The 288,358-nt window shown below is 44.6% G+C and overlaps 1 protein-coding gene across 3 annotated transcripts; it reads right to left on the bottom strand.

The window, feature by feature from the left end:
• Positions 1-51,635: 51,635 nt before the first annotated feature.
• On the bottom strand, positions 51,636-261,555 carry STEAP1 (STEAP family member 1). 3 transcript variants are annotated; one of them, XM_086941787.1, is made up of 5 exons: positions 261,260-261,555; positions 260,353-260,493; positions 198,936-199,448; positions 55,763-55,927; positions 51,636-51,958 (listed from the first exon to the last, which is right to left on the bottom strand). In XM_086941787.1, exons 2-5 carry the CDS (start codon positions 260,386-260,388, stop codon positions 51,701-51,703), a joined length of 972 nt encoding a protein of 323 aa, XP_086797913.1. In that variant the 5' UTR covers positions 260,389-260,493; positions 261,260-261,555; the 3' UTR covers positions 51,636-51,700. The 3 variants fall into 3 exon arrangements, with proteins under 3 accessions (XP_086797913.1, XP_086797914.1, XP_086797915.1); XM_086941788.1 differs by having other exon boundaries at positions 261,255-261,370; XM_086941789.1 differs by lacking the exons at positions 260,353-260,493; positions 261,260-261,555 and adding an exon at positions 224,813-225,044.
• Between the last annotated feature and the right edge of the window lie 26,803 nt (positions 261,556-288,358).

Genomic DNA, 288,358 nt, shown 5'->3' with positions numbered 1-288,358 from the left:
TCCTTGGAAGGGGCTTGGGTCAGAGATATAAGAAGTTGCGTGTCGTCGGCGTAGGAGACAAGCTCCACGCCGAACGACTGCACTACCTCTGCCAGTGGGGCCATATATAGATTAAACAGGGTAGGGCTCAGGGCAGAGCCCTGAGGCACCCCCTGCTCAAGCCTCACCCTATCGGAGAGAAAGCTCCCCCTTTGGACTTGAAAGCTTCTGTTAAGCAAAAAAGCCTTCAACCATCCCAGTGCCTTATTGGTGACTCCAGCTTTATTTAGACACTGTAGCAGGATGGAATGTGCTACAGTGTCAAAAGCGGCACTGAGATCAAGCATGATGAGGGCCATTGTCTTTCCCTCATCTGCTCCCTCACGTAGGGTTTCTGTGGCCCTCAGGAGGGCTGTCTCCGTTGAGAACCCTGATCTAAAACCCGACTGGGATTTATGGAAAGCATTATGGGTCTCAAGATGTTCCATCAGTTGGGTGTTAGCAATTTTCTCTGCCAACTTGGCTACATACGGTAGTAGGGATATGGGACGTAAATTATCCATTACGTCCAAACTGATGTTGGGCTTTTTCTTAATAGGTAGCACTATTGCCTGTTTCCATTCCTCCGGGAGACAAGAGGTTGAAAAGGAAGTTAGTAACAGGTGCCTCAGGTGAGGTTCCAATACTGAAAAAGCTTCAGCTAATATTTTTGGAGGAGCCGGGTCTCGGGGCGATCCTGATTTGATCTTGTTACACATCTTGGACAACATCTCATAGGAAGGAACTTCAAAAGATTTGAGACAGACCGGCGTGTTTACAATTTTCTCATTTTCAGCGAAATCTGCGGCCGGGGCTCCCTGTTTAGAGAAGCTGGTATAGATTTTACTTATTTTACCAGCAAAGTACTGAGCAATGTTGTTACATGATTCCACTGAGTCATTTTGGATGGAGGAGGACATCTCCACTATGGATATCTCCTTATATATTTGAAACAATTCCCTAGAGGAGTTGCCTGCTTCCGTGATACGAATATGATAATGCTCAGCTTTTGCCAGGCGGACGGCTTTGTTATATTCTTTCTGTGCTGTTTTATACTGTATTTTTATATCTGCACAGAAGTTATAACGCCAGGCTCTCTCAAGTTTCTTGCAGGCCGTTTTCATTGTCTGTAGATCTAGTCCGAACCAAGTAGCACTTTTCTGAGACCTCCTAGCATTGGACATGGTGCGACTAGGGGCTGTGACGTCCAGAGCCTTTGTGACAATATTGTTTAGGTTTTCATTGGCAGCCTCACAGTCAGCTCCTTTCGGAGGACCTTCATCTTGGACAATTTGAATGAAGGAGTCTAAGGAAAATTTTTTCCATTTCCTGCGTTTGTAACGCAGAGATTGCTGCCGAAAAAGCTCAGTTTTTTCAAGTTGAACTGAGATGGGAATGATATAATGATCCGACCAGGGTATGGGTATGGGATCTGTAGTATGCACTCCCAGCCAGTTACCAAAGACGGGGTCTAATAGATGCCCTAGTTGGTGTGAGGGTTCTTTATTTTTGAGGTCAACTTGAACCGATTGCAGTTCCATACGTATGTCAGCTGCATCTTTATCTAAAGGATCATCAAAATGAGCATTAAGGTCACCCAGAACTAACAGTTTAGATTTCCTTAAAGCAAGATGGGTGACCGCCTCCATGAGGGTGGAAGTGAAATCATATATCTCTTGTTTTGGAAAATTGGTACGTTATTTTCTGCAAGCCGGCATAATGCCAGCGCAGTAAACTTGCACCCGAGAAAAAGAGACGCACGCCATGAGGAGTGACCTAGACTTGCGTTGCCGTTGCGTTACTGTACCCGTCCAGTACATGCAGGTGGTGAAGCTCTTACTTTTCTATTACGGGTGGCACTGAGAATACTCTGTTACAACTCAAGGGCTACTGCTTAATTAATTTAACTTTCACCCTACAGTGGAAATGAGTACTAGAAATGGAAAATTGAAGAAGATAAATAATCTGATTATCTATCACTTCACATGGGATGTTTTTGCTTATATATGGGATGACTTTAGGTGCTTTGCTTTTTATTGAGTGACCAGTGATACATCCACACATGAATGACTGAGTACTACTAAACTTATTAAGAGAGGTAGGGAGTGGCCACCATAATAACCGGATCTATGCAGTGCTTGCAATACAAACTACTGCTACTATTTATGGTAGTATTTGGACAAAATTAAAAGTTCTTTTCCTTGCCTTTCCTACACTGGAACGGACGTGCGGGTGCAGTGTTACATGCTCTTCAAAGTTACACTTAGTTCATCCACTGACCGTCTACTCTCTCTAGATCATGGGTACTCACAAACTTTCTCTCAGGGGCTACATTTACAGTGTAGTTTGGGGCCGAGGGCCGCACTGGTGGGGGCGGAGTCAGAGGGGGCGGGGCTAAAGCAAAACGATAACTTGTGACCATGAGGTTGCACACAGGTCCCTGCAGCAGATGCCCTCATCCACTGAGCCACCAGACCCAGCATTTACATACATCTCTCTCCCTCCTGCTCTCCCTCCTGCCCTCCCTCCATCTCTCTCTCCCTCCTGCCCTCCCTCTCCCTCCCCCTCTGTCATCTCACTGTGTGTGTGTCTATCTGTATCAGCCTTCAGCCCGGGTTGAGACCGCTTCCTCAACGCGCACACACAGACAACAACACCAAAGTACTTAACAGGTCTTTAAAAGACTATTAACATATTATTGAGGCTTTGTTTGTTTTAGCGCCCCTGCTTCTCCACCCTGACAATCACTGCTTGCCCGGCCCCACAGAGCAGAGGCTTTGTTCTATTTCACCTCTTTGTGGCCTTGCATCTCCACTCTGCTCTGTGGGGGCCGGGGGAGCAGTGATTGTCAGAGTGGAGATGCAGGGGCGCTAACAGGTGAAATACAAAAAAGCCTCTGCTCTGTGGGGGCCGGGGGAGCAGTGATTGTCTGCAAGGTCTGCGCACCGCCAAGGAAGGCTTGCCGGGCCACCACCGGCCCGCGGGCCGTACTAGGAGTACCCCTGCTCTAGATACACATATGCTATCTAAGAGTCAGATAGTAGCATGATCCAGGTATATGGACACATACAGTTTCTGTGTCACCCACCCAGGCTGTTGTCCTTCCACCCATCATTGCTTCATCATTCACCCAGCCATGCATCTCATATTCTTGCCTTCCCAGCTAGTCTTCAATCTCAATAAGTAAGGAATATATAAGAGCTTACCTCTGGCCGCCACCACCACCGTCTCAACTCTCACAGCCGCCGCCGCCGCCTCCTCCCCTGAAGAATCGCCCTCCGCCTCCGTGTCGAGCACCACCACCTCCACACTGGCCCCGCCACCAGATGTTCCACCTACAAAGTACATTTAAGAATGTTAGAATAAAGCACTCACTAGTCACTAGTATTTGGTCTAGGAATGAAGACATGTGAAAACAATGTAATTTGTGACTGTCTACGTTAAAGTTAAAAAAAATGTCCCTTTTTCCAGGGAAGGTTGTCTTGCTGCACTTTTTGGCACAACTGATGAAGGCTGTTTTTTTAACACGCACCATTTTTCTCCACACAGACAGAAGATGGACTTCTAACAACAAGATCAAGTTGAAACCAGGTGAGAGCTCGGCTCGACCACAAGAAATGTCTTCAATTAATCGTCAGCACTAACCACTTTTCCATTATCAGTTAAACGTTTAGTTTTATTATGACTTCATTTTAATAAATGTGTTTACTTTTAATAAAGCTTTTAAACTTAAATACAATCTGTGTTTTTTGGTCCAGACTAGAGTGACTGAGCGAAAGGTTTTGCAATTTTTGCAAGCATGAGTCCAGATAGAACACTTCAAAAGACATTATGGACAATCCCAGAGGACTGCACTAAGTTGATAGAGCTATTGCTGACTAGAATCATGGGAGTTTCGCCAACCGTGCAATCTTAGTTAGCTACACAGACAGACTAATAAGAATAATCTAGTAATACCACAGGGAGTCATAGTAGAGGCAGGATAAGAATTTAGATACAGTCTACAAGAAGAGCAAAGACAATTTTGAAAAAAGTCAAATGAGGAACGCTAGGAAAAATAGGTACTAGTCTAAAATGAAAACTTACTGGGGCCAGCAGAGGAGCCCTCGCCTGCCCGATCCTGGCCCTGTTGAACAGCATCCGCCGCCTGCTGCTCCTGTGTCCTCCTCTCGCCCCTGGGGGGAGCTGACGTACAACATGAAAGAAAGAACAGAAAACATGGATGATTGTTGCTTGTCAATGTCAACCAAATCAAACATTTCAAAAGAACAATAACAAAATATTTCCGCGAAATTATATTGATTATGGTTACTTTTCATTTATTTGCGGACCTGTGACTTCGAAAGTCACGTAACTCACTAAACAAAGTACTGAAACGTTCACCTAGGACTGGCAGGCAGCAGTCCGCAGGCAAGACGCAAAGTGACAGACAAACTCCATTGTGATTTCAGTCAGATCAGTGACAACACTAACAGTTGCCTGCTACATTACCAGTCATTTAAATAGTCAAACTATCAATCCACCGCCACTATTTTTCTTATTGTCAGGGTTACAAAGGAAGGGGCAGATTTAAGCCCTTGCGGCTCTTTTGCGCCGTTCTTGCGTGACTTTTGTGACGCAGCAGCTAAACAAAAAAGGGCGCCATGGTGCGGCGTATAATATTATAACAACGTGACGCATTTGGGAGATGCATCCCGTTATAAAGCCCTGCGCCATCAGGGGGCGTTCCGGCGCAAGGGAGGGCATTCCTGCGCTGGAACACATCCTAATAGTGGCTGAGGGAAATCTACAAAATATCAATCAGTCACCTTTAGGACAATGATGCGTCACACAAACCCTGCACCTGCTTGAAGCAGACGTACGGCTTGACCCAGCATTGGGGAGATAGGGTACCCCAGAGCATTGATGGAGCTGCGCCATCGTTGCGACGCAACTCCAGCAGTAAAGCTTCGGTGACGTTTTGGGCCCATGGTGCGCCGCATTGCAAATACGGCGCACCATGTTTGGTGGTGGTAGGGGGCCGCACAATTAATGGCGCATCCCTGCTACTTTGCAGGGATGCGACGGTAATTGCAATTCTGCCCCTTAGGGGCATACTTACTTATGCGTTCTGGCGCATCTCCAGAGATGCGCCAGATCAAATACGTCACGCAAAACTACCCTTGCGACACGGCAGATGTGCCTCATTTACAATGCGGCGCGCCCTGGCGCAAGGGTAGGCACTTGCGTGACGCATCTCGTCACGTAAGAGCGGCGCATCGCTGGAGTCACGTCGCCAACGCAATGCAACTCCAGTAATGCTCAGGGCCACCCAATACTTAACATGCTGTGTCAGTCCTTTCGCCTGCTTCGAGCAGACATAAGGAATTGAATTGACGTAGCAGCGTCGTAGAAGTGCCTGCGTTAAATCTTGTACATTTCACGCAGGCAATTTTGTGAGGCGCACAGCCGCTGGACCGCCCACCCTGCGTACTAGGAACGCACCCATTGTGGTGCAGGCCCATGGCTTTATAACGTGACGCATCTCCCTAGATGCGTCATGCTGTAAATGACTCGCAGGGATGCGGCACGTTTACGCCGCTGTTGCGTCACGCAAGGCAACGTAAACGTGGCGCAAGGGGCTTGTAAATGTAATCTGCCCCCTAGTGTCTAGCATTACGCAGTTCTGTAAAGTACACTCATACATAATAGTTACTCAGGCCAATGAGACCACGAAATAGAAAACAAATAAGCATAGTAGCAACGCCACTGAGAAGGAGAGCAGTGCACCTGAAATGCACAGAAGATTTTGAAATATAATTTAACTACAATGTAATCGTCATCAGCGGCATTATTGGCTTGCTCCATGTAAAAAACAAATATTTGCAATACAACAACACAGAGCAGGAGAAAACATCATAGTAGTGAGTGATTAAATGGCTACTACTACTCACCAAGCCCGGGGATCTCCAAGCCGAGCTGGTTCAGCAGGTCGCGCTCGCGGTCCAGGAGGTCCGTCCAGCGATGGGTGACCTGGCTGTAGGTGCGCTGGACCCCGTAGAGGTGGGATATGGCCCAGCACACCTTCTCCCACCGCTTCCGGCGCTCCCGCATGTTGTAGCCGCCGGCCGCGATCCTGCCGCCTCCCGCGATGGTCCTGGGCAGGCGGCGCTGGACGAAGTAGACCAGCGCGCCCACTTCCTCCGGGCTGAATATCTCCCGTCGCATCACCTGCTCCCCCCTCAATCTCCCGCATGCTGTCCTGCCACTGGGTCCAGCACTACTCCCCGCCGCCGCTGCGGCCCTCAAGTGCCTGGGCAGCTTCACGGCGCCTGGCTTGACCATGGTCTGGGCAGGTAAGGTAGGAAGAAGTAGAAAATTAAGAAAGAATAGGATAGGGAAGAAGAAAAGAAAAGAGTTTAAAAAAGTAGTTTAAAAGTAAAGAAAAATAGCAGAAAAGACAAAAATATACAGCTAGGAAAAGAGAGGGATAGATAAGAAGCAAAATCGTAAAAAAAAAAACTGAAAACAAGCAAAGGATGGCAAAGATACCAAGAGGATTAAACACCATGCCCAGACACAGGAAATGAATGAAAAACAAGATGGCCGGCGCCCGTTCACGAGCGCGAAAGAAAGTTCGCGCGAGATTTTCCTCGCGATCTCGTGCGAACCTGTAGATTTCCCGCGCGATCTCATGCGAACCTCTACTCGCAATGCGCTTACTGCGCGAGATTATACATAGCGGGCGGAAACGGAAATACGTCACGGAAACAAAATGGCCGCACCCGTACTCGACCTTGGGGTAAATTCGCGTGTTGCGCTGCAAGCGGCTCGCGAATACTGCAAAAAAACTCGCGAAACAACAAGCCGCAAAAAAATAAAATGCTCATTCGCACGAATTGGCGGCTTCCGCGGTCGGTTTCGCACGACGCCGCGCCCCGCGAATAGCGCGAAAAAAACCGAAAAACGATTTCAGCAAAAGCAAAAGCAATGAGCAGGTGCAAAAGGTCAACCTCATGATTTGTAACGATTCTTTGTAGTGCTTCCTGAGGGGGCCCTCCAGAATTCGGTTGCCTGCTTGCAACTATTTTGTGTGACCCTGCTCTGACCTTAACTGTATGCCACAAAGGTCCTGATTTACAGCTAAAGGAGCAGACAAGCAGGTGCCAGGCTGGAACTTTAAATTCTTTCAGTGACACATTAATTAGCCCCTAATTCATTATTGTCAGTTGGGGCAGGGCAGGTGTTGTTAATAAACTAACCCCAAATTAATTCATGTCAGTTCAAGCAGGGCAGGTGGGCTTGCTTTTCCCCCCCATCTTCTACAGTGATGATGAACCAGAGGGTGGCATTGATGTAACAGAGGGTGGCATGGGTCAAAGAGTGGGTGCCAGTGGTAAAACAGAGGGTGCTGGGAGGCTGTGATGATGAACCAGACGTAGAAACAACATAGTCGCGACCGTTGCGAGCCGACAAGTAAGTTCGCAATTGCGAACTAGTACCAAATCCTCGCGAACTGGCAGAAACAATTGCGAACACACACAAAAAAAAATCCGCAAATTCGCGGGAATTCGCGGATTTTGCGGATTGCGAGTTCGCAAATCCGCAAAATTCGTGAACGCGAGATCCGCAAAATTTGCCCATGCTTACCCTGAACCTACTAGTTAACATTCTTAAGCAAATCCAGGGAGAAGCCAGGACAGAGAGCCGCAGAGCTAGGCATGACACAAAAAAATATACAAGCCTCCATAAGGAAGATGAACAAGAAGTATGAGGAAGTGGAGGGGAGAGTGGAGCTGGTAGAGGAAAGGACGGGAAGATTGGAGGACGAAGCAACTGGCATAAATTTAAGAGGGAACAGACAAAGATAGTGAAGACCTGCAATGGAAAGTGGAGGACTTTGAAAACCGTCAGAGACGGAACAATGTAAGGCTTTTGGGTCTGGAGGAAGGAGTGGAAGGGCAAGACGCAAGGGGATACGTGATTAGGCTACTAAAAGGAGCCTTCCCTGAGGCTAGGTGGCGATGGGAAGATGAGGTACAAAGAGCTCACAGGTTTCCACTGACAATTAAAAAAAGGCAAGGAGAGGTCCAAGATAATATGCCTAGGGCAATGTTGGTATTTTTTGGCAACTTCTTGGCAAGGCAGGAGGTGATGGAAAAAGCTAGACCAGATTCTAAAAGAACTGCTGAGGGGGTTACATTTTTCGCGAGACCTGACTTTTGCCACGTCACTGTCGAGAGGCGATGGCGACTAAGACAGTTAATAACCCCTTTTCAGCAACAAGGATCTGAAGCATATTTGATGTTCCCGGCGAAACTTAAGGTCATCACTGGTGGCCGCACAAGGATGTTTTTTTCTGAGATAAAAGCAGGGGAGTACCTCGAAGAGTTAACGGAGCAACGCAAGGGGAAATGAGGAAGATCAATATGGAACCTGACTATGGCATATGTACTAAGGTCTATCGACTTTGTATCCGGATTAACTGGGAGGGAGAGGGATGGTGACGCTACAATGCAAGCAGCCAACACATAGGTCAGGATTGACCTATTTGCCTGTAGAAGGGGGTGAGGGGTAGATGTGGGAGGGAAAGGGTGGGAGGGAAAGGGTGGGAGGCAGGGGGGTGGGAAAGGACTTGACAAATTCGGAAAAACAACACAAAAAGGCAGACTGGAATGAGTTAAAACTTGCAACAGAACGGAATAAGTGGGTAAAGTGTGTAGGAAAAGTCTATAATGTAATATGGCGTTAAGGGTTGCGACAGTGAATATATGTGGTTTAAATGATGGAGGGAAAAGACAGAAGGCGGCATCAATGTTCAGACTGCTAAAACTAGATGTGATCTGCTTACAGGAGACGCACATTTGGGAAAAGAAAAGTTCAGACTGGAACAGATGGGATATGAGTTATTGGCTAACACAAGTCAAGACACAAGAACAAAGGGGGTGGCTATACTAGCAATGAAAGGGGTTATTAAACTCAGAAGAAAAAAAACAAGACGCTGAAGGGAGATGGGTCATAGTTGAAGTGAGAACTATTGCTGGAAACTTAACAATTGTATCTGTATACGGTCCAAATGATGATAATCTGGAAATTTTCGAATGGCTGGATCAGGAACTCGCACTTTGGATAGAGCCAGTAATTGTTTGCGGCGATTTCAATATTAATGGTTTGCATGGGCTGGGGAAATTAGGAGGGGGGAGATATGTAGGTAGGAACAAGAAAATATGTAATGCCGTAAATAATTTGATGCAGAACAATTCTCTATCAGATTTATGGTGTAAACACAATCCACTTGGGACAGGGGGTACCTTTTATTCAGCACCTCATAAAACGATTGCAAGGTTAGATTATATCTTAGTGTCTAATGATAAAATAAACGGGGCCCAGATAGAGCGGTTGCCTAGAATGATTTCGGATCATAATATATTGGTAATAACCATGCCAAGGATAGATAGAGGGAGTCCCAAACCCTTCATCTGGACATTTGAAAGAAGACTGTTGAAAGAGGAAGGTTATATTAATAGGATGAATGAATGGATCACACAGTTCTGGGAAATCAATAAAGGATCGGCTCCAGCTCAGATCGTCTGGGATACATTCAAGGCCGGGATAAGGGGGGAAACCCTGAGTTATACTTTAAAGAGGAGTAAGACGGAGAGAATAAGGATGGACAGGTGGATAAAAGAGATGAACAGATTAGAAGAGCAATTAAATTGGGCAGTGTGGAGACAAAACACAACTGAAATAGAGGGCCTCTTACTGGAAATAGAAGTCAAGAAAGCGGAGACGGGAGAAGCACTGATGGAAAAGGCGGCTGGGAATTATCTTGCCAAGAAGGAAAAGTGCTATGAGTATAGCGAAAGAGTAGGACATTTATTGGCTATTAGAATCAGACAAATCTGGCTGCAGGGGAAATTAAGGAAATCAGAAATAGTGCTGGGGTAGTTGTAAATAAACTAGAAGAGGTTCAGGAGGTATTTAGGGAATTTTATGAGAAATTGTATGATCAGAATGCAGAGGATATAGGAGAAGGGTGCAGGGAATATTTGACAGGGATTCCTCATGAGAAATTGGATAATGAAGAAAGAGACAAATTAGGTTTACCGTTAACATTGCAGGAGCTTAAAATGGCAGTGTATAATTTACCAGGGGGCAAGGCCACAGGGCCAGATCAAATACCAGCTGAATTTTACAAAACATTCTGAGAAAGGCTCGAGGAAAATATGCTGGAGACTTTTAGACACGCACAGATACAAAATTTAGCACCACAGTCCTGGGACCATGCAAATATCATTGTGATACTGCAAAAAGACAAACCCCCATTAGACCCAGGGTCATACAGACCTATTACTCTCCTGAACGCGGATGCTAAAATGTATGCCAAAGCACTAGCACAAAGATTGAGCCGAGTTATTGAGAAATTAGTAAGCAAGACACAACATGGTTTTATTCCCGGGAAAGGGACCACTCAGCATACCAGACAGTTAATTACTATACTAGATGCTGCTGAGGTAGCAGGAGACCCTGTCGCAGCCATATTTCTTGATGCTGAAAAAGCATTTGACAGGGTCTCCTGGCAATTTCTGTGAAATGTAATGGACTGGTTTGACATAGGCAAAGGATTTATTAGCGCTATACAGGTACTGTATTTGCAGCCAAAGGTGAGGGTGAAAATAAATAAGTCATATACTAAAATGGTAAGGATTACACGAGGAACCAGACAGGGCTGCCCGGCATCACCCCTACTTTTTGCCTTATATTTAGATCCGCTACTTAGGAGACTAATAGGCAATATCAACATCTCGCCAGTAGTGATACAGGAGGAAGAGCACAAAGTATTTGCCTACGCAAACGACGTGGCACTGATAACTACTGAACCAGGAAGGGCTTTGAGGGAAATAGAGCAGGAGGCAGCGGTCTTTGGGGGTTTATCTGGATATTCAATTAATAAAGGGAAAACCCAGATCATTATGAATGAATATACATTTTTTGCTGATCCCAGAGTGGTAAAGGAGGCAGTGTATCTAGGAGTAAGAGTGTCAGCAGATTTGGCGGAGATAGTAAAAATAAATATGGAACCGCTACTAGCTAAGGTAAAAAGCAATACAGAAAGAATTCATAACCTACACTTGACGCTAATGGGTCGCATAAATGTAATTACAATGGTTACATTACCGAAATTCCTTTACCTGTTCAGGGCTATACCTCTTTTTTTTAACAATTTGGGTTCACTAAGTTAGAAACAATTCTTAATAGACTAGTGTGGGCACAAGGGAAAACTAGAAGGGCTTACAGACATATGACACTTACACGTGAGAAAGGAGGGTGGAGTGCACCGGATTTTAAATTGTATTACTGGGCCGCAGCTTTGCAATATTTCCAAGGACTAATTGGTGGAGGACGGGAACATACAAATGTGTATAGAACTGTACTGGGGGAGGGCGCGGTGGACAGGTTCCTGAACACAATAGATTATAGACTTTTTAAGAACACTAGGTTTAAAACTCTAAAAGCCGCTTATATGATTTGGAAAGGGGTAGGAAAAAAACTGGGAATTGGCAGATTTAGTAGATACACTAGATTGATAGATAATGAAACCCTTCCGGGGGATATTTTCAGGGATGGAACGATGAGGTTATGGAACGATAGGGGCATTAGGAAAATAGGAGACCATCTGGATATAGAAGGGGGGATAATACAATTTGAAGAATTACAAAGAGGATTCGAAATACCCACTAATACTTTTTTTAAGTATCTACAGGTGAGGAGTTACCTGAGGGATAAAAAGGGTGGACGGCTAGGTTTTAAACACTGTAGGCTATTGGACTATATAGAACAGGGTAAACAATGTAAGATACGGCAGATACATGCAGAACTGTTTGCATACAAAATAGATGACAGAGAGAAATTCTCAAAAAAATGGATAGAAAAAGTGGGGACCTCCCTGGAAGGATTCCAGAAGTCTTTAGACTTAGGAAGTTCAGCCTTATGCTTGGCAGCGCTGCAGTCACAGCATTACAAAACATTATATTGCCTTTACCACACGCCGGCAAAAATAGCGCAGTGGGGTGGGACAGAAGGTATAACCTGCCCCTAGATGCAACTCAACGGAAGCTGATATAGTACATATGTTCGCACAATGCCCACAATTGTATACCCTGAAAAGGGCCATAGAAGACTTTTTGGAGAACTCACTCGATATTAAGATTATATTAAATAATGAATTGCTATTGTTGGGGGTGAAGATCGAGTATGAAAATGGCCCCACAGAGTTTTTGTTTATGGTGGCAGCTGTATATCGAATTTGTATTGCACGGGCATGGCTAGATAAGACACCCCCAACATTTCAAACTTGGATAGCTAGATTGTTAGCCTCATATAATCTGGAGAAAGCTATATATATGAAAGGAAGGGCAGAAGGGCAAAAAAACTGGGAGAGGAGATATGGCAACCCATTACGAGGTGGAAACATAAGCAAAACAGGTAGGGGTTGGGTAAACAGCTGTATGTATGAAAAGCTAATCCTTGTGTTTTCCTTCATAACTTTTTCTTTTCCTTTACTCTTCTTTATCTTTTTTTTTTAATTACAAATCTCACAGAGTACTGTTGCAAGAATGTATCTGTACTGTATTTACTTTATAATATAATGGGATATATAATACATGCATTTTGTGTTGTAAAGCTGATGACTGTAATAATTTGGGGGGGGGGGGGTAACATTGCTGTAAAAAGATTATAATAAAAATATTTAAAAAAAAAAAAGAGAAATATATTTGCTCATCACCACACCCATAAAGATATTCACTCACCCAAACAACTGTTAGAACATGTAGTTTAAGCTTCATATATCTAGTGAATCAAATATTCACACATCTTTGGGCAGTCACACACCCCCCACCGAACCACACACACATTCACTCTCCCATACAAATACTCAGTTAACTAATCAATAACTAACATAGACTTTCATATAGCTAGTAACCAACTGGAGAACCAGTTTACACAACAACTGACAAAGTGATACAGATATTCAAACAGTTTAGTCACTATCCACTATATTTAGTGAGACACTATAAATTGGTCAAGTAAACAGTAAATTACACTGCTACTAAATCCTCCATCCAAATATTTATTTTTATATATCCACTCATTCTTCAATGCAAATTGATATATATATAATGCATATTTAAATAACGAAGCAAACGACATTCACTGGATGATGTCATCAGTGATGTCATTTGAGATGTCATCAGTGATGTCACTGACCATGTCATGAATGATGTAATATGTGACATCATCAGCAGTGGATTGCGGGTGCGCGAAATATAGATAGTACAACTAACTATATAGGAGCAATTTCAATGGTTTTGTATGAGTGAAATGTCCAGCTAACTCTAACACCCCTATAACGTATAGTTTTTTTAGTGAATTTTAAAGTTTTTTTAAATGCTAATTCCTAACTATATACAGGGGCGGTGGGTGACATTTGAAAGTGGTGGGGCGCAAAGTGATTAGCATGCTGCACCGTAGCGAGCAAGCGCAGCGAGCGAGCCCAAACCCCAAAAGGGGGGTTTGGGGGGATAACCCCCCCAAGAAAATTTTGAAAAAAAAGAAGAAAAATCATGCATTTTCAAGCAAATTTGAGAAAGCAGGAAGGTTAATAAAGCAATTGTGAAAGTGCAGTTATTACATTGATAGATGGCATACCATAGGTAGCTGCTTATTCAGTATAACCACAGAGCTTCATACATTCCGTCCTATTATGCTCAGAAGCTGAATTCAGACTATAAGACTTTCATGGAAATCTCAGCTCTAAGAGTAGAAAAAGTTGCACAGCAGTTGGGAAACAGCCTTCACAAAGCATTGGGAACCACGCTTGTACTCAAGCTGGACAGCCCAAAGCAACTAAAACCAGAAAATAAAAAGCAGGCAACTGTGAGTTACAAACTACAAAGACAATGGTAGGTGAAATGTATTCCCAGAGAAGCTTTCAGAATTTCCCCACGATGTCACGAGCAAACCAAATAGCTGCACCGTCTGGTAGGCTTCAACCTAAAAATGAGGCTCTGTGGAATAAAATGTTTGCCTAGGATCACACAGTTTGGATAAGCAGGGAAGCCAGTATTTCACGTTATCTGATTTTATGTTTTGAGATTTGGCCACCAGATGTATGTCTCTCTCTGTCTCTCTCTGTCTCTCTCTGTCTCTCTCGCCCTGTCCCTCACCCTCTCCCTCGCTCTCTTTCTCCAAATTGCAGTTTTATATAGTGCGAACTCGACCTAAAGGTATCAGAGCGCTTTACATGAGCTGGGAGAGAACACACATCCTATACTTTGTAACGTGTCCCTTTATATTTGTGGCAGGATGTCGAAGTGTTCTACAATCTCTGTCATGCTTGGTGGTAATGATTCACCCGTTCAGCGCTCACCTTTGGCCAGTTAGCATCCTTTGTGAAAACAAATTTGATGCCACTCCGCTTTATGCAGAAAAACTCAACTCCCCTGTTTTCGATGGTTCAGATGTCTCTCGCAATAACAAGTAGTATTTTCATTGTAGCCCCGCAGAAACTGCGGCTATAGCGATGGCAACGTGTATGACACTGACTACTGTTTAATGGCCCGGAAAAGTTTTTTTCCTTCCAGCCTCGCAATAACAAGTTATTCTAAAGAATACCGTCTGTAATAAGTCTGCAGCCTCGCAGAAATCATAAGATGTGAAAACTGCAGGGCCATACAAAAGGGGAGAGGGTGTGGTCTGACGGCTAGCGTGGCCGACTTTGGTGCTGGAAAACAAGGTTCGAGCCTCGTATCTAGCTAAAGCTTTTTTATGACACTCACAAGTGGCTCTATTTCTTAATTCAACCCTCGATATTTCTTAATCCAACCCTGGTGGCTGGCTGGGTGGTTCATGGATGGATGCGTGATAGGTGGGTGGATGGATGCATGCATGATGAGTGGACGCATGATGGATGGATGGATGGGTGGATGGATGCATGAATGATGGATGGGTGGATGTATGAGTGGGTGGCTGGGTGGTGGATGGATGGATGGATGATGCTTGATGTGACAACATGTGTGAAAGGACACTCTTTAATGGTCCCAAAAAGTTTTATTTCATTCCAGCCTCGCCAATGTTTCTGGCATGACAGGTTAAGTGTCACTAAGTCTTCTTACGTGGCAATGGTCCACAGGTAGTGAACAAAATACAAAATGTGCCTTGTGCTGTTGTTGTGGACACGTTCCCCCTGGCAGCCCACGGGGAAACGCACGGTGCCCACGGCGGCCAGTCCAGCATTGTCTGTGTATTTAAACACCTTAACTTATAATTCAAGATTTTTAGGCAACATTGGGCTTGAATTAGCTAAAAATATATAATAACATGCAAAGTTGCCCCTAACTCTGAAGCACACTGCTAATTCCGCTGTTTGGCTGATGCTCAAAAAAGTGTGATTACCTCCCACCACCTTCCCAATTATAGATTATAGCACGCTGCATACACTTGATTGACTAAGGTTTTGTTGAGTGTGGAGGCTTGAGGTTTCATATGCTGTGAACTGCACAAAGTACACTCTGCACTTCCAGGTGTGTACAAATGTACGAAAGCCACTAAACAATAACAAACAAAACCAAGGTATTATTAGTAATGTGAATTAATTTGCTATAGAAATGCCTCTCTTTCTGTTACCAGGCACATTATGGTAGGACAATGGCCACGCCTGCATTGGACATGTTTAATTCAACAGAGACTCATTATTAGAAATAATGAGAAACAGTTAACATTTAAACCTTTCCCTCAACATCAGCCATTTCCTCGCAAACCAAGACATACCACCTTACATTTCTTAAGAAATACATTTGTGACGAAGTTCTTGGCAAACATGTCACGAATCTCTGGCGAGTTAATCCACTGCTACTCATATTGCTTAAAACACCAATTGCGAACAAACATTTCTCAACCCGAGACTCCTTTCCCTCTCCAACTGGTGCTAATTTTCATTTAATTTCTTGCAATATTGGTTCGGAGATAATTACTTTTAATGTCAGAAAGATTTAGTTTAATAATATATCATCTCTATTAGGCTGCGGGGCGGGTAATTAAAAGTGTGCCGGATAGCAGCAGGGAAGCAGATGGCCTTTGTTTACACTGATGCAGTCGGTAAATAAAAGTGAAAAGTCAATGGCAAAAAGACGGGGAAAATCTGTTGGAACTGAGACCTGTTAATGCACCAAACATTAGCAGAACACTGGCATGTTTAGAAAATAAAATGAACAGGCGTCCCCGGCCCCGGTGCCCATCTAGTACAACCATCTGTGCATCCATAAAAAATACTTGAGTTAGTGATATGCATGACGAACCAACACAGAGGAAAGCTATGTGCATGACAAAACAAGTGTACGCATGGCACTTAGAGTAGGGATCGCCATCACCTTGATGAAAGCCTTTGGCCCTTTATGGGCAAGCCTATGAGATGAAACATATCCGCACTCTTAAGGATGACAGAGACATAATGCTCCAGCACATCCGCTTCCTGTTTTTTTTATCCTACCACGTGTAACGTCGAATAAATAAATTCCATTTGGATTACGCAGACATCATTTTACACAATAATCCGGATCCCTTGATTATGCAGCTACTCTCATTGAGGTCGGGCCTCCCTGATAGTATTATCTTATCAGGGTAGGATGAGGTTGCCTATGATGCAGCATGCCACAAATGTGTGGGTGAGGCTTCCTCGTCCAATAATATGAGTATTGTTTCTCTCAAGCCCATTTCTTTGCAACATACCCATCGGGCTTTTTTCATTATTTTTGTGGTTTTGTTATTGGTTGTAAGGAGGATATGCGATAATAGTGAACCTTTATCCGTTTGTAGTGCATTTATTTCGGAATATTTGCTAGCCATGCAGTAGTCAAGTTACCAAACGCAGATTCAGTTACAGTTCCCACACGGATCACCATCCCCAAGTGTTTTTCATCCCACTCATGAGCATTACCATGGCTTCTTCCTTGCCAAATTACGTGTCCCCCCTTCAAGTGTTGCACCCCAAAAGAGTAGAGGATATTCCTGTTATTGAATTTAAGGACGACATTCCCCCTCTCTCAAATGCTCCAAACACCATATAGTGCTGCAAAAGAAATTTGATTCACTCAAGGCACTGCTGAACCTATATATATATATAGCATGTCCCCTCACATTTTTTCGAGACTGGAGTAATTCACTATATATGCCCCCAAAATATCAGCATGTTTACATAAACAGTTAACATTTTTATAACTATGTAAAAAATTAAGTTTGGTTAAGTTGTTTACAGTTGTTCAAAAATTTATCAACTCCGGTTTTTCTTTAGACACCTCAAGTCTTCCTCAAATTATACATTTCCTAAACTTATGTAGGTAGCTACCATTTGCTTAAAACATCACTCAAAAGATATTTTTTTATGGCTTGAATTTGTACTAGAAATTCCGCATCACGTTAAGTACTTCGTTTTAATTTATGACAACACATCATCGAATGTGTCTGTTAATAGACAGAAGTTGCACCTTAAGCCAAATTCCTGTAAAGAGCTTGACTATGTTTCAGCACACCGTTTATTCTAATAGCTGGAATATGCTAAAAAAATATTCCCATACGTTTCAGTAAATCGTATGCATTCACCTCGATATATCCTCCGCAGGTTTCTGTTAAAAGCTTGACTTTACTCAAAATATCAGCGTATATTTGTTAATAAATAGTATTTGCCCCTTACACACAACAGTAAAGTTAAATATGTAATTTATTTTTGTCATATCAAAATTAAGTGAGAATATTTGAAAATTGAAATAACTCTCAGGACGTGCTAAAATTCTTTGCCCCAAACTCACTAAGCAGTGTGCAGACAGAATTCATATACCTGCATGGTTACATTTCGCTTCAGATACCAGTCTCTTAATGTGCTAGCCGAACAGTCAGGCCGCAGCACTGTGCGCAGTTTACAGTGGACATTGATGCGAGCGCCTGACGGTGTATTTTGTACCACAAACGTGACAAACATAAATGAGAGGTTTTCACAGGGACACATTTGAAATAAATAACGGTCAAGTACTGTAGTCACTCTCGAGTCGAGAGAAAGGGCACACACAGGCTAACTCCCGCACACGGTCCACACGAGGCGACTGGTGGCGTCACAAACAAACACTTACGGGTAACTGAATGCCCGCTGTTATGTGAGACTAATATTATGTTATGTATATATTATGTTATGTTATATTGATATTTCTTGAGGGGATTGGTAGATTATCTTCCAGGAGTACAGGTTAAAGGCCTGTGCTACTCCGTCCTTAATCTGTTTCCACTAGCTGCCTGTCCCCATGGTTTGGTGAGAGGGGATTACTCATCTTGCATTATGCGTGTTGAGGGTCCACTTGAATTCACTCCATTCAAGCAGAGACTGGTACTTCCTTGAAGAGCACACAAACACAAGTGACACACCACAAGTGAGCTTCACACCCACTATATGAAAACCATAAGGGAAGCCAACAAGCCTAAATTAGTAAATAGGTGTAGAATGGTGCAGTCCTTCACACAGTGTGATGACTTTCATTGCTAGAAACAACATGAGTACAATAAGTTACGTTACCCCTGTTAGTCTCCTTCATCCCAAGCAGGTGATAACAAATGAATGGGTTTATCAGTCTCCAATGTAAACAAACCAAGCACAAACAACTAACACTGTAAACATATCCTATCAACAATCTAGCGCACGTCTGTGCACAACTAACATGCAGTGTATGTTGACATATTTCCAGACACCCAAGAAGTCTGTGAAACAGGCACAATAGCTAGGAATTCTTTCGAGCACCCTAAAGTTGTTTGCAAATAATTGCAGTCATATGTCTTTTATTGGCAGTTTCACCACCAATGCACATATCATGTAAGGGTGTGGCCTAACGGCAAGAGTGGTCGACCATGAAACTGGAGAACGGTGTTCGAGTCTAGGCAGGGACGCTCAACATGCTGTTATTCTAGGCAAATGACAATTTACCTGTGCCTACAAAATAAATGTATCTGTCTGTAACACAGCTGGCGCTCATGTAAAGCGTTCTGATGCCTTCGGGTCGAGTTCCCGCCATATAAAATCCCCCCAAAAATACATGCCAGCTGCAGCTGAATATTTTATTTATTTAATTGGACGTTTTTTAGTGTACTAGAAGGCCTGGTGAAGCTACTTAAAAGTGCACGACGATGAAAAATAAAGCTGTTGATTGAGAGGAAATGTGATTTTGGAGCAGAACGAGTCCAATTAGACACCCTTTGTGCTCCAAGCTGATATTATGCAGCCATGGACTCCGACGGTTCTTAAAAATCAACTCTGAATAATTCAATGTTCAGGAGTTTTCTGCAATGGCATTTGAAATAAATAACGGTCAAGTACTGTACTTACTCTCGAGTCGAGAGAAAGGGCACACACAGGCTGACTCCCGCACACGGTCCACACAAGGCGACTGGTGGTGAGTAGTAGAGAGAGGATCTCTGACCAGTCAGCAGCGCCGCAAAATGGCCAATCACTGCATGACTACATGAAGTCACACACAGTGATTGGCCATTATGCAGTCTGTGTGCACCACCCACGCGCGGCATCCAATAATGGATTGCCCTGCCCTGCTGCGCGGTGACCAGCCAATCCTGGTGCTGCAAGCAGCGCCAGGATTGGCTAGGGGTGCTCACTGACTGCTCGCCCTGTGTCGCCTTTGAAAAGCCGGCCAGCTAAACAAACACCCCCCTGGTCGCTCTCTATGGGGGAACACTAATGCGCATGCTCGAGGTAGTTTCTGCCCCCCTGTCACTTGCGCGCTAGAAGATACCTTGGCTGGCTGGCTGCTGCTGCTGGGTGAGTGTGTCACGTGGACTGTCACTCAAGCGGCGCAGCAGTCCAGACCAGCCCCCCGGCACTCCCGAATAACTCGGGTGCTTCCCAGATTCCCGGCGGCGCTTGCGCTCGGCGATTAACTTTTTCACAGTGTGTGTGTTTATTTTATTGCAGCTGCAGCAGCGTCCATGGGGCTTGTGGGGCTACGCCCCTACGCCCCAATGGACGCACCGCTGCTGACTATTTGAGGCCTGAAACCTATGGTCTTTTCAGTGAATATATATATATATATATTTATATATATATATATATGTATATATATGTATGTATATATATATATATATATATATATATATATATATATATATATATATATATATATATATATATATATATATATATATATATATATATATATATATATATATATATATATATATATATATTATTTATTTAACTCCTACCGGCGGTCACCAGTAGGTAGTTATAGTTAGGACCAACTTTCCATAGGAAGAGAATTTTTGTTTTGCTGATAACTTTGGCGTCGTTTGATGAATCCTCATGAAATTTCCAAAACTAATTCTTTGTTCATATCAGCTCCTAGGTTGAAAGTTTGGGGGTGATTCATCAAGGGGGGCCGAGATAAAAGGGGGGGTCCCAAAACGTGTTTTCTCCATGTTAATTTCCATAGGAAACTTTAGACAAGGCTACAGGTTGAATGGATGAACAGAATTACTCCAAATTTGTCTGGGAGAAAGTTATTGGTCTAGAAAGCACACTTTTGTTTATTTGGTATAAATCAGTTCAGTAGTTTTTGATAAATATTGAAATTTACAGATATCGATTTTTGGGATTTCTGCCATCTGAATGGCTGAGGCGTTATGAGCACAAGCTTGCTGCTTACTGGCTGCGGTACAAAAGGGGGTGGTAATGGATGGAGCTTACAAAAGGGGATGGTAATGGACCGCTTATTTTCTGCGAGCGGTTGCAACTAGGAAGAGTTGGCCGCCATTTTGTGATTCCGTGATTTTGTGAAGCGAGTAAGGGGAAAAAGGGCAATGATGTCTCGGAGATGGGGTGCGATGATGGCGTCGGCTTTGTTAAAGACGTGGTGTGGGCAGGGGCCGGTTGGTGATCCGGAGTGGACGGAGTTCATCGTGCAGGTGGTGTCTTCGGTGCTGATCTGGGTCCAGTTGCAGAGGGTGGTGGTGGCGGGAGTTGGTTCGGTGGTAGGGTGCGTGGTCTGCGCGTCGAAGCTGTTGTGTATGTCAGCGATCTTGCGGTGGAAGAACGTGGCGAGTTGCAGAGGTCTTGCGAGGGAGTGATGTCGTTGTTTCCGGCGCTGGGGTTGGATAACTCTTTGCCGATGCTGAAGAGTTCCTTGCTGTCGTGGGCGTTGTTGTTCAGTCGTTCTTTGAGTGCCATCTTCTTGGTGGCGCGGATCAGCTGATGGTGTTTGCGGGTGGCGTGCTTGAGGGCGGTCCTGTTGTCAGTGGTCTGGTCGAGCCGCCAGGCTTTCTCGAGGGTGCGGCAGTTCTTCTTGGATTCCTTGAGTTCGTCGGTGAACCAGGGGGTTTTCTTGCTGCCGGGTCTGCTGGGAGGGTTCTTTAGTGGTGCGAGGTCATCGGCGCAGGCGGTCAGCCACTTGGTGAGGTTGTTGGCTGCTTCGTTGGGGTCCGTTGTGCTGGTGGGAGTGTTCTGGCTGAGGGAGGCGGTGAGCTGCTCGGCGGTGATCTTGCTCCAGCTTTAATAGATGGGTAGTCTATCGACACTTCAAGATGGAGGGCATCCATCTTCTTCGCGATCTTCTCCTGGAAGGGGATTGGATGGTCTGATTAGACCTAAAAGACGCGTACCTTTCCGCTCCCATTTTTGCGCCACATAGGCGTTTCCTACAGTTCCTCTGGCAAGGATTCTAATACGAATACAAGGTTCTTCCCTTCAGTCTTTCATTGGCACCATGCTGCTTCGCAAAACTACTTTGACCGGTAGTAGAATCCTTTAGAGTTCAGGGAGTACGTCTAATCATCTATCTGGATGACATAATAATCATGGCATGGTTAATTGTGAACTCACAGAAATCAATCCTTACTCCGACACAATCAATAGAGTATTCATGATTCCAGATCGATTCCCAGCAATGCCAGTTACTCCATCCAGCACAGAAAAAAAAAATCGATCAAGAGAGAATTGAGATTCTGAACAGGCAGACTGTAACATTGAGATCAGTGGCCGGACTGGTGGGTCTGCTGGCCTCTTCGATACAAGCAATTTTTCCAGACCCCTTTCACTATCTGGCGCTTCAGAGACTCAAACTTCAGCATCTCCGGAAAGGCCTTGGTTATGCTGAACAGATTATCCTCTGGAGGAAGTGAGGTGGCGATGCTGTGGCAGTTGGATTACATGGAGGCCATTTTTGGTTCCACTCCAAAAGTAGTGATCGAGTTGGATGCCAGCCATTGGGTTTGGGGAGCCCGTTGCAAACAGATCTCCATGGGTGGTTGTTGGTCCCAGGACAAACTGTGTTTACATATCAACTGCCTGGAGCTCCTGGCAGGCTCTTTTGCGATTTGCAGTCTTTCACCACGGAAGGCAAACTGTTGTATCTTACTCTACATTGACAATGTCTCAGCAGTTCCGAATTTGAACAAGTTGGGGGGACGAGGTCCCGGGTTTTAGCGGAGATCCCCAAGACTTTTTGGCACTTCTGCCTACAACACAGAATTTCTGTATTAACTGAATACCTTCTGGGTTGCAGCAACACAGTGGCGGATTGGCAATCCCGATATGGACTGGACTTCAGCGACTGGAGACTTTTTATGATGATTCCCAGGGTGCTAGCGCAAACTTGCCGACAAAGGGTGGAATTAATATTGATTACCCTACTCTGGAGAGTGCAAGCATGTTCCCCAGTACTTCTGGAAATGTTGTGTGTATCCCCGATTCTCCTTCCACATCATTGGAACCTATTGCTGGACCCGCACGGATCTTCACATCCAATGAGATTGTCAGAGCAACTCTCACTGGAAGCTTGGCAGGTTTCCCGGACAGATGGAGTGCCGCAAGGCTTTGGAGAGACGCTCACAAGTTTATTAGTGATGCCTGGTCAGCTAATACCCACATGCCAAACTCCTCAGCCTGGAAACAATGGTGTAGCTGGTGCAGTGGACAGGGCGCTAATCCTGTTAATGCACACTTTTCTCTAGTTATCAACTTTCTTTCATCCATCGCCTCTTCAGGAATGGCATACAGAACTGGCTATAATTTTTGATCGGACATTTCAGCAGGCCATGATCCAGTGAATGGTAAACTGGTGGGAGAACACCCTTTGGTGTGCAAGCTTCTTAGACGTGTCCGGATGACCAGACTCCCAGGCCTAAAGTACTCTGTTCTATGGGATGTGTTTGTTGTTTCAAGGTTTTTGGAATCATGGCCTTCTAATAAGTAGTTATCGAGGAAAAAATTATCGGCTAAACTGATCATGTTACTGTGTCTTATCTTATGTAAAACAGTGTCAGATGTCTGCGCTTTGGATCTGGCGTGACGCAGAGTCTCCCCAGAAGGGGTTACTTTTTCCATTTCAAAACAAACTAAATGTAATACCTCTTCAGTATCCTATCCGGCTTTTCCGGATAACCCTAAGCTTTGTGTAGTACAATGCTTGAAAGCATATGAGGTGAGTACTGGTGTATTTTGTTTAGATATGAAGGTTGTCAAATATTGATTGCGTTACAAAAACCTTTCCACCCAGTGACCCCGGCCAACCTGACGAGATGGGTGCGTTGGCTCATGGGCGAATCAGGCATTAATGTTTCCAAATTTGAAGCTCATTCAGCTCGAGGGACTATGGCTTCAAAATCTTTTGCCCTGGGGGTTAGCCTTGTGGATATCATGAAGGCAGCTAATTGGTCAACAGAGACTACTTTTAAAACGATTTCTTACAAACCGATTGTTGATGTGGCTTCTGTTGTGGTGGCTAAGCTTTAAACAAGCATAATCGGAGCCTCTGGTCCTGACATAGAATTAAAAATTTGCAAACATTCATGACAAGAATTTTCAATTCTATCAAGGACACAGAAGCAAGGATTATCCCACCCAGGTTAAATTGGTTTATATTGTATTAATGTAATGAACACATTTTTCTTAAGCAGTTCACTTCCCTTTTTTACTGTCATGATTGGTAACTTATGTGTTGGGATCAGGGTTACGGTCTTCCCCATTTCAATTCCAGGTGCAGATGGCAAGTAATACGTTTTTGAAACAGGTTTTCTACGTACACACGCTGCAGTTTGTGGAGAAGAACGCCTTCCTAATGCCGGCCAATCATCAGACTTCGTTTTGTCCAGGATCGGCATCAAGAGTTAAGCCCCGTTGGGCTCCAAGTTGAATCTTCATGATAAAGATCGTTGGTGAATGCTGGATTGACGTTTTTTCAAGTTACTTGGTTGGAAATTATTTAACTGTTGGGTTTTACCCAAAGAAAGAGGACACTTTTACCTTGATCAAGGCTTATATAGGGTTGTTCTTTATGGCTGGTCATGTGACATATTGGTATTCATGTTTAATGTAGTGTTATTGAAACTTTTCTTTCATTGGCTGCTGTGAATAAAGTGGTAAAGAAATGAGAAGCATAATCCTCACCTCCGTGTCCTTAATAGAATTAAAAATTCTTGTCACAAATGTTTGCAAATTTTTAATTCACTTTCGGGTTCTAGTGCATGATTAACCTGGGATGGGGAGTCTGTTTTCAGTTTCTATCATTCTAAACATGGCACGTAACCTTGCCATACATTACATCACCTACAATCCCCGTTTTCATTCACTGCAAGGCTGTGGACATGCATCATGTCTCGGGATTCGTTCCTTCTTCTGTCCATACGTCTCCAAATCTTACCGCATCCCTTAAACTGTGAAGAACAATTGGGAGAACATGGCACTGTGTAAGCATACTTTAAACCTTTCAGAAGGATGGAAAAGCCAAGCGCACAGAGTTGGATCTGTTTACGCAGATGTCACTGGCATCGTATTACCACAGTTTATTTTCCAACAAACTGAGATGTCTTTGTTACCATTAATGCTTAACTTGATGGCACACGTTTTATGTACATTTTAACATTATTAAGTACTTTAGAATTTAGATCATACATAAATATTCAGAATACAGTGAAAGGTGGTTAATTAATACCATGAGCACTTGCCACTTAATGCAGACCATGCGCACACCCACATCCCCCACGTCTCGCTTGGCTGACTCCTCTTCCCATCTACCTTGTTTCCTTTCTGCCCCCTCTTAAGTACCCCCCACTCTTCCTCTCTCTCACTGTCTTTCATATTCGCTGTCACTCTCCACTTGTTACCTACAACAAAAACATATTCACACATTAGCACACAGAGAAAAGCTGCAGTAGTTTTGCAGACGGCTTAGTCGTCGATCATTTGTTTTTCTCATGGAAATTAACACCGGCCTGCAGTTGCCTACCCTAACAGATGTTGTTTCTTAATGGGTTAGAGGGAGGATTCTTCGTTTGGTGTCGATCCACATAACGTCATCTCCTTTGACAGAGCTAGAGGTTGTGTTTGAATGAATGCTTTCAGTAACCGACACAGTAGTGATCTAGAAGATGTGAAAGAAATAACTAATTTTGAATAGGGTCATGTACTGGAAGTCACTTTGAAATTTGGAGATGCATATATATATGTTTCCAAAAACTTCACCCTCTGGAGCAAATAGATTGTATTGTAGGTGACCTTAACTTGTCGTTTTTCATAGATATGTGTAGGGTGTGGCGTTTCAGTGACTTCACGGTGTCCGTTGTATAAGACACGTAGTATCTTCCTTCCCTGTCTGCATAGTTAAGTATGTCTGGCAAGTAGCCATACTACATTGAGAAACTGAGCTGTTAACGAACTTCTGATGGGTGTCCATTTCTGTATGTAGTGCTGTTAAGTAAATAGGGATATCTCTTTCTGAGTGTCTACCTGCAGCCTGCTTTCTGAGGATATGGCACAATCATCATTAAAATCTTATGACAAGTTAACAAAGCTACATGTGCAAATCACCTACAGAGACAAATACATGCCTGTCCACCACCACAGTCGGTCACATCTGAGTGCCTCTGACTGTGCCCAGGTTAAGCAGTCCTCCTGTTTGGTCATGCAGTAAAGGAGTTAAGGTTCTAACCTACTTCCTTCATAATACAGGAAAGGGTGAATTTTCTACATTGCTGTGGGAAGAAGACATGCATTTGTGATATTTTATAATCAAGAATGGAGGAATTTAACAGCTGTGGTCTGCTGTGCCACGAGCACACACCTTTAACAACTATTGATACAGGCCTGCACGTGATGCTTGCCTGGAGTCTGGACTGTGGCAGTGCAAACGCGCACAGCTGCAGCATGAGTGACAAGCGCTGCTTTTAATTGAAGAGAAGCTATTATCCGAGTTCAAGGGTATGACTAAGTGGTGGATTCTGAGGCTCATGGGACACCATGTCTGTATGAGCAGTGAAAGAAATTAACAAGGGGGGGAGGTAGAGTACAGAGGTAGGATTCTTACTCCACAAACTTAGATGCATAAACAAGAGGAATCCTACTGATAGTGACTTGGAGGGGTGTTGCCCAACAGGGTGTGGGAACACTCAGTGTTTTTTAAAATACCCCTCATACACCAAAAGGCCCCTTGGTGTCATGCTTCATCATAGGGGTCTTCGCACCCCTCTAACGGGATGCGGCGTGCTGCGACCTACGACTACGCGGGAGCACTGATAGTAATGACTATGTGTGGTGCGTGTGGTGTAAGTGAAAGGGATATTTTAAGTGAGTGGTGGGATTTAGTGAAGAGTTAAACAGTACCTGGCTCGTGGGTGTATTGGAAAATTTTTTATTCACAACCCCGGGCTGGTACTGCTAAAAGAGGTGAAGTGCGAGGTTGTCTGTCGTGTTTATGGACAGTGCCTCAGGTGTGCGTCGACATGTTTCGGAGCATGTGCTCCTTCTTCAGGACGGGGGCACTGTAGGAAGGTGGATATCTGACTATGGTTACCCCCAAACTTTTTGCCTGGTGTTTAGCTGGTTTTTGACTTAGTTGGCCTGGGATCCTGCTATTCAGGGCCCCAGGCTGATTGCTCTCTCCTTAAAATGGACTCCATGTACCTTGGGTGCATAACACAATTGGAATTGGTTCACCTTATAGGCCCCTGTAACAGTGTACCATAGGTACCCAGGGCATAGGTGCATCTAAGGCCTACCAGGGGCTGCAGCATGTATTGTGCCACCCCTGGCCTGGCCTCCATATTTGACACAACTGGCTGATCTCTCAGCTGGGGTAAGTTGGTGTAATCACCTCTTGCTTAGGTACAGTATGCCTGTGCCTAACCCTAAACTGGACACCTATGTTCCTATCAGCCACTCCTATGGAAGGCCTCATCAATCCTGGAGGCAGAGTGCTTGGAAATATGTGAGATGGTGCTCTAGCATGAGCTGAGCCTGTCTGCAGCTGTCGGGAACCACTCCCTAAGCTGTTCCGGGATATTGCCATACCATATACTCTTAAGTGCATTATAATCCTCGCGGTTAAATGCTATCTTTGGTTTGGCTTTATCAAAACATGCCGAGTAAGGTGTCATACGAATTGGAATACTATCCCCTCGCCAGTTCTGGCGACGGGGATAGCATTCCACCCTTCTAGAGGGACACGACATGTGTGTAGCCTTAACCCCGGTTAAAGTTAAACAGAGCCTCAGCATCACAAAATGGATGCTGCCACCACAGACACATGTCTGACCTCCTGCTGCTGGGAGTCCTTCCAGCGAGGAGGGCCTGGACAAAGGGTTTCCTGCCTGGGGAGGTGCGAGCACCACCCCAGACAGGGTTTTGTGTATTGGGTAGGACAGGGCTGAATAGATTGAGACATGCCTGGGGCACACAAGGTGTCCCTGTGCATAAGCCAGCCCAAACCGGTTCTGGGGCTTTCCAGCCCCAGTCCTGGCGAGGAGCTGGACAAAGGAGAGGGGGTGTAACCACCCCCCTTCCTGGTCCCACCCATAGGGGAGGGACCTAGCAGGAGATCCACCCCTCTGATTGGAATAAGAGTGGGAGCAGTGCCATTGCACAGCAGATCATCCTGAATCAACTTTACACGAAGAAGAAGACTGGACTTCGACATTCTGCTGCACAGAAGACTGAAGAGAATCTCCCTTGTGGCCTAGGAGTGGCCACCCTGTGAACACAGGTACCAACCAGCAACTCGACGTCTGCTTTGCCGCCACCTCCCGCCGGAGACCGAGCCCAGAGCCCGACAAGAACCAGACTCTCAGGCCTCTCAGAGCCCGATCCACAGTCCCTGCAAAGAAGGGACCCGTGGAGGCACCGAGTGACGTGGGACCGGACCTCTTGGAAGACACTCGAAAAGCTGACTGCGCAGCTTCTGAGGTATCCTCGACGTTGTGCTTTGGGGACTGAGAACCCCCACCACCGAGCAGCCCTTGCACCGAAGATCAGCCCTCCAGCATCTCCACGATCTGCGTGGGGCCCTTTTGCATTGTGCCACTCGACGCGCCATCCCGGCCACTAGCCACGTGGTCAGCGGCCATCTTGGCGACGAACCCGAAGATTTACACAGCAGGTCTGGTTGCTCCAGACCTACCCAAGCTCCTGTGAAAAGGAGCACCCGCTCTGACCTTGCTGGTCCGAGTGTTAAGCATCTTTCCACTTCTGCGTGGCTTGCATTTTCCAAGGCCTGTTTGCTCCGATCAGGTCGCCGACACCGCCAACAGCGAGAAGCCTACGTGGGACAGCTCGTGACCGACTCCTGGATGTCCTCGACCCCGGGTATCCACGTGGCTGCAGAAAGAAGCTACCCGACAACGCCTGTTTGCACCCGACATCGCCTGGTTCCAATCTGGTTCCACGGTAGTCACTGGCTAGTGACTTTGAACACTGTCCCCTCTGCTTTCAGGTCTTCACATCTTCAGATCCACCCTTGGATCCACCGGAACTCTTCTCATCGAGCCGCCTGCAGCATCTTCAGCTCCAAGCACCATCGACCGGCGTGACGAAACCCGACACTACTTCGACCCTGTGCACCCGCTTCCTGTGGGTGAGGTAACTCAGCTCCGCCAGTGCTCCTGCATTGGTACACATCTCAAGGGCATGTGTCTTAAGTTTTAACTCCGTAGGTCACTCGGAAGGTTCCTAACTTTCTAACTTTGTACTTTTTACGCACCATAGACTTTACATTGGAAAGTGCGTGCACTTTGAACACTGCACCCGAGTCCCGTGGGCCTCTCCCGACTTAGTCACTGCTAGTCTCGAATAGCTCCAGCGATTCCCAAGGCCCTAGGCCTCTTCACTTTCCTCTTGGTATCTCTTATACCCCTTTCTTAGTATATGGTTTAGGTGGCCCCTAGGGCTCATCCATATTGTGCAACTTTTGTGTATTTTAAACTGTCTTGTGATTTAACGCTTGTGCTTCTGTGCTCATAAAGAGTCCAGGGGATTTTATAGTTAATAAATCAATATATATTTTCAATATATATCTGTGTGGTCTCCCTTTCATTTGGTATTCAAGGGGGTTGTGTATGGTATAACAGCTGGCTTCACATGCCTTTCAGAGTTTAGCCTAAGACTGCTTTGTCCACGTTACCACTAGGATAACTGGTCTACAAGGTTGAATTACAACCATCATCATAAGGGTTGCTTGGCATGGTACAAAGTGATCACTAAGAATTAGTGAGCATTATATACCAGGCCAACTTCTCACATTGGTGAGCAGCGGATTGGGATCTGAGCTTGCTGTTGTTTTACCATTACAATCTTTGAGATTATCATTTGAAAGATCATACAGGTACCTGCTAGGTACATATAAAACAAGACTAGTATACTTAAGTTCTACTGAACTTAGTTGTTGTAGAGCAAAGGGAGTAGCACACCCTAGCTACAACTACTAGATAGGTTTAGTAGGTAAACACCAGTGTAGGTAGATTGCAACACATCCACCCACACTAGAGCAATGTCTGGAGCAGAGGGGTCCAGTGGACTTACTCCTGTTGAGAGTGACCCTCCAAGGGCACCATCCAAATTTGCTATTTTTTCCTTTAAGGAATTAAGACACCTTTGTGTCTTAAGGGGTCTGAAGACAGGGCCTTCCCCTACTACAGACCACCTAAGAGAGCTCTTAGACCAGTCTGAGACTCTAAAGCCCTCTAAGGCAAACCCCACAGGGGATGCTGAAGGAGGCCATCCTTGAGAGGATGACACTGTAGACACCCCTGCCCCTATCATCCTGGTAGATGAGGAAACCTCCACCACTGGAGCTCCTCAGGTAGATGTAGAGGAAGAGGAGGAAGAGGAGGAGGTGGAAAGCAGTGAGTCAGATGATGACAGAGATAGTCAGGTGCTGGTCAGTAGACTGAACCAGGCTAACTTAAGCCAACTTGGGAATGAATCTGGTAACAACCCATTCAGACCCCCAGGTGGACTTAACCAGGGGCATAGGAGGAGGAGGAATCACTCAGGTGAACCCAATACCTCCCATGTCTCTAGAGGCTCTCATGGTCACTCCAGAAGGAGGATGACTAGCCCTCAGAGAAGGGAACATGAGGCCAAGTTGAGAGAATCTCAAATTAGAGAGGCTGAATTGAGAGTTCAGAGGCAAGAGTTAGAAATTGCCCTGGCCCAAGAGAAACTTGCTAGAGCAAGACAGCCTAGAGAGAGTGGATTAGGATCCACTGGTGGCAGCAATATCCAGAAGGATAAAGACAGGTCCTTTGATACAAGAAACCTGAGTAAGATTGTGCCCCCCTACAAAGCTGGGGATGATATCCATAAATGGATTACTGCAATGGAGAGAGCCTGCAGAGTACAGCAGATCCCTCAGGAGCAGTGGGCAGCAATCCTGTGGCTCTCCTTTGAAGGTAGAGGCCGAGACAGACTCCTCACAGTTAGTGATGGGGATTCTAGAAACCACCTGGTCCTGAAGAGTGCTCTGATTGATGGGTTAGGCTTAACCACTGAACAGTACAGGTTAATGTTCAGAGATACCCAGAAGACACAGACTCAGGACTGGTCTGAATTTGTTGAGTGTGCCACTAAGGCTCTGGAGGGCTGGTTGCTGGGAAGTAAGGTTACTGACTATACAGGATTGTATAATTTAATTATGAGAGAGCAAATCTTAAGTAATTGTCAAAATCAGCTTCTACATCAGCACCTGGTTGACTCTGATCTGACCTCCCCACAAGAATTGGGTAGGAGGGCAGACAAATGGGTCAGAACCAGGATCAGGCCTAAGAACCAGGGTGGTGACCAAAAGAAAGAGACTACCAAGCCTCAAGAGAAGGGTGGGGATATAAGTAAGGAAAAGACTTCCCCAGGGCCCCAAAACTCCAAGAATGGGGGTGGGTCCCAAGACACTTCTACAACCCAGAAAAAGCCTTATTGTCATTTTTGTAAACAGGTGGGGCATTACAAAACAGATAGCTGTTGTCCCAAGAATGGCAATAAAGAGAATATACCTCCAGGTAAGGCTCCAACACCTCCTGTCACTGTTAGCAGTGGTCCCCCAGGTGGCGGGAGCACCCCCAAGAATTTGGGTGGGTTTACTTTTGGAGGACAGGTGGACTCTGGCCTATCCAGGTCCCCTAACTCAGATACTCTTGTCTATGAGACTGGCATGGGGTTTGCCAATTTCACTGCTTGCCCAAACACTTTGAGCAAGTAGAGACAGGAGCCCCTCATCAATGGCTTGAAAGTCGAGGCCTTCAGAGACACAGGGGCTAGCATCACCATGGTGGCTGAATGTCTAGTCCCCTCAAGGCAACTTTTACCTGATGCCAGATATCAGGTGACAAATATTGATGGCATAGAAACCAATCATCCCATGGCAGTAGTCAATCTTAGCTGGGGAGGTGTCACTGGCCCAAAGAGAGTGGCAGTGTCAGCAAACTTGCCTGTAGATTGCCTACTGGGTAATGATTTGGAAATCTCAGCCTGGGCTGAGGTTGAACAGCAAACCCATTCTAGAATGGTAAATCTCCATGGAAAGGTTAGTGGGGCTGTAATGGCTACAGCCCCAATTCAAGATGTCCTTCCTGAAAAGGTTGGGAGGGCTGAGCAAACCTCAGCCCCATCTTTAGATAACTTCCCTCCTGGAAAGAGTAGCAGGGCTGTACTAGTAACAGCCCATACCCAAACTGAGTCTCCTCCTGAAAAGGTTGGTGGGGCTGTGATGGCCACAGCCCAAACTCAAACTGATACATGGGTAGTGAAGCCTGAAATGATGGATCACTCCACCCAAACAGAGAGCATTGAGGAGGAAGAGAAATCTCCCTCCCACCAGACTTTAGGAAACGATCAGCCTCCTCAGGGAACTGATCTTACCCCTGATGAAGGAACTGTCCCAGAGGTTGTTAGGCCTGGCCTGACAGAGCCTCTGATGGCAGTGGACCCTTCTCAGGTGGAACACAGTCTGGAGCAGGTAACCTGCCCCTCTCTACCTTGCCTTACTCAGCCCAGGGCTGCAGAGGTGTAGTGTAGTTCCTAGTTTCCCACTAGGCCCTGCGCATTGGAATAACATAAACAGTAGTATCGACGTGGAACTGCTTATATTCCAGGTCTCCACTGACTATGCTAAACTTAATTGGGTTGTGTTACCAACTAGCTCAGAGGTCACTGGAAACTTTCTTCTCTGCATAGGAAGTGATCAGCTTCCCTGGCACAGACAAGAAGGGATTCAGTTTTCCAACAACCGTGCAACATGACAACTTTGCTCCTCAGATCAAGAGTCGATCTCTAGGGTCGTGTGAAACAATAGACATAGATCTCACTCAGTCAGTCTAGTGCAGTTTACTTTCACAGTATGTAGAGAATAGAGAGACGGGCGTGTATCAATAAAGGTTGACATTTATTGAACAGTCTTTCTTCTCATACAAGAGAAATGTATTGCCACAATTGCAATAACTGTTATTATAAAAAGTACGTACAGTAAGATAAGAATAGCGAAATAGAACTGTAAAAGCATTGATATGGTTTCTTAGCCATACAATGGTTTAAAAGTAATAAAACATATATACAGTCATATATACATTAGGCTAACATACTCAACTGGTGCTTCTAACTAAGCCTACCCCAGTGTGCCTGACCTAGGCCTAACACGTGAGAAGGGGAGTAAGTAAGTAGCTTAAGTTAAGTTGGTTTTGCCAAGGTTTGTTTCAAGAATTCTCGTCTAAGGGTTTAGTCAACACCATACCTCTGAATAGAATGATGGAGGATTGGTATCTCCTTCAGGGGTCTCTCTCGATATCCCAGTCACCTGCGAGGGTAAACTGGAAGCGCCGGGACTGGATTTCTCTGCACGAGAAAGGCGGCGGCTTCTCTCAGCGCGTCGAGGAAGGAGGGGTGACAGCGTCCGCGGGCAGCTGGGCTGGATGTCTTCGCAGAGGACGGCTGCACGGCTCCTCAAGCGTACTGAACCACAGTTCGCGCTGTAGCGGCGATAATGGTAATCAGTAGCTTCACCACCACAGGATAGCAGGCTGCAGCGACAGAGTGCTAGTTGTTACCAACACGGGGTCATGCAGGCAGCTGGCATCAGCAACAGGTTCGCTCACAGCTAACAGCTCACAGCTTCGCATTGCTTAAGGCAACGTTGGTAATATTTATACCTGACAGGTGCCGGGTTTGACGCAAGTTTGCTGGACATAAGACGTCAATTAAAGATGTCACTAGGAAGTGACAGTTATCAGTTGCTCATTAGAGTTCCATTACTAATCAAAACATAGCAAGCGGGGATTTCCAGGTTTGCTAAGTTTTTATCTTGTTGAAGAACTCGGAGTGTTATCTAGGAATATCAGATAGTGACTGCTGCTCTGTCATTGCACTAATTGGTCGCAAAGGAAGTAGCAGAGAGTCATGCTGGAATGTGGCTCTGTTCGTGTGAGGCCAGAGATGACTTTACAGAAAATCGCACTTGAACGGTTATGCCAATATAGGGAATAAAGGGCTTTATAGCCGAATAGGGGCATAAGGTCACAGTATCGATCAGGAACCTAGATAAGCACGCAACACCCACTCCACGTATACATGTCCATCAAAATTACTAAAACTAAGCAATTAGATGTATGTGTAACATTGCCCACCCCAAAATACATAAATGCATTCGAAATAGGCGTACTTGCAATACATGGAATTTAGGTACTGTACGTTTTTTAAAGCATAGTAATCATTCAAAAAGTAATGCATATGAAATCAATGAACGATTATGCAAAAGGAATTACACATGAAGTATCTCTGACAGAAGAAATGCGAGATAAATCATCACATAAAAATGCATTGTAATAACATGTGTGCTAGAGGCTGGTGTTATGTTGTTATGTCTCTAGATGTGTTTTAGAAATAGAAGTGTGAAGCTTCTGTTCTCTAAGAATAGTTTTTACGTTAAGCAAAGAATTGTTCGTGCCAAAAAAGAAAAGGTCAATATTTGAAAAATTGTCCAATTCAAAGAAAAATCAGTTTACCAAAGCTCCTGGCAGTTTTTTGTTGATCAAAACTGAAGGCCGAATTCAGAGTTCATGGGAACGCTGTGTGTCGGAAAGCTTCTCAAAAAGTTATTGTTTCTCTGTGGGTGAGAACATCGTATCAGACAGGCTCGCAAAGAATTGGTCTACAAAATCAGGTGATAGTTCAACCAAATTAGATAGCGCTGTAACTTGGCAGGTGTGAGAATGATTGCTGTCATCGAAGGCAGGATCAGCAATGCTCACAGAACGTTGTACCTGGATGTATCGACGTCCATTGGTACTGCTGATGGAAGTGAAAGACAGATGTCCAACACGCATTCCTCGCCGCAAAGCATACACCGTAGCACAGGTAAAATGCAATTTTGCCATATCGGTCTGAATGAAAGGAACCAGGTCATGTTTAGATCTCTCAGCCTGGCCAATCCGAGGACGTTAGTTATCCTGTCCCTGTAGCGCATTGCTAGGATTGTTTCTTCCATTCCCATGGGAGCTATGTCTGAGCCGAGGTTTGCCATAACGTAGCAGGAGGGTCAAAAATAGAATCCCTGCGATGAGTCCAAAAAATTGTGGAATACCACCAAAAATGGAGTGCACAAAATTAGGAAAGATTCCCAAAATTGCCTGGAAGGGTGTTAGCAGTCCCGTAAAGACTGTCTTAAATATGCCTGGGATGCTTGTTGCACTAGACATGTTAAGGAGTTGGCTCAACATTTCTACGAAATGCACGGGGCAATTTGTTGATAAAAGGTCATGGACCTCAGTAGCCGTCCTTGCGACTAGAAGATCATACGTCTCTTTAGATGACGTTATAGGCACTGTTGTCTGTAAAAGCACAGATTTCATTTTGCTTAATGTATCAATTCGTATAGAATAGAGATTCAGACGAGGCCAGAGGGGAGTCACTATGTCTGGAGGCCCGCTCGGGAACAATGCTTGCATACAACATTTGACCATGGCCGTTACTTGTATTAGATAACTTAGTCCGGGCGCGAGGCCACAGCACCTGTGATCCGTTCTAAGAATGTAACTCCCGTTTGCGAGTTGCATAAAGAAGGGCTCTATCTGAGTTGCAGGTGTGACTAGCTGGTGGCACGAGAGGTTGTTTGAATTCCCATCACATGCTCCGTGTAAATTAATACCCTGACACAAAAGTATACCGCTTAGTGAGTGTTTACAGTTGTCACCACTAAGAAATACATTTTTGTCGCTGTCACTATAGCAAGAATGAGTGTATGGTAATTTCCATTCAGATTTTACATATCCCTTACCCAATTGTTCATATTGGCCAGCAGGAATGTACTCAAGGCATTTATGAAATCGGAAAGTTGTTATCGGAATTGTGATAATTCCGTGTATTATCCATTCAATGACAGGACTCTCTGACATTGTCAATGGTAATCTCTCGAGTTTTTCGATGCTCAGGATTGTATAGTCTGCTCCTCTCTGTGCCAAACTGATCTGTTTATCAGTAAGGTTAAAACTGGAAAATAATGACGTTGTGTTGATTAAACGCCAAGGCACATAGCCTGAACGAAGATTTTGCAGCGTCCAGCCTAATTCTATAATAGAGCGTAATTGAGATTGGCCGTGTTGTAACATTAGCAAATCTCTGTCTATCACATCAAAGGCAGAGGATACAATATTGTCCAAAGAATATATTCTGGAAGACAGAGTCATTAACCCATTGTCTACCACAGAAAGTGATTTCTCCAAATTAATACGATCAATTTCTCGTATTTTTTCAGCAGTTTCAATTTGCTTTACTTTCCAAGCCTCGTTGTAAGCAGCATAGATGCTGGTCGCCATGAAACGCTTTTGACGCTGTTTGCGTGGTCCAAGAATGAAATCGCGCAAATCAGCACCATCTTTTAATAAAGACAAGTGTTGCTTAATTTCAGCCAGTGTGGATGTAGTTAGCCATTCTAGGCAGAGTTTCCCTACACTGTATGTTGTTATAATCCCTGGATGTTGTCTCTGGGAATATCTTGAGTCTAATCTGGTCATTTTTAAACCCTGTGTTTTATTCAGGAATCTATCTTGACAGCTATTTGTGTCTGTAGGCCAGATTAACCACTTTTTCCAATCAGGATGTGTTCTGTTGAAATGTAAAATGTGTGACGCGTCTAACTCATTATCTGCAGTTGTATTCTCAGCTATTGGCTTTGGTATAGACGGTGTTTTAAGGTCTTTGTTCTTAGCTAGGCCAAGACAAGATGTTTGGTGTACAGTGTCATTTAAAAATAACATTTGTTCTGGTATCATGCAGGTTCTAAATAGTGCTTCTATGCCTTGCACCTGCCAATCTTTTGTACCCCAAATTGTTTTCGTTTCAATATTATTTTTCCAATAATCAAAACCAAATGTCATCATTTTGTCATAAAATGCTTCTGAATATATCAATTTAGAATTTGTCAGCATTGTTTTCATTCCTGTTTTATCTAACAGTTTATAATAAAACGTTTCTGCATCACTGGTGTTAAACCCTGAAAAATATTTGAATTTCTCAAAAAATGCTTTAGAACTGCTTTTAGGTGGTGTAGAACAATGTTCCCATTGATTATACATAAAAACATTTCTAGGCTGTGCAGATTTATGCAAGTAATGATCCCCATAGTGGGTGTAACAGAATAACTGCTCATAACTTGATGACCCTTGTAAATAATCATGATCTGTGAATCTAGCTGACATTACTAAATCAGACATCATGTCATTAATACTGTTAAAGTCCCAATCATCAGAGAATGTACTAGGTGTAACAAAGTCACTCAAGGAAACCTTTAGTTGATGAGGATACTTCAGGATTTCGACCGGACCATAGATCTCATAGTCTGTTTTCTCCCATACTACCCCACCAGGTATTGGAATTGCTGTGACATTTACTGTTGACAGTTCTCTTTTCTTCACGTGGGATGATCTGTGTGGTTTCAGGACTAGGTTGATGTTCTGACTTGCTGTGTCCATTGTAATATATTTTCCTTCAATGAATTTTCCCAAACATAGTACCATGATGAGCCAAAGCAGGAGGAAAAATACACCTAGACCGAACCAGAACTCTAGCCAAGGGGAAATGAGGTAGATTTCCTTCAGTTGTTGAAAGAGTTCCGTTGCTTTTTCTTTAAAAGATTTTTTTGTTTCTGGCATCACTTCGGGCTCATTTTCATCTTCAGAGAAGTTGTCGAAGTTGATGAAATAACCAGAGGCAGTTCTGTCAATTGATGGGATTGTTCTTTCAATCTGTCTTTCGGTAGCACTTTCTGATGCCACATTATTGTAGACTGGTGTTGTTTCTTGACGAACTGTTTCAATCTGTGTTTCAAGAGGCACGAGTTCCATGGCATTATTGCATAGTCCTTCATTGTGCACTGCAGGCTGATCGAATGTGATGAGTCTTTCAGTTTGAACCTCTTGGATTGTTGCAAGTTTGGGTATTCTGTTGTTTCTTGGGAGTCCACTGGGCCTACTGTTGATTATAGGCCACATGCTTGTGGTTTTACCAGATCGATGGACACGATTCTGTTCTCCTTTTTACCAGCAAGGGGCGGTAGCACAACTGATCTTGTTCCGGTGACTGCCAAGACAGGTACTGCTTTTCTGTAAGAAGGCCCAAATTCCTTCTTAACCGCGATCTTTTCTCTGACTAGATCCCCAATCTTTGGAATCCAGACAGGCCTTGCTGGGGCTGTTGCGGGTGGTGCCTCGTCAGTGGTACTTGGCTGTTGCTTTAACTTTATGTTGCTTAATGATTTTCTTGTTTCATTCAGTTCCTGTAAAACAGCCAAACGGTCTTTTACTTCAAACTGCTTTGTTTCTTCTTGTACCACTGACATCTGACTATCGAGGTCCTGAACGTTCATTCTAATTCCGAACAATAGTTCGTATGGGCTGAAACCTTTTAGAGAATTTCTTGGCATGTTGTTAAGACTAGTCTGGACACTTATTAAATGTTTGACCCACCCAGCACCTGAACCTAATACCTTCGCTGTTATAGATTGCTTTATGTCACGGTTTTTTCTTTCTACCACACTATTCCCTTCGGGATGCGACGGACAAGAATACCGCAACCCAATTCCCATGCTGGCCATGGCCTCCTTATAGGCTCGAGAGCTGAAAGCAGGACCCTGGTCAGAATGGAACGTGGTAATTGCGTATGTGCCGATAAAGACTCGCAAATCTTTTATAACCGTTCTAGCGTCAGCCGAGCGCTGGGGCCACATCCATATGAACCTCGTACAGGAATCCACTGCTACCATGATATATCTATAGTTGCCGTCCCTTTGTAGGGGACCACAGTGGTCCAGGTAAACGCATGCAAATGGTTTATCCGAGATGAGAAGGGGTGTCTGCGCTGGTCGTTTCACTGTTGATACTTTTATCCTTTGGCATATGTCGCATTCTAATACATACTTTTTAGTTTGTATTCTCAGGCGAGGCCATCAATATCTCTGTTTTAATAGTGATACTGTTGCGGAAACGCCAGCGTGTGCAGAAGCAAGCCCTTCATGTGCCGCTTTGATTAGTCCTAGTCTGTGTTCCCTGTTTGGAATTACTCTATCCCCCACTCCAGGGATTCGAGCAAAAGGAACATTATTTGTATCCGTTAAGTACAAGTACTTTTTAGGAAAGCCTTTCGGGAGTGTTTTCTTATCATTTTTTACTGACGTACTGACAGCTTGTAGAATTTCGCTGTCTATTTTTGTTTGTGACCGAGTTATCGCAGCTACGGAAGCCGTTTGCACAGCTGCCTTCGCGGCTTCATCAGCCAATGAATTCCCTGCAAAGTGAACGCCATCACGTTGATGACTCAGTGTATGTATCACGTGAGTCTTTTGTAGTTCTTTTTGTAAAAGAACTACCTGTTCCCAAAGCATTTTATGCTTTATTGTGCCACCTTTTGCATCTTTGAAACCATTTTCCACCCAATTCTGCAAGTATTCATTATAAGATTGTACGCAATAAAAAGAATCGCACACTATTAGTGTGGGGAATTCGCGATCGGTATTTTCTAGCGCCATCTTAAATGCTACTAATTCAGCTCGTTGAGCCGAGCAATCTCCTAGAGATTGTGTTTTAGTGACCAATGGTCTAAATTTTCCTTTGTGCCAGCGACCTTTAACAATCGCGCACGCAGCACTGTAAGCTTGCTTACCCCCAACTGCGGGTTGTGCTGATCCGTCAGTATATATAATACTTCCGTATTCTTCGAGAGGCAGGATTTCAATTGGCAGAGGACATTCGTATTCATATTGTAAAAATTCCTGTGTTTTTAAGTTAGGATCAAATTCGTAAACTACGTCTGTTGCAGCAAGAGAATTAACCCATTGAATCCATCTCGGATGCATTAGGAATGCTTGCTTTAGTTACCGCTTCTAAAGCCGGTATAGGAGTTACGATTATTATTCGTTTACCTTGTGCTAGGGGCCTTTCTTTCGCTACAGCAGTCTGAACCGCAGTTAGAATTTTCTCCGTTGAACTGAATTTTATTTCAGCCTTTGTGTACAAATGTGATTTGTATGCTATTGGTACCTTTTCTCCCTCATTAGAGGTTAGGTACGTGAATCCGCATCTTCCTGGGATGACTCGGATTACAAGATCACGTGTGTTGTCACGTGTATCTAATTTTGTTTTTGCTAACATGTCTGTTTGCAGTGCTCTCAAAATTTCTGTGTGTTTTTGAGTCCAATTGATTTGTTTTAAATCAGGTTTTATTAGTTCGTAGAGAGGTTTAACCCTCTCTGCGTAATTTAGAATGTAAGTTCTTCCGAAATTCAGAAAACCTAGAATGGATTGTAAATTCTTCAGCGTTTTTGGAGCTTGGAGTACAGCGCACTTCTCTAAGAAGTTGTCCGCTAGGCTTTTCCCTTCACTTGATAATTCGTACCCTAAAAATAGTACTGTCAGATGGGCAATTCGAGACTTTTTAAAGTTGAATTTGTAACCCTCTGCTGCGAACCCAAGTATAATGGTGTTCACTCTTTTCAAATGAGTATCCAAGTCGTCGTCTGTGAGATAAATATCATCTACGTAAGATAATGCTTCATCATCATAGATTTGTAGTAACTCTGTTACCCTAGCTGAGAATATTCCTGGGCTGTTCTTGAACCCCTGTGGGAGTCGACAGAATTTTTTCTGTGACCCAAATGCGGAGAAAGCGGTCAAATATCTGCTTTCCGGTGCAATGTTTTGACAAAAGAAACCATTAGAAATGTCTAATGTCGTTTTATATTTTTTCCTAACTATATTATTCATTAGGGCTGCACTATGCGAGTTTTGTACTGCAAAAGTTTTGCAACATGTATTAAGGTGTCTGTAGTCCAAAACTAGACGATATGAATTGTCTGGCTTGGAGACAGGAAACAAAGGATTGTTCATTTGAGAGGTGCATGTTTCAATCACCCCCTGGTACTCAAGTTGATCTAAGATCTCCCTGACCTGTTTTTTAGCTTCTTGCTTTATGGGATACTGCCGTTGGGCAGTCGGTTCACTTTTTAATTGGATTTTGTGAGGCGGTGAATCCTCATCCCATCCTACGTGATTTTTATACAATGCAGGTGCCTGGGCTACTGCCCATTTCCTTGCATATGTGTATTTTTTGTGAATCGGTATGTGATTCGAGAAGGCAGGCATAATTACTTCTTCGCCACGAGGGCACTCCCTGACAAACTCCGGGGGCCAATCTTTTTCAGCTAACAGAATATCATAGCCTTTTGAGAGCTTATCCCAAAATAGACCCTTAATTTTCCTAGTCTTATCACCCTCCATACGCAATGTTATTTCGTATATTTTATGGGGCTCGCTAAGTCTGGCCTCGGCAGTTTCAACCTGAATGTATTCATTCGTGTCCACTGTCTCCAGATGACTCATCAAGATCTTGCGCGCTATACTGATCTCTGCTGCACTGTCCAACATTGTCAATGCCCACTCCCCGTTTTTCAACTGTGTCCTCAGTATTCTCGGCATGGTTGATTACTCTAATACTGGCTACCTTCTTTTTCTGAAATTGAGATTTCTTATTTTGAGCAGGTTCCTTGTCTTTGGACTTGGTGTGCTCTCCTGGGTCTGACCGTCCTCTTCTTTCCGAATTCTGTGGAAGAGATCGAGAGGGACGTGTATCAATACTTTGATATCTATCAGGTTTTTTTATATTATCCCTATTTCTAAGGTTATATCTTTTCTCAGAGGGCTCCCGTTGGGGAGACTGGCGTTCTCGAGTCGGAGTTCTTTCCCTCCGTCGAGGAGACCTTCCTCTGGACTGGAAAACTTTTTCCTTGGAAATGGATTGTTTATTTCCATCCCAGCTCTTTTTAGGAGTGTTTAAATTATTTTTAATAAATAATTTTTCAGGATTTTCGAGCAGTTGGGGCTTTACCGGTTTCCCACCCAAGCTGTCTCTACCTAATTCTTCATAGCATTTTTCTATGATTTTTGCTAGCTCAACAGGATCTTTTATATCTGTTTCCTTCAACTTCTGGCGGATCGCCACAGATGCTGCTTCTCCTTTTATGTTGGCTAATAATATAGCCGTGACCTGCTTGAAGTCTTTCAGTAATTTCATACCTAGATTTAAAGCGGGCTCTGGACCGAATTCATTTTGAATCTGTTTTAGCACGTCTGGTATTACCGCCATAGACGGAACACCGTGTGTTTTTGTGTAAATGGAAGCAAAGACTGTACCCCAAGTGTCGCAGTCCTCCACGTGTGGTGCGATTCCCATTGGAAGGCAGATGGTCAAGATTCTGTGTTTCTCAATAGGGGTAGTATCAGGAAATACTGCCTCTATTTGAGTGATTTTCTGGGCTAACCAGAAAGGAATTTGTTCCCGTTTTACGGGTGTTTTACCAAGACATGACTGTATGTTCTGTGGTGTAATTTTATTTGTGTTCCCCTGATGAGGGGTCAGCTGGTGTGAATTAACAGCTGGCTGGACTGTTGCAGTCCGTATTACATATTGGACTAATTGCCTATGTATTTTTATTAATGTGTTTAGCTGTACTAACAGCTCTTCTCTAGACATTTTTACAATGTCCGGATGTGGTGTGTAGCTGGCTAGAACCGGCCACGTGGCTCCTGGTCTACCTAGTGGACCGAGCCTGGTTATGTGATCATTGTGTTTTAGGGCGCCATTAAACCAGAGCAGGTGCTCTTGAAATTTAAGTGGAATTTCAACCTCCTCGAAAGGGGCGTACTCATCCGGAGGTTCCTCTATTTTGTAATAGTGAAACTCTTGTGTTATAGCGTTTACCGCTGGAAAGTTTATCCATGAATAGAATACCTCTGTCTGCAGATACTCGTGAGCCTCTATCACGAAAATTACTGTACCACCTTGAGGTGGCAGTCCGTTTTCTATAAGTTTTAAAGTTATAGATCTTCTTAAGTGGACCGGGATGATAATAGCATCCGGGTCAGCCTGTAGGAGACTCGTGTCTTCCTCTATTAGTATGGAAGCCAGTCTAACTGCTTCTTCATTTTCTGACATTCTAAAAAATGCAGTTTTTGCAGAGTAGGTCTCCAAGGAGACAAAGATTAGATGCACAATATTTTGGAACACTGTATCCTTCAACGTTGAATAAACCAGAGCTTTACATAGGAATCTCTTCCTACTAAGGTCGGGCGGATTTTAACCTTTCACCCACTCCAGACGTCTATTGGAGTATTTACGGGAGAAAGGGGTGTGAAATATGCACGACTGAGTTACTCTACAAGTCTTGCGTTAGTTTATCGCCTTACCAAACGTTAGGGCGCCATGTAGTGTAGTTCCTAGTTTCCCACTAGGCCCTGCGCATTGGAATAACATAAACAGTAGTATCGACGTGGAACTGCTTATATTCCAGGTCTCCACTGACTATGCTAAACTTAATTGGGTTGTGTTACCAACTAGCTCAGAGGTCACTGGAAACTTTCTTCTCTGCATAGGAAGTGATCAGCTTCCCTGGCACAGACAACAAGGGATTCAGTTTTCCAACAACCGTGCAACATGACAACTTTGCTCCTCAGATCAAGAGTCGATCTCTAGGGTCGTGTGAAACAATAGACATAGATCTCACTCAGTCAGTCTAGTGCAGTTTACTTTCACAGTATGTAGAGAATAGAGAGACGGGCGTGTATCAATAAAGGTTGACATTTATTGAACAGTCTTTCTTCTCATACAAGAGAAATGTATTGCCACAATTGCAATAACTGTTATTATAAAAAGTACGTACAGTAAGATAAGAATAGCGAAATAGAACTGTAAAAGCATTGATATGGTTTCTTAGCCATACAATGGTTTAAAAGTAATAAAACATATATACAGTCATATATACATTAGGCTAACATACTCAACTGGTGCTTCTAACTAAGCCTACCCCAGTGTGCCTGACCTAGGCCTAACACGTGAGAAAGGGAGTAAGTAAGTAGCTTAAGTTAAGTTGGTTTTGCCAAGGTTTGTTTCAAGAATTCTCGTCTAAGGGTTTAGTCAACACCATACCTCTGAATAGAATGATGGAGGATTGGTATCTCCTTCAGGGGTCTCTCTCGATATCCCAGTCACCTGCGAGGGTAAACTGGAAGCGCCGGGACTGGATTTCTCTGCACGAGAAAGGCAGCGGCTTCTCTCAGCGCGTCGAGGAAGGAGGGGTGACAGCGTCCGCGGGCAGCTGGGCTGGATGTCTTCGCAGAGGACGGCTGCACGGCTCCTCAAGCGTACTGAACCACAGTTCGCGCTGTAGCGGCGATAATGGTAATCAGTAGCTTCACCACCACAGGATAGCAGGCTGCAGCGACAGAGTGCTAGTTGTTACCAACACGGGGTCATGCAGGCAGCTGGCATCAGCAACAGGTTCGCTCACAGCTAACAGCTCACAGCTTCGCATTGCTTAAGGCAACGTTGGTAATATTTATACCTGACAGGTGCCGGGTTTGACGCAAGTTTGCTGGACATAAGACGTCAATTAAAGATGTCACTAGGAAGTGACAGTTATCAGTTGCTCATTAGAGTTCCATTACTAATCAAAACATAGCAAGCGGGGATTTCCAGGTTTGCTAAGTTTTTATCTTGTTGAAGAACTCGGAGTGTTATCTAGGAATATCAGATAGTGACTGCTGCTCTGTCATTGCACTAATTGGTCGCAAAGGAAGTAGCAGAGAGTCATGCTGGAATGTGGCTCTGTTCGTGTGAGGCCAGAGATGACTTTACAGAAAATCGCACTTGAACGGTTATGCCAATATAGGGAATAAAGGGCTTTATAGCCGAATAGGGGCATAAGGTCACAGTATCGATCAGGAACCTAGATAAGCACGCAACAGAGGACAAGAAGGACAGTGAGACCCAAAGGGCCCCCTGTCAAATAAAGCACCCCCATCAGCAGATTAGGGGCACCGAAACTAGTAGCCCTAGTGAGGTGCAAGCTTTAAAAACTCCTGAGGGATCCCCCTTAAAAGTAGTTAGGGACCTCCCCCAGATGGATATTGTTGGGCACAGCCAAACCTGGGACCCTAAGGGCCCAAACCTGAACTGTCCCTCCAGTAAGCCAAACAGAGGGACTCAGCCTCCAGCTTTAGGTAGCCAGAGGTTGACCCTGAGAGCACAGTGCAACTCAGTCAAAGAAAGAAAGGCGCACATGGTGGAGAGTGATTGGAGGAAGCTGAGCCCTACAGAGGAGACTCACTTCAGTACTCCATCTCAACACCAGCCTTTGACTTTGCAAAGACACACCACAGGTAGAGATTCCCTATGGTGGAGACCCTCAGATACCCTTAGGGTGAGGGATTGCTTAGTGGACCATGAGACAGGGGGTTACCAAGCCATATCTGGTACTTCCTTATATGGCCACTTAGGCAATATAGGCTTACCTGGTCAAGGATAGCCTTATCTCCTTTCGTTTGGGGGGGGGGGGGGTTATGTAGGAAGGTGGATATCTGACTATGGTTACCCCCAAACTTTTTGCCTGGTGTTTAGCTGGTTTTTGACTTAGTTGGCCTGGGATCCTGCTATTCAGGGCCCCAGGCTGATTGCTCTCTCCTTAAAATGGACTCCATGTACCTTAGGTGCATAACACAATTGGAATTGGTTCACCTTATAGGCCCCTGTAACAGTGTACCATAGGTACCCAGGGCATAGGTGCATCCAAGGCCTACCAGGGGCTGCAGCATGTATTGTGCCACCCCTGGCCTGGCCTCCATATTTGACACAACTGGCTGATCTCTCAGCTGGGGTAAGTTGGTGTAATCACCTCTTGCTTAGGTACAGTATGCCTGTGCCTAACCCTAAACTGGACACCTATGTTCCTATCAGCCACTCCTATGGAAGGCCTCATCAATCCTGGAGGCAGAGTGCTTGGAAATATGTGAGATGGTGCTCTAGCATGAGCTGAGCCTGTCTGCAGCTGTCGGGAACCACTCCCTAAGCTGTTCCGGGATATTGCCATACCATATACTCTTAAGTGCATTATAATCCTCGCGGTTAAATGCTATCTTTGGTTTGGCTTTATCAAAACATGCCGAGTAAGGTGTCATACGAATTGGAATACTATCCCCTCGCCAGTTCTGGCGACGGGGATAGCATTCCACCCTTCTAGAGGGACACGACATGTGTGTAGCCTTAACCCCGGTTAAAGTTAAACAGAGCCTCAGCATCACAAAATGGATGCTGCCACCACAGACACATGTCTGACCTCCTGCTGCTGGGAGTCCTTCCAGCGAGGAGGGCCTGGACAAAGGGTTTCCTGCCTGGGGAGGTGCGAGCACCACCCCAGACAGGGTTTTGTGTATTGGGTAGGACAGGGCTGAATAGATTGAGACATGCCTGGGGCCACAAGGTGTCCCTGTGCATAAGCCAGCCCAAACCGGTTCTGGGGCTTTCCAGCCCCAGTCCTGGCGAGGAGCTGGACAAAGGAGAGGGGGTGTAACCACCCCCCTTCCTGGTCCCACCCATAGGGGAGGGACCTAGCAGGAGATCCACCCCTCAGATTGGAATAAGAGTGGGAGCAGTGCCATTGCACAGCAGATCATCCTGAATCAACTTTACACGAAGAAGAAGACTGGACTTCGACATTCTGCTGCACAGAAGACTGAAGAGAATCTCCCTTGTGGCCTAGGAGTGGCCACCCTGTGAACACAGGTACCAACCAGCAACTCGACGTCTGCTTTGCCGCCGCCTCCCGCCGGAGATCGAGCCCAGAGCCCGACAAGAACCAGACTCTCAGACCTCTCAGAGCCCGATCCACAGTCCCTGCAAAGAAGGGACCCGTGGAGGCACCGAGTGACGTGGGACCGGACCTCTTGGAAGACACTCGAAAAGCTGACTGCGCAGCTTCTGAGGCATCCTCGACGTTGTGCTTTGGGGACTGAGAACCCCCACCACCGAGCAGCCCTTGCACCGAAGATCAGCCCTCCAGCATCTCCACGATCTGCGTGGGGCCCTTTTGCATTGTGCCACTCGACGCGCCATCCCGGCCACTAGCCACGTGGTCAGCGGCCATCTTGGCGACGAACCCGAAGATTTACACAGCAGGTCTGGTTGCTCCAGACCTACCCAAGCTCCTGTGAAAAGGAGCACCCGCTCTGACCTTGCTGGTCCGAGTGGTAAGCATCTTTCCACTTCTGCGTGGCTTGCATTTGCCAAGGCCTGTTTGCTCCGATCAGGTCGCCGACACCGCCAACAGTGAGAAGCCTACGTGGGACAGCTCGTGACCGACTCCTGGACGTCCTCGACCCCGGGTATCCACGTGGCTGCAGAAAGAAGCTACCCGACAACGCCTGTTTGCACCCGACATCGCCTGGTTCCAATCTGGTTCCACGGTAGTCACTGGCTAGTGACTTTGAACACTGTCCCCTCTGCTTTCAGGTCTTCACATCTTCAGATCCACCCTTGGATCCACCGGAACTCTTCTCATCGAGCCGCCTGCAGCATCTTCAGCTCCAAGCACCATCGACCGGCGTGACGAAACCCGACAATACTTCGACCCTGTGCACCCGCTTCCTGTGGGTGAGGTAACTCAGCTCCGCCAGTGCTCCTGCATTGGTACACATCTCAAGGGCCTGTGTCTTAAGTTTTAACTCCGTAGGTCACTCGGAAGGTTCCTAACTTTCTAACTTTGTACTTTTTACGCACCATAGACTTTACATTGGAAAGTGCGTGCACTTTGAACACTGCACCCGAGTCCCGTGGGCCTCTCCCGACTTAGTCACTGCTAGTCTCGAATAGCTCCAGCGATTCCCAAGGCCCTAGGCCTCTTCACTTTCCTCTTGGTATCTCTTATACCACTTTCTTAGTATATGGTTTAGGTGGCCCCTAGGGCTCATCCATATTGTGCAACTTTTGTGTATTTTAAACTGTCTTGTGATTTAACGCTTGTGCTTCTGTGCTCATAAAGAGTCCAGGGGATTTTATAGTTAATAAATCAATATATATTTTCAATATATATCTGTGTGGTCTCCCTTTCATTTGGTATTCAAGGGGGTTGTGTATGGTATAACAGCTGGCTTCACATGCCTTTCAGAGTTTAGCCTAAGACTGCTTTGTCCACGTTACCACTAGGATAACTGGTCTACAAGGTTGAATTACAACCATCATCATAAGGGTTGCTTGGCATGGTACAAAGTGATCACTAAGAATTAGTGAGCATTATATACCAGGCCAACTTCTCACAGGCACAACTTCCCCACCTTACTCACGTTTCTCTAAATAATTTGATTTGTTAATAACAAAAAGTGAAACTTATTTTTAAGTGTATTTCAAAATATATAGGCTATAGTGTGCCGATAGCGTTTTTTTGGCTCAGGATACATGCATTTGCATGACTCATTGGAATTAGCTTGCTTGCTCCATGAGCACTCTAGAACGTCTGGGGGTTGATTGCTATTTTGTGCAATAAACTCGGGACGAGTTGTCCTCCGTACTGCCCCACACGCTGCGTGTGGGGCAGCGTGTGGGGCAGTACGGAGGACAACTCGTGACCTAAAAACGACTGCACAAGTCGGGATCCAGACTTTCCTAAAAATACCTCGATGTTCCTCGGTATTTTACCTCTGTTAGTGATGACACAGGGTATATCTAAAACAAGCACTGGCATAGCCAATAGGTCTTGCTTTTGGGCCCTTATAAGTATTTAGTTATGCAGCACAATATCCTTGGTGCAACAACATCAACTGTTGCATGGCTAAACACTTATAAGGTCCGAAAGGTGAGACCAATTGAATATGCCAATGCTTGTTTTTTATATAATGCAAACTTGACCCAAAGGTATCAGGTATCAGAGCGCTTTACATGATGACCACTGCGTTCCACGAGCAAGGACACATTCATTATTGTTGGGCACAGGGACATTAAGTGATTTGCCCAGAATCACAGGATGTTGAGTGTCATTGATGAGACTCGAATGCATAATGTGCATATTTGGCCACCCAGTCTCAACGTGTTCTTTCCTTTAGGAATTGCATTTTACAAGTGTTCATTAGAGCATTACATTAACCATTTAACTTTCCTAATTCCAATAGTAACCTAACCAAATATCATCTGGTGCACCGAGGTAGAAAACAACTCAATCATCCGCTCTGGCTACAGACCACTTTGACTGAAGGACTGCATGTCTTGAATTCTGCAAGAAAGAACAGCGAGAGAGGGCTTTTGCCCAGTCCCCCGCCTCCCCCGAGTCACTGGTTTTCATGTCCATCAAATCCACAGTATTTCATGGATGATTACATTGATCCATTTGTATTGCCGTTCATTTTGGTGATGGGGCTCAATTACTCATTTTGTTAGGCTAGAGCTAGAGTGTGTTCTTTGATGCATTTAGTTTGCCGAAGCGTTAACATTTTAATTGCTGGTTTGTGGCTTTCTTGTTTAGGATTGACTGCTGTTTGAATGCTTTAGACTATTTAAAAAACTCATCTCCAAATAGCAAGGCTTGGTTTTACGTTACTGCCATGGTAACTTGTAGCTGGATTGACAAATGTACTTATGTACAAAGTTATGCGCGCACACTGGTTTTCCAAAAAGATACTGGCCCTTTGTCAAAGGTATATACTGTGCAATATTTTGTTGAGTATTACTAATATATTCACACCTTACAATTCAAATGTATTCTCTGATTCCTTTTCATAACACTAGTCTTTGAGCGTACAACTCTGTAATTGGGGTCTGTTCAGATAGGAGCTTACATTAGGGCCCAAGATGTTACTTTGTTTTGATATTTTCTTTGCACCTCATACACACGGTCACACAACTGTTACTAAGTACTCATTCTAACAAAAAACTTATTGGTGTTGCCAATGGTTATTTTGCAGTGCATGCATTCAAACTCAGTGAATTTGTGTTGTGTTTATATTTAGTACTCAACGAAAAAATGCACTATCTGAATCATGTTGCCTGCAGCACAAGAGGCAGGTTACACAGGCCATCGCACTTTCCCTGTCACACAGACAGTGCTTCAGAGACTACACAGCATTTTCTGCACCCTTGTCCGATTGCTGGCTGTAACCTAAATTTAGCCCGGAGTCCTTACTAGAGGCAAAAGACAGCACCAAACTAGTTTGAGTATCCAGCCTGTGCTAGACTCAAGAAATGTCCTGTTGCCAGCTGTGGCCATTCTCTTATACACTCTGCTGAGGGAGGATAGATTTTGCAAATATACCATTAGCAAGAAAGCATGCACCTTCTCCCATGGAATTCACATTGCTGTGATCAGTCAATGCTTGCTTATCTCCTCTTTTGAAAAAGCCTAGAAGTAAAAGCCACAATAAAGATCTCGACTTCGCTTTGCTAAAGATATGAATTTCTATTCTCACATCACAACTTAATTTATTTATGTATTTATATTTTTGGATTTCTGCAAGCCCCAAACATTACAGACAGTGAGAGCACGCTCGCGGGAGGCATTCTATTGAACGGGAAGGATAACCGAGGGGTAATATGGGGTTTGGAAAGGAAAAACTAAAGACAGTGAGGTGGGAAAAATAAATATAAGAGAGATGGAGATGAGAAAATCGCAAGTGAAAATATACAGCGGAGACAGAAGAGAAAAAGCCATATAGAGGCAGAGAGAGCAACTGGGAGATGTGGAGGCAGAGAGAGAGAGAGAGATGGAAAGAGGGAAAAAACAAAAGTTGAGGCAAATACTTGGAGAAATAAAGTATTCCTGCAGCTGTACTAATAAGGAAGGGAGTTTCACTGACTGAAACTATTTATATTTTCATGAAGCTGGTACTTATGGCAGGAAGCTAATGAGAGTTCCCTGGTCATGTTCTAATTTTAAGTGCTACCCAAGGCCGACATGAAGTAAGGCATCTTCTGGGATCACCAAAAAGGATACAGATTCAAACATGCACCCAATTTTTGTTTGCAGAGCTGAAACTTCACGGGTTAACTTCTGATTCCCAACCTATAAAAAGTGCCCCTTTTGGTAGATGTGCCAAACATTTTCTTTTTTTCTTTGCAGTTCTCAAGTCGGACTGTTATTTGATTCTGTACTTGGAATATTTTCAATTCTAACCATTGATTTATTCTGGAGGTCGACGTTATATTGAAACCTGTTAAAATCTGTTGCTTCTTATAAATATTGATTTACTTGAGGAACTAACCATCTTTTGCCTCCTTTAATGATTCTAAATTGTAATAAAACTTCATGGTTTGACTTTAAATCATTGTCTTGTGAAAGTCTTATTTAGAATTGAAGTTCTTGCGTCACCTTCCATAGTGACTCACGTGAACATGATCCAACAAACTAGGCACTGGTAAATAATTAATTAGCTTTGTGTAAAGTGCCCACAGCATCATTCTTGCTAAACTGTTAGAGCTATGCAATTACCTGTATTATCATCTCATGGGTGCTAGAAATTCACATAGAACCTGGCAAAGAATGTATTACACTTCAACACTTGAATCAACATTGCAAATGGTCTTCTTGAAAGAAGACACTTTTTGGGAATTGACAAGCACCCCATTATTAGCCAATATCAGTGCATAAATAGGACCACTGGGATTGCATGTAATTCTTAGTTGCCTTTTTAATGACCTTGTTATGAACTACAAATAATTAGACATGTACCTGAGGACATAAATATGTTCAAAGATCCTATACTAAAACGTATCTATAAAACTTGAATAGCATCTCATCTTTTAACATTTTGTCCAGATTCCAAATATTCTGCTGTGATTTTCTCCTGTAGGAGGACTGCAGGTCTACTCCTCAATTGGAAAGCCAGGAGTATCACAAGAGTATGTCATACCTAAAAAAAACAATCTTTCAGAATTGGGTCCAGTTTTTATAATACAACATACAAAGGTGATACAAACGAGTTAATGAACTAATAATACATTTATTGGCTTCTACAACGTGGGAACATCTCCAAGTGTGGCAGACGTACATCACAATTTAAAAGTACTTTGGTGGTTGGTTGTCTCTTTTCTCATTTCCCATCCAGTTCGAATCTTCAGCAGTCTCTTGTTGAGGCAGGGAAAAAGAAGGATCCCTTTACAAAGAAGTACGAGAAGAGGTAGAAGAACCGCTAGCATGAATGTTGGAGGTGTGTACCAGATAAATTGATTCCTATCCACCCATTTATTCCAGGCAAACACGAGCGCATGGGCAGTACCCAACAGAAGTGCAAAATATCCCATCTTGCTCTGAAAGAGAAAATATGGATATATGAGATTTCTTTCAAAAGCATCCTTATCCTCATAGTGCTGCATCAAACGGAAGTTATACTTAAACAAAATCACGGCCCTGTGAAAATGATTTGAGTTTAAGGTTTCCAAACGGTGAAATGAAAGTGGGGGCAGTTGTAGATGCAATAATGCATAAACCATCTACATGGATCACTCAAGTTTGAATAGGGCAGATGATCACCACAGCCAAATATAATGCAAATAGCTTCTTCTCTGGTGGGGTTTAAGGAAGTGAAATAGAAAGATCACACTATTTGTGGCCCAATTTTGTAGCAACAATTACTGATTTCATCAATTGCACTACTGCTGGTGAAATTTTGTAACCTTATATACTTTGTAAATTAGCACAACACTTCTGAATACGTAAATGGGCCTCATTGCAGTTTGGAGCAAATTACAACAATGTACAAATGGTAATTTGAATTGAAACAAAAAAACATAATCTCAAAAAATGGATTGGACTAAAAGTGCACCCCACTGAAAAATATGCATATGTTTTTAAAAGCACAGAACTTAACAATGACATCTCATTGGGCAGTTCACAAAATCTGGGTGCCTGACTATGAGCACAATCATCAGAGATCATTATTTTCATTTTCATTACTATTATATAATCATAGATGCATGACTGGGGAGTTGTAGGGATTTACTCAAATACATCTAGGAAGATTTATTGTCAAGCAGACATCACGGTTTGGATGATATTTCATTGGCTCCCATTGAAATTGAACACTGTGCACTCTACTAAACTGCCATAGCAAATGTTTAAGAGTTATTGTTAACCATCATCTTCGATCATTGCCATGGGCTACCACTATCTACTTCAAAGGCTATCTAAATGAGTATGCTGGGGAAATCTCAGTCCATGCACCGTAGAGAAGCTTTTTTTCCAACTCTTAAAGATCTGTCTAAACTATGTCAGCAAGTTTAATGCCTAGTAGCAATGAGGACTATACTCCTTTTGCCAGTCACACATTAATATGACAGATCCTCCACTTTTATACCTTTTCTTGCAGTATTTTTGCCCTTGGACTAATTAATGAAACTGACACATGTACACGCACAAACACGTACAAAGTGATATTTTCAAAGGCTTATGTTATTATATTTAACATAGAAAAACACGGAAATACTCGCACTATCACCGAGGACAGTTTGATGCACGTTATCCAATTTTTTTTTAATATTAGGGGTTTTAATATATTTAGAGTTCTCTGTTTACAAAAACTGTACTTGTCTTTATTTCGGTTGGCCATTTATGCCATTTGTCTGAATTAAATTTGTTAAGAAGAGACTCCACACGATATGAGGTGAGAAGGAGTTTATTACCACCGGATCCTTCAGTGCCAACCACTAGAGTGAGCTCACCAACATTCCAAGGCGAGCTTCACTCCAACATTCTAAGGTAGGTGAAACCAACAGGGGGAATGGGGGAAGCAGGGAGAGGGGAGGGGCGTACCAAGTTACAACACACCTCCCTATGTAACAGCAGCACCATTGAGTAAATGCATAAAGAAAAGTACTACTGACATGGTGGTCCAGGATTCTGAACAACCATTGCAAGGGGACATTATTTTCCAAGTGTTGAACATTGGAGAACAGAATGTGAATTCTTATCCTGAATGTGAAATATTCCTGGACAGTGTTGCATATGAGGTTTTTGCGGATTCATGTTCACCTTATACACTGATAAATGAGACTTCTTTTAAAGAAAATTCAGGCCACAAAAAGTATAATCTTTTGCCTCCTGATATTAAACCAGGTGGATACAATTATGATCCCATTCCCCTGGTTGGTATGTTGTTGATGCAGATTAACTTTAAAGATAGATCAACATTGGGGAAAGAGTATATCACGAAAAATTGATCTAATTTGTTATGGTGGAAGTACCAAAAAGACCTGGGCATCAAATTAGACCCAAATGCCCCTGAACCTCCGTTACTTATTGATAGGCCTACTGTTGGAAAGGAAGTTTGTGAAAAATTTCCAGAGGTGTTTACAGATAAGTTGGGGCAGCTTTAAGGGTTCCTCCACAAAATCAAACTTAAGTCAAATTCAAAGCCTGTAGTACACAAAGCTAGGTCTATCCCTTTCCTTTTAAGAGAACCCCTAAAAAATGAATTGAACAGTCTGGAAGAAAACAGGATAATAGAGCGAATTGAAAACTCTGAGTGGTTGGCCCCCATTGTGGTAGCGGCAAAAGGGGGGGGGGAGGACATCCGCCTCTGTGTTGACCTCAGGGATTTGAATGCTAACATCTGGGTGGATAGACACCCTCTCCCCAACATTAACAAAATGTTGATGGCCATTCAAGGTGCTAAGTATTTCACAGTTTTAGATCTGTCCTCGGCTTACCACCAGGTTGTTCTCCATCCAGAATCTAAGCACCTCACGTCTTTTATAGCCCCTTTTGGTGCGTATCAGTTCTCTAGACCCCTTAGAATCAGGAAGGTCCATAATAACTCTGTTTTGTTAGAAGATGGTAATTTATGGAGCATGGATAGATTGGCTCGTTGCACTAATGTTCATGTTTCTAAAGCTCCTAGCAACGATGACTCTGGAGAAGTGTTGGGTGATCCTAGTATGGAAAGAGTTGCACGTCAACGTAGTTGTCCGGCATGGCAAGCTGACTACAGTATGTAAAGTCCTTATATATATATCAGATGCTTTGCACCTCTGTTTTCTCTTATGTGCACCCCTGTGCTATCTGATTTCAGTATGTATATTTATCTTTGATCATATTTAATGCATTAATTGGTTGTCTCCATTGCATGGTAAATCTATCTGTGTTTAGGTTATGCTGTTTTTTTATTGCCCTCTCTCCTCATATTTATGCCCATCTGTATGCATATACTCAATGGTGCTGCTGTTACATAGGGAGGTGTGTTGTAACTTGGTACGCCCCTCCCCTCTCCCTGCTCCCCCCTGTTGGTTTCACCTACCTTAGAATGTCAGAGTGAAGCTCGCCTTGGAATGTTGGTGAGCTCACTGTAGTGGTTGGCACTGAAGGATCCGGTTCGTAATAAACTCCTTCTCACCTCATATCGTGTGGAGTCTCTTCTTAACAAATTTGGATTTGCCTGAGATAGCTGCTAGAGGTGCAAAGCATCTGATATATATAAGGACTTTACATACTGTAGTCAGCTTGCCATGCCGGACACCTACGTTGAAGTGCAACTCTTTCCATACTAGGATCACCTGACACTTCTCCAGAGTCATCGTTGCTAGGAGGTTTGGAAACATGAACATTAGTGCAACGAGCCAATCTATCCATGCTCCATAAATTACCATCTTCTAACAAAACAGAGTTATTATGGACCTTCCTGATTCTAAGGGGTCTAGAGAACTGATACGCACCAAAAGGGGTTATAAAAGTTGTGAGGTGCTTAGATTCTGGATGGAGGGGAGCAGGGAGAGGGGAGGGGCGTACCAAGTTACAACAAAATTATTTAAGCGAACATTTTAATTTCTATGCTTACTATTTGTGACAAAGGCATTTAAATACGCTCACTTAAAACCAAAAATATGTATTTTTTGAATAACACATCAGATTACCACTTCTAAGCATTGTAAATGATAGACATTAGTAAAGCCCACTTTATGGCATTTCAATCCATTAACTTTAGAAGGATGGCGAGCAGACTCACCATGATTTACACCATCAAGGCACACAACCAGTTTCCCTCACTGGGCCATCCTGAAATCTCGTCTGTGTTTACCGTTGTTAAAACTACCAGCGAAGAATAAATAGCACACCATTACCTGGATACACTGAAACTCTCTCCAAGACAACGAGTTGCTGACTGAGGGGATGGAAGCCACAGCTTGAATTGTCAAAATGGCAAGTGCTAAAATTCCCAGGCAGACATAAATTTCCATTCTCCAGACGTCGTGCTCAATCCAAGCATTCTCTTTCTGTTGCTTGACCTGTAAAAGACAGAGTATTCATTATGTCTTTCTCAACAAGTTGTTTGTCTCATTACAGGATCCAAAAAATGAGGCATATGTCCGTTATATGGGATCTGTGCATTTTATATTTCTTTGTGTAACAATTTGTAATTGACCTTTTAAGTCGCTGGTTATGTACTGGTTTTCCTCGTCAGTCCTTTACGAAATGAGTTTTTCCCAGTGTGCAGACAGTTTGCTTATCCAAGGGATAACACCAAACCAAAAAAAACTATAGTTTACAGTTTAGCCCTCCCAATTAAGCTCATTACCTTGTCTTCTGTCTTCCTCGTCCAAGTCCTTATGATATGAGGATGCATCTAATCCCGTATCTGAGGTGGCCGCTCCCAATAAATAACCCACAATCAACTACTGCTACACCCAAGTACAAAATGTAATTCCTCAAATAATATACAGTCTTCAAGAGTTCGCAGAAGCTACCAGTTGAGATTCAAAGTTTGAAGTAACTGCATCATCAACCAAAGGTCTATGGTGTGTCATAAATTTGTGTGCACAGAACCAAGTTGCAGCAGAACAAATATCTTTATTGTAGCACTTTTTAGGACTGTCCAAGAAGAAGCTGGAAGTGGCAACTCCTTCGCTAGATCCACATTAAATTGGGTTTGATAGAGTCTTTCCTGGTTCATAATATGCCATGAAGGTTGTGAAGTGCTACCATTGATTTAGCCCTGAAAAAGCTGGCAACAGACTTTGGTTAGCTGTACCAAATTAGCTAAATGAACAAGTTACTTTGGTAACACTCTGTCTGGTGGACACTCTATCTATCGCAGATATCTCACCGTAGGATATCTGCCATGTGCCAGTCTGGATCTGCAACAATTTTCATAGCAGTGCCGGTAGGTGGAATTGTATAGCTCCGCACTGAATGTGACAGTTCCGACCTGCAAACAGGCATCACCCCTGTGCACTGATGTCAGCATCTTATCACACTTTTCATGCCCTCAGACTCAGAGTCTAAAATAATTGTTGGTAACAGTGTGCTGAATATTAACTTGGGACCTTTTCTGATGTAAAAAAGCAGCCACACCATATAACTGAAAGGTAGGAAGGCAGGTTAGATTGAGTATACACTAAAAAGTGCATTACTGAAGGTGCGTAATTGTTCGTCTGATGGATGCCTCTAATCACAGATTCTACACCAGAGAATAGATACCAAAGTACTATCTTCCCAAAGTGGAGAGTCTGTGGAGTGGGCTCAGACCAAAAACTCTTATAGGACTGAGTGGGCAGGATGTCCATCCTGCTGACCTGGCTGTCAGAGCAGCGGTCCTTTGTGAACGTAGATGGACTCTGTGTGTAAAAACAGTGGTATAAGTCTTTGACCTAGTGGAATTGTCTCTCAGACCTTTCAGAGGCTTTTTCTTGGCTGGTGCATAGCAGATTTTAATGCAGAGGACTAGCCAACTGAACAAGGATGTCCTTTGGAATCATAAAGCTCTGTTAGGGGCCAACTGATGGAGCCTCTCCTTCTCTTTGGAGGGGTAAGGATCAGCAAAGAATGTTGGCGAACAATGGATTGTCCAACATGGAAGGAAGTCACAAGTTTGGTAAAGAGGATGCGTATGCACCAATTTGTCTGGGAAAAAGGTGGAGTAGGGTGGTTGCACTGAGAGTGCCTGTAGTTCACTCACATGGTGAGCTGACGTAATTGCAATGAAGAAGACAGTGTTCAAGGTCAGGAGAAGCAGTAAGCAGCAATGTATCCACTCACAGGCCATACTCATGAGCAATGCAAGGCAAAGGTAAGGGAGAAAATGTGTGTCAACCTTTAATAAACCTTATAACAATAGGTTAATTGAACATGGAGAGTTGGTCCGGCAAACATAGAAAGGCCTAAAGGACCGACATGTAACCTTTTAAAATGCTCACTGCTAAACCTTGCTGTGCTAAAGACAAAACAAAGAAAAAATGTCTGACGCTTTTGCCTGTAAGGGATCAGTGTTGCAAACATTCCATCAGATTACAAATTTGTCCCACTGCCTGCCATATGATTATGAAGAAGGGCGCCTAGTGGCAAGGATGACATCAACCACTTCAGGCAGCAAATCAAATGCAGTCAAGTGCCACTGCTCAGTCTCCAAGCATGTAGGATGTGCAGATACGGGTGATGGGCCCTGCCCTATTGTTGAGACAGGAGGTCCTCACAAAGTGGCAGTCTGATCGAAGGACAGATACTCATGCACAGGAGTTCTGAGTGCCCCACTCTCCTGCCCCAATCCAGGGCCAATAAAATTATGTTACGCCAGTAGTTCTAGATCTTTTCCTGACCTAGTAGCAGGAGAGGAAGAGTTAGAAAGGCATGTGGGAGTCCCTTGTTCTAGTCCAGCCGGAATGCTTCTCCAAAATACGAAATTGTTGACACTGCACTGACACTACATAGTCTTGGATGTAGTGAAAATGTCTAGCTGGGGTTCTCCCCACTGTCAAAAAATGCTCTGCACCACCTCAAGATAAAAATGCCACTTGTATCACTGAGGTGACATCCGCTCAGTTCGTCTGCTCTGCCAGTCAGGGACCCTACCCTACTGATTTGCGATCAGTAATATGCTCTGCTGTTCTGGCCACCACAAGAGATGGAAAGCCTCCTAGCACATGACCCATGACCCCACTAGTATTACTGTCCCTGAAAACCTGTCCAAAGCTCTCCTTGACGGCTAGCAGGAAGGTTTTCAGAACCAGATAAATGGGCTATAGATTCAGCAGATTGAGGTGGAGCCTCTGATCTCCACCTCTCCCAATGACTTCCCCAGCCCAGCAATGATGCATCCACCACTACCATCAGCTTTGTGTGGGGAATGGAGAGGGGCCACCACTGCAAATATCTAGCCGTCTCCTCTGAAACCTGGATGGTGTTGGAAAGACTGCCTTGATACTGGGCCTCCTGGAACTTCAAGTTCCATTGCAGAGCACACATTGGCCACTTAGCGTAGAGGATGAGGGTGCATGAGACCAACAGACTAAGACTCCTCATAAACACTTTCACCGTCATCCAGGACCGAGTCTGAAACATCACGATTAAAGCCCAAATTTCCTTGCTGCTATGGACGAAAAATCCCAAACTTCACCGTGTCCAGGACTACTTCAATGAATGGAAGCCTCTGTGAAGGAATCAGGTGAGACTACGGGTCATTTATATTGAAACCTCAACAGAGCTAAAAGTTCTGCCGTTGTGTGGTGGTGGTCTACAACTGACTGCCGGAGGCCCCCTTTCGTTTTTTGAGATGTGAAAATAGTGAGAATAAGAGCCCTGCCCTCTTTCCAAGCCTTTTACCCTCTGCGTGGCTCCCTTGGAGAGTGAAAGGTGCCCCTCCTGTAGCAGTATGGGCAGATTCTTCTGGAATTTGTTCTGGTGTGGGGGGGGCAGTAGGCAGTAAGGAAAGAAAAAGCTTGGCATAGCTCTTTTAAACATTCTGTAAGACCCATTTGGTTAATGTGATTAATCACTATCTCAGAAGGAAATGTTGAATTTTGTCCCCTACTGGTTGGGTGAGCATCACAAATGGCAAACTAAGGCAGTTTTCTGACCATTATAGCAGAGAAGGTGGAGTTGGAAGATGAATGCCCATTCTGAACGGTACGCTACGTGTCAGATCTGTGACCACAACCTGTAAAGGACTGGGTTGTATGCTGCATCACTGGCTCAAGAGCTGTAACACCCCTCCGGAATAGCCTCTGAACTTCTGGAACTGATGCAGAAACTTGCAAGGGTCAACATTTCCAAGGAACACGCTGTAGTTTGGCTGTCTATGAAATATTCCAAAGTGGAGTCCTCCATCTCTCCGAAGAGGCGGGACCTATCGATTGGCATGCCCATTAGTGAGGCCTGTACATCACCAGAGCATCCAGTAAACCACACCCATGAGTGTCTATGAAGGATATCACTGGTAGTGGCCAACATGCCCAGGCAATCCCTGATATCCAGATCTGCATGGATAACATACTTAGCAGCGTCTTGCCCATCATGTATTGTGTGGGCCAAAGAGGCCCTAAGATCTTCCGGGACCACTAGCAATATTTTACTGGCCATGTCTAAAATTTCAGGTGTGTAGCAGATCACTGCGCTAGTCTGGTGGAAGAAAACATGTACTAGCCAAAAGCATCAATCCTCTTCAATTCTATATCTGGAAGAGTGGCTGGAAAAGAGTTTAGATTCACTTTCGAAACCTGTGCAATATGGCTTTCTGGCGAGGGGAGCTTGTTGAGGAAATCTGGGTCACCAAGAGTCTATGATACCTGTCCATCTGCCTATTTACAGGGGGAAAGAATATAGTTTCTAACATGTAGACATGAGAGAATTTGTGAGGATTGACAAACAATGTAACGAGGGGGTGCACTGCAATATGTTGCCACTTGATTTAACTGGAACGTTCTTTAGATTCAATTAGTTAGGGTGCCTCTACAGGAGGCGTGTCCATCCACACACGTCAAGCTATAATTGTAAGATGTGCTAACACAGAATGTGAGAGCATCCCTGAATAGGGCACACCATGGGTTCTCACTAAGAAGACTCCTCAAAAGGTTTCTTTAAGATTTATGCTTTTTATTGTTCCAAAACGTATTTATTTTCTTCTTGATATTCAATTCATATCAATCTTTATGTACATTCAACACAGTTCGTCATTGGAAATCGTTAATTCATAATACGTATTCCTGAATACTCCAATGCATTTTGGGCAGCCTTGCCCTTTGTCAAGGAGCGCTGAAAACATAAGGATATAGCAATCAAAAACATATATTACATAATAGTAATGTAATCATAATAAAGTCCAGTAACTCTAAAATCAAACCCAGTGTTCTGTGCTAAATACATGCAATAAGGTGCTGGTGACCCGCGTGTGGGGAACGATCGTGATGGCTATGAACCGAAGTTAAAAAGCGATTAATCAAACGAATGGAAAAAAAAGAGGAAAAGATGCACTCTCACGTCGTACGTCATCAAGTGTGGTTGTAGAAAAGACATGCAGAATAGTGAGTCTTGGAAGAGTCCCCAGGTGGAGACGCTAAAGATGTCACGTGCGGTAAAAAACCGGACTTACTTCGATTCAGGGTGTATTAATGCGTAGTTTCGGGCGTCCGAGCATTATGTCAAGTGCTTTGAATGGGCCATGCCAGTTAGTTAACCGGTAAAAAAAGTGAAGCGATAAAGTAGCACCGCCTACAGAGGTCACGTGAGGGAAACAAAAGTGCAAACATAAATATCAGACTACAAATGGTGAAACAGACACAGCAGCCATAATTAAACGTGTTCAAAGTGTCTAAAAAGTGAACATGAGTGAAAAATAGAAATGAGTAAATGTGCACATTGCATACATTCAATATTAGCCACAATTTAAAGAGATACAGCATCAGTAGACCACTCTAAGAGTGGTTAAATAAAGCAACTGAATTCCATCCTATCATGAAGCCCGAAGGACTTCATTGACTGCAACTTGTAAATCCATGCGATCACGTTTGAACACGTTTAATTATGGCCGCTGTGTCTGTTTCACCATTTGTAGTCCGCTATTTATGTTTGCACTTTTGTTTCCCTCATGTGACCTCTGTAGGCGGTGCTACTTTATCTCTTCACTTTTTTTACCGGTTAACTAACTGGCGTGGCCCATTCGAAGCACTTGACATAATGCTCGGACGCACGAAACTACGCATTAATACACCCTGAATCGAAGTAAGTCTGTTTTTTTACCGCTCATGACATCTTTAGCGTCTCCACCTGGGGAGTCTACCAAGACTCACTATTCTGCATGTCTTTTCTACAACCACACTTGATGACTTACGACGTGAGAGTGCAACCTTTTTCTCTTTTCTTTTTTTTCCGTTCGTTTGATTGATCGCTTTTTAACTTCGGTTCACAGCCATCACGATCGTTCCCCACACACGGGTCACCAGCACCTTATTGCATGTATTTAGCACTGAACACTGGGTTTGATTTTAGAGTTACTGGACTTAATTATGATTACATTACTATTATGTAATATATGTTTTTGATTGCTATATCCTTATGTTTTCAGCGCTCCTTGACAAAGGGCAAGGCTGCCCGAAATGCATTGGAGTATTCAGGAATACGTATTATGAGATAACGATTTCCAATGATGAACTGTGTTGAATGCACATAAAGATTGATATGAATTGAATATCAAGAAGAAAATAAATACATTTTGGAACAATAAAACTCATAAATCTTAAAGAAACCTTTTGAGGAGTCTTCTTAGTGAGAACCCATGGTGTGCCCTATTCAGGGATGCTCTCACATTCTGTGTTTGCACATCTTACAATTAGAATTGGTGAGGATGCCATTATATGGAACTAGGGTGTCAGATGTTGCTAGCCCAGGCTGAAGAATTTCAGTCAATACAGTTGTTTTGGCCCCAATGGAAAGCAGCTGTAATCCTAGCACTCAGGTTACCTTCTAACTCACCACTGCAAATGAGGCACTATATTCCATTGATGGCCCACATGGTGAGTCAAGCTCTATCTCAGGAGAGGTATCAAACCAACTGGCCTTCTGTAAATCAAGGTATACGGCATCAGCAGAATAATCTAGCAAGCCATCCCTTTCATCATCGTCTTCAGCAACCTTCTCATGTATACCCTGCTCTACCTCAGAATCAGAGTCAGAACCAAAAAGATAATGCAGCCTCTTCTTGTAGTTGCAATGTGGAAGAGAGATGTAGCCTAACAGCTAGGGTGGCCGATCTCAAATCAATCTTGGCAATGACGCTCAACATCCTGTGATTCTGGGCAAATCACTTAATCCCCCATGCCTAACAAAAAAGTGAATGTGTCCTTGTGTAATGCAACTGATGTTCATGTAAAGCGATATGATACCATTGGGTCAAGTTTATGCTATATAAAACTATGGAGAAAAAAAAGCACAGGGGTTAGAGTCAGTTTGCCACTTTTCACAAACTTATAAAGATGTGGCTGTTCTGATTTACTTGAGGTGGAAGAAACTTTATTTGTTGCTTAAAGCACCGGGAAACCCCAGGTGGGTAGCTGTTCGTGTTTTAACATAACATAGCATAATGACTTCTAACGTCTTTATAATTTCGTAGAGTGACATGAGTCAAGCTCAGTCGCACATTGGTTTATGGTACAAAATTGGCGTTGGCAAAGGAACATCCTTCAACACCTGTGGAGTCTGCACCTGCATCAGGTTGAAGAACAAGTGTGTAGGCCTTGAGAAATTTACTTGCCCACTTGCTATGGTGAGTCATATTTTATTGAGGTGAGATATTTTTAGGGCTTACTGGCTCTGTCTTTTGAGATCGCTCCAGCTAGCAAAGAAAACTGTTCTGTTCATTCAGAAAAGGAATGAGCAATAAATAGGTCTTTAAACCTTGTTTTTATCTTGTGGCATATGATGTGCATTCAAAGACAGGTGTCAAATATCAGCATTTGCCTTTACAAATTGCTGCCTATTTAATCCTGGAGATTATTGTTTGACTATTGTGCTGGGCACACAACATTTGAATGGCTCATAAATGAATTATACAAATATTTCAAAATATATTTCAGTAGTTAAGAAAGCATTGTTTTTCTGAAGTGAGATGGAAGAGATTTCAATAGGATCAAAATAAATCAGAAATGTTTACTTGGCAATGTGCAAATGATAAATATTTGCTGAAATCGGAATTCTAACATTGCTGTTGTATGCCATATAGTTTTATCAGTAAACCTGCATGTCAGTGGGAAAGTTTGTGGACATTTCAATGGAAAATGTCTGCAAATTAGTAATAATATTATTAAAACCAAGAGTTTTAAAATATGAACTGAAAAACATTACTGCTCCTTTCCTGATGACAACTAATAGGCACATCAGGAGTCATGTGTACCTTGTATGTGGGCTAGACTTCTATCGTACATGGAGCAAACGCTTAATCTATTAATTCAAACAGTAGAGTTTTTTTTACAGCAGACATGCTCAACTTACATATTTAAAGGTGCTCTCATATGTGTCAAATAAGAAAAAGGTGACTGTAAAATAAAATATTTTCCCAGGATCACACAATATGAGTCACATTTATGGGTCAAATGCATTTCAGTTAGGTCAAGTAGATTATTGAAGTCACTAGATCTGAAGTCTATTAAAGTTTTTCTGATTTATTGAGGCCTGGTGTGGATTGTGGGCTGAAGTAGAAGTCTGCACCAGAGTTGGGCTGGGCCCGGTAATAGATCCGAAGAGGACAGACAGTGCAGGGGAGGAACCAGCCGGCAGAAACCTGACTGAAGGCTCCTGCAGTGTTGTTCTGTGAGGCCTGAAGGCATGTCAGAGAGAGCCAGAAGCACACTGAAGATTTGCAGTATGGCCACAATATGTTGTGCAGTCAATAATGATCCGGGAAATACTAAATGGGGTTCTCTGTCTCAGATTTCTTCTGGATACACAAGGGTGCAGTTATTACAAATCTCAACACTAGAATCCAAAGATACTCCTTGTGTGGGTCCATGATCTGTATCTGCTACCTTCAGAATTCAGTCACACCATATAAACCCTTTTGTAAGTTGTCGGTAAACTGGCAAAATCGGAAGGCATGGCAGAAAGAAACTGATCTGCTATGCACTGGCCTAGAAACAGCCTCCCAAAAGCCCATGCCACCAGAGTCAAGGCTGCTACCATTACGCTGGCTTATGGAGTGCCTGCCCTTGACATCAGCTAGGCTCAGATGTGAGTGTTGGTGCATATGTTAAACAAGCATTTGAAATGCAATAGGTCTTGCATTTGGAAGAGTTTAAGCTTAAAAGACAACTATGAGGTGCACAACAAAGGAAGGGCGTGAGTGCTCCATTATAAAGTTAAAGCAAAATATTAAAATGTTTGACCTGTACTTGTAAGCGCGGCACCCGGGGTGGGAGGGGGCTGCAGGAGAGAGGCGCCATTGTCGAGTGCCCAGTGTTGTTAATTTAAATAGCGAGCAGTGTTAATTTAAATATAAAAAACAATGTTTGGGTGCAGAGTGCACAACAGAAAGGTGCAAGTGCGCCATAATAAAGTTAAAGAACGTAGTGAAAGCAAAATAAAACAAGCACTGACGAGGGACTTCGAAAGTCAAAAGAAATGGTAGCAAAAGTAAAAAAGAGTTCTCCCTCACAACACCTGAAGAGGGAATGTGTAAGGAAACTGTGATTGGCCGGTGCGCCTGAACCTTGAATGGACGTGATGTATGGCCAAAGTGAACGAGCGAGGAGGCACTAAAGAAAAGCAACATTGGAGTGATCCAGCGGTAAGTAGGAGGCAGGAAAAATGTGTTGGTACTGATGACAGCAGGTCTTGCAGACAGCGCATGCGCACTGATGCTCAACCTAAAATGCACTACTTCCTCGACAGCCAAGTCGATGGAACTGACATTACACCCATTCTGTACTGCATAACATTTTGGTCTGACCCCACTCCACAGGTCATCTACCTTAGAGAGGTACTCCTTTGGTATGTATTCTAAGATATGGAATCTGAAATTAGAAGTAGCCATCAGAAGAACAAATTACATACCTTCAGTAACGTTATTCTAACTGCAAATTCTTCATGGCCCTCTCACCTCCCCATTCTATAAGTGGCCCCAACGTCTTAAAAGGTCCCTAGTTAGTATTTTGCACACTGTTGCATCTGAGGGCGCAGAAAAGGTAAAAATAGGAAACTGACATCAGCACGCAGAGGTGAAGATGATATGCAGCTCTGCTCCACCACTTCTACAACAGTCTGGATTCAATGTGGAGCTGCCCAATGGCAACTAGGGTTACATAGCAGCACTGCAAATGAAAATCTCTGGATCCAGTCTGGTGCCTGTGGGATATTCTGTGGTGAGCAATCCATGGTTAAAAGGATCCACCAGAAAGAGAGGCCACTTTCATAAAGGATGTTGCGTACTCTAGGTAAACATAAAATGACCTATGCAAATATACAGAATACAGACATTATTTTGCTTCTGTAGTAAGAGATAGAAAAAAAGACCATTCAAACTAGATCTTGTTTACAATTAAAAGTGGAAAGAATCTTGGGTATAAAAATTGCATCTGGTCTATAGACAATTTTTTCTTAAAAATAACATTTTAAAAAAATGTAGGGAAGCTTGAATGGCTCCCTGCTCCCCAATCCATCCACATAAACAAGTCTCCCTTTCATCAAAAGAAAAAACAGGATTTTCTTATTCTCAACCCGATTTTAATTTTAAAACACTTACCTCAAGCTGCTGACGGTCTCCTGCCTCGCTGCTCCTCTGCTTCTCCTGGTCCCAGTAGTCCCTGGGACACCAACAGAGACTCCCCATCCAGTCCCCGTGCTGCTCTCATGCTGCATTAAAGCCGCACAGGGATTGGCCTGTGCAGGCTGGTTTAACACTCACTCAGGCACAAGGAAGTCTGTCACAGCTGGGCTGGAGAAACCTAACTGTGCACGTCTGTTTGGCCAGACTGAGACAGCAGGCCAAACGGACATGCGCACTTATAACTGCGCTCCACTCCTCCTCCCTCCCAATGGGCTGGCCTTATTTATTTTATTTATTTTGAAAGTTTTAGAGAGCGCGAACAAGATCCAGACGGTTATCAGAGCACTATACATCCATTAAAAGTTACTAATACATGAAATATAACATGTCCACACATATGTACAAAACATATTCAAAGAAACGGCATAGTAAGATGTAACATCCAAAAAATGTTGTGTGGTTGAGGGTGCGTGTGCATCTCGGCACATGGTTTCAAAAGACCATACTCATGTGAATTTGGCCATGAGGATGGATTTTACTTCCTTTTTATAAGAGGTAGTGGACGGGTTAAGTCTGGTTTCTGGGGGCAAGGCGTTCCATATTCTGGGCACCATCCCAGAGTAGCATCTGTTATAAGTTTTTTTCTAATGGAATTTTTCTGGTTTCAGTAGTAATTTTTCTGCATTTCCTTAGGATCAGGATCCACCAGAGATCGTCAATTTCTGTGCCAGGTAGCCAGGTGTCTTGGGTAGCATGGCTCTGTGCGTCATGCATGCAATTTTCAGTTGAATTCTAGCCTCCAGGGGTAGCCAGTTCAGGGATTGTAGGTCCGGGGAGATGTGGAAGATGCGTTTAGACCCAGTTATGAGTCTTGCTGCGGCGTTGATAGACGCCCTTAGTGATGCTTTGGGTAGGTCACAGAGAGAGACACATCCGTATTCCACTCTAAGAAAATCCAGAGCCTGCACTGCTTGCTTAAAGCCATTGTGTGGTAGGAAGGATTTCAGTTTCCTTAGTGTGTTTATTTGGAAGTTTGCTCCCTTTGTGGCACTGCTGTTATGTTTTTGCATGTTGAGGTTACTGTCTAAAGTTATTCCTAGTGACTTAGCTGATTCCACGAAGGTGGGTTGAACGTTGAACGCCGTAATATGTTTGATCCAATCTTGCATTTTGGGGATTTGGGCCGGAGGAGCTATTAGTAGGAATTCAGTCTTGCCCCTTTCTGCACATGCTTAGCTCAGCCACAAGCTGAAAAATAAAACTATAATAAAATTGCATTTGAATTTTCAGCTGCTGGCTCTTAGCCAGCAGCGCTCCTCTGCTGATAATCACACTAGGTCCGTATGATACAGATAACCTCTCATTTTGTAAGGTCTTGGAAGAGACAGACCAAGGAGGAGGTATTGTGTTTTTAACTACAACTGTGTTTTTATGGAATGTTGTTGGTTGTCATCCCCAAGCCTTTAACCTCCCTACACAAATTCTCGATTCCGATTAAGCACCCAGAAATTAGTTTGGAAATCCTAGCTTGTATTTCCTGGTGCAAGGACTAAGAACCCATTAACTTATTTGTAGATCCATCAAACGCCAACTTTTAACTTGCATATGGGCACTGTGTGTTTCATTCAAAATTTCACCGTTGAGAGGTCTGTTTTGATCTCGCTACGATGGCCTCAGAATCGGATTCGGAATTGCATAAACCGATCCTGAGCCCTTGTTCCCGACGGAATCCTCCACCAGTCCGAACAACCAAGTACGATGCGAATATCTCGTCAGTGTCGACCGAATCGTTTCCGAACCCAATCCTGTCAGATCGACTCATTCGCAGCTAAATCGTGCCGCACAATGGAGCTGGCTTCCGAACGAGCTGGTACGATGCGACTATCTCGTCGCGCCGAACAAATCGTTTCCAAACCCAATCCTGCCAGTTCGACTCGCTTGCAGCTAAATCGTGCCACACAATGGAGCCGGCTTCCGAACGAGCGAGTACGATGCACGATTCGGACAGCTGTATCGACTCTGTTTTGCCGAGACAAAGCAGCTGTGGTAATTGGACATTGGGGGCTGTAGCAGGCCCCCCTTCACCCGGGGCCCACAGAATCAGTACTGTGCATGTACTGTGTTTCGGGCACCATGAGGTGCCTGCCACAGGGTGCAGGCTTTTCCCCACCTACCCCTTTTTTCTATGGGAGCCTGTGTACGCGTTCTGTATACAGGCTCCCATAGACTTCAATGGCAGTCCTAGTCTGGGTTCTCAGCTTCAACTTCTGTGTTTTGATTTGAAAATGTTTACATCTTGGTCTATTAACTCAAAATTCTGTTTGTAATCTCTGTTTTCAAGGCCTAGCCGCTGAGTATAACCTCTCAAACAGGTACAGTCCATAATTTTCCTTTAAAACAGCATTCTTTAAATGTAAACCATATACCTGCATGCACTGAACATGGACTGCATGTTCGAGAAACCACAATTCCTATTTCCAAGACTACTGCACCCAAGCCAGAGCACCCCACAAGTGGTATCATGCCATATTCAGCAGATGGGTCTTGCTCAGACAGACACCGACTTTAAGTGACACAAGTAATAGTTTTATTTACGCACTTTCAACAGTTATGTAATACAAGTTGAGTAATACAAGATGATGCTGTTTGAAGAAGCTTAACCAATTTTATCTGACCCCGATATTATAGGAGATATTTAGAATAATCTTGGTCTTAGTGGCCTTATAGAAGAAAGAGATTCTGAATGTTATGGCAGAAGGCAGTACGGTGTTCCATAAAGTAGGAACTTGTACTGAGACAGAGTTGCACCTAGGAGGTCTGAGATGAGGCAGCCTAATACCTACATGGAACAGCATTTTCTAATTTGCTTCTTCAGGAAAGACACATCAATGAACTCTAGTCAGAGCCTTAAATGCTCCAATTGGAAGTCAGTGCAGTTCCTCAAAAAAGAGGGGAGCATGACAGGATTAAGAAGAGTTTACGGTGAGTCAGGGAGCGCATTTGAAATCGATTGTGACATTTTTGTAATGTTTTGATATGCCCAACAAAAGCGAGTTTCCAGCACAGACTTGCAGGATCCATCTACCAAATTTAGACTGTATGAGCCCCGGGAGCAGTCTACATGAAAGACACAAACATTCACTCTACAACTAGAAGCCACACACATCAAAGAACCAAACCAAGGCGTCTGGCATAAGCAGGTGCATTCCATATTCTAAACACCCAACTAGTAAAGTCAACCTGCATCCTTATATCACTAAGGTTAACATTTAATGTTTACGTATTGTATATGCGGGCAAAAGCTACAAATAAACAGAGTTTAAACAACTTCTGTAAAACATGCTACTGTATATACCATCAATGAAGTGCATCTATTTACAGGACTAATTCCTGGCTCAGGAATATGTTACCTTTTTCCCTAAGAAGAGTTTGAAAGCTAATGTTCTCACATTGTAGACTTGTTTTGTAAGCAAATGTCAGCATCTATTTTGTTTCAGTTTACAGTGATAATGAACACAAATTATGTTGGGTGCACCCTTTATCCTTTTAAAAAGGACAGCAGTCTCGGGTTATGTAGACCATATTTACCGTATTTCTGTGTACATGACTAATTTACACCATACTTTGCCTGCAGGCTCCCGCTGTTCACCATAACTTTCAGCTTCAGTCCCAATTTAGTGGTGGAGTGGTGTTCACACAGTGCATGCCTTTGGCATGTGCTGTGTTTGCAGGTAGGACCTGGCTTGGCATTTTGGGCTGGATGTTCCCATGAGCAGCAGGGTCAAGACTGATATGCATCTGGATGGGTTTAAACTGGGGTGGCTTGGTGAGCAAAAGAACGATGCATTAAACCCAGATATTTTTGACTGGGGGTGAATGTTTCCATTGTTCAGCATTCTGTCCATCATTTGTTCCTTTTGCTTTTGGCGCCCTAAGTGGGAGGGTAATGCCCAGACGTGGGTCCCATGCTCCCTGCGCAACTGCATTTAAGCTAGCCTGGCTGATGAGGGCTGATGCCCCAAAACCAGTCTGTGGATGCTTGTTTCCGGTCCAGGGAGGAGCTGGCTTGGCATTTCAGGCTGGACTGTTCCCATGAGGAGCAGAGTCACAGCTGAATCCAAACTGGGATAGCGTGGTGAGCAAAAGAACAATGGATTTAACCCAGATCTTTGTGACTGGGGGTGAAAGTTTGCATTGTTCAGCATTGCATCCCTCATTTTTTCCTTTTGCTTTGTTGCCATGAGTGGGAAGGTTATAACCAGACGAGGGTCCCGTGCTCACTGCACCACTAGATTCAAGCATGTCTGGCCGATAAGGGGTGATGCCCCGAAACTGATTCCAGGATGCTTGTTTCTGGTCGAAGGGATTGCCTTGCTTGGCAGTTTGGGCTGGACTGTTCCCATGAGGAGCAGATTCAAGACTGATTTTCATATGGCTGGGTCCAAACTGGTGAGCAAAATAATGATGGATTGAACCCAGATCTTTGTGACTGGCTGTGAATGTTTGCATTGTTCAGCATTCTGTCCATCATTTGTTCCTTTTGCATGTGTGTAACTCTGACATACACAAAACACAGTACAGAGCATTTGAATACAAGCCCTGTTTAACTCATGTGTGTGATGTGCTAACTGTATCACACTGATATATAAAACACAGCCAACAACCGCCATATGTACTCCATGATTTGTACATTTGTGCGGGGCTCAGAGTGCACAGCCTGCAGCACTGAAGTCTGTGTACTACTCTTTAGTAACAAGCAGAACCATGCATGTAAATGAGTTTTATGTTTTGCATTGTAACCATAACATTCTTTCAACTGAAGGTTTTTTACATACATTTTAATGCTTTCTTTCCATAACAAACAATATTTATGTTTTGTTCTAATAAGATGTAAGCACAGCACATGTTTGCTTTGGTAAAGGGTAAAAGGATATTGTTGCAAATCATCCAAAACCCACTGAAACAGATGTCAGATGTTTGTTAATACAAACAACAGAATTCCCCTCAAAAGTTTTAGTTGAAGTTATGTAGTGGTACTGATGCAAACCCTAAAACCATTTACATTCTACAATTAAGGTGAACAAAGCAACCACAACTCCCACCCTTGCAGTGCACTGTTCATGACATCACATGTGGCATCAAAAAGCCAGGCCCTGCATCCAGAATGTGACTGATAGGGCGTAAGGCTGTGCACTGTTGGATTGATAGGCATCCTCCAATCACGTCTTATCAGTTGCTGGGTTGAATGTGGTGGGTGTGTAGGGTCAGACTGGGACAGAAAATAGGACCGGGCACTGAAGTAAAATTTCCCCCAATTACTGAATAAAATAGCCAAATAAATATGCCCACATTTGCAAATCAGGCAACTTGTAAAGTCAGGTTGTATTGGTGTTTTGCAAGGTGGCAGAGACTGCATGCATTTATGCTTTCTGCAGGCAATGTTTGTTGTTCTACCAGGGACAGTAAAACAATGACCACCAGACCATAAAACAGACCCACAACAGCCAAAACAAGCATTTGCAATGCAAATTGGTCTCGCATTTGTGAGAGTTAGAGGTACTAGCGTTGTAAATGAGAATGTCTTTTACCCATGTGTTTTGGATTGGAGCGGAGGCATGTGGTGTGGAGTGGATTTATGTGCCTTGGAATTGTCAGTTGTGGAATGGTGTGTGGTAGAATTGTGTGGAGTGGATTTGTGTAGAGTAATTATCTGGCATGGTGTGTAATGGAAATATGATGTGGATAGTAATTATGTGGTATTGAGTGTACTGCAATTATGTGGAGTGGGATTGTGTGTCAGAGTGTAATTATTTGTAATGGCATTTTGTATGGTGGAGTGCTATTTTGTGGAGTTTAATTATGCGGTGCAGTGTTGAATTATGTGGCATGATGTGGAATTCTTTGGTGTGAATTGGATGTATGTGGTGTGTTGTCGGTGATTGTGTTGTTGAGTTGAAAAAAGTAGTGTGGAATGGAAATGTGCAGAATTGAATTGTGTAACGTGGAAGTGTGTCGCCCTGAGTGAAATAATGCTGATTGGAATTATGTGGCATGGTGTGGAATGTCCTACCAATTATCAATTATTATTATAAGTCTACTGAATTGTAGTTCTATCGACCTTAAAGAGTTGACTTGGACACAGTGTGATTCTAGTCAGGGACATTAACAGTAAAGATGTCACAAGAAGGCTTACCAATCTGCTGGGCACCCAGTGACCAATCTGAGAGCGCCACGCATTCCTTAGGTGTTACCTCAGAGTTAACCAACTCAGGGAATATTTTCAACAAAGTACTTATAAGTCTGAACCTAGCTGGCAAATCAAATTAATTAACACTGGTCTATGGGTACTCAAGATAACGTTGAGAATTTACATATGAACCATCACTGGGGTATTAATAATTTTCTCTTGCCTACTCGATCATGGCACCTGCTGCACAGAAGCCAAATTAATTTTTATCTAACAAAAGAATTAGGAACAGTAAATCAGCGTAATCTAATAAAATTCACTCTAACATTTAAACATGATACAAATCCCCAAGTAGTACAGAACTACCAAACATTTACTTTTTTGCCTTAACTAGCAAGGGGTGCCGCTCGCAGTCGTCCTTCAGGATACCATTCATAACTGGTGGTTTTTAAAGACTTTCCATTCCTGCCTTGTTTCTTCGTGACTGCTGCTGATTTGAAAGCCGGACCCTACATTGCCTATCTAAGCTGCTGCTGGACTCGGGGGTGCGGGACTGCGAGGCCCAAAGCTCTAGCGCTTTTTCCATCACGCGCACCTGGTGCTTCTTCCCGCCCCTCCTCCCCGCTGACTTGTGGACTTCAACTACGACTCGCGGCCCCCGCTCCGCGGGCGCCGCTCGCAGTCGTGCTTCAGGATACCATTCATCACTGGTGGTTTTTAAAGACTTTCCATTCCTGCCTTGTTTCTTCGGGACTGCTGCTGATTTGAGAGCCGGACCCTACATTGCCTATCTGAGCTGCTGCTGGACTCGGGGGTGTGGGACTGCGAGGCCCAGAGCTCTTAGCGCTTTTTCCATCACGCGCACCTGGTGCCTCTTCCCGCCCCTCCTCCTCCACTTAAGGAACACCATTTAGGCCTCCACGGGACACGCGCGGGACGGAGCGCGGGGCGAAGCCTGGGCAAAGGGCGGGACGTTTGAGGCCGTCCGAGGTCGATCGAGGCCGGGCTGGGCCCTGTCCCTTTATCTTGTTGTTCAACCTTGAACCCCTGGAATATAAACAATGCCACCGAAGCCGGGGAACAGTGGAAAAACGTTTAAGGGGGGAAAGGTAAGAGGTACATTGGAGGCTTTCTTATCAAAGGCGGTTTCAAATCTGGACCATGAAATATCTGTTGTAGAATCGCGCTTGTCTTTTGAACTTCAACAAAACAAGCGCTCGTCATTAGGCACTTTAATACAGATACCTTCACCCCTATTCACAGCCTTCAGAGCATAGGGAGCTCTTTAGCATCAGATGTCAGTATTCCCCTGCTGTTTCAGGATAATTCCTTAACACCAACCCATGTTTCATTGAGGAGCCCTAATCATCTGTCAACTTCTTCGGATCTTTCCTTGGACTTCTCCCCAACGGAGCCCTCTTTGTTGCAGCTCCCAGATGCGACCCCCATAACTAAAAAGAGTACACCCCGCAAAAACCACTTAGACAGTTAACGTTAACTTTAACGAAAAGGAAGTGAGGGGGAAATGATCATCGAGGCAGACAAACTAAGGTACCCAGATTAGGCTCAAGTCCCCAAATGGACACTTGCAATAAAACATCACAGGTCCTTTTGATACCAACAAATACAAATTTAAAGCCCCAGGATACCCAAAACTCGTTAAAGAACCAACCTTCCGAATCTAAGGTAATTATGCACGACATAGAACATCTAGTCAGATCATTAATCCTCCCCGTCTTAGAAAGGGTACAAAGACTGGGTGATCAGATAAATGACTTAGCAGTAGACACCACCCTAAACTCCGAATTATTAAAGGGCCTGATAGCCATTAATATGAATACCAAAATCGGTGGACTCCAATTAACAAAGAAGGCTCCCTCAAAAGTTACTTCATCTACCTCTGATACTACAAAAGGGAGGGAATCCCAGACCTACTAAAGATACTCGACCTGTTCGGATCACTCCCAGAGGAAAAGAGGGGAAATCAGACAAATCCCATACACACCCTACCCTCACAGGCTCCAAAGAAACAGCTTCTCTCCCACTCAATACTCATACACTTTCTACTACACAGTCACACATTAAGGTCGCTGATGTAGGCATTCGCCAACCTCTTGATCAATCTACGAAAATCAAAGGCTGCCATATCGACTTGCCACCAGAGGCGGTTCCATACGCCCTAGTACGAACAGCTGTCCCAGAGCTTATAGAGGGAAAAAAGGAAGGTTATTAACAGTTAAAGAATAAAGCCATTTATTGGCTTAGACAGAACAGGCCACTGCCTCCCCATTTAGATGGAGACATACTGTTCGTTAGAAGACTTGGGTGAGTAGGTACAAGACCAAAAGATATCGCAGGGGATGTAATTATTATTAATTTTAGAGACAGAAGGGTGGTCCCGCACATTGTTGACTGGTATCAGAATCAGGGACGCAGCACCATAGTGCCCCGAACCTTGACTTACTTTCACCCAGAGGCACTAATTGTCCCACATGGATCCCACGGTGTGCCCACACTACATAAACTTAATCTTGATCCCTCCTACCAATCAAAGCGGTCCCCATGGCCCACAAATCACTTGCATTTCGAGAATATAGAAGGGCCAATTAAAAGCCGGAATCTGCCCATTCAGCAAGGTTTTAACGTACCACATTGGCCACTTCCACTAACTAACCGATATGATGTCTTTTCGGATCTAAATGATCTGGATTGACAACAGGGATATACTGTGATATATTCTCCGGAAACATTAAGCTGTCCAATGTTAACAAATGTCAATCAGAGAAGGGGACACACAAGTGATCTAGTGGAGAGGGACCCTATGATTCCAATTGTCTCGATTGGGTCTTCGTTTAAACAGAACGATCAATTAGTTAATCTGCCTGTCATAGACGATCCCCATCTGATCCAGCATAACGCTTCCGAATCTAATCGATTAAATATTTCTAAACAAATAGATTTTACTCATAGTTTCCTTTCCTGGAATGTGGCCGGCCTGGTAGATAAAGTGTATCAAAAACATTGGCTAGAAGTTGTCATTGCGCATAGCGTAATTTGCCTACAGGAAACATGGTCCCTGGAGGCACTTCATATTAGCGGTTACCAAACCTTCCATACTTCAGCTGTTCAAAGTACACACGGCCGTGACAAAGGAGGTCTGTGTACTTTTGTATCTATTACCGGGGGTTTTGAAGTGAAAAGGTTCACGGCAACTGAATACTATCAGATATTGTGGTTAAGATGGGGCTCTTCGCAACAAGCAATTATATTACATTTTTATAATAATATACCTTCTGACAGGTGCGAGGCGCTCTTGAGTAATCTCCTTTCGTCCCTGATCTCTTTACAAGACCAGATGGTAGGTGATAATATCATGTTTTGGGTAGGAGATTTTAATTGTACGATCTGTCCTCATGACCCACCAGGTCTGTGCGGCCTATCGGATTATGGGGAAGACAGTCCTTCCCATTTTAATCATACGCCACCATACTTAATAATGTACTTTTTTTTTTTTTACTTAAATTTTATAAATGAGATTTGTATACCGAGCATCCCATTTCAACCCACATTTAATGGGAGGGGGAGCAATACGATAATTGATTATACCTTAATTTCTGCATCCCATGCCGGGTTAGTGGCTACCTGGGAAATGGGGCAGGCCCCCCACTCCGATCATTACCCCATAGTGTTTAGTGTTAATGACAAAAAAACAACACGCAGGGCTGAAGACAACACCCAATATACCCCTGAGATAAGATTAGCTTCAACTAATGGCTACACAATTAAATGGGACAAAGTAGACCCTTCTGGTTTTTTGGAAAAATTAGCTGCTTCCAATATTAAAGACATACGGCCAGATTCATCAATGTCCCGATTTGCGAGTCCTTAATAGCGATTATTAAGGAATCGCTATTAAGGACTTGCAAATCGGGATTCATGTAGAAATCGCAAAATAAATTGTGATTCCTACAGCCTCCTTATTTGCAATTAGCAAATTGCTAATCGCAAATAAGGAATGACTCCCCATTCATTCCTATGGGCCTGGCCCATGGGAATGAATGGGGAGTCATTCCTTACTTGCGATTAGCAATTTGCTAATCGCAAATAAGGATGCGATTTCAAGGGTGCCAGGGGTGTCCAAAGGACACCCTGTAGCACCCCTGAAATGTAATCTACATTGGTGTTGCGCACACACATGTCCAAAGGACATGTGTGTGGGTAACATGCAACTTAGAAAAATGCATTTAAATGCATTTTTCTGAGTTTTCGCTATTTACCACAAGGTTTGACCTCGCGATAAATAGCGGCCCAAAATTGCGATTTCGCAATTTTAAAATGGTTCATGAATTGCATTTAAGGAATCTCAAATAGAGATTCCTTAATTGCAATTCCTCGCAAATGTGCAAATTCTTTAATAGCGAATTTTGCATTTGGGATGATGAATCCCAAATGCAAAAATTGCACTCGCAAAGGGCCAGATTCTCAGAATCTGGCCCTTTGCGAGTGCAATTGAGCTTGATGAATCTGGCCGATAATGATTTGCCTAACCCTAGATGAGGCATCAGATAGGGTAATGAACTCTTTTTCAAAAATTTTAGCCACAGTCAAATCTTTATTGACAAGAGAACACCGTAAGGGGGTTTCAAAACCCTTTAGGTGGTTTGACAGTGAGTGCACTAAAGGACTAACTTTCCTTAAAAAGGCACTACAGACAACTCCAAAAAACCCGGATTTAATTAGTGCAGCTAGAAAACGTATAAAAATACGATAAAAATGAGAAAAACCACATTAAAGAATAAGGCATGGGCAGCCCTGAAAGAAGCTCGACTAAAAGGGACAATAGGGCCTTTTGGAAGGTGGTCAATCACCCCTTCCTACAGACACAAGAGGCTAATCTTAGTCAGATGGCAATTACAGGTGATAAATGGGTAGCTCATTTTAAACATTTGTATGGTAGAATGTCATCTATTGATGACGCAACCATTTTAACAGACAAGGATAGCAATTCTCTGGTAGGCAAATGGCCCACTTCTTTTCCTTTACCGATAACCTTCAGTTATGAGGAAGTTATTAAAGGTATAAAGGATAGTTCATCAGGCATGGCACCGGGCCCTGATGGTGTTCCCATAGATACCTATAAGGCTGAGATAGATCTATGGGCTCCAATGATAACCAACGTTTTAAATAAAGCGAACCAACAAGGTTTCATAACCTCATGGTCTGATGCCATAGTGATACCTATCTATAGAAAGGGCAAGAGAGAGAAGACCCGACCTGCTATCGCCCAATCTCCTTGTTGAATGCTTTGGCAAAGGTGGCAGGCCGAATTATTTTAAACAGAATACAAACTTGGGGGGAGGAAAAACACATTTTTACTAACTTACAGTACGGTTTCAGCCCAGGAAAGGGGACAACGGAACAATGCTTACATTTGTCCCTTTTTATAGCAAAACACACTCAGGCCAAGAACGGTAACCTTTTTATTTCATTTATAGATTTAAGTTCGGCTTTTGACTGTGTAAACCATGAATTCCTATGGCTAAGACTTAGCGACATGGGAATTGACAGTCACGTTCTATCATATATCAAAGAACTCTATAGAGAGGCAGGAGCAAGGGTTAGGTACGTCCCTAGGGGGGAATGCTCAGACAAATTCCCTATAAAAAGGGGTGTTAGACAGGGGTGCATTTTGGCATCCCTGCTATTCTCCTTATACATAAACTCAATTGGACAGCACCTTAGGGACTTTCAGCACGATTACCCCACTATTAAAGGAATTCCTACCCCATTATTGCTATACGCCGACGATGCGGCATTAATGTCACGGACCAGACTCGGGCTTGAGAGAACTGTAGATAAATTTAATATGAAGCTCCGCGGCCTGAGAATAAACATCCCTTAAACTTTTATAATGGTCTGTGGGAAGGGGAGAAAAAGGGCACCCTGCCCCATTTTCCTAGATGAAAAGAGAATTAAAATTACAGACACTTTCTCCTATTTAGGGGTACATTTTCACAGAGGAAGCTCTTTGCAGCCAGCGGTTAACGCTGGGAAATTATCATTTCTGCGTTCCACTGGCGCATTGAGAAACTTTTCCACCAAATTGGGGGGGAAGCCAGTTAAAGACTTAATTTACATTTACAAAGCTAAGTGCGTCTCTACTGCCATCTATGGCACCGGCATTTGGGACATTGAACACGCACAGGGGTTACAAAGTTGTGAAAACCAGTTCCTTGCCTACCTATTGGGGGTACCTAAAACTACATCTTCATTTATGTCCCACATAGAAACAGGCCTTTCCCATATAACAGACTCCATAAGGATTTCTCCGATCCTTCTTTGGCACAAGGTCTGGGTCACCCCGGACACTGCATTAAACCGGCAACTAATAACTGATTGCCTTTCCCTAGATGGGCTGTCAAAAATTAAATGGCTAAGCTATGTGAGAAATATATTTAAGGAGTTAGGTCACCCGGAATTCTTTGCAAAACCAACAACAATGGAGAAGGTATCAAGAAGCTCGATCAAAAAAATGGCTTTGGCCCACCTTGTAACATCCAGGTGGAATGCAGAAAAAGAAAAACACACCATCATTAGATACCAGCAAATTACTTCCCATGAAGGGCTACAAAATTATCTAACACTAGTAAATAGCCCCTATGCCCGCTCGCTCCTTACTCGCTTTAGGTTAGGTTTTTTCTTTCGACTGGTCACATTCCCACAATGCAACAACTGGTCCCCGTCAAATCCTGCATGTCCCTGCAATGATACTTCGCAACAATCTAATATTCATTGTGTTCTATTTTGTAAATTTTATCAGGCACCACGCAGGGTGTACTTATTACCTATCTTAAGGAATTGGGGGATTCAAACTTGTAAGTCAGCTTTTCTCAAATTGTTACAGATGGAAGAAGACTATGTCATTCATGCACTGAACCGCTTTCTAATACTTGTGGTAAAGTTCCGTAACTCAATGTTTTGATCACCAAGGCTCTATTGTTATCTCTTTGGCCAGTATTTGTTTTTTTTTCTTTTATGATATGTCCTTTAAATGTGTAATTTTTTGTAATAATTGTTTTTAACTTGTGTGCTTTTATGGTTTGATTCATTAAATCGAATAAAGCAATTTTGAAATGAAATTGCCTTAACTATTTTATGGAATTATTATTTATAATTTTTTTATATATAAGTATTTATGGATTGTGATGATTTTAAGTAAATTAGAAACAATGAAAATAGCAACATACTACCCAAAGGAACCCTATTAGAAACCTCAGAATTACGAAAGATTGAGGCGAATAAAAAAATATTGTTCTAAACCTGCCTTGCAGTTTGCATGCGTGTTCATAGATAACTTTTATATTAGAGGAATTACAACGCATGAACTGCAAGTAACATAGGGACCTCTGTGGCAAGAATATGCCTCATTATCATGCATCTTTTTCCCCGCAGGGAATTACAACGCGGTTGTTTCAACGACTGCGTTGTAATTCCGCATACCATTACCCCGCAAGTTGTAACAACGACTTGCGGAGAGAGGGGTTTGGGAGGGGGTGCTGGATTACACCTTCTCCCCCTTCCGCAAGCTGTTGTTTCGACTTGCGGAGTAATGGTATGCAGAATTACAACGCCGTCGTTGTAAGGACTGCGTTGTAATTCCCTACCCTGTTGAAAATGTAGTAACCCACCTACCGATCTACAGAAAATACAATTATGTGATCTGCGTATTGCTCGATGTGCTTTGCAGCAGGCACATTGCACTTTAATGATACTTTGAGTCAAACCTGTGACTAGACAAAACACTGATCTCAGTAAGTGCATTTGCCACCATTATCTTCCCATTATTTTAAATGCTGGACACACAAAGATATCGGCAGCAGGGGCCTTAATAATAAAATAATTTAAAATGTGACTAATTTAGTAAGCCAGAAAGGATTTGCTCTCACGTTTCTCATTGTTGCCAAATGCTTTGTGGCATAGTTACGTTTAAAAAAAACTAGAAACCTTTAAGCATAAATTGACTGTCTGACTGCGCTTTTTATGACTTGGACACCAGTGACGCCATCCCCTTTCCACTGCCATACTGTGACCCCTAATTTATGGGTTACCGTAGTACATCTTTTCCAAACCCAGCACTGATTGTAGCACTGGTATGAAGAAAATCATGTGCTGTTCAAAATGCCATTATTGTGCTTGACCATACAGAATTGACAGAGACCCTCGAACTTTTGGTGAGCACCAAGTGTCGCTGAATAGGGGGCCGTGCCTGATCCAGCGCCCCCCTGGCCATCTGCCAATCACTTTGTGTACTTCTCTGGCTCGCGCATTAACCTTGGGATGATCTTCACACTCTGGTGGGACTTCCCGTCCCAGAGTACAACGCGCGGTTGTTATCTACTTCAGCTGGGATGGAGGCGTAACCCCAGGCCTTTTAAGCGCTGACTGCATCCATCGACGTGGAACGCCTGCGCCCTTTATTGCCAGGAAGATTCAGAGCAGGGCCACCCCCTTGGCAGAATGTATCGACATCCATCCTGTTCTTCACCCCCGCACTCTGCCCCATTCCCATTTGTATACCACCTTTGCCCATACTGTATTCCTTATCCGGACAAGAAAAAGCCAACGTACACATTCGTCACATAGTGGTCATTTGTTGGCCGCAGTTTATTAGGAATACAAATAAACAGGTATATACTTTGCATATTTTGCATGTCATGTCCTGACAAAACTTCCTTGTTATTGTCTCTTGGCTCTTCTGGGTTGTTCTCTTTGGTAGGTTGGTTTTTGCGCTCACTTTGCGCGGGGAGGGGGTAGCTTCTGTCCCAGAGTTAGGCCCCCTCGCTACCTTGTCGGACTCTTGTTGTGCCCTGCCTTCAGGCGGGGTCTGGGCTGGGAGCGCCGTCTCCGTTTGCTACCCCCCATCATTGGTAGGCCAACTTCCTTCCCAGCCGTGATGCATCCCAGAGTGAGTGGTCCTACACACCTGTCCTTAGGCCAACTCACCCAGCCGTGAGGCATCTGAAGGTGAGTGGACCTATTCTGGCACACCGCCCTCCAGTGTGCCTCCGTACCAACCGATATCAGCGTAGTTCTTCGCCACGCTTTGCCTGTTCCTCAGCCCTGCGACATTGCTGTTCCTTAGGTGTGGGTGGGTGGGACAAGAATTTGCGCTTCGCCGCCGGTGCGGCTCCCCCGCTCCGATAAGATAGGAGCTTGCCTGAGGGAGCAGCGCTTATATGCCTACCCCATTCGCCTTCCAGGCCAGGTAGGCCCCCATGCCCATTGTTGAGTTCGTAGCCTGCCTCGGCCTCCATTGGCCGGGGGTGCCGGCACCTCTTCGGCGGCCGCCGCGGGGGAAGGGGCCGGGCATTTCCTTAGTTCCTGGTCGCTTTGCGCACCAAAAAGCGGCCCCCACCAGCTTGTTTGTGTCCAGGGGCGCAGCGCTGGTTATGGCGCCGGCTCTCGAGCCCCCTTCGAGAGCAGCCTCTGCATTAACCCCCGCACTCGGCCCCATTCCCACATGTATACCACCTTTGCCCATACTGTATTCCTTATCCGGACAAGAAAAAGCCAACGTACACATTCGTTACATAGTGGTCATTTGTTTGCCGCAGTTTATTGGGAATACAAATAAACAGGTATATACTTTGCATATTATGCATGTCATGTCCTGACAAAACTTCCTTGTTATTGTCTCTTGGCCCTTCTGCGTCGTTCTCTTTGGTAGGTTGGTTTTTGCGCTCACTTTGCGCGGGGAGGTGGTAGCTTCTATCCCGGAGTTAGGCCCCTCGCTACCTTGTCTGACTCTTGTTGTGCCCTGCCTTCAGGCGGGGTCTGGGCTGCGAACGCCGTCTCCGTTTGCTACCCACCCCCCATCATTGGTAGGCCAACTTCCTTCCCAGCGGTGAGGCATCCCAGAGTCGTGGGCCTACACACCTGTCCTTAGGCCAACTCACCCAGCCGTGAGGCATCTGAAGGTGAGTGGACCTATTCTGGCACACCGCCCTCCGGTGTGCCTCCGTACCAACCGATATCAGTGTAGTTCTTTGCCACGCCATCTGGGAGGCTTCTGTCTCCCCGCGGCTCCCCCCAACTACGTCCTGATCTTCCTTGTTTGTACCCTGCCAAGACCATCGCCCCCTCACAGGTTGGCCCAACTTGGGCATCCACCCTCTCTCTTCCTTACAAGGCTGTCTTCTTCCGTTTTCTCCCTCGGTGCCCCTCTGTGAGGCTTCCCGGGGGGCCTGCCGGAGCATGGCCTCCACTTTTTCCCAAGCTGGTAGGCCGCCCTTGTCTTCTCTCCTGCCCGTCTGAGTCCGTATAATGAGCGTACTCACCTCTACTGTTGAGACCACCCCAGCTCGCACTCTTACCCTTGTCCCCGGGGGCCAGGGCACTGCCAGCCAGCTGTCTGGGCCGGTTCTATTGAGGTGTCGCGATCATTCCCATACGGTCAATGCTGTATTGGTAAATATTTGCTCAACTTTGTAGCCGCCTGCTCCATTGCACTCTTGTCCAAAGGTTTATTTATTTATTTATTATTATAATAATTTTTTCGCTTTTGAATTGCCTTTGCTTATTCTAGTGTCCAATCTATGCCCTCAATCGCGCCTTGCCTTGTGCCCTGTTGAACTTGCCTTCCCTTTGTGGTCTGCGTTGTTCATGATCCTTGCAGCAGGGGGGTGGGCGGGGGAGTCGGCAGCCTGGCTCTTAACCAAAATTAAACTAGCCTCGGCGCTGAACGGCTATCTAATGCCCCGACAGCAGGTCTGCAGTGCCCTGAGGCCACCAAGCATAACATCGATCAAAACTGTTAACTGCCCATGCTTTTCATCTGATGAGGCTCCCCCAGATACCTGCTGCAGGATAACAGGCTGGCGCCCTACCTTGGGTCAGCTGGTTTTTGCCATGCTTGCTCCACTGTGTCTCCCATCAACCTCCTACCCCAGGCTTATGAGTCTGGCTATTTCCGGTCGGGCCGCGTGTTTCAACCACTTTGGCCCTCTTGGTGGACAGTAGAAATCCGGACTCTTACCAGAAATGTGGAGCTCCCTTCCAATTGCACGCCAATGTGGTCATTCTGTGTATTCCCGTGCTCCCTGGCGACCATTTCTGGCTTTGCCCTGCTAAGGATTGTGGTATATACATCTGTTTTCAAAATATTCACGGACACCATGAGTAGGTGTTTCGGTCCCCGTTCCACAAGCTAAGGACCACTTTTCTTGAGTGTGAGTGCTGTTTGGCCTCCTCAAACTCTGAGGGTACAGAAAAACTTGATACAGTATGCCCAAGTACTTTATGCCTTATAATACCAGAACAGCGAGCCAGACACAAATTGCATTGCTGGGAGTTTGGCTAGAGCAAGGAGCAGTGTAACTATATTGTAAATGGCCAGGTAGGCCCCCATGCCCATTGGAGAGTTCGTAGCCTGCCTCGGCCTCCATTGGCCGGGGGTGCCGGCGCCTCTTCGGCCGCCGCCGCGGGGGAAGGGGCCGGGCAGTTCCTTAGTTCCTGGTCGCTTTGCGCGCCAAAAAGCGGCCCTCACCAGCTTGTTTGTGTCCAGGGGAGCAGCGCTGGTTATGGCGCCGGCTCTCGAGCCCCCTACGGGAGCAGTCTCTGCATAAAGCGAGTGGGTAAGACTTCCAAATATGTATTCCTCTGCAATTGACCCTGCGACAAAGAGGCAGAGACAATAATAACAGTTCTGACCTCTCGCCGTGTGACTGTGACAGCAAAATGATGACATTGCTCTACCAACTGCACATCCGGTAGCTGGACAGGTGTACAAAGCTATTACATCTTGGGAGTTGGTGAGGTCACGAACGAACAAGGGGTTACTTCGATACTGACTTCTGCTTTAATTGTAGTGTTGGGTGAATTTTCCCCACTTACAGGGCAAACTATGTGTGTACAAGTAGATTAGGGATGCTGAGGGCCAGTGTGTAGACCGTAGGAGGACTTGATTGACAGTTAGTGAAAAAATGGGAAAAAGGGTAGGTATATGTAGAAATAAAACTACAAGTGTTTCCTCACTCCCCCTAACATCTATAGACAAAATGCTTCCCAGGGCTATTGGGGTGGTGGACACTGAAATTGATCTTACGGAATGTGGGCCGACCGACACGTCCCCGCAGGGGACACACATAAGAGGGGGGCCCCGTAGTGCCACAGGATGACACACGGGGCAGCCCAGTGTTCCGCGACCCTAAAGGGTCCTAGACACTTCTGGCCGTGGTGGTGGGTGGGGAGAGGTATATAGTCCTCCCCCGCCCACCTGGCGGCCTCTTTGTCCCCTCACCCTGACGCCGTTTCGTTTGCCTTCTGGTAGCTCCATTCAGAGGCATGGTCTGGCGTCGGATTGCTATTTCCTCCGGTGGTTTGTCTGGCGGTGAGTCGCCCCTCTTCGGGGAGGGTGTTTTTAGGTCTCGCCTGTCGATGCGCATGCGCATCGAGCTTGCGAGACTATGGGGGCTTAACCAGTCTTTAACTAACTTGCAAGGAATCGTGGCGATTCCTTGCAGTGCCCGTGAGATTCAAGCTCAATGCGCATGCGCATTGAGCTTAAAAGCGCGTGCACACCTCACAGCCTCCCCCAGCTCCGCCCCCTCCTCCCCTGCCCGCCGTGTCGCATTTCTCCTCCCCCCTCCCCTTCTCTCTCTTCCCTCCGTCTTGTTTATTTCTTTTTTTAACCGCTCCGCCCCCTCCCCTGCCCGCCGTGTCGCATTTCTCCTCAACCCTCCCCTTCTCTCTCTTCCCTCCGTCTTATTTTTTTTTCCCGCTCCGCCCCCTCCCCTCACTCATAACAATGCCCTGGTGGATTTGTTGGCCTCGGCTACTTGCTTGCATTTTGAAAAATACGCCTGTCCCGCTGGGTGGAAAAGTGCAATAGCGATCACTAGCTCCAACCTCCCTCCATCTTGCGTAGTCAAGAACCAGGTACAGCGTTGCACCTAATGTTTCAACCGCAAGCCCGCCTGCTCGTAGGCGGCTCTTATGGTTCTTGGTGGCGGTGGCTATGGGGTCGGTACGGATTCAAACATTCAGATCACCACATACTTCTCTGACGAACTCTCATCTCACAGACCTATCCTGAACAATTTGCTGCAAGCCAAAGCTTCTATGCTTGGTTGGCTGTGCACATGATTGCTGCATCGTGTCATTAATGCCTCTTTTTGCAGTATTTCCCATACATTTTTCAATGTTTGAGGATACTGGATAGCTTTTCAGCTTGGGAGGTTGGGTCTGATATTTCAATTAGCATATTTCACGTTTTTATTAGTTAGCTGTAAAGTGTGTACAAACAGCATATACTTCTTAAAAGTTAAATTGCAAATGCGAGCCTGCAGCAAAAACTTCTGGCGCTCACGCTTTGCAAACACTCTCACATGCACTGTAGAATGGACATGCGGCGCTCCAGGCTGGTTATTTAAAGTGACACTTCATTCGTTTTGCATTTGGTAGATTCAACAATTCCCAAGCCAGCGGTCGCTCTGCCTTACACAAATAACGCCAGGCTGAATAGTGCTTAAATCTAAAGCTTACGTTGCATATACACATACATATGCAAACACAAATAACATACGTAAACAGAGCAAATGCCATGTTGCCAGAGATTATGTATCTTGGATGCACACAGACATAACAGGAGTTGCCCTATAAACCACCTAGAAGGCTGGGCTATACAGATACAGAACCACAACTGGGCTAAAGGGGTGTAATTTGAAAAAATAAATCCTGTTGTGAGACCCAAAAGTTGTCAAACAAAAACTAATAACTCACAAAAAAACACTTCGTCTTTAATAAAAGTACAAATGAATCAATTAAAGATCACTAAATGATACTGCTCAGTACTTACACAGTCCGGTGTCGCATTTGTCCTCCCCCCTCCCCTTCTCTCTCTTCCCTCCGTCTTGTTTATTTATTTTTTTACCCGCTCCGCCCCCTCCCCTGCCCGCCGTGTCGCATTTCTCCTCAACCCTCCCCTTCTCTCTCTTCCCTCCGTCTTGTTTTTTTTCCCGCTCCGCCCCCTCCCCTCACTCATAACAATGCCCTGGTGGATTTGTTGGCCTCGGCTACTTGCTTGCATTTTGAAAAATACGCCTGTCCCGCTGGGTGGAAAAGTGCAATAGCGATCACTAGCTCCAACCTCCCTCCATCTTGCGTAGTCAAGAACCAGGTACAGCGTTGCACCTAATGTTTCAACCGCGAGCCCGCCTGCTCGTAGGCGGCTCTTATGGTTCTTGGTGGCGGTGGCTATGGGGTCGGTACGGATTCAAACATTCAGATCACCACATACTTCTCTGACGAACTCTCATCTCACAGACCTATCCTGAACAATTTGCTGCAAGCCAAAGCTTCTATGCTTGGTTGGCTGTGCACATGATTGCTGCATCGTGTCATTAATGCCTCTTTTTGCAGTATTTCCCATACATTTTTCAATGTTTGAGGATACTGGATAGCTTTTCAGCTTGGGAGGTTGGGTCTGATATTTCAATTAGCATATTTCACGTTTTTATTAGTTAGCTGTAAAGTGTGTACAAACAGCATATACTTCTTAAAAGTCAAATTGCAAATGCGAGCCTGCAGCAAAAACTTCTGGCGCTCACGCTTTGCAAACACTCTCACATGCACTGTAGAATGGACATGCGGCGCTCCAGGCTGGTTATTTAAAGTGACACTTCATTCGTTTTGCATTTGGTAGATTCAACAATTCCCAAGCCAGCGGTCGCTCTGCCTTACACAAATAACGCCAGGCTGAATAGTGCTTAAATCTAAAGCTTACGTTGCATATACACATACATATGCAAACACAAATAACATACGTAAACAGAGCAAATGCCATGTTGCCAGAGATTATGTATCTTGGATGCACACAGACATAACAGGAGTTGCCCTATAAACCACCTAGAAGGCTGGGCTATACAGATACAGAACCACAACTGGGCTAAAGGGGTGTAATTTGAAAAAATAAATCCTGTTGTGAGACCCAAAAGTTGTCAAACAAAAACTAATAACTCACAAAAAAACACTTCGTCTTTAATAAAAGTACAAATGAATCAATTAAAGATCACTAAATGATACTGCTCAGTACTTACACAGTCCGGTGTCGCATTTGTCCTCCCCCCTCCCCTTCTCTCTCTTCCCTCCGTCTTGTTTATTTATTTTTTTACCCGCTCCGCCCCCTCCCCTGCCCGCCGTGTCGCATTTCTCCTCAACCCTCCCCTTCTCTCTCTTCCCTCCGTCTTGTTTTTTTTCCCGCTCCGCCCCCTCCCCTCACTCATAACAATGCCCTGGTGGATTTGTTGGCCTCGGCTACTTGCTTGCATTTTGAAAAATACGCCTGTCCCGCTGGGTGGAAAAGTGCAATAGCGATCACTAGCTCCAACCTCCCTCCATCTTGCGTAGTCAAGAACCAGGTACAGCGTTGCACCTAATGTTTCAACCGCGAGCCCGCCTGCTCGTAGGCGGCTCTTATGGTTCTTGGTGGCGGTGGCTATGGGGTCGGTACGGATTCAAACATTCAGATCACCACATAGTTCTCTGACGAACTCTCATCTCACAGACCTATCCTGAAAAATTTGCTGCAAGCCAAAGCTTCTATGCTTGGTTGGCTGTGCACATGATTGCTGCATCGTGGCATTAATGCCTCTTTTTGCAGTATTTCCCATACATTTTTCAATGTTTGAGGATACTGGATAGCTTTTCAGCTTGGGAGGTTGGGTCTGATATTTCAATTAGCATATTTCACGTTTTTATTAGTTAGCTGTAAAGTGTGTACAAACAGCATATACTTCTTAAAAGTCAAATTGCAAATGCGAGCCTGCAGCAAAAACTTCTGGCGCTCACGCTTTGCAAACACTCTCACATGCACTGTAGAATGGACATGCGGCGCTCCAGGCTGGTTATTTAAAGTGACACTTCATTCGTTTTGCATTTGGTAGATTTAACAATTCCCAAGCCAGCGGTCGCTCTGCCTTACACAAATAACGCCAGGCTGAATAGTGCTTAAATCTAAAGCTTACGTTGCATATACACATACATATGCAAACACAAATAACATACGTAAACAGAGCAAATGCCATGTTGCCACAGATTCTGTATCTTGGATGCACACAGACATAACAGGAGTTGCCCTATAAACCACCTAGAAGGCTGGGCTATACAGATACAGAACCACAACTGGGCTAAAGGGGTGTAATTTGAAAAAATAAATCCTGTTGTGAGACCCAAAAGTTGTCAAAGAAAAACTAATAACTCACAAAAAAAACACTTCGTCTTTAATAAAAGTGCAAATGAATCAATTAAAGATCTCTAAATGATACTGCTCAGTACTTACACAGTCAAGTAAAAGTGCAGTGAAACGTGTGTACAAAAATGGGAGCTAAAAACTGTTTCATATTGATCCATCCTGAGACTTTACTACATTTTTCATAGATGATAATTCAAACAATAGTCAATAGTCCCAAGTGTCAAAAATCCTAATTCCTCTTAACTCCAGTAAGGGAGAGCCATACAAAATCACTCTTATGGCCCGCTGTGTTGCATTTGTCCTTCCCCCTCCCCTTCTCTCTTCACTCCGTCTTGTTTATTTATTTTTTTACCCGCTCCGCCCCCTCCCCTGCCCGCCGTGTCGCATTTCTCCTCAACCCTCCCCTTCTCTCTCTTCCCTCCGTCTTGTTTTTTTTTTTTTCCCGCTCCGCCCCCTCCCCTGCCCGCCGTGTCACATCCACCGCATCCACCACCACATCCACCACACCCACCACCACTAAATCCACCACCCCATCCACCAACACCATCACCCCATCCACCACCGCTGCATCCACCACCGCATCCACCACCACCACATCCACCGCATCCACCACCACATCCACCATCACCACCACATCCACCACCACATACACCATCACCTCCACATCCATCATGACATCCACCGCATCCACCACCACCACATCCACCGCATCCACCACCTCATCCACCATCACCACCACATCCACCACCACATCCACCATCACATCCACCATCACATCCACAAAGCTATTAATTTTGCTATTTTCAAAACCAACACATAAATAAAAAAAGTGTCATTTACTATACCAATCGCTCAAACTTTCCTAATGCGAGACCTATTGCATTTCCAATGCTTGTTCTGATTGTCCGCTTTCGTGAGTGGGGTGGCCCTTATGTTCTTGTCGATCCGGAGGGGCCGCGAACGGGGAGGAGTTGGCGTGCTTTTGCGGTCTCTGGCAAAGCACCTTTGATAGTGCATTCGGTATAGCATGAGGACCTCTGTTTCAAGATGGTGTGTTCGAGCACCATGTTGTGCGCAGCAGTCTGCTTTGCGTATTCTCTTGTCCCGGTCGGCCGCGTGTACTGATACCCCCCCCTCCTTTATGATCCTGAGGAAGCCGTGCTGCCCGGGCGCTTTTACTGCACCGGGATCGTCCTGGTTTCGTTGGATTGGGTGGTGAGTTTTGTGCCCTGCAACATCGGGGCAATTTGTCTGGCCTCCTGTCTGGTGCACGTTGGCAATGGGGTAATGTAGGTGACTCGCATCCCCGTCGGGCCTTTCGGCCGATGTGGTCACAGGCGGGTCTCACAGGCAGACGTTGGCAGGATGGTATGTGTGCTGGATGCAGGCTGCATGCGGCAGGCAAGCGGCTCCCACGCTCACGGATGTAGACAGTATCTGGGGCGGCGGGCGCTTGGCGCTCGAGCTAGCATGTGACTAGGGGAATCCGGAAGTCCGACTTTGCCCCACATGTCCCAGGCCTTGTTTTAACTTCTTTCAGGGTCGGATGTAGGGCCCGCTCAATGCAGAAGAGGGCCAGGCACAATAGGGTTTAGGTGCGGTTACTATTGGGGTTTGCGTGTTACTCAGCAACAGTTTGACGGGCCCGCAGCGTTGCAGGGTGGGGTCGACTGGTTCGCCCGGGTGGGGTCTGTTTTGGGGCCTGGTGAGTGTGTGGTAATTTTCGCCCCCCAGGTCTTCACCCGGCGGTTGGTGGCGCCATCTCGTGTAGGAGCTGGTTTGCATGGGCATGATGGGTGTTCATTCCGGGCCTGGGATGTCCCTAACCCGTTTTAACTGATGCTGTGTGCTGTGCTGGGGATACAGCGTGTACCAAGGGCCCGCGGCATGGCAGGGTAAGGCCTACTGGCGTGGCGCATGGTGGCGGTTGCGGGCAGTGTGTGGTATCGGGTGGCGGGGGTGCCCCCACCCCTCCATAGTTATGGGGTTGCTGTTTCAATGTGGCTCTTTGAATTGAAGTCGAATACGTACATTTTTAGACAAACTGAAAGTTTTAGCCGATGTTTCATCTATGGGGGGCATTCTTTTGAGCTTTTCTATCTTGAACTTTTTGCCCCAGGTAGTCCCTTACAGAGGCCATTCCGCAGGGCGAGTGCGCGGGCAGGCTTTTGGTTATATTGCGTGTGGTTGGCGTTTCGCCCCTGGTGAGGCCTCGTGCTGGGGGGGATGTGGCGTACAGAGCATTTTAGGTCCACATCTGTTGAAAAGGATAGTGTTCAGTTAATTTTGGGGACAAGGTTCTTGCGCTCTTTAGTATATAGCCTGTAATATCAAAGCTTTTGACTTCCAATGAGAGGTTGGAAGGTTCGTAGCGCTGCAGCTGCAAAATCTGCCGAGTGGCCCTGCATGGGTGTGTGCAGACATTAGAGCTCCTTTAGGAAATTCTGCTCAGCGTAGCTGTGGATGTTGTGCGTTTTGGTCCCTTTGTGGTCGGGCTATTTATACCTTACGCGGTTTGTGTACAGAGCTTTGTGTAGCCGCATCTCTCTCTGCAGCTTGTCTCCAGGGGGAGCAGGCCTCTTGGATTGCGGATGCCGCGCGCCAAGACTTTCGGGTCGTGCCCATGCTTTCATTCTCTATTTTGTAAGCCAATTAAGGGCTTACTCCTTCAACGAGCGATAGACTTAGATCGAGAGGTTCCTGGTTTTATCCTGGGTTCGGCAGGTGCCGTTTATGGTCTAATTATTCACCCCCACCACGCTTAGAAACGTGGTAAATCAACTTTTTTCACTTTTCTTCGTGGCACAATGCGTGGTTTTCATACCAGCTGGTGTTGGTGAATGGGAGCCGAGTGGCTCGATATATTTGTCTTTGCTTGGCCTCTTTGCGGACGGACACATTATGCTGATTCAGGAGGGCTTCTGCGGTGCCCGGTGAACTTTCTCGAGCAGTCGGGCGGTGCGTGGCAGTCCATAAAGCCAGGCCGCATATTGGACCGGGCACGTGTAAGGGAGTTCGGATGTGGCCTAAGAGCTAGTTTTTATGAGGATTCTCGCCTTAGTCGTCTGGCCAAGGTTTGAGACATGAAGGGCAGGAGGTTCCCACAGGACCGGCAATACACTTAATTATGTCCTACGTGGAAAGGGCTTGCCTAGGCTCCTGTATTTACGTATATTTGCCGCTGTGCAGCTCAGCTTTGTAGGATGTTTCGAGGCGCAGTCTTGTCAAGCTCACCTCCCCCTGCATCGCCATTTTAGTACCTAGGTCTCGGGAATATGATGTTGCTATCTCGCCAGGTTATCCCCACCATCTTAACAGCAGAATGCTGGCTCGTGCGTGACCTTGTTCCATGTGATCTTAGCCGCGCACGTTAGGTGAAGGAATTATGGCCCCACTTGAGGCCAGTGTATCAGTTACGGTGTCTTTTTGTGCACAAGGTGTTGGAAGGACAAGGTCGGTCTTCCGAACAACGAGGGATTGTTTACTTTGCGGGGGTGATGCTGACCGAGTGGGCCGATATTGGCACTATGCGGGCCGACCGACACGTCCCTGCAGGGGACACACATAAGAGGGCGGCCCCCGTAGTGCCACAAGGTGGCACACAGGGCAGCCCAGTGTTCCACGACCCTAAAGGGTCCTAGACGTCACTTCCGGCCGTGGTGATGGGCGGGGAGATCTATATAGTCCTCCCCCGCCCACCTGGCGGCCTCTTTGTCCCCTCACCCTGACGCCGTTTCCCTCCCTACCGCTTACCCGGCGCTTTAATGTGGGGAGGATATATGTTCTAATCCTTTTTATTTGTGTTGCAGGCGGAGTTACAGGGCGATCCAGAGGCGGAAAGGTAGTCAGGGGTACCCTCTTCAGGAGCACAAAGGGTGCAGAGGCCTAATATCCCTAGGAAGTCTGTGCTTTGGACCCTGGGGTGCGACGGCGCCCCATCTGTCCTACGGACGGTTGGAAACCTGTACAACCGGGGGTCGCTCGAACGCTCCGCCCCTCTTAGGGAGTGGCTATCCACTCTCCACAACCGCTTAGCACCGATTGGCTAAGGCCACGATGCAAGTTGGCCCATCAGGTGGTAGGCCACGAGGGGCGGCATGCCTTTGGATCGTCTGTAAGATAACCCACCATGTTGGCATATGTTTATGCGGTGTGTTACCGGTACAACGCATCTTTTACAACGTAATGCTGTTACAACGCAGCTATTACATCGCAAATACCATTACAATGCATGCCACTACAACGCATGGCATTACATAGCAGATGCTATTACAACGCATACCATTACATCGTAAGTATTGGTAAGTATTTTTTTTTTTTTTAATTTCATTTAATAATTTATAATTGATTTAATTATTATTAATTATTAAAAAATATTTATTTCGTTTTTAAATATTATAAATTAAATTTATTATTCTAATTATTTTTTAAAATAAGTATGAGTATAGGAGTATATGTTTTGGGGTACTGATGTATATGTTTTGGGGTGTTTGGGTATTTTTAGGTTTTAGGGCAGTGTTTGGGTTTTGGGGTACAGGGGTGTTTTTAGGTTTTAGGGCAGGGTTTGGGTTTTGGGGTACAGGGGTGTTTTTAGGTTTTAGGGCAGGGTTTGGGTTTTGGGGTACAGGGGTGTTTTTAGGTTTTAGGGCAGTGTTTGGGTTTTGGGGTACAGGGGTGTTTTTAGGTTTTAGGGCAGTGTTTGGGTTTTGGGGTACAGGAGTGTTTTTAGGTTTTAGGGCAGTGTTTGGGTTTTGGGGTACAGGGGTGTTTTTAGGTTTTAGGGCAGTGTTTGGGTTTTGGGGTACAGGGGTGTTTTTAGGTTTTAGGGCAGTGTTTGGGTTTTGGGGTACAGGGGTGTTTTTAGGTTTTAGGGCAGGGTTTGGGTTTTGGGGTATAGGGGTGTTTTTAGGTTTTAGGGCAGTGTTTGGGTTTTGGGGTACAGGGGTGTTTTTAGGTTTTAGGGCAGTGTTTGGGTTTTGGGGTACAGGGGTGTTTTTAGGTTTTAGGGCAGTGTTTGGGTTTTGGGGTACAGGGGTGTTTTTAGGTTTTAGGGCAGGGTTTGGGTTTTGGGGTACAGGGGTGTTTTTAGGTTTTAGGGCAGGGTTTGGGTTTTGGGGTACAGGGGTGTTTTTAGGTTTTAGGGCAGTGTTTGGGTTTTGGGGTACAGGGGTGTTTTTAGGTTTTAGGGCAGGGTTTGGGTTTTGGGGTACAGGGGTATTACGACGTTATATAAATTAAATTAATTAAATTAATTTTATTTAATTTAATTACATTAAAAACTATATTTACAATTATTAATTTAATTTTATTAATAAACGATTTTAATTAAATTATATTATTTAATAACTATATTCACAATTATTAATTTAATTTTATTTATAAACGATTTTAATTAAATTATATTATTTAATAACTATATTTACAATTATTAATTTAATTTTATTAATAAACGATTATAATTAAATTATATTATTTAAAAATGTTTCATTAATTAAATTCTTTTAATATACTTAAATATAATTATATTATGTATTATTTATAACTTAATTAAATTATAATTATATTTATTGTAATTAATTACATTATATTATTTTCTATTTATAAATTTTTTATATTTCATTAATTATATTTTTTTAAATATATTTAATTATTATCAATTTTGATATTAATTAAATTACTATAATTAAATTAATTACTGTTTTAAAAATGTTATATTATTTTTATTCTTTTAAATTAATTTAATTAACTTTATTACATTTTTTAAAAAATAGATATACTTACCTATACTTACGATGTAATGCCATGCGTTGTAAAAGTATCTGCTATGTAATGCCATGCGTTGTAATGGCATGCATTGTAATGGTATTTGCGATGTAAAAATCGCGTTGTAACGGAACGCTTTGTAATACATCGCGTTGTACTGACACCAATCCGTTTATGCTAATAAACCTGCAGCAACTTTTATCCCAACAAAAAGTTGTCTTGTCTGCTTATTTACGATGCATACATGTTGCTGCGGGAGGGCTGGTGAGTGGGCCGATATTGGCACTAAGGTGGTTGCCACTCACCTCTGATATATTCATCCAAGTGTTAGACCCGACCACGCCGACAAGCACGACTCAATCACAGCTGATACCCACGGGATGTTCCACCAAAGAAAGCACCACGCAAGGGTAGAACATGCACAAACATCCCTAAGAATGGTAAACGCACACTAACAACTGAGGTCGGACCTAAAACAAGAAATTCAGTGAGGGCACCACAGCCGACCAAGAGGGGGGCGATCAGAGAAGAACAAAATCAGGGTCGGTCTCAATCTGACAGTGTAGATAAGACCCACCCACCGTGGGCACTGAATTTGGTAGCAGAACTGCATAATAAACTAAAAGCCACTATTAAAGAAGAACTGGCCCCCCTAATTAGTCAGTTAGATAAATTACAGAAAGTACTTGCAGCAGGGGATGCAGGGTTATCAGTACGACAAAATCATTCCACCAACAAGACAAGAGGAGGGATTTATAAAGGTTGCCAGGTGGATATTTCAAGCATAACACATTCACTTGAGGAGGGGGTGGGCACTAATGAGGGTCCCTCTACTAGTTACGAGACAGGGGAAGTGAGCACCAACAAGGAGATGAGAAATAGGAGTGTTAGCCACGAGCCCAGTGCTAAAACCATACTCCCTGGTGACAGGAGTCTTGACAAAGCTAACCCCTTAGTGCTAGATGCCACTAGTAAAAAGAGCAGGCAACCAGCGCAAGACTATAATGCAGAGAGGAATGTGATTGCTAATTCCCAATTGCCCAATATAAACATTTCCCCGGCTTGTTCCCCATATGTAGTTATACTGACAGGAGCCCCTCCACTCGCACCCAAAGCAAAGGAAACCCAACTTGAACTCAGAAACAAATGTCTATTTTGGCATGTAAGATATAAACACTTTGAGTATGCCAGAGCAGGGGAGATCATAATGGTCCAAAGAGTAGGGTGCCTGGGAAATTGTTTAAAACCAGAACCAGGGAAGTGTGTTGTTAATTTTAAAAATCCTAACACTGCTAGAAACTTATTGAACTCCACCACCAATTGCCATAATGCACCAACAGTAATAACCCTCCGTCTCTTAGACTTCTACTACCCTCAAAATCAAACAACCACAAGAGGGCGTACAATACCTTCAATCCAAACCATGGGTCCAGGGTCCTTAATGGAGGGAAGCTGGGGTGGGCATAATAGGCGTCCCAATTTAACATCTCAGTGAATAATAGATTTGAAAGTCTGGAAGAGGTAGATTGACTGGGGGATGGGCCTCCTAAAGGAGATATCTCTGAAATGCTGTGGCAGGACCAAGGGGCCGAAGAAGGGTGTAGCTGGAGCCGACCAACCGGGTGTAGTAGCTCGGATAACGCCCAGCTGACTAGCCCACTAAGAGCTAGGATACAACTGAGTAGGGTCCCTGATGTCTCACCCCCAATTCCATTGATGGGCTTAAACAGAGAAGGTGAACATAGTGGGGCACCGGACAGACATCCTAGGTCCCAACCAGGTGATCTTCCTCCCCCCGCGCCACTGCTTCTGAGGTACTGAGTGAGATAAGAGCACAGGGCGGTGGATTGCGGATCATATCCTGGAATTTGCCAGGACTCAACAAACTGCCTACCCGGGATATTTGTATATTTCAAGAGACCTCGGCGATGGAAGAATTTCAGAGGGTGGGTTTTGCGTCATTTAACATCCTGGCCACTACGGGGGAAGGGGGAGACCTTCCGGTGGACTAACTATTTGGGTAGGTACACACCTTGGCTGTAGAGCCGAGCAGATGGAATCACTGACAGAATTTCGATTTCACAAAAATCGACCTACTATAACATCGAGTCTCAAATATCGACATCACTAATATCGACACCCTATACTTAACATGAAAACGACAATAATATCGAGCAAACTATATCGATGCACAAAAATATCGTCTACAGAAATATCATCAACATTATTTTCGAATACCATAATATCGACACTCAATACTACATATAGCACACTACAATAATATCGAATACTAAAATTTCGATAGCACTATTTTCGTCAATATCAAAATATCGATAGCTAAATAATACTCAATTTTTTATATATAACACCAATAAATCTATTCTCTTAGTAATACACACATTTCATATAGCTGAGATACCCGCCACCCCCTCTCAACACAATCCCCAAGGATGGGAAACCGGAAACAGTTCTGAACTTTTGGAAGACGGGAGGGAGTGACCCTCCCGGCCGTATTTATTAAAATATGAAGCAAAATTAAAACATTAAAATAACAGTTTCATATTATGTACAATTTCATTTCCACATTGCGATGTTTGGCTAACCTTAACATATTCTCTAATACAAAGGTTCTCCTAGCCGAACTAACATCCTACAAAACATTTTAACTTGAAATTGTACATCCTAACGTTTACGGGCCAACGGCAAGGTCGTAACCGGTGTCAAGATCCCTAAACCAGAAATATCCCCCTCACTTGTGAGGGGCGACCGCACAGAGGTGTACCTCAAGTGCATCTACCAATTTCCCTTGACTTGACGGGGGCCCCAATAAACTCGACGCCTTTTAAAGGTCGTCCGAGGACTCGTGTGAGGTATCTAGAAGGTAGCGTAGACCCCCTCCCAAACCCCACACAACTTACCACATCTGCCGTCGCAGATGTCTTGGCCCCGGGAAATTCCCCAGGAGGGGGCTGTAGCCCCTCCTACCCAGGAAGGGGCCTTGACCGCCTTTCCTTTCCTTTCGGCGGCCCATCCTTAGAAGGGACCGCCTCCCCGTTGAGGGGCCAATGGCCACCTCCCCCGAGCGCTCCCATCCGTAATGGGTGACGCCCACCCATAGGGATCTTCCAATTACTGCTCACCGATCATGACCTTACCGCCACAGGCCGGATAGTTGACCGGCTATCCGGACCCCCCACAACACTCCTGCCTAAAGGTCATGTCATAAAGTTTTTAGCCAAGCTATCAGGTCTCCTATGAGTAATTCGTTCCCCATCCGGGACAAATGAACACCATCTCCCATATACATACTGTCCCCTTTAATACAACCATGCGAAATAGAATGCAGTGTACTTGAACGGAACAATCTACTCACTTTATTATTAATTTTCCTTACCGAATGATTCAGAGCAGAAACCGAAATAGCCCCCCGCCACACTTTTCGTGGGATCATATGGGACCATGCAATTGTGCACCCTGGAACTCTTCTCGCTAACCAACTTACCGTGGAAAGCATCGCCTCCAGAAGAAGTCGTCTACCAGTGGTCACCAAATCATTGCCCCCAAGATGTATTATGACTACAGACGGCGGTGACCTCGTCCGCCCTAACAAACCCTCAAAAATTGATCGAAACTGGTCAATACAGAGCCCGCCCTTTCCGTAGAAGGACACACTGTACCCGTATTCCCCAGCCACGTGAATCATGTCACCTGCTTTGAATACGTCCGCGGCACGCCTCACGTATGAGTGGCCCACGACCCACACCTCCTTTTTCACAGCCGGTGATGTCTGACCGCTGGCCCCCCGGTGTCGGGTCGACTGCACAGTCCGCCCCGCCTCGTAGGCTTGCGCAACTGAAAACCAAACAAAACAAGAAGCGTGAGCACATCATTACAGCTTCACAACATGTGCAATCGCACATACCTCTTATAACAGTTCGAGGACCAACGCCCCACACGTTTTACTTGTTCGACATTCAGACCCCTGGCTGTAGCCTCTGTAGCAGCCCCTATCCGAAAGGAATGGGTCCCAAACTCGCCGGGGTTCAAGCCCGCGGCCGAAATCGACATCGCAAGCACCCGCTGAAACTGAAACCTCGTCAGTGGGGTGGCGTCAGCGTGTCTCAACAAGGTCCCCCCCCATGATGCCACCCTTTGCGCTAAATATTCCTCTACGCACACCACAGGGCACATGGGAGACCCGGGGATCCTTTGTATGATTATGCAGTCCCCAATTGCACCCTGATCGGTCTTGGACCTGACAAACGAGACAGTCATTGTCTCCCCCCTGACCTGAACGTGCTCTCGGCACAGTCCCCCCATGGTGTCCTGCTTGTTCTTTGCCACTAGTTCGCTTACCCGCATAGCCCCATGGAATGCTAGCACAAAAGCGGCTCGGAATAACCTTGTCTCATACTGGGATGAACACGTTGCAGGAAGTACAGATAACAAAAGAGCCAACCTATCTAAACCTATCGGGCGCCTATCATCTACTCTGCGACCCTCAAGGCGTTGCCACCCACGTAGCGCTTTTTGCACAACAAAAGACGCAGTCGGGTCCTGGATCCCATGAGCCCTTGCCATAAAGGAAATGGCGGCCCGATGCCTCTGGGCCGTAGCCACTGATTTGCCTGCCTGATGTAAAGACAGCAGAAATTTTACTACTAGCTCTTCCTGGCCCCAAAACTCTCCCCTAGCAGTCCCCAAAAAGGCCCAATAGGATCGGAACGCCCCTTCATATGCCTTCCTCGTCCTGGGTGCTAAACTCTCTCCCACGAGGTTCTGTAGTTCGGGGCACCGAGAGACCAGAGAGCTTCGGGAAAGGGTGCCGCCACCGGGTCCGCTGTGGGCAGAAAACCCCAGAAGGCCTGCATACGAAAACGAGAAAGCGCATCAGCCGCTTGATTCATTACCCCCGGCACATGTCTTGCCCTAAATATCACGTTCAATTGCATACACAATAACACAATTTCTTTGAGCAATCTCAGAATCCATTTGCATCGTGCTGCCTGGCTATTGATACACTCAACCACGGTCATGTTATCAGACCAAAACACCACAGAGTGATCTCTGAATCCCTCAGGCCAAGTTTTCAGGGCCACCAGAATGGGAAAAAGTTCAAGAAAGGCAATGTTACTTGTTAGCCCACACTCATGCCACCATAACGGCCATTTTTGAGCCGACCATTGTGTGCCGAATATGGCACCAAAACCAATGCTCCCAGCCGAATCTGTCCACAGCCCCAGCTCTTCGGAGGACACCGCCGGTTTATTCCAGACAATTCGACCATTGAACTCCGCCAGAAATGCCAACCAAATGCGCATGTCCTGGCGAACCTCTGCCGATAGTCTCGTGCGATGATGACCCTCCTTCAGGCCGACCATTGCTTGAGCGATCGAGCGGGAAAAGGGGCGGGCCATCGGCATTACTCTCAGGGCAAAATTCAGCTGGCCCACCAATTGTTGTAATTGATGCAGTCTGACCTTAGACTCACTAATACACGTTTCCAGGGATGCCCTGAATCTTAACACCTTTTCTCTTGGTAATCGAAAACAACCTTCCTCTGAATCGAGCTCGATCCCCAGGAACTCGAGGCAAGTCGAGGGACCCACAGTCTTCCCTGGTGCCAATGGCACACCAAAATGCTTCATTAAGACACAAAATTCATTCAAAGCCTGTCCACATTCCGGATCCCCGGCCGCCCCCAGAAACAAAAAGTCATCGAGATAATGCATGACATGTTGAAAACCCGTCCTCTTTGTGAAGACCCATTGCAGAAAACAACTGAACTTTTCAAAATAGGCACAAGATATAGAGCAACCCATTGGCATACATCTATCCATGTAATAGTGACCCTGAAACATGAAACCAAGGAGACGCTGATCGTCTGGGTGTACCGGGAGCAACCGGAACGCTGACTCAATATCTGATTTTGCCATCAGCGCCCCGGGCCCTTGGCGATTCAACATGGCAACGGCCTCATCGAATGATGCGTACCGCACCGAACACACTTCCGGGTCTATCGCATCATTCACGGAAAGACCACGTGGGGCTGATAAATTATGTATCAGTCGGAACTCACCCGGGTCCTTCTTAGGGACCACTCCCAAAGGGGAACAAACAAAGTTAGCACATGGTGGCTCATCAAATGGACCGGCGACTCGACCTCGAGTAACCTCTTTCCCAATCTTCTCCTGTACCACGGTCGTATGTTGCAAGACCGACAGTTGGTTTTTACATTTCGCTACACCCTGAAAATCCCCCACTGGGATGCGGAAACCATATGAAAACCCGTTCCGCAACACCCCAGCGGAAGCATGATCCGGGTATTCGCTGAGCCAAGGAATCATTGCCATGGTATCAATCGGAGTAGGTAAAGGCGCCCCTCGGACTATTTCAGACCTGTTTGGCGCCTCCCCTACCCCCGTTATCACCCGTTTTGGCTCTGCACATGGACTCAGGATGGGATGGCTGCCCACACCCTCCACATTCGTGTCTAAATTTGCATGACCCCTGGGGCCTCGTACATTTACCCCTGTTAAAGTTCCAACAAATCCCCCTTTTACCTGCGTTGCCGTTCGGCTTCGAGTAGTAGTCGTTACCTGTGCCTGATCGAAAGGGTGTCCCAGCATATTGGCGGGAGGACTCACCCCCGCTACTCCCTACCAATGGTAACTTCAACATACCCTTACTCTCCATTTTTGACAATGAAACAGAGTCGTAACAATCCTAAGTTTTTGTCGTGTTCTTTCGCTTTTCTAAAAATATTATCGTAACAGAACCACTGATTGCCCCCATATGATCCATAATATTCCATGATCCGTGACTGATAAATAGGCAACTCGGACAGCAACTCGGGCCTACGTTCGCCCATGATGGAGGTAAAGATTCCCCATGCCCTGCCCCAAGTGCCAATGTTTTCGTCAACCTTAAAGGCGGCCATTTTTGCGCGCCAAACACTCGGATGCATGAGCTCCTTTTGGCTCTTCACATGCTCCATCTCATAATGGTCGGTAAGCAACGAGAAAATGTTTACATACTCATCCGCCCACATTTTTTCCTTAATAGCCAGAGGGACATGCTGACCCAGCTTTTCCCTTCGTGAAGGTGCAGACTCCTCCCTCGCAATCGGCAATGGCCGCTTACCTGAACCAGAAGCTGCATCTGCCGCTGGACCTGCTCTTGTTGCTTTTTCCACCGCCGGAGACAGCGGGATAACTGGCGATGGTGCCTTCACCGCCTCCCTAGTTTCACGCAGTTGCTTCATCAACACCCGTGCGTCGTCAGCCGTGGCGCCCTCGCTATCTTTCCCCAACCACGCTGCCAATTGTGCTGCTAACTCAGGCGGCATATCCTCCCCGGACACGGGAGTGACCACCACGGGAATCGGATTCCCCTCCTTTGGCACCGGAGTTGGCTCTTCGAGTGGGGTATCGGGAACCGGGATGTCCCCCCCAGCTGCCCCCCTCCTGGGCCTCTTGCCTTTTCCTCCAGGAGCTGCTCCCGCCAAAGGTCGTTTCGGTCCCCCTTCCCCGTCTTTAGCCGCCATCTGCTTCTTCAGATCGGTTACTTCTTTCATGAGCATACGGAGCATCTGATCGGTAGTAACTCGCTTTCCGACTTTCTTAGGCATTCTCAGACAGAGTATCTGTAAGACAAAAAAGAAAGATTACCACGCTCAAAATTGGCTCTTCGTTCCGTCTCGGGCTCACGTGCAGCGAGGGGGTGCAGCTTCAGAGCACAGGAACAAGAGGATGCTTCCTTGGCTTGTTGCTCCTTTTATCCGTCTTCAGGGCGGGCGTAAACCCGCCCCTGCCTGCCCCAAGGGCGTGGCCGGCCGCGTCAGTGTCTAGGCCAGCCCACTCCAGGGCGGGAAAAAGCGCGCCCCGGCTACGCCGCTTCGGGCATACCAGCCGAGACTCGCCTCCCGCCCAAGATGGCTTCCCGGGGGGATCGTGGTACTCCGCCATACGTTCGGGGGGACCGAATGGTCGCCCCTTTCCAAAAGACTTCACTAATGTATTTTCAATTTATTAAGTAACATTTACTGTAAAAAATTGTGTATTCGCAAACTGACGATATTTGTATATAAACTCTTTGTAAACATACTTTTTTAATACTTAGTACTCATTTTACATATTCTATATTTATTACAAGAGTTTTTTATTACATAAATATATAATTTCAGTTCCTCAACATAAACTATATAAGAAGATATATCTTAAATGTTTAAGTAAAAAAAAATTCAAACTAACCAATAGTAACTCGTCTTTACATATCTGACCAATCAGATAGCAAACTTAATTACACATAGACTATATAAACCAGTCACAAACAGCCATACAAGTTGCAGGAAATATTCTTCGTGACCACATACTGCCAATTTTGGGAGCACCATCTATATTCTTCTCTGCAAGAAAATCCGTCCTGAAACTACAAGTAAGTAATCATATAGCTCTGTTAATAAATTCTAATGTTTTTTTGCTATTACTTATAGACCAAGATTTGTAACCTAATTTGTTGTTTCTTTATGTACTTTGCCTTTAAACAGACTCTACAAACAAATCAAGTTATACTTCAACTTCAAGATACTGGACACTTTAAATTTAAAAAAGGTATCTACATATGTTTAGTATTTACTTAACGTTATTTGACAATTATTGTCCTAATTTGAAACTCTCTACTTTGTTTCTTAGCCTGTAACTCTTAATACATATTGTGAAGCCAGAATTTTTTGGAGAAAAAACGTTACAATGCTGTGTAAAAAAAAAATTCTTCCTGTTCTTAAATATGTTTCTTTTGCTTTTACTCATAATACATGTGTCATCCCAGGTTCTTTTCAGCAAATAAGTAACAATGCTTTATAACAAATGTGTATTGTTTATAGAACATATAAACGCATTGGTAATTTTCATAAACTTTCTCTCTAAACAGAACTCAAAGGTACAGAAAAGAGATAATTCACATCAAAGAACAAACATTCTGCTACTACTATAATTCTCTTGGTAAGTTCATAAATAAAACATAACAAGTCTTTATAAACTCTATAGAATGTACTAGAACTAAAAATGACTCTTTTTATGCTTCTGTTAGTATAATCTTGGAAATGTCTCTTTTAAAATCCGAATAAACAAAACTATTTTTAGAGACGTTATAAACTACAAAAAATGTTACCAAAATACAAATTGTAACTTTTCCTATAACATACTTAATTATTTTTCAACAGACCGTGGCAATATAACCACAACATCGAACTGAACAAGCATCTACTTTCGATAAATAGAACATTACTGCTGGTAAGTAAATTACTAGAAGAGTACTAGCTTTATTTAAAATCTTTTATACATTTCTGATTTTATTAATATTTGTATATTAACTTTTCTAGATACCAGAACTCAAGAATGACTGATGATGCAACATTTATTACATCTCAGAAAAGCAAATTTTTGTTATGCTATATGGGCTACATTTATACTCAGGAGAAACAAAAAGACCTTAAAGTGAATTGGAAGTGTACAAAATATTACTCCAATAAATGCTATGGCCGTGCTACAACAAGGGAAACTAGTGTTATTAATACCACTGAACATAATCACCCACCAAACATCTCAGAAATAGAAGTGAGATCCACTCTTGAGAATATCAAAGAATTAAGTACCAGATCAGAACTACCTACCAACGTAATTCTGAAAGAATTACTACCTAAAGTTCCCAAAGTAGCAAGAGGTCAGCTACCATCTATTGCTTCCATTAAAAGAACAATAGCAAGAACAAAAAAAGCAAGTAGACCCAATATACCAACTCCTAGAACTTTTGAAGAAGTCATAATTCCGCCAGAGCTTGTAATCACTCATAATGACGAGCCATTTATTTTTTATGATAATCATAGCAAGGACAAAGAATAATCATGTTTGCAACTAATAACAAAATTAAAAAATTAACTGAAAGTGCTACTTGGATGATGGATGGAACTTTTTCTATATGCCCAAAACCTTTCTACCAGTTATACACAATTCATGGGCAATATCATAATACCTGTATCCCCTTCATATATTGTTTATTACCAAACAAACAAGCCACAACTTACTCAGAAATCTTACAAAAAATAAAAGAACAAACTTCTGACTACTTCCCAATGAAAATCATCATAGACTTCGAACAAGCTATGATTAATTCTATTTTGAAAACTTACCCACACACATCCATTCAAGGATGTTATTTTCATTTCAATCAATGTCTCTGGAGACATTTACAAAAATCTGCCCTTAGTGTTGAGTATGCAACAAATATAACTTTTGCATGCCAAATAAAACATCTCATTGCTCTGGCATATGTACCAGTAACTGATGTGGCCGAACATTACAATCTGTTAATTGAAAGTCCTTTCTACACCCAAAATGAGCAAAGACTCGCCCCACTTTTAGATTACTTTGAGGACAACTGGGTAGGAAGACTACATAGGTCAGGCCACAGACGCCAGCCAAAATTTGCAATTCCCTGGTGGAATGTATATCTACCAACGCTCAACCAAGAGGCAAAAACGAACAATGCTGTTGAAGGTTGGCACAATGCCTTCCTCTCTTCTACTGGACGTACAACACCCACATTACACAAGCTAGTCACAGCTATACAAAAAGAACAAAGCTTTCAGGAACTACGTATGCAGCAATCTGTCATACAACTGAAACCAAAACTCTCTAGACAAACTGCTCAAATGTATCTATATCTTCAACAGCAAGTCCAACTATATCCTACAACAAGAGGACTGGAATATCTAAAAATGATAGCCAAAACATTGAACTAATTGCAATAAGTAAATCAATTGATAAAGATCAAACAATATCCTTAATCTAATAAAACACATATTTTAATATAATAAAAAAATATTTATTTAGTCTAATTTATTTTTTAACACTATTATAAAAAGACTAAATAAATATATTATTATATCACAATATTTGTTTTTAAATACTGTTTCCATCCAAACAAAATAACATAAATTAATAACTTACCTTTAAATAGAACATCATAAAGATTAATCCTTTACCGACAATACAATGTGTAAATGTCAAAGACTTAATCCAACAAATCATTAATTATGTTTCAAATAACTCTGCTAAAACTATCCATGATCCAAATAAAACGACTATTTAAATGCCATTTAAAATGACGACTGTTATCTTAAACTGTGAAAAAAAAATCAGAGAACTCAAAATATAAAGGAAGAATGTAAATCATCTCCGTTCTAACAACTGAAACACACTTCCTTTCCCTAAAAAAATAAATATTCGGAAACGGAAATAGCTGTTTCAAAATACGAGAAAAAAAAAAGCTAAACAATCCCACCGACATAACACTAACGAGTATCCCATAATATATAAACATAACATTCCTATTTTTTTTAATTTTAATGAAATTATACCACATACTCATTAACTCCAACTATTTTAAATGGCTCAAAAACTCGTGAACGAAAATACGTATTGAGTCCACTCCATTATATGTAAATAGTCATACTTTAATTATCAACCCCAAAATAACAAATTACTACCTTTATTTTTAAGTTACAATACTTTAAAAAGATAAAAATAGAATCGTACCTACTCAAAAGTGAACCTGCTTCCAACCGCGACTTTCCCTTTCCCAAAATAACGCAAAAAGACAAAGAGTGGTTACAAAATAAAAGAACCAAATTATATGTAACTGTGAAAAGTACTACTATAAATGTCCATTATTGTTATATATATGGTTCGAAATTATGTGTAATGTACAAAAAATTGTATAGTATATTGTGAATAGAAAAACTTTTTGCCTGTATATTAATTATATTTTACATACTTTTAATAGTTATTACATTAAGTATGAAAATATAGAAATATTTAATGTAATATTTATTAAAATTATTATATAACTAAATGTGTAATATTGTATTTGTTTATCAGATTCAATTGTTTACAATATGACTAATATGTGAAAATTGTTATTATTAAAACGTATTTATTAATAATAATAATTATACATAACAATATTGTATTGTTAAAAGAATCATTGATGATGATGTACATGTTCTAATTAAGATCTTTATATAATATTATACATTTAAAAGTGTTCATATGTTAATATCATCTGTATATCACTATATGTATTAAAATTTAGTGACTTATGTTTTTCATTACACATGTTTAATGTTTTGTTAAGAAACAATAATTTTATTATGTATGTATAATATCATACATTGCATTATGTGAACTAACCATTTTTTCTCTACAAATTAAAAGTACTTGTCAAGAAAACTACTCTAAAATGTGATTATTAAAAGAACATTGTCCTCCTTTTTTTTATATTTATACCAAACATAGCTTGATAAAATGTATATGTGATCGTATTTTTCAAGTGTTGAATAAAAAAATTTACTGTAAAGAAAACTGGTGTCATTATTTTGTATTACCTATGACAAAATCATTTTTATGTCTTTTTGCAAATGTATTATAACTGTAATGTTCGATCTATTTCTATATACCACATGTAATTAGAGTACATACTATACACTGAACTTATAACAATTATTATTCATACACCCATATACATATAATATCAATATTTGAAAGACACATAATTATTTTTTTAATATTCCGACTCCAATCACCATTTACTTTAGATAATTGCTTCTCAAAAAACGTTAATAATTTACTATTACAACTGCAATCACCATTTAATTGGGGTAAGTGCAGGACACAGAACATATTGAATTTACTATTCCAACTCCAATTAACAATTAATTTAAGTAACTGCAGGACATTAATTCATAATAAATTACTATAGTAAATAAAATGTAAAAAATAATTAATGTAATATAATTAAATGTAATTTCATTTAATAAATTTAATTTAAATTGAATCTTAATTTATGTTTTCCCTGTACCCCTAGAACTAAAAACTGAACCAGAATCCCAAAATACCCCTTTACCCACAAACTAAAAACTGACCCTGAAACCTAAAAATACCCCTTTACCCACAAACTAAAAACTGACCCTGAAACCTAAAAATACCCCTTTACCCACAAACTAAAAACTGACCCTGAAACCTTACAAAACCCCTTTACCCACAAACCAAAAACTGACCCTGAAACCTTACAAAACCCCTTCACCCACAAACTAAAAACTGACCCTGAAACCTAAAAATACCCCTTTACCCACAAACCAAAAACTGACCCTGAAACCTTACAAAACCCCTTCACCCACAAACTAAAAACTGACCCTGAAACCTAAAAATACCCCTTTACCCACAAACTAAAAACTGACCCTGAAACCTTACAAAACACCTTCACCCACAAACTAAAAACTAACCCTGAAACCTAAAAATACCCATTTACCCACAAACTAAAAACTACCCCTGAAACCTAAAAATACCCCTTTACCCACAAACTAAAAACTGACCCTGAAACCTTAAAAAACACCTTCACCCACAAACTAAAAACTGACCCTGAACACTTAAAATACCCCTTCGCACACAAACAAAAAACTGACCCTGAACGCAAAAAATTTACCTTTGAAAAAACTACCCACCCTTATCCACTATAAACTCGACATCCCACTCCTAAAATTATGATACATTTCTTTAGTAAATATCTACTAAAATATATATTTATAATACTTTGTACTACATACACAAAATACCTAAATTTAAAACAAAAACATAATTGTGTTCAAAATTTCGGATTTAAATAATATGTATATAAAATTTCGAAATGAAAAAATAATTAAATACAATGCGAAATATTTTATTCTATCATTAAAGTATACTTTATTTATACACTATCCACCCTTATCCCCTTGAAACTATACATCCCACTCCTAAAATAATTAGACAAATATTTATAGAAAATATATAAAATTATTATATTTACATTTCTTTTTCGTACATACACAAAAGCAAACTTACAAAATGTGTACTATATTCGATAACAATCGATATCATTTCGCATAATTGTAAATTATTTTTGCTATTTTAGAAATTTCGAAATTTATAAGAAAATGCGAAATATTTATTTATATAATTACCCTATATTTTTTAAAACACTACCCACACTTATCCCCTATAAACTCTACATCCCGCTCCTAAAATTATTTCACAAATATTATTAAAAAATAAATTAATAATTTTATATTTATAATACTTTTTAGTACATACACAAAAATTATTAAATTTTTTTAATATACTCCCTAAATTTCGATCAAATTTCGACTACTACAAATATTTTTGTAAATTATCGAAATTTTAAAATTTAAATGAAAATTCGAAATTTTAAATTGTAAAATTACACTATACTTTTTTAAAACACTACCCACCCTTATCCCCTATAAACTCTACATCCCGCTCCTAACATTAATATACAATTATTTAGTAAAAATTAAAATATAAATATATATTTACACAATTTTTTAATATATATCCAAAAGCAAACTACAATTAATTTAACAATACTCCATAAATTTATATAAAAATTCGCATTTTACAAAAATTGGATTTAAATTTCGAAAATGTATAATTTTACTTCAAATGCGAAATTTATTATTCCATAATTACACTATACTTTTTTAATACACTACCCACCCTTATCCCCTATAAACTCTACATCCCGTTCCTACACTTATAACTAAAATTATTTAAATTATATGTATAAATTACCTTATATATAAACAACATTTAACTATATCATTACTTAACATACTTTAAAACATCACTTTTACATATCAATATTTTTGCCAATCGATATTTTCAGCTTCGATATTACTGATTTCGAAATTCATGTCTTCGATATTATTGACACACACATAAATCGATATTTTCTACGACGATATTTTGGTTGTCGATATTTCTCAACATCGATATTTAGGACTCGATAATATGGTACTTCGACATTAACAACTCGATATTTTGACTGTCTACCGAGCAGATGACATCTCCCACTAATGATATCCAATGTGTCTTGCTGTCATTTCCCACAAAGACAAAAATATCCCTAATCAATGTGTACTCCGGACCCGTGAACAACAGACAAGAATCTGTCGTTATAGACCACCTGGGGCGCTTTATACTAACCTTGGATCCAGCGATCTTGCTGATCGTAGGAGGTGACTTCAATTGTCAATTCGAGCCACTCACTGATCCAAATCATTCTGCGCCCACGGAAGACGATCTCTACTGGTAAATACCTGACCTGCAGATTACTCCGATCAAAGTATGGTTACCATTGGCAATGCAAATCCACTCACTCACTTACTTTAGCTCTCTCCCTGAGAGCATGCAATGGGAGGACTAAATCTGACCACCCGGGCCACCTCACATTTAATAGAGAAGGGCAGGACTCCTTAATTGACTACATCCTGGTGGAAAATAGATCCTGGGAAAAGGTCTCTGATTTCTATGTCCAGCAGAGGCAGGACAGCGACCACAATGCCCGGATAGTGATCCTGAAAATAGAAAACCTTGGTATCTCCAAATCTCCACCCCTTACTACAATCGAGCCCAACGCATTAACAATATCTAATAACAGAAGGAAAGTCAGATGGAGCAACATCCAACACTCTCCCTTAAAGCTGGCTAAAGTCTATCAGCTAGCATTACCTATGGTAACCAAAATATGGGAGGTAAGACAGGCGGAGGTCCATTCATGGGATCGAGATAAGGCATGCAAAATACACGAGGAGCTAACTGCAAAATTGATTGACGTATTCTATCCGGTGTCGCAAATGAGGGAAAACAAATGACCCACATGCTCCTGGTTTAATGTTAATTGTCATACAGCCAAACAGGGCCTACTGGATGCGGTGAAGGTAAAGGACAGGCCACAATACAAACATGCCAGGGCAAGGTATAAAGGGACCATCCAGAAGAAAAGAAAAACTGGGAACTATATAGGTGGGAAGGCCTCAGGACAGCCCTGAACGATAAAGTTCTGAAATCGTTCTGGGCAATAGGGAGCTCTGGAGACAGGGAAGGGCGACCGGCCATAGAGCTTAACATAGCGCCCGAAGCTTGGGAGACACATTTTGGGTCACTGTATGATGGCGAGGATGGCAGATGTGTTACCACTGGCACTTGAGTTCACCCTTGGAGGTCCAACAGGAGGGGGGTGGGAGATTACCATGACTGAAGTGGGAAATGCTATCAACAATCTGCATTGCAACAAAGCGACAGGTTTAGATAAACTTCCGGGGGACCTCTTCAGGGAGGAACCCAACATTTGGGTTCCATACTTGTGTTCCCTATTTAATGCCATCATGAATGGTATGGATCCCCCCTGAAACCTGGCGCGGGGAAGAGATAATTCCCGTTTTTAAAAAAGGCTGCCCTCTTCTACCCTCAAACTACAGACCCATCAGCTTAATTGACATCACCCAAAAACTGATGGGACGGGTCCTTCTGGACCGCTTACAGGGTTAGATGGAGGAGATCTTAAGTCCCTACCAGGCCGGCTTCAGAACAAATATGTCAACCGTAGACCAGGTATTCAGACTACAGCTACTTTTTTGGAAAATTGTGACTATAGAGGGTGGCAGCCTCTATCTCATATTCGTTGATCCGAAGTCGGCCTTCGACCTTGCACCCAGGGAGAAACTCTGGAAAGGGATGCCACCTTACCTCATTAATGTGCTAGTGAGGCTCCACTCAGGAAACTACACACAAGTAAGAAAACATGGGAACTTTCCTCATGTTTCCCCATTAAAAAGGGGGTATGCCAAGGATGTGTTCTAGCCCCTACTCTATTCTGTCTTTATATCAATAGGCTCATAGACCAGCTTAATAACATCAAGGATAATAATGCCCCTAAGCTAGTCTCGGGAAGGTTCCTGCATTGATGTTCGAGGATGATACCCTGTTACTGTCCAAATCGCCAACGGGTACACAACACACTCTTGATGGTTTTGTAATATGAGAGGATTGGAGTTCAATTTAACTAAGACCAAATATATGGTCTTCAATCGCCCCAACACCACTCGTCCAAATCCCTCCCAAAACGGTACACTCTTGGAAAGGGTGAAGATATTCAAGTATCTGGGTATTACACTATCAGAGCACTTTGAGTGGGAGTCCCAGATAGCCAAAGCAAGACTCGGGTTAAGCCAGACTGTGGGTGGGATCATGAAACCGCACAGAACCTCTGTATTTAAGCCAGCTGCTCCTGTTGTGGAAATGTACAAAGCCCAAGCAAGGGGGGCATCTCTATATGGGGCGGAACTGGGGGACATTGCTCTAACTCTAATCTTATGAAGGTGGAGAACAACTTCATGAGGCAGTTACTAGGCCTTCCTCGTAGCACCCCCCTGGTTCCCCACCGTATGGACTTGAGCATGAGGCCAATCAACAAAGAGATTGCCCTTAGGCCTATTACATTCTGGCGCAGGGTATGGGTGACCCCGGAGTTGTCCATCTATGAAGCCGAGCTTAAGGAGATCTTGTCTATCTCAACCACCAAGAAAGTACTGTGGCTCTGTCACATAAGGGATCTCTCTAAGGCTAGGTAGGATGGAACTCTGGAAAACCCCTGAGACATTATGTCCAGTGATATCTACGTTGGATCTACTGCAACACTATAGGCAATCCAACATACTGTCCCTACAGGAAAGTACTACTGGCAGTCGGATGACATCAGAGTTTCTACAAATAAAAGATGATGTATATAGAAAATAATATTTCCTGGATGTGATCTATCCCCCAATGGCTAGGAAACTGTGCCCCCAGTTTTCAGGTTCACAAACAATTTACTGTCCTCTGATGTCATACTTGCCTAGATGTAAAACTGTTTTCCCATGGAAGTTGTTCAACAAACCGAGGTCAACCCACTAAATTTCATTCAATGGGCGGAATGGTAGTTAAACCTCTTCCCGCACATTTTCCTTTCTCAGACATTGTACTCTATTTTATATTTAAGGGATGCAGGTCGCAACTGGTGCTGGTGTCCTTGCAATCGGATAGCTCGATTTACCATGAATTGCAGGAGGGTGAGGATCTGTTTTTTTGCATTATATGTCAATCTATACCTACTATGGGATCCACAAGATTTGTATAGATCATTTTAGCAGTATGGCCCGCATTGAGGCTGAACGCTACTGTCAATATGTGATACGTGTGTCTGGGGGGGTATGTGCTCTTACGATTGATTTCAAAGACACATTCACCATGAGTTTTTATACATACATCTTTCATTTTATTTTTACACAGGTTTTAATAATTTGAGCACTTTGTTAGAAGTGGCGGTAAGACGGTAGTCCGCACCTATAGACGGTGTGCGGAGAAGATTAAGTAAAATTGACCTGTTTGTCAAATTGTTGTTCCTAACGAAATGCACCAGATTGCTCCACAAATACCTAAGGAATGAAACATGTTAACCAATCGCTTGAACCAGAGCTCACTAGCAGGTCTATAGGTGACAGATACACACTCTCACTTGCAGAGATAGGGACCATTATAGCTCAAGTTTTCTGCCTTCTTTTTAAGCTCAACATCAACCAGGAATATACATTTGAACTTTTTTTTTTGCGCAAGTGGTTGACAGTTGATTTTATCCTCACACTTTTCACCAATCTTGTCACATTGTAGGGCACACCACAACAAGAGTTTATCTATGAAAGATCAGGCTAACAAAGTTGCAGCCACCTGTTTTACCATCTTACGGTGGCTGAGATAAATCTTCTGCATATTACCTCCCAACACCCAGAGATCAGTGATGACTGCCTTGGTGACTTCCAGGTTAGACAACGGTAACGTGCTCTATCTGGGGTCCCCCAAGGCGGTCATACGCCATCTCCAATTGGTTCAAAACGCTGCTGCACGGCTTCTCTGCGGCTGCCGAAAACGGGATCATATTACTGAGCGCCTAAGGGAGCTTCACTGGCTCCGCCTCGATAACCATGTAAAATTCAAGGTACTGTGCTTTATGCACAAGATCAAGATTGGAGTTGCCCCCTCTTATCTTCAGGCCCTTGTCACACCTTATTCCCCTGCCCGTTCACTTCGCTCTTCGTCCCGACACTTATTCTGCATACCTAAGTTCAGACTCTCGAGAATGGGCGTCAGCTCCTTCGCGACCTTGGGACCCAGACTCTGGAACTCGCTTCCCTTGGTTCTACTGATGGAGTACTGCCACATCCGTTTTCATAGAGCCGTGAAGACCTAGCTTTTTGCCCAATAACTTTTCTGGGTTGTATTTTGCTGCAATTGTCTTTCAGCGCCGGGAAACCCTTACGGGTAGCTGTCGCGCTATACAAACTTAATAATAAATAAATAAATTCCATGTCCTACTGTGCTCAGTCGGCTAATTTATTAAAAGATCTCCGACAAAGAGCCCTCTTACGGGGCCTACCAGGCAGTGCAGTGCCGACCTGGCGAGGAGCGTAGCCCAATTATGAACATGTCTCATTCGGGTGAGTGAGGGCAACTCTTCTCAAATGCACATGCTTCTCTGGGTGCCTGCATTCAGCTAGGATAATTTATCTGGGGCTGAATATCCTCAGAACAGTATACTGTGATTTGACTTAAGTTAGTTTGGGGAGAGTGTATACTGGACCAGTAATCTCCCCGTCTTCTCTTGTGATATATGCTTTGATATCAAAGCCAGCCAGGTTGGGGTCCAGTTGGATGGCTCGATAGATATTCTCTGTCTCATGCTTGGACATAATTTCTATAGCTACCCTTCTAATTTCTCTATCCTGCCTAAAGTTTGTTCATCAAGAAGTTCTACCCCGTATAGCAAATTTGTCAGGATTTTTGAATTGCTGGTTTTGCAGGGTTCTAGATTGCCTTTTTCAAAAAAGGAGTTAAAAAAACCTGCCAAGGCAGCCATACCGAGGTCACTTTGGTTAACCGGGGGAGACAGATGGTATTGTGCCGTATTGTTTGTAAACTACATGAATAAATAACAATACTCTTGTAAAGCCTCCAAGATCACATTATCAAATTTCAAATTGAACTTAATATTAGCAGAACAGCACCAAAAAGTCATCACCCTAGTATCTGTCAGCTTTACCTTTAGGCTGTGATGGTTTACATACTTATGTTGAAAAGGATGTGTTTGTAATCCTATGGGTGTCAAGCCCAGTAAAACTATGCCCTCCCTATACATTAACATATGGAGAGACCGTTACTTTAACATTGTAGGAAAGAATCATACTTTCCCTAATGTGCTGGCAAGACTGTCATAGAAAGAGAAAATTGAAGAGAAGCCAAAACATAGCCATGCTAGCTAGCGACCATTATCAATTTCCGAATCTGTTATTCATTTGTGATCCAGTGAGATCGCTTTCCCAATTATCCACTGTGTAGGATTATGATGTGTACAAACAATTCTCACAGGGTATTGCAATCCACACAATCAAACACAGACGAGAAATCAGCCTATAATAAATACAGTTTTTGCCCTTTCCCAAGTACATATTTCTAATTTAATACTCTTACCACCATTTGGGTATTGTTAATGGAACATCCATGTCTAAACCCTCCTTGCTCAAAAGATAAGTACATTCGCCTACTTGACCTAGGCTAGCAGATGTTTTCCATATCTTCTTGAACCATTCTTGTGAGAACTAAAAGGGGAGAGAATTTGGCAGTTTTATAAAAATGTCTTGCGTACAACTGGTAACACTTAGACCCAATTATTGGGGGCAATCTGAAACACCATTACAGGGATACTGTCAAGTCCCAGCTCACACAAGGATTTAGAGGGAAATTATACATTTTTTAATGCCATCTGGAGTGCTAAGAATGGTGTGTGCAATACCATGTTCTCCATCCGTGGTTCAATTGCTCTCTCCTATATTTTTCTGTATATCCAGGGTATCCAGGTTCTTTGCTGCAGGTATCAGTTAAAGAGCCAGGTCTTAAGTCCCTTCCCGAAGTGGTTCAAGGTTTTGGCAGCAAGGTGACAGAATGAGCCTCCTCTGGTGCGGCTGGTGTCTGAACGATGGTGAGGTGTGTGGGAGCAGAGGTTTCTGGTTGGTTGGTGGAAGGTTAGGTGGTAATTGATGTAGTGTGGTCCTGGGTTGTAGAGAGCTTTGTAGGTGTGGGTCAAGAGCTTGAACTGGCATCTCTTCTGAATGGGGACCCAGTGGAGGTCTTTGAGGTGCTAAGTGATGTGTCTTCTTGGGCAGGTCGATGATCAGTCTGGCTGCTGCATTCTGGATTGTCTGGAGTCTTTGTATGAGTTCAGCGGTGGTGCTAGCATAGAGTGCTTTGCAGTGATGGTGATGAGGGCCTGCGTCATAGTTTTCCTGGTGCTGATGGGAAGCCATCTAAAGATTTTGCAGAGCATTCGATTTGTGTGGAGGCAGGCTAAGGTGATGACGTAGACCTGATGTTTAACGGAGAGTTCGCTGTCCGGTAGGATGCTGAGGTTGCAGGCATGGTCTTTCGGTGTGGAGGTCCTTGTCAAATCTGTCAAATAAGGTTCTTTACTCACATTTCTGCAGGAACGCCATGAAATGAAGAAAGGTCCGCAACTTCCCTGAAGTGCATATCATACCCAACAGAGTCAAAGTATTGACAGCCACTTGGGTAAGAAGGGAAAAGAAACAGGGAGAAGGTCCCATGTCGCACCCCAATCAGAAACAGGATTAATTGTTCATAAGAAAAAGTCAGAATGAAATAAATAAAAAGAGGTAAGTAAGTGTAGTCTGATTGATATTATTATATAATAACTTAATATCTGTACCTATATCCACCTGAGAAAGCAGCACAGTAAGTAGTGTATTCAAATGAGAAGTGTAGAAAGTGTAGAAATGCGGCAGTGAATGTATGGTAACCAACCCAATTATAATGTAAATTTTGTGCACAAATGTCCTATTCAATGTCAGGCAATACACTAGAAAGCTCTGTAGGATATTACTCCTTGGCGATAATTAAATAAATGTTTCCTTATATTTTTCAGGAATCAAAATCAAAAGAAAAAGCCGATCTCCACGACTTGAAACTAATATCAGATGAGTATTTACACACCGCCTTCACATTCTTGAAGAATACAGCGAACAAGCGCTGTTACAAAATAAACATTAATGCAGCTTTGTTTTTTGTCTCTTTTAAAGTAGGAACCCACCGTAGCGACCAGGAGAACAAAGACGGACGCCAGACGGAGGGAGAACGTGCCTGAAATCCAGAATGCATTAGAGGGAAACGCCATCTGGATGAGGAAGACCGACATGGAGAACAATGACCCGGAAATTCAAGTAAGACCCCAGAAGCAAACTACTTGGTTTTGGAGCTGGAACGCGAAGCGTCAAAGCCCGAGACCAGAGCATTTTTATTTTCCTCCTGGCCGACTCCCGCGCATGCGTCAGATTGGGAGTCGGCCATTTTAGTAGTTTCCTCGTAGCGACTCTGATACAGTGCTTGACCGGCATCCCTGACAGTCAGTTAGAGCTCCACTGAACACCAGCAGTTGTTCCTAAGAGTGTTGTGTCTGCCGAAGATCAGGACTTTCGTTTTGTCTGTGTTGAGTTTCAGGCAGTTGTCTTTCATTCATGTTGCGACGTTCTTCATGCAGTTGTGGAAGTTGGTCTTTGTCAGGGTAGGGGTCGCTGAGAGTGGGAGGACGAGCTGATTGTCATCAGCATAGGAGATGATGTTGACACGGTATGACATGACACTGTCTGCAAGTGGAAGATGCTAAAGAGGGTAGGGCTAAGGGATGAGCCTTGGGGTACTCCGCAGATGGTGTGCTTGGGTTACAAGGTGAAGGGAGGGAGGCATACTCTCCCTGGTGTGTCCTGTGAGTAAGGGTGATATCCATCGGAGAGGGTCATCTGTGATTCCAATCAGACAAATTTGATCGCTGAGTGTGTGGTCTAATAGTCTTGAGCACCACTAGCATGCCCCTTCCATTGCCAGGGCTGGCAACTGCAGTTCTAAAGTGCCTATTTATTTAGTTCCACCAACTGCAACACCCTGATGTAGGAAGCCACACCTTTGTCATAAAAACCCTTTAAAATGTTGGTAATGCTGCTCTGGGGGAAACCCCTTCCCATAAAAATTTACAGAGAACAGTTTAAAATGTGAGAAAAAAGTGAGCTGTCACTCAGTAAGGTGTGTTTTGCAATATTTACCATTTTAAATAATGGAACAGGTTTTAATAGGAATGTAGTTTCTTCCAACAGTGACACATCCTCCCTGAACAGCATAATGACCTGCAGCAAGGTCTTATTCAGGATCATCTCCACATCCATGGATGCATAGATTCACAGCTATTGGAAGCTTCACCTAGATACCAGAAAGTAAAAGGTGGAGGTGTTCTGCCTTCTAGTGATGTCCGAGCAAATTTTTGCTAAGTAGTCTTGCAGACAGGTATAATCTATAATTTCTGAAAATGTAAATGGGTCTGTCAACGGAATTTAAACTGTTCACCTAACAGGATATTCTATCTTCCCATCCAACATCCCACCAAGAACATCACACTAAAGTCTCTCCTTATTTATGTGCCTGTAAGTCCATGGCCTTTCCAAAAAGCAGCGAGAAAGGGGGCTCCTCTGTCTAGTACCCATCTCTAAGATTGCACCCCAATAACTTTTAAGTAGCCACAGGCTCTAGTATAGTAATGTTATATTGGAATGAAACTACAGGCCAATGCCAATCCTTTTAAGTGTATCAAGCAAGAATAGTAATTCAACCAAGCTAAATGCCTCCTCAGTATCAAATGATAACACCTCCACTGGCTGATACAGTATAGGAGACTACTCCAGGAAATATTGTAATTGCCACTGGTTTAGTCTTGTGAGCAGTCTAGGCAGAAATCCTCATTGATACGAATGAACCAGAGTTCCTTCTGTAGTACTCACCTTATTATCCAAAACTTTAGCTAGACTTTTGTTTCAGTATAATTATATGAACTGATAAGAGGTGCACTCCTTAGGGAGCTTCCTTGACTTTATTGACTTCCTCGATAATCTTTTATGCAGTTTATCATAATTGAAAATAATTAGGTATATTGGGGCCGATTCACAAAATCAATCTGAGACAAAATCCTAACTTTCCAACTTTCGGTATTCACAACTTGCATTTAGGAGTAGTAAAGTTAGAATTCCTAACTCAAGTACTCCTAAATGCCCTCTGTGAATGCCGAAAGTCATAAAGTTAAGGTTTTGTCTGAGATTATTTTTGTGAATCGGGCCCATTTAGTTTAGTAAAGTTTATTGATATGTTTTATATTTGCATGGGGCACAATCTCCCTTTAGTATGGAATTTGATTCAATGTAATTACATTCATCTCCATTCGGTGTAAAAGGCAGTGATCGGTTTAAATTTGACGTTAGAGTCAATGTAAGTATAGAGTATATCTTTGGGGGAGGTCCACCATTTTGGAAAATGTATTATTTTCATACCTCGTGAAAGTGGTGACATTTTAATTAGTCACTAAATAGTAGTAGAATGAGTAGCGGACAATGTAGTAGTAACATACAATCCTGTGGCAACTTCAAGCTGAATTGAGTAATAATTTGTAGGTTGGGTTTTATCTGTGGATATCTGGATAGAGATTTCAGTGCAATAGACCTCCTCCTACCCCATGCAGTCACAGCAAATTTGCCTCTCTAGGCCGATGTTCCACAACCTTTGTTGACCAATAAAGTTTGTATAAAGTTTGGTGTAGACTGAGCAAGAGGAGCCTAAATTACAACAATCAAAAAGTTAATTTATGGAGGAAGGGAAAAATGGACTGAATCTTAAGAAATTAGTCGGTATGAGAGATAAAGAGAGAGATTGAGAGAGATAGAGAAATAGTGAGATAGCAAATATGGAGAGAAAGAGGGAGAGAAAGAGGGTGAGGTGGACAGATAAAGAGAGAAAGACATAGAACAAACTGCATGAAAGAGTGGTAAGAAGAAGACTGATGGAAATACAGGCCCTCATAACAGGAGGTCAGTTATTCCCAGTTTGGCCTGTCACCTTCTTACTAGTCAAGTCTGGGATTCTACCATCTGCACAGTTACCACAGACCTCTCATGTTTCCCCATAGATTCCCCATAGATGACAAGGGGCACACTCTCGACCAGGTTTTCTCGACATCTCCCCTTGAGGCGCTAGAGATTATTTCGGTACTATGGTCAGACCATCTGCTTGCCAAATTTTCTATCAAAGGCACAGTTAAACCGACTGTTGCCACCCCACAGCAGCAGGGTCGAACCCATAGGGCTTACCATCGAGTGACCCCTGAGATGCTGGCTCAGGCTGCCCTGGATCATCCCTGCCCCCTCTCGGGCGACCTGTTGAAGGATCTGGAGTCCTTGCAGACGTGGCTCTCAGACAGGCTTAACGATCTTGCCCCTCGCCTTACTCCAAAACGGGTTTCCGCCCCCTGGTTCACCGCTGCACTGTCGGCTAAGCGGCAGCAGTGCAAGGTGGCCGAAAGAGCTTGGCGGGTAAAATACGACCCGGACGCTAAGCTGACTTATAAGAGGGCGGTTAAAGACTATCACCGGGATATTCGCCTGGGCAAGAAGGCCTACCTAGCAGGGAGGATAGAAGCTGCCTCCAACTCCTGTAAGGAGATTTTCTCTATAGTTAGAGAATTTATATCTCCACGGTCCAACATCTCTGAGGAGAGGCCCTCTGATTCCTGGGCCTCTGATCTGGCTAGTTTTTTTACGAGCAAGATCCAACTCATACAGGATTCTTTCCCATCGGCTGTACCCGCGGGGCTGATTAATTCTGAGGCCAATCGATCGCCCCCGGCCTCGCCAGGTGTGACGCTGGGCGAGTTCCCATCTATATCTGCGCCCGCGTCTTTAGCACTTATGGGCAACTTGAAATCGGGCTCGCCCTTGGACCCGTGCCCTGCTAAAATTCTGGCGAAATTGGCCGAGGTGATTAATCCGCTAGCTAACCCACTACTGAATCTCTCATTGAGCCAGGGAGTGGTCCCGCAGGCTTGGAAGCAGGCAATGGTCATCCCGCTGCTCAAGAAGCCTGGTCTGGATCCAAAGGCCCCAGTTAACTACCGGCCTATCTCCCTGCTGCCTGCTCTCACGAAAATTGTAGAAAAGCACGTGCAGACGGTGCTGTCCAATTTTCTAGAGACGAATGAGATTCTGCATGCCACCCAGTCGGGCTTTCGCCCAAATCTCAGCACGGAGACTGCGCTCCTCGAGGTCTCAGAAACCATCAAAGGGGTTCTGGACGCTGGGGGTAAAGCCATGCTGGTGATGCTGGATTTGTCGGCGGCCTTCGACACCGTCCCCCATGACGGCCTGCTCACAAGACTCAGCGAGATTGGACTACAGGGGACGGTGCTCAGCTGGTTTTCGTCCTTTCTAGCCGGCCGCCGGCAAACGGTCTGGGCCTCGCCAGATTCCGCCGTGATGCCGCCCCTGGGAGTGGGGGTCCCTCAGGGCTCTATTTTGAGTCCGACCCTCTTTAATATCTTCATGACCCCTTTGGCGGCGTTGGCGGAGTCGTTTGGGGCCCGGATCGTATCCTATGCAGACGACACCCAGCTCCTCTTCTCGTGCAAGAGAGGAGGAGACTTTGATGGGGAGAGTATCCGGGACTGCCTTGGGGCTGTGTTCCAATGGTTCCAACTGAACAGCCTCAAGTGCAATTCCGATAAGTCCGAGGTACTCTTCTTTGGGTGTGACACGGAACCAGACTGGCAGGCATGGTGGCCTACTGGTATGTTCCCCCCCACTTGTTCATCCCAAATGGCTAAGAACTTGGGAGTCAAGATGGACAAGGGGTTGACTATGAAGTCCCAGATCCTGGGGTTGTCGAGCACCTGCTTTGGCCTCCTTAGGATGCTGCGGAGGTTTCTTCCCCTCTTGTCGGAGGAGCACAGAAAGCTGACTGTGCAGGCCCTGATAGGCTCTAGGTTAGATTATTCAAACGTTCTGTACCTGGGTCTGCCAGAGTACCTGCTACAGCGGCTCCAAGTTGTGCAGAATGCGGCGGCGAGAGCGATCTATGGCCTGAATAGACGTGCTAGTGCAGCGGGCTTACTGCAGACCCTGAATTGGCTCCCAATCCGCAAGCGGATTGCCTTTAAGGCTTTGACCTTGACATACAAGGCCCTTCATGCGACGGGAGCTAAGTATCTTCAAAAGAGACTTGCCTTCTATCGGCCGGCTCGTTCTCTGAGGTCAGAATCCCTGTTTTTAGCGACTGTCCCACGAGTGAAGAGAGCGCGCCGGGGAGGTCGCTCCTTTGGACTACTGGCGCCACAGCTTTGGAATTCTCTGCCTCTTATACTTCGGGGAGCCACCAGCTTATTAGCTTTTAGAAAAGGCCTCAAAACCTGGCTGTTCACCCAGTAGGCCTTTTTGCTTGTTCTGTTCTTTTTATCTGTGATATTTTCTCTTTTAATGTGTTATGTTAGTAGACCGCAGCCCTCCTTTTTAAAAAGCGCCGGGACACTCTTTTTGAGTAGCCGTGCGCTCTTCAAAAGCCATTATAACATAACATAACATAACATAACATAACATAACATAACATAACATAACATAACATAACATAACATAACATTTTGGCTGTTTAAAAGAGATGTAATGTATAGGGACTGCTTGGGTAGAATGAGGAATTAATAAAAAAAAAACAGGCATAGAATTACCAGTTCTCCCAATAAATTCACATTACTTCGGTGATTAAATGTTCAATTCCATTAATTCCGGTCCTTGGAGTTAACTTAATCTCCTATGTTGGTAATTACGGGGGTGTGGAATTACCACCCCACATCCAGGGGTATTGTAATTAGGATCGGAGTGTGGTGAGAGAGAGCGACGGAAAGCAAGTATGAGAAAGGAAACTATGTGTATGGTGTAAGAGAGACTAAAAAGGAAGAGAAATAAACATTGTGGTAGAAAACACAGAGGGTTATGGTTGTCACTGGTCCTTGTTCATTGTGCAGGGTTTTAAAAAAAGACTTGAGATGATGATTTTTCAATATTGTGAAACCAATACTTCCAACATAACTTGATTAAAGTAGTTTCTTCATTGATGTTTCTGCACCAAGAATAATAATCCCTACGTAAACCCTACGTAAACCTCATGATCTATCTTGCAAGCAAAGCTATACATATTAAAGAACGGTAATGGAGGGCCAGAAATCGTAGATGTAGAAGTTAGAATTATTTACTTTTCCATCTGCATTTGATGAAAATGCTGCTGGGCCAGTATTTCATCATCCTTCCGGTTCCTTATTTCCAGAAATGAAAAGGAACATGGTAAGCTAATGATAGTCATTTCTGAGTCCTCTAATGCAGCTTACACAACATTACTGGACTTTGATAACTAAAACTAAACAAGAGAAAACGACAACATAGTACAACAAATGATAACTGGATCTCATGGCTACACTTTGCTTCATCACGACTCACTCTGGTGAAGAAATGGAATAAAATCCCATCTCTTCACCAATGCCTAATAGCTCCTCTTACTTCTGGCCTCTTGTCACTGTCCCCTGATGCTACCCTCCCGGCTGCTTATTGATGTTAGGCAAAATAATAAATATCTAAATAAATGTTTTACATTTTCAGAAATCAGAAATTCACAATCAGAAATAACATTGCATCCCAATATCCCATAGATGGAAGAGTTCTTTCACATGAAATCCAATATCCCATGGTCAGTATTTTCCTCTGTTTTTCAATAAAATGTAAAACTTAAATCAGTGGCATTGTCATTTACTATACTAATAGCTTAAACTCTTGCAAATGCAAGACCTATTGCATTGCAATAAAGGGTCTTTTCGACCGCATGTTAGATTGTAAATATCAGAGGAAAAGACCGCCCTGCGACGTCTCCAAAGTAGTGATAAATACTGCAGTGAAGAAGATGTGTAAGTGTTGTAAATTTCACAGACACAAAAGTGTAAAGTGAGAGTTACATATCATCTAATCTGTAAACACCATCAAAGAGCTCCAACACCTTTCGCTCTGTGATTACTATGTCGCGGCTCTGGAGGAAGAGCGGGAGGGGGGGGCTATTTCTGTCCCTCTCTGTGATTTGAGTGTGCAGTGTGGCATTGCGTAATGTCATTGCTATCTTTAGCATAATAAAAACACTCCAGCTGTAGTAGGGCCCTGGCTTCACCTCCTGGTGCAGGGCAGGCTGTGCTTTATGGCAGGCATGGAGGGAGGGAGGGAAGGTCTCGGCTGCAGCTCTGGCCTCGTACAGTGCTCCTGCTATTACTAGTGAGAAAGAGGTGCTGAGTTGGTGGTATTGATATTACTATTGGTGGTGGTGGTATTGATGGTGGTGGTATTGGTGATGGTGGTATTGGTGATGGTGGTATTGGTGGTGGTGGTATTGATGTTGGTGGTATTGGTGGTGGTGTTGGTGGTGGTATTGGTGCTGGTGGTATTGGTGGTGGTATTGGTATTGGCGGTGGTATTGGTGGTGGTGGTATTGGACTGGTGGTGGTGGTATTGGTGGTGGTGGTGGTATTGTTGGTGGTGGGGGTGGTATTGCTGGTGGTATTAGATGTGGTGTTGGTGGAGGTGGTGGTGGTATTGGTGGTGGTAGTAGTGGTATTGGTGGTAGTGGTGGTGGTATTGGTGGTGGTGATATTGGTGGTAGTGGTGGTGGTGATATTGCTGGTGGTAATATTGGTGGTATTAGTGGTGGTATTAGTGGTGGTATTGGCGGTGGTATTGGTGGTGGTGGTATTGGTGGTGGTGATATTGGTGGTGGTGGTATTGGTGGTGGTATTGGCGGTGGTGTTGGTGGTGGTGGTATTGATGGTTTTGGTATTGTTGGTGGTGGTGGTATTGGTATTGGTGGTGGTAGTATTGGTGGTGATGGAGGTAGTAGTGTGTCATGGTTGGGGCATTTTGCCGCACTACGTAAACCTCTTCACACATACGGAGGACTGAAAACCCTCACTTCCGGGTGAAGGTCAGATTGTGATCTAGTTCCGCAAACATGGAACCGAACCGCCTCCACTCACCCAGCAGTTCCGGGGGAATCCGCTTAACTACTGCGGTTCCGGCTGGTTCGGCGCTTCGAATCCTGCCCAGAATCCATCCTGAAGCTGCCTGCATCGGACCAGACGGTCAAACAGGTATTCTGAGGTCGCTCAGGAGCGCCACCTCGTTTTCGCCCTCAAACACTCTTTGCAGGATGCCTGCAAAGTCACCGCGCTGGAGCTCTTTACTTTGTTTTTTCCTGCATGGCGCTGAAGCGCTTGCCTTGTTTAACCCCACACCGCGCTTGTCGTTGGGGTTTAAATACACCGCGCTGGAGCGCTTTTCATTTGGGTTTTCAGTCACCCCGCTGGTGTGCTTTACTTTGTTTGTCTCGCAACGCGCTGAAGCTCTTTCCTTGTTTAACCCCACACCGCGCTGGAGCGCTTGTCATTGGGGTTAGAAGACACAGCGTGGGAACGCTTTACATTGGTTTGTCCACATCGCGCTAGGGCGCTTTTTCTTGTTAATCTCACACCGAGCTGGAGCGCTTGTCATTGGGGTTAATGTACACCACGCTGGAGCGCTTTACTTTAGTTTGTTCCGCATCGCGCTAGGGCGCTTACCTTGTTTCTCCCCACTCCGCTGGAGCGCTTTACTTTGGTTTGTCCCACATCGTGTTGAAGCGCTTTTACATTGATCTGCCTGAGCAGCGCAGGAGCGTTTACACTTGTGTTGCTGAGTACGCTGGAGCACCACTTCCTTTTCCCTGCTAAAGATGTCTTCCAGAGACATGGTGCTTCTGCTGCTAGGTAGCTACTGTTCTTTATGTGTGTAGAGGTGCATGTAGGATTGGGTGGGGTAACACTCCGAACTGGGTCTTCCTTTGTCTCCCTGCCAGCTGGTGTTCACGGTCCTTCCTGAGTCAAGAGAACGTCCTCTCCTGAAACTAAGGGGCTCCTTCCCATCATCTTTAGCTTCCTTCCCTGGTCCCATCTCATCCCAGCTTGGTGCATCTTCTCCACTGGGTAAGGTGGGTACAGGGGCGATTGCACTTGTCTCTGCGGGATTACTTTGCAAGCTAAGGTAAGCCATGTGGGGTACCTGACATGGTGGAGTATTGATGGTGAGATTGGTGGTGGTGTTGTTGGTGGTGGTAGTGGTATTGGTGGTGGTGGTGGGATTTGCGGTGGTGGTATTGCTGGTGGTATTGCTGGTATTTGTGGTAGTATTGATGGTGGTGTTGGTATTGGTGGAGGTGGTGGTATTGGTGGAGGTGGTGGTATTGATGGCAGTGGTATTGGTGGTGGTGGTATTGGTGGTGGTGGTACTGGGGGTGGTGTTGTTAACAGGCCTTTGAAAACAACCAGTCATGTGGCTTTAGTGCAGATGGCATGTAACACAGATGTGCTGTTGTCTGTTTCAGCCCATTAGCACAGGATTATGTGCTTCCTGGAATTCACATGACTTAATTCTCTAATCATTTCTAAATCCATTTTACTTAGGGGGTTGAAACAGACAAGAGATAATGCCGGGTTAAAGTGATTGAAAGCAGGTGCCAATGTTACAGGGCGGCTGTGCTGCTTAAAACAAAAACAAGCTGTTTCAGCTGAAGCTGCGCATGCCCGGCCTGCAGTAAGAGAAACTCAATAAAGTAAATAGAGCTTACGGACTACATAACAGGTCCTGTGTAACATCTGAAGTGAAAGGGCCAGTCGCCATGGGAGGGTACAAATGAAGACAAGTCTGTACTAATGAGGGACTAACACGTCTATTAACGAATACGAAGGCAGCATTTACCAAAGACAATGACACAAGCCAATGAAAAATATGGGAGGAGAGTGGGCGCGGCGTTTCTCTCATACTCTACTGCAGCAGTCTCGTAGAGTGAGCAGTGCATGCGCGCTGCCACTAGGCTCAACCTAAAAAACAGTTTTGTGGCCACAAACACTGCATTTTACATAATCACGGTGTCTTGCAAGCTCAAAACATTGTTTTGCTATTTCCAAAACACTGTTTGTACGTCATAAAGACTGTTCTCACCTGCAAAACGGATTGTGCGACACATTCTGAATTACAGTTGGGAGGGGGCGAATAAAGAGTGTTCCCTCCGAATTGAAATTCGCAATTGGGTCGATAAGATACTGACTCTTAAGTTGAAGAAATATTTCAAAGAGGAAGCTGTCTGTGCCGGACAGTTTTCTAGGGGGGCAATTAATGCTCATGCCAATGCTTTCCCAACAGGATTCGTGTTTTAAAAAGAGCACCTATTCCTTTAAAAAGGTATGTGTCCTATTTGGGAATGTGAACACAGTTATATATGCCAGCTGTCACCTTGAGGCCACCAACCCTTATGTTCGTAATCAATTGTATGGCCACCTGTCTAATTTCATTTTGTAGCTCGTTTTGCGACTCTCCCTGAGTGGACATTCTGCAACATGACCTATTAGTATAAACGTTGCATCACAAATTGCATACTCATTCGCAAACCAATAGGTGTGAAAACTACACATCCTGGTTTACAACCGAGCCTGAGTACATGGGGCCTTCATTTCTAATGATCATCTCTTGAGTGATTAAATATTGTGAATGACTACAAGCTTGACTTGGATCTGGGTGGTGAGTTGGTGGTGTATTTGGTTATTGTCCAGGAGCCACTGAACTATTGATTACTCTGATAAATGTACCAGTTAAAATGTATACTGCTCTCACAGGCTTCCCAAGCTTAATGTAATTGGTTTCCACATTTTGGGAGTCACTGATAAATATTATTTAAATTCCTCTTGATCTAGAACTGGCCTGTGTTGAAAGATAATGACAGTATTTACTATATCAGTGAAGTAGTTAAATGCAATTTATCATACCTGCTTTTCATTTCTTTCTTTAAGCCTACATCACTTTAGGTGTTTTCACATGTTTTTAAAAGAATCCTTGATCAGACTTTGAATACTCCTGACAGTTCTTTATCTACCAAGCGCAAGTCTCACAAACAAGATTCTTTTTTAGAAATCCTTCCACATTCCCCCTGGTCTACTCTCAACCCGAATTTCTATAAGAAATAGAAGCCAAACTGGTTGACCATGTCATTGTAACTCAAGTCTTCCACGCTTTTGCTAATTTAGTGACCTGTCTTTGATGAATTTTCAAATTAGTATTCTTTTTGTGGGCACATGGAATTCAAAGACTGAACAAGTGAAAAGCACTTTTTTCCCTCTTGTACCTTCCAAACTTAAAGATGCCATAATCTTTAAAGATAAAGGGCCTTATTTAGATTTTGGTGGAAAGCAAACTCCATCCTAAACATGGTAGGTGTCTGTATTAAAAGTGTATTATAGTCATATGCACTTGTAATATGCTGGATGGGACATCCACCAAGTTTCTGGCGGGTGTCGTGTCATTCCTGCCTGACCCTGATGTCGAGACAGGGCAGGCGGAAAGGGAAGAGGCGGAGCAGGAAGGAGAAAAGGGAAGTTCAGTTAGGAGACAGGCACCATTTAATAAAGACGTGCCGTAACCCAGCTTGTGTCCCGAGTCTTCCTTTGGGGGTCGAAAACAGTACAATGGCGACGAGGGTGGGATGGAAAACACCCACAATCCAGGCCCCCTGCTGCTAACCAGCAGCAGAAGATCGGAGCACCTGCGACAACGTGACGAGTGAAGGCGCGAATAAAACGTGGAAAGTGCAGAGGACCACACGCGTTATCCATACTCTTCGCCCACCCAAGATCACTGTCAAATAGTTGCCGCCTGAGAGAGAGCGAGCTACCACCTCAGCTAAGCCCCAAAAAAAAGCGTCTGAACGCCCGACGGCGTGAGGTGAGCGCGAGGACGCGCAAAAAGGAGCCTGGAGGCTGTTCAAGTACTGGAAACTGAAACCGAGCGAAGGGTGAGTCCCAAATGCGGCGCCCGCGCAGAAAATAATAAAGAGTTCTGGGGATGACCGACTGTTGAAGAGAGGCAGCCCACGAGCCGGTGTGGTAGGAAAGTTCGTCCCAAGCGGCGGCCATTTTGAAACCAGGCACCGGCCATAGACCTCCATTGACTTTCCACGGCGGCCATCTTAAAGTCAGGCAATTTCAAAGGAAATCATCACAGCCACACAAAATTTAAGCGACAACCACCCAGGCAACTGGTAACCGAACCAGAATGACGACAGAAACTGACACCTCACGCCCAGCAGACATGGGGGCAGCGTTACAAACCCAACGATCACCTCAAGTACTAATGGGAGTGTCATATCTACGCCCGCCTGAGCCACTGGAACTAACGTCCAGAAATAGCATGGGACCCAAGTGGAAAAGCTGGGCAGAGGACTTTGAAGATTTTATGACAGGATCCCAAGTACAAGACCACAAGCAAAAATTGATAGCGCTGCAAAACTTGGTTGGAAAGGATATCGCACAAATCATATAAGAACTGCCAGCTGCCAATGCCACCTCCTATAATGACGTAAAAAGGGCTCTAGACCGAAAATTCCTACTCAAGCATAATCTGGATTATGAGCGATACACGTTCAATCTAGCATCACAAGAAAAAAGATGAACTCATGTGTGACTTTATTGCACGCATCAGACGCCTAGCCCGACAGTGTGAATTTGACGCACTCACCACAGAAGACGCGCTATGTCTGCACATAATAGAAGGGTGCCAATCTGAATCGTTACGTCGACGGCTCTTAAAGAAACACTACACTCTGGAAGAAATAGAGGAACTGACGTGCATAAACGATCAAGCAGAGGACCATGCAAAGAAAATGGAGGCTAACAAACCTGGAAAAAAGGAACAAGCGTTCAGAATGCAAGCGCATACAGACCCGAAGCGCCGACCAGACCATCACAAGTTATGAAGAGTCACGCAGACTTCCAAGGGAACGTCATCCCGTCACGAATCATGACATCATCGGACCAGTAAACCTGCATCAAAGTGCTACAGGTGCGGACAAGAATACCCGCACTCGGGGCAATGCCCTGCCTTCGGCCAGCAATGTCACCGATGTGGGAGAGAAAACCATTTTGAAGCAGTCTGCCAAACGTGACAGTCAGAGCAAAAGACGACCGTGCCACGGTAGAGCACTCATCATCATGCCAGAGCGGTGAAAGGAAGAGACGGTCGCTCCTCCAGCTCGTGAAGGTCTAGTGTGCGCTCAGTTGGCTCTTACAGATCTCAAAGATCGAGATCCAGTGAATCATCGTCACCCACGCCTGTGTCACAGGACAGCGATGAATATATATGCATGGTATCAGATCCCGACCGACAAAAGAGATACCCCAAATTGGACATTCGAATAGGGAACCGCTCTGCGAAATTTGAGCTAGACTCAGGAGCGTCTCTGAACTATATCTGCACTCTAGAATACCAAAGCATGAAACCCAGACCGAAGCTAGAGCCAGCGGCCGTCCGGGTCTATACATGGATGTCTAGAAAACCGCTGCCATGTCTTGGACGGTTCAGCACGACACTGGCCTACAAAGATCGACAAATTCAAGCCTATGTCCACGTAGTAGAAGGTCCAGACGCAGCGGGCTTTCTCCTCAGCCTGCCAACCGCTGAACGTCTGAAGCTCGTTGAGCTCCTCTACATGACAGAAGACGCCCCTGACATTGTCAGCAAGTTCCTGAATCTCTTCAAAGGCCTAGGAAAGCTCAACCAATTCAAGGTCAGACTACATATTGACGGACAAGTAACACCCATAGCGCAACATCACAGAAAGGTACCTTTTCACTTACAACAGGCAGTGGCTGACAAATTACAAGATCTGCTAAGAACAGACATCATGGAATGCTCCACAGGACCCACCCTGTGGGTATCCCCGGTGGTGGTAGTACCTAAGAACAGACAACACAACAAAGTGCGTTTGTGTGTAGACATGCGCGCACCTAACACGGCTATCGAAAGGGAGCGACACCCGGGCCCCACATCAGTGATATGATCGCTTGCCTCAACGGAGCGACAGTTTTCTCGAAGTTGGATCTCAACAAGGGATACCATCAGTTAGAACTACACAAGCAATCACGCTATATCACAACGTTTACGACTCACCAAGGCCTATTCCTCTACAAACGTCTCAACTTCGGGATATCCTCCGCTACCGAGATCTTCCAAGAGGCCATTTGACGAGTGATTCATGGCATCCCGAATGCTTTCAACTTCAGTGACGATATTCTAGTGTTCGGAAATAATCAAACAGAACATGACACAGCTCTGGACAGAGTATGCCACGCACTGTTGAATGCCAACCTCACACTGAACCCTGATAAGTGTGAATTTTCCAGATCGACCCTAAAATTCTATAGACACATCTTCTCCAAAGATGACATGAAACCGGACCCGGAGAAAGTGTCTGCCCTGGCGAACACCCCACAACCACAAGACGTTAGTGACCTTCGGTCCTTCCTAGGGATGGCAAGTTATTGCGCTCGCTACATCAAAGACTATGCAACCATTAGCTACCCGCTCAGGGAACTTACTCACCAGGGTCAACAGTTCTCATGGACACCCGCCTGTGACCAGGTTCTCAACAAAATCAAAAAGGCTGTGAGCTCTGCCATCAATCTGGCCTACTTTGACACCAAACGGAAAACTGAAATAACAGTAGATGCCAGCCCTGTGGGACTAGGTGCCATCCTGGCACAATACGATGAGGACTCTGACCAACGTCATGTAGTTGCATATGCCAGTCGCAGCCTCATGGACATGGAGAAGGCTTACTCGCAGCCTGAGAAGGAGAGTCTCGCTGTGGTATGGGCCTGGGAACACTTTCACCTCTTTGTGTACTTTGTTACCCTTATCACAGACCATCAAGCTCTAGTCACAATATTCGGAAATCCCAGAGCAAAAATGCCTCCGCACATTGAGAGATGGGGACTGCGTCTCCAAGACTATATCTATACCATTATTCACAAGCCTGGGAAGTCATAGAATCCGGCAGACTACATGTATGTATGTATAGATGTATTTGCATACTTATATAGCGCTGTACTGTCACCCAGAGGGTATCCTGGCGCTTTGACTCAGCAAGCCGAACCACCGATGCAGGGATCAAGCTACTCTTGGAAACAAATGGGGTTTCAGCCTTTTTTTGAATGCTGGGAATTCACACTGACTCCTTAGCAAGAGCGGGAGAGCCTGGCGGCCACAAAGCTCAATGACCGCCCTCCCATCCTTATCCTATGAACTCTGGGGACCGTCACCAGACAAGCAGAGGAGGAGGGTAGGCTCCGAGATGTGGAGTACCAAGAGAATAGGTTCTGCAGCAAGACTGGGCCCTGTCCATGTACCGCTCTAAAAACCAGGCATGATGCTTTAAAAAGGATCCGCTGATGAACAGGCAACCAGTGTAAATCCTGTAGTGCCATGGTGGAAGAGGCAGCGCGCGGTCGAGAAAGTGCCAGCTTAGCTGCCATATTTTGGACCCGCTGCAGCTTGCCCACCAGCGTTCTAGGCGCCTCCAGGAGCAGTGCGTTGCAGTAATCCAATCTGCTTAGGATCCAGCCCCGCACTACCTCTGGCCTAGCCTGCACTGGGAGCAGTGGTAGGACTATCCGCAACATCCGAAGCAGCATCATGCAAGTGGCTACGGTTTTATTAACCAAAAGGTCCAGTTGTAAGTTGGGGCCAAACATGACCCCCAGATTTCGAGCAGATTCTGCTGCGGTCACTGCCCCGGAAAAAGAGGGGGGCCAGAAATCATCCGGTACAGCGCGCGGGACACGGTCATTGGAGCAGTACAGCACCTCCGTTTTTGATCCATTAAACTGGAGGGAGTTGGAGCGCAGCCAGTTCGATGTGGCAGTCATACAGCGGTGAAATGTCTCTAAAGAGACGGCGTCTTTGCCCTCCAAAGAGAAAACCAATTGGGTATCGTCGGCATAATTAAACACCGAAAGATTTTATCAATTGGATCAGAGGGCGGAGGTACAGATTGAATAGTATGGGGCTGATGGCCGAGCCCTGCTTTACCCCCTGTCCAACATTCCGCACATCCGACTTAAAAGGCGGCAAAGCCACCACCTGCTGTCTGTTGTTAAGGTATGAGACTAACCAGTCCCTGGCTAGCCCTGTAACCCCGATCTCCTCCAGTCTCTCAATGAGGGTGGAGTGGCTGACCGTGTCGAACGCGGCCGACATGTCGAGCAGCACTAAAAAGGCTGCCCGGCCTGTGTCGACCCGCAAACGAAGATTGTCTATCACGGCCACCAGCGCAGACTCCATCCCATGCGCTGGCCGGAACCCGAACTGAGCCACATCCAGCCAGGTGTTATCCTCTAGGAAACTGGATATAGAACGGGTAACCAACTTCTCCAAGATCTTCACCGGAAAAGTGAGCAAGGAGATAGGCCTGTAATTTGACAGACAGGTGGGGTCAAGTGTAGGTTTTTTCAGGTGGGGGGAGAACACCGCCAACTTCCAGCTCTCCGGAACTGTCGCAGTGACAAGCGACTGATGGCAGATGGAATACAGAGGGTGGAAGAGTTCTTCCTGGAATAATTTCCAGAATTTATGCGGAAAAGGATCCAGCGGAGAGCCTGATGATACAGTCTGTGCCAGTTTACAAAACTCCTCAAAAGGGGGAAGAGAGAAACGACTCAGCTGAGGTCGATTGGAAAGTTCACCCGGAGCTTCCAGACTAAGGGGAGAACGCACACCAAGGAGAAGTGCTCTCTGGCTGAGAAGTACATTCACTTTGTCATTGACAACGCATGCCCTCCTGCAGTACCACTAGAGGCCATCCGTGAGGCATCTACTCAAGACCCCACGTTTCAAGATGTCATGGTTTGAATACGCACCAACTCATGGAGACATCTGCAAGACAACCCTCAGAACATAACAAGTGACATATAAGAACTTGTGGCTTTCAAACATGTTCAAGACGAGCTATCACTTAGTGCAGATGGTTTACTGCTAAGAGGGGGGAGGATAGTAATACCTCAACGACTACGGCAGGGAATTATCAAATTGGCCCACGAAGGACACCGAGGTATAGTCACCACCAAGAAAGCTTTCCGGGAACGTGTCTGGTTTCCCCTGCTTGACCAGATGGTGGAAAACACACTCAAGGACTGTACCTCATGCCAGCTAGTAAGTCGTGACAAACCACCTGCTCCTCTACAGATGTCAAGACTGCCAGAGGAGTATGGCAACAGGTGGCCATTGACTTCTTCGGCCCGCTGAAGTCGGGCAAGTACATCATCGTCATCATGGATGAATATTCCCGATTTCCCATTGCCCAATAAATATCCTCAACAAAAGCGACAGCAGTGATACCCGTCATTGATGAGACCTTTGCAGCCTGGGGAATTCCCGTTGGAGTAAAGACAGACAACGGACCACCGTTTAATAGTCATGAGTTTACCGCATTTGCAAAACATCTCAATTTCAAGCACAGAAAAATCACCCCACTGTGGCCCCTAGCCAACGGCATGGTTGAACAATTTATGGGGACTCTCAAAAAGGCAGTGCAACAGGCTGAACTCGCTCATCGTGAGATACAACAAGCTTTAAATGAAGTACTGCGAGCATATCGCACCACGTCCCACAGTACCACAAATCAAAGCCCGGCCACCTTGATGCTTGGACGAGTTCCTCGCACACGACTACCCACCTCAAGCAGTGTCATACAATCTCGAACCGTGACCACTGACCATGACACGCTGGTGAAATTGGACCACGACAAGAAGTCGAAAATGAAGACCTACGCTGACCAACGTAGACATGCGAAGCATGCAGATATCCAGGAAGGAGACTGGGTAATGGTCAGGCGTGACCGAAGAACAAAGGCAGACAGCCGATATCTCGCTCATCCGCTGCGAGTTTCCAGTCGAAAGGGGACCATGATCACAGCAAAGGCGGATCACAAGCGAATAACCCGGAACATATCATACTTCAAAAGATGCAAACCTACTGCTTATGAGGAAGCACAAATCTATGACTCCAGCACTGATTCACCAAACCAAAGCGAAAATGGTGACCCAGATCACCCCTGTCCGGCAATGCATGAAGAAGTAGAAGATCCCTGGACACAGGAACCAGAACGATCTAGCCGTCCTCGACGACACACCAGACGACCTGCTCGTCTTATTTAAGAACTTTAAGAGACAGTAAGACTCACTGTACAAAGGGGGGAGGTGTCGTGTCGTTCCTGCCTGACCCTGATGTTGAGACAGGGCAGGCGGAAAGGGAAGAGGCGGAGCAGGAAGGAGAAAGGGGAAGTTCAGTTAGGAGACAGGCACCAGTTAACAAAGACGTGCCATAACCCAGCTCGTGTCCCGAGTCTTCCTTTGGGGGTCGAAAACAGTACAGCGGGTTACCCTGTTCACCAAGAAAACATTATTATTTGCTTTAGTCTCAAAGTAGAACCATATGACTCTTCATTATATTAAGCACGACCAAACACTTCGGAATGCTTTTTTCCAGTCTTAACCTGTAGCAAAACACCTTTAAGTTTAGTTTATGAGGAAGAAATTAAAAAAACCTCTGGCTTTTATTACCCACGTCAAATGTGCAATAAATATTTCAATCTGGGTTGATGAGAAGTAGACTAAGTCACAATTTCCTTGGACCTGATCTATGGAAAGCAAATGTATTTCACCAGAGGCCGTGGTTAAGTCTTACCAAATATACAATACTTTACAGGTAGAGGTAAATAGTGCTTGGCTTTTTTCCTATTTTTGGCGAATCAGGTGACTAGGATAAGAGAATCAGGGCTTAATTTAGACTTAGGCTGCAACCGAAAATTTCCAATTATAAATGAGGTGCTAAGTCTAGCAAAGAGTCCACTAGTTTGATTCCCCCACCCTAGTAATAGCATGGTGTAGGAAATAACATCAGCGAAAGTTCCTTCAGATTTATACCTTTCTCTAAGAGCTCTAAATCTAACCTTAAGAGAAAGACCTTTAAACTGTAGTTCCTGAATACCATCTATAAATAATTCATGGCTGAAGCGATTGCAAACTGTAAAGCGGAATCACAGTCATAAGCATCAGGAGGAGAGGGAAATTCTATTTTTCATTTGATTAGCTAGATAGCATAATTTGTCTTGCAAGCAGTAGATATTATTTCACTTTTCCTGCCCTTCCACTAGGATATGTGGGAGGAACTTCATTCAGGGAGCTGTAAACAACATTGAATCCAAATAGAGTATAGCCCAATCACGTAAAAAGATTGCCATCCTTCAACAGGGATAATGGACTGCCCTGTAACACATGATTCAATGTCAAATCCATAGGTCCCCTTCTTCAATCTGTGAATGAGCAGTAGCAAATCCTTCTATTTCTCACACAAATGTATTGAGAGTCACCAGCCGATATTTTCCTGGAGGACAGCGTACTTGCACGCAAGTCCCTACAACGAAGGATTCCTGCGCGCCCGATTGTTCTGCCCGCAAGTCAACCTACAAATAGCCAAACCGGTTAATTAAAGCCCTGGCTGGTCTGAAACCAACCACTCACTTCAGCTGGTCGCCCATTGAAGTCGCCATCCAGAATCATTCCCCATTTACAGGGGCACCCTTGGGTGCCCTAGGGCCAACCCGCGCTGAAGGTCTCATTCATTTTGGGATTGACTACTGCCCTTCTGCTGCCCCAGATACCGGGTGCTCACGCCCCGTCCTGATGAGGACCTGGCAGAGGTCGAAAGGCAATCAACAATAGACCTGTATTGCCTCGTTCACCAAATTTCTATAATATTTAAAAACGGTTATAGGCTTTTTATGCCTGATGCACATTTTTCTTTTCATATCATTTATCACTACAGTTTTCTTCACCTATGTGTGAGCACTGGATCTTTTTAAAAAATAAGAATGCATAATAATGATAAAAAAAAAGTTTTATCTTATCTGGCCATGGGTAGTTCATGATGTGTCTTAAATCAATGAAGATAATATGTTCTCTCATTTTGATTGATTTCTTAGTGAACCTTTGTTTCTTATATACAGTATTACCTCACGCTCTCAAAAATGTTGGGTTTACCCATGTTAAGAATACTGCTAATAGTGGGAATGAGCTTTAACAGCCTCCTTTCTTGACTTTAAGGTGGGTATTGCATCATGAATGCTTGCTATGTGCTTCTCTACAACTTAGGGGTTGGAGGCCAAAATATATATATAATACAATAACAATAACAAGCGGGAGACTGCATTGGTCTCAGCTGCGGTTAAAAACGCAGCGTGGGACACTAAAACATATCGGCATGTTTTCAGACACTGAGCGCCAGAAGGCGGCTAAGGGCATGTTTAAACGGCGGGACAAGCCGTTAGAGACAACGATTACGGCAGTGGCAGAGCCGCAAAATAACAAACTTAAAGAGACTATGATAAAGCTGGAGAGACTTCACGATCGTGAAGTACGGAAATGGTGGGAGGCAACTAGCCTGACAAATTACGTGGAGGAAGAAAGGGTGCCCAGAGGTTTATGGGTCCACACAGTGCCATCCTACGAACATCCTGACCCACAGCTATTGACAGACTGGTTTGAGCACACAGCAGCCTATTGTGAAGGGACCCTCAAAATCTTGGTCAAGTACGCCTGGAGCGACAGAGAGAAAGCGCTGGTTGAGATTAAAGTGATCGACGAAGAGCTGGAAAAGGAGGCGGATCCGGGACAAATAGCCCTAATATCACAAATGAAAGATCAAATGAAAGCCCAGCTTGTGAAATATGAGGCAAAGATAAGGTTTCGCAAGCAGGAGGAATACGAACGAGATGCGAATGACTATTTGACAGTGCGCATCCTAACCTAACGCAAAGAAATTTGATGCTCCTCGGAAGGCTCTACAAAGGGGTACCAGTGCCAGTGCTGGAACAACATCAACAGCTGAAGTGGTCACCTCGGAGTCTGATGTGACCGAAAATGAGTCCAGTGACGATCAACCTGACCCAGTAGGTCAAGGAAAAAATCGAGTTGTCCAAGCCGGCAAAACCAAGAGAACCACTTTTCAAGAGGAATTCGAAATAATCAGGAAATCCTGGCTCTGCAATGGAAAGAACAAACCTCCGGATGCGGGAGCAGGGGGCTCGGGAGAACCAGGAGGACAAGGAGGTCAGAGGGTGGCAAAAGGAAGCAGGGGAGGAGCAAGAGCCTCCCGTTGGACCAACCGCAACATGAACAAGAAGTAATGACAGCCATGTGCAACGGTTCCAGAGATCTAGTTAACCTTACAGTCGTGAATCTCACAGATAAAGAACTAACTGATCCAGAAACCAAAGTACTTAGCCTGGGACTGACATTCTGCCCTAATAACGAGCTAGAATATACACAAACACGAATTGATTTGTTCCGCTTTACAAGGAAGTTGAAACTCCACAAATATTTTAAACTGCGCCCGCACATGAAAGATCAAAGTAAGAAAGGAATAAGGATGACTGTAACAGATGCTCTCAGTAGCAGGGATTTATCTACAGTGGAGACCCTTGAGGACCTACAAATGGAACAGTCCTCTGATACAGGTCAACTGGACACTGCACAACGAGCAGAACTACAAGGAGTAGAACAGGAGAGGGAGGAAAGTAGATTCAAACCCACCTCCGTCTTTGTTCCTCAGTCTCCGTGGGACGCTGTGGATGTATTCACCGAGGCAATGAACAACGACCTCATGCAATATAGAAAAGCGGATCACCAAACTCACAAAAACAATATCACAGACCAACAAAAACTGGCACTAAACAACATAATGAATGACAAGACCATCGTGGTGAAACCCTTTGATAAAGGGGGGAAGGTGGTCCTAATGAGTAGAGACTATTATAAAAGCGAAGCACTGAGGCAATTTTCTGATGATAAATTCTACACGAAATGTACCGCTGAAGTATACCAACAGAGCATCATGGAATATGACACACTTATCCAGAAATGGTACAACCTTCAGATGCTGGGCAAAGATGAACATTTGTTTTTGCGGAACAACTGCCCTACGATCCCTACTTTTTATCACCTTCCAAAGTTGCATAAAAATAGAGACCGTCCACCAGGCTGTCCTATTATTTCCTCCATCGGCAGTTTAACCGAGAATAAGTCTCGGTTTGTGGACAATATTTTGTTCCCCTTGGTGTTGAAATTGGAATCCTATATCAAGGACACCAAGGATTTCTTGATGAAGATCCAAGATTTGAACTGGGACTCATGCAATTTGCTGTTGGTGTTGGATATTACCAGCTTATACACCTGTATTGAACACAAACACGGCCTGGAAGCGGTCAAACATTTCCTAGACCAGCTCCAAATGCGATTTGCTAGGCACAACATAATGATCCTTGAATTTGTTGAGTTTTGTCTAACCCACAATATTTTTTTATTTGAAGACCAGTTGTATCTACAGAGGTCAGGCACGGTGATGGGCACCTGCATTGCTCCCAGCTACGCGAACTTGTTCGTGGTCTGGTGGGAGGAGCAGGTGCCCAGGAGCTGCACGGTTGGGCATGACAAGGGGGAGACCGTGTGTTGGCATGGTTACATCGACGATTTATTTATCATCTGGAACGGTGAGATGAACACAGCAGAAGAATACATCAGGGTACTGAACAACAACAACCTTAACCTGCAGTTCTTGGGTTCAATTAGTCCGGTGGCAGCGGAGTACTTGCACCTGAGAGTGTTCATAGAGGGAGAAAAACTACACACGGCACTGTATAGAAAGGAGACTGCCGGCAATTCTACACTCTTTGCCAGCAGTAGCCATCCCCCCCCCCCCCAGCTAATTAGGAGCATTCCTTATGGGGAGCTATTGAGGCTCCGAAGAAATTGCTCCAGGGACTCTGACTTCGAGGCGGCTGCCTCGGAGTGCCTATCACGTTTCGCAATTAGGGGATATGGTAGGGAATTACTGCAAAGGACATTGAGCAAGGTGAGAAAGATTCCAAGAGGGACTTTATTCACTGCCAAACCCACAAGGGGGGGCCGTGAAAAGGATGATACCATCAGTAAAGGGAAATTTAGGCTAATCACTCCCTACTCATCAGGGGCCAATGACCTCAGAGGGATGCTTAATTAGAACTGGCATATCCTGCAAACGGATAATGTGCTGAAGGAAGACCTACCGACTTACCCACTACTAACCTTCAGCAAAGCAAGGTCACTAGGAGACATGCTTGTCACCAGCCATCTGGAGAGACCTATATCTAAGATCAATACCCTTAAAGAACAGAAAGGGTTCTATCCCTGTGGTCGTTGCAAGGCTTGTGCGGGCAGTAAAAGAGTTCTATCATATATGATACCTGAGACAGGGAAGAAAATATTCACTATGAAGTTCATCACCTGCAGTACTCAATATGCAGTCTATTGTTTGCCCTGCCCCTGTGACCTTCGCTACATCGGTAGTACAATCAAGGAACTGAAATTGAGGATATTAGAACATCTCAGGGCCATAGACAAGGCGGACTCCGCCTATCCGGTAGCCCGCCATTTTGCTGAAGTCCACGGTCGGGATCGAAACAAATTACAGTATTTTGGTTTGGACATAGTTCCACCAAATGCCAGGGGTGGTGACCGCTTAAGACGACTCCGCAGATTGGATTCGAGGTATATTATAGATCTCTCTACCAAGCATCCACGAGGCCTGAATAGTGGGGAGGAAATGGCGTTCCATCTGGGAAAGTAAGGTTGCAACTTGAGAACAAATAGAAATGCCAACACATGGGTTGCAATATATGGAAAACTAGATGCACCGATATAAAACGTACTTTCAATGAATTTAAACCTATTTCCGAAATAAATGCTGTAAACTGTGATCTGTGATTTGTGATAGGTGATTTGACACCTTTATGATTAGAACACTTATCAGCTTTACATATCTATGCATACGAATCTGCCACTGAAGTTATGATGTTTCTATATTTCTTCTATAATATTCGATTGATGAATTTTATATTTTGAATCTTAATCAATTGATTTATTATAGGTATGGTTTTGAACTGCCATATATATCAAGTCTTTGAATGATGTAATTTAATGAACTTTCTATTTACTCGGTGTGATACATGCGTATCTTGTTATAGAGAAGTAATCATGATGGGATGGATTAACAGAGGACATTAGCCGATCCACTGCTTTACGAATTGTTTAATATTTTAACTTTTTAATACAATCAACACCCGTCTGTCCATGTATAACAGCCAATTGGTGGGCAAAATGTGTGTTTTGTATGGACTAAATGATCTTGTGTATACATTCCAAGATGGCGCCCACTGTGACACTATGAGGGTTGAGTCCTTTGTTGATACCTATGATTCATGAAAAACTTTATCAACATGTCGATTGTGATAGTGTTATACATACTGATGAAGGCAGCACGCCGAAACGCGTCTGTGCAAGTCCCCCGCAAATAAATTGTTTGTGGTTGCCATGAACTCCTTGAGTGCTGTTTGTTTCTTTTGAACTTAAAGAAAAGACTGAGCGTCATATATATATATATATATATATATATATATATATATATATATATATATATATATATATATATTTCTCATGAAAAGGAAAAACCAGCACTCCGCTCATTGGAAATGAAGATTTATTCAGACACTGTTACAGCCTACGCGTTTCGAACCAAATGGTTCCTTCTCACGGCAGTGTTCCACAGTTGTCCTACTTTACTTGCAACTATATATCTTATAGTGCTTGTCAAAGTGCATTATGGGACATGCAGTTCGAAGCTTATTTCGCTTGTTCATATACAACATTTATATCATGTTATCGTTACTATGCATGCACACAGTTTGTTCGATTGTAGGCTTAGTGCCATACATCAAATAAATGTTCTGTTAGCACTCAGACCGCGTGTCTAGGCAGTGTCTATGACTGTGCACTTGATTGGAAAATCGTCCTCCATGCTTTTGCCATGTGTAGGCTTATCCGGCTGTGCAGGCAGTTTACAATTCCTCGGGCTGAGTGCCCTTTTCGTGAGAAATTAATTCACGGGACCCGGTCCTGGCCCCGAACCAAGCACCGACTTGCCAAGTTGTTCCCTCTGCGACAGGATCGTTTGTGAATATATATATATATATATATATATATATATATATATATATATATATATATATATATATATATATATATATATATATGTGGATCATTTCCTGCATGAGTTTGTGGAGTCATTACCCTCTTATATCAAGGACACGGGACATTTTCTATCTAAAATCAATGATATTGTTTGGGACAATGAGTCAATTCTGATAGCGCTAGATATAGATTCCCTTTATACTAGCATAGCACATCAGGATGGACTAAATGCGGTCAAATACTTTCTAAGTAAACGTGATATTGCCTTTAGTCAACATAGCAATATGCTTCTAAAAATGTTGGATCTGTGTTTAAACAACAATTATTTCCTATACAATAAGGAAGTTACCAGCAGCTAAGAGGAGTGGCCATGGGGGCATGTTTTTCCCCCACCTACGCATGTCTTCATGTGGGGTGGTGGGAGGAACATGTCCTCATGGGGTCACTCGCAACCAAGTTCCCCAACAAAATAGCTCACTTCTGGCGTTTCATAGATGATATCTGTATGGTGTGGAGAGGGTCTGTGGAATCAGCTACTGAGTTTGTGAGAGTTATCAATGATAATCTTCTTAATCTTAAATTCACGTCACAGATCAGTAAAGTAATGATCCAATTCTTGGACGTTGAGATCTATGTCCAGAATGGGAAACTCCAGACTAGACTTCATAGAAAGCCCACAGCGGGCAATTCTATATTGCACGCTGGAAGTGCGCACCCTGGTCACCTCGTGAAAAGCATCCCCTACGGGGAATTCCTACGTATCCGTAGGATATGCAGTTCGGAGGCTGACTTGGTGAAATGTCAAACTGAGGCATTTAAGAGATTCATTGCCAGGGGCTATCAAAACACTGCTCTCAGAGAGGCTCTGAAGAAAGCAAATGAGCTGAACCGAGATGAATATTTAAACACCACTACAGCCATCAGGACAAGACAAGAATCTCTTCCTGAGGTCTCTGAGAGAATAAATATGATCACTACCTACAACAGTGAGGAGAGGAAATTGAGAGGCATTCTTAAAAAACACTGGCCCTTGTTAAAAACAGACATTAGTGTAGCCCCCTTACTTCCGGAGGAACCCACAATAACTTTCAGAAGGGCACCCTCTATGCGAGATGCCCTGGTTCGATCTAGCCCAGAGGTTATTCCTAAAAAAGAGGGGTTATTTGAGAAGTCAGGTTTTTTCAAGTGCATCTCGTGCAGAGCGTGTAAATTTGGTGTTTCCACCAAGGAGTACAAATCTGCATTTGATCCATCTCCCATTGCGATAAAGGGGCATTACACTTGCCGGTCAGACTTTGTAGTTTATGTGCTCCAATGTACTTGTGGGCTCAAGTACGTTGGTAGCACTAAGCTGCAAGCCTTTAATCGCATACTCCAGCACCTCAGAGCCATTGTCAACTCCGATGAGAAATACCCGGTCGCTCGGCATTTTGGTTTGGTCCATCAGAAAAATGTAAACCATTTAAGCTATTTCATTGTTGACGGAGTCCCTAAAAATATCAGAGGGGGTAATAGAGAAAAATGTCTCAGACAGTTAGAGAGCAAGTACATCCTGCTTTTAGATACGAGGATCCCTAATGGATTAAATACGGGAGAGGACCTTCATTGTTTTTTATAACATCTAGTCAATTGAATCTGGCCATATAATTTCATGGGCCAGCCTTCTAGCTTTAAGATGTATTTAGCCTCCCCGAATCCAACCAGCAGACTGGTTTGACTCTTGGAGTACATTCCAGAATCGATAAATTTCAATCTAACTGGGTATATTCCCTTGTATCTGTCTTATGTGTTATTATTATTGTACACATTTACTGTCTGTGATTCATTTCCCTCATCATAAGATTGCCTGTATTGTCATGTAAGATTGATATACAAATCTATTATCATAAGAGGATGTGATTGATCCGCTCTGGGCTGATAAATCCAGTTGACACGCAGTATCCTTGTGGAGTTATTGTTAAGGCACTATGTCCTAATATGGGTTTCCCCAATTATACCTAAATGTGTAATATTATTTTGGGATACTAGCTTTCCATCCATTATAGTCATGTTGTCTAGATAGGGTTCTTGGGTAGTCTTTAATATGAGTCCATAAACATGTAAACCTCCTAATATGGTGTAACATGGTTGGGCCTGAGTTTTCCCTCACAATTTCCCGATTCACTTTTTTAATATATTTTGGCCAGCCACATATGAGGTACTCAGGGGTCAGGGATCTGACTCTTAGTTGGGCTGAATTTGCACTTTGGCACTGTATATTTCTTGCACCAGGGTTTTTGCACTTTTGGGATTATAGCTATTAACACCAGCACTTGAGCGGGCAACTTTAATGGTAATAACTATTTTTTGCACTATCATCCTGTGAACCAGGGATTCTAATATCGAATCAATATTGTATATATATGTATTTAAACGGATATGAGTTCAACAGATCTGCAATTTGTAAATATGGTACAAAAAGGTATACAAAACATTGATAAATTGTATATTTTCAGGCAATGTGTTATGTGTACACTTAGACTAATTTCTAATTGTATATACTGACTTTTTAACCGTTGTAAATATGGATCTGTTTTTCACTGTGGATGAACTACATTTAAGTGTTTTTTCAGTTTCCATTACTGTGTACGCCCTGCTTTTTGTGTTAATTGGTCACCCTTTATAAGCATTTTCATTGGTTTTGTTTGGCATGTGATCAAGGTCACCGTGTAGTGACCGAAACGCGTCATGCTGGCGATTGCGTGTAAATAAACCACTTTGAATTTACTCGTCGCGCTGTGGAGTGGTCTGTACCTGTGGGTTTCTTTGATGCAGATTGGATTCTGTCCATGTGCTGATGCAGCGGAGCAGGCTTGTGAATCGTATATATATATATATATATATATATATATCCTCCAATCCTGCTTTCAGTAAAAACCGGTCTGACACATGCTCGAGTTGCCAAACTGGATTTTAATGCCACCTGTACACCTTTACCAAGCTTCGCGATGTCCTACTCCCTCTCCCCAGTACCTCCAAGACACTACAGGCTCGGGGGGCGCCGCAATGTGCTTTTCAAACACTCCAAGCCAAGAAAGTTTGTCGGTTATTTGCGGTGCTCCTGAACGAGGGGCGTGTCAGATAAAGTGGAGCCGACCTCCCCTTCCACATAACTCCTCCAATCCTGCTTTCAGTAAAAACCGGTCTGACACATGCTCGAGTTGCCAAACTGGATTTTAATGCCACCTGTACACCTTTACCAAGCTTCGCGATGTCCGTAGTTACAGCGTCTGGCAGACGCGTTTCGGCGTGTGCCTCATCAGTGCCAGGTAATTGCTTCATCTCTCAAGGTGAATCATTTCGCGGGCTGCTGTTTAAATGCACCGAGTGTTCTCATTGGCTGGGACTCATGGATGTAGAGAACAGACAGGAAAAGTTCCTCCGATGATCAATGTCGCTTTAATCCCAACCACGGGCATGGCGCACCAAGTCCCGCAAAAATGAACAAGCACAACATTCAGATTGTGATTCTGTGGTACTGTAATTTCGGCGGCTGCTGTAACACCGGCTCCGGGGTCCAACACCCGTGTTCAAAATATCGTCGTACCATGACGAATTTGGTATCTACGGACCGGTAATGATTAGAACGTTACCCCTGTGCATTTGTGTCACGATTGAGTGATGCTAACACCCTCAAATCGTAGTTTCTGTCCCGAACCCTCAGACTCCATTTTGTAAACGGCATCCATCTTAGGACTTGCCCTCATATAAGTCAATTGATTAAAGCCGAGTTTGATCTGAAAGGACACGTCCTCTGTAGCTGACTTCCTCATGACCTGGCCGAAGCTGCCTCCACCGCCTTCAGCCAAGCCTGTCTGGGCAGTTCCTCGCCCAGTGGCCGAACAAGATTTCATCTAGGCACAACATGCCATAAACCATTCACTACATACAGACCATGTTTTCCATACACATACACCTGTCCATGCTTCTTGTTTATGACCCGTTTTATGATGGGAGGGTGCCCGACCTTACTGGTGTTACATCGATATCTGATGGGAATTCTGGATCTGGCCAAGTAATCCATCACAAACTGGACATCTGAAATATGTGCTGACCAGCATGACTCCACTCTTTGTATTGTTACAAAAATATGTGTATAGCCATATCATAAACTCAAGAATTCTTGCCTACAGCTGTTATTTATGTATATAAGGAGAAGGCTGGTTCTGTAAAAACGAACAGTCTCCTGAGAACTTACGGCCCGTGCTGCCGTACTTCTAGGACACATGTTACTTGGTTGCAGCCAATAAAACTCGATCTCTGACTTCAACTAGAAGACTCCGTGTTTCTGTGGTCCATAACAGGGAGAACTCAGAGGTCCCCGGGTGTTACCCCTGGCACCACCGGGTCCCTAAAAACCCGGCACCTCAGTTGGCGCCCAACGTGGGGCGGTATCAAGCAAAGACGGTCCAAGCCAGATGTTCGTGAGGAGCTTCGTGTGAAAATTCCGGAGGACGGCCAGCCACTTCAGCGACCCCTGCATGTCGACGTGGTTCCGAAGGTCTTTGCTGCGAGGTTCCCCGCGTCCCGACGGCTACGAAGGACTGCTGCCCTGACTATCGCCCTGTTTTGGACCCAGTGATCCTTGGTAGAGCGAAACGATAGAAGAGTCTTCTAGTGACGTCACCGATCTTCAATATTCAGTTAAGTATAAGTGGAGCGTCTCCCAGTTCTTAGTTTGGTTCTTAGTTTTGGTATCCTAGAGATACGGTTTGTATTGGTTATTGGTTCTTGGTTCTTAGTTTGGTATCCCAGCGATACGGTTCGTATTGGTTCTTGCAAGCACCAAAAACCGAGGGATTCGTGTATTCACGATAATATCATAATTAGATAATCCCTTGAAGTTTGAAGCTAGACTAGTGAGCAAAGATGCCTGGTCTTAGCAGACTTGGAAACTTGTTTTGTCTTGGTTGTAGTAAGGACTCCCGATTAGAGGATTCGTGTCCGGTTCCTCCGATTGGAACTCCAACATATGAGTTATATATAAAGCACGGAGTAGGTCCTATCACGTATAATGAGGTATGGATAAAATACACCCGCAAGGATGGTGTTTTAAAATGGCCCCAATATGGTAGTTTCGACTCGGAAATATTAGACAACCTCGAGGTCAAACTGTTCAAGAAGAAAGCCCGGCTGGCGATGTTTGACTCTTTTCGCCTATGGCGCAAAGAAGCCAAACAGAAAGAAATAAAACTAGCAAAGAAAAATAAAAGAGGTATGTCGATGGTGCAAGCTGCCATCGCATACAGAGATAATGAGGAAGAGCAGGAAAGTGAACAAATGCTCAGAAGCAAGAAACTAGCAATAGATAAATGCTACCCGATGTTACCACATGGGGGACAAGACTCAAAGGGAACATCCGAGAAAGATCCATTAATGTCCCATTTATTGAACTCACCACCCCCATATACATCGAGTATTGTTGGTCCCCCAAGGCGTATTGTCATACCACGCCCTAGCGCACGAAAAGCAGCTCTTGCACAAGCACCAGCTCCTCTTCAGTTGGTTCCTACTTCTCCGGCGCAGCCTTCTCAAGGGCCGCCGCCTTTGCTACATACTCCATCTACTTCTATGACTTTGCCTACTGCTCCAACTACTCACTATTATACTACGTCTGCTACTGCCTCGACTTCCTCTGCTGTTGCCTCGACTTCCTCTTTACATCAGCCTGTCTTTTCCGGCGCATCTGCTCCGCCACAAGCTTCTCCTTCTGTCAGACAGAGAGTGACAAGTACTGTCACCGGTCTATTCTCACCCTTCTTTGGGTCGCCTAAAACGACCCCTAAGACAGAACGTAGATAGTTGCGTAGCCAACTACCAGACTACGAGGAAAGAGTGGTACTAAATGAGTTAGCACGCAAATGGGTTACTGACACTGCTAAATATGATGTTCAGTCCGTTATGGAAGTCTTCAGTCAGTGGGATGCACCCACTCAACGATACGTATTTGAAGAGATGTGCTTGTACCTCTGGGAAGATTTGCGAGACAACGACCCAAAACGCAGAATGCAGGAACTAGCCCGCATGCGATTCAAATCTTACGAAGGCATGATTATAGGTGCAGATGTCGAACGAGCAATAGATCTGCTGTTATCTTATAGGAGTACAGGAAATAGCTCTAGGTCGTTTGATGAGGATGATGTGTCAGATAGGAAAAAGGCGCGACAGTATCCCATGAGAGAGGTTCCTCCAGTATGGAGAGAAGGTGATGCGAATGCACAACCACCTGTTCCACCACACTTCCAGCGCGTAAGGGTACATGTCCCCTGGAAAAGATCTGAAGTTTTAGCACTCAAACAGACACTACCTGATCCACGTAAAAACCCAGCAGGATATTATAAGGAGTTATCACAAACTGCCAGCTCGTGTGTAATGAATTAAGCAGATATAGACATGTTGTTTGGGAATGTTGTTCCACATCCTTTATGGAGTAAAATTCGTCATGCAGATCATGATCAAGAACTAGGTGACTCATGGGCTAATATTACTGCTACAGATGCTAGACAAGTTGGTGGTTCTAAACCTGAGCCTTTAATAACAGATCTTCCCGGTAGAATTATCGCGTACATGAAAACGCTAATGCCTGAATTACGCGTAAATTGGGACAAGCTATCCGCATGCAAACAGAAGAAAGATGAGAATGTGTCCGACTTTTTCACGAGATTTGAGGAGACTTTCACTGATCATAGTGGTCAGGACATGGCTACCGAGGGTGGCCAAAGGTTGTTTGTAGACAAATTTGTACATAATCTGCTTCCTGAATTGTGCAATAAATTGAAAGATTCAGAGAGTGCTTGGGCTGTTTCCACGTCAGCGCAGATTTTAGCCACAGCCCAGTACTACGAAAATAGACGCAAAGACGAGCTAGATAAGTCAGACAAGAAGACTAAAGAACTAAAGACTAAAGTTCTTCTCCAACAAGCCTATCCGCCTCGCACTCCTAGTCAGCCCAACTATCAGCAACCACAGCAGTATTCGAGAAACGCACAAGGAAACGAGTTTTCCCACCAGCGTTCTCCGTATGGCCCGAATCAATGTGCCTATTGCAAGGAAGAGGGTAATTTCAAAAGTAATTGCCAAGCTCTTGCACAACGTTTGAACGGTGTCTCCGGCGCAAGAGGTAGAGGTGTGCAACAGGCTCCCAGAGGTATGGGCCGTGGAAATTTCCACCAGAACACCAATTCTTTCCCGCCTCAGAATTCTATGAATAGCTTTGACCAACAGAATAATGCGTCCTCCAGGACAGCTCAGTACTATGCAGACGACTATTACGCAGAGAACGAGAATGAGGGTCATACTTGCTAGGACAGCCATGGACAGAGAGAGGGAGTTGTTTCAGTTCCAGTAGATCAGAATGGACCTTATGTTGAGGTGATTACATCCGGAGTGTCAGAACCATTTCTGCTGGATACTGGTGCTACAAAAAGTTCCATTATGCACTCAAAACCTCCTGGCGCACCCTTGTCCGGCGAAATGAATGTTTCAGTAGGTTTCTCTGGCGCCCCTGTTAGGAACCTGATCTCCAGTCCCATGCCCCTTTCTGTTGGCCCATGCGAATTAGAAGCACCCCTCATTCTTACAACAGGTTGTGGCGAAAATTTGTTAGGTTTGGATTTGTTGAAGAGATTATATGCTACTCTGTACTGTTCTCCTTTGGGAGTACAACTCACCCTTGGCAAGAAAGTGATTTCCCCGATGTATTTGTCAAAAGAAAGAATCCCAACTGAATTGTCATCTCTTCCAGATGTACTTTGGGCGAATGGTTCTAATGATGTGGGTCATTTGGAGATAGCACCGTATGTGATAACATTAAAAACCAATGTTAGGTTGCCACGTATTCCCCAATATCAAATATCCAACGAATGTGAAAAGGCTCTGTTAGCGATCGTCTACGATCTAATTGCGAAAGATGTCATCGAAGAGACTTCAGGCAACATTTGTAACAGTCCTGTTTTGCCTGTGTTAAAGCGTACCGATCCTTCACAGCTCCCTGTTTACCGATTTGTGATCGATCTAAGGGAAGTGAATAAGATCGTTGTACCGCAGTTTCCAGTCGTCCCCGACATTACCGCCTTACTGACAATGATTCCAGCTTCAGCCACGTGGTTCTCAGTGATCGACCTGAAGAATGCCTTCTTCAGCATCCCGATTGCCGAGGAGAGCAGAGATATTATCGGCTTCAATTTAGGAGGACGAAGCTTCCGCTTTAAACGCGCTCCTCAGGGCTACTGTGAGAGTCCATCAATATTCAGTCAGGCTCTGAAAACACAACTCGATACGATTGTTTTACCTGGTGGCGCGACTCTGATTCAGTATGTAGACGATTTGCTGATCGCTGCAGATACTGAAGAGGTTTGCAAGCAAGCTACCTTGTCATTGTTGCGTCATCTATGCGACATGAAACATAAGGTCTCGCTTTCCAAATTGCAATTTTGCCGACAAGAAGTAACCTACTTAGGTCATATCTTGTCAAAGGAGGAAAGGAGACTGACCCCAGAAAGAATACAGGCAATTGCAGAATTGAGTGTCCCAAGGACACAAAGGGAAGTGCGTGCCTTCTTGGGCATTACATCGTACTGTAGACAATGGATACCGAACTTCTCACTGTTGGCCAAACCCTTGCTGGCATTAATTCGTAAAGACACACCCAATCCTTTGCCTTGGTCTGAAGATTGTCAAGCGAGTTTCCATGAATTGCGCGATGCACTATGTTCGGCTCCTGTGTTGGGCAATCCCGACTACAGCAAGCCTTTTACATTATATGTCCACGAGAAGGAAGGTTGCGCATTATCAGTCTTGACGCAACGTTTTGGGGACAAGCAACGCCCATGTGCGCATTTCTCCGCGACTCTAGATCCTGTAGCCAAGGCATTACCAAGTTGCTTGAGGGCCACTGCCGCAGCGGCTGTCTGCATCCGACAGTCGGCTGGGTTAGTTATGAATAATACTCTGACCGTAATGGTCCCACATGCTGTAGATATCCTACTAAACAGAACAAGAACACAACACCTAACTAGTGCTCGACTATCCAGCTATGAATTGACCCTGTTAGCAAATCACATTCACATAAAGAGGTGTGATACACTCAACCCTGCTACCTTATTACCCGTTCCAGCAGAGACAGATGGGGTCGACAAACATGATTGCTGTTTTAGGACAGAGGATGAGACCAAAGGGAGAGTAGACTTACAGGACACCCCCCTCCCTGAATGTAAAGATAACTTATGGGTTGATGGTTCATGTTTCATGTTGCCGAATGGTGACACGACTGCAGCATATGCCGTGACAACATTACACACGATCGTCGAGACAGCTCGCATTCCCCAGAATTCTGCACAAGCAGCGGAGTTAGTCGCACTCACAAGAGCATGTGTGTTGGCGAAAGGAAAACGAGTAAATGTGTACACTGATAGTCAGTACGCCTTTGGCGTAGCCCACAGTTTTGGAAGATTGTGGCGTGAACGTGGGTTCCTGACATCACACGGTGCGAGAATTCAACACGGACAGCTAGTACACGACCTTCTCGAGTCACTGACCTTGCCCCTACAGGTTGCGATTGTGAAGTGTAGTGCGCATAGGAAAATCCGAGATGATGTTGGCCGAGGGAACGCATTTGCCGATGAGGTCGCGAAAGAGACTGCAAGGAACACAATGAGTCGGATGTATGTTGTAGGTCCTGCTAGATGGACCCCTGATGTGGGTATGTGTGAGGACACCATCGAAAGTGTGAAGTCTATACAAGCTGATGCTACCGAGAAAGAGGTGAATGAATGGAGAGAAAGCAAGGGTAGGTTAGACGCGAATGGTTGTTGGGTCGAACTGTCAGAACATCAGCGATGGTTGTTACCTGATGCTTATGTGCTCGCAGTGGTAACGATGGCCCATGGAATGGCACACATCAGTGTGAAAGGAATATGCAAGCTGTTGGCCCCAGTATGGCAGAATAGTGGTATCCCAAAATGTGCAGAGAATCTGGACAGAAATTGTATGGTGTGTTTGAAGCACAATACCGGTAGGGGAACCCCAACCCCAGCTGGTCATTTTGCGCCTCCAATGTACCCGTTCGAGGTCTTGCAACTCGATTTCATTCACATGGAGAGGTGCAATAACCTAAAATATGTCCTTGTTGTCGTTTGCGCTTTCTCCAGGTGGGTAGAAGCGTACCCCCTTAAGAACAACACTGCATTGTCAACTGCCAAAGCCCTTGTCAAAGAATTCTTCCCCAGATTCGGCATGCCTAGACTTGTTTGGAGTGATAACGGAAGTGAATTTGTGGGACGAGTGATGAAGAGAGTGTGTGAGTGTCTAGGCATCCACCAAAAATTTCACGCTGCGAATCATCCCCAATCGGCAGGATTGGTAGAGTGCTATAATGGCACATTAAAATTGAGACTGGCCAAGATTCAAGCCAGCACAGGTCTCAAGTGGCCGGACGCCCTGCCTTTAGCACTCCTGTCTACCAGGATGATTGTCCATTCTAGATTAGGACTTAGCCCTCATGAAATAGTGTTTGGCCGCCCAGCTAACATTTGGGGCGTGCCAAGGCCAAAGAAGCTAGACGAAATAGAGCACCCTGTACTGCTTGACTACTTGCACGAACTGACAACTAAATTGCGTGTTTTACACCAACAGGTTCACAGTTCCTCTCCATCATTCAGAAACTCTGTCCATCACCTTTTCCAAAATTGATTTTATCCACACTATGTGTGGGAGGGTATACTCAGACGTGAGTCCCTAGCTCATTGCACCATCAGGATTCAAGCAAGCCGGGCCGACGAGGCTGAAATGCCAGAAACCGGTCCCCGGTAGCTTGTCTCCTTCCCAGTATAAGAATTGGCTTGTGTAGTTTGGTTTGCCCTGTTCCCATCATGCACTGGGACAGGAACAGACTAATTTGCATATAGCCAGGTTCTGAAGCTGGGATGGTGCAGTGAGCTAAAAAACGGTGATGGATCAAGCCCTGATCTTCTGACTGGGTAGGAGTATTCTGCATCATTCAGAAACTCTGTCCATCACCTTTTCCAAAATTGATTTTATCCACACTATGTGTGGGAGGGTATACTCAGACGTGAGTCCCTAGCTCATTGCACCATCAGGATTCAAGCAAGCCGGGCCGACGAGGCTGAAATGCCAGAAACCGGTCCCCGGTAGCTTGTCTCCTTCCCAGTATAAGAATTGGCTTGTGTAGTTTGGTTTGCCCTGTTCCCATCATGCACTGGGACAGGAACAGACTAATTTGCATATAGCCAGGTTCTGAAGCTGGGATGGTGCAGTGAGCTAAAAAACGGTGATGGATCAAGCCCTGATCTTCTGACTGGGTAGGAGTATTCTGCATCATTCAGAAACTCTGTCCATCACCTTTTCCAAAATTGATTTTATCCACACTATGTGTGGGAGGGTATACTCAGACGTGAGTCCCTAGCTCATTGCACCATCAGGATTCAAGCAAGCCGGGCCGACGAGGCTGAAATGCCAGAAACCGGTCCCCGGTAGCTTGTCTCCTTCCCAGTATAAGAATTGGCTTGTGTAGTTTGGTTTGCCCTGTTCCCATCATGCACTGGGACAGGAACAGACTAATTTGCATATAGCCAGGTTCTGAAGCTGGGATGGTGCAGTGAGCTAAAAAACGGTGATGGATCAAGCCCTGATCTTCTGACTGGGTAGGAGTATTCTGCATCATTCAGAAACTCTGTCCATCACCTTTTCCAAAATTGATTTTATCCACACTATGTGTGGGAGGGTATACTCAGACGTGAGTCCCTAGCTCATTGCACCATCAGGATTCAAGCAAGCCGGGCCGACGAGGCTGAAATGCCAGAAACCGGTCCCCGGTAGCTTGTCTCCTTCCCAGTATAAGAATTGGCTTGTGTAGTTTGGTTTGCCCTGTTCCCATCATGCACTGGGACAGGAACAGACTAATTTGCATATAGCCAGGTTCTGAAGCTGGGATGGTGCAGTGAGCTAAAAAACGGTGATGGATCAAGCCCTGATCTTCTGACTGGGTAGGAGTATTCTGCATCATTCAGAAACTCTGTCCATCACCTTTTCCAAAATTGATTTTATCCACACTATGTGTGGGAGGGTATACTCAGACGTGAGTCCCTAGCTCATTGCACCATCAGGATTCAAGCAAGCCGGGCCGACGAGGCTGAAATGCCAGAAACCGGTCCCCGGTAGCTTGTCTCCTTCCCAGTATAAGAATTGGCTTGTGTAGTTTGGTTTGCCCTGTTCCCATCATGCACTGGGACAGGAACAGACTAATTTGCATATAGCCAGGTTCTGAAGCTGGGATGGTGCAGTGAGCTAAAAAACGGTGATGGATCAAGCCCTGATCTTCTGACTGGGTAGGAGTATTCTGCATCATTCAGAAACTCTGTCCATCACCTTTTCCAAAATTGATTTTATCCACACTATGTGTGGGAGGGTATACTCAGACGTGAGTCCCTAGCTCATTGCACCATCAGGATTCAAGCAAGCCGGGCCGACGAGGCTGAAATGCCAGAAACCGGTCCCCGGTAGCTTGTCTCCTTCCCAGTATAAGAATTGGCTTGTGTAGTTTGGTTTGCCCTGTTCCCATCATGCACTGGGACAGGAACAGACTAATTTGCATATAGCCAGGTTCTGAAGCTGGGATGGTGCAGTGAGCTAAAAAACGGTGATGGATCAAGCCCTGATCTTCTGACTGGGTAGGAGTATTCTGCATCATTCAGAAACTCTGTCCATCACCTTTTCCAAAATTGATTTTATCCACACTATGTGTGGGAGGGTATACTCAGACGTGAGTCCCTAGCTCATTGCACCATCAGGATTCAAGCAAGCCGGGCCGACGAGGCTGAAATGCCAGAAACCGGTCCCCGGTAGCTTGTCTCCTTCCCAGTATAAGAATTGGCTTGTGTAGTTTGGTTTGCCCTGTTCCCATCATGCACTGGGACAGGAACAGACTAATTTGCATATAGCCAGGTTCTGAAGCTGGGATGGTGCAGTGAGCTAAAAAACGGTGATGGATCAAGCCCTGATCTTCTGACTGGGTAGGAGTATTCTGCATCATTCAGAAACTCTGTCCATCACCTTTTCCAAAATTCACAGTTCCTCTCCGCCAGCCTCTGATGATCCAGGTCACTCCATTGAACCCGGCACCTGGGTGCTGGTGCGGAATTTTCAGCGCACGAATAACGAACAGCCCAGGTGGACCGTACCGTACCTCGTCCTTCTTTCCACAAGATCAGCCGTTCGGGTGGAAGGAAAGAAGAACTGGATCCACGAGACCCACTGTAAATGGGTCCCTCTGCCTCTTCCATATGACCGGTGGGTCCAGGACGGAATCGCTGACTCTGAGACCGAATCCGTACCTCGTTTTGTCCCCTTCAGCGATGCACGATTAAAGGGAACTGGTACCGACAAAGAGAGCGATTGTATCTTGCAAGGATCTGTGCCATCGTCGATGCAGTTGGACACTACAGAACCTGAAACATTGTTTGAAGATCACACCGTGCATGGAAAGGAACGATATAATCTGAGGCAAAGACCAAAGAACTGACATAATCGAATTTGTGCGATTCCCCCCCCCCCTCTTTTTCCTTGAACTATTTTTGATTCCACAGCTCTCTCGCCCAGGGAACTAGCTCATTTTTGATTTTCGAACCGCCATCCGGTTCTGCTGCTAGGGCCGCGGTTGAAGTCTGAGGAGGAAGCCTAGGTCCACGGTTCTGGTCGATCTGAGGGAATTACCCCGGACCGGACAGAGCGCACATCTTGGCAGAAACAACCTCCCACCGCGGGCAGCAACCAGAGGATGGAGTTTCCGAGGGTTGAGAGACCTGCTAAACACATGACCTTTGAAAAGAAAATATGTGCTATAATGGCAAGAAGACGAACTCTAGTGTTAAGCATCTTAATGTTGTGTAGCATAATAATGTTTTTGACTGGTTTTGCTCTGTCCATCTTTCGAGTTCCATTCATACACAATACACAGCTCGCACCTCCTCCCACTGTTCACACACACTCCTTTCACCCTCTACCTGAACACGAGTCTGCCAGAAGACTAGAATTTGTAAATAACTCATTTGTCCAGCTCCTACACCAGCACCAGTCTATTATGAACACATCGAATTGTTGGATATATGGACTCTTGCCACACACTGCAGATAAGGGCATCCCTTACTTTGCCCTACCATTCAGTTATTTTGGTTCCCTATGGGCTTTCCAGACTATGTTCCTGTATTCCCTTGAACGCTACGTTCGAGGGGAGAACTCAAACAACAAGGCACTAGTGGCAGGGATCCGAAATATGAGTAGAGATATTGACACGGTTAGAGCAACTCCCAAAGATGAGTTTACCCCATACAGCAGGTGGAACATCACCAAGTACGGGATTTCCTTGAGTGAGAGCCAGAAATGGATAGTACCCCACCGAGGCCACTTATGTCTGCAAGGTATTGGCAGGGATCCCAATGCGCAGTTGGGGAAGAGCACATGTACGGAAACATATGTGTTTGCCTCCCGAACTTCCCCTCCGTTCTTGGCGGCTAAAGGCACCTATTTCGTCTGCCATGACAAAGCCTACACATGGTTGCCCCCTGACTTCTCGGGCACATGTTTTATCTCGTTTCTGCAGCCACCCACCTACACGGCCGGGGTAGATTACCATCGGACAAGGACAGTTAGGGGTGTCGTGAGTCAAGACGACACTGCGGGTCAGGAGTTTGGAGACTTCGCAAAGGGTTTTCTGCCATTTTGGGGGCCTATGGTGAACAGCAGGAACATTCAACAATTGACGAGAATAGTTGAATCCGCCGTGACTGAAATGGCCGGTGCCCTTAGCAACCTGACAGCTGAGCTTCAGTCGGATCGACTTATGACCCTTCAGAACAGGGTTGCCCTAGATGTCATACTTGCAGACCGTGGTGGTGTATGTAGAGTGATCCAGTCTAGTTGTTGCATTTTCATCCCCGATAATGCTCCGACAGTATATCAGGCCATCTCCAAGTTGCACAAAATCTCTGATTCCCTTCACTTAGAGAAAGGGGATTGGTCCTTGCTAGGGTGGTTCTGGGAACTGATCTCTGCCTGGGGATGGAAAACTCTGATCTTCATCGGGATGATCTTAGCCGTTCTGTTTATGTTCTGCCTGTTTGTGCAGTGCGCTCCTACAATATGTGGCCTCTGCGCCACTTCATGTGTAAGGAAGCTTGTGTCAAGGGACGAATTGAGCAACAGAATGATGCTACAGCAGCATCTCCATGAATTCCTCAATACTGATTTGGACTCAGATTAGAGTGAGTTATTGCCTAATATGAGGGCAAAAGGAGGGCTGTGGTACTGTAATTTCGGCGGCTGCTGTAACACCGGCTCTGGGGTCCAACACCCGTGTTCAAAATATCGTCGTACCATGACGAATTTGGTATCTACGGACCGGTAATGATTAGAACGTTACCCCTGTGCATTTGCGTCACGATTGAGTGATGCTAACACCCTCAAATCGTAGTTTCCGTCCCGAACCCTCAGACTCCATTTTGTAAACGGCATCCATCTTAGGACTTGCCCTCATATAAGTCAATTGATTAAAGCCGAGTTTGATCTGAAAGGACACGTCCTCTGTAGCTGACTTCCTCATGACCTGGCCGAAGCTGCCTCCACCGCCTTCAGCCAAGCCTGTCTGGGCAGTTCCTCGCCCAGTGGCCGAACAAGATATCATCCAGGCACAACATGCCATAAACCATTCACTACATACAGACCATGTTTTCCATACACATACACCTGTCCATGCTTCTTGTTTATGACCCGTTTTATGATGGGAGGGTGCCCGACCTTACTGGTGTTACATCGATATCTGATGGGAATTCTGGATCTGGCCAAGTAATCCCTCACAAACTGGACATCTGAAATATGTGCTGACCAGCATGACTTCGCTCTTTGTATTGTTACAAAAATATGTGTATAGCCATATCATAAACTCAAGAATTCTTGCCTACAGCTGTTATTTATGTATATAAGGGGAAGGCTGGTTCTGTAAAAACGAACAGTCTCCTGAGAACTTCTAGGACACATGTTACTTGGTTGCAGCCAATAAAACTCGATCTCTGACTTCAACTAGAAGACTCCGTGTTTCTGTGGTCCATAACAGGGAGAACTCAGAGGTCCCCGGGTGTTACCCCTGGCACCACCGGGTCCCTAAAAACCCGGCACCTCAATACAGTGACCCATCTTCACACATGATAATGCGTTTGTTGCTTCTCCGACTCCTTTAGATATTGCGGGAACGAACAGGTGGAATATCATCCCAGCCGGGCATTCCTTAAGCAGACAGACTACCTACTCCCTCTCCCCAGTACCTCCAAGACACTACAGGCTCGGGGGCGCCGCAATGTGCTTTTCAAACACTCCAAGCCAAGAAAGTTTGTCGGTTATTTGCGGTGCTCCTGAACGAGGGGCGTGTCAGATAAAGTGGAGCCGACCTCCCCTTCCACATAACTCCTCCAATCCTGCTTTCAGTAAAAACAGGTCTGACACATGCTCGGGTTGCCAAACTGGATTTTAATGCCACCGGTACACCTTTACCAAGCTTTGCGATGTCCGTAGTTACAGCGTCTGGCAGACGCGTTTCTGCGTGTGCCTCATCAGTGCAAGGTAAGTGCTGCATCTCTTAAGGTGAATCATTTCGCGGGGCTGCTGTTTAAATACACTGAGTGTTCTCATTGGCTGGGACTTATGGATGTAGAGAGCAGACAGGGAAAGTTCCTCCGATGATCAATGTCGCTGTAATCCTAACCACGAGACCTCGGGCATGGTGCACCAAGTCCCACAATAAGGAACAAGCACAACAGTCTAATAACTAAAGCAGATTTGTAGAATATATATATATATATATATATATATATTACGCTCAACTCTCCCAAAGTCCAAAAGAAAGAGGCAGCACTCGCGGAACAAAGTCAAAACCAGGGTTTAATCAGAGGGAAAAAGAAAAGCACAATATATATATATTCACTGAAAAAACCATAGGTTTGACACATGTTATAGTTAGCTGGAAATTTTACTGACATAAAACCAATGAAATTCCACGTTATAGTTAGTTGGACTCACTATAACTTGCGCGTGCAATGCACTGCTGATGACGTCACATATTACATCACTCATGACATGGTCAGTGACATCACTGATGACACCATCCTTGTGACATAGTGACAGACCTCCTTTCACTGTAATGTAACCCTTGAGACACATATTCAAAAATAGAAACTGAAATTTAAAAAAAAATGGAGATACCTATATCAGTTACAAAAAGCAATTCAGTAATTCCACTATCTATATACACATCCACTCATTCACCAACAGTTCTATATAGTCACTCATACATATACTCACTCATCATATGAAGTGATACACCTATACATCCTGTTACACACCGACAGTCATCCAAAAGTTACTCACACACATATTCACACGTGCAAATAAACTATTGAACATCCATTTATTTGAATATAGAGTTATACACACACTTCCACCTTACTTCTATTGAAAATTACACATATTTATTCTCTTAAACAATCACTTATAGAAACACATACTTATTTAAACAGGAACTCTTACAATCTCTTACTCTCACATATACTCACTTATATACATCAATATTCATATATACTAGATTAAAACATATGTAGTTACTGATAAAGACACTAGTGAGACAGTCATTCACTCACTAACAAACACATATAGACACTCATCCACCCATACAGTCCTGTACATATGCTGTCTTCAAAACACATACAAACAGAGAGTCAGTCACACATGCATCTATGTGCTAAGTAATACCCCCACCAAACCATATAGACACTCATACTGATACTAATAAAAATATCTAATAACCCATATACATACGCATGTAGCTACTTACCAACACATGTAGCCACTTATACACAAAGTGAAACACTAATATATATATTTAAATATTTAAACATAACTCACTAATATTTATTTTTCAGAAAGACACATATTCACTGGATGGTGTCATCAGTGATGTCATCAGTGATGTCACTGACCATGTCATGAGTGATGTAATATGTGACGTCATCAGCAGTGCATTGCACGCGCAAGTTATAGTGAGTCCAACTAACTATAACGTGGAATTTCATTGGTTTTATGTCAGTAAAATTTCCAGCTAACTATAACATGTGTCAAACCTATGGTTTTTTCAGTGAATTTCATAGGTTTTTTAAATGCTACTTCCTAACTATAACGTGTGTAAAACCTATGGTTTTTTCTGTGAATTTCATTGGTTTTTAAAATGCTAATTCAGAAAAATGTCGTATATGCAACCTATACTTTTGGCAATAAAGTTCTGGCAATATTTTTTTCGAAAACAAGCCGTTTTCTTCACTGTTCAAGTTGCATAGAGACTCCTTGTAAAGCGATACAGAATTCGAAAGTCTGTACCTTGCCTTTTTTTAAACACATTAAAATTTGTCTGTAAATAAAAATAGCCTTACTAAACTTTCGTGCGCGACCCGGTGTGCGCACTCTCGGCAACAGTTGTCAATAAAATGGATATCGCATTTCCAGGCTTTCGTGCGCGACCGAGTGCGCGCACCTGCCTATATATTTCGTGAAAACTTTGCAATTTGAACTTTCCAAAAACAGCTCCAGGAGCATATTATAAAGGGCGTTTATCGGCTTTCGATCGTGCGCGACCGTGTGCGCGCACCGCCTATATATATTTCGGGAAAAGTTCGCGATTGCAACTTATTAAATTTCTTCATACACCCACCATAGAACTTATACTACTCAGAAGATATATTAAATCCGGATATGTTTCGATTTACTCCTTTTCACGTTTTGAAATTGGACCGCTACTTCCAACTAGATACTATCACCGCGTACACGTCACGCGCATGTGAAGTCATGTGCCTTGAAAACAACACTTCCAATTGGTTCCTAGTAGTTTCTATGCTGCGTCAATACCTACGCCTGCTTCAAACACATGCACAGTTTTGAAACAGCATGGGCCTGAAAGTCACTGAGTGAAATATCATACATTACAGTCAGCCACTTTCAAGACGCATTCCTTCAGAGGAACACTTACCGTTTATTAGAGGTAGATCGTCCGACTCCACCGGAAAACACCCCTAATAAAAAAGACATATATATAAAATGCGGACTAGCCGCTGTATCGTACTAGCAAACTTTAACTTAAAAATCGTTAGAGAAAACAAAAGGAATCGAACAAAATCAATAGGCCACTGATAGGATCTCTTTTTGACCTTGCTAAAATAGAAACATTAGGAACAACCCCTCATGAGAAATATGAAACTAGTGAAACTAGTGAGAGAAACCGAGCTCGACGCCATCTTGCCCCCTTTTAGGCCCCATCACGAACATAGATAGCCCTACATAACAAAACGTGATCTTATCGCCTGCCCAACTTCAGATCTGACCCCCCCCCTTTTGCTCTCATGTCCTGTCGGAATGTCCGGCTGTAGATTACAATCACATGTTCCATTTGGGAGGGGAAACGACATCAGAGCGACAAATATTAGAAATATACCACACAACAGCAAAATAACAGACAACTATGGAGAACCATTACGCGAATAGTCCGGAAGCGACACCATGCGCCAAGGCCTGTCCCCAGGTTGAACCAAGGAATCCGTTCCTGGGACCGTGGCAAAGAGCAGCCGGTCGCCATCGGCCAGAGAAGGCATGGGCCCGACCCGAGGTGTAGTTGTCTTCCCATTCTCTTCCTCTTTCGGCGCCTTGCAGGCCACGAGGGGGGGATGTCTTGCATATGCCTCCGACCCCCCCCCCCTCTCTTCATCGCCTGGTCCGGCCATAACAAATGTCAGCAAAACGCCGTGGGGTACACTGGGAGGGAGAGACGGCGCAGACGATAATCTTTCGGCGCCTTGCAGGCCACGAGGGGGGATGTCTTGCATATGCCTCCGACCCCCCCCTCTCTTCATCGCCTGGTCCGGCCATAACAAATGTCAGCAAGACGCCGTGGGGTGCACTGGGAGGGACAGGCGGCGCGGACGAGCCTCTCCCGCCTCCCCACGTGCAGGCCCCTCACCTGCACCCCCAACGCTCCACGCACCCGTCAAAGGACTCGTCCACTCTTGCGGTGCAGCGACGCTCCATGCACCTGGCAAAGGACTCGTCCACTGTGGCGGTGCAACGATGCTTCGCCCGACAGGCTTGAGTCCATCAGCTCCTGCAACCCAGTGACTGCCGGTGGTTGCAGATCTTTCCTTTCAAAATGCTGCCAACAATTTTTTCTGAATGGCGTAGCCACGAGACGTTGGCGCTCTCATGCTGACGCCAGCCTCAGTTTGAATGACCAACAATCCGGGGCGCGGCGCGGAGCGCGTAACGTAAGCATAACAGGTCATGTGACTTGTTAAGGCTTTTCATTGGTTTAGAAATATTTTTATGAGCATATTTGACTATTTTATTAAAGACACTACACATAACCTGTTTTTCAAGTTATGTTTAATTTTAAATGAAACGGTTTACATTTTCACTTTTTATTTCCAGTAAATTTGAAAAATAAATGTTTATAGTTCCATATGCTGAAGCACGTCAGCTTCCCACCCTATGTCATACAATTCTGACAAATCGGCATCCTCATCATGTTCTTCATCATCCTCAGGATTTAAATCATCTAAGGGTTCCACTTCCACTGACGTTTCAATGACATGTTCAACAATAAGATCGAGACCAACGGATTGCTCATTATCACTCATGGTTAATGTCCTTATCTTTAAAGAAAGAGAACAACAATGAGATGTTGCAGAGTAAGAGACAAATCTCAGACACTATAATAGTAAAATTGTTTAACAACAGTAACATTTTGCAGCTATTATTTAGCCATGTCCAGCGATGCTGAGGAGGTGAGTCCTATGTCCAAGTTTTCAGTGAACAGGACTCATCTCTTTTTAACCTTCGATAAGCTTCACCAACTCTGTGTCCCCTGCTCATACTTAAATGTAAAGGAGCAGATTTATGTTAACTGGCGCATCCCCAGAGATGCACCAGTTAATGTGCACCGCTGCTCTGCCACCCATGGTGTGCCGCATTTACAATGTGGAGCACCATTTACTCGCAGTGACAAAATGGCGGTCAACACTTCCTGATTTCCTTCGAATCGAACGTTAACAGACGTCACGCAGCAAAAAAAAATTCCGCTCGCGCGCAGCCCCTCCTTCCCCAAAGTAGCAATGTTGGGCTACTTTTGGGCTGCTTTCTAGTAGGGTTTTTGAGCGTCAGAAAGTCTACAAAAGCCGTCGGCAACGGCCTGGGGTGGAGAACCATTACGCGAATAGTCCGGAGGAGACACCACACGCCAAGGCCTGTCCCCAGGATGAACCAAGGGATCCGTTCCTGGGGCCATGGCAAAGAGCGGCCGGCCGCCATCGGCTAGAGAAGGCATGGGCCCGACCCGAGATGTAGTTGTCTTCCCATTCTCTTCTTTTTTCGGTGCCTTGCAGGCCACAAGGGGGATGTGACATACCTAATAGTATAACTCATATATATCCGACCTCCCCCTCTCTTCATCGCCTGGTCCGGCCATAACAAATGTCAGCAAGACGCCGTGGGGTCCACTGGGAGGGAGAGGCGGCGCGGACGAGCCTCCCCAGATGGAGGCCCCTCAGCTGCACCCCCAACGATCCATGCAACCGGCAAAGGGTTCGTACTCTGTGGCGATATAGGGACACTCCACGAGCCCAGCAAAGCGTTCGCATACTCTGGCGGTATAGGGACGCTCCACGAGCCCAGCAAAGGACTCGCCCACTGTTGCGGTACAGCGACGTTCCACGGGCCCAGCAGGGTCTCGTCCACTGTGGCGGTGCAACGATGCTTCGCCCGACAGGCTTGAGTCCATCTGCTCCTGCAACCCAGTGACTGCCGGTGGTTGCAGATCTCCTAAAAATGGCAGTCGACTTTGCAGGAATGGGCCTGGCGTGAAAAGTTGGCCTGGTCACCTGTTAACCAGAAAATGGGCCCCTGTCTTTCCTTTCAAAATGCTGCCAACAATATTATATCAAACTCTGCATCGGTACTTACTTATAAATGCAGAAACAACTCAATTAACACAAGGGCTCTTTTCAGAGCCACCTTATATCAAAGCACTCAAACTTCTGATTTATCTCCATTTTCACACTTTTGTAAATAGGTGTGCGCGCCCGAGTGCACGCACCCCGCAACTTTTTCGAGAAAAAAATATATATATTTTCGCTTTTAAGGACCTTACTGCACACCCTGAGAAAACCTACGCAGCAAAACAATCTCTACCTTCTCCCCTTTCCATGTTCCAACGCTTTGAAATGACAATATATTTACTCGCAGTGACAAAATGGCGGTCAACACTTCCTGATTTCCTTCGAATCGAACGTTAACAGACGTCACGCAGCAAAAAAAAACTTCTGCTCACGCGCAGCCACTTGGGTGCGCGCACGCATGCGCGCCTATAGATATATAATTGACTTTAACTTTAATTTTCTCAACAACTACTGAACGGATTTACACCATTCCAAAAAAAGCGTAATCTGCGAGCCGGACTGTACAGTTTTGCCAAATTTCTTATAAATCCATTCACCCGTTCGACCTGTAGCCGAGTCTAAAGGTCCTATGGAAAATAACATGGAGAAAACACGTTTTGGGACCCCCCTTTTATCTCAGCCCCCACTTGACCAATCCCCCCCAAACTTTTAGGGAAGGAGCGCAGCGGACTGAGCCATCTTCTTTGAGAAATTCGCTAAGATTCTTCAACCAGGGCAAAAGTTATTCCAAATAGAATGTTGAGGATTTCCTATGGAAACTAGGTCCTAACTATAACTACCTACTGGCGACCGCCAGTAGGTAATATATATATTCAATGAAAAAACCATTGGTTTTAGGCCATATATAGTTAGGAATTAGCATTTACAAAACCTTATTTTACTCGCATAAAACCATTGAAATTCCATATATAGTTAGAAGCGCTAACTATATATCGCGCACCCGCAATCCACTGCTGATGATGTCACATATTACATCATTCATGACATGGTCAGTGACATCACTGATGACATCACTGATGACATCTCAAATGACATCACTGATGACATCACTGATCACAACATCCAGTGATTGTATGTGTCTGTAAAGTTTAAATATGTTTTACATATTGAAGAATGAGTGGATGTATAAGTGTCTGGATGAAGAATTTAGTAGGTGCATGACTGACTGTATGAAAGAGTGATTAAATGTGTCTCACTGAGTGCATGGGTTAGTGACTAAACTGTCTTAATTTGTGCATCAGTATGTTTGTTGTTGTGTAAGCTGCTGCATGTGTTGATCAGTAGCTATAAGAGTGGCCATATGGGTTATTGATTGGTTGCCCAAGTATTTGAATGGGAGGCTGAGTGTGTGTGTGGGTGGCTGGGAGGTGCGTGACTCTGTGCATAGATGTGTAAGCAGTTGATTCACTAGGAGTATGAGTTCAAGAGTGCATGTGGAAACAGCTATATGGGCGGTTGACTGTGCATGGCTGTGTTGGTGAGTGAATGGATTTCTCAGTGCTACATGTGCAAGTAAGTACGTATGTAAAACACAATACATGTGAGAGTTGAGATATATAAATAACTGAACATAAGAGCCAGTGAATGTGTGAGTGGCTGTATCGATCACTGTGAGCTTGTATCAGGGATTATATAAGAGAGTAAATATGTGTTATTATATGTTTGAATAAGTAAGATGTGTATAACTGTATAGTTGAGGAAATGGAGGTGTGATTGATTCTTTGCATGACTGACTAGGTGTGTGAGTAACTCCATGGATGAGTGACAGTCTGTGAGTGTCTGTTTATACTGAGTGTATGTAAGGTTATATTAGAGTCTGAAGAGGTTCATTGTATTATCACATGAGTGATGTGATCAGTGATGACAAATGAGATGTCATCAGTGATGTCATTTGAGTTGTCATCAGTGATGTCATCAGTGATGTCATTTGAGATGTCATCAGTGATGTCATTTGAGTTGTCATCAGTGATGTCATCAGTGATGTCATTTGAGATGTCATCAGTGATGTCATCAGTGATGTCACTGACCATGTCATGAATGATGTAATATGTGACATCATCAGCAGTGGATTGCAGGTGCGCGATATATAGTTAGCGCTTCTAACTATATATGGAATTTCAATGGTTTTATGCGAGTAAAATAGGGTTTTGTAAATGCTAATTCCTAACTATATATGGCCTAAAACCAATGGTTTTTTCATTGAATTTTCAAGGTTTTGTAAATGCAAATTCCTAACTATATATCCACTATAACCTATGGTTTTTTCTGTGAATTTCATTGGTTTTTTAATAGCAAATATGAAAAGCTTTAAAATGTCAAGTACGTGATAGATAAAAACATTTTCGTATTTATGCACGCTGATGTGCTTTGAACGCTGCACCCCCCCCTCCCCTCTTTTGTCTTAGTAGTACTCTCTCTTTGCAGATACTGAAGGGTAGTTAACGCAGGCCTTTACCCCCGTTGTAATCCGTCGTGCCTACTTGTCTCTCCATTTGATTGATTGTTGTCCAAGCATTTACTGTTTTAGAATTGGTTCTCTTTGGATCATTCTCTATTTACAAACAAGCACAAAGTCGCAATACTCTGTTTAGTCTTTGCAGATAGTGAAAAATCGTGTAAAAAAATAAAACTAATCGAGCAAAATCAGTAGGCCACTAATTGGATCTCTTTTTGACCTCGCTAAAATAGAAATATTAGGAACAACCCTTCATGAGAAATACGAAAATAGTGAGATGAACTGAGCTCCACACCATGAGGGCTGCAAGACAGCTCGGCTCCATCACCCATCCCGCACAAAATAACGACAAACCCTATGCAAATATTAAAAATATAGACAACACACCAGCAAAGAAACAGGGTAAAACATTTTATTAAAAAACTATTTACATAACGTTGGTTTATAAGATGATGTCAGTAGTGGACCGATGTGTGAATAGATCGAAAGCAGCACAAGGCTCCAAGATCCGGATGGCAAGCTCCTGGATGTTGGGTGCCATAGTTTAGAGTTCTGAATTTGAGCCTTTTTCAATGCCTGTGCTTTGTTGAATCAAAATGGCGGCTTGACACAAAGCTGACTCAAGCGTTGCTACTGATGCTATGCAGACCAAAACTGGTTTTCAGTTTGTACATTTTTCTAGATTTTTCAATCCAAGTTTGGTTGACTTTGTAGAACGATGGCTTCAGATTTTCAACATACGGTGTGGTGGCGCTGACTGGGAGGGGGCGCTTCGCTCCTGCCCCCTCCCCAAGTAAGATTTTCATACGTGAAAGTACGTTAATGGTTTTGGTCCCTGAGATGCTTCGATGTCACTGCCATTCTCAAATAGCATAAGTTCTGGATGTTGGGTGCCATAGTTAAGAGTTCTGAGCAGTGCTTGTAACACTGTCTGAAGCTTATTTCCACCTACTGCAGCTTCACTATTCTCAAAGTAAGTGAGTGTCGTTTGTGGACCTGACTGCATTAGAAAACAATGTGATATGTTAGCTTCCTAAACAGCTTGACGGAGGCCCCTGAGGGGCGGTGTGATGGCCATGGACTCGGAGAAGACGCTTGGCTCCGACACCCTCCCCAAGTCTTATAGCACTGGTGTAGCCTGAGATCGCCCCCGACATAGGCGGCCGGCTCCCGGGGTCCGGCGGAACTTTTTGCCTTTTGATGACTCTTCAATTCTGGACCTTGTCCCACAATCCGTTTGACCTGAAGACAAGCTGTAGGGAGGCGCCCCTTTACCGTTTTAGTTGCCATTCCGCCCGCTTTTGCTACACTGTGCCTCTTCCGCCATTCAGCTGTTTACCGCCCGCTCTTGCGACTACAGCGTCTCGCTCACCATGTAGTTGAGTTGCTCCCGCTCTTGCGGTGCAGCGATAGGCGGCTGCCACAGGACTCTCAAAATGGCGGCCGGCTCTTCGGTTTTGGGCCTGGTCCACTAAAATGGCCCTGGGACACCTTGGAACTCGGACGCTTCCCTGATAGGGCTTGGGTCCCATTCTCGAAAAGCGTCCCCTCAGCCGTGAAGATTCTACAAAAGTCTTGGGGGCCTCCGACTCCCGCAGGCTTCTGGTGGGGAGCGGCTGCCATGATTGCTCGTGGAATGGCCACGACGGAGCTACGAGATGGTAGTGGTCTCATGCTGACGCCAGCTTTAGTCTGAAACATCCAGAAACACTATAGACTACCAATTCGATCAGTTCCGGTAGCGCCCCAACATGACCCGGAAGAGAAGAACTTGCCCTCCCCTCTTTGACTGATGGTTCTTGTTGCCTGTCCCCTCTGTTGTCATTTAACAGAACTTTTTGGACTGCTGAAAGGGGTTGTGTTCTGAACGCTGGTTGGTGGAGACATTTAGACTATATTCTTGACCTACGTTGTCGCGTAATGCGTTGTATGACACGCCGCGTTAGCGCACCCGGAAGTGATCCGAGGCGCGGCGCGCAGCGCGTAACGTAAGCATAACAAATCATGTGACTTGTTAATAAAACTTTTCATTGGTTCATTTTACTTTTGTTAATTTAATGATGAAAAGCTTGGTCATATGACCTAAAAATTACGCTTTTTATTATTTTCGAACAATATTTTTTTTTCAAACATATGTTATAATATTCCAGGCTAATGTACTTTCCCGGAAAATTTACAACTGTCTTGCAAGTAAAATATATTCCTTTTTCGAGAAAAAGGGCGTTTCTTCCTTCCATGACGGAGCCGTTGAGTAAAAGAGATTCGGCCTGCTGTCTTAGTCGCCGATACGCCTGATTATCAGATTCTTATCGATCACTTTATGTTGCAGACATGAAAAACACAACTGCCCTTGACCATTTATCTTTACTGCGTTCCTACACATTATACCTTTTATCCGTCATGTAATTGGACTGCTTTATTTCACTTGCCTTTTACTGATTCGAAAACAGTGACTAAAAGTAAAAACTTTACCAATGTAAATACTACTACCGTGTTTTGTTTTAAAAACCTTTATTGTGAAAATGTCAGTATACAAATACGGGCCTATAACCACGTGGGCCGGCCACGGAGCAAACTGAAATCGTATATGATGAGGAGACATTTACACTGTAGAGGAACGTAACGAGCGGGCCATTAGGTTGCAAGAACTAAGGTGTCTAACAGTTGCGGAATCGGTGGACATACATTTTGTAATTAAAATAGGACAGGGCCACTTACAATAACATTTTCTAGATATACATTTGCGGGCAAGGAGTTACGAGTCCCATTTATACCGGCGCCATTTTGGGCGAGGCCGGGCAGGTCCAAGATATAGTCAAAATGTCTCCACCAACCATCGACCAGACCAGAACCCCTTTCGGCCCTTTATGCTACAAGATGGTGTCTTCCATTCAGAAAATATTGTTGGCAGCATTTTGAAAGGAAACAGAAACAGCCGTTCTCCTAGTGAGTTTCACATTGTTACATTTAGGAAGAATGTTGAAGAGTAGTATGTGGAAAATCTGAAGCCATTTTTCTACAAACTCTCAATCAGACTTGGATGGAAAAAAAAAACCTGAAGAATGTACAAACTGAAAACCAATTTTTGTCTGTATAGCATCAACAGTAACGCTTGAGTCAGCTTTGTGTCAAGCCACCATTTTCATTCAATCAATAGCGTCCCCCTGCACACATTCAGGGACCTGGTCGTGTCTTCAGATGAAACGGATTGTAGGAAAAGAAGCAGAAAGGAAAAGGAAAAAAGTTCCGCCGGACCTAGTGAAGCTGCAGCAGGTGCAAATAAGCTCAGAACTCTCAACTGAGGCACTCAACATCCAGGACTTGCCATTCGGATCTTGGCGCCTTGTGCTGGTTCCGACCTATTCACACATCGGTCCACTACTGACATCACCTCATAAGCCAACGGGGCACCCCACGCCGACTTTCGGCGCAGCATTGTAGGATGGCCACACCAGTGCGGCAACTTGCTGGACACAACATCGGGCCATCCAGATCTCGGCGCGTTCGACTCACTGTACCGCAACAGTGACCGCAATTCAGCTGGACACGCCGTCTTTCAGCGCAGCATTGTAGGATGGCCACACCAGTGCGGCAATTTGCTGGACACCACGTCGGTGCCATCCGGATCTCGGCGCGTTCGAGTCACTGTACCGCAACAGTGACCGCAACTCAGCTGGACACGCCGTCTTTCGGCGCAGCATTGTAGGATGGCCACACCAGTCCGGCAATTTGCTGGACACCACCTCGGTGCCATCCGGATCTCGGCGCGTTCAACTCACTGAACCGCAACAGTGACCACAACTCAGCTGGACACGCCGTCTTTCGGCGCAGCATTGTAGGATGGCCACACCAGTGCGGCAATTTGCTGGACACCACCTCGGTACCATCCGGATCTCGGCGCGTTCGAGTCACTGTACCGCAACAGTGACCGCAACTCAGCTGGACACGCCGTCTTTCGGCGCAGCATTGTAGGATGGCCACACCAGTGCGGCAATTTGCTGGACACCACCTCGGTACCATCCGGATCTCGGCCCGTTGTGCTGCCTTCGGCCTATTCGCACATCGGTCCGCTACTGACGCCGCCTCACGTGCCAACGGATTTTCTACGCTTTTTGTAGCCCTATGCCGCATAACAGGTCATGTGACTTGTTTATAAAACTTTTCATTGGTTCATTTTACTTTTGGTTTCCTAAAGATGGAAGGCTTGGTCATATGACCTAAAAATAACACTTTTCATTGGTTTAGAACATTTTTTTTTCCCAAACGATGAAAGCCCCACCTTGTTTCTGGATCATTCAGACTGAAGCTGGCGTCAGCATGAGAGCACCACCATCTCGTGGCTCCGTCGTGGTCATTCCGCGAGCAATCATGGCAGCCGCTCCCCACCGGAAGCCTGCGGGAGTCGGGGGCCCCCAAGACTTTTGTACAATCTTCACGGCTGAGGGGACGCTTTTCGAGAATGGAGCCCAAGCCCTAGCAGGCAAGCGTCCGAGTTCCAAAGTGTCCCAGGGCCATTTCAGTGGACCAGGCCCAAAACCGAGGAGCCGTCCGCCATTTTAAGAGCCATGTGGCAGCCGCCTATCGCTGCACTGCAAGAGAGGGAGCAACTCAACAACATGGTGAGCGAGACGCTGTAGCCGCAAGAGCGGGCGCAACTCAGCTAGATGGCCGCCACCTGGGGAGGCCCGTTCACGCCGCCTCCCCCACCCCCGGGCCGCCGCACGCCAATTTTCGGAGCAGCATTGTAGGATACCAAAACCAGTGCGGCAGTTTACTGGACATCACCTGGGTGCCTGTCGTACATGTTGTGTCAGCCATGTGACACTGGACACAGACCGCTACTGACGAGGCCTCCCCCCGCACCACCCGGGACGCCCCACGCTGTTTTTCTGTGCTGCATTGTAGGATCCCTAAACCAGTGCGGCACCCAGGCGACATCACCTGGGTGCCGTCCAGAACTCTGCACGTTGTGCTGCCTTGGGACTATTCGCACAAAAGACAGCTTCTAACCATTGTTGCTTTTTGTGTTGGAAAATGTTTAAATGTTTTTAGTTTTTGTTCCGTTCGTTAAAGTTAATAGTTAATAAAGTTTTATAATCTTACTTTGTTGGAGTGTTATCTATTTTTTTAAAAACGGGTGAATGGGGCCTTGAATCGGGTTATTGTCATGTGTGGGCTTTGGAAGTGTGCTGCTGCAGGATCGGACATTTCAAACTCAAATGCACGTTCTTTTTCTTACCTTTCCGAAGCATGGAGCGCAATAGCAGGCAGAGAAAGGGTGATGCACGTGTTGAACACTACCTGACCTGGCAAGTTGCTGGCAGTGCCCCCCCGCCCGCTCCTGAAAGAGGGCACACACACACACCGCCGCTCCGAGTACTTCACAAATCTTTAAAAGACCATGCGCTTGTTCATGAGGCTTAAATGGTTTATCACCTCTTCTAGAACCCCTGCATCGACCCTCTGACGTTTCCTGGAAAAATTACCATGTAACACAATACCAAGCCCTGTCAGCTGAAACCCCCAAGGAATCGTGGGGCATATTATCAAGGGGGTTTATCTCCGCTTTTTTGGCTTTAAAAGCCATGAAAGCGGAGATAAAATTATCTCCCTATTACCAAGCTGTCGCTAACACCAGTTAGTGACAGCTAAAAGGAGATAGCGACCATCTTGGGCCCCGCTTTGCATGTCAGTGATACTTATCACTAATGACATGCAAAGTGGCGTGCCAAGATGTTAGCGACTGGAAACAGTCCCTAACATCGCTATCTTCTATTACCAACTTTTGGAGATATTCGCGCTAAGCGCGAATATCTCCAAAATCTAACACCTGCCCTGAGCAGTTCTTAGCCATGTTATCCAATGGGAGGTGGATAACATGGCTAAGAGCATTTGCTCGATAATACATGAATATCGCTGACTTTTCTGCGATAATAGCAAGGTTTATCTGCGATAAAAATCGCCGATGTGCGGCGATAATTTTTGTCTCTAAACAAGTTAGAGACAAAAATTATCGCTAGTTGTTCGTAATATGCCCCCGGGTTTTTGCTTGCAGAAATCGGGAGGCGGGAGACTAGCACTGAAATCAGTAGTCACACGCCTGAATCGGGAGGGTGATGGATCAAGCCCTGATCTTTGGACTGGGTAAGAGTGGTCTGCTCAATTCAGACACTCTGTTCATCACCACCCCCTTTTGTAAATCGATTTTGGCCACTATAGGTGTGGCAGGGTATACTCAGACATGAGTCCCTTTCTCACTGCTCCATCAGGATTCAAGCAAGCCGGGCCGAAGAGGCTGAAATGCCAGAAACCGGTCCCCGGTAGCTTGTCTCCTTTCTGGTAAAGAATTGGCTTGGTAGTTTAGTCTGCCCTGTTCCCATGATGCACTGGGCCAGGGACAGACTGATTTGCATATAGCCAGGTTCTGAGCTGGGATGGGGCAGTGAGATAAATAACGGTGATGGATCAAGCCCTGATCTTTGGACTGGGTAAGAGTGGTCTGCTCAATTCAGACACTCTGTTCATCACCACCCCCTTTTGTAAATCGATTTTGGCCACTATAGGTGTGGCAGGGTATACTCAGACATGAGTCCCTTTCTCACTGCTCCATCAGGATTCAAGCAAGCCGGGCCGAAGAGGCTGAAATGCCAGAAACCGGTCCCCGGTAGCTTGTCTCCTTTCTGGTAAAGAATTGGCTTGGTAGTTTAGTCTGCCCTGTTCCCATGATGCACTGGGCCAGGGACAGACTGATTTGCATATAGCCAGGTTCTGAGCTGGGATGGGGCAGTGAGATAAATAACGGTGATGGATCAAGCCCTGATCTTTGGACTGGGTAAGAGTGGTCTGCTCAATTCAGACACTCTGTTCATCACCACCCCCTTTTGTAAATCGATTTTGGCCACTATAGGTGTGGCAGGGTATACTCAGACATGAGTCCCTTTCTCACTGCTCCATCAGGATTCAAGCAAGCCGGGCCGAAGAGGCTGAAATGCCAGAAACCGGTCCCCGGTAGCTTGTCTCCTTTCTGGTAAAGAATTGGCTTGGTAGTTTAGTCTGCCCTGTTCCCATGATGCACTGGGCCAGGGACAGACTGATTTGCATATAGCCAGGTTCTGAGCTGGATGGGGCAGTGAGATAAATAACGGTGATGGATCAAGCCCTGATCTTTGGACTGGGTAAGAGTGGTCTGCTCAATTCAGACACTCTGTTCATCACCACCCCCTTTTGTAAATTGAATCGGGAGGGTTGGCATGTCTGAATTCTCTACAGCTGGGGCCATAAACTACATCCGCAGGGGTAGGTGATAGCCTGGGACCAGCCTGGCATCTAAAATGGCTGCCGTGCACGACAAAATTGTGGCATTGGAAAAAAGGCAAGATGGCGCAGCCGCTGGAAGAGATGTATCAACATATATCAGCCTCCTCAGCCACCCTCAGGAAACATAGGGGATTAGGATACGTCTCCCGCACCCCCTTATACCAAGTAATTTAATTAACGAAGCACAAAATGGCGAATTCCCGTTTCGCTACCAGTTCGCGGCCCGTGAAGCGCTTCTACCGTGAAAAATCATTTTTTTTTCTTTTCCCCACGGAACCCTTTAATAACCCCAACAACATTCCTAGGGGGTCAAGAGGGGGATACCTTGCCCCTTTCATTAAATTCCCCCTTAGTTTTTCACCTCTTCTTCTCTCTCGATCCTACCGAGAGACAAAATGGCGGCCGCTCCGGACTGTCACGCAGCAAAAAAAAAAAAAGCTAACGCACAGCCGCTGGAAGAGATGTATCAACATATATCAGCCTCCTCAGCCACCCTCAGGAAACATAGGGGATTAGGATACGTCTCCCGCACCCCCTTATACCTAGTAATTTAATTAACGAAGCACAAAATGGCGAATTCCCGTTTCGCTACCAGTTTGCGGCCCAGTTCGCGGCCCGTGAAGCGCTTCTACCGTGAAAAATCATTTTTTTTTTCTTTTCCCCACGGGACCCTTTAATAACCCCAACAACATTCCTAGGGGGTCAAGAGGGGGATACCTTGCCCCCTTTCATTAAATTCCCCTTTCGTTTTTCACCTCTTCTTCTCTCTCGATCCTACCGAGAGACAAGATGGCGGCCGCTCCGGACTGTTTAGAATGTTGACAGACACCGGAGAGCCAATCAGCTTTCTGCGCGCAAAGTTCCGAAACGCGAAAAGTAAGCGGACCGGATCGCTGCCCGGAGCGCTGTTACAGATATATATCTTGATTTAAACGTTAATTTCTCAAAATCCACTGAAGCACATATATTGAGACCTAGCAAAGGCACATCGGGCTAACAGTCCCTACAATTTTGCCAAGTTTCGTGCAAATCCATTCAGCCGTTCGAGCTAAAAGTGAGTCCAACCGCCCTATGGAAAAGTCAATGTAAAAAACGCGTTTTGGGACCCCCTTTTTTCTCAGCCCCCCCTTGACGAAACCCCCCCAAATTTTCAGGGGCTGCTCAGAAACAAAATGTGCCATTTTCCTGAAAATTTCAGCCGATTCCGTCCACAAACGCCAAAGTTATTAGACATAGAATTTTCAGAAATCCCATAGGGAAAAAATCCTAACTATATATACCTACTGGCGATAGCCAGTAGGTTATATATATATATATATATATATATATATATATATATATATATATATATATATATATATATATATATATATATATATATATATATATATATATATATATATATTCTACAAATATATATATATATATATCTGTCCCTTGTCAGTAGAAATTAGGTTGGGAGTGCCCTGTTAATTGTTTACTTTCTTTCTGGTTCCAGGAATGAGAGTTTGAAGTATCGGATGACAGCTCCCTTAACTCAAGCTTCTCTGAGACTCAAAATCTTCTCTTACTTATGTACGTAATCACTGGTCGGTATTTTCAATGAAATCAAGCGCACACCCTTCTTCGTGGTCAACGCAAAATGTAGCTTCGATAGCTTTCTATTGAAAACTCAACCAACTCAAAGCAAGGACGACTATTCCTTTTGAACAGAATAATCAGATCTGAACCTGAAAGATGAAAGAAGGAGTTCCCACGCTTTCTCCAACTGGTACAAGCATAAGAAAGTTTTAGGTACAGGAGCTAATTGTGGCATCAAGAGAGTGTAAGGAATGATATGGTGTGTAACAAGTGAATGTGTGTCTGTTGTAAGAAGAGCCCTTGTTGAGGACTCGTAAGGGGAATGCATTGGGCATTGAAGATAGAATGTTTCTGAATTGGAAGCCAGTGAAGTTATTGCAAATGCTGTTTCATAGAATCACAAGCTGGAATATTTCAAAGTAGCCTGGTTGGCCGTGTTCTGAAAAATCTGTAGATGATTACCTATATAAGCAAGGTGGCCAAAGAGTGAGGAAGTAGCATAGTCCAGATGGGAAGAAACATGAACCTGAATCACTGCCTTGTGAAAAGCAAGTGGTAAAAGGGGAAAAAAACATTCTTACTAAACAAAGAATGCGGAAGCAGATGTGTGCAGAGAAGGTGAATTTGTTGTTGAACAGGATACCTAAGTTCCTAGAAGGGCCACATGTACAAAATGTAAGGATTGCGAATTCCTAATTTTCATTCTTTGTGAATCGCAATTAGGAAATCCCAATGCCTAATGTACAAACATGATCAAGTTTGTAATAGTGATTCCCAATGGTGGTTGCAATAGACCTACCTCATGAATATTAAAGAGGTAGGACGCGATTTTCAACCCATTAGGAATTGCAGCCATCACCAGCATGGTGACAAGTTGAGGTCAGCAGACCACCATTTCTATGATTGCTTATTAACCGCTTCGATACTGATGACGGAACCATTCCGTCATCAGTCACGGTTGAGCTGTGCTGATGACGGAATGGTTCCGTCACGACCGCACCCTGTTCTGGAATGTCCAGCACCGGGGAAGAATTAATAAATCAATTGTTATTTTTTTTAAATGCTGCCCAATTTCCTTAAAGGAAAACAGGATTTATTTAAAAAGAAAAAAATGAAACATTTAAATTTCATTTTTTAAGAGTGGGCAGTGGTCCATGGACCACTGCCTGCTTGTATATAATATGTGTATCAACATTCGCAAAGAGGAAGGGGTCCCGTGCGGACACCTTCCTAATTGCAAATGGTTACCACCATCCTTTAGATGTTGGTGGAAAATGAATGTTCTGCGACCGTAATTTGGTTATAAAACATTCACATATACTACTGATAATTGGTATTGGGAAAGGATACCCTAAACACGCCCCTGCCATACACTGATTTTTTTTGGAAACCCAAATTGTGATTTGGTAACAGGTTACAAAATCACAACTTGACTTTTGTACATTTCAAAAACTTTTTTGCGGTCACAAACGGCCCGATTCTGCGAATTGGGCTGTTTGCAATCTCTAAAAAGGTTTTGTACATATGGCCCCTTGTTCAAGGGGCCAGCTGTTGAGAGACTAAACCAAAGGTTGATTGCAAAAAATCAGACCTCTGTTTTCTAGCCGAATATTTAAGGCAATTTAAATGGATCCTATCTGCCACTGACGCAAAACAGGTACAAAAAGAATGTTGGCTTGAGTAGAAGCGATATCATTAGTGATGGAAACAATAATATGAGTATCGTCTGCAAAGGAAGTGGAGCAGCGTAATTTTAGCTCCACACTTAGACGTCAAAAAAGATAAATATTTATGTGCACTTAGCACCATATATCCTGAATGACTCAATCCTATTAATGTAGATGAAGCATTAAACATATTGCTGGATACATTCACTGAAGAAATAGTTATTCACTTAAGTGTGTGCACTAATACTTTCATTATAATGTCACAAATTGTAGTTCTAGTTCACATTTACACTTGTGGATTTCGAGTTATTTATAAATTACATTTATGTACCCATATATTCATATATTAATATTTGCATTTACTGTATAATCATAGGGGCATATACAATCATGTATTTACTGTGTACACTGATTTAAAAAAAATTAAATTAGCTTAACCAAAGGCCTTTAACATTTGGTCTTTAATGTTGAATCCTCAACATGAAAGTTTTGCCTGTGCTGCAATGTTCTTTCTTTTGCAGGTGAGTTCACATGATCTCTAAGCATGGGCGGAAAATCCGTTTCGCTCGCGGATTTTGCGGATTTTCGGTAAATTCGCAATCCGCGAGATTCGCGAATCTCCCGCAAAATCCGCAAATCCGCGAGCAGCGGATTTTATGGCTTGCTCGCACTTTTCGCGTGAGTTCGCGGCTTCCCAGTACAACTTCGCGCCCCGCGAATAAGCGCTAAATTGCAGAAATACGATCTTAGCAAAACTGAAACTACTTACCAGGTTCAAAAGTTCAGGCTCATCATTAGTAGCCATTTCCTGTAGTGCTTCCTGAGGGGCCCCTCCAGATTTCAGTTGCCTACTTGCAACTATTATGTGACCCAGCTCTGAACCTCAGAATAGTTACACATATGCCACAAAGGTCCTGAATTACAGCTAAGGGAGACAAGCAGGAGCCAGGCTGGAAGTTCAAATCCATTAATCAGCCCCTAATTCATTATTGTCAGTTGGGGCAGGGCAGGTGTTGTAACTAATTTCGCAACAATGAAAGCACTTAGCAAGTGCAAAAGATCACTAATCAGGAAGCACTAAGGAAGCAGGTGCCAGCTAAAAAAATATTCTGTGACACATTAATCAGCACCAAATTAATTCAGGTCACTTGAGGCAGGGACGGTGTGCTTTGCTTTGCCACAATAATGTACACTGACTGGACAACCAAAGGGTGCTGTGATGAAACAGAGGGTGGCATGGGTGGGCCAGAGGGTGGCATGAGTAGTCAGAGAGTGGCAGTGGTGACAGAGAGTGGCAGTGATGAAGAAGAGTGTCCCAAACAGGCTGGACACGTAGAAACAACAAGTTCGCAAAACTTGCGACCCGACAGGTAAGTTCGCGTTTTGCAAAATTGTACAAAACCCTCGCGAACTGGCAGAAACACGCGCGAACACACAAAAAAAAAAACATCCGCAAATTCGCGAGAATTCGCGGATTTTGCGAATTGCGAGTTCGCAAATCCGCAAAATTCGCGAACGCGAGATTCGCAAAATTCGCCCATGCTTAATGATCTCATATTCAGTGAAAGGCATATTGTGTATAAGAGATAGGGAGTTACATGAGTAGAATTCGTGACTAGCATGAGAGGCACTAAGGAACTAAGAAAGGACACCTATTCACATCGTATCGGGAGGAGACAGACATCCACAGTTGTCCTGATGGCCAAACCGAAAGATGGGAAAACTGATTAAAGTTGCCAATTTCTACTGTGAGAAGGTGGACATCTATTGGAGTTGATGATATGGGCTTAATTGGTGTTCACACTCTAGTCTTTAGGGCCAGTGGTCTTTGAGAGATTTAGACCTCTCTTTTGGAGAACTTTTACTGAAGTCTCCTCTATGCAGACACAATCCTACTTTTCCTGATTTAACTAGGTTTCCCTAGCCTTCAACTTTAGTTTAGAATTAGTTTAGGTGACTTCAGATTTATTCATGTATATACGGGAGGATCTAAACCAGTACATGGATCATCAAATTCTATTTCATATTTTTTGTATTGCCGTAACAGAATTTTTGATATACTTTTGGATACTAAGGCTTTCGTTTCATTCAACATTTTGGCATACCAGTAGTGCTATTGTATCCATGTTTTTGAGATTTATATACAAGTTAGTTTGGCTCTTAATTTATAATAAATTCCATTAAATGCACTTATCAAAACTAAGTCCTTAATGTGTGAGCAAATAGGTTACACTACAAATTGAATAATTAAATTGAGGCTAACTCCTGTTTACCTCTCCAGCAACTACCAAAGGTCCATCGCAGGACAAATGGTAAGAAGGACCCAGTGCGCCATCAGAGGTGATATTGAATCCATGACTTCTTACCAGTTCAGCAGGCAGGGCCACAGCAATATTAAAAAGGGAGAGCTTAATGAAGCGCCTTGTTGTCCTCTGCATTGAATAAACGTTTTGCGTGACTTCTCAAGAGGGCAGATCATTCTTTGTCACTAAGATCGAATTGGAGCCATTTTAAGGATTGCTTTCTTATATTTCTCTAACATAATTACTCACGGTATGTGCTGTGTCTAAGGCTCAAGCAAGACTGAGAACTATCCAATAGGTCATTTGTTTCAAACTATCTAGCAAGCTGATCATTCACTGCCTTCTCTAAGATTTTAATTAGATGAGGGAAGAATGAAATTTGTCTAATGTTGTAAACAAGGGTAGGCTGTAGACGATTTGGCTCTCTTTCAGGTCTGTGAGTCAATCGGCCTAAATCATGTATATTCCCACTAACACACATACAGATTATTGATCGCTTGCCCCACCCAGATTCACGCCTACGATGGTGCTACGATGCCTTCAAGTATCTTGGCATACACATGCATCACTCTGACTGTGATTTTATGAGGGCAACCTGAACAAGGCCATTGGCTCCATAGGCTGCTCGCTCCCCTTTTTGCGTTCACTTCTGCTGTCTCCGCTGGGTCGGGTCGCGATTTCTAACATGCTAATATTACCTCATCTGTTGTATTATTTCTCAGCTCTGTCGCTTGTGCTCCCTAGATCCTTCTTCTGTGATTTGGACGGATTGTTACTGGACTTACTTTGGATCTCGGGCCGGCGGCGGGTGGCTCTGTCGAATCTACAGCTCTCACTCACGGATGGAGGGCTAGGAGCTCCCAATTTTGAACAGTACTAGGCCGCGGCACAGCTCCAGTGGCCTATGTCCTGGTTGAGTGCCCGCTGCGCCCAGAATCCTCACTTGTTCACTCAATCCTACAGGGAACTGCACTTTATTCTTGGGTACCTGACCCTACTATTCATCCTACGCATGAATTCCGATTAATGGTGGTGGCCCACACTTGCTGGCGTCACTATTTGCATCCTAAGGACCCTATACTACCATATTCAACCTTTATTCCCATTTGGGATTTGCCCCATTACGTCGGACACCGAGGAGAATTGACTCATGCCAATGGATCGATGCTGCCGATACCCAAGCAGGGTACCTTTATAACATAGGGACGTTCATGTTTTTCCCGGAACAGACCGAGATCTATGGACTGCAGATGGGAGTCTTTTTATCCTACCATGTACAACGTTAGGATGTGGGACACCAGAGAGTCCGAACAGCCTTCATCCCAGGCTCTGTCCTTATTATAGACATATGACTCCACACACCATACTGTCACGCTCTTGTATTCTGCCCTAAACGCTACTCCTCTTGTTCACACCATGAAAGCACGTGCCAGATGGGACCCAGTACATCACCAGCCTCTAACTGATACAGGATGGACCTGCCTCTTGCGACTAACTAAGGACGTCTCCTGCAATCCCAGCTTTCGTTTTACCCAATTTAGTTACATACACCACCTTTACCTCTCCCCACTCCGCATTCAGTGCATGTTTCCAGCCAGTTATCTGGAATGACCATGTTACAGGTTACAGAACGCTGACTTCATACACATGTTATGGACTTGTTCCCCATTGTTGCGTAAGTGGACAGAGATGACGTCATTGGTGGCACACACACCACTTCACCCCTTCTCCTGAATCTTGTTTATTGGGGCTGCGGCCACGTGTGAAAGGAGACAAACACTTGCATCACTACATTGATCTAGCCTTCATTCTATTCAAACAAAATAAAGCCATGGCGTGGAAGTCCCCTACCTCTCCTGAGGTCCGTACCTGGCTTCATGTACTGCTTACATGGACTAGAGCAGAAGCACATACTCTTGATCCAGATACCCACACGGGAGGAGAGATATGGGAGATGTTATTGATAGATGTTGAATCTAAAAATGCCCTTCATGAATCCCCATGCACTGAACATTCATACATACTAACCATTATTGAGTGACGTTCAGCTGAAACCATGCTGTCATCTCCCATGCTCGTTACCAATTTCTTCGACACTATATTGGCGCAAAATTCCACCACGCAGAGTTATTCCTGTCTTCCCTCCCTACCGTCCTCCTTATATCCGGCCGGTCTGTTATTTCCCTCCCCACGTTGGGATTGGTGCCCGTCAGGTCCTTCTCCTTGCCCCAGCTGATGGGTGTCACATTTTTCTTGTACGACACTGTGGTGTACCCTCCTTTCTAATGTTAGGATACTAGGCTACGAGGATCTTTAGTTATTCACTAATAAGTGTCATGTATTACAGAGCTCTCACACTGTTCTACTATTGTTCCTATACCCCCTCTACCATTTTTCCCTATCCCATACCTTTCCCCTACACTCAACCCTCCCTGGCCGTCAATGGACCAGTTATAATTCTGGTTGCTTACTACATAACATATAACTGTTACGCCATGTTATGTATACCATGACACTCTACTACTTTGTAAGCAAAAGCCATACATTTGCATTTTATTACCTCCGGGTGTTCCTACTGTCCTACATTGGTAATAAAAATATATTTAAAAAGGAAAACAAGGGTAGGCAGTAGTTTTTGTTTTTTAGCAGTGGTATTACCATTACTTTTTTAAATCCATGGGAACAGAATTGGTGCCAAATGAATTATTGCATAGTGTGGTTAGACGTGCACTAATTTGACTGGAAAGTAACTAAATAAATTTGGGTGGGGGCATGGATTCCTCAGGGAGGCAAATTTAATTCTGTTTAACAACTGAATAGCTTGTGCCTCGGAAAAGGAGAAAATTCATATAGAAAAGATCCGTAGTTAATAATCTATTATAGGTTTATTATGATTGTAAGAAACTGGGTTGTTAGTTGAGTGGTGAGGGGGGTGATCCCTGTTCAAGCAACAGCCACAATTGAACAACATCAGGGTGAATCACAAAAGTCCCTAAATTAACCTGTGCTTAACCCTCTGGTAGATTGGCACAAAAGCCGTCAGGCTTAACTTAGAAGCAACGTGAAAAGTAAGATAAAATGGTTATTTCTTTTTTATCAAGCATGTTATTACATTTCAAAAATACTCACTAATTATACTTGGCTTTTATTAAAAAAATAAATATATATAATTTAAAGTTACAAATAATGTAATTAATTTAACATTAATTCCTATGGGGTGTTACTTCAAGTCTCTGCCTCACTGTTTTCTATGGAAATGCGTTGTAGTACCAGTGGATGGCTATGTGTGGACTTGATTGACTCAAAGTTTGAGGTAGAATATGTTTGAGCTTGTTATGTACTATTAGGGCTGTAGCAAATGTCGAACTGTATTTTGTGAATTGCAATGGTGTTACTAATGGGGTGTGTTTTGCATTAGCATGTATCTTCCAAAAACCCTCCTTAATTTTCTGTTAAGGCCCGCGCCTTTTATAGTTATTATTCCCCATTTTTTCTACACACTACTTCCTTCCACATTAACTACAGAAATGAATAACTACATGCCATCGTGGAAGAGAACTTCATACAGATGGGAGAGGAGGAGATCTACATCAGCGGGCTTGCAAGTGGCATTTTGTAGTAAGCAAATAGTACTCCTCAAGCACTACCCTAGGTACTAAAAAATGCAGTTTGTGAATCTGACCCAATGTCTTTTGACTAAAAGGCAGATGCGTATTTGTGGGGTAGAAATCCATAATGCAGGAATACTGGATTGCCTTAGATCTGTGGGGTACTAAGAGGTGCCATAATTGGTGTAGAACAGTCTCCTTATGCCCCTAGGCCTCAGTGTCGCTGCAACTGAAGCATCATTGATAGTTTCACCCTACATCTGGCACAACAAAATCATTTGTCCTTTGGTAGTTAGGGATAATGAGATCACGGTTTTGTGTATGCTGCACAATAGAAATTTAAAAAAAAACTACAAACTGCTTCACATAAGCAACTAACACAGAACAAAGTCTGACAACAGACTGTAACGCTCTTTCTGTGCATTTGCAGAAGTCTCTAAGAAGAATTATTTTATATGGTGATGTTTGACTCACTTCTATTGTTAGTATCACAAAATACCAGGATTGTGCAAGAAGTATTACATGGCTCACTGGTATGAAGCAACATTTGCACACTCGTACCATTCTAGGAAATATGGAAATAGAAGAATGGTGCAATCAGAAAGAAACCAGTATTTTCATCATACTGAGGTAGGTGTCGAAATACCTCTCGATACACCTTGCCAGCACCTGGTGAATTTCTTTTCCTTCCTCTTAGTCACAATATTTACAGGCTATGGTGTAGAAATATACACTATCACAATCAATTACAAATCTGTATTATGTGATACATCTGCCGTAAGGGAGACAAGTAGATTGGTATACTGTAATGATATTCAATAACACTGCAAAAATCTCAGTTAAATTCAGCTATGCACTGAGTATAGTTGGCTCAAATATAAAGGCTTAAATATTTTACTCCAAATAATGTTTTAAGAAATTAAATCACCAAATCCAGGAGTAACAGAGATCTCTGCCCAGTTATACTTTGAAGGTCAATGATAGTAAATCAGGACGTGCACTTGAAAATAAATTGAAATAGGCTAATGCAGCATTTTAGTCATTATTTTTTTTATCATAAGATGGGTAGGCAACATTCTTTGACATAGAATCTTTTTCTTTAATCCCTTAACTGCTGGGCCTTTTTGCCCCTAGTGCTGAGCCCTTTTTGACTATTTTGGGTATTTCGTGCTTAGGACTGCATACGGTATCCATGCCGAATTTGCAGCCTTTTTTCCACCATCCTAGGGATTCAAAAGGCACACAGGGTTTATAGATTTCCCAGGAGGGGATCGAGACAATAGGCAAAAAAAGGCAACATTTTGAGTTTTGGAGGGGAAAAGAAGGAAAAAGTGATCTGAATAAAAGTGTCAGTTTTTTTCCAAGAATCGCATACACAAACGGTTGTTGTGCTTAAGTCACCATCTTCCCAGATTTCAGGAACATGCAGTGCTGAATAAAAAAAACAGTTTTGTTACCACAGTAACAGCAGTAGTACATTTTTTATGTTTTTCTGAAAACCTCAAACTTAGCTTGAAGTCACACATTTTCCTTGCATTTCTGTGATGGAATCTTTCTGAATCCACACAAATCCCACCACTCAGGATCACCCCACTTGTGCCAATAAAAGCTTTGAGCCACATATGTGGCTTGGACTAGTGCTGTGATAGAAATTAATCAAACCGATGTCAATGGGAACCCTTATGAGGTGACTCTCATTGACCTCGGTTTGATCCATTCCCTTTGCGGGCACTAGTCCCAGCCACACAAATGTCTCAGAGTTTTTATTGGCACAAGTGCGGTAATGCTGAGTAGTAGGATTTGTGTGGATTCTGAAAGATTCCATCACAGAAATGCAAGAAAAATGTCTGACTTCATCATAGTTTGAGGTTTGCAGGGCATTGTGGGTAAGAAACCCACATGGGATCCATGCAGGGCACACTAACATGAAATCTTCTCATTGTATAGTTTCCAAAAATGTGTGTGGTTGGCAGGTTTCCATGGGTGGCAGCCGAGTATAGCCACAAAAATCTGTAGCAGCCCTTATCACTCATATCTCTATGTAGCCCTTTGGGGCTTTTGTGTCAAGGCCTCTTGGCCAACCCACACAAGTGAGGTATCATTGTTATGGGGGACCTGGGAGAATGCTGGTCGGTAGGACATTTTTGGCTCCCCGAAGATTCCAGAAGTATTTCTCACAGACTTGAGGAAAGTGTTTGTTTTAGCCAAAGCTTGTGGCTTGCAGCGAATTGTGGTTAAGAAAATGTTGTGGAATTTGTGCGAATCACACCACCCTGGACTACCCCTAGTGTCTAGTTTTCAGAACTGTCTCGGTCTGGTAGGTTTGCCCAGGCCTATCCAAGCCCAAAATGTGCAGCCATTCATTGTTATAAGTGGGAAGATATTGGGAGTTAATCACACTCTGCTGGCAACTGTGTTCAAATGACACCAAAAGGAATAAATGTACTGTCGCTCTCCATTGGGATGGGATTTCTTAGTCTGCAGGAAGTTTAAAGACTGAGGCTTCAGAGGTGAGGGTGGGACAGATGTAAGAATGGGCCAAACCACCCGATTATTTTATTTATTAATAAAATATTCGTGCATTACAATGGGCTTTCTGGCATCCAGTGGCAAATTGGGGGAAACCTGTCTGCGAAAAAACCTCCTTTAGTCCAAATAAAGTGGTATGCGTGTTGCACTCTGTGATTGGCCCCACCCGCACCACAAAAGGGACAAACCAGAGTGCTTCACCTGCACCACTTTATATTGTCCCAAAAGCAAAATTCTTGATGTCAGTCAGACTTTCTACCCCCCTCCCAACACTGGGTATATATATTTGGGGCTAGTATAGGAAAATTATAGCTAGATGTGGATATCAACAAAGGCCTATTTAATAAGAATACCTCTATATGTATAGAATATTTAAATCTGATAGATAAACCACCCTATTTAAAGTGATGCGTACACATGTAGTAAATGTCAAAACATATTTATTTTCTTATTTTATGTATTATTCATGAATCATTTGATATAACAAAAATTCAATTGTGCATATAGAATTCCTCATAGTCACTACATAGGATTGATTTCATCAACCAACAATAATATATACAAATCCATTATGATAGATGAAAAGTTGATGCAGGCAGTGCGGCAGATGTCTACTATATATTTGGGGCTACATTCCCAGTTGGTACATGCCTACTACTTGGGATGAATACATATGTAAAGTACAAGTGACAGTATATCGTAGGATCCACGTGAAGTAACAACAAGGTAAAGTAGCAGAAAGACGAAGAAGTCTTATGTATGTAGAGGTCTTCAATTCTTTATTTTCATGATAGAGGTACAGCAGCCAGCCGACACGTGTTTCATCGCTCACGCGATTCTTCAGGGCTGGGAATAATAAAAAATTCTTCTTAGTACATATCCCTACTAAGAGTATGTATCTAACCATACACCGTATTTAAAAATTGACAAGTTCCACATCCTGGTGAGACTTTTTGTGGGAAAAAATAATAAAACACCGTGACCGTTCAAAATATCACACATTGCTGAGTGGCAGTGACTCTTTGTGAGCATGCATCTATTTAAGGTGACACACGTGAACTCTCTAGTTCAGAAGGTTGTGCCAGAATCACGTAGATTAGATAAAGATAATGTCACCATTGGACTGTTTGTATTTTAGATTCAAGAGAAAAATTCCGTGAGAAACTAGTGCCAGAACAAGGTGTTACCCAAAAACTCGTGATATGCTAAAGATAAAAACATACCTCTGTTGCTACTGAAAAATACTGAGGGGGTCTGAGGATACAGAAATTGAAAATATGGAGAAAGGAAGAAAGACAAAGGGAACGAAAGAAAAAGGGGAACAAAAATAGAAGGTTGTATGAAATATTTCAACGGGTGTATTCTTGTCACACCTCATAGTGAAAAGAGAATAAAAGTGATTGCTCACCGCTCTGCCGGTGATACTTCCGACCCGGAAGGGCCCTAGACCAACGTGTTTGAAGACCACACAAATATATATATGTTTATATAGTAGGTCACTGGAAGATAAGTTGAGGGACATATCGAAATTGCGTAAATCCCGATTTTAGGTTAGGCTAAATTCATGTAGCGATAGAAGTATTAACAATGTACTACGAAAATTCTGAAGGTATACTTATAGTTGTATGTTTAGATATCACAGCAATTATTATATATAGAAGTTTACAATGGCAATGAGGTACACTTGAAGTGATTTCACTGCGGAGACCTTATATGTTGAGACGGACTGTATTTCTAAGGGATAGGAGTAATGCAGATCCTTCATAAGCTATGTAGGTATTACCTATTAAACTCTCAATATTTTGCTCTTAAGGCTTGAGAGATCCCTGGGCTATAAGGTGCATAGGTCCATCCCTAGCAATCATCATGCCCTTAAGAAATTATTCGAGTTCCAACATCGTCATTTGATCACAAGTAGCCCCATATATATGATACGTAATTTAGGAAAGAAACCCGTCACTCGTGTACATTTTGTTGCCCACTGAATACAAAATTAAAGCTTACCCTCCTGTCATGTGACGTACAAGAGAGAATAATGTGTCAGGGACTGGGATGTCGCAGGCAATCAAAATCGATCAATATACTGCAAAATAAATGTTTTTGTTTACATTAAAACCGGAACTTATTGTGAACGAATTATAAAATAGATGCTGTGCTTAGCGCGTAATGCGCGGAAAGGACTCACCCGAGTTCATGGGTCAGCTAATCAGTGCCTGGTAATATCTCAAAATTGCAAATCACGCGCCAAAACTAGAAGGAAAAAGGAGCAGACCCGAAATGCGTGTATCAGTATACGCCGTTATAGTTCTAAGTGCTCGTTAAGACGCATATCGAAGCGGCCATTGTTGAGAAAAGGAAAATAAAACTTATGGTTGTACCGCGAAGTGCGCAGCACATCAAAACATCCCGGGTCAGTGTTGCTGGTCTCGGACACCTGACCCCGAAGTGGTAATGTTTAAATAGTATATCCAGTTATTTCTGTATCCTCAGACCCCCTCAGTATTTTTCAGTAGCAACAGAGGTATGTTTTTATCTTTAGCATATCACGAGTTTTTAGGTAACACCTTGTTCTGGCACTAGTTTCTCACGGAATTTTTCTCTTGAATCTAAAATACAAACAGTCCAATGGTGACATTATCTTTATCTAATCTACGTGATTCTGGCACAACCTTCTGAACTAGAGGGTTCACGTGTGTCACCTTAAATAGATGCATGCTCACAAAGAGTCACTGCCACTCAGCAATGTGTGATATTTTGAACGGTCACGGTGTTTTATTATTTTTTCCCACAAAAAGTCTCACAAGGATGTGGAACTTGTCAATTTTTAAATACGGTGTATGGTTAGATACATACTCTTAGTAGGGATATGTACTAAGAAGAATTTGTTATTATTTCCAGCCCTGAAGAATCGCGTGAGCGATGAAACACGTGTCGGCTGGCTGCTGTACCTCTTTCATGAAAATAAAGAATTGAAGACCTCTTCTGCAGGGTCTGCTTGCTAGACTCTCAGAGATTGGTCTTCGAGGGACGGTGCTCCAGTGGTTTCGATCTTTCCTGGCAGGCCGTCGACAAACGGTCTGGGCTTCTGCTTGCTCCGCCGAGATGTCGCCATTGGGTGTCGGAGTTCCTAAGGGCTCTGTCCTGAGCCCAACTCTATTTAATATCTTCATGACCCCTCTGGCGGCTCTGGCGGAGTCCTTCGGGGCCCAGATCGTTTCTTACGCCGATGACACCCAGCTCCTCTTCACCTGTGAGAGGGGTGCGGACTTCGATGGAGGTAGGATCCAGGGTTGCCTTGAGGCTGTGTTTCAGTGGTTCCATCATAACAGCCTCAAGTGCAACTCGGATAAATCCGAGGTCCTCTTTTTTGGGTGCAGCTCGGACCCGGATTGGAAAGTGTGGTGGCCTGAGAACATGTTTCCACCAGCAAGTTCGTCCCAGGTAGCTAAAAACCTTGGGATTAAGATCGACAATGGCCTCACACTACGCTCTCAGGTAATCGGTCTCACTGGCACCTGCTTTGGCTTACTCCGGATGCTTCGCAAGTTCCTTCCCTTGTTATCGGAGGAACACAGGAAGATCACGGTGCAGGCGATTATAGGCTCGAGAATAGACTATTCCAACGTCCTCTATCTCGGCCTGCCAGAATACCTGCTTCAACGATTACAGGTTGTTCAGAATTCGGCAGCACGTGCTATTTTTGGACTATCTCGCCGTGCCAGAGCCTCGGGCCTTTTGGAGGCTCTGCACTGGCTTCCTGTCCGGAAGCGGATAGTTTTTAAAACTCTCACCCTGGCACACAAAGCCTTGCACACTTCTGGAGCAAAATATCTTCAGAAAAGGCTGTCCTTTTACCTTCCTGCCAGATCGCTTAGGTCTGAAGCCTTGTTTCTTGCTGCAGTGCCCCGCGTGAAGAGAGCTCGCATCGGGGGCCGCTCCTTTAAATTATTAGCGCCTCAGCTGTGGAACAAATTGCCTGTGTCCCTGCGCAGCACCCCTAACTTGTTGGCCTTTAGGAAGGGGCTTAAAACTTGGCTTTTCACTTCTTAGTTTCAGGTCCTATTAGGTTTCCTCTTTTTTCTGTTTCTGTTCATTTTCCCTGTTGTGTTATGAGATTAGTGTGCAATTCAAAGCGTCGGGACACTCTTTCGAGTAGCCGCACGCTATACAAAAAAACCTGTATAACATAACATAACATAACATACATACATAAGACTTCTTCGTCTTTCTGCTACTTTACCTTGTTGTTACTTCGCGTGGATCCTACGATATACTGTCACTTGTACTTTACATATGTGTGCATAGGGTTGCTGTTTTATGTTTAGGGTCTTACCACCTTGCTGGATAGACTAAAGAATGGTTTCACAGGTTTTCCATTCACCCAGTTGCACCACCTAATACCTTTATTTGTTGTATTCACATGCGCTTAAACCCATATCAGTGCGCCCATTCTTCTGACACCCTAAAACCTCCTTCTTACCCCTATATAATTATCTATTGTCCACTGCATGAATTTGATTAAAGTGATAACTCAGCCCTGGTGTTCTTTTTGTATCCCAGTGTCTCCTTTATAGTCCTTTTTTTGTCATGATGAATCTGTTAATTGTTATATTTAGTAAATTAACAAGAGTTGCAAAACGTGGATGGGGAGGGGGGACTTATCTTTGCCGTATTGAGAACACTTATCTATCTGCCATTTAGCCGTTTGGCTATATTCCAAACTAATAGCCCTTATTTTCAATCAATCTTAGTTTAAACTACCATGAATGACATTATGACAGATTATGAGAAACAAAGGAAATCCCACTAGATAACCACAAAGGTGGTTGTGGTTATTCTGAGAGTGCCCAAAAAGTCCTATTTTTTGGCGATACCAATCACACAATGTATCAAAAACCTCAAAGTTTCACTAGACAAAAGGCCAACAAGGCTCTAGTCAAAACTAGATTGTTAGTAGGTTTTTGTTCTATTGGTATTGTCAAAACACAAACTTTTGTTGAGGGCATAATTGATAGGTACCAAAGTTTTAGTTGCAATTAACTATTTATGCTATGTTATCGCTTTATGTGCGATGTGTAGCGAAGGCATTATTACCTGAAAATAATTGTTTCCTCAAGATGAATTGTAGAAGAACAAGGGCCCGATTACTTGATCCGGGTTTTGAGAGAACTGCATATTTTCACGAATCTCAATGTAATGGAAACAATTCTGATGTCTGCGGATGAATAACAATGAAGCATGATAAAAGATGCCTTTTTATTTGCAGCCAATTAACAAAACAATATCGGTGGCTTCTACTACCAGAGCGTGAGCACGCCCATATACAGCAGAAGGTATACTACCTGTGAAAAATTTCTCTTCCTAAACTGTAAGAATTAAATTAATAGACATGCTTATCTATGCTTCATTGTTATTCATCAGCAGACATCAGAATTGTTTCAATGTTGAAATAGCCAACACATGTTTTATAGCTGTAGCTAACAGGAAATGTTATTTGGAAATGCGTTTTAAAAAAAAAACAAGACAATTTTATGACAAACCAGTAATTGTGTGTTTCTTCCTAGAACTGGTCCTGAAGAAGGTTTTGTATTGTTACTTCTGAACCGAAACGCCACGTCGACCCTAGTTCTTAAGAACATTTTAACCTTATATTGTATAAAACTTTTTTCTTGTGTATGCTCTTGAGTCCATATGTTTTTTTAATTGACTGTATAACTAATTGTTTTTAACTTTGAATCTATTTGTGACACCTTTGCTACATTTTTACCATTTTGAATAAATGCATAAATGAATTTTCCTTACATCTTTCCTATCTTTTTGAAATTTGATTATAATTGAATACTATGTGAGATATAAATGTGGAAGAAGCTCTTTTACAGCCTCACTATATTGTTGGCCTATGTCTAGTGAAACTTTGAGGTTTTTGATACATTGTGTGATTGGTATCGCCAAAAAATAGGACTTTTTGGGCACTCTCAGAATAACCACAACCACCTTTGTGGTTATCTAGTGGGATTTCCTTTGTTTTTCAACACTATTCCCCTGTCCCAGACTGAAAAGATAAGGGGGTCTCCTTGACTTTTTATGATTATGACAGATTATGCCACACAATTTCAGTGCTGTAGCTATTCATAAGGTGGGAAAAACTGAATACTCCTTCGGAATTTAGAAAATTACCATTATTGGAGTATTCCACTTTGCCTGACAAATTATCAAAGAACTTGAAAGGAAAACAAGATCGGGACTCGGGAATTAGTTCAGTTCTTTCACCAGGAGGGGTTCACCCCATTTACTGTATTGCAAGAACAGTTTGGAATTGATTTCAGGGACAACTTCCCTAAATACCATCAATTGTGTAGCTATTCTACACTGTATAAAATAATTACTCATGAGGGATTTATCACCCGGGCGTGTAATTTAATGCTGGATACAGTACCATCAAACCATTCTAAAATGTGTGATATCTCAGAAAGGAAACGTGAACATTTATTTTAAAGAGGAGGAGTGGGGAAACAAAAACTAATATGCAGATTTGTCCCATTAATTTTAGTTTAAGAAAAATCCAATATTTCTCAAATTACAGTCCACAGAATACGCCAGATGCGTTCATAAAATCTATGTGGAGTAAAGAAAACGGCGTACAATTTTCAAGAATAGCACCACATTTGGACACGTATGATATGATATTGCCTGGTGATTAGAAGCTTCTGGATTGAAGTATACAAATTTATGGAAACAATGTCAGGCTTTAGAATTGGAATAGACCCTTGTTTAACCGTTTTGAGGCGGGTACAGGACTGTTTGGATCTGGGATAGCAATTAGACTCCAGGCAAGTTCACATTTAAGACAGACTGTAAAATTAAGATTTAGTAATTCAAGGCAGAGTGACATATTAATTAAAAACAGGTACATTACACTATATTTTGTTACACAGCATTTTACTATGAATATGACTCTACTGCTCGATAAAAAAAAAGATTAACCTGTAGAGTGCAATGTAGTGCAGGCATTTCACCCTTAACACATCTACAATTTTATAATACATGGAAAACAACCAGAGTTACATTTCAAGAAAGAGTGGAGATGGAGGCCAAACAAAGTTTGGAGAATATCTGGGTAATTTTGATGACTAGATTAATTACTACTTTCTCCCACTCAGTGGATCGGATTAAAAAATGTTTTATTTCTGCCACTCTTACTTATTCTGGGTGGAACTTAAGCTGCGCTTAGTGCAAACACCTTCTCTCAACTTATTATGAAAACAGATTTGTGGAGGTGGTAGTTTGTGTCGAGAGTATTTGTGCATATGGAGAGGTAAAAGATGGACACCTAAAGCATCTCTTAGAGGCAGCCCACTAACTAAGCTCTTGGTACTTATGTGTATGGAAAGTGGCCACTATGTCTCAAGATAAGAGTGACCTGTGGAAGGTTGCTTAGAAGTTCCACACTGAACCAAGAAGAGTGGAGTGCCTTGACTGTGGTTGTGCCCTGGTGCACTTTCTACACTAGAGAATATGCACTGGACAATTTGGCTCTGACCTGAGGAGTCAATTGGCATAAGCAGAGCCTCTGCTTCTCCATAGCCACCGGAGTTCGCCTTGAGGTAGGCGGTGTGCAAAGGCTCACATTGGACTTTCAGTGGTGAGCAATTGCAATGTCACTGGAAATGCATCTAGGGGCTGGTTGGAGCCGAGAGCGTGAGCTGAATGCCAGGCATTAAACATAGGTGGGGGTCCCCATTGGCCAGAGAGACGTTCAGCATCTGAGAGTGGGGTCTGCAAAAGTGCCTACTTATTGACACTAGCATCCTTCAGAGTTGGGTTGGCATGAGAGACAAGCCACGGACTGTCCACTGGATGGAGGACAGTGAAAAAGGGCTGTCACAGGAGTGAAAGGAGACTGGCTTTTCACCCGCGACTGTCCGTGGCACCTGGTAAAAGATGGACATTTAGGCATAGAACCAGGACAAATGGGGTGTGGTCAAGGATGCTGAGAGGATCTCCCCCTTTGTATTGTCAGGGAATGAGCTTCCATGAAGTAAGGTTGGCTGGGGATTGTTGTGTGCAGGTGGTGGAGCCGTCACATAGTAGAAATTGGATAGAATACATGCGCAACCTGACTTAATAAGAATGTTTTGAACAAGAGTTCTTTGGAGATATTTGACTATCTCTGTACTGGGGTGAATGTATGACATTGTTCTGCATTCTGTCCATCTATTGTTGTTTTTGCATTTGTCACTCCAAGTGGGATGGGTATGCTCAGACGTGAGTCCCATGCTCTCCACACCACTGGAGTCAAGCCATCCTGGCGGAAGACGGCTGATAGCCAGAAACGGGTCCTAGGATGCTTGATTCCGGTCCAGGAAAGACATGGCTTGGCAGTTCGGGCTGGACTGTTCCCATGAGGCACAGGGTCAAGGCTGATTTGCATATGGCCATGTCTGAACTGGGGTGGTTTGGAGTGCAAAAGAAACGATGGATTTAGGCCAAGATATCTGTACTGGGGTGAATGTATGACATGGTTCTGCATTCTGTTCATCAATTGTTGTTTTAGCATTTGTCACTCTGAGTGGGATGAGTATGCTCAGACGTGAGTCCCATGCTCTCCACACCACTGGAGTCAAGCTATCCTGGCTGAATACGGCTGATAGCCAGAAACCGGTCTTAGGATGCTTGATTCCCGTCCAGGAAAGACATGGCTTGGCAGTTCGGGCTGGACTGTTCCCATGAGGCACAGGGTCAAGGCTGATTTGCATATGGCCATGTCCGAACTGGGGTGGTGTGGAGGGCAAAGAAACAATGGATTTAGGCCCAGATCTCTGTACTGGGGTGAATGTATGACATTGTTCTGCATTCTGTCCATCAATTGTTGTTTTTGCAGGGGAACGGCAAGCATATTGTTGCCTCAGATTGCTGCGCCATCGCCATGGAACGAGGTTCCCTGGCAGTTGCGGCGATCCCAAAACGGCCCCTCCGCTGTCCTTGTAATATGGCGGTCGGACAACTGGTGCGGCTTTACCCGACTGCCACTGCACCTCCAACATGGGTTCAGCAGCCCATCCCGTAATCAGGCCCTTAATATAGGTCATATAACAGAGTTAGCGTGTCAAACAATTACAAATATGAAGGTCTATGGAATAAATAAGCAGAACCCATGGTTCACTGGATCCCTCAACAATAAGAGGAGATGCCTCTGGCAATCAGAAAGAAACTGGAGACATCACCCCTCCGCCGCACATCTAAAACTTCTCCCCAGGCCAGAAATGCCTACAACAAGAACATCCTGAACTCCAAAAAATAATTTTGGGGATCCGAACTTGAGAAAGCCAAGAACAGACCTCGCTAGCTCTTCGATCTGGTCAAACACCAATCCAATAAACTGGCCAAAACTTCGAAAGAAACCCCCAAGTCTTTAAGATCATCTGAGGAATTCTCCTCTTTTTTTGCTGACAAAGTCACAGCCTTAGAAAATGAACTTAGTGCCGCCACATACTCTCTATCCCTTACTGGCCTGCCCCCTCCTCCTTCAATTCCCCCACAGACTTCACCTAAAAATCAAGCACTCTGGACTGACTTCAACATCTATGACGAAGACTATGTATCTAAAATCCTATCGCCCCCTAAACCCGAATAACCATTTCAATGACCCGCTCCCCCCCAACTGCCTAGTGGCCGTCGTCCAATCCATTATTTCTAGCTGGACTTCAATAATTAACGCCTCACTCCAGCAGGGTTCCATTCCCGACTCTCTTAAAGCCGGCCAAGTCCTCCCCATTTTGAAAAAGCTGTCGCTGGATCCAGCCATCCCGACACCTTCAAACCTATCTCCAACATCCCCCTCTTAGCCAAAGTGTTGAGAAGTGTGTACAACAGCATCTAAGTCGGCACATCAACAACTTCTGCCTTCTCAATGACTTCCAATCTGGATTCAGACCTGGGCACAGTACTGAAAGGACCATGCTACACATCATTGACGATGTCCACCAAGCCCTGGACCAAGGGAAAACGTGCCTTCTAATCCTCCTAGATCTATCCTCGGCCTTCAACACGGTCAACCACAAAAAAACTAATCGAACGCCTCAAAATCAGGATGGGTTTGGATGGCTCTGTTCTAGAATGGTTTAGATCCTTCCTCCAAAACCGAACGCAGCGATTCCTAATCAACGGCAACCTATCTGCTCCCTCTCTGGTCAAGGTCGGAAACCCTCAAGGATCAACCCTGTCCCCTAACCTCTTCAACCTTTACCATGAACCACTTGATGAAGTACTACGCACAGCGAACATCTCCTACCATATGTATGCTGACGACACTCAGCTCTACATCAAAGCCTCTTCTCTCGAGTATATTCTCTCCCTGAATGAGGCCCTGAAATCAACCGTCTATTGGCTCACCTCCAATCAACTTAAACTTAACGCAAAGAAAACTGAATTTCTCTTAATTTCCCCTCCAAAAACCAATCCCGAGATTCAGATAAGGATCAAGGATATCACAGCCTTAGATTGCCCACCGACCATCATGGACTCAGCAAGCTCTCTGGGAATAACCCTTGACTGCAATTTGAACATGCAAAACCACATCAACTCGATGGCCAAATCAGCCAGATTCCACTTGAGCTACCTCTGGAAACTGAAACCCTTTCCTGACCCTACCGACCTAAAAAGTGTAGTCCTAGCGCTAGTAATCTCCAGACTGTAATATGGCTGTTCCATTCTCACGGGCACCCTTAAAAACCGACCTTAATGCTGCCGCCAGACTTCTTACAAGCTCAAAAACATTTGACCATATCTCTCCACACCTGAAATCTTTGAACTGGCTTCCCCTCGAGGCCAGAGTACAACTCAAACTGGCTTGCATCACACACATGGCTATATACTCAAACTCCCCTGCTTATCTCGCACACCATCAGAAGAATCCCTTCTCTGGCACGGTTCAAAAAGGAGGCCAAAGCCTTCCTTATGGGTAAATTCCTCTCCTAAATGCTGCCTCCTACCAACACAGAGACCTTGACCAACTACCGAATAGCGCCTCCCTTTGGAGTACCGAGCTACCTCATCAAGAAATCTGGGGCCTTATCTGGAGTTACTTGAATGTAAACTGTACATATGTGTCCTCTACCCTTAATGTGATTTCTTGCCGATTGTACACTGCTATGATCCCCTGTAAAGTGCTCTGATACCCTAACGGGTTAAGTTTGTGCTCTATAAAACAATAAAATCAAAACAAAACAAAGGTTTAGGGGCGAGAACTGTGACCACATGACAGGTACCCCCACCCAGCATTTTGTTTGCAGTTTGTTTACAAATTTTCCAAAAGCACTACGCTCAGTTTATGCCCTGTTGAACTCTTAATCCACAGAAAATCCATACATGTATGGTATCCAAACGCTCCGTAGACACAGAGGAACAGAGCTGTGGGTCAATCTTAGCCAGGGATGTGCCTCTGCATGAAGGAAACTGAAGGGATTTGAGATGTTTGGGGGAATAAATACTAAAACTCTGACAAACATCATATGTGTTGTAATATTACAGCCAACTTTTAGGATGAGGGAAGTGTGGCACCCCGTGACAGAAACATAGGATGTGTAGATGCTAAATCCATATGGTTATAGTATGATCACCTAGAGCATGAGTGATATTTTTGACCAAAGACATATAACCTTAGCATTCCAAAGTCCTAAAATGCACAACACACATACATATCAGGCATATGTGCTTCCTAAATGTGGGTTACTGGAGAAAATTCCCATGTTTTGGTAATAAAAAGGTGATAAATATCAGATCAGTGTCATGTTTCGATGGGCACCCTTGCCAGCCAGTTAGGGCAAGGGAGGTATGGCGTGCAACAGTAGAGTCCTGACGTCTCTCAGAAAAAAACATATTCGTTATACTTTACATATAGTTGTGAGTCTGATGACTTTCATCAAATGATTGATGCACCCTAAACAGAGTTTCCACCACATTTTTGTGTCCTGCACTAATATTACATAACTCATTGTGCAGAACACATTCCCTAGAAAACCCATACATATTTGGTATTGCTGGACTCCAGAGATTCAGGGCAATGTTTCCTTTGTCAGCGTTCCAAGATTTATGTTTGTATATTTAAGAAATGCAACAAAATATTAAGCATATTTGTAAAACAAATTAAAATATCTCTACTTTTTTTCATTTGACATTCAAACTGCACTGAGATATTGATCAAGGGTTTCCACCAAAACATAGCACTACAAAAAAACAGCCACTGTTATTCTATGATACTTTTCAAGTGGAAAAGAAAGCACATACTTTGGTACTTTTTGAGGCACACTTATACAATATCCTATTTAAACACACTGCATAAATAACCAAAGGTTAGAAAGAGAGATACTATTGAAGTTAAGATACCACATAACCTAAACTCATCACTGTCGTTGTGCTGGGTATGTATGTAAGTTAAAGACAGTTGCAATGCCTATACCTTAAACTCTCCTCCAAACATCTAAAAGAGCTACTGAGAACACAAAGTCACATGCCCTGAGTGATTGCTGGTATGCAACAATATGATAATATCACCACTCTTTACAGGCATTGCCCTGAATACCCTTGAATAAACAGACTGCCTTCAACTTATTCAGTCCGAATCATTAGAACCTGGATACTGTCTCAATCATAAGGAGCTGAACTTTGCTGAATTATACCGCAAAATCTCAGTCTACCTGTTCAGAGGGCATCTTCCGTTTGATTCCCACAGCACCATCCTATATGTAAAGCAACATATGCACGACTCTCTATGCACATGTACGACTCCACACTGCAACTCCCAGGATACCTGAATCTGAAAAAGGACTGCTTCATAAATAAGAAAGGGATAGCAACCTACATATAATATATTTAATAGCCCTATTGTCCACTGCTGAGGACTATGCTGCTTGCTAAAGGCCCTAAAACCAAGTTATAGGCCTTTGCTGTAGGCGAGGGCCTAAACCCTGATAGAGGGCCTTTAACAACTGGTATAGCACGAAGCAGAAGAAGTATAAGACTATTAAAATATTCCACCCAATGAAAGAAGAATGTTTTAAAGTAAAAAGGGAGAAACATAAAGACAAACATTGGAATGTTGGAGCACAAGCCTTACACCAGCCATTATAAGCCAAGAGCTACTCATTTGTCTTCAATGGCGCTCTCAACATTCCAGTGTTCTAATATATCCTTATAGCCTGGCTTATAGCGGGCTATTCCGGCTATTAAAGGCCCGCTGCATCGTTTAAAGCATGAGCCGAAGGCGAGGGACTTTAACAAGGCAGCAGGACTTTATTAACCGGTATAGCCCAGCTACGAAGGGCTATAAGGCTATTAGAACATTCTGCCACTAGAGGGCAGAATGTTTTAACAGATAAAACAAAGGCTTTAGGGAGCACAAAGGAATTGAAATTCCCTCAGGCTCCCAGAAGCCTTTGTTCACAGCCAGAGCTGTGAACAAAAAAACATTGGAATGTTAGAGCTCAGGGATTATACCAGCCATTATAAGCCCGGAGGTACTCCATTGTTTTTAACCGAGCTTCGAACATTCCAATGTTCTAATATAGCCTTAGAGCCTGTTGCGGGCTCTACTGGCCAATAAAGGTCCGCTCCAGTGTTAAAGACCCAAGAAGGCTAGAGCCTTTAACAAGAGGGCAGAATGTTTTAATTTGGGCAGAATGTTCTAATTTGCAAAACAAAGGCCTCACAGAGCCCGAGAGGGTTCAAATCCCCTCAGGCTTCATAAGGCCTTTGTTAAACATTGGAATAATGATGATCCAGGCTTCTACCGGCCATTAGAAGCCCTGAGCACTCCATTGTTTTCAATGGAATGCTCAACATTCCAATGTTCTAATTATCTGTATTGTGTACAAACAGAACCCCAATTCTTGGCATAAGGACCTTTAAATTTCAGTGTATGTATACTTTTGCCTGTCTTACCTCAATCCTTCTCTCTCTATTGATATATCTGTTTGACTTAGCCATGCAGCGTAATGAATGCTACACAAGTTACATAAAAAAAATACCAAACACAAAGGTTCCTATCTGTTCTACTACATATGAAGTATATCTTACAGGCTCTTGGAACTGATGCATTTGAAGCGAATCACATGGGACTTCTTACATATGGTTTGCATTTATTTGAGGGATAATCATACATACCTGTTGATATGCCCAATTCAGCAGTTTATACCTATAGGATCGCCTCATCGGGTAGCACAAGCTGTAGATTGCGTGCATTGCAGCAAAGAAAAAGCTGAGCAGGCCAAACTGTTTCCTTGCCAACATCCATTTGTCCAGCCACTGGGGAAACCTTTGATATTTTGAGCCATGGTGAAGCTGCAAACATGCTGCGATAAGTCCAGGTAAGAAAACCAATGCCAAGAGAGTGACAGAAACAACTGGTAATACTTTGTTGATGACCAGGATTGGAATTCTGTAAAATTCATTTTTGTTGGCAGTTAGGAAGGGGTGCAGCACCTCCCTCAAAAAAGTGTAAATAAAAGTCAACAGGGACAAAGTAGCTGCAATTTTCACTGGTAAATGCCATTTTGGAAACAGGTGAAATTGTCTAGTTAAGTGAGAAGGAAATTCAAAGACATCAATTTGGGAATCGGTACGACAGGCCAAATATTCAGGTTCATCTGGAGCTTTCCTCATTTCCATATCCAAATCCTGAAAAAGAAATGAAACAGTAATGTCAGCATCATCCCCCAAATTTTTTTTAGAGTAGGACTCAGAAATCGTATATGCATTAAACAAATGTAATTAGCAGTATAAAAACATAGTTGAATATTCCATTCCTGTGTCTTTCCCTCGATGATCGGCAGTTTATGGATAGTGTGCTGACAGAGGACGAGATTGCCCTGGCCAACCGTTCATTGAACTCCGGTAAGGCACTAGGCCCCAACGGGCTTCCCATCGAACTTTATAAACTTAAACCGGATAAACTCGTGCCTTATTTGAAGGAAATGCTTATGGCATCCAGGGATGCAGGGATTCAACCTAGAGATCAGATAATTGCGTCGATAGTTGTGAGGGAAAGATTAAAACAAGCTGTGCCTCCTACAGGCCCATTTCACTCCTTAACGCTGAGCTGAAGATTTTGGCCAAGCTCCTGGCAAATAGACTGGTAAAAGTCATCAGCGAACTGGTGCACCCCGACCAGTTGGGCTTTATGCCCCATAGGAACACTGCCCTAAATCTGCGCAGACTTCACGGGGTGTTAGTCAGAGCTCACACTCTACAGGAGCCAGCAATAATTGCTTCACTTGACGCAACAATGTTATTTGACACAATCGAATGATCTTACTTGTGGGCAGTTTTAGCAAAGTTTGCGTTTGGCCCCAGGTTTATTGGATGGGTATGTCTGCTGTACTCGGAGCCACTAGCTCAAGTAGTAGTGAATAATAGAGCTTCGGCTCCCTTCTTGCTGGGACGGGGCACTCGTCAGGGTTGCCCGCTGTCCCCCCTTCTTTTCTCTTTGGCTCTGGAACCTTTGGCCGCTTGGATACGTTGGGAGCCTTCGATCAAAGGTCTGCAGTGGATCCCTGAATGGGAGGACCATATATCATTATATGCAAACGATATTCTGCTTTATCTGACCTCTCCGCGTAAATCCCTTATACATATCATCTGGGAATGAGAACTCATCAATACATATTGGCGAAATATACATGATACCATACATAACGTCCTTGGGGTCTCTCTTTCACTGGATGTGAGGAGGTGCTTTCTTAATATCTGGGAGCCTACTGATTTGAATACCTCACAGATGCAATGGGCTACTTTGGGATTCATGATTGCCAAATGAAATATTGCCCAATTGTGGGGAGCACATCTTCCGAGGGGATGCCCTCGAAAGTGGTCATTGATTTGGGGGCCTTGGAATAGTTACAGAGGGGGATTTTGTACACCACCCCTGACTGCCACTTTGGATGACCCCCTGTGTCCGTGAAGTTCCCATATAATTATTAACGTTGTTTAATCTGTCGTACCTGATGTATGCTCAGCTGCCTTATTTGACCCTCTGTAATGCGATTTAACTGATGCTTTTTCAATAAAAAGTGTTACAAAAAAAAGAATATTCCATTAGGAGCAGTTCATTGCTATTAAGAACAGTGTAAATAGAAAGTAGCAATATGGGAATTTAATAATATACTTTTTTACATCAGTTCGCAAGTTTGTATGTATGTATATATGTGCTATTTCTCTAGTGAAATCTCAGTCAAAAGGCAGTAGAGAGCTGTATATGGTGAAATACAGGCATAAAGTTAACGAGTAATAGGCAAGGAGGCATCAGGTACTGTCACGGACTGTCCGGGACTGTCTAGAAACAGTCAGGGACTTGTGCAGAGACTGGTGACTGGGTTGAAAATGAAGCAGTAAAATGAGTACAGCACTGCATAGGATCACAAATGAAGTCAGAGGAAAAAAGGGATCCAAAAGGAAGTCTGCACGAAGGAACAAGATGGCTAAGACTCAGAAAAGACAGGCACTTATGAGGCGGTTCAGCATTCAGAATCACTACACCCAGGATGGATATGCAATACACTTATACATAAAACAACATTAACAATAAAGGGAATGTGGGGTAAAGCACTCTGGAGCTCCACACGGTAAGACTGAAGCTCAGTACGTTCTTCACCCACAATTGCTGTTACAGATACTGACTGCAAATATCCACATATAGGATATGCATGCAAAGGCAGGGTCTGTGGAGCTGATACCAATGGTGATGTTATAAATGTAACTCAAAGACAATACAGTGAACAGGAAACACCACCTAGGTAGTCAGCTGTGCCCACGGATCCTGGCGATCAAACAGGAGCACGCAAGGCTGTAACAGCAAGAGGGTAGAACTAAACACAAGCGCAATAGACAAGGGGCTATCAAGGAGGAGTGCTTAACAGGAAAAGAAGGAATTCACAGGGCACACTTGACAGAAAACAAGTAATAAACATGCAAGGTAATAGAAGTAAGACAGCAGGAATAGCAAGACAGTGAACTAGGAACTGGAACCAAGGAAACGGGAAGAAAAGCAGGGACTGGAAAAGGATATGAAGAAGGGGAGACTAAAAGGGTATACTAGAATAGTGTTGGATCAGGAGTCAAGAAAACAAAGTAGCACTTAAGACTGTACTGGAGCAAGAACAAGAATTTGTCAGCTGTCAAGGTAGCACTGCAGGCAGTGCTAGTTCAAGGAAACAGGAAATAGCTACAGCTCAGGAAAAGGAGTCAAGAGAGCACTGCAAGCAGTGCAAATCAGGAACAAGAAATAGCTGATGCTCAGGAACAGGAACAAGGAATAACTATAGCTCAGGAACTAAAGGAACAAGGTAGCACTGCAGGCAGTGCTAATTGAGGCACAGGGAATAGCTACAGCTCAGGAATTCTGGAAACAAGGATATCAAAATCTCAGGAAACACTGGAAACAAGGATATCAAAAGCTCAGAAAACACTGGAAACATGGATATCAAAAGCTCAGGAAATACTGGAAACAAAAGTCAGTCTCACTGGTACACAGCTACAATGACCAACCTTGACCTGAAGGGAACTGGGGCTTCAAAGAGCTCACAGTAACCCCATACATCAGGTGTGAGCAGACTAGCAGCAACCAGCTACAGGTGAGCTGAATTCCTCCCCCATCCTTGTCCTGCAGGGGTAGAGGCAAAGCAGTGAGCAGGGAATTCTGGATAACAGAGTGAAACATGAGCAGGCTGTCTTCAAGTATGAGCAGGCTAGCTTTCACAAAACCCGGCATGGATTGAGAATGGATGTCAATTCCCGAATAGTGTCCAAATGAGTGGGTCAATATATGCATGAAGGGGAGGGTCCAGAATCTTATTATGAGACTGGAGAGTCCCACAGTTCAGCCCCCTGGTGGCGGACATGAGAACGCATGGAGCAAGTCGTAACAGGAAGCTGGGCTGTGGACAGTTAACATACTTTGAGGTAGTCACATTTCCTCTAGCTAATTATTCCCTGGATCAGTAGTTGGGCACTTCTTATATATTTGGGGTAGTCTAGTTCATCTCCCCTGTCAGTATAGTATTATTTAAACTCTAGAAGTAGTGGACCCATAAATCAATATAATGAATGTAAATATTCACTTGGGTTTTGCAAATGCCAGGTTTTGGCTGTTTCATGATGCAATTAACGGTGGCAAGGGTTTGGAGCCTGATGTAACAAGCAATTGCAATGCAATAGGTCTCGCATTATGAAAGTTTGAGCTATTGGTCTTGTAAATGACAATTTTTTTATTTATGTGTTGGTTTTGAAAATAGCTAAATTAATAGCTTTGTCATTTTCAATGCCAATAATTATAACATTTTCGCAAATGTGACGACTATAGCATTTGTAATGCAACATGTTTTGTATTTACGTGACTTAGATGTATTGATATTACAAATAACAACGGCTTTTAATTATTTTAAAATAATTAATACTTAAATAAAAGTGATTGTAATTTATAATGGCAGTAGCTTAAACTTTTGTAAATAACGTTTGTGAAGATTATGTTCAGTGTATTTTATTGTGATGAAAATCCAAGAACAGAAGTGAAATAACATCTTTTTGTGACATTTGTAATAAAGCTTGAAACATTGAGAGAACATAATTGAACCAGTTGTTGTTGAATGGTTGCACAGATTGATGCTGTGATGTCGCGGAGTGATGTTGTGATGGCGCGGAGTGATGTTGTGGTGGCGCTGAGAGATGTTGTGGTGGCAGTGAGTGATGCTGTGGTGGTGCTGAGTGATGCTGGGGTTACGCTGAGTGGTGCTGTGGTGGTGCTGAGTGATCCTGTGGTGGTGCTGAGTGATGCTGTGGTGGCGCTGAATGATGCTGTGGTGGCGCTGAATGATGCTCTGGTGGTGCTGAGTGATGCTGTGGTGGTGCTGAGTGATGCTGTGGTGGTGCTGAGTGCACTCTGCAACTGCACTCTGAATCTGTACTCTGCACTCTGAATCTGCACTCTGAATCTGCACTCTGCACTCTGAATCTGCACTCTGCACTCGGAATCTGCACTCTGCACTCACAATCTGCATTCTGCACTCACAATCTGCACTCTGAATCTGCACTCTGCACTCACAACCTGCACTTTGCACTCACAATCTGCACTCTGCACTCACAATCTGCACTCTGCACTCACAATCTGCACTCTCAATCTGCACTCTGCACTCACAATCTGCATTCACAATCTGCACTCTGCACTCACAATCTGCACTCTCAATCTGCACTCTGCACTCACAATCTGCACTCACAATCTGCACTCTGCACTCACAATCTGCACTCTGCACTCACAATCTGCACTCTGCATTCACACTATGCACTCACAATCTGCACTCTAAATCTGCACTCTGCACTCTGAATCTGCACTCTGCACCTGCACTCTGAATCTGCACTCTGAATCTGCACTCTGCACTCTGAATCTGCACTCTGCACTCTGAATCTGCACTCTGCACACTGCACTCTGAATCTGCAATCTGCACTCTATATATGGTATGTTATGCTTACATACGTTCCAGATATTATCCATGTATATGCCACATCTAGTTAAGAATATATGTTCTGTTTAGTTACATTACTTTGTTTGTATACCCTTTTATGCTGCTCTAAAGTTATTTCAGTGGGTGAAATGCGGAGCCTGGGCAGCAGGAAGGAGAAGGTAAGAGAATGCATCGAGTGTGGACTTGTGAGCAAGCGCCTTAAGCCATCAGGATGCTACTTCAAGGCACGTAGACAGGGTCGTAATACCCAATGATACTCGTAAAGAGAGCTACAAAAAATGGCGTTAGGTTGTGCACACACCCTGCAAAGATGCGTGTAGCGCTTGAAGTCACAAGTTGAACCTGGTGTTGTTCGCTACAATAGACGATAGTTATCAGTAAGGTTTGTTCCACAATGAAACAAAAGTAAACAGCTCATTATAAAGCGTTTCTTTTATGAATTTAGCGGGGTATGCAAGGCAAATGGGCACTGTTCTGCCTGCTAAGCACGGGAGGTGTGAATGATGATAGCAGCCCCTTTGAAGCTTGTTTTCTGAGAAATAATAAATGAAGATGCGCAGGAGCCAGGAGGGAGGAGTAGAGAGGTGAGCCAGATGGTCCCTGCAGGGAAGAATGCGGGCTTTGATAAGCGGGCGTAATACCGCACTGGACGGAAAGTGCGTGCAGCAGGGGGCGGAGCGGATCCCTTTGAAGTGACGGAGTTGCATCAGGAAAGCTAAACCAGCAGGCGGATGCGCGTTCCCGATCACATGCACTTGTGGAAATCCGCCGGCTGGTTTAGCTTTCCTGATGCAACACTAACATTCTCCCCTATCCATTCCTGTGGAATGGGATAGGCTCGACCTAAAAAGCCCTTTTGCAATCACAAATCCTGTCAGCCACAAAATCACAGTATTTGTGACCACAAAAGGGCTTTTGTTTATATCCATAAACCTTTTTACGACTTATAAATTTTTTTTCAATCTTTCTAAATTGCAAGTAGGAGGGGGTGTGAAAGGGTCATCCATTTATTACGGATTTAGGAAAGGAATGTATCATTGGTTTAGTTGTGGTCATGAACTATTGATGAGTTACTGAACTTCGAGTTGAGGTGGTAAGTGATTCGCAAAGGGTAAGGAGTTCTCTTAGGATCCCTTCCCATTTGGGAATCAAGTTGATAGCCACGGGCCAAGTAGCCAGCATTTCACAACCCCATTTCCTAAATGAATGAAGTTTTCTAATACCAATTTTTTAAAAAAAAAGAAGCAACAGTTCCTTTAAGGGACATAAGCAGCTTAACAAAAAGCCATTTTGGAATACAAATCAGAGATGGTGGTTTACTGTCCCTTGCTAGCCACCATCCCTGTGTTTTTAGTCAATCACAGGGGTTCACAAACTGCAACTTACGGAATGAATATTAATTAGGTATGTCATTCTGTGACCTCTTTTGATCCTATATTTTATGAACGGACGATACAGTTTGCAGAATCAGATTGTTTTTTGCAAAAGTCTGTACACAATTTGCAACCATTTTTTTCTAATGGAATCTTTTTTCATCAGGCCCTGTGTTCGATATTGATTTCTCTGCAAGTCATAATTTAGCAATTTATAGCAACGTGTATAATTCAGTAGCCTTCTTTATTTTTTCACTTGTTCACTTGAGTAAGCAGTGGCGGCCAGCACAGATAAGCATGTGAGGCGTGGATGGGTTGGAAGGGGGGAAGTCTACAGACGACGGAATAGGTATCTATACTACTATTATAAAGGAAGAACTTTGAACCTTTGAGGTGGGTAAACTCGGGAACCACAACGCCAATCCACACACCCGATACATCGTTGAAATTGTCAGGGTGTGCAGATGGACATAGGCTATATAAATTTAAAAAATATACGTTATTTAAAAAATTTACGGGAAAAAAAGTAGTCCCATGGAAGTAGCGCCGGCCGCGACGTGCGTGCTGACATCAGGAGCGCGGGGAGGAGCGACGTCCAGGAGCGCAAGGAGGAGCGGCGGACATGAGCATGGGGATGAGCGGCGGACAGGCGGGGAGGAGCGGTGAGGAGCGGCGGACAGGCTGGGAGGAGCGGAGAGGAGCGGCGGACAGGCGGGGAGGAGCAGCGAGGAGCAGCGAGGAGCAGCGGACCGGTGAACTCAGGAGCGCGGGGAGGTGCGACGGATGAGGTAAGGCTCTGGGGGACCCACGGACAATTTCTGGCGGGCAGGGGCCCTGAAGCCAAGGTCAGGATGGGCTGCTACTACGGGGGACCCACGGACAATGTCGGGGCGGGCGGGGGCCGGGGCGGGCAGGGACCCTGAAGCCTGATTGCTCCCGGACAAGGTCGGGACGGGCTGCTAGTAATTAAATAAATAAATAATACATATTCCGTCGTCTGTTGACCCCCCTGTCGTGCCGTGCCCTACCTCGCTTACCTATGTTGGCCGCCGCTGTGACTAAGTCAAATAAACAAAAATTGTTCAAGTCAGAGAGGAATCAGGAGTTGAGGGCTGTTCGTTCCTGAGCTAAAAGAAATCAGGGGCCCAGAGCCTATTGGTTTGTCACTCACAGCACTTCCCTTTAACTCTTTTATTCTTAACTAGCAGCCCGTCCCGACCTTGTCCGGGAGCAATCAGGCTTCTGGGTCCCCGCCCGCCCCGGCCCCCGCCCGCCCCGACAGTTCTCTATTTGGTCAGAGGTAATGGTAAAACATGACTATATAGGTGTGCTTAGGAAGTAGCTAAAGTAGCTCCCCGGTCGCTCTCCCTCTTTGTACCTTTCGAGCCTGCATGAATCGGGCCAAATAGTGGACATCCCTATCTGCCAATTCTGCGTATTGATACAGGAGCGTAGTGTTACTTCATAGTTACAAAAATTATATATTTTGGATTGGCATTAAAGGTCCCAGTCCTCATCAAGTTAGTTGGAGGGGCATTCGCACAACTGGTTAACTAATCAGCAGCCTCTTAGGGTAATGGGCAGTCTCAGTCCTCCTAGACTCCAGACACTATAGAATCAAGGTAAGACAGTGATCCTTTGCTTGTTGGTCCAAATATAAGCATAGACCATATGGGGTAGGCATTTGGGGAATTCAGGACCTGGTATCATTGCAAACTGTTGAAAATATTTTTTAAGGCAAATTATTGCGATTACCTGGGAGTATACCGGCATCTATATGCCACGAAGAGCTGGATTTACTCAATTGAGAGATATTGTTAAAGTAGCCCCCACTATGTTACAGGTCTCCATTTGGTGTCGACCTGAAACAACAACGACTAAAGTGGCAATAAATGACTGCTTGATGCAGACAAGGCTGGTGACATCCAGTGGGTGAAATATGTTAAGACCCAGTTTCACTTGATTGGGCGACAAGAACTTTTTGATAATCCCAAATTATATCAAGGCATGTAAAAATAATTGTCAGAAAATAATTAATGGACCATATGACGAAAGAAAGGGGAGAGTGGTATGAAGTTGGTGAGGTCATATAGCATGATGATAACAACCAGACACATTGAACCGTACCTGCTCATTATTCTCACTACATATCATTTCTATTTGGTAAAATTTCGCCTCAATATGTACCATCTATTGGTTGATAATCCATCTACAGCCTTTTGTGATAAGGATCTTGCAGTCTGCCTATGTGATTCGAATTGTGTCCAGTCTCAGCTACACTTTTGCTTTTATTGTGGCCTGTATAAGGAACCTAGAAAAGCTATACTTGTCCCTCTGCATATTAACTTAAATATTAGGCAATGTAGATCTGCCCTGGTACATCTCCAACTGCTGCAATCTGAAATGGTACGCCTAACAGTGTATAGGTACATTGCAGCCTCTGTTAAACTACGTAAGATTGTGGGGAAATAATTTTTTTTTTTTTGTCAAACTATTGTTTTTTATGATTTGATTGCTAAATGTTATTATATGACTATTTTTTGTTATAGTAAGTCATTAAAATGTCTATTCACTTTATTGAACCAAATGTATTTAATAGGAGCAGTGTCTTTGGTTTTAAAATGTGCTCCTATTATACATTGATTACATGGCATTATAATGTATTATTTTATTACATTTATTATTGAATTATATATTTGTATAACTTGCTGAAATTATATGTGTTTTTTGAACCAAATAAAAAATATTTACCTACCGCATAGGCAAAGTCAGACAAAATGACCCTTCCCCAGTTCCTTGAATCATGTCATGGAGAGAAAAGAGTCCGACAGAATTAGGAATAGTTCTTCGAATGTTCCTCCGGCAGGCAGGGATTCTTCTAACACAGTGAGATGGGATTGTAGTGTAGTTCCTAGTTTCCCACTAGGCCCTGCGCATTGGAATAACATAAACAGTAGTATCGACGTGGAACTGCTTATATTCCAGGCCTCCACTGACTATGCTAAACTTAATTAGGTTGTGTTACCAACTAGCTCAGAGGTCACTGGAAACTTTCTTCTCTGCATAGGAAGTGATCAGCTTCCTTGGCACAGACAAGAAGGGATTCAGTTTTCCAACAACCGTGCAACATGACAACTTTGCTCCTCAGATCAAGAGTCGATCTCTAGGGTCGTGTGAAACAATAGACATAGATTTCATTCAGTCAGTCTGGTGCAGTTTACTTTCACAGTATGTAGAGAATAGAGAGACGGGCGTGTATCAATAAAGGTTAACATTTATTGAACAGTCTTTCTTCTCGTACAAGAGAAATGAATTGCCACAATTGCAATAACTGTTATTATAAAAAGTACGTACAGTAAGATAAGAATTGCGAAATAGAACTGTAAAAGCATTGATATGGTTTCTTAGCCATACAATGGTTTAAAAGTAATAAAACATATATACAGTCATATACATTAGGCTACCATACTCAACTGGTGCTTCTAACTAAGCCTACCCCAGTGTGCCTGACCTAAGCCTAACACGTGAGAAGGGGAGTAAGTAAGTAGCTTAAGTTAAGTTGGTTTTGCCAAGGTTTGTTTCAAGAATTCTCGTCTAAGGGTTTAGTCAACACCATACCTCTGAATAGAATGATGGAGGATTGGTATCTCCTTCAGGGGTCTCTCTCGATATCCCAGTCACCCGCGAGGGTAAACCGGAAGCGCCGGGACTGGATTTCTCTGCACGAGAAAGGCAGCGGCTTCTCTCAGCGCGTCGAGGAAGGAGGGGTGACAGCGTCCGCGGGCAGCTGGGCTGGATGTCTTCGCAGAGGACGGCTGCACGGCTCCTCAAGCGTACTGCACCATAGGTCGCGCTTTAGCGGCGATAATGGTAATCAGCAGCTTCACCACCACAGGATAGCAGGCTGCAGCGACAGAGTGCTAGTTGTTACCAACACGGGGTCATGCAGGCAGCTGGCATCAGCAACAGGTTCGCTCGCTCAACAGCAGCTAGCATTGCTTAAGGCAACGTTGGTAATATTTATACCTGACAGGTGCCGGGTTTGACGCAAGTTTGCTGGACATAAGACGTCAATTAAAGATGTCACTAGGAAGTGGCAGTTATCAGTTGCTCATTAGAGTTCCATTACTAATCAAAACATAGCAAGCGGGGATTTCCAGGTTTGCTAAGTTTTTATCTTGTTGAAGAACTCGGAGTGTTATCTAGGAATATCAGATAGTGACTGCTGCTCTGTCATTGCACTAATTGGTCGCAAAGGAAGTAGCAGAGAGTCATGCTGGAATGTGGCTCTGTTCGTGTGAGGCCAGAGATGACTTTACAGAAAATCGCACTTGAACGGTTATGCCAATATAGGGAACAAATGGCTTTATAGCCGAATAGGGGCATAAGGTCACAGTATCGATCAGGAACCTAGATAAGCACGCAACACCCACTCCACGGGTTAATGTCCATCAAAATTACTAAAACTAAGCAATAAGATGCATGTGTAACATTGCCCACCCCAAAATACATAAATGCATTCGAAATAGGCGTACTTGTAATACATGGAATTTAGGTACTGTACGTTTTTTAAAGCATAGAAATCATTCAAAAGGTATTGCATATGAAATCAATGAACGATTATGCAAAAGGAATTACACATGAAGTATCTCTGACAGAAGAAAAGCGAGATAAATCATCACATAAAAATGCATTGTAATAACATGTGTGCTAGAGGCTGGTGTTATGTTGTTATGTCTCTAGATGTGTTTTTAGAAATAGAAGTGTGAAGCTTCTGTTCTCTAAGAATAGTTTTTACGTTAAGCAAAGAATTATTCGTGCCAAAAAGAGAGGGTCAATATTTTAAAAATTGTCCAATTCAAAGAAAAATAGATTTCCAAAGCTCCTGGCAGTTTTTTGTTGATCAAAACTGAAGGCCGAATTCAGAGTTCATGGGAACACTGTGTGTCGGAAAGCTTCTAAAAAAGTTATTGTTTCTCTGTGGGTGAGAACATCGTATCAGACAGGCTCGCAAAGAATTGGTCTACAAAATCAGGTGATAGTTCAACCAAATTAGATAGCGCTGAAACTTGGCAGGTGTGAGAATGATTGCTGTCATCGAAGGCAGGACCAGCAATGCTCACAGAACGTTGTACCTGGATGATGTTGCTTTTGTCACTCGCTCCACTGTTACCACTTGGCTGTAGTACAGGAGTCTCCACGAATGCCGTCATCAGGATTGGTAGCCGCTGGGGACAACACAATGCGTGAGCCGTTATTGGACTGAGCAAAGTATCGACGTCCATTGGTACTGCTGATGGAAGTGAAAGACAGATGTCCAACACGCATTCATCGCCGCAAAGCATACACCGTAGCACAGGTAAAATGCAATTTTGCCATATCGGTCTGAATGAAAGGAACCAGGTCATGTTTAGATCTCTCAGCCTGGCCAATCCGAGGACGTTAGTTATCCTGTCCCTGTAGCGCATTGCTAGGATTGTCTCTTCCATTCCCATGGGAGCTATGTCTGAGCCGAGGCTTGCCATATCGAAGCAGGAGGATCAAAAATAGAATCCCTGCGATGAGTCCCAAAAATAGTGGAATACCACCAAAAATGGAGTGCACAAAATTAGGAAAGATTCCCAAAATTGCCTGGAAGGGTGTTAGCAGTCTCGTAAAGACTGTCTTAAATATGCCTGGGATGCTTGTTGCACTAGACATGTTAAGGAGTTGGCTCAACATTTCTAAGAAATGCACGGGGCAATTTGTTGATAAAAGGTCATGGACCTCAGTAGCCGTCCTTGCGACTAGAAGATCATACGTCTCTTTAGATGACCTTATAGGCACTGTTGTCTGTAAAAGCACAGATTTCATTTTGCTTAATGTATCAATTCATATAGAATAGAGATTCAGACGAGGCCAGAGGGGAGTCACTATGTCTGGAGGCCCGCTCGGGAACAATGCTTGCATACAACATTTGACCATGGACGTTACTTGTACTAGATAACTTTTCCCTGGCGCGAGGCCACAGCACCTGTGATCCGTTCTTAGAATGTAACTCCCGTTTGCGAGTTGCATAAAGAAGGGCTCTATCTGAGTTGCAGGTGTGACTAGCTGGTGGCATGAAAGGTTGTTTGAATTTCCATCACATGCTCCGTGTAAATTAATACCCTGACACAAAAGTATACCGCTTAGTGAATGTTTACAATTCTCACCACTAAGAAATACATTTTTGTCGCTGTCACTATAGCAAGAATGAGTGTATGGTAATCTCCATATAGATTTTACATATCCCTTACCCAATTGTTCATACTGGCCAGCAGGTATGTATTCAAGGCACTTTTTAAATCGGAAAGTTGTTATCGGAATTGTGATAATTCCGTGTATTATCCATTCAATGACAGGACTCTCTGACATTGTCAATGGTAATCTCTCGATTTTCTCGAGGCTCAAGATTGTATAGTCTGCTCCTTTCTGTGCCAAACTGATCTGTTTATCAGTAAGGTTAAAAATGGAAAATAATGACGTTGTGTTTATTAAACGCCAAGGCACATAGCCTGAACGAAGATTTTGCAGCGTCCAGCCTAGTTCTATAATAGAGCGTAATTGAGACTGGCCATGTTGTAACATTAGCAAATCTCTGTCTATCACATCAAAGGCAGAGGATACAATATTGTCCAACGAATATATTCTGGAAGACAGAGTCATTAACCCATTGTCTACCACAGAAAGTGATTTTTCCAAATTAATACGATCAATTTCTCGTATTTTTTCAGCAGTTTCAATTTGCTTTACTTTCCAAGCCTCGTTGTAAGCAGCATAGATGCTGGTCGCTATGAAACGCTTTTGACGCTGCTTGCGTGGTCCAAGAATGAAATCGCGCAAATCAGCACCATCTTTTAATAAAGACAAGTGTTGCTTAATTTCAGCCAGTGTGGATGTAGTTAGCCATTCTAGGCAGAGTTTCCCTACACTGTATGTTGTTATAATCCCTGGATGCTGTCTCTGGGAGTATCTTGAGTCTAATCTGGTCATTTTTAAACCCTGTGTTTTGTTCAGGAATCTATCTTGACAGCTATTTGTGTCTGTAGGCCAGATTAACCACTTTTTCCAATCAGGATGTGTTCTGTTGAAATTTAAAATTTGTGACACGTCTAACTCATTATCAGCTGTTGCATTTTCAGGTATTGGCTTTGGTATAGACGGTGTTTTAAGGTCTTTGTTCTTAGCTAGGCCAAGACAGGATGTTTGGTGTACTGTGTCATTTAAAAATAACATTTGTTCTGGTATCATGCAGGTTCTAAACAGTGCTTCTATGCCTTGCACCTGCCAATCTTTTGTACCCCAAATTGTTTTCGTTTCAATATTATTTTTCCAATAATCAAAACCAAATGTCATCATTTTGTCATAAAATGCTTCTGAATATATCAATTTAGAATTTGTCAGCATCGTTTTCATTCCTGTTTTATCTAACAGTTTATAATAAAACGTTTCTGCATTACTTGTGTTAAAACCTGAAAAATATTTGAATTTCTCAAAAAATGCTTTAGAACTGCTTTTAGGTGGTGTAGAACAATGTTCCCATTGATTATACATAAAAACATTTCTAGGCTGAGCAGATTTATGCAAGTAATGATCCCCATAGTGGGTGTAACAGAATAACTGCTCATAACTAGATGAACCTTGTAAATAATCATGATCTGTGAATCTAGCTGACATTACTAAATCAGACATCATGTCATTAATACTGTTAAAGTCCCAATCATCAGAGAATGTACTAGGAGTCACAAAGTCACTCAAGGAAACCTTTAGTTGATGAGGATACTTCAGGATTTCGACCGGACCATAGATCTCATAGTCTGTTTTCTCCCATACTACCCCACCAGGTATTGGAATTGCTGTGACATTTACTGTTGACAGTTCTCTTTTCTTCACGTGGGATGATCTGTGTGGTTTCAGGACTAGGTTGATGTTCTGACTTGCTGTGTCCATTGTAATATATTTTCCCTCAATGAATTTTCCCAAACACAGTACCATGATGAGCCAAAGCAGGAGGAAAAATACACCTAGACCGAACCAGAACTCTAGCCAAGGGGAAATTAGGTAGATTTCCTTCAGTTGATGAAAGAGTTCCGTTGCTTTTTCTTTAAAAGATTTTTTTGTTTCTGGCATCACTTCGGGCTCATTTTGATCTTCAGAGAAGTTGTCGAAGTTGATGAAATAACCAGTGGCAGTTCTGTCAATTGATGGGATTGATCTTTCAATCTGTCTTTCGGTAGCACTTTCTGATGCCACATCATTGTAGACTGGTGTTGTTTCTTGACGAACTGTTTCAATCTGTGTTTAAAGAGGCACGAGTTCCATGGCTGTATTGCATAGTCCTTCATTGTGCACTGCAGGCTGATCGAATGTGATGAGTCTTTCAGTTTGAACCTCTTGGATTGTTGCAAGTTTGGGTATTCTGTTGTTTCTTGGGAGTCCACTGGGCCTACTGTTGATTATAGGCCACATGCTTGTGGTTTTACCAGATCGATGGACACGATTCTGTTCTCCTTTTTACCAGCAAGGGGAGGTAGCACAACTGATCTTGTTCCGGTGACTGCTAAGACAGGTACTGCTTTTCTGTAAGAAGGCCCAAATTCCTTCTTAACCGCGATCTTTTCTCTGACTAGATCCCCAATCTTTGGAATCCAGACAGGCCTTGCTGGGGCTGTTGCGGGTGGTGCCTCGTCAGTGGTACTTGGCTGTTGCTTTAACTTTATGTTGCTTAATGATTTTCTTGTTTCATTCAGTTCCTGTAAAACAGCCAAACGATCCTTTACATCAAAGTGCTTTGTTTCTTCTTGTACCACTGACATCTGACTATCGAGGTCCTGAACGTTCATTCTAATTCCGAACAATAGTTCGTATGGGCTGAAACCTTTTAGAGAATTTCTTGGCATGTTGTTAAGACTAGTCTGGACACTTATTAAATGTTTGACCCACCCAGCGCCTGAACCTAATACCTTCGCTGTTATAGATTGCTTTATGTCACGGTTTTTTCTTTCTACCACGCTATTCCCTTCGGGATGCGACGGACAAGAATACCGCAACCCAATTCCCATGCTGGCCATGGCCTCCTTATAGGCTCGAGAGCTGAAAGCAGGACCCTGGTCAGAATGGAACGTGGTAATTGCGTATGTGCCGATAAAGACTCGCAAATCTTTTATAACCGTTCTGGCGTCAGCCGAGCGCTGGGGACCTCATTTTTTAAGTGCTTTTCGTCTTAACTATTAATAGGACGCAGGATGGGGTGTAGGCAGCGTTACGCTCTTTCTGATTGGTAGCCGGTAGCAAGGTTCGCTACTGCGATCCCTATTGCAGTTTTCACAATTGTTTGCATATATTTGATGTTCCACATTCATTCCCGGCCACCAGAATACTGATTGTAATTCAGTCAGTGATTCCTTGATCTTTCTGTGCCTAAGACCCAAACCCATATGTGCGTCTGCTATTAAAAATATTCTCCTGTTCATGTTTGGAATTACTCTATCCCCCACTCCAGGGATTCGAGCAAAAGGAACGGAGTTTGCATCGATTATGTATGCATAATTGAGTGGATAGTTTACGGGTAATGCTGCACAGTCGCCTTTTACGGTCGTTTTTACTGCCAGCATGGTTTCCCCGTCTATGTACTTATCTGTACGCTTTTTTGTGGCTACGGAAGCCGGGTTAGTTGCTTCCGCGGTGGCTGTATTAGCCAATGAATTCCCTGCAACGTGAACGCCATCACGCCGAAGACTCTGTGCGTGAATCACGTGAGTCTTTTGTAGTTCTTTGTGTAAAAGAGCTACTTGTTCCCAAAGCAATTTATGCTTTATTGTGGCACCTGTGTCATCTTTGTAGTCGTTTTCGATCCAACTCTGCAGTTTATTGTTGTAAGAATTGACGCAAAAATGAGAATCGCACACGATAAGTGTGGGGAATTCGCGTTCTGCATTTTCGAGCGCCATCTTTAAAGATCTGATTTCAGTTCTTTGAACCGAACAGTACTTTACTGATTCAGTTTTTGTTATTTTCGGTCTAAATTTACCGCACAGCCAACGACCTTTAATGATCGCACATGCTGCATCGTAGGATTTTCTCTCTATGTTGAAATGCTGTACAAAGCTATCTGTATAGATTATACATGCGTATTGTGGGAGAGGCAGGATTTCGATTGGCAGAGGATATTCTTCTTCATATTCTAAATCATTCAGTTCTTCGTATTGCGGGGCGAAATAGTATTTCACATCTTCCGCTCCTAGAGAATCTATACACTGTATCCATTTCGGATCCAGTGACACTGTAGGCAGGTTTACTGGGCTGAATAGCGCTTCGACGGCGGATTCCGCTGTAAGGATATTAATCCGTTTGCCGTGTGCTAGTTCTCTTTCATTTGCTAATGCGATTTGCACTGCGTTCACAGTTCTTTCTGTGTGACTGAATGTTTTCTCTGCTTGTGTGTACAAGTGAGATTTAATTGAAATTGGTACCTTTTCTCCCTCATTAGAGGGTAGGTATGTGAATCCGCATCTTCCTGGGATGACTCGGATTACAAGATCACGTGTGTTGTCACGTGTATCTAATTTTGTTTTTGCTAACATGTCTGTTTGTAATGATCTCAAAAGTTCTGTGTGTTTTTGAGTCCAATTGATTTGTTTTAAATCAGGTTTGTTTAGTTCGTAGAGAGGTTTAACCCTCTCTGCGTAATTTAGGATGTAAGTTCTTCCGAAATTCAGAAAACCTAGTATGGATTGTAAATTCTTCAGCGTTTTTGGAGCTTGGAGTACAGCGCACTTCTCTAAGAAGTTGTCCGCTAGGCTTTTCCCTTCACTTGATAATTCGTACCCTAAGAATAGTACTGTCAGATGGGCAATTCGGGACTTTTTAAAGTTGAATTTGTAACCCTCTGCTGCGAACCCAAGTATAATGGTGTTCACTCTTTTCAAGTGAGTATCCAAGTCGTCGTCTGTGAGATAAATATCATCTACGTAAGACAATGCTTCATCATCATAGATTTGTAGTAACTCTGTTACCCAAGCTGAGAATAGTCCTGGGCTGTTCTTGAACCCCCGTGGGAGTCGACAGAATTTTTTCTGCGACACAAATGCGGAGAAAGCGGTCAAGTATCTGCTTTCTGGTGCAATGTTTTGACAAAAGAAACCATTAGAAATGTCTAATGTCGTTTTATATTTTTTCCTAACTATGTTATTCATTAGGGCTGCACTATGCGAGTTTTGTACTGCAAAAGTTTTGCAACATGTATTAAGATGTCTGTAGTCCAAAACTAGACAATATGAATTGTCTGGCTTGGAGACAGGAAACAAAGGATTGTTCATTTGAGAGGTGCATGTTTCAATCACCCCCTGGTACTTAAGTTGATCTAAGATCTCCCTGACCTGTTGTTTAGCTTCTTGCTTTATGGGATACTGCCGTTGGGCAGTTGGTTCACTTTTTAGTTGGATTTTGTGAGGCGTTGAGTCCTCATCCCATCCTACATGATTTTTATACAATGCAGGTGCCTGGGCTACTGCCCATTTCTTTGCATATGTGTATTTTTTATGAATCGGAATGTGATTCGAGAAGGCAGGCATAATCACTTCTTCGCCACGAGGGCACTCTCTGACAAACTCCGGGGGCCAATCTTTTTCAGCTAACAGAATATCATAGCCTTTTGAGAGCTTATCCCAAAATAGACCCTTAATTTTCCTAGTCTTATCACCCTCCATACGCAATGTTATTTCGTATATTTTATGGGGCTCGCTAAGTCTGGCATCGGCAGTTTCAACCTGAATGTATTCATTCGTGTCCACTGTCTCCAGATGACTCATCAAGGTCTTGCGCGCTATACTGATCTCTGCTGCACTGTCCAACATTGTCAATGCCCACTCCCCGTTTTTCAACTGTGTCCTCAGTATTCTCGGCATGGTTGATTACTCTAATACTGGCTACCTTCTTTTTCTGAAATTGAGATTTCTTATTTTGAGCAGGTTCCTTGTCTTTGGACTTGGTGTGCTCTCCTGGGTCTGACCGTCCTCTTCTTTCCGAATTCTGTGGAAGAGATCGAGAGGGACGTGTATCAATACTTTGATATCTATCAGGTTTTTTCAGATTATCCCTATTTCTAAGGTTATATCTTTTCTCAGAGGGCTCCCGTTGGGGAGACTGGCGTTCTCGAGTCGGAGTTCTTTCCCTCCGTCGAGGAGACCTTCCTCTGGACTGGAAAACTTTTTCCTTGGGAGTGGATTGTTTATTTCCATCCCAGCTCTTTTTAGGAGTGTTTAAATTATTTTTAATAAATAATTTTTCAGGATTTTCGAGCAGTTGGGGCTTAACTGGTTTTCCACCCAAGCTGTCTCTACCTAATTCTTCATAGCATTTTTCTATGATTTTTGCTAGCTCAACAGGATCTTTTATATCTGTTTCCCTCAACTTCTGGCGAATCGCCACAGATGCTGCTTCTCCTTTAATGTTGGCTAATAATATAGCCGTGACCTGCTTGAAGTCTTTCAGTAATTTCATACCTAGATTTAAAGCGGGCTCTGGACCGAATTCATTTTGAATCTGTTTTAACACTTCTGGTATTACCGCCATAGACGGAACACCGTGTGTTTTTGTGTAAATGGAAGCAAAGACTGTACCCCAAGTGTCGCAGTCCTCCACGTGTGGTGCGATTCCCATAGGAAGGCAGATGGTCAAGATTCTGTGTTTCTCAATAGGGGTAGTATCAGGAAATACTGCCTCTATTTGAGTGATTTTCTGGGCTAACCAGAAAGGAATTTGTTCCCGTTTTACGGGTGTTTTACCAAGACATGACTGTATGTTCTGTGGTGTAATTTTATTTGTGTTCCCCTGATGAGGTGTCAGCTGGTGTGAATTAACAGCTGGCTGGACTGTTGCAGTCCGTATTACATATTGGACCAATTGCCTATGTATTTTTATTAATGTGTTTAGCTGTTCTAACAGCTCTTCTCTAGACATTCTTACAATGTCAGGATGTGGTGTGTAGCTGGCTAGAACCGGCCACGTGGCTCCTGGTCTACCTAGTGGACCGAGCCTGGTTATGTGATCATTGTGTTTTAGGGCGCCATTAAACCAGAGCAGGTGCTCTTGAAATTTAAGTGGGATTTCAATCTCCTCGAAAGGAGCGTACTCTCCCGGAGGTTCCTCTATTTTGTAATAGTGAAACTCTTGTGTTATAGCGTTTACCGCTGGAAAGTTTATCCATGAATAGAATACCTCTGTCTGCCGATACTCGTGAGCCTCTATCACGAAAATTACTGTACCACCTTGAGGTGTCAGTCCGTGTTCTATAAGTTTTAAAGTTATAGATCTTCTTAACTGGACCGGGATGATTATTGCATCCGGGTCTGTGTATTCGGGACCTTGCTGAGTCGCATCTGCTGCGGCCCCAGTGGTTCCGTTATTTTCTACTGACATTCTATAAATGCAGTTTTTGCAGAGTAGGTCTCCAAGGAGACAAAGATTAGATGCACAATATTTTGGAACACTGTATCCTTCAACGTTGAATAAACCAGAGCTTTACATAGGAATCTCTTCCTACTAAGGTCGGGCGGATTTTAACCTTTCACCCACTCCAGACGTCTATTGGAGTATTTACGGGAGAAAGGGGTGTGAAATATGCACGACTGAGTTACTCTACAAGTCTTGCGTTAGTTTATCGCCTTACCAAACGTTAGGGCGCCATGTAGTGTAGTTCCTAGTTTCCCACTAGGCCCTGCGCATTGGAATAACATAAACAGTAGTATCAACGTGGAACTGCTTATATTCCAGGCCTCCACTGACTATGCTAAACTTAATTAGGTTGTGTTACCAACTAGCTCAGAGGTCACTGGAAACTTTCTTCTCTGCATAGGAAGTGATCAGCTTCCTTGGCACAGACAAGAAGGGATTCAGTTTTCCAACAACCGTGCAACATGACAACTTTGCTCCTCAGATCAAGAGTCGATCTCTAGGGTCGTGTGAAACAATAGACATAGATTTCATTCAGTCAGTCTGGTGCAGTTTACTTTCACAGTATGTAGAGAATAGAGAGACGGGCGTGTATCAATAAAGGTTAACATTTATTGAACAGTCTTTCTTCTCGTACAAGAGAAATGAATTGCCACAATTGCAATAACTGTTATTATAAAAAGTACGTACAGTAAGATAAGAATTGCGAAATAGAACTGTAAAAGCATTGATATGGTTTCTTAGCCATACAATGGTTTAAAAGTAATAAAACATATATACAGTCATATACATTAGGCTACCATACTCAACTGGTGCTTCTAACTAAGCCTACCCCAGTGTGCCTGACCTAAGCCTAACACGTGAGAAGGGGAGTAAGTAAGTAGCTTAAGTTAAGTTGGTTTTGCCAAGGTTTGTTTCAAGAATTCTCGTCTAAGGGTTTAGTCAACACCATACCTCTGAATAGAATGATGGAGGATTGGTATCTCCTTCAGGGGTCTCTCTCGATATCCCAGTCACCCGCGAGGGTAAACCGGAAGCGCCGGGACTGGATTTCTCTGCACGAGAAAGGCAGCGGCTTCTCTCAGCGCGTCGAGGAAGGAGGGGTGACAGCGTCCGCGGGCAGCTGGGCTGGATGTCTTCGCAGAGGACGGCTGCACGGCTCCTCAAGCGTACTGCACCATAGGTCGCGCTTTAGCGGCGATAATGGTAATCAGCAGCTTCACCACCACAGGATAGCAGGCTGCAGCGACAGAGTGCTAGTTGTTACCAACACGGGGTCATGCAGGCAGCTGGCATCAGCAACAGGTTCGCTCGCTCAACAGCAGCTAGCATTGCTTAAGGCAACGTTGGTAATATTTATACCTGACAGGTGCCGGGTTTGACGCAAGTTTGCTGGACATAAGACGTCAATTAAAGATGTCACTAGGAAGTGGCAGTTATCAGTTGCTCATTAGAGTTCCATTACTAATCAAAACATAGCAAGCGGGGATTTCCAGGTTTGCTAAGTTTTTATCTTGTTGAAGAACTCGGAGTGTTATCTAGGAATATCAGATAGTGACTGCTGCTCTGTCATTGCACTAATTGGTCGCAAAGGAAGTAGCAGAGAGTCATGCTGGAATGTGGCTCTGTTCGTGTGAGGCCAGAGATGACTTTACAGAAAATCGCACTTGAACGGTTATGCCAATATAGGGAACAAATGGCTTTATAGCCGAATAGGGGCATAAGGTCACAGTATCGATCAGGAACCTAGATAAGCACGCAACAGGATTTATTGCAGGGTTTTAAAAGGAAAGTTGGGATGCCATGGGCAGGGAATCCTAACTTCCCAAATTCTTGGCTCTCGCTGCTATTATGCAGTGATGTCGTTCATTTTCAGCGAGAGTGTGTGGTGGAAACAAATTGATTAAAGAACTCTTTTCTGGACTTTATCTCTAGCCAACATAAACCGGAAAAGCCCAGTCCACTTTAATTGAATTCCAACACCTTCTGCTGGAACATACTCAGAAAATCCCACAGAGGACAAGTGGCAACACAGTGGTGGCTGGTGAAGTTTGTGAGTGGTGAGGCTAGGCTTGGTCAGGGGAGGGGGGGTTTGGATGGGGTAGATGGGACTTCTGGCACTAAAGGTCAAGGTCCTGGAAACTCTGCTTCAGGGTCCACCATGGCCCTGCCTTCACCTCTGCAGTAATCTCCAGATACCTTCCTAGACAACCCTGGTGCGAGTCCCTTCCCTGACTCCACAACCATGCATCAGGTTGTTTCCTTAAATTCTAGCTTCCACAGGATCCATTGTATACCCATTTGGGGGGCGGGGCACTGCCTGTGGCAGAGGTGATGTCTGTCTCCTTACACGCTGCCAGTTGTCATTTATGACATGTTAAACTGCTTAATTTGTGTAAATGAAAGAGTCTGGTGCCCAAAGCTCTGCTCTGAAACCTGCTGCCGGTACAACTAAACGTTGTCATAAATCCACCTCAGACCTCTTTCACCTACTACCAGATACTCCATTCCTATTCTGCTCACTCCAGCAGGGTCCTGCCTTCTCCCTTTGTGATGGTTTTCACATCATTTCTCTTCCTCCGTCTTACCCCATTGTGCGTTTTTCTAGGCCCTGGTGGCACCTACCTGATCTCTAACTTTACCCTCAGACCCTCCTTACAACCACCACTGTCCTGAGCCACAGGCCCCCTGAAATTAAAGTACTAGTGTTGCCCCTGCCATCCTTCATGGAGGCTCTGTCTGAAGTTAATATCTCACAGTACTACTTCTAGGACGCCACACACTCATTCCCCATCCTCGCCTTATTCTACGTACACACAGCAGGGTAAAAGCAGCTGCCTTTTCTATGTGATATGTCTACAGAAAATAGACACCTTCTTCCATTATCAGTACCAGAAGCCTTCAGCTACACACTGAAACGCACAGGTGAACTGCAAAACTAGATGCACCGCTCCAACCGAGCCCCTCAAACTGGACACACCGATCCAGCCCATATCCCCTAAGACTGCATTCACAGCCCGGCACAATGCACTTACAAATTAAACATAGACTTACGGTACCCAGCCTAGTGATGAGAACACGAAAAATACATTTTAATTCCCAAAAAGTCAATTGGAAATAGCTATGATGAATTTCGTAGTAAGTAATTGGCAGCAAGATATTGCAACAAAGCATTGATGTCCACGTAGCACTTAAGACATTATAGTGTCTTAAAAAAGTACTTCTGATGTGGCAACTGGAAATCAACTCAGAATGTCTGAGAGGCATGCCTCTTTAGACTACTGTAGCTGTCCTTAGTGAATTGAAACATCTTTGTTTATTAAATTACACCTCTGTTTCTAGCGCCTTCGTGCAGAGGAGCTAGAAATGTACAGTTGCATAGTAAGATCATAAAGGCCAATTGTGCAGGAATGAAAGAGTGCCTGTTGACCTGTTCTACTGTTAGGCTGCTGTTTCGATAACAGTCAGTGTGAGGGTTGCTCTCTGAGGAATGTCCGATCTCAAAACAGATCTGTCTTTTCGGCCTGAAGGCATGGTACTTACTGTTTGAGGACCACATAATACTTTTTTCTAAGCCCCTTGTCGATGTCTGTAGCAAGTCACTTAATAATAGAATTTCAGTTGTCGGCTAAGCCATGCTGTCCTTTACCGGCATTTGTGTCCAGGAGAGCCACTTTACTACGTACCAGGGGTCTGAGGGTCCAATGATCACGCCATAATGCTGTTTATTTATCCCACAGCGAGATCATGGTGCAGGAGTTACACTTTCTTAAAGATCACGTCTCCATTGGACAGGTTTAGCTTGATTTTAGGGTGAAATACCTCGACAAAGGCGGCGGGTTCTGTGGAGGGTTTTGACGCATGCAGGAAGTATGGCGCCTTAACTGGTGGCGGTGTGTGTTAGGATAAAAAGCAACAATAATGAAGACGGTGCAACAGGTCAGAGGAGACCCCGAAACCTCTGCAGAGAGCGGCAAGGGCCCACTCAGTAATTACAACAAAATTCCTGTGCACACGTTATGCGAGATGTAAATGAGTGTCATGCTTATTTTAGAGAACAATTGGTAGTAAATGAAACAAAGTGGACACAATTGAACGTCTCTTTTTTCATTCAAAAGATTGTATTGGATCTTCCTTTGTGACATCAAAAGCAAAAGACCAGCCGACACGTGTTTCGTCATGCCGGCAAGACACCTGTGACTCTTCAGGGCTGTTAAGGAATGTGAAGGTGAAGGCCCGTAGAGCCGGTGATATTTCCGACACGTCGTCTGGGGTCTGGGTTAGAAAATCCACGATAATGTGTTAACTGTGGATTCGGGGACGGGCGGGTGCATCCGTCCAAACCAGCAAAATGCCTAGAATAAGGCACTGGAAAGACGATTCCTGTCTTCCGAGGGGGCTGGAGACCTCGACCAAGGCTGCTGTTCTGCAGGTTTTCAAAGGGAACGTTTACTTTCTGAAGCACACTGCTGAGGATTTTATATGCCCTTCCTCCATGCTACATCAAGTAAACTTGTTTGGTAGCAGCATTCCGCATTCCTCTTGAATGCACCATGTCACACTTACATACTACCTACAGGCCAATATGTGTCTGTGATTCTCGGAGACTGTTGTGAGATTATGCTCTTTTTCGGGACTGGGTGTTTTAGGAAATGCTTACAATTTAAGTGAAGGGTTTTCCACTTCACAAATGCGTTGAGACATTGGTTGACTGTTATGAAATGGAAACAAGATAGTTTTACGATTTTATAGTAAAGCATGCACATTGCCCATGTGCATCGCCATATGTTTCATGGTGTCATCTTGGTAAGTGTGTGCATGCATAGGTGCCTCCTGTGATGCCAGAGTCCAGCTAAGGATGAACCTGCTTTCCTCGCCTCCCTCTTACCTGGGCCTCTCTCAACCGTGCCACAAGTTTCTGTCTCCTTGCATTTTGATATAACTCTGCCATGATAACGAGACTGTCTGGAGCCTGCATGCACACCCCTAAGTCGCACTCCAGCATCCAAAACATTACAATCCCCGTTGCTCCGTGTTATTGTCTTGTCGCAGTAGGTCCAGTACAGGGCTGTCCAACATAGGTACAGAAGGGCCAAATATATGTCAGATGAGTACCACTGGCATAGATAAGTTCTATTGAGAATAATTGGATGTACATATAGTGTCTGTGGTTATCCAGAACCTCTGGCAGGGCTTAAGCCCACCGTGGCCTCCCCTGATTGAGGACAAGTATTGCTGAGATTGTGAAACCCTAATTCTTCTGAAGCTCCTGCCCAGCTTGCCACGTGAAGAGATGAATGGTAAGCAAGGCATTGATATCACCGCCCAAAAACAAAGAGGCAAGCAAGATAAGCAAAAGAAGCAAAGAAGCAATCGGCACAAGACTGAGGCAGCCGGGCCACTGCAAGAGTGTGCCCACTGAAGCATGGCGCCGGTTCTAAGCGCAGAGATGGAGTCCAGGGCAAATGTGCACTCACTGAGTTGTGTTTTATGGAGTGATATTGATTTACTGGAAAACTGCTAGGTCATATGCAATTTAAGAGCTGGTTATGAATCCAGCAGTGCACATTCAAACGTCACCTTTCCAGGTCATAAAATACATAATTAAACTCGATAAACGTCTTCATCAACAAATTGGCAGCCAGCCAGTCCCAGCAGCTCATTTTTTATTTTATTTACTTACCAACGTCTGTTCCACTGCACTCACAGGGTTGGGAGTTGTAGGGAACGTCAGGATTGAATGGGACTTAAAGGGCACGCCGACACAGACACATTCACCTTCAGTGGGCCCCACCTTGTCTGCTCCTGGCTGCCAGTGAAGCCACACTGGAGCTCAAATTGTAGCCACACTCCTGCAGCATGGTGCAAGCGGGCATCTCGAGTCTGTGCAATGTGTCTTCAAAAGTCTTGAGGACAAACTGCGGTGACTCGATTTCCGGGCTTCCTGCCTGCAGCTAACCACACCGTTTCCCAACTCGTCACAGGCCCCTCCCCCCTGTGACGAGTTGGGAAAGGGTAGATTGACCATGCTGTCCACTCCCTGACTGACGTGAAGCCCCAGCGCACCGGGGCGTCAGTTTAGAATGCCTGGGGCTAATTTCACCTCCACGTCATCAGGGGATGGAAACTGGTCTTCAATGCTATGTCTTTGCCGAGCTGATGACCTCACAGGCCTCAGGGCTGAGAGGTCATCAGCCCGGCAAATAATATAGACTTTGGGCATGTCTGTTGCAGTGTGTCATGACGACTCATCATCACAGCAACAAACAAGCAGGGTGAGTGTCTGTATGCACAGGCCGGGGCCTAAGCAAAATATGCGAGGTTTTTGTTTTTAAGAAGAAGCAAATTAAAAGAGTTTCCTTTAATTTAGGAAATGGGCTTTCTTGGGGGTGAAATAAAAGGGGGCAGAGCTCCGACGCCCATGGACAGAAACCGCCGCTGGCAACATTCTAGTGTGGACTCTTTTCTGACAAGGTGACAGCCACATGCACTAGCAAATGTAGGGAGAAGAACGGTTCAGCATATTTTTACCCCTCCTGGTTGTTGTTTATGTTCCATTGAATTTCAGCTAATGCAGATGTGAAGCTAGAGTTTGATGAGAAGAAGTTTAAAGTCCTCAATTCACAAGTGTGAATATTACATTAATTCACTTAAACTGGCTGGTACGCACATTTTGCATAACATTTTTCACCCAACATAGTTATTATATGTCATTACCTATAGCATTTCAATGGGACAATACGTGTAGCAACTATTCCTGAAATCTAGTTCATATTGATACAGTATACCTGCCATTTAAAGGCGTAGCCCTTGCACCCTGGTTGTCAGGATTAAGAGAAGATTTCTATGATACATGGCAATCTGAATTGTACAGAAAAAATATTCAGGTCCACACATCCAACAGTGTACAGATGCAACAATCAAAATAATTTGAAAATGTACTAATGCCTTGGAATAGGCTACGTACTAATATTTTAGTATCTTCCTTTGTCTGCTAAAGGCCATAAAAAGCAGTCAGGTCAGTTCTACACATTTGGTGTCTGCAATTGTAAAGCAAAGATCTTTAAAGACACACTTTTTAAAGCCAGGTGTTAGCCAAGATTTTTTCATTTAAACAAAATTATTTACATCATATACATACTTATAGGATCTTTCAACCAGCTTGGTTCATACACTGGTCTATGACTTCAGCCACTGGCTTCCCTCTCAATTAGTGATGGCATTTTGCTCTTGCACAATGTGCACTTAAATAAAAATTTTTACAAAAAGCATTCACAAACATAGGCAAAGCCAACATTTTGTAGCCAGTAACAGACAGACTGGCTTTGTCATTACTTGTTTTCACTGGTATCTGGTTAACCTCGCTGTATTAATTTCAACTTTCTGCAGATAACTTGTAAATACTGCCTGGTCTGAAGCTCAAGGCTGGCTTCTCCTTTTCACCCAGACTCTTAGGACACTTACAGCCATTTTACAAGTTTGGCTGTGCGGCAGCGAGTCACCACGCCAGAGCCCTACTGGCACACCTTCAAACTCGTCTGCACACTACCCACCAGATTGCAAGTTCATTCATGGTCTGGCAGTGCCAAGTCGTAGTAGGATGGGTGGACTGCCAGTCTGGCGGTTCACGGACCACCATCACCACTACGGTGTCACATGGACCGCTGTAGTCAAAATAAGGCTCTTGGTCATTCAAAACTTTGTCATCTTATATTTTCACCTAAAGTACTGTCCATTGCTGCCGACAATTGACAATCGACTTGTTCTCCAAACCATCAGTATAATACATTGCCCCAAAATCCTCATATATAACCCTTACCCCAAAGGATCACTGAGACCATCAAAGAATAGCTGTGAACACTTTCCAAACATCCCACATAAATGAATACATTTTAGCAATGCATACATGAGTCAAACTGGTTCTTCAGGTCTAGGCCCACATCAAAGTTCAACAATTAGTGGCAACACCAATAGCATAAACAACAGAAAACGTTCTTCTGCACAGTGATGGCAGCCACATCATTGTATTAAGAAATGTAAATTGAATTGAAAATTAACCACTGCATATCATTTTAATACAACAGAATCAGTGCTTCCTAGTAGGTGAATGAACTTAGAACAGCCATAGAAACCCTTTTTAGCTTTAATGTACATTACAGGAAGATATGATTGCCATTTTCTAAAAGAAAGGGTACTATTGGACATGAATTACTGCTACCTGAGGACACATTTTAAACACACAAGAGTGACTAAAATAATTTAACACGCATTAGAAATGCAATAGATCTTGCATTTGTTTGAGTAAGAGCTATTGGCGTTATAAATGGCAATGTATTTTACCCTTGTGTAACGGAGTGTGCTTTGAGTGGTATTATGTGAGTTAGATTGGAATTGTTATTTGTGTAACTGTGTGGCGTGGAATTGTGCGATGTGGAGTGGATTTGTGTAGTGGAAATATGTGGCATGGTGTGGAGTTGAATTATGTGTCTAGCAATTATGTGGTATTGAGTGGTTTTTAATATGACACAAATGAAATAGACTCATTAGTTGTATGTAAATACTTTCTTTTATTGCAAACGAAAAAATTAGCAAAGACATTATTTGAATGCCTTGACAAGATAGAGACAGACATGGTGTGAATATGGAAGGGGAGAAAACTGTTGCAGCCGGGTGCTAGAACTCCTTTTTTGTAACTTAACAGGGGCGGTGGGTGACATTTCAAAGTGGTGGGCGCAAAGTGATTTGCATACAGCACGGTACGCGAGCCCGAACCCCATAAGGGGGGTTTAGGGGGATAACCCCCCCAAGAAAATTTTGAAAAAATGAAGAAAAATCGTGCATTTTCAAGCAAATTTGAGAAAGCAGGAAGGTTAATAAAGCAATTGTGAAAGTGCAGTTATTACATTAATAGATGGCATAACATAGGTAGCTGCTTATTCAGTATAACCACAGAGCTTCATTCATTCCGTCCTATTACGCTCAGGTGCTGAATTCAGACTATAAGACTTTCATGAAAATCTCAGCTCTAAGAGTAGAAGAAGTTGCACAGCAGTTGGGAAACAGCCTTCACAAAGCATTAGGAAAATGAGAGGCAATTACTTGAAAGCAAACTGAAAGCAATGCATCAAGTAGTAACTTAAAGCAATGCATCCAGCAAAGCAGTGCATGCAGTCAACCATACAAAAGTAAACTAAAGCAAGTGTGAACCTGTGAACCTTCACTTTGAAAGCAGGGTGCTAGTCAACAGGCCAGTCACATACATTTAAACTGAAGAAGAGTACACCTCAGCATGCAGGCACCAACATAAAAGCACCAAGCAAGTAAAACAGTTTAATGAAAGAAAAATGACTGGTCTGGGTCTGGATCTGACTTGGTACGAGCAGGATACAAAAAGTAAACGAGTAGGTGGTAACCCACTACAAGTGAAGGAGCTGTAAGGAACCTAAGCGCACTGGTGTTGATACCAATAACAGGGCAGCTCTGGCTTTCTCAGGGTGGGTGTCAGCTGTGTGATGAAACCAGCATGTGAAGCAGTTACCTCAAACAAACTAAAACCAATGCACTCATCAAGACAAGGAGTTACATTAAATCAAATAGAAAACCACCATCAAGCCAGGTAGTCACCTAAAGGCAAATTGAAGTCACTGCACACTATGGGAAGTGCATTTCACCAGCCAGCCTATTACACTAAAGGAAAATAAAAGCAATGCTCCCAGTAAACAAGACAACATAAATTGAAACGAAGTCAGAGGCACTCCAGGAAGCTGAAAACATGGTTATTTTAAACAGCGGCTATGTCACCTTAGCTTATTGACACGCGTATTTATGACGCTCATATACTTAATAACGGTCATATACTTAATGCCAGTTGATTGAATTGTTTATAATGCATTAATTAATACTGCAAACGCTCAACAAAGCTACAAATAACGTAAATCGTGCGCAATGTCAATATCATCATTCCTTTGTTAATGCGATGGGTGGATTGATGGGGAGAGGGTGGGTGGATGGATGAAGGGTGTATGGTAGGACTGGTGAAAGGCTGGCTGGATGTATGAAAGGGTGGGTGGATGACAGATGGCTTGCTGGCTGAATGAAAGGGTGGCTGGATGCATGGACGGATGAAAGGGTGGGTGTGTGAAGGATTGGTGGATGGCTAGATGAAATGGTGCATGGATGAATGGATGTTTCAAAGGGTGGATGGGTGAAGGATGGCTGGATGGGTATGTGGATGGATCAAAGGGTGGGTGGATGGATGAATGGGTGGATAGTTTGCAAACAAATACTTAATAATTGCTTCATGTAAGTCTGTACAGGGTGGATGGATGGAATTGCAGGCGCACAGCTGAAAAGAAAAATGCACGTTAGAAATCAGATTATAAAGCTGATCACATTTTATGCACAGCGAACCAGACTATCTTGAACACTAATGGTATTTACATAGCGCTTTGTACCGCTTTGGGTGGCGTACAGGTGCCTTATCGAACGGGTAGCAAGCGCAATCTGCTAAGTGCGTGGCTGACGAAATATGCACCGATATAAATTGCACTTTAGGGAACAGATTTTAAAGCCAATCACAATTCATGCATAGCGGACCAGACTATCCCCAACAGTAATGATATTTACATAGCGCTTCATAGTGCTTTGGGTGGCATCCAGGTGCCTTATAGGACGGGCAGCAAGCACACTCTGGGAAATGCGTGGCTGGCTAAATACGGACGGATATGGGATATGTATTCTTGTCTTTTTTACAACAATTTCGTTTCAGTAGGATAAAAGAGCAGTTCACACATGAAACAGAGGGGAACAAAAAACAAAACGCGTTGTCGGGGCGTGCGATTTCGTGGTCTGCGAAGTTAAGTACTGCCCAATAGCAATCAACGTATTGGCGTTGCAACAACTGCCTCTCCCTCCCTCTGTGTCACTCCATCCCTCACTCCCTCCCTCTGTGTCACTCCATCCCTGTGTGCCACCCCTCCCTCTGTGTCACCCCCTCCTTCTGTGTCACCCCCTCCCTCTGTGTCACCCCCTCCCTCTGTGTCACCCCCTCCTTCTGTGTCACTCCCTCCCTCCCTCTGTGTCACCCCCTCCGTCTGTGTCACTCCCTCCCTCTGTGTCACCCCTCCTTCTCTGTGTCACCCCCTACTTCTCTGTCACCCCCTTCTCCTGTGTTACTCCCTCCCTCTGTGTCACCCCCTCCTTCTGTGTCACTCCCTCCCTCTGTGTCACTCCCTCCCTCTGTCACCCCTCCCTCTGTGTCATCCCCTCCTTCTGTGTCACTCCCCCCTCTGTGTCACTCCCTCCCTCTGTGTCACCCCTCCCTCTGTGTCACCCCCTCCTTCTGTGTCACTACCTCCCTCTGTGTCACCCCTCCCTCTGTGTCACTCACTCCTTCTGTGTCACTCCCCCCTCTGTCACCCCTCCCTCTGTGTCACCCCGTCCTTCTGTGTCACTCCCCCCTCTGTGTCACTCCCTCCCTCTGTGTCACCCCTCCCTCTGTGTCACCCCCTCCTTCTGTGTCACTACCTCCCTCTGTGTCACCCCTCCCTCTGTGTCATCCCCTCCTTCTGTGTCACTCCCCCCTCTGTGTCACTCCCTCTCTCTGTGTCACCCCTCCCTCTGTGTCACCCCCTCCTTCTGTGTCACTACCTCCCTCTGTGTCACCCCTCCCTCTGTGTCACTCACTCCTTCTGTGTCACTCCCCCCTCTGTGTCACCCCTCCCTCTGTGTCACCCCCTCCTTCTGTGTCACTCTCCCCTCTGTGTCACTCCCTCCCTCTGTGTCACCCCACCCTCTGTGTCACCTTCTGTGTCACTACCTCCCTCTGTGTCACCCCTCCCTCTGTGTCACTCACTCCTTCTGTGTCACCCCTCCCTCTGTGTCATCCCCTCCTTCTGTGTCACTCCCCCCTCTGTGTCACTCCCTCCCTCTGTGTCACCCCTCCCTCTGTGTCACCCCCTCCTTCTGTGTCACTACCTCCCTCTGTGTCACCCCTCCCTCTGTGTCACTCACTCCTTCTGTGTCACTCCCCCCTCTGTGTCACCCCTCCCTCTGTGTCACCCCCTCCTTCTGTGTCACTCCCCCCTCTGTGTCACTCCCTCCCTCTGTGTCACCCCTCCCTCTGTGTCACCCCCTCCTTCTGTGTCACTACCTCCCTCTGTGTCACCCCTCCCTCTGTGTCACTCACTCCTTCTGTGTCACTCCCTCCCTCTGTGTCACTCCCCCCTCTGTGTCACTCCCTCCCTCTGTGTCACTCCCCCCTCTGTGTCACTCCCTCCCTCTGTGTCACTCCCCCCGCTGTGTCACTCCCTCTCTCTGTGCCACTCCCTCCCTCTGTGTCACCCCTCCCTCTGTGTCACCCCCTCCTTCTGTGTCACTCACTTCTTCTGTGTCACCCCCTCCCTCTGTGTCAGTCCCTCCCACGTTCTGTCCCCTCTTCCCTCACTTCCTCCTACTGTCCTTCACCTCACACGTTTCTCTTCCACCGAGCTATCTCTTCTCCCTTGCTTGGGTCACTCTTTCCCTCAACCCTCCCCCCTATGTTTCACATGCTCTTCCTCTTCCTTCGTGCCTGACCTCCCCTCTCAGCAGTGACCTAGCTTCTCTCCTCACCCCCCCTCTCTCTCTCTCTCTCTCTCTCTCTCTCTCTCTCTCTCTCTCCCTCTCTCTACATTCTCTTATCTTCTCTCTTCTCGTCCCCTTCTCTGCACGTCGCCCCCGTCTCCCTTTCTGCGTCTCGTTCTCTCCGTCCACGCTCTTATCTCGTTTTCCTCCCTCGGCCCCCTCCACTTCGCTCCCGCCTCTCGCTCTCTCTCTCTTGAGCCCCACTCTATTCGATGTGAAAGGTGACGATGAGAAGGACTTTGCGATGTAAATTAGTAAAGTAAATGGTGGACACCTCACTCCTTAGCATGCCTGCTCGCATGGGATGGCTGCAACTTAACAACACTCCACAGCTAAAATGAATTGAAACAGTCACTCACTGTGGAAACATGGAACCAGAATCGGGCACCGCCGGCGCCAACGACCAGTCCCCCTTTGGCTTGCGAGATGAATGCCGGGCCACCCCCACACGCGGTATCCAATGGGATGCTGCGCCAGTGGACCAGCCAATCCTGGAAAATGGGAAGTACAACCCGAAATCACGTGACACATTGTGGCACCAGGTGAGTTGGTAGGTCTGATGGTGTTGCACTCATATTGCATGTATCATCTTAGTGTCGCTTTGCAGGGGCATAGCTTGGTCATTATGTATGGGGGAGGGTGGGTCAGCTTCAGATTTCCCAACTATTGTGCTGATTATACGAGCAGCAATGCAGGAGGGGGCCTTAAGGATCAGTAGGAAGGGAGAGGAGTGCGGATTGTGAGGACTACTTATCACCCTCATTTTGTAAAATCACCATTTTTAAGACCTTTAGGCAAGAGTGTGTGTGTGTGTGTTCTTGTCTGCATGTGAAGTGAAATCCAACAAACACTTCACCATACCGAACTTAAAGCACTTGTACCAATCTATTCAATACAGAATACATTTATATGGGGGAGTGTAACCACCCCAAACACACCCTGCAGCTACGTCCCTGTCCCTTTGCTCAGACTTGTGCTCAGTACCACGTGCAGGGACAGCGCTAAGGGCTGAATAATAAAGAAGGAACCTTGAGAGCGAGGACTGAAAAGGGGAAAGCACGGAGTGAAGATGAGGAGATGTAGCAACGCGGGAGTAACAGAAAGAGAAATAACATCAGAAGATGAGAAGTACGAACTACGAAAGAAAACAAATAACAAGCATTGGAAATGCAATAGGTCTCGCATTAGGAAAGTTTGAGCTATTGGTATTGTAAATGACACTTTTTTTTATTTATGTGTTGGTTTTGAAAGTAGCAAAATTAATAGCGTTGTCAGTTACAATGTCAATAGTTTTAACTTTTGCAAATGTGACACCTATAGCATTTGTAATGCAATGTGTGTTGTATTTACGTGACTTAGATGTATTGATATTACAAATAACAATGGCTTTTAATTTTGTAAATAATTAATACTTAAATAAAAGTTATTGTAATTTATAATGGCAATAGCTTAAACGTTTGTAAATAACTTTTATGAAGATTATGTTCAGTGTATTTTATTGTGACGACAATCCAAGAACATTGCATTTGCACCTACACACTCAGAGCCACACACATGTAGATGTGGTGGTGGTGGATCTGGGGGATATGGTGGTGGTGGATGTGGTGGTGGTGGTGGATGTGGTGGTGGTGGTGGATGTGGTGGTGATGGTGGTGGATGTGGGGGTGGTGGCGGATGTGGTGGTGGTGGAGGTGGTGGTGGTGGTGGATGTGGTGGTGGTGGTGGAGGTGGTCGATGTGGTGTTGATGTGGTGGATGTGGTGGTGGTGGTGGATGTGGTGGTTGTGGATGTGGTGAAAGTGGTGGTGGATGTGGTGGTGGAAGTGATGGTGGTGGGTGTGGTGGATGCGGTGGTGGATGCGGTGGTGGATGTGGTGGTGGTGGATGCGGTGGTGGATGAGGTGGTGGTGGATGCGGTGATGGATGTGGTGGTGGTGGTGGATGTGGTGGTGGATGTGGTTGTGGTGGATGTGGTGGTGGTGGTGGATGTGGTGGTGGTGGTGGATGCGGTGGTGGTGGATGCGGTGGAAGTGGTGTATGTGGTGGTGGATGTCATGGTGGATGTGAAGGTGATGGATGTGATGGTGGATGTAGTGGTGGATGTGGTGGTGGATGTGGTGGTGGTGGATGTGGTGGTTGTGGATGTGGTGGTTGTGGTGGATGCGTTGGTGGATGAGGTGGTGGATGAGGTGGTGGATGTGGTGGTGGAAGTGATGGTGGTGGGTGTGGTGGATGCGGTGGTGGATGCGGTGGTGGATGTGGTGGTGGTGGATGCGGTGGTGGATGAGGTGGTGGTGGATGCGGTGATGGATGTGGTGGTGGTGGTGGATGTGGTGGTGGATGTGGTTGTGGTGGATGTGGTGGTGGTGGTGGATGTGGTGGTGGTGGTGGATGCGGTGGTGGTGGATGCGGTGGAAGTGGTGTATGTGGTGGTGGATGTGGTGGTGGATGTCATGGTGGATGTGAAGGTGATGGATGTGATGGTGGATGTAGTGGTGGATGTGGTGGTGGATGTGGTGGTGGTGGATGTGGTGGTTGTGGATGTGGTGGTTGTGGTGGATGCGTTGGTGGATGAGGTGGTGGATGAGGTGGTGGATGAGGTGGTGGATGTGGTGGTGGTGGATGCGGTGGTGGTGGATGCGGTGGTGGTGGATGCGGTGGTGGTGGATGTGGTGGTGGTGGATGCAGTGGAAGTGGTGGATGTGGTGGTGGATGTGGTGGTGGATGTGGTGGTGGATGCGGTGGATGTGGTGGTGGTGGTGGTGGATGTGGTGGTGGTGGATGCGGTGGTGAAGTGGTGGTGGATGTGGTGGTGGATGTGGTGGTGGTGGATGTGGTGGTTGTGGATGTGGTGGTTGTGGTGGATGCGTTGGTGGATGAGGTGGTGGATGAGGTGGTGGATGAGGTGGTGGATGTGGTGGTGGTGGATGCGGTGGTGGTGGATGCGGTGGTGGTGGATGCGGTGGTGGTGGATGTGGTGGTGGTGGATGCAGTGGAAGTGGTGGATGTGGTGGTGGATGTGGTGGTGGATGTGGTGGTGGATGCGGTGGATGTGGTGGTGGTGGTGGTGGATGTGGTGGTGGTGGATGCGGTGGTGAAGTGGTGGTGGATGTGGTGGTGGTGGATGTGGTGGTGGATGTGGTGGTGGTGGATGTGGTGGTGGATGTGGCGGTGGATGTGATGGTGGATGTGATGGTGGATGTGATGGTGGATGTGGTGGTGGTGGTGGATTTGATGGTGGATGTGATGGTTGATGTGGTGGTGATGGTGGATGTGGTGGTGGATGTGGTGGTGGTGGATGTGGTGGATGCGGCGGTGGTGGTGGATGCGGTGGTGGTGGTAGTGGTGGATGGGGTGGTGGTTGTAGTGGATGTGGTGGTGGGTGTGGTGGTGGTGGGTGTGGTGGTGGTGGATGCGGTGGTGGTGGATGCGGTGGTGGTGGATGTGTTGGTGGTGGATGTGGTGGTGGTGGTGGTGGTGGCTGTGGCGGTGGATGTCATGGTGGATGTGGAGGTGATGGTGGATGTGTTGGTGGATGTGGTGGTGGATGTGATGGTGGATGTGGTGTTGATGGTGGATGTGGTGGTGGATGCGGTGGTGGTGGATGGGGTGGTGGTTGTAGTGGATGTGGTGGTGGATGTAGTGGTGGTGGTGGATGTGGTGGTGGATGTGTTGGTGGATGCGTTGGTGGATGAGGTGGTGGATGAGGTGGTGGATGTGGTGGTGGATGCGGTGGATGTGGTGGTGGATGTGGTGGATGTGGTGGTGGATGTGGCGGTGGATGTGATGGTGGATGTGGTGGTGGATGTCATGGTGGATGTGGAGGTGATGGTGGATGTGTTGGTGGATGTGGTGGTTGTGGTGGATGTGGTGGTGGTGGTGGATGTGATGGTGGATGTGATGGTGGATGTGGTGGTGGATGTGGTGGATGCGGCGGTGGTGGTGGATGCGGTGGTGGTGGTAGTGGTGGATGGGGTGGTGGTTGTAGTGGATGTGGTGGTGGATGTAGTGGTGGTGGGTGTGGTGGTGGATGCGGTGGTGGTGGATGCGGTGGTGGTGGATGTGGTGGTGGATGTGTTGGTGGATGCGTTGGTGGATGAGGTGGTGGATGAGGTGGTGGATGTGGTGGTGGATGTGGTGGTGGATGTGGTGGTGGATGTGGTGGTGGTGGATGCAGTGGTGGATGTGGTGGTGGTGGTGGATGTGGTGAATGTGGTGGTGGTGGATGTGGTGGTGGATGTGGTGGTGGTGGATGGGTGGTGGATGTCATGGTGGATGTGGAGGTGATGGTGGATGTGTTGGTGGATGTGGTGGTGGATGTGGTGGTGGTGGTGGATGCGGTAGTGGATGCGGTGGTGGTGGATGCGGTGATGGTGGATGCGGTGGTGGTGGTGGATGCGGTGGTGGTGGATGCGGTGGTGGTGGTGGTGGATGCGGTGGTGGTGGATGTGGTGGTGGTGGATGTGGTGGTGGTGGATGTGGTGGTGGATGTGGCTGTGGATGTCATGGTGGATGTGGATGTGATGGTGGATGTGGTGGTGGATGTGGTGGTGGATGTGGTGGTGGATGTGGATGCGGTGGTGGTGGATGCAGTGGATGTGGTGATGGTGGATGCGGTGGTGGTGGTGGATGCGGCGTTCCAACCCGTCACACAGCTAGTACTTGTGGTTTAGAACAACAGACATATGAACTTCGATTATTTCAAAAGCCAATTTCCAACATGAAAATATTACCTTGTCTGACACCGACTCTTCTCACTGTGGTAAGTGTAATGCCGATAGTTAAGCAGCGCGCAGGCTCCTGTGATTATTGTTGAGCACGTTTGGCCCACACCTTATCAATAAAATACACCGAGAGTGTCGTGGCTGACCAACTGCCCGACACAACAGTAAGGGCACATAGTTAACTGAATATCCTAAAGTGAATATGATTATCATCAGCGTAAATATGTTAGCCCAGATTGAAGCTATTGATCATGTTTAAGACTGGTATAATGTAGGCATTTAAGAGAGTGATAAGAAATCATACAATGGCTGTACATATCTCCAAAATGACAAAGACAGAGAAAAACATATAATGAAAAAACAATGCAATCATACACTGGGCTAAAAATGAACATATAAGCAACATGACATACAATGTGCAAGAAACACAAAAAAATGTGCTGACGCGCGTTGGAAAGTACCATTGTGTCATTTTGGAGACATGTACAGCCATTGTATGATTTCCTATCATGTGTTTTTGGGGCTCCTTTACTATAGGTTTGCAAATAGAGGGAGGTAGCATCTCCAGGACAGTCGGCAAAACAGTTATTCCATTTTTGTTTTTCAACTGATGTCAGTAGATAAATCTGAATTAATGCACGTATCACACCTTACATCAAATGGACTCTGTGCCCACACACACAGTTGTAACATGTCTTAAGATTTAAAGGTGTATTTTTCTGTTTCCAATGTTTCCCCAGGCACTGATGATGAAGCAAAGAGACAGTGAAATGGAACTGAAGGAGGAAGTTGTGTGGGGGGGTGGGGTTTGGGGCGAGTGCGATGGATGCTAATTAGTGCTAACAAGAAGCAATAGGTCACCATCCTTGCACTAGTCATGCACAATATTGCAAAACACCTGCACTTTCACAGTACAGGCGTATTGCTTCGAAGTCTATAATCACAGTAAAAGCCTGCAGCCTTAGTGCATAAGGGAGTACTATCACTGAGCAGAGGAGAAACACGGCCGTCAAAGTGAAAGTACGGCCGGCTGAGGGAATTGCTGTGGGGAGGGGGGGATGAGAAATGCGACACGGCGGGCAGGGGAGGGGGCGGAGCGGGGAGAGCGGCATGAGGGTGTGAAGCAGCAGGGGAGGAGTGCTGCTGGCGATTGACTGGCGATTTGATGATGTGCACGCGCATTTTAGGTCAATGCGCTTGCGCATTGACCTAAAAGCGCTCGGGCACAGCATCAAATCGCCAGTCAATCGCCAGTCTAGGTAAAGCTTATTTAAGCCCCTATAGAGCTTCGCCAGCTATGCGCATGCGCACAGCAGGCGAGCCCTAAAAAAGGAAAGATGCAGAAGGGAGACAAAGGAAGAAGGATATATGGTAATGAAAGAAAGCGAAAAAAAGGGAGTTAGGGTGCACACATGAAAAAAGAATGACAGAAGTTGAAATAAGGTTGAGATGTATTAAAAGAAAAGTTCAGAAACAACCCAGTGAGAGATAAAAGGAGTGATAGTGAAAGAGAGTTCTAGGGTTCGCAACGGCATTCTCGGTCACGCTGTGCCTTTGAATTTAACTCTTCTTTCTCCCTTCGATCTTTTTATCCTTTCATCCATTCAGCACTCTATTCCTTCCCACTTAATTTTCCATCTTTCCATTCATCCTTTCACTGTACTTTCCTTTCACACTTCCTCCATTACCTTACCTTACTCTCATTTCTTCGTTCAAAGCGCCTCTGCTTGTTTTCTTGCTTTTTCGCTTCCACTTTCTCGCTGTACCTTTCTGTCTTGTTCTCCCTTTGTTCCCTTTCTGATACTCATAGTTAGCTGCTAAAAAATGCCTCACTGCGCCCCTAGCTAGTGCCTACTTGTCAGGGATCAGGCGACTGTCAATCCTCTTTTCCTCCACCACCCATCCTCACTGCTGGACACGGCACTGGAACATGGGCAGGTAGTACTAATTAGTGTAGTATGTCTGTAGCGCCTCATGCACTAGACAAGGCGCCGAAGTGCACCCAGGTGCTCGAGTAAGAGGCTGCCATGTCTGTGGTGCGTAGTTTGTAAAGCATGGTTTTTAACGTGGCATGATTGTGAATAATGTTGGTGCGGTCTGGGCGGTGCGTCAAAAGTGTCACCGTGACTTTGTGGCTGTCCCATCTAAACCAGCGTCGCTAAACTCCTGTGCCCCTCATCCAGTGCTCTGGAATGCACCCTTCCTGGAAGGGCCTCCGTCCTCCACATGTAGCAATGACATCACAGCGCCTGTTGCCACGGCGACAGCCGTTGACATCATCAGTGCAGTCCACATGAGGGAATTGCTGCTGGGGGTCCTAGTGGTGATAGAACAGGGGACCCTCGCATGTCTCTCCTACAACTGATGGTTTGAGGGTTGTTGCCTTGCGACGGTCTCCTCTCCCTTTCATGTTTATGGAAAATGAACGTTTATTAATGGGGCTCTGGGCGCGTTTTTTATTTCACACATTTCAAATAAAACGAACAGAAATAAAATAAAGACAGGCAGCTTGGTCTGTGTTATAGCTTCCCTCCCCGTGTGGTTCCCAAACTGCAGCGCTGGGCACGAGTATGCACAATAGTTGTCAGTGCAGGCGATGTAACGTATCACTGAGCATCCCCACTACACACTGTGCACACTTTTACTTTCTGGAACCTAACACTGATTCAGAGAGCCACAGAAACGTACCCGTTCTGTGTCTCTCGGCCCTGCAATCGATATTTGCATTTAGCGAAAAGAGTCCTGAAAAAAAAATCAAGCTTGACACTCTTGTTCGCTGGTAGTAGGGTAACCCGACCGTACCTGCTCTGCAGCCACAATTTAAGTGCTCCCCCGCGCCCCAGTAGATTCCGATGGGTCCCAATCAGGGTGACACGCGACAGCTAGACAAACACTGGAGCCAGCGACAGACCTCACCCCCAAGCGCGGCATCCAATGGGATGCTGCGCCGGTGGACCAGCCAATCCTGGTACTGCATGCAGCACCAGGATTGGCTATGGAGGCATATTTGCTGCTCGCCCTGTTAGCCTTTCTAAACCTGGGCTGTGACAGCAAGCAAGCACCCCTGGGTCCCGCTGGGGAACTTACAGTGCGCATGCTTTAGAAAGTTTCCAACTTTCCCAAGCATGCGCACTGTAAGTTCCCCACAACGGTCTGCTGCAGCCTGAGTGTGTGGACTGTCACTCAAGCTGCAGCAGGCCACGCCCACCCCCCCTGCGCAACCGGCGGCTGATTTGGTATTTTATTTATACTAGTAGGATAGGATTGCTCGGCGGCCGCGATGCTTCCATGTGGGCTGGTAGGGCTACGCCCCTACGCCCCAATGGACGCACCGCTGCTGTAACTTAAATCAAAAGTTCATATTTGTTAATATATGTGGTGACAGGATCCGGCTTCACCAGATGTAATGTCTGCAGCTGTACCTTTTTTGTTTTGTAAAATGTAAAAGAACATCACTAATCCTGTTTTGAAAACTGTTGTGGTATTTTTAAATTAAAGTGTCCCTTACAATGCAGCAGGTTGCTTATTATCAATCAATATGTTTGAAATTGAGTGTGTTTGCAGTGACTGCTTTTCATTTGTAAGTAAAAGATAGCACATGTTTCTTATACGGTAAACACCCTTTACAACGAAACTTTTACAACGCACTACCGTTACAACGCGGTCATTACAACGCAAACCATTACAACGCATTGCGCTGGGGGGCGCTCTAGGATAGGGAATACGTTTAATTTTCTATCCAACACCTTCCCTAATGTCCACGGGGACTGGAGTGTGAATAGAAAATTAAACTTTTCACTATCCAGCACCTCTAAGCGCTATGAGTTGTAAAGGTATGCGATGTAAAAAACGCATTGTAAAGGCAGGCGTTGTAATAGCCTGCGTTGTAACGTCATACATCCTTCTTATACACCAAATGTATTGATGTGCGTGAAAAGCACAGTGATGTGATTTTTTTAATTAACACCATATAATTAGTGTATGTATATTTAAAGTTTGTACCTAATTTTTTTTAAGTGTTGAAAGATAGTTTTTTTGCAGTTTATTTGCACATACTTCCTTTAACAAAATACAAAAACCATGATCCTTTGACGAGCAAAGAGAATGTTTTCTGGTAATTGCATTTCAACCCGAAGTCCGTTACAATTGAAACATAGTGAAAAGAGGGGTTTAACTTTTTTTTCGCTATATTATAAATTAAAGGTTTTAGCTGCAAGGCCGAAATGATGACAGTTAAAGCGAAGCGTCTGTAAAGCGGGTGCCGCGCTGATCAAGTCAAGCAGAACATTTGGAATTGAAGGAAGTGCCCCAATTAGTGCCTGTACATTTCCCACATCGCTGATTCTTAGGAGGGAATACTAAGCCTATTAACCAATGAAAAGCCACCATTGACAAAAATAAGTAACAGGAGCCAATTAAAAAGATGGGTGGAAAGTGGACAGAGCTTAATGCCCATGTCCTGAATACAGCATGTCTCGCAGAGACAGCACAAGCGCTGCCAAGGCAAGACCTAAAGGATAATGAATTTAAAGAAAAAAGCATTGGCAAAGTAAAGTATTGTCCACCCGGCACCGGCACCAAATTGCACTTTTTGGTAAGCATAAGTGCTCATGTGATTGGGCAAAATGCTGGCACTTGTAGTGCAAGAAAGCCAATGGCTGACCCACTACCCCATGATAGATGTTGCTGTGGACAAATCACAACATTAATGAAGGAGAAGACCAAAAGGTAAGTCGCTATGAACCTAGGACATGAAAAAAACGTTGTCCACAGATCAGGCTACCAGCTTCTCCTCAGCTTTATAAAGAAGGTTAACCACCTCACTTGGCCTACTCCAAAACTTACATTACAATGGCTTACATTACAAAGACATGAGGCGTGGTTGTGTTTTTGGAAATTATCAGCCGCAGTTTTTATTATCATGTATGATCGGCAAATGCCCGTCATTTGAGGGCCATAAATCACTTTGACAAATTATAACTCATTTTGATAGGGTCATAAATCATACCCAATCATAGTACAATCATGTTTGGTCATAAATCATTTAGTTATATGTGGAGGTGCACTCCTATGTTGTAGAAATATGATCTAATTTTTTTATATTGGGTGCTGCAACCTGCAGGAGCTGTCTGCTCCCGTGGCTAATGAATCCGATTATGACAGGCAGCGTGGCCTGATTCAGTTGCGCACACTACACTTGGTATTAAGAAACACCAAAACTTAAACCACTATGTTGCTATATATTTCAATATTTATTTGTGTTATGTCACACTTTTTTTAATGTATTGTTGTTATATTCCTCAGTTCACAACAATTACTGATTCATAAAATATTGTTAATGCACAATTTGAAAAAGCAACTCTATACATATAAAATTTAGCAATCTCAATTATCATTTAGTATTGGCGCCCAATGCATTTCGGAACCATGAGTGGTTCCTTCTTCAGGGGCTCATCTGTGGATAAAAACATATAATGGATGCTGTCAATGGTCATGAAGGATTCAATAGATGTATTGTATTTAAATTATATATCTAGTCTCGTGTGCCATGATCAAATCATTTATGCCCATGTGCTGTTTTTTAACATGCAAAAAACCTGTGTAAGTGAATACTGGTATGTGGGTTGCCCTACCTTCCTCAGTGTTAAACAGTCTGCCACGTTCAGTATGCCCATTCCATAAACTATGAAGTAATCATAAGTCGCCATAAGTATTAAATAGATCATCTAACGGTCCAATACTCTATGCCAATTCAATGTGTTAACATCTTACCTCAATATGCTATTGTGAAATCTCCAAAAACTGTAATAAACATAAATGACAAATCTCATCAGAGGTTCTAACAATGCTAAAAATGCATTCCATAAAGCCAGTATTGCCTTCACAAGATCTTACCTCCTATAGAATCGACATATTCTGATCTGAAAGAAACGGGGAAACTACAATGAGCCCAAGATAACGTGTACACGGTCCTAAGAATCGCAAATAATCCCAAAACCACTGCAAAATGCAGAAGTATAACTGAGATATCCGATGTGCCGGGACGTATAAACAACTTTTCCATGAAAGTCACGTGGTGCTACAACTGCTCTTGTAAGACCTATATTGGATGTCAGACGCCATAATGCTAAAAAACGAACTACCAGGTCCCGTTCATAAACGGCCGCCATTGTTAAACCATGTAGTTAGTAGTGAAATGGACAGTGCCGCTATGGTAATAATCTCACTCCTATATATGAAGGAATCCGAAATACGGCGTGATCACTGAAAATGGAGTATCTAGTCATTGTTCTCTAAAACGGCTGCCATTAGTAAATGGTATGATATATAAAACGGGCATTGCCGCTAATGTAATTCTCATACCTATATGCTAAGAAAACCGCAGTACATTATTTGTAGCGAAAAACGATATCCGCACATATAAAAAAAAACAGAGAAACTCACCATGTGACTCAATATGTCCCTCATATAACGATGGAAATGAAAAAAACAATCCCACTATGATGTGCAACAAGCTATATGGCTCAGAAAAAAACCTGTGTATTGTGAGTTTCTGTATGTAATGAAATTGTATGCCCCAACATGGTACCTGAGTGTGTATTGAAGGAAAAAAGATTTATATACATTGGATATGTGGGAAACAATTTCATCCTTCTATCACATATTAGGATTCCACTGATAATCAAAATGTATAGCGATAACCAAACATATTGATGATAAAAAATGTTTTATAACAAAACATGCAGACATATTTTGATACTCGATTTTTAAACTATATGGAGTGTGAATAATGAATGGTAAACTTCAAGGTTTATTCTAAAGTGAGTGACTGCATAGTGGCTGTTATTACCTATTGGCCCAAGCTACCCACTCCTATATTAACGGTGTTAAATATCTGACTGGAATGCTATCATCTTAAATGAAGCACAACATGTCCAATCTGTCATTGAGTCCTTTTGGAATCATGATATCTAGCAGTTTTATCCAATATACTTCTAGTTGAAGTAATTTCCTGTGGTTGTCTATGCCTGTCCTGAATTGTACTTGCTCAATCACCTGGATCCTTATCTGTGAAATTGAATGGTGTGCTTCTGTCCAATGGACCGCCAATGCTGAGCTGGTATTTTTAGTGCGAATACGGCTCTTGTGCTCAGTGAGTCTAGTTCTGAGTTTACGTTCAGTTTTTCCGACATATGCCTTGCTGGAAGGGCACTTGATGCAATAAATCACATTTTGTGAGTTACAATCCGTCGTGTGTCTCATCGGTATTTGTTTGCCTGTTGAGGGATGTGTCAAGGTGTTGCCCAAGATTACATTATTACAGTGGGTGCAATTATGACATTTACCGGTTCCTTTCCAAACTTTATTTGAATCCTTTGTAGAAGGATTTGACAAAATTTCGCGTAAATTTCTCCCTCTTGTGTAGGCATGAGTAGGTGTATTTTTGAAAATGTTGTTAAAATCAAGTTTATTGGCCAATAATTCCCATTTCGTGTTAATTATTTTTTTAATTGCTGGTGACTTTGTGGTGTATTTGGATACAAAAACTAAATTATTCGTTTTTTTTTGCTGGATTGAAATAAATAGTTCTTTGTATTCTTTTTTTTAAACTCTTGAGACACATTCCTGTATTATGTTTTCCGGATAACCTCTTTGTTTGTACCTTTCCTGGTATTCATCAATTTTTGCTTGACAGATTTGAGGCTCCGAACAGATTCTTTCTATTCTTACGAATTGTGAATAAGGAAGATTTTGATGAGACTCCTCGTAAAACAAGTGACCTAATCATCAATATATCATCTAAACAACTTACAACACAACAGACAAAAATACTCAGCAAAGGATTATCATACGTACCTACCAATACTCTAAATAGTATGGAAGTGGAAACATCGGTGTACAGATTTATGAGAACACTACCTTTACGTCATTTCTTTACCAATGTGGTCAACACAGAACAAAGGGAACAGACATTGGAACAGGTCAAGTTCAAACCCAAAAGTACTTTTCAGGCCCCCATCTCTCACAAGATGTTGGACACATTTGAGATCATGATTAAAAACGATATTAAGGCTTTGGATTTCAATAAAATTAAGAAACAAAACTTAACAAAACATGACAGAATAACACTAAGATCCATATCCAACAACCCTGTACTTATCATCCAACCCGCAGACAAAGGGGGTGCCATCGTTGTGATGGACACCTCATTTTACCATCAGAAGGTTGATTCACATGTAATGGATACTGACACATATTTGCTACTGGAAAGTGATCCTACCGCAGACCTTTCAGCAATAGTGGAACATCTCTTACAAAATGCGATAGACCTGGAATGGATCGATGAACCTACGAAGAAATATCTCACGAACCCACGCTGACCAAGGCTGTACATGATCCCTAAGATCCACAAGAATCCTACTGACCCCCCCTTTAGACCTATTGTCTCAGGGTGTGGGTCAATCTTTGATCCCATCGGGAGATACCTGGACCATTTTCGTTAGCAATTTGTACAGAAATGGACGTCTTACATAAAAGACATAACAGACATTTTAACTAAACTTGACAACATACAACAGGACATGCAAGATACGTGGCTGCTTTGTACAATAGATGTTGTAGCACTCTACACCTCGATACCACATGCAGCAGGGTTGGAAGCTGTGGAATGGGCATTATTACAACTGGAGGAACTCAACACAAACAAGGTATTACTGCTTCAACTGTTGAAATTTTGTCTGCAAAACAGCCATTTAATTTGGAATGACAAATACTACGCACAACTCACCGGAACCTCCATGGGTTTTTCGGGGGCGCCTGATTATGCTTACATTTTCATGGCCCTATTTGAGCATCAACATACAATGAGTAACAACACATGGTGGTCCAAAATCAAATCCTACTGCAGTTTCATCGACAACATCTTTTTAATTTGGACAGATGATTTCAATTCACTTGAAATGATGTTGGATTAACTCAATACATTTGACCCAAGAATCCAGTTCACCCACAAAATCAACAGGAGGTCAATTGAATATCTGGATGTCACCATCACTAAAACAAATGATGGAAGAAGACTCAGTACCCAAATATATACAAAGACCACAGATCGCAACAATGCATTACAATATTCAAGTTTCCATCCGAGGAGTCTCATCAAAAATCCTTCTTATTCACAATTCTTAAGAATAAAAAGGATCTGTTCGGACCCTCAAATCTGTCAAGCAGAAATTGATGAATACCAGGAAAGGTACAAACAAAGAGGTTATCTGGAAAACATAATACAGGAATGTGTCTCAAGAGTTTCAAAAATAAGAACACAAAGAACTATTTGAACTCAATCCAGCACAAAACAAGCATTGGAAATGCAATAGGTCTCGCATTAGAAGAGTTGGAGTTATTGGTCTTGTAAATGACATATTTTATTTATTTGTTGGTTTTTAAAATTGCTAAATTGATGGCTTTGTCATTTACAATGCCAATAGTTATAACTTTCGCGAATGTGACACCTATAGCATTTGGAATGCAACATGTTTTGTATTTACGTGACTTAGATGGCAGCTCTGGTCGTTAGGCCACATCTCTAGAGAGCAGGAGAGTGCAGCAGGGGAGAGAAGCACAGCAATGCAATAGGTCTCGCATTAGGAAAGTTTAAGCTATTGGTATTGTAAAGGAGACATTTGTTATTTATGTGCTTGTTTTGAAAATAGCGAATTAATAGCTTTGTTATTTACAATGCCAATATGTTTATCTTTCGCAAATGTGACACCTATTGTAACACAATATGTGTTGTGAGGGTGAGTGAGGGTGAGGGTGAGGGGTTGAGGGTGAGGGGTTGAGGGTGAGTGAGGGTGAGTGAGGGTGAGTGAGGGTGAGGGGTTGAGGGGGAGGGGTCAAGGGTGAGGGGTTGAGGGTGAGTGAGGGTGAGGGGTTGAGGGTGAGTGAGGGTGAGGGGTTGAGGGTGAGTGAGGGTGAGTGAGGGTGAGGGGTTGAGGGTGAGTGAGGGTGAGTGAGGGTGAGGGTTGAGGGTGAGTGAGGGTGAGGGTGAGGGTGAGTGAGGGTGAGGGTGAGTGAGGGTGAGGCTGAGGGGTTGAGGGTGAGTGAGGGTGAGTGAGAGTGAGGGTGAGGCTGAGGGGTTGAGGGTGAGTGAGGGTGAGTGAGGTGAGTGAGGGGTTGAGGGTGAGGGGTTGAGGGTGAGTGAGGGTGAGTGAGGGTGAGGGTGAGGGGTTGAGGGTGAGTGAGGGTGAGGGGTTGAGGGTGAGTGAGGGTGAGGGTGAGTGAGGGTGAGGGTGAGTGAGGGTGAGGGTGAGTGAGGGTGAGTGAGGGTGAGTGAGGGTGGGTGAGGGTGAGTGAGGGTGAGTGAGGGTGAAGGGTTGAGGGTGAGGGTGAGTGAGGGTGAGGGGGTGAGGGATTGAGGGTGAGGGGTTGAGGGTGAGTGAGGGTGAGGGTGAGTGAGGGCGAGGGTGAGGGGTTGAGGGTGAGTGAGGGTGAGGGGTTGAGGGTGAGTGAGGGTGAGGGGTTGAGGGTGAGTGAGGGTGTTGGCTATTGTGCGCCGGGGTTTACACTACTTCAGTTAGGGCCGCACACTGCATGTCAGAGAAGAGAGAGAAGGGGAGGGGGGAGGAGAAATGCGACACGGCGGGCAGGGGAGGGGGCTGTGTTATCTCAGCAGAGTCGAATCAACAAACGGAACAGTGCACCGCCGTTAACATTCTAGAAGTGGACATCCAGAAAAAATACAGGGATGGTTGGAAAAGGTTAATTAGCTCGTAGCCCACACGCTGGAGTCAGAGCAAAGTCTTCAATGTTTATCCAAGCGTACTTGACATTAACATACCGTATGATGTTTAATATCCGCTCCCCTTTTTAAAAAAAAATTCAGCCACAAAACAGCACATGGCGCTTATGATATATCAGTGGGTTGGAAACATTACCGGCGCGCTGGAGCGCCGCTGCGGCGCGCAGCGAAGCACTTGCCCCACTAGGTTTGGGGGAGAGATTGAAGCATTGGACAAGCTGTCAAAGATGCATTTTGGGAATGCTACAAAACGCGCAATTACCCAGCAGCTCACGGCTGCCAAGAGGCATTTCCGGAACTGAGCTCTGAAATGGGTTGGGGAATGAGAGGGGGTGAGGGGAGGGAGAGAGAGTGGGATTCGAAAGACAAAAGGGGGAGAAAAGACAGGGTAAGGGAAAAGAATAGGAGGAGAGGAGGGGAGAAAGAGACGAAAAGCGAGTGAATAAAAGGGTTTTTTGTGACAAAGAGGGAAAGTGGTAGTAAAAGGAAGGAGGGGGGAATTTAAAGGGAGCGACAGGAGAGGGAATGGAGGGGTGAAAGGCAAATGGTGTACACGGTTTAAGGAGGATGGATTTGTTGCAAACTACAGTGGGAAGGAGGGGAGCCCGCAGAAGAGTTGGATGAGAGAAGAAATATGTCAAACAGCACAAAATGAAGGAGTCCAGAGTGGAGTGGTAAAGGAGAATAGAAAGGGAGAGTGGGCAGGGGAGGGGGCGGAGCGGGGAGAGGGAACAGACGGAGCGAAGGCAGATAAGGGGAGAGGGGAGGAGAAATGCGACACGGCGGGCAGGGGAGGGGGCGGACGGGGAGAGGGAACAGACGGAGGGAAGGCAGATAAGGGGAGGGGGAGGAGAAATGCGACACGGCGGGCAGGGGAGGGGGCGGAGCGGGGGCCTGGAGTGCGGCTGAGGGAACTGATGTGCACGCGCTTTTAAGCTCAATGCGCATGCGCATTGAGCTTAAAAGTCACGGGCACTGCAAGGAATCGCCACGATTCCTTGCAAGTTGGTTAAAGAGTGGATAAGCCCCCATAGTCTCGCTTGCTCGATGCGCATGCGCATCGACAGGCGAGACCTAAAAACGAATGTTTTAGTTTTTGTGTCCAAATACACCACAAAGTCACCAGCCATTAAAAAAATTATTAACACGAGATGTGAATTATTTGCCAATGAACCTGATTTTGACAACATTTTCAAAAATACATCTACTCATGTCTACACAAGAGGGTGAAATGTACGCCAAATGTTGCCAAATCCTTCTACAATGGATTCAAATTAAGTTTGGAAGGGAACCGTTAAATGTCATAATTCCACCCACTGTAATAATGTAATCTTGGGCAACACCTTGACACATCCCTCAACAGGCAAACAAATACTGATGAGACACACAACGTATTGTAACTCACAAAATGTGATTTATTGCATCAAGTGCCCTTGCGGCAAGGCATATGTCGGAAAAACTGAACGTAAACTCAGAACTAGACTCACTGAGCACAAGAGCCGTATTCGCACTAAAAATACCAGCTCAGCAATGGCGGTCCATTGGACAGAAGCACACCATTCAATTTCACAGATAAGGATCCAGGTGATTGAGCAAGTACAATTCAGGACAGGCATAGACAACCACAGGAAATTACTTCAACTAGAAGTATATTGGATAAAACTGCTAGATATCATGATTACAAAAGGACTCAATGACAGATTGGACATGTTGTGCTTCATTTAAGATGATAGCATTCCAGTCAGATATTTAACACGGTTAATATAGGAGTGGGTAGCTTGGGCCAATAGGTAATAACAGCCACTATGCAGTCACTCACTTTAGAATAAAACTTGAAGTTTACCATTCATTATTCACACTCCATATAGTTTAAAAATCGAGTATCAGAATATGTCTGCATGTTTTGTTATAAACCATTTTTTCATCATCACTATATTTGGTTATTGCTATACATTTTGATTATCAGTGGAATCCTAAATGAAAAAATATGTGATAGAAGGATGGAATTGTTTCCCACATATCTAATGTATATAAATCTTTTTTTCTTCAATACACACTCAGGTACCATGTTGGGGCATACAATTTCATTACATACAGGAACTCACAATACATAGAGTTTTTTTTCTGAGCCATATAGCTGGTTGCACATCATAGTGGGAGTGCTTTTTTCCTTTTCGTTATATGAGGGACATTTTGAGTCACATGGTGAGTTTCTCTGGTTTTCTTATATGTGCGGATATCGTTTTTTGCTACGAATAATGTACCGCAGTTTTCTTAGCATATAGGTATGAGAATTACATTAGCGGCAATGCCCATTTTATATTGCATCATGCCGTTTACTAATGGCAGCCGCTTTAGAGAACAACGACTAGATAGTCCATTTTCAGTGATTACGCCGTATTTCGGATTCCTTCATGTATAGGAGTGAGATTATTACCATAGCGGCACTGTCCGTTTCACTACTAACTACATGGCTTAACAATGGCGGTCGTTTACGAACGGGACCTGATAGTCCGTTTTTTAGCATTATGGCGTCTGACATCCAATATAGGTCTCACGGGAAATGTTGTTTATACGTCCTGGCACATCGGATATCTTAGGTATACTTCTGCATTTTGCATCGGTTTTTCGATCTTTTATTTGCGATTCTTAGGATCGTGTACACGTTATCTTGGGCTCATAGTAGTTTCCTCGTTTATTTCAGTTCAGAATATGTCGGTTCTATGGGAGGTAAGATCTTGTGAAGGCAAGACTGGCTTTATGGAATGCATTTTTGGCATTGTTAGAACCTCTGATGAGATTTGTTACAGTTTGTGGAGATTTCACAATAGCATATTGAGGTAAGATGTTAACACATTGAATGGCATAGAGTATTGGACCGTTAGATGATCTATTTAATACTCATGGCGACTTATGATTACTTCATAGTTTATGGAATGTGCATACTGATTGTGGCAGACTGTTTAACACTGAGGAAGGTAGGGCAACCCACATACCAGTATTCACTTACACAGGTTTTTTGCATGTTAAAAAACAGCACATGGGCATGAATGATTTGATCATGGCACACGAGACTAGATATATAATTTAAATACAATACATATATTGAATCCTTCATGACCATTGACAGCATCCATTATATGTTTTTATCCACAGATGAGCCCCTGAAGAAGGAACCACTCATGGTTCCGAAATGCATTGGGCGCCAATACTAAATGATAATTGAGATTGCTAAATTTTATATGTATAGAGTTGCTTTTTCAAATTGTACATTACCAATGTTTTATGAACCAGTAATTGTTGTGAACTGAGAAATATAACAACAATACATTAAAAAAATGTGACATAACACAAATAAATATTGAAATATATAGCAACATAGTGGTTTAAGTTTTGGTGTTTTTTAATACCAAGTGTGGTATGGTCATAAATCATGCCATAAATAATAACACACTTCAACTGCTGCTCTGTCATCAATCAAAAATATCAATTTCGGGAGGTAAAAAAGTTTTTGTGTTGGACTTATCCTCTGACTGTGAAGGCAGTAGCCTCTCACTGCTGTTAGGATCAACTCGCTATCTTGCCTGTCCATTTGTGCCCTGCCGTCCGACGGGTGTGGGCTGCGAGTGTCATGCTATGCACGAAATACAAGAAAAATGTATTGTTCAGTTACAAAAAACTTACAATTAAAACAACATTATACAATTCTTCTTACATTTCATACATTATTAAGACCACATAATTAAAAGAAACATTTCATCAATGTATAAAACCAAATATGAATAAAACCATCCTCATTGTCCACAGTTAAGCAATTTCTTTCCCACTATTTCTATAAACTTCAAAAGTCTACCCGTAAATTGCAAGCTTTCTCCTTGTAAACTGGCTATGACTGCTTGTCGGCATGTTCGTATAATTTGACTATTAAAGTCCGACCGTAACAGCCTTCCTCTATTAGTGCAGGGCAGCTACAGATTTATTTATTTATTTATTTATGTAATTTGTAGAGCGCGCAGCTACCCCCAAGGGGGTGTCCCGGCGCTAGAACCTGAGCCTCAGGGGAAAAAAGAAGGGAGGAAGTCAGCAATGTGAGTATCAAAGTCCAGAGAATAGCCAAGTTTTGAGTCTAGCCTGAAAGATGGATTCAGAAGGGCAGAATCTGAGATCGATTGGTAGAGCGTTCCACAGTTTGGCAGAGATAACACTGAACCCTCTGCCGCCCATTCTGGTGAGTCTAAAACGGGGAGAGATCAGAAGGCGGAGGTCGTTGGATCTCAGGGATCTGATGGAGTGAGATATTGATACTCGTTTTTTCAGGTAATTGGGTCCGAGGTCATTGACAGCTCGGTAAGCAAGGGTAAGGATGTTGAACTGGATACGGCTGGCAACGGGAAGCCAGTGAAGCTCTTTGCGATAGGCGGTGACTGACTGACGGTAGGGGATGTTTCCAATCAGTCTGGCAGCCGCATTCTGGACAATCTGAAGCCGGTCGATCAGATATTGAGGAGCACCAGCATAAAGGCTGTTGGCATAGTCCAAGTGAGACGTAATGAGGGCATGGGTTACTGTTCGGCGGGAGTCCAGGGGGAGATAGGGAAGTATCTTTTTGATCATGCGCAGCTTCAGGAAGCAGGCAGATGTAACTTTATTAACCTGAGTTTTGCATGAGAGAGAGTCGTCGAACTGAAATCCCAGGTTGCGAGCAGAGTGAACGGGAGAAGGAGCGGGATCAAGTGCCGTGGGCCACCACCGTGAGGAAGGGATGGGATTTTTCTGGTTAAAAAACAGCACCTCCGTCTTATCTGCATTTAGTCTTAGATGGTTGTTAGTCATCCAGACACTGATGCTGTCAAGACACTGGCGGAAGTTGGTGAACGTGGAGTCCGAGTGGTCTCTAAAGGAAAACATCAGCTGAGTATCATCAGCATAAGAGACCACCCTGACAGATGATATGACAAATGTCTTCCCTCTTGTGATAACAGAGGCGACACACCCTCTCACTACTCATCAATTTCCATGTAGGGGCGTCTCCAAGAAATTGGCTATTTCCAAATCGGAGATTCATCAGCTTCACCCTTTGGCTATTTGAGTCTCCTAAATATCTTTGGGGTTTTAGCATACCCTACGAAGCAATAACTGTCCATGCATGGGATCTCTTTGCCAGTACTGCTTTATCCCATAAAGACGACAATTTTTTGCTGCACCCATTTATAACTTTATTAAAAGCCACCTGTGAAAGAGGTAAGGCCCATAGTTGTTCCGCATTGAACGTATCTATCGCCAGTTTGAAATATTCATGGGCCTGCTTATGTTTATTATCGCATATTACCTCCCAAACCACTGTCTTAAGCGAGGAATTATTATCCCTTCTAATTTTGTGGCAGAATTTTAAATAATCTCCTAAGCTATTTAGGTTCTGTCGTTAAGTCTAGTCTTACTCCCCATGTAAGCTGATTTACCCTCCCACAAGGCATTCCCAGGTAAGTGGCCTCCATCTGGCACACCGCCCTGCCGGGGTGTGTCCTTTTCCACTACCTGTTCTGCTCCCTCCTCCTGAGACTGCAACATCGCTTCTTCTCCAGGTGTGGGTGGATGGGCTTCGGTTCTGATAGCACACTGCCCCTGCTCCTTATCGTGCACAGACTCAAGGAGCAGCTGCGCTTATAACCCCCTTTTCCCGCCAACATGTGTCGAGTGGTTGCCCCATTATAGGGGGAATCAAAAAATACCAGGCCCCTGATTGGCCCATGTGTTTTGCGACCTTTTGCTCATTTTTGGCACCCCTTTCGCCTACCCCCCTGTTTCCTGGGGAGGGAGCACCGCTTCTTGGAGCCTCTCATTCGCTACTAATAAGGACTTATCTAGTCCCTTCTACCTCCCAGAGGACATTGCGAAGAGAATGTCCACAAGCTTGTTTGAATCTTTAATGACTTCTTACTGTTACTATGTACAGAGCCAGGAGCACACCACCCATTGGGCAGAATGGGCTTCAGCCCCCCCGTCAGATGCTGTTGGCTGGGCTGCCTGCGCTGAAGTTGGTGCCTGCCAGCCTGACCTTCAAGTAGGGTGACCAGCCATCCGTACATAAATTTTACAGACCATCCCTGATTTGGATCTCACGTACATTGTCCGTGCTGATCCCTTTTATGCCTTTTGTCCATAATTTTGGGCATTGCGGAACAGCACTGTTCCCCTGTGAGAAGCCTCAACTCCCTGATGGGGCCACCTTGCACTCTTCCTCTGAGCCCAAGAGCAACCCCAGTATGCGGCTGATGATTGTAACCTACAGAATGACGGTGGGCCAGTTTGGGCTCTTAAAGCATGTGGTGGGCCTCCCCCCACCTTGGTCTAGCGCACGGCATTCTGTTTTAACAGTACATAAAGAAAAATGTTCCACCTCATGAAATTAAAGAAATGTACAGAATCCAGTTCAGGTAAAGAAGCCAGTGAAAGAATTTAAAAAGAAGGTGTTATGGGTCTTTCACAGTCTCATCATTTTGGAACTGAAGCATTTTCAATATTATATACAACAAAGCCATAGTTGCTGCTTTTTAGGTCGAGAACTCCGTCGCACTGCTTAAGCAGTGGGCAGAGCTCTGAGATTTTATGTTTCTTAGTATAGGGGGCTTGAACCCGCCCCTCTTCTCCATTGGCTGGCCTCGTAAATGCTGGCCAGCCATTGGAGGAGAGGGGCGTCACTCCCTTTAAGCCCCGTCTTTTTCGGAATCAGGGTCGTGTTTTTTAGGTTCTTTCTATCTGTGACGTCATCCAACACTCACCAAAAAACACGCCCCTGATTCCGAAAATTTCGGAGCTTTGCAGCAGCCATTTCTTCCCGACCGTGTCCGGCCCTTGTTTTTTTCTTGTTTCTTGTTTCCTGGTTCGCGTGTCCTCTTTCCTTCCCTGCTATTACATGTGTTTGTGTTTTTCCCTGAATTACACTTGTTACAATCCTGACTCTATGGTGTATTTTAACTTTGAGATCTTTCAGTGTTTGTGGACGTCTGTGCAGGTTTATTGCATAGAAAAGAAACAGCCCTCTCTGCGGGACTCCATTTTGTGCCTCCTGTCCCCTGACACAGTGGACGCTGCCTGTCTCCGGCCACGCTCCCTCATCAGAATATTCAGAGTCCCTTTTGATGCAGGAAGTAAGCCCTCACTTCTGTCCGCCATTGTTGTGGACGCTCGCTTCTTTAATCTCTGGAAGCCTCCCTCGCACACTTGCTCACCTTCTTGTCAATGGATCCTAATTGGCATGGCAGGCTCTTTTGTCATGGATGTTGAGACGGCACACTTGTTTGCAGCCCCCTCCTCTACCCCCAGTGGTGGGACCTTTCTTAGGCTTGTACTGGCCCGGGGGGGGGGGGTGGGGGGGGGAGCACACTTCTCACCTTGTCTGACTTGATGGCAGATGCTAGGTGCTGGCGTGAGAGCAGACGTGCGCCCGCACACCTCCCGACAAGTATATAAGAGGAGGATGTCATATTAGGGTGTCAGCGGCTGTGCCCCCACAAAGCATTCACGGAATAGCGACTGGAATTTGGCCACGCGTCAGAATTGCACTGTGTAATCGTGTTTATTGCGAAATAGTGCATATGGGTAAGGGAGAGGATGTGGCCTTACGGCCAGAGCTGCCGACTTTGGAGCTTGGGAACCAGGTTGGAGCATCGGCGTCGGCTCAGCATCCTGTGATTCTGGGCAAATCACTTAATCGCCCCGTGCCTACCAAAAATGAATGTGTCCTTGTGTAACGTAACTGGTGCTCATGTAAAATAAATGGCATGAAATGCTCTCCCCAAAAACTTAAAGGTGTGCTATAGTGAATTATCTGTCCTGGAATGTTTTTTGGGGGCATGAATTATGTAGGGTCGGGCAATGTTTAAAAAAAAAAAACTTTCACTAAAGTCTATGGAAAAATGTGCTACTTCTTAAAAGTTACTAATATTTTTTTTTCCTTTGTCACATTTGCGTGAAAACCGTGACTTTTGCTACAAACTGTGTTGCCTTACTATCCTTATTTTAAATTATCAGAGTGGTTCCGTGTTAGATATACTTCCCAGAAAATAGCTTGTGGTCTCCACTTGCAGTTGCACATCCTCCGTGGGAAAATTCTGGAAACGGAAAATCGGCCATTTTGCTGCTTGACTGGGTTTTATTGGGTTAGAAATTAGCTCTCTATTCTATGAAAAGTATCTGACAACGCATGGAAAAACGTTGCACTGGCAAGACAAGCAAAGAATGTTTAGGTTGTGAGAACTGGTAACTCTGCTAAAGTAGTGTTTTCGCCTGAGTGTTTTAGAGTTTGCGCCATTTTTTATCGCTGTTATTTCGGTATGCCACTATTAGACGGGAGCTATTTTGGGTTAATGCTTAATGTAAAGTGTTCACCTAACTGCTGGCGGCCTTTGGTCCTTATGGCCTCCTCAAAGAGCGTTATGCTTTCCAGAGTATTTACCTTTAGGTGACTATATGTTTCTACCTTTGCAGTCGCATGCAGCTTCACGTGTTCTGAAGGCCACAGCATGCTGGTGCTGGAAGGAAACTATCGATCAAAATGGCAGCTATGTTGCAGTGTAGACAAATTTGAGTGTTTTGGGGTAGGGCCCAAGTCAGACGACGGCATCGGTTTAGGGAACTAGATTGAAGCAAAATATAGAGTTTTCTAAAAACACGAGTTAGACCATCTTTGCTGTGACATATCAGAAGTATGTTATTGCATTAAACGGAAATACCGTGGGAGAGGCTAGGCTTTGCAAAGGTATTTATGGTAATGAGGCCCTAAGGAACAGCTCTCGGCCTTCCAAAATGGCGCACATCTCGAAAGAGCCATCTAGTGTATGTTGTGGAGACGCTCACATTATCTTTATGCCTTAAAATATAAACTTAATCTTTTATTTACTTTTAAAAAAAGGGGCTCCGCTGAAGCCAGGTAAGGCTGGACAGAACGCGAGGGTACTAGTTTGAGAAGTGTTATAGGCAGTGTCTATAAAAAATATGATTTGAGGTGTTTTCGTAACAGACAGGTGCCAGCTTTCTCCTCCGTGTCTGCTAGCTGGGCCTTCCCAGGGAGGGACAGGTGCTGAGGTAATTCACACTGCATGCGACTGGGTTCTTTCACAGTTACAGCACACTTGGCACCTGGGCGGCAGTCCCGACCTGCCTGTGTTGCAGTATGGGCGACACCTTTGAGTGATGCTGTTCGGGATAGCCGCTTTCCCACAGGAGAGCCCTCAAACCCCCTCTTCCCACGGTGAGAGGATTATAGGGAGGAAACAATCACGTGATAATTAACCTGGCAAGTACCACCCACCCTAGCAGCACACACCATGAATGCATGATAACAGGAGTGGGAAACGAATGCTTGTATGTTTTTAGGGGGGAGAAATGTTTGAAAGGCTGCGACAATTTATGAGGTAACTACCGTTTGCGTTCCACAACCCACTGGAGCTGCATTATTTATTTGGAGGGATACATGGGCCCAACACTGCAAATTAAAAGGCCTTTTGGCATTTTTTATACTTATCTATGCTCAAACCGTTTGCTACAAGTAGGTTGTTTTAAGGCTTTGTCATGAGGAAGCCCCATACCCCCATTTTGGCCGCACCCGCAACACCACCCAAACTAGGCACCAATAGCACTTAAAAAGAAAAACTTGATTTATGATGGAGCATCTTTATTAAAAATTGGCAAACCACACTCGTGAAAAAACAGTCATAAAAATTCAAAGTGATAAAAGGCACGTGAGTAATGAAAGTGACCCGCTTTTTTGTGCCTCTGTGCCCTGCTTGTGATCAGGTTTGTGTGCCTCTGTGCCCCCCTTCCCCCTCGTTGCTTGTGCTTGCTCTCCTGCCCCCTCGTTGCTTGTTGTGCCTCTGTGCCCTGCTTGTGATCCGTTTTTTGTGCCTCTGTGCCCCCCTGCCCCCTTGTTGCTTGTGCTTGCTCTCCTGCCCCTGCCCCCTCGTTGCTTGTTGTGCCTCTGTGCCCTGCTTGTGATCCGGTTTTTGTGCCTCTGTGCCCCCTGCCCCCTCGTTGCTTGTGCTTGCTGCCCCCTCTTTGCTTGTGCTTGCTCTCCTGCCCATGCCCCCTCGTTGCTTGTTGTGCCTCTGTGCCCTGCTTATGATCCGGTTTTTGTGCCTCTGTGCCCTGCTTGTGATCCGGTTTTTGTGCCTCTGTGACCCCCTGCCCCCTCGTTGGTTGTGCTTGCTCTCCTGCCCCCTCATTGGTTGTGCTTGCTCCCCTGCCCCCTTGTTGTGCTTGCTTTCCTGCCCTCTGTTCCCTCGTTGTGAGCGTTTTTTCTGGCCTCTGTTCTCTGTGTGTGGGGCTCTGTGTGCGTGGGGCTCTGTGTGTGTGGGCTCTGTGTGTGTGGGGCTCTGTGTGTGTGGGGCTCTATGTGGGGTTCTGTGTGTGGGGCTCTGTGCATGGGGCTCTGTGTGTGGAGCTCTGTGTTTTGAGCTCTGTGTGTGGGGCTCTGTGTGTGTGGCTCTGTGTGTGTGTGGCTCTGTGTATGTATGTGGCTCTGTGTGTGTATGTGGCTCTTTGTGTGTGTGTGTGGCTGTGTGTGTGTGTGTGTTTGTGTGTGTGGCTCTGTGTGTGTGGCTCTGTGTGTGGCTCTGTGTGTGTGGCTCAGTGTCTGTGTGTGGCTCTGTGTGTGTGGGTGTGTATGTGGCTCTGTGTGTGTGTGGCTCTGTGTGTGTGTGTGGGTGGCTCTCTGTGTGTGTGTGGGTGCAAATACAATAGGTCTTGCATGTGTGAGAGGTTAAGCTATTGACATTGTAAATGACAATGCCATTTATTTATCTGTTTTCAAGACCAACACATAAATAAAAATGTCATTTACAATGCCAATAGCTCTAACTTTTGCAAAGGCGAGACCGTGTGTGGGTACGTGGCTCTGTGTGTGGGTGGGTGGCTCTGTGTGTGGGTGGGTGGCTGTGTGTGTGGGTGGCTGTGTGTGGGTGGCTGTGTGTGGGTGGCTCTGTGTGGGTGGCTCTGTGTGTGTGTGGGGGGGCCCTCTGTGTGTGTGGGGGGGGCTCTGTGTGTGTGTGTGTGGGGCTCTGTGTGTGTGTGTGTGTGTGTGTGTGTGTGTGTGTGTGTGTGGCTCTGTGTCCGTGAATACTCTCTACTACTCTCTAATGCTCACGTATTGCCATTGTAAATGACAATACCATTTATTTATGTTTTAAAAAAATGAGAAAAAAAGTCATGAGCAATGCCAATAGCTCTACCTTTAATAATGCCGAGACCATTGCATTGTAAATGCTTGTTTATTTTATGCAACTAACAACCATTGACAAAGCCAATAGTCCTGGCTTGTTGTAGGTGTGATTATATATCTGGATGCAATAACAGAAGTAGCAGGATACCAGTTGGGCAGCACAGGATGCTAACCACAGATTTGTAGCTACTGTGTTTTAAGCCACAACCTTAATTACATTGGACAGGCCATTTGGCGAGACCCCCAAGTTTTTTCAACCCACTTAAAGCCCTGGAAACAACACCATGTCACAGTTGCATCACGTCCTGGCACAATGCATCATGCAGGACTCATGAGTTCCAAAGTTTCAGATTGCCTATGTACAGTGGCATAGTGAACCCTCCCCCGCCCCAGCCTCGCTTTTGGAATAACAGCAAGGGTGAAGTTCTTGATGGGCCTCTTCTGTCTATAACTCTGCAGATAAAGGTTCAGCTCATAAATAATGTGAAAAGGTTGGTGAGTAATCTGAAAACATTGTTATCAGTAAATACATTCTCATTATCGAGTACTGTTGCAAATTATTTTCACAAATGTTATTGCAATTTACTTATCTGCTCCCATTTGTGTTAAGGGGTACGTTGCAGGTTTCAATGTCACCCCTGATCAGCTATGACATGTATTCACTAAAATGGCAGCAATAGCTGTAGTGGCATCACGCCACACTTAGCTCCACAACAGCTATGTATTTGCTGCCTGTCGCTGAGTAGAGGGACTAGAATGTAAAAAAATACATAAGACTTTTAACGCTCTGTTTATTTTCTGATCTTTTTCACTTAGACAAGGGATACTGAGTGCAGTGTGATGAGTGCCCAATGGATAACTAGGTTAATATCTCTTACCCTTGGTAATGCCAGATTGACACCCATCTGTGATATGGAGGTATCATCTATAATCAAGCTTGTGTGTTCAGTTTCTATCCTAATGTATGTTATTAGAGCAAATCTTATCAAACATGGGTTATGTTTCTTGCTAAATGACTACCCAAGCATTTCAAATTCAAAAATATTTGGTGGGAGTTGTCACAACGTACCAAATAATATATATTCAACATTCTTTGTGCTATAGAGATAGGATATGTGACAGCTTCCCCCAAACAGCTACCAAGCTGTTTACTATACTAAAATCTTATTCAGAAAATAACATAAAAGTATTGTGTGCAGGTACATGAAGCACGAACCGAGCAGTAACTAAATAAATGTGCTTTCACTGCATTATGTGCTGCCAATTTTCAAAACCTTCCTTTGGTGAAATATCTAAAATATTTTTTTAAGACTAGTTAGGTTGACACAACTGGGCCAGTGTGCTTGGAGTGTACGATTTGCCAGAGATTGTGATGTAAAAAAGAATCTGGTGCTTCACATTGCACCAGGTTTAATGGCCTAATGTGTATTAAAATAGAACATTTGTCATTCACTGTGCTAAAATTCCTAGAGAGACCCTAAATCGTGTTATGCCAAGAATAATGTTACTGACCCTGTGTGCTTTAAAATGCACTATTTTACACATGTAGTTTCAATGAATGGCTCAGTGATTTCTTTATACACTACATCGGAAATGCGAAGGGAGCCCCCCCACAAGTAATTTTGATTTGGCTCTTATGAGGTCTCTGTCTCCACTGATCCACGTGTTAGCAGCCCCCCCACACCCCCCAAAAAAAGTTTGATTGTAGTTGTGCCTCTGTACAGCGTTCCTAACTACCCAAGGTAGGTTACGCTGTACGAGTCCCTTAAGATACAACACAAACACAAAATTTGACATTACGGGGTGGCAGGGCTCAGAATGAAAAAAAAACAGCTTTATGATTATATGAGTATTCCTACTTACCACTGAATGTAACTCTTTTTCGTCCGTAATGTGCATTTTTGTAGTCCTTTCTTGTCATTCCAAAGTCCTCTGTTACTTTTTGAACTCCACTGCAGAACACGGTGTCTTTTATTTTCAAACAGATATCTTGAAAGGCCAATCCTAGGTAAACAAACACATCAGAGAGGACTGTAAGCACAGAGAGGAAAAGGGCAGGTACTTTAGCAACTAAATTTCACCCAAATGCCTTTTTGGCATAGAGTTTTACAGTTTAAAAACTAGAGCGACATGGTAAAATCCATGATTTTTTAAACAACGTTGAACGATATACTTCTGCCAGTTCCATTTTAAGAAGAAACCACAATTAGGCAGTTCCCATTTTAGAGGATGTAGCCGTACGGCTAGAGCGGTCGCCCTCGAAGCTGGGAACCGGGTTCGAATCTCGGCAACGACGCTCAACATCCTGTGATTCTGGGCACATCACTTAATCTCCCTGGGCCTAACACAATGAATGTGTCCTTCTATAATGAAACTGGTGGTGTGTAAAGAGCTCTAAGTTCGCGCTATATAAAACTAAAAAAAAAATTGTGTGGACGTATAATCTACCAAAGGCGGTCTAGTTTAATGTGACATGCTGTCAGCATTTTCAGCACTGAAATACATACCAATCATAATTTTTGGGGGAAAGGTTACATGTTAAGTCTTACTTCTGCCCAAAATGCTGTGCTTTATTGAGTGCCTTCATTGAGATGTTTAAGGAAAACAAAATAAAACATTTTACTTAACTGAAAGCCCCTCTAACGGCGAGAACAACTTCATTTTAGTTTTAAGAGGAAATGTTTTTACATTTTGTAACAAGCGAAATAAATGTCCAGTGAGAGAGCACGTATTTGTTTCTATTCGAGTCCTAATGTCTGCCATACCTTACCTCGTCATGAGTCTTCTCTGTAAATCAAATACAAGATCCGGACTCTTGCCTGGGAAGGCACACGGCCCATCTGTAGCTCCTTGTTCCCTTTTCACTGCTCTACTATGATCCAGTCACGTGGGTGTCTGACACTCACACACACACACAGCGCGCGGCACCACCATTGATGCCAAAGCCAGCCCGCTCCAGACAGGAAGAAGTTGTCACTTGAGTCACCTTTTGAAGTAGGTAACGTGGCTGCGCGAGCTCGATGGGGCTCATTGAAAGGCAGTCAGACCTGTAAGGCAACCCCGGGAGCTTTGCAGCAGGACAGGGCACATGATAAGGGAGACGAGTTTCACAACATCACGGGAACTGGTTCCAGGGTCAGCTGTAACAATTCAAATATTTGGTCTCCTTGTAGATCGGGGGTCAGGGCGGACATTTGGACTACGCCAATGTTTGTGTTAACCACTTCCATAATTTGAAGTGGAAAAACATATCCTCGCAGCAACGACATGTTAAGGTGTCACGTACTTACAGAGTATCTTTTGATTTTCTTTCGGAACCACCCATGACAAGACGTCTGAATCAGAAACTCGTTTAAGTAAAGTTTGGTAATACAACTTTAATGCCTTTCCGATGTACTTACTCACTAGCCACAAAACCGCTCCTGCTGTAGCCTGCTGAACAAGTTAAACACTCAAGATTCACTTTGAACAGATTTCAACATTGCCAGTTACTGTAAAATCAAGGACATTCCAAGCTTCTTCCAGGAAAAAGAATGCCACAGGGACACCTAGCGGAATTAATGAAAACTGTAGCTTAGTTGCCCAATGTCATCGCATAATAAGAAGAATTGTGAATAATAAAGGTATTAGCTGTTGCTGTTTGAAACAGTGTTTATTTTGTGAAAAAAACAAACAAAAAAGCAGACTTAAGTGCAAGTTCCTAAAAATGTTCATAGGATGCCACAGCTCATTTCCCTCATTCTCACCACCTAATGCCTACGGTGACCTTACCAGCTGCCTTCATGCACAATGCCCAAAGTTGCAGCGCAGCAGGACAGTGCAGTGAGCGAATCTTAAAAATAAGGCATTAGGGGGCGTGGCTTGGATGGCAAGGAGGCAGCAGACCTAAGTCCGGAGCTCCCGACTCCCCAAGTCAAAGAACGGCGAGCAGAAGAAGCAAATGCCAACGAGCACTTAAGGAAAACAGACGGAGAGGTGTATGAACGTAAGGGGCACCAACCACGGGCGACCATAACCAGCAGCATCCGCTGGGAAGGCAGATATAGCCAAGAAAGAAACGGGGAGACGAGAGAATACAAGCGCAAGATGGCGGCAAGCTCCTGAGAGAGGACCCGAGACCCGAGACCACAACAGACCGCAAACCTCCAAGTAAGAGCGACCCGGGCAGAGGCCGGAAATCGGCCGCGCGCTATTCTGTTCGAGTAGTAGCTCCCCCCCCCCAACCCTAAAAAGCCGCCTAACCAACACTAACCGAGAGCGCAGGGGGAAGAAGGGGGACAGCGCGAACAACCGGAGCAGCCATATTGGTCAGGTCTGAAGCTACGGCGGCCATCTTAGTGCAGGCGGGAGGAGCAATTCGCCGACCAACGCCGAGCAGCGCCAAAGCCACAGAGGGAAGCGCATAGAAGCAGACAACGCACCCCGACACCAGGCAAATCCCTAGAGACCGAACCAACACCAGTGCGGGCGCAGAAAAGAAGGGAGGACAGCCCGAAACCAGGGAAGGCCATATTGGTTAGGACGGAAGCGGTGGGCGGCCATCCTTGGCTCAGGCGGAAGGAGCGGAAGGAGCGGAATGCCGACCTGCGCGAAAGAGGCACAGAAATACGCGCACAGAGGCAGCCCCTGCGCCCCCCCATTGGCGGAAACGCTAAAAAGACCAGGCCAACAGCAACGCTAACGCAGGGGGGGAAAACAACGCAAACAACAGCGCGGAAGAGCCACAGCCACAGACAGAGACCACAGCCACAGACAGAGACGCGTCGCACCGGCACCAACAGGGATAACGCGCTGCACCAAGGGAACTCCGGAAGGTGGAATACAGAGCTAGCGAGACACGGCGAGCGAGGAGAGCCAAGAAGCCCACAAACCATCCGAGAGACTGTGCACAAGGGAGAAGCCACTACATCGTGGTAAGTGGTAAGCGACAGCCCAGAAACAAGCCCCACAGATAAGTTGGCGCCAACTGCAGCGGCCAGAACAGCGCACACCCTCCTACAAACAGAAGGCAAGGAATAGAAAGGGCGACACCGCAAGAGGCTGGCGGAGTCTAGGACCAAGACCAGAGTGGTCAAGTGGCCACCCCGATTCAGAGACTGTAATTTAACGACCGCGCCTATCCCAGGCAAGAAAGAGGACGGAAGACAAAAAAAGGGACTAACAAAACAACACCCAACAGAAGTGAGACCTCAAACACACCAGGTCAGAAGAGGTTTCGACGTAATGGCAGGGAAAGAAGGCACCCAAATTACAAATGCACAAAAGAAGAACAAAAACGACCTAACTGCATCACCCTCGAAAGAACGCGGAGATCAAGGCAGCGAAACAACCACTCTGGATACACTATTAAGGAAGATAACAGAGGGTAACGATCTAGCAAAAGCAACAAAAAAAATAGTGGACAACATCCAAATGGAACTAATAGCGATAAGAGCCGAGCAAAGCAAAGCCAATGGCAGAATAGACGAGGCGGAGAAAAGAATCAGCCAGCTAGAAGACCGCGCAAATATAACACACAAAGATCTTGGCTTAGTCATAAAGAGAACAACAGCTCTACAGAGATCCATGGCAGAGCAGGATGACAGAAGCCGCAAGGGGAACATAAGACTACTGGGCATACCCGAGGAAGAGGGCGACACCCCAGGAGCGTGCGCCCTGATGCTGGAGGCCATGATCCCTAAACTGACAGGTCTCACTTTCGACAAACCGCTCGAGCTCGTCAAAGCATATCGCATCCCAGCAAAGAAACAAACGAACAGCAACACCCCCAGACCAATCATATGCAAACCACTACGTGACAATCACACAGATGCAATATTCGCAGTGGCCAGAAAGGGCAAGCCAATGGTGATAAACGGAAAGAAGGTGACAATCACACAGGACTTCTCTAGGCTAACGGTGGAGGTGAGGAAAGGCTTCCTAGCCCAGCGGGATACCCTGCGGAAAAACAACATCACCTTCTCCTTCGCTGGCCCCTCAAAACTGAGAATCACAGACAGACATGGGAGCAAAACCTTCGAGGACCCCAACGAGCTACACAGGTACCTACGAGGCCCGTCCCCCGAAGAAATGGAGCACCAAAGCCCAGGAGCAAAAAGGAGAGCCTCCACAGATGGAGCAGAAGAAGAGGACATATGACAAGAGCAGGAGGCCCGCGTCTAAACACCCTTGAACCTTGATCTAAGACCCACTGAACTTTGAACTCAAGCGACCACATCTACCTCGAACATGCACACATAAGTCAACGTATCTACCTCAACGCCGGGAACGACACCTAAGAACCACTGAACTTTGAACTTTGAACTTTTGAACTCAAGGGACCATATCTACCTCTAACATGCACACATAAGCCAACGTATCTACCTCAGGAGCGACAAAAAACACCAGGCATATCCTTCTCTTGTTTCTGCAGGGGGCTGCACATGCCTACGTTCTCCACCCACACTCAAGGCGTGGCAATTAGCCCTCACACCGGCAAAAGAGAAAATGTCAGACTGGGGGGGGGGGGGGGGGGGGTGAGGACCCTTGCTGTCGCACACCCGTTTTTCTACAGGCGGGGGGAGGGGGGAGGGGCGGGCGGGGGAGGCCAGATGGGGCGGGAGGGACAGGTGGACATGAAGACTAACGAGATAACAGACATTTGTGCAACGTATAATTCCTTTTTCTTTCCTTGTTATACCCATTCCTTACTCTTATCCCATTCCCGCTTACTCAAACCCCGGGGGGGGGGGGGCACTCAGGTCCCACAACGGAACAAGGGCTGGCCTCTTGGAATCAGGTCAGGAAGAAGACAGAAACACAAGCGGATACAAAAAAACCCCATGACAGATCAAACAGCAGTCAGTCTAGCCACGAACCTAAAGGTGGTATCTATGAACGTTAAAGGCCTGAACCATCCAATCAAACGCAGGAAAATACTAGAACACCTGGCAAAACTCAAAGGGGACGTATACACGCTACAAGAGACCAAACTCTCAGAGGAGGAAGCTAAGCTACTCAAGGCAAGATGGATAGGAGACATCATATGCTCACCAGCAAAGGGGAAGAAACGAGGTGTTATAACTATCCTAAGCAAGAAAGCCAATCTCACCATCCAAAAGACAAACACGGATGATGACGGTCGCCTGTTGATAACGAGCGTCCAGAGAGGAAACGATCGAGTACACGTGGCGAACATTTATGAACCAAACTCGGAAGACAAAGAGTTCTGGCAAATGGTGGATAGCAAGCTCAGCGACCTACCGCAGGAGGACCTTCTGATCGCAGCAGGCGACATGAACAAGACGATGGACCAAGCTACGGATAGACACCCGAGCAGGCAAAGCCACAACTCCCCAAGCAGTAACACCCTCAAAGACCTATGCACAAAGCACCACCTAGCAGACCCATGGAGGCTACAACACCCTGCAGCGCGTGAATACACCTTCTACTCCCACCCGCACAACTCCTACAGCAGGATCGATTATATATTGATGTCCAACAACCACACACACCTAATCGACAACACGGAGATAGCCCCAATAACCATCTCTGATCACGCGCATATATCTCTCGCCCTGAATGGCAAACACAACGACAGCCTGACGAGAAGATGGAGACTGAACGACGACATCCTACAGAACAAAGAGAATGTGAAAGAAATAGAGGAGGCACTAAAGGACTACCTTGAGAACAACGACAACGGCGAGGTAGGGAAAAGCACCGTCTGGGACGCACTCAAAGCGACACTAAGAGGCAAACTGATAAACATCAAATCAAGAATGAACAGAAGCAGGAACAAGAAAATCTCAGAGATAGAAGGCGAAATAGCAGCACTGGAAAGAGGCCACTGCGCAAACATAACAGACAAAAACACACTTACCACGCTCACACAAACAAAATACGAACTGAACAGAATCCTGAGTGAACGAGCAGGTTCGTGGCTAACAAAATTCAAATCTGTGAATCTGTGCAGAGCCAACAAAGCAGGGAAACAGCTGGCGTCCTACCTCAAAGCGAAGCAAAGGCAACATACAATAGCAGCAATAACTGATAAAACTAACAAATCGCAAACAACAAACAAAGGAATACTAGAGGTCTTCAGACAGTTCTACCAAGAACTATACTCCGAGGATAAGAACCTGAGCAGAGACGGAGGCTGCGCTCTCCTAAAAGACATCAACCTGTCGGAACTCAAAGAGGAGGAGAGAACACCTCTAGAAGCAGACATAACGGAAGAAGAGATTGAAGCGGCAATCAGCCAACTGAAACGGAACAAAGTGCCAGGACCGGACGGATACTCCACTGTATTTTACAAAACGTTCTGCCAAAAAATAAAAAAAATACTATCGGAAACATATTCCGCCTGCATACACAACGGCGAGATGACGAACACCATGCGGGAGGCCAACATCACAATAATACCCAAGGAAGGGAAAGACCCTCAATACCCGCAAAACTACAGACCCATCTCGCTCATAAACGTCGACTGCAAAATCTATGCGAAAGTGCTGGCGAACAGATTGAACAGAGTCCTACCGAACATCATCCACAACTCACAAGTGGGGTACATCAAACACAGACTTTCGAAAGACAACACAAGGCTGCTATGCCACCTAATCAACCACACAACACAAAGCAATGAGCAAGCAGTCATGATAGCACTGGATGCGGAAAAGGCTTTCGACGGGGTCTCGTGGCCCTTCCTCAGGAACTGCATGGCAAAGTTCGGACTAGGGGAAAAATACATAGCAATGGTGATGGCCGTATACAACAAACCCAGAGCAAAAATAGTGGTGAATGGAAGCACATCTGAAACGCTCTTATTAGGAAGAGGAACTAGGCAAGGATGCCCGCTGTCACCAGGCCTCTTCCTACTGGCACTCGAACCACTACTAGCAAAAATAAGAGACAATGAGGGAATCACCGGTGTTAAGATCAGAGAGAAAACAGTGAAACTGGCAGCATACGCGGACGATATCCTCATCACAACCACAAACCCTTCAACGTCAATCACAGCACTCATGGACACAATAGGAGAGTACGCAGAGGCATCCGGGTACAAACTCAACAAGGACAAATCGGAATGCAAACCAATGAACATCCATACCACAAGATCAGTACTCGGAGACTCAGGCCTAGCCTGGCAAACAAAACCACTCAAGTACCTAGGGCTACAGTTTGGAAGAGACCTAACATCCACAATACAACACAACGAGGACTCATTGTTGAAAAAAGTAAAAGAACGACTAGAGCTGTGGTCGCCAAAATACATCAGCTGGTGGGGAAGGATAGAGACGATAAAAATGATGATAACACCTGCAATAAACTACACGCTAAACATGCTACCGATCCCAATGACAGAAAGCTTCCACAAAAAACTTGACAGCATGATTAACACCTTCCTATGGAGAAACAAGAGACCAAGAATCGGCCTACCCAAACTGAGACTAGCGAAAGAACTCGGAGGCCTCAACCTGGCAAACTTTAAAATCTACCAAACAGCATGCCTAGCGAAACAAGGGATGGCATGGATCGACGAAACACAACAGTATAAGCCAGTCTGGCTAGAGCTGGAGAAAGACCTCCTGGAAGGCCTGCACCCGGCAGCGATACTAACGGCAAATAAACACCCCCTAGGGTCGAACATAATACTGAAACACACCAGAGAAGCATTGATGAAAATAGACAGGCGAATGATACAGAAGCTGAGAGGAACAACATGGGAATCCATCTGGTTCAATACAAAAATAACATATCAAGGGGCAACAATGAACAATGACACATGGATCAAGAAGGGAGTCACACTCCCCAAACAGATAGAAACCAAGGGGAAACAGCTGACCTTTTCAAACATCCAACAACTATATGACCTCCCCAACAGAGAGCTATACACCTTTCTAAAGATCAGAACCGCTATAACTAGAGCTAACCTACACAGAGGGGAGCCAGGCATCGTCAAATATGTGGAGACACTAAACTCAGCAGGCCACCAAACTGCGAAGATCTATAAACTACTAAGCCCTACCACCCTGTCGCTAAACAAAAGAACGACAAAACTATGGGAGACACATCTAGGCAGACAGTTAAACGAAAAAGAACAGGCACAAATGTGGGGCGCAGCTACAAAAAACAAAATAACCCCACAGCTGGCGCAAACGAAATACTGGCTCCTCCACAGAGCCTACTGGGCTCCCTCCAGGCTCCATAAAGCTGGGATTGCAGAATCAAGTGACTGCTGTAACTGTCAGAAGGAGGAAGGCACCCTCGAACACCTCATCTTTGAATGCGTGAAAGTCAAGAGGCTCTGGGCCCAGATAAACGCTTTCATAAACGACATGCTCAAAACAGACCTAACAATCAACTATGCTAGCTTGGCGACAGGGCATTTAACAATGAACCTAAACAACAGAGAAGAGAGAGACCTACTGGACCTGTTGCTCACAGCGGCCCTAAAGATAATCCTAACGAACTGGAAGAACACGGCGAAAGCAAACTTCAAAACATGGATCAACTTGGTCACCTTCCTAAGAGGAGCAGACAACATCACAGGCAGTTTCTCGAAAGAACACACCGCCAAGGAGCTCATGTGGGAGCCACTCGACAAACACTTAAAGACAACACAATGACACCAAACCCCCCCTCTTTCTTTTTCTTTTTTCCCCTTCGACAAGCCAAGAAATGTAGATAACACAAATGCACTGTATACAACTGCCAATGTATATGCCACTTATATTTTTCAATAAAAAACTTTAAAATTAAAAAAAAAAAATAAGGCATTAGGGGTGCAGGGTGATTCTTCCCGTGCTCATATTTTGAAAAAAGTCCCAAATTTCACTTAAATTTGCTAGAGAAATAGAATAAATACTGCAGTAATAAGCATATTTCAATTACCATGCTACTGAGAAAAGGAGAAGTCTGCAATCAATTTAAAGAAAAACACACCAGTGCTGCCTACCACATGCCACCGAATGCAGTTAAAGTTTTATGTGGGTGAAAGAGGCGGGGTGTTCTCTAAAAGGGGCGTGGCTAAAGAAACTTCGTTAGCAATCTTTTCCAAGTGACGTGTAAGACCAGGGGCGGCTGGTGACATTCGAAAGTGGTGTGTTGTAAAACAATGGGCCTACTGCAATGTTGCGAACCAGCGGAGCGAGCGAGCGCGAACCACCTATGGGGGGTTCAGGGGTTCTCCCCGCCAAAATTTTGAAAAAAGAGTGGGCAAATGGTGCTTTTTCAAGCAAATTTGAGATAGCAGGAAGGTTAATAAAGCAATTGTGAATCTGTTCTAACAAAGACAGTGAATGGCTCAGCTCTGGTCGAGCTCTTCCTTTTATTTGTTAACTTGCCCACATATAGTGTCATACATTCCCAGTACCATCACTATCTTTTGTCTCCATCTTTTCACCTTTCTTGCCATCCATTCATCCATCTTTCTCTCCATCACCCATCCATCTTTTCATCTCTCCTTTTCTCCCGTCCTTCCTTCTATCTCTCCTTTTCTCTCAGATCTCTGCTCCGGACCTTGGACCTGCCTAGTTATGTTGTCAACTATGTAAAATAAACATTTTGAACCGGAGATCCGCTAGGACACGTCAACAAAGCGACTGCTCAAAATGCACAACATGCCAGACTGGGTGTCAAGTGAAGGTACAATTTAACACCCAAAATGCACAACATGCCAGACTGGGCGTGAAGTGTAGGTATAATTTGACACCTACGCAGCAGTTTCTTTTTGGGGGTCTGGGTAAGAATGGGTTTTTAAAGCTGTGGTGACCATTTTAAAAAGGGTTAAAGTTTTGACAGCAGCCATAAGTCTGCACTTCGTAAGTCTGGTCTTGTAGTTCACAGTGGCGAGTGCAGAAAGTGCGTGTAGGTCTATGCGTTATGACAATGCAGCGTAGAACCCAGCAAATCGTCATTAACAACCACTTTTCCAGACGCTTGAATAATATAAAAACAAATCTTTCTCATTTTCTTTTCATCCCACAAGCACAACTAAATAACACACTCCTTGCCAGGGAACTACAAGTATGCTGCATGCGATCTCTGTGTTTTGTGTGTCTGGCTAGGTTTTCATCTCAGGGATTCCCTTTATGGCGAAAGAAATCCATACACCCCACTCCCCAACCCTTGCTAATTTGCTGATCCCAGTACACGGGAATGGTTATGCGTCAGCTTCCTCCATCCTCCACCCCCAGCAAACACCCTCACACCCAGAGAAGAGCATGGGAAAATCACGTTTTAATCACTTATGCTTAGGGTAACAGTATTTTTCTATTCAGAGCTGTGTCTTTCATGTTTACCAGCGTAATCGCCGCACGCCAACCACTAAAACAGAAGGCCAACTCACACATGGTTACTGAAATCACAGTTCCGCGCACGCCCACTTCCCTAGACTGTCCTTATGTAGAAGTTGGCTTTCCTTTTATTATATTTTTCGACCCATCAGAAAACATTTTTTTTAACAAATCATCAACGCACCCCGAAGTCCTATAGCGACTTTGTTTATTGATTTTTAGTGGCTTGCTTTGAATGGACAACACCTTTTTTCGTTTAATATTCAGATTTATTTTCTATCCATTCCCAGACACCTGATTTCTGCCTATCCGAATACACCAGTGTCCCACAGGCTCGTATATTTTAGACCGCAGGACCAGCCCTGGCCACGCTTTTTATGTGTTGCAGGTGGACATTTTAAAACGCATTCCTGCCGTGTTAAGCCGCCTCCGTCCCCACAGCTAGAAGGGTCCGAATCCGTCTGTACATTTCTGTTACCAGGGAGGGACCTATCTGCGTGAACAGATTTGGATACATATCAGTATCACTAAGGACGAGGTCACTAGTAAACTACCGACGTGTGAGGGACTCTGCCCGTCCTTACTCGTCCTGCCTGGAATCCAGAAGCGTAGCTCTGTTAATAATGTCACGGTCGTGAATGTGAGGTTTCTCAGCAAGCCACAATGTTTACTCAATTAAAAAGAAGAGGGCAGGCAGGACGGTGGTAGTGGGCAGAGTCGGGTGTATACGTTGCCAGTTATTTTGAAAAGTAAGTCAGTCAGCATAGGGCCTGTAATGTTCGAGAAGCAGCCTGGGTACAGGCGAGTTGTCACGTACGCACTAGCGCGTCTACGCGGCCGTGAAACGTCACGGCCGCGCATGCTTTAAATAAAGAAAGGCGGGGCCACAGAGTTAGTCCGGACCACGCGGAGATCCAGAGCGTGTCCTGAGTCCTTGATTGCGCGCCCCGTCACCTGCGCAGCGCTGCAAGCTTAGGACTCGACAATGGCGACGAGGGTCTGAAGAACTCACGCGGTGCCGCGCGCCACACCTTGTCCTTGACGACGGCCCGGCATCCTGCACCCTTCCGGAGTGTAGAACTTCGCATTGCCTTCACCCACCATGACGTCCATTCCGCCCATCGAGCCCTTCTCGGTTGACGGTGCACCAGCAGCCCTTGCCCCGCGGTGGAAAGACTGGGTCGAAAGGCTACACTTCTACTTCGAGGGCGCCGGCACAGCCAGGGAGAGGCGCAGGGCGCTACTCTTGCACCTCGGTGGGAAGGATATCCACCGTATCTACAAGACTCTGACGGAGGCCACCCCTCACACCTACGTCACTCTCCTCAACGCGCTCAATGCCCACTTTGAGCCGATGCAAAGCAAGGACTATGAGCGTTTCATCTTTCGGCAAGCACGACAGGAAGCGGAGGAATCCCTCGATGCCTTCCATGGCCGCCTCAAAGAACTGGCGAGCACGTGCGGATTCAGAGATGAGCAAGAGGAGATCCGGGGACAGATCATTCAGGGATGCTACTCGTCAGAATTAAGGGTGAAAATCCTCCAAGAGGATGGCAAACCGCTTGTGGATATCCTCAAGCTGGGACGCTCCAAGGAACTTTCACAAGCGAGGGCGTCCCACATGGAGGCAGCTCTACACAGGCCCGCGAAAGCGGAACAGGTGCACGTGGCTGAACGCGTCAACGCATTGCGGCCCAAACAACGCCCCACAGGGAAAAGTAGGCCTCAAGACCGCCCGAAAGACTGTGGATACTGCGGTGGCGTACCCCATAGAGCACAAGACTGCCCGGCCGTGGAAGAAAATGCGGATCATGCGGACGCATGAACCATTTTGCCTCGGTGTGCAGGTCATCCAAACTCAAATCGGGGACGGCCCACACGGTGCAAGAAAGGCCAGACGATGAGGACATGGACGAGGACAACTCGAGCTACCCAGTCCACTATGTGCTCGCGATCAGCCATCCACACAAAAAGAACCGACGGCTACCGAAATGCAGAATAAACATTCTGAATCAAGAGGTGCGAGCGACCATCGATACTGGTGCATCGATCGAACTCATGGCGGCCAATGTCTACGCGCAACTGCGGGACAAACCTTGCCTACAACCCGCGAAAATCAGGGTTTTCGCCTATGGCCAAAAATACCCCATCCCACTGGTAGGATGTTTCCAGTCAGACATTCACCATAAGGACAGGAAAGCGTCGTCCACGATCTATGTCACCAAGGAAGGTAGCGGAATGCTGCTGAGTGGCCAAACAGCGGAAGAACTCCATCTTATTTCCTTCGCCATGGCGGTCCTAGAGGAAGAACTCGAAAACATCATCGAGGAGTTCGACGATGTCTTCAAAGGCATCGGGTGCCTCAAGGGGAAGGAGGTGTCGCTACATATCGACAAATCCGTACAGCCAGTAGCACTTCGCCACCGGAGAATTGCTTTTCACCTCCGGAAGAAAGTTGAACAAGAGCTGGAGAGCCTCAAAAAGCAAGGAATCATCGAGAAGGTCAGTGGCCCCACCCCCTGGGTGTCGCCGATCGTAGTGGCGCGAAAACCCAAGCAACCAGGCCAAGTAAGCATCTGCGTAGACATGCGTCTACCCAACGCTGCTGTAAAAAGAGAAAGACATCTGACGCCCACAATAGATGATATACTAGGAGAACTGAACGGGGCGAAATGGTTTTCTAAAGTCGACTTGAGATCGGGCTATCACCAACTGCCCCTACACCCCGACTCCAGGTACATCACGACGTTCTCCACTCATGTTGGGCTGAGACGATACCGGCGACTCAATTTTGGGATTTCGAGTGTAGCAGAAGTGTTTCAAAACACCATCCGAGAAGTGCTGAGCGGGATAACTGGGGTTCTCAACGTCAGTGATGACCTCCTGATCTACACTGACACCATCGAGGAGCACCACCGAAGACTCAGGAGTGTTTTACAGAGAGTCCGAGACTCAGGGCTCACCCTCCATCGTGAAAAGTGCCAGTTCCTGAGAAGCACCATCAGTTTCTTTGGTTACACCTTCTCTGACAGAGGCGTGGCACCAGACCCCGAGAAGGTGAAGGATGTGCAGGCTGCACCAGCCCCCACCAACGTGTCAGAGGTACGGAGCTTCCTGGGGATGATGAATTTCTGTGGGAGGTTCATCCCCGATCTCTCCAACATCACCAGACTGCTAAGAGAACTCACAAAGACCACCACTCCTTGGCACTGGGGAGAGGAACAAGAGCAGGCGTTCCAGAACACCAAAGTCGCCCTGTCCGCGGACACCACTCTGTCCTACTTCGACCCAACGAAGTCAACGAACATTGCCGTAGACGCCAGCCCTCACGGGCTCGGAGCTGTACTGACCCAGAGTCGGAATGGGGATGACTGGGTGCCGATAGCCTACGCGAGCCGCTCCCTCACAGAAACTGAACAGAGGTACTCGCAAATCGTGAGAGAGGCCATCGCTATTCATTGGGCGTGCCGACATTTTCATGTGTACGTATACGGTCATCCTTTTACCGTATTCACAGACCATAAACCCCTACTTCCCCTGTTCAGAGGCTCAGTATCCAAACCTCCCCCGAGGATCGAAAAATGGATCCTGCAGCTCCAGGAATATGACTACAGGCTAGAATTCAAGCCCGGAGTGAACAACCCGGCGGACTACTTATCCCGGCATCCGAGGGCAGCCACCACCCAAGAAAGAGAAGACGCCGAAGACACGGAAGAATACGTCAGGAACATTCTGGAATGGTCTAGGCCATTGCCCATTAGCCTCGATCAGATAGTGGCCGCGACCTGCAGCGGCGAGCCCCTCCAACTGGCCATCGAAGCAACTAGAAGCAATGGCTGGAAGTCACTCGCCAGCTCGCTGAGTCGACGAACTCCGGAGGCACAAGAAACCCTCGAGGCCATCCTCCGAGTGAAGGATGAACTGTCTGTAGATTCCCAGGGGTGTCTCCTCAGGGGACCCAGGATCGTCATGCCAGCAAGCCTATCCCAACAGGCTGTAGAACTCGCCCATCGGGGCCATCAAGGCATCTTGAAAACGAAGAGCAGGCTCCGAGCGAAGGTATGGTTCCCCGGAATGGACGATAAAGTTGAGCAGTGGGTGAGAGCGTGCCACTGGTGCCAGGCAGCAGGCCCAGCGGATACCCCGGCACCAGTCATCACCGAAGACGAACCGACAGAACCCTGGGAGCGAGTGAGTGTTGATTTTGGCCACCTCCCCGACGGTCGCCACATGCTCGTCGTTATTGACAACCTCACGAGATACCCGGAGGTTGAAATCGTATCTTCGCTGACTGCCAAAGAAGTGGCCACCAAGCTAGAAAAAATAATTGCCACCCACGGAATCTTCAAACAAATGAAGACGGACAATGGGCCCCCATTCCAGAGCCAGGAATTTGCGGACTACCTCCATGAGTGGGGAATCCACCACCGGAAAGTCACCCCTAGATGGCCGCAGGCCAACGGTGAAGTGGAACGATTCATGAGGACCCTAAATAAAGTAATACGGATTGCCCAAGCAGAGGAAACATCAGTCGAGAGGGCCCTGTATACTTTTCTGCGAGAATACAGACTCACGCCTCACCGCACCACCACCGCGGCCCCAGGACCCTCCACCATGGGCCGGATAGTCCGAGATACCATTCCTCACCACCGCACATGGACTCCCACGAGAGCAGACCCACATCTAGCCCAGGCCAACCGGAAGCGCTCAAACGATTATGCCAGCATCAAGCGCCGGGGTAGAGACTCCCCAATCGAGGAACGAGATAGGGTCTACGTGCGGGACCGATTCCCAGGGAGCAAGTTCCGACTCCCCTTTGAACCTCAACCGTGGACCGTCACTCGTCGGTCCGGCACGATGATTACTGCCCAGAGAGATGGCGAAAGCGTCACCCGGAACATTTCATTCTTCAAGCGAGCAGGCACCCCTACCAGAGAGCGTCAGGAACCGGACTCCCCAAGGCCTAATCCTTACACCCCCAGCTCGCCAGCGTCATCGGCGGTGCCAAGAGACTTGATGGAGCGAGCCGAGACAAGTCCCCCAAGTCCAGAGATCGAGAGGACCCCCAGCCATCCGACTCCCGGAGGGGTCTCACCGTCAGTCTCGGCTCCCTCGAGTGTACCCCGACGAGTCCTGTTCAGGGGAGAGGCTGCAGGCTATGGGCTGAGAAGGAACCCCGCACCCTCCTCGCAACTGGCTGACTTTGCTGTGGGCTGAGATGGCGGTACCTGCAACACAAACTGGTAACAGGCCTGCCGGCCGTTTTGACTTTTGTTTATCCATGCCCGGGGGTTTTATTATGAACTATGTTTGAACTGCCAAGACTATTACACTGAGCCGTTGCTGGTGGTGTTGTTTTGAATTTGAATTTCAATAAAGGTTGAAAGGGATGTAATGTTCGAGAAGCAGCCTGGGTATAGGCGAGTTGTCACGTACGCACTAGCGCGTCTACGCGGCCGTGATACGTCACGGCCGCGCATGCTTTAAATAAAGAAAGGCGGGGCCACGGAGTTAGTCCGGACCACGCGGAGATCCAGAGCGTGTCCTGAGTCCTTGATTGCGCGCCCCGTCACCTGCGCAGCGCTGCAAGCTTAGGACTCGACAGGGCCTAAGTGCATTCGCGGCCAGCATGACGGGTGGGGGGAGGATGGGGTCGAGGTGGGAGGGGTTACTTTAATTACAAAAAAATATTAAATGAAACTTACCATCCCGCACGGTAGCGCCACCTCAGATGGGTCCCAAGTCCCGACTCCCGCATTTATTTTTCAATTTTATTTCGGAAATAACTGTGTACAGACAGTCACACACAACAGCGAGTGTGATGGTGAGGCAGAGGCGGGAGTCGACTCGGTATGCTGCCTGCCCACCTCGGCACGAGCCCCTAGAGAGTGAGACATCACTCACCTACACCCCAGCGGCGCGCGCGTCCTGAAATGGCCAATCACTGCATGGCTTGACATGAAGTCACACAGTGATTGACCATATAAGTGCGGCTGAGGCAGTGTGTGCCACCACCCACGCGCGGCATCCAATAATGGATTGCCTGCCCTTCTGTGCGGTGGACCAGCCAATCCTGGTGCTGCATGCAGCGCCAGAATTGGCTAGGGGGGCACACTGACTACTCGCCCTTTGGAACCCCGGGGGCTGCGGCATGGCTGCTGTAAGAAGCAGCACCCCCCTGATCCCTATCTACTAGTAAGGTGAACTTCACTGAGGTAGTGCGCATGCTCAGGCAAGTTACAGCCCAAAAATTCACATGCGCAGTAATACTGCTGCAGCTGAGTGACTGTCACTCAAGCTGCAGCAGCCCAGCCCCACCTCCTGGGCACTCCCGATGAAGTCAGGTATATACCGATTCAGCGCTGCGGCGCTTATAATATTCAGAATCGATTTCCATGCCATGCCAATGCAAAAAATATTTTTTGTGTGCTGCTCTTGACAGCGGTGCATCCATGTGGCTTAGTGGGGCTACGCCCCTACGCCCCAATGGATGCCCCACGCCTTTGTAAGACATGTAACGCAAGGCCGACGCTAGGCATGGGTAGTGTGGGAAGCTACCTAGGGACTCACACTCTGCCTACCAGGATGGGGCCCGCAGAATGGCAACACCCCACCAGTCCTTGTGTACCCCTGCCAATCAAAGTCTCTTTACAGTTGGGCTCATGAGAGGGGCCCCCCTCCTGGGGCCTCTTTGGGGTGGTGTGGGAAGGCCTAGGGGAGGGGGACACCTCTCTGGCTGCCCATTCAAGGACTCTGCAGGACGCCCATTGTCAGCAATTTAGCCCACACAGGTTTAACTCTCAGCCCCCAAGCAATTCTCACACCTTCAGTCTGGAATGGGCTGTAAAAGAGGTGCTTGAGGGTGTGTAAGAGAAGGAGCTATGTCCCAGGGGAGTCTGCACAAAGCAGCTTCCCTGAGCCCAGAAGGTGTCACTTAATTAAATAAATTTTAGGGGGCCTCATGCATTCCCTTTTGCCCAGGGCCTCGAAAATCCCAGAACTGGTCCTGATGTAATGTATGGGACAGACGCCTAAAAGAAGTGAGAACTATTGGCTTTGCCAATGCTTGTCCGCACTATCACATACGTGAGTGATAACAATTGTATTGTTATGAATCAATATGATTCTAAATGTTTCAATTCTGAAAATGTAAGGCTGCCTATTAAATATTCCTAAGGACAGTGAAAGTATATTTGGTCTTCAGAGTATCTCAGTCACTCCCGTTCTCCCATTTCTGAAAATCCTCCCTCTGCATATCTCACGTTTTTCCTCTTTCGCTCGGTCTTTTCACTCTCTCCTGCTGCTTGAACCTCCTTTCATCCCAAGTTAATCAGTTCTCAAGCACACACAACCCACCTCTCTCCTGGGAGCTCTTCTTTTTCTTTCCATTTGGCACAGTCAATATTTGACCAGCTGTGTACCCTTTCACACACTAGCTCGTAGAATCACAATGACAGTTAGCATGTTGTGACCATCACTCTGTGCTATCTACAGAGAGGCCAATAAATGGATATGCATGTAGACTAAATACTTTTATGACCCACTGAATATCCACTGTGAGAGACTCCCACTGCCTTCTGTCTGCTTCACAGTCTCACATGTCTCGTCATGCACGCCAAAGTTGGATAGGGATTAAAAATCGTCAGGTGGCCCACATTTGCATGTTGCCTTTGCACAAAACACTGCTTCGGTGAAATTTTATTTAAAAAAAAAAAGGGGGGGGGATTAACAAAAATGCACAGATTAGTTTACACTGATGAAACACACCTGAAAATAAGTGAGACCACTTTTGCTCAGGCTCCCTGCCCCGATGAATATGCATATATAAATGGGCCGGGCCAGCGAGAGAAAAGGAGTGACACCTCTGCTGTTGATAAAAGAGAGATACTAGACGCCCATCTACCTCCAGAAAGGCCACTCAGGCACCCACTGGGCCGCTCTGCTGTATGGAACAACACAGAGAAGGCACAAATCGGCTCCCATGCTGCTCAAAAAAGCAGCCCACAGCTGGAATTTGGATATCAGCCCCTCGAGCATTGCCCGAGAGCCCCGGTGTTAACAATCCGACGCTGATGCACACCCACCCACAAACTGAGCTCACTTAGGCACCTGGAGGCGATTCAGTTCACAGTATGTGTTACTCAAATGTTGCATAAAAAACTACAGTATCACAACATCTGGAAATATCAAATACTCTTAGTAGATGCAAGATAAAGTAAAATGTGACATGTAAACTGGGACAGCATCACTGATAATGATTAACTTAAGGGTGTTCATAGTCAACGCTGAGAAATATATCTGGGTTTTAGTCTATAAATGACATGATGGATATATGGCCTAATCGGGCAGGAGCGACCATTTAAAGCCCGGAATGTAGCGATTCATACTAATCTATAACATAGTGTTTAACTTTAGTGTAGACTTTCATTGCACTTAATTAATATTGTTCCTGTGCGCATGTGAAAGAAAAACAGGTTTCTTAAAATTTGAGAATATTGCTGCAGGCCGCCAAGCGGATAGCAACAGGCTTTCACCAACTGAGCATCCAACAAAGTGGGTAGCACAGAGGGAATGAATGCGAAGGAGTGCCCTTTACTCACGAAAATTCCAAACCTGTACCCACTGGAAGTGCATAACTGTGAGTATACATTATGCATTAAAAAGATAGGAGACACCTCATGTAAGTGACCAAATGTGGCACTGAAGGGCCTTTACAATGCCCGGGATTTTCATCTCATAAGTGGTCTTCTGTATGTAAGGGCGAGGGAACCGTTCATATTAATTTCAGTCAACCCAGCAACATTATGAAAAGTTTTGAAATTTTAACTAACCCTGGGTGGCACAGCCACGTCTCATGGCTACATCTGACGGCTCTCTGCATATCTAGACATTCATAGTTTTGCTAGCTTGTGTATTGCTCAAAATATGTTTAAGGTGACTCAAATGCTGTATTGAGTAAGGTAACTTGGCGCATAGTTAGTTAAAAAAATTCATGCATATTAGTTATGTCTGGCCAACATCATTTACTGCTTCTTGTTCTGTCGGCAGATATTTCAGGGCCAGAGAACCATCTTATCAATCATGGTACACTGAAGACCACATGACCGGTAAAGTGATAGCCCACCGCTGAGTCAGGGTATTCTTCTTGACAGGCCACCTGTACCAGACACAAGCTGGGGATTTCTAATCTAAAGCACTTAAGTCATTTTACAGCCATCACTTTGGCTTCTGAGTTTATCAGCACAGTAGCTAAGCACCGTTGTTGTGTTATAACGAAGATTCAATTAGAAGACAAGCTTAGATAACATCAAGGGCAAGGCCTGACAAGATGGCTGAATAAATCTGCTGTGGCCATGTTTAAAACCTAAACTATCATGGAGCTGTGACTACAGCTTTCAACTGTCAATTGAACTCGGTGCAAGTGGTGATGAGATGGCACCATTGAAGGCAGATCCCTGAGGCACCGGAAGCGTAGCAACATGATCTGGATGGTGGTGGGTTAATCACCTAGTACACAAAAAACATTAAGATTAAATGGCTAGGATTAGTTAGATGTGAAATGGAAGGTGCTATCAAACCATAAAAATGTGGCAAATACAAAGGTATAACAAACACAGCCCGTCTTGGGGTCAGGGGTGACAGCTTTTCACAAGCAGCCTATTTCTTAGTCATAAACTAACCTCTGAATGTTATCCTACCTCTTTCGATGTGTTTGACACCAAAACGACAAAAATTTAATTAGTACAACTGGAGATATGTAACTTTGAAGATTTATGTAAACAATAGCTCATAAAAGTTCAAAGCACCAACTGTGGTTATCTGGTTGGGCCAGACCAGGATAAAGTAATGAGTTCAGGCGAACTACGATGGAGCACGGGCTGGATACAGGGACTAAGGCTAGATGTAGGTAATTGAAATGTAATTCAAAGTAGCTAAAAAATCGGTAAAAATTACCGAATCGTTAAGATTCGGTATTTACCGATACATGCCCTAAGGGCATGTATGTCTGCAACATGGCACTGAAGCAATTTGCATAAATTTGCTTTTTTTCTCTCGTTATTTATCACCAACTTGGAGTTGGTGGTAAATAACGAATCCTAACATGGGATAAGCACTCATTTAAGTGCTCCCTACATTAGGAATTTGGTAATTTACCGAATCGGTATTTAAGAAATCAGTAATTATCGATTCCTTAAATATCGATTCGGTAAATTACCGAATCCTTAATTTCAGCTCCTACATCAGAAAAGCCTATTACCGGTCGGTAACAGCCGAAATTCGTTAATTTCAGCCGTTACCGACCGCTAATAGCCTTCCTTCCTTGCCGTCACTTCAATGTTTAAAAAAAAATGTAATTGCTACTGCATCACTGCCCTTTACATAATTAAAGATTTATCACTGCTATGAGAAACTATCATTTCTTTTTTACGTGTTTATTACAGTTACTTCAAAATGTCAGATAAAAATTGTATTATTAATAATAACTGTATTAGTTTAAAAGTATTTATAGGACAGCAAACTATAGTATGAACTGAACTTAACAGTCTTGACTTTTGCCCCTTTCCCTAGCCCTGCCTATTACTTTGAGGATGTATAGATTCATCACAAAAGCTGGTTATGACACAGAAGATCACCAGCATTCCTGATACCATGGTGGATCTACAGATAAAGCTACAGGGAAATGCCACAATACAATTGCTTTCCCAGTTGGAAAAATCCACCCATCACTGCACAATTCCCTGTAAATTCTGAAAAAGCAACTTAGTTTCTAGCAAATGTAACACATATGGGTAATTTTCCATACCAGAAAGCGTGCTGAAAAAAAACAAACAGGCAAAATAACAAAAAAGATGAGTCAAATTAGAAATCATTGCAGATGTATCAACAGTGACTTTTGCCTTGCAGTACTAAGTATTTGAAGCATACTCACAGGCAAAAGCTACTATCTGAGCAAACATTAATAACTAAACTGCTACTTCTAATTGGTAATCACAAGAAAATACCCTTATCTCTTCACTTCCTCAACCTTTAGCGCATTCCGTAACAAGAAGGTACAATTATAATCACCCAAAGAAAAATGTAAAATATACTTAAAGTTTAGCAAATCTAACAGCATCCCCATAGCTCCAAAAATCTGCATTATAATCCAAAACTGAAAAGACATTCTAAAGCTTGAAAACGTTAAAAAAAACATAATTGGGGGAAAGTGAAAAATGCTGATAAATATGATAGAGAACGACCCTCTAAAGAATACCCTTTGCCTCCATAAAAAGCTGAAACACCATCCTAAGGCTCGAAACATTTATAAAAAAGAAACACAATTGAGATAAACTGAAAAATACAGATAAATAATAATAAAGAAAGACCCTGTAAGAAAGCCCTGTATCTCTAAGAAAAAAAGCTGAAGCACATCTAGGATTTCAGCACAAATTCTTAAAAACTAAAAAGATTTTAAAAAAAAACGGAAAAGAAATACAGCCAAAGTAAACCAAAAAATAAGGAGGACAAATTGTACTTTTTCACAGCCATCCTTTGCACTCTTTCATTTGCCTTAAACAACATGCATGCCTCTTGTTGGAAATGGGGTCTCGAGTTGGCAGAGGTATGTACCCTGTCCATGTAGGAACCACCACTCTAGTTAGGGTAAGTCAGATACACACTCTAAATTAACCTGTGCTCACTCTCTGGTAGCTTGGCACAGAGCAGTCAGGCTTAAGAGGAAACATGTGAGGTATTTGTGCAACACATATTACAGTAAAGCACAGAAAAACACCACACAAAAATAATCCACACCAGGTTAGGAAAATAGAGCTTACTTTAATGAACACAACTAGACCAAAACCACAAATATCCAATAAGCAGAATGGAAGTTCTGAATTTTTAAAAGAAATCTTGAATTATAGTGCTTAGAGTCAGAAAGCACCAACTGGGGCTATCTGGTCGCACTGGACGGGTTAAATCTGAAAGTCAAGCTGATTGTGGTGGAGCACAAGTAGAATACAGAATCCATGCATTACCTTTATGGAGGATGTTTCAACGTCAAGTAGCAGCTGCATCAGTTCCAAATCTCGCATTCGGGTTCCGCCTCGTTGCTAAGCCCTTACGATGAAGACATGGTGCCATCTTTGAGCCTCACAGTTGGGTCTTGCATCGACGAACCCCTTATGAGGTGCTGTGTCGTCGTCACACCATGCTGTTGATGCTTTAGAGTCTCCGAAGCAGTACTGCATCGAAGGTGAATGAATCGGTTTCGACAGGTGCAACACAGGTAATTCGTGGATTTTGGCAGAAAACAACTTCAGATCCCCTTTGTAAGGATCAGGACTGGATTGGCACCCATTGGCAGGGCAGGACTCACAGTTGGCAGACTACAGCAGCTGAAGCAGAGTTGAATGAAGTCTTTGATGTCCCCGACACTTTAGAACAGGAGGCAAGCCAGCAAGCCCTTGGAGTCACTTGGTTCTAGGGATGTAGAGATCCAGATCCAGTCCTTCTCACCACCAGGCAAGGGGCAGCAGGGCAGGCAGAGCAGGAGTCCAGCAAATATAGCAGAGTCTAGCGGGGAGTCAGTCCTTTCTACAGCACAGCAGTCCTTTTTCCTGGCGGAGTGTCCTCAGGTTCAGAGTGTACTTAGTTGATGGTGTTAGGGGTCCAATACATAAACCCAGTTGTGACTTTGAAGACTGTGAGACTTCTAAGAGGAGCTTTTGAAATCCACAAGGTCCTTGCTCTTCATTCCCTGGCTCCAGGCCCACTACAGGGGTGTATGCAGCTCTTTATGTGGGGACAGGCACAGACCTATTTAGATGCAAGTGTCAACTCCTCCCTCATACCTAGCCCATGAAAACCCATCAGCCTGGTAATAGGCCATCAGGATGTGAATGTCACATTTCAGCTCCCTTTGTGTTAAACTGTCTAGAGGGAATGCACAAAGCCCAACTGCCACCCCACTCCAGACCTGAATTCAGAAACAGGCAGAGGCACAGAATGATTAAAGTAAGAAAATGTCAACATTTTAAAAGTGGCATTTTCAGACTTACAATTTAAAATCCGACTTCACTATAACTTGTGATTTTTAATTGGGAGTCCAGAGACACCAGACTCAAACTTTCCATCTTGTCTCACCTGGAAATTGCATTTACAAGATGGAACAAGGTAATCCCAATGTTCACCTAGCTAGGCCTTGCAGTAGTGAGAAACACATTTAAGTGTGTTTTACTACCTGACATGTAAACTTATTAGTACATGTCCAACATTTTTTAAACTACACTGCTCCCTGCCATTGGGGCTGTTCTGGGCCTACCTTAAGTGTGACTTATATGTATTAAAAAGGAAGGATTGGGCCTGGCAAGTGGGTTATCCTGCCAGGTTGACATGGCAGTTTAAAAATGATGGCGAAGGGTTTTGTGAAAATTAAAAACCTGCTCGGATTAAACCCTCTGAAACATTTATTAACAGTGTGCTGTGAAAATGTTATTAAAAGAAAGCTAAAAAAGGGGAAATGCTTTTGCGCATGCGTGTACTAATGCATGGAACTAGGCAGCAAATGCTCTTGGCTTTATGAAAAATAAAAGAATAATGCTGCTTTTGTGCATGTTAATAACGTTTGCTAGGAAATAATAATATGGGTTATGCATGGGTTTGTGCAATGCTGGGATGGTGTGCAATGAAATTACATATCATGAAAATATTAATGTTTGTGTTTGTTTTCTGTAGAAAAGCAATAATGGGCCTACTCTTCTGCATGTCACTCTGGGGTTAATAATTAGTGAAGAAATACAATGATCAAAAGAGGGTTTAGAGAGAGAAGACAGAGCGGAAAGGTTGTGCGTGTCCTTGTATGACTGCCAAGCTACGGAGTAAAAAGATAATCAGTGGAAGCGATCAACTTCCTTCTCAAGATGGCAGAGGCAAACAATGGAAGCATAGATACTTTTTTTTTTTGCAAGACAACATGTTACATGTACACAGCAGCGTGCCTACAACCCATTGACAGGGCCGGCTGCAAACGATTTGGTAGCAGTGAAAGCGAAGCACACAATCAATGACATTTAATAGCACCCACTGATATTTGTTGAAGCAGACACCAACCGGTGCTCCAGATTCCACTTACCTCGTACATTAGCGTCGCATACAGTAAATACGGTCTTATTTTGTGATTTTATACAAACAACTTTTCAATACCCCAACAACCCTCCGCCCCGTACCCCGTACCCCAGGAGTCAGATCTTGGCAGCATGGTGCAGTGCATAAGGTCGTAGGACGAATAACAACCTTTACCCAGCTGTATAGCATATCAGGGAAACACATCTCAGAACCCTTGATCGTCAAGATCTATGTGCAGAACATGGCATTGGTGCACTTATAACTCAACCACACTCCTATGCAGGCAGGTCACACAGAAAAACTGCAGAAGGAAGAAATCGCAGTACACATCCAGTACCCCTTTGCTGCCTACCTCACTCGCAGCCCATCACATTGAGCCTCCCTCCCCTGCCGACGTACCGCCATGCACACTGCTAGCACTGTCATCTTCAGTCATGGAGAGCATATACACCGTAAATGGGCCCCAGAAATCACGTGGACGTGACCTCGCAGGAAGCCCCTCGTAGTAGCAAACTACTTGATCCCTGCAGAATGCCATATCCTGCAGCCACAGCTGCACATCAGGCGCTCGCCTCCCTCCCCAGGCCATAGCCACTCAGCGTTTAGCAATCTGTAATGCCAATACTATCAGCCGCCTTACACTCGCAGGCACACCAGAGGCCAATCCCAACAAGCACAGTCGGATGTCCAGCGCAACCTCAGTTGACGTCATTTTAGAGAGTGCCTCGGTCACAGCCACCCAGAAAGCATACACACGCGCGCAACCCCAGGCCAGGTGTACAAAGTCCGCATCATCCATCCCACATCGAACACATTGAGACGTCTCTCGGAGACCATACCTTACTAACTGAAATGGCGTATAGTACCATTGGTGCAAAAATTTATAATGAATAAGGCGAAAGTTGCCGTTGGCCACGAACCCCCCGGTCATAGAGCAACACTCGGACCACTCATCATCTGTTAGTGGTTCAGGCAGCCATGCGTCCCATCTAGCCTTTGCCGTCCCTGCGCCTCCCCCCTCGTCCTCCTGCGAGGCTCGGTATAACCTGGAGAGCAACTTGGCTTTATCCGGTGCAGTGTACAGTAATTGCAAGGCACCCATTGTCAAGGGTTCCTCCGGATACGTAGGATATAAGGCGTGTATGGCAGCTCGGAGCCGGACATATATAAACGTGGACATAACCACGTTCGGAGAACGATCCGTCATAGCCTGCAATGAGAGGAAAGAGGCACCTGGAAAAAGTTTTCCAACCGTGTCGAGCCCCGCACCCTGTAGGACCTGCAAGGCCCCAATCTCACTGGAGACCGAGATCTCTGTGTGGTACAGCAGTGGCATGTCAGGGGCATATAATGGCAGTCGGTTCGCTCGTTTACCCAATTCTCGCCAGGCGTTAGTAGTGGAGCGTACCGTGTCTACTTCCCCCTTCTCAAACACAGAGTGCGTGTTGACTATCATTGCCTTCAGTGGAATAGGCAGGACTGCACCGGCCTCAAGCGCTACATGTGGCGTGTACGGAGGGGCCGACAGCCAATAGGCAGCAAACTGCGCCTGGGCGCACAAGTAGTATAGTTTCATATCTGGGATGGCGAAGCCCCCCATCTCATACGGCTTAGTCAAGACATCCCATTTCACTCTTGGTTTCTTACCGGCCCAGGTTAACGCTATCAACAAAGACTGCAGTCTGGCAAAGAAATGCGATTTAAGCGGGAGCGGAATATTAACAAAAAGATATAAAAATTTCGGAAGAACTACCATTTTTATTAGAGACACGCGATCAGCGAAGGTGAGTGGGAGCCGAATCCAACGCGCCACTTAGTCCTCTAGTTTAGAGATAGCCACTCCATAATTAGCCCGAATGATTTCCTGGCAGTCCCTATGCATCCAAATTCCAAGGTAACGGACTGGTTCCGTGGCCCACTCTAACGGGAACTCTAAGGGGAAGGGGGTCGCAATGTCAGTGAGTGGCAATATAACAGATTTCTCCCAATTAATGGAGAGACCCGAGAGACGGCTAAACTGAATAAATTCACGCAGCACGGATTCCAAATATCGCGCAGGCTCTCGCACATAAAGGACCATATCATCGGCATACATGGATACCGCCAGAGATCGAAGAGGAAACTTCAGGGCAGCGTCCGCATACCTCTGTCTCAGCACACACGCCAGTGGCTCCATCACAAGAGCAAAGAGCAAAGGCGACAGGGGACAGCCCTGCCTGGTCCCTCGCCGCACAGGGAACGGAGCTGATACATGGCCGTTCACCCGTACACGTGCAATTGAATTTGTGTAGAGCAGAGTCACCAGTGACGTAAAAAAGAATGGCACCCCCATACGATGTAAGATTGCGATCATATACCGCCATGCGACTGAGTCGAAGGCTTTCGCGGCGTCTAGCATGACAGCCACCGCAGCCAAGTCTGGTTTGAGAAGATGTAACACCGCAAAGATGGCCCTCAAATTGTGAGTGGTAGACCGGAGGGGGATAAAGCCAGACTGATCTGGCAGCACCATGACCGGGAGGAGCAGGGGCAGCCGAGTCGCTAACACTTTAGCAATGATTTTGACATCGGTGTTCATAAGGGACAAGGGCCGATATGATTCGCACTTATTCGGCGGTTTACCTGGTTTCGGCAGTGCAACCAAAAGCGCCTCTCTCATTGTGGTCGGGAAATGACCCTGTTCCACCGCCTTCTCAAGGACCATTGTCAGGTGTGGTAGCAAAAGATCCACATATTCTTTATAAAATTCAGACGGTAACCCATCGGTGCCCGCTGCCTTGCCATTTGGTAATGACGCTATCGCATCCCTAAATTCCCCCTCGGTTATATGATGCATAAGGAGCTCCTGTTGACCCCTCGAAAGCCAGACCAGTGCTATATCTTCAAAGTATTGTGCAAGTTCTTCCTCCCCTGCCGTCTCCTTATGTTCATACATCTGTTCATAATATTTTGTAAAACAGGTCAGAATACCAGTCGCACTAGTGATAGTGGTGTCCCCTTCCTCTATTTCCTGCACTGCCTAATGTCTTGCCCAAGGGTCTTTAATTCGATCCGCCAAACCTCACCCCGGACGACCCCCCTCGCCATAATAACGCGCTCTGGTCTGCTTGGACAGGAATTTAACCTCCTGATCTGCTAGATCATTGTATTCAGTGACTTTCAAGCGAATACTGGCCAGCAAGGACTCCTCAGAGTGTTCCTCCAGTTGCCGTTCAAGCAACAACAATTCTCCCTCCAACTTAGCCATGGCATCCCTCAACGATGTGAGCACACTCGATTGCAGGCCAATACACGCTCCCCTAATGGTCACTTTGAAGGCCTCCCACACCGTGCACATACTATCAACAGACCCAACATTTTTAGCAAAGAATTCCTCAATAATCGTCCTCAGGCGTTCACGCAATACCAAGTCAGTTAAGGTACCAGCCGGAAGTCTCCAGGAGAAAGGAGCTGGTACATGCGACGGTAGTGCCACTTTCATACAAACT

The sequence above is a fragment of the Lissotriton vulgaris genome, chromosome 10, assembly GCF_964263255.1.
Source record: "Lissotriton vulgaris chromosome 10, aLisVul1.2, whole genome shotgun sequence".
Classification (NCBI taxonomy): Eukaryota; Metazoa; Chordata; class Amphibia; order Caudata; family Salamandridae; genus Lissotriton; species Lissotriton vulgaris.
The sequence above is the reverse complement of the archived record's forward strand: the minus strand, read 5'-3'. Positions and strand labels throughout refer to the sequence as shown.

Excerpts from the sequence above, each read along its gene's own strand:
- STEAP1 (XM_086941787.1), bottom strand. The coding sequence starts at position 260,388 with ATGCACATTACGGACGAAAAAGAGTTACATTCAGTG. Across the intron at positions 199,449-260,352 it reads AAAAAGAGTTACATTCAGTG|GATTTGGATATGGAAATGAG; the intron begins GTAAGTAGGAAT and ends TTTCTTTTTCAG. Across the intron at positions 55,928-198,935 it reads TGAATTGGGCATATCAACAG|GTCAAGCAACAGAAAGAGAA; the intron begins GTATGTATGATT and ends TGTCTTTTACAG.